General features: G+C 42.8%; 3 protein-coding genes, 2 long non-coding RNA genes and 1 pseudogene across 15 annotated transcripts; 3 read left to right on the forward strand and 3 right to left on the reverse strand.

Annotated features, from left to right (window-relative positions):
- Positions 1 to 9711: 9711 nt before the first annotated feature.
- PTH (parathyroid hormone) lies at positions 9712 to 12470 on the forward strand. Its single transcript, XM_076001279.1, has 3 exons — positions 9712 to 9787; positions 11651 to 11741; positions 11854 to 12470. Exons 2-3 carry the CDS (start codon positions 11656 to 11658, stop codon positions 12113 to 12115), a joined length of 348 nt encoding a protein of 115 aa, XP_075857394.1. The 5' UTR covers positions 9712 to 9787; positions 11651 to 11655; the 3' UTR covers positions 12116 to 12470.
- A 14182-nt stretch (positions 12471 to 26652) lies between these two features.
- On the forward strand, positions 26653 to 99601 carry BTBD10 (BTB domain containing 10). Of its 6 annotated transcripts, none has more exons than XM_012780739.2 (9): positions 26653 to 26844; positions 50952 to 51109; positions 72426 to 72622; positions 74784 to 75069; positions 77973 to 78075; positions 79910 to 80030; positions 87599 to 87796; positions 90776 to 90886; positions 98475 to 99601. In XM_012780739.2, exons 2-9 carry the CDS (start codon positions 51009 to 51011, stop codon positions 98783 to 98785), a joined length of 1428 nt encoding a protein of 475 aa, XP_012636193.1. In that variant the 5' UTR covers positions 26653 to 26844; positions 50952 to 51008; the 3' UTR covers positions 98786 to 99601. The 6 variants fall into 6 exon arrangements, with proteins under 6 accessions (XP_012636193.1, XP_012636199.1, XP_012636194.1 ...); XM_012780740.3 differs by lacking the exon at positions 26653 to 26844 and adding an exon at positions 26867 to 27327; XM_012780744.3 differs by lacking the exon at positions 26653 to 26844 and adding an exon at positions 26867 to 27322.
- LOC142870786 (uncharacterized) lies at positions 36812 to 36877 on the reverse strand (annotated as a pseudogene).
- Positions 99602 to 100371: 770 nt separating the features above from the next.
- On the reverse strand, positions 100372 to 204649 carry BMAL1 (basic helix-loop-helix ARNT like 1). Of its 6 annotated transcripts, XM_076002160.1 has the most exons (21): positions 204495 to 204649; positions 173615 to 173687; positions 142397 to 142440; positions 135853 to 135981; positions 132593 to 132705; positions 131546 to 131693; positions 129258 to 129296; positions 128933 to 128974; positions 127655 to 127812; positions 125813 to 125892; positions 120786 to 120878; positions 119321 to 119438; positions 116699 to 116848; positions 113111 to 113357; positions 111810 to 111916; positions 110274 to 110424; positions 109360 to 109448; positions 107668 to 107776; positions 106346 to 106439; positions 102523 to 102625; positions 100372 to 101042 (listed from the first exon to the last, which is right to left on the reverse strand). In XM_076002160.1, exons 6-21 carry the CDS (start codon positions 131683 to 131685, stop codon positions 100882 to 100884), a joined length of 1881 nt encoding a protein of 626 aa, XP_075858275.1. In that variant the 5' UTR covers positions 131686 to 131693; positions 132593 to 132705; positions 135853 to 135981; positions 142397 to 142440; positions 173615 to 173687; positions 204495 to 204649; the 3' UTR covers positions 100372 to 100881. The 6 variants fall into 6 exon arrangements, with proteins under 6 accessions (XP_075858275.1, XP_020142154.1, XP_020142151.1 ...); XM_020286565.2 differs by lacking the exon at positions 142397 to 142440 and having other exon boundaries at positions 113111 to 113354; XM_020286562.2 differs by lacking the exon at positions 142397 to 142440.
- On the forward strand, positions 204476 to 205845 carry LOC142870604 (uncharacterized). Its single transcript, XR_012918960.1, has 2 exons — positions 204476 to 204555; positions 205200 to 205845. It is a non-coding gene; the product is annotated as an uncharacterized LOC142870604 (long non-coding RNA).
- A 53815-nt stretch (positions 205846 to 259660) lies between these two features.
- LOC142870470 (uncharacterized) lies at positions 259661 to 262828 on the reverse strand. The gene is made up of 4 exons (XR_012918839.1): positions 262668 to 262828; positions 261935 to 262063; positions 261024 to 261070; positions 259661 to 260026 (listed from the first exon to the last, which is right to left on the reverse strand). It is a non-coding gene; the product is annotated as an uncharacterized LOC142870470 (long non-coding RNA).
- Between the last annotated feature and the right edge of the window lie 25530 nt (positions 262829 to 288358).

The raw sequence follows: 288358 nt of genomic DNA on the forward strand, positions 1-288358 counted from the left end.
GTGAGTGAATCACTTCAGACGTGGACCTCCTGCCACAGCAGTCAAGCCTTCAGATGACTGTCATCCAGCCAACACTTTGACTACAACTTCATGAGAGACCTAAGACAAACTGACCTTCCAAGCCACTGCTGAATTCCTGACCAAAGAAACTATAAAATATAACAAATAATTATTATAGTTTTAAGCTACCAAGTTTTGGGATAACCTATAAAGCAGAATTAGATAACTAAAACAAAATAGTGTAGCATGATGTCAGGTAGGGCTCCTCTTGCCTCAGTTTGCACTGGGGTGGTAAGTGCAGACATCAAAATGTATACAAAGCAATCTCCATAGACAGAATTTACAAAGGAAATAAGAGAAACCCATTTCATGACTCTTGAACCTCCTTGCCCACTTTTATACAATGAAGAAAGGCTGGGTGTGGCGGCTCATGCCTGTAATCCTAGCACGCTGGGAGGCTGAGGTGGCCGAATTGTTTGAGCTCAGAAGTTTGAGACCAACCTGAGCAAGAGCAAGACCCTGTCTCTACTTAAAAAGTAAAAATAAATTATCTGGACAACTAAAAAAAATACACACACACACACACACACACACACACACACACACGCACACATGTATATAAATTAGCCAAGCATGGTGACACATGCCTGTAGTCCCAGCTACTTGGGAGGCTGAGGCAGGAGGATTGCTTGAGCCCAGGAGTTTGAGGTTGCTGTGAGCTAGGCTGACACCATGACACTCTAGCTGGGGCAACAGAGGGAGACTCTGTCTCAACAACAGCAACAAAAAAAGCATGACTGGTTTCTGTGTGCTGATTTTGCATGCTGCAACTTTGCTGAATTTGTTTATTAGTCCTATTTTGTGTGTGTGTGTGGAGTCTTTAGGGATTTTTAACTATAAGATTATGTCATCCGAGAACAGACATAATTTCACTATTCCACTTCTTTTTAAATTCGCATGCCTTTTATTTTTTTCTTTTTTTGCCTAATTTCTCTGGCTAGGATTTCCAGTACTATACTGAATAGAAGTGGTGAAAGCAAGCATCCTGTTTGGTTCCTGATATTAAAAGGAAAGCTTTTTTCCTGCAATTATACAGCCTATGCAGTGGAGGGAAGCTTTTAGGCTTTCACAACTGAAAGACTGTAGGTTTTTCAAATATAACTTTTATCATGTTAAGGTAGTTTCCTTCTAATTCTAGTTTGTTGGATGTTTTTATCATGAAAAGGTGTTGAATTTTGTGAAATGCTTTTTCGGCATCAATTGAGATGATCATGTAATTTTTCCCCCTCATTATATTAATGTTGGGTATTACATGAATTGATTTTTGTATGTTGAATCATCCTTGTATTCCAGCAATAAACCCCACTTGGTGATGGTGTATAATTGAACTTATTTTAAACTTCTTATTCCTCTGCTAACTAGCTCTTGGGTCACTTGAGAAGATAAAAATAATTTTAGAGATTAGAGAAACTATATTTTCTCTTATAAACTATGGTATAAGCAAACACACTTTAATATATTATTTCAGTGTTTGTTTATAGGGGAGGTAGGTGAACAGCACACTGTAATTATCATAAGCATGGATTCTGGAGTCATGCTGCCTCTGTTAAAATCATATCTCTGCCATTTACTTGTTGGGTAACCCTGAACAAGTTTTTAACTCATTTATGTTTTATTTTCCTCTGTTGTAAAATAGGGGTTAAAATAGACCTACCTGAGGGTTGTTGTAAATATTAAAGAAACTGAGCACCGTGACTCACACTGGAAATCCCAGCACTTTGGGAGGCTGGGGTGGAAGGATTGCTTGAAGCCAAGAGTTTGAAACCAGTTTGGGCAACATAGCAAGAGCCTATCTCTACAAAAATAAGAAAAAAATTAGCAGGGCATGATGGTGCATACCTGTAGTTCCAGCTACTCATGAGGCTGAGCCCAGAAGTTCGAGGCTACAGTGAGCTATAATCACCTCACTGCATTCCAGAGCGGGCAACAGAGCAAGACCCTGTCTCAAAATAATAATTAAAAAAAACACAAAAACTGAAGAGATTAATATTTATAAAGCACTTAGAATAGTTCCTGACATAGAGTAAGTGCTCTGTGAGTATAACTATTATTATATAATTGCACTTTGATTAATGAAAGATATAGGTCTTTTGCTGAATCCAAGCTTAAAATCAGATTGTCAACTAAACTCTTTAGTGGCAAGGAAAGCATTTACAGTTCAAAAACTATAGACAGGGACCTTTATCCTAGATAAAATATCGTCAGCTTTGTCATTCATGTGTGTCATTTTATTTACACCTGAAGAGAAACTAAGATGCCTATCCTTCAATGTTCCCTCAGGTGTAAAGAAGTAATCTTCCAATCTGCAGAGACTGCACATAAGTGTGGGCACTTGACCTTGAAACTTCTTACAGACCTGCAGTAGTAGGTTGTGTCAGCTTTAAACTGCCACATCTGCCCCTCCTCCCCACTCCAACTGTAAATCCTGCTTGTCTGTCTCCCCGACTAGAGCATGCCTTCCCTGTAAGCCCATACCTCCCAACACAGGGCCTCGGCCTCAGCAAACAAGTCCTGGATTGAATTCTCCGCTTCCATTCTATTGGCCTTCATTCTTTGCAGCGTGATATTAAGGAAGAAGCCATGGATGTAAGTCCAGAGACATAGATTTAAATTCTGCCTTGACCCTTACTATAATAGTCAAGTAAACCTGAGATAGTAGCTTCATTAAGTGCAAGTTTAACCTTCTCATTTGTAAGACAGGAATAATATTTACCTCAAAGATACTCAGAGGACCAAGTCAGACAATGTATAATATAAAATGCTGTAGAAATTGCCAGTAGATGATAAAGTAAAATTTTATTTGACTCTGAATTTCACTATGTCAAATCACCTCTCTAATTCTCAATTCAATTCCTAAATATTTTCTTAAGGAGAGCTTCACTTATTTATTTCTCCTTGGCTGCTGTATCTCCATGAATTTTTTAAAAATTAATAGGCATTATTTTTTAGGAGGGTTTTAGGTTTATACTATATTTGAACAGATAATACAAAGGGTCCCACCCATCACACCCCTAATACATAGTTGCCCCTATCATTTATATTTTACATTAGTATGGCATATTTGTTATAATAAACCAATGAACATTTTATTATAACATTGATACATTTTATTAACTATTAATTTTATTAGTTTATTAATAATGATTAACCTTATTAATTTTTAAGACATTATTGATAACACTGATGCATTTTTATTAACTAAAGATCATAGTTTGTTCAGATTGTCTTAGCTTTTGCCTAATACCTTTTTGTGTTCCAGGATCCCATCCAAGGTTCCATATTGTGTTTGGTTGTCATGTGTGTTTGGGGTCCTTTTGGCTGTGACAGCTTCTCAGACTTTCCTTGTTTTTGATGGCTTGACAGTTTTGAGGATATTGTAGGATGTTGCTCAATTGGAATTTGCCACATGTTTTTCTCATGATTAGCCCGGGGATATAAGTTTTGGGGAGGAAAATTACAGGTAAAGTGCCATTTTCATCACATAATATCAAGGATATGTTTTATCAACACAACTTATCACTATCGATGTTGACCTTGATAACCTAGCTGAAGTAGTGTTTGTCAGGTTTCTCCCCTGTAAAGTTGCTCTTTTTCTCCCTTTCCATACCATACTCTTTGGAAGAAGTCACTATGTACAGCCCATACTTTGGGAGTCCTTTCCTTTCCTTTCCTTTCCTTTCCTTTCCTTTCCTTTCCTTTCCTTTCCTTTCCTTTCCTTTCCTTTCCTTTCCTTTCCTTTCCTTTCCTTTCCTTTCCTTTCCTCTCCTCTCCTCTCCTCTCCTCTCCTCTCCTCTCCTCTCCTCTCCTCTCCTCTCCTCTCCTCTCCTCTCCTCTCCTCTCCTCTCCTCTCCTCTCCCTTCCTTTCCTTCTCTTTTTTTTCTTTCCTTTTTTGTATCATTAGCTGCATCATGACATTCTACCAATGGTAAAGGAAGAGTAGAACAGAGAAGTACCTATGTAATCCAGGGTAAGATCCACATTAACTGAAGAGACCATATTATCTAAACTCCAAATTAGAACACTTGGTCTGAAAAGTGTAACTACATTAATGGGACAGTAAAAGACGATATTTATAATCAAGAGTGCTGACATTGTTGGTCTGTTTACCTCACTGGAAAGGGTTACTGAAAATCTGAGACTTCACTTCTCCATTAAATTGCTATGGCTGTCCATCTTCCTTATTGTTCAAAGAAATGATGACTCTCTTGTACCACCTTCTTTCCCTCTACTTCTTTAAGAAACAGAGGATGGATGGATGGGCACAGTGACTCATGCCTGTAACCCTAGCACTCTGGGAGGCTGAGGTAGGAGGATCACTTGGGGCCAAGAGTTTGGGACCAGCCTGAGCAAGAGCGAGACCCTGTCTCTACAAAAATAGAAAAATTAGCTGGGTATGTTGGTGCACACCTGTAGTCCCAGCTACTCTGGAAGGCTGAGGCAGGAGGATTGCTTGAGCCCAGGAGTTTGAGGCAGCAGTGAGTTATGATGATGCCACTGCAGGGCAACAGAGTGAGACTCTGTCTCAAAAAAAAAAAAAAAAAAAGAAAGAAAAGAAAAGAAAAGTAAAGAAAGAAAGAAAAAAGAAATACGGAATGGAAATAGATTAAATTTCGGGGAACTTTTGAATGAGGAAGACTCAAAGACATGTTCCATTCTTTACCTGGGTCACAGAGAACTTTGCGGAGGCATCTGTGAACTAGAAATCTTTTCAATCAAATAATTATCTAAAGCCTTCCCCAAGTGATACCCTAGGTTATACTGTGACAAGACAGAGGCATTCCTTGCTGTATTTAGAAAGACTGTCTCATCCCAAGTATCTGGTAATTCACCAGTTTTCCTCAGTCCTCACCTCTAGAGATGCCTCTTTCTAACCATGCAAACATTGCATGTCATCGTTTTGTCCCCCCCCCCCCCCCCCCCGTTGCCCAGGCTAGAGTGAGTGCCATGGCATCAGCCTAGCTCACAGCAACCTCAATCTCCTGGGCTCAAGTGATCCTCCTGCCTCAGCCTCCCGAGTAGCTGGGACTACAGGCATGAGCCACTATGCTCGGCTAATTTTTTCTATATATATTAGTTGGCCAATTAATTTATTTCTATTTATAGTAGAGATAGGGTCTTGCTCAGGCTGGTTTTGAACTTCTGACATTGAGCTATCCGCTAGCCTCGGCCTCCCAGAGTGGTAGGATTACAGACATGAGCCACCACGCCCGGCTTGCATGTCATCTTAACACTCCTACAATCCATGTAAACATGCAGAAGACTGAAAGCACACACAGGTTTGGTTGGTCACTGACAGGACAGACATAAAGCAACAAGCAATATTTTATTTATAAGAGTGGCTGTATATTTTATGTTTGAAGAGCTACTCAAGTATAATGGATAATAGTTTATGAGTGTTAAGAGATCAATAGCCTATTAAATGCTGCCTATTAAAAGACCACACTCACAGTGTACATCAATAAAGGGTTAGAGAGAAAGAAAAAAAAAAGGAATTTAATACTTCAAAAAATACTTTAGGCCGGGTGCATTGCTCACGCCTGTAATCCTAGCTCTCTGGAAGGCCGAGGCAGGAGGATTGCTCAAGGTCAGGAGTTCGAGACCAGCCTGAGCAAGATCGAGACCTCATCTTTACTAAAAATAGAAAGAAAATCAATTGGCCAACTAAAAATATATAGAAAAAATTAGCTGGACATGGTGGCACATGCCTGTAGTCCTAGCTACTCAGGAGGCTGAGGCAGGAGGATCACTTGAGCCCAGGAGTTTGAGGTTGCTGTGAGCTAGGCTGATGCCATGGCACTCTATCCTGGGCAACAGAGTGAGACTCTGTCTCAAAAAAAAAAAAAACAAAACTTTAAAAATTAATCAGTTATTATGCGTTAAGTGGTTTTAAGCATTATCTCCTATTACAAACAGTTTGGCGACTGGTGAGAGGAAAGTTTTTTCTGACAAATCAAAAACTCAATCTCCCACAGAGGGACTTAAAGCAAAAGAGTGACTCAACTGTTAAGAAAGACACCATCCAGAGTAAATTCTAGAGATATTCTGTACAAAATAATGCCTATAGTTGGTAATACTACTAATATATTGCACACTTTAAAAAAATTTAAGAGAGTAGGTCTCATGTTAAGGGTTAAAAAAAGGACACAAGGAAACTTTGGGAAATGTTGGATATGTTTGTAACCTTCTTTATGGTGACAGTATAACAGGTGTGATTTGACTAAACTATCACATTGTACACATTAAATACATGCACTTCTTTGTATATCAACTGTGTCTCAATAAATATGTGTTTTAAAAGGTAGCAATCGTCCAAGCTATTCATAAAACATAGAATTAGGAAAGCAGTAGATGAATTTTTCAGCCCTGGAACTTATTGTTGCTAAGTCCTGAAAGCAGTGCTAATTCCTACTAAGCAAAAAGAAGGAAAAATATCAGTCTCAAACCTTCTACAAGGTGACAGGGTACATACATGGCCCTTTATCCTTCTGAAATGTGAAGAATACAGTAGGTTGTCTGCTCTTAGCTTCAGAGAACTTCAGAATGCTAAGAAAGGTTGACCTTTTCAAAGCAAAAAGCTGTGCTCAGCACTTCTCTGTCACAGTGTCATCAGTCTTCTCTGCCCACATATCCCCTAGCCGGCTCATTCCTAAGTGATTTCCTTCTATCTAATGCCTGCAGCCCCAGAGCCTGATGGTTCAGATAAACTATGTGACAAATCTTGCAGCTATATCTCTTCTTTGTGGGAAGGTCAAGTTGTTCTTTGAAAAATATGAAGGATACAAAAATATTACTAACGCACACATGGTTAGAGTTTAGAGAGGACTACAAGACAAAACTCCTTGGCATTCACACAAGAGCCTTCCAAAATTGTACCCCAAATTGCACTTCTTCGGAGTCATCACCCATTTCCCCTCTCCCTCCACAAACACACTCAATATTCAGTCTTCATGGCCTCCTCGCCTGTGCTCCTGCTGTTCCCTCTGTCCTTTCGTACACTCTCATATGGAAAACTCACACTCACCTCTGAGAACACTTGAGCTTCTCAGTAAAACAACTTTCAACAGCTCCAGGGAAATTAAGTCACTCCCTCCTCTGTGCTTTTATAAGCATTTGTTTATATCTCTATTATAACACCTATCATATTATATTATGTGTTACATTTGAAGACAAGGATCGTGTCTCAATCATCCAGTGATTAACATAGCCCCTGGTAGATAGTAGATATTCTATGCATTTTGTTTGTTTGTTTGTTTAGAGACAGGGTCTCACTCTGTCTCCCCAGCTGGGGTATAGTGGTGTGATCATAGCTCATGATAACCTCGAACTCCTGGGCTCCAGCAATCCTCCTGCTTCAACCTCCCAAGTAGCTGGAACTACAGGCTGGTGCCACCATATCCAGCTAGTTTTTGAATTTATTGTTTGGTAGAAACAGAGTCTTGCTGTGTTGTCTAGGCTGGTCTCAAGATCCTGGCCTCAAGTATTCCTCTCAACTTGGCTTCCCCAAAATGCTGGGATTACAGGTATGAGCCATCACGCCCAGCTCAATGCATTTTTTTGAATGAATGAATGATCATTGTCTGAATTGTTTGCTTTATTTTTCTGTAAAATTAGTTTAATAATGTGATTGCCTTCAGTATGACAATTTATTCTGTTAATAAGTACAATAGGAGAAAGACCATGAAAGGGATAATTGCATCACTCCTGGAAAGCTGTCAATTATATCAAAGTTACCCAAATAAGTGAGGAAAATCTCAAAATCAGAATAGTAAGTATAAGCGCAGTATACTACTAAGGTAAAAAAAAATTTAAAAAAAGAATAGTAAGTAGGCCTTTACAATAACAAGGAAAAATGTGTTTATAAAACCATTTACATTTCCAATTCTTCTTCCTCTCAACAAAGTGGAAGAAACAGAAAAATGATACACAAATACACAAACATCATGTGTAGACTGCACATCAGAAGAGGTCTTAAAAAATATCAAAATAATAGATTTTTACAGTTGAAAGGGACCTCTTGGTTATCTAATTCAACCCTCTTCTATGTGTGAATCTCTATAATATCCCTGATCAATGCTCATTGTCCATCTACCTTCTATCTGAATACTTCCAGTGATGGGGCACCTCACTATTTAAGAAGGTATTTGATTCCTTATTTTGACAATTATAATGTCCAAGTTGAGCCTAAATCTGCCTCCTGGTAATCTTTAGCCATTGAAACCAGTTCTTCCTTCCTAAACCACAAAGAATACTCCTTCTTCCTTATGGTAGCCCTATAAATAATTAAACACAGCTATACAGTCATCTCATGTTTTTTCTTTTCCAGACTTTCTTGTTTCATTCACTGCTTCTCATATGTTATGTTTTTCAACATGTTCACCAAACTGACTTATATCCTCAGGATATGTTCCAGTTTGTCTCTAACACTTCTCACATGGAGCCTAGAGCAATACTCCAGGTGAGATTTATCCAGTGCAGAGAATTTCCCAGAGCAGGACTAAAATATATCTCTCATTCTAGACGCCATATAATTACTGTTCAAACTGGTACTGGCTCTTGTTTGAGGTAGAGTCAAACCTTGGCAATGGTGAATAGGAAAGGGGATGGCATGAAGCCTGGGTGGGACCAGAGCTAAGAGAACTGATCTAACTCTGGAAGTGGATCTTTAGTTGGAAGGCAAAGCTACATAAATGAGCCCAAGATATATCAAAGGCTCTCAAGAGGTTTTGATAGCTTAGGACCATTCTGTAGCAATATTTGGAATCAGACAGGTGTCAACATCATGTCTCCATTAGGTTTTGGAGCAGGCTCTAAATCATCAGATGAAGAACACGAGAATTAAGAAACAATCCTTGGGGAAAGAGATTGCAAAGGGCTAGGCAAATTAAAAGCAAGATGACTGAAAGTCAAAGAGGGGCTGTATTTTTAGGGGGAAACCGAGGTAGTAAAATCAAAATGGCTCTGGAGTCATAATGATCCTTGTTGAATTTTCATCTTCTCCACCTTCTAAGCCTGTTTCCTCATGTGAAAATGGGGATAATAATAGTACCTACTTTAAAGGACTGCTATGAAGATTTAGTAGAATAATATATGTAAAGTCTGGCATGTAGTTCAAATGTTATTATTATAGATTAAAATTTACAAATAAAATGTAAGTTAAATTTTTAACAAATTTCATTTTTGAAGCTTTTAAAATAAATTATATACTAAGAGAATTTTCTCAAATTATTTTTAATGCTTCCTTTAAGAAAAGCATTATATCTATTTTTTTTAAAGATGACCATAAGTGGTATGGATTGTTTAAAAATGGCTTGTAAAATACACATAACATATGACTCATTATTATAATAATTGTACTAATAGTATGGTTATAATAAATATACTTATTTTCAGATTTTACTTTCAAGTAAAATGACAATTTTATTATACAACTTTAAAATCAGTCTTTTTTTTGTTGTGTGAATTTGAATAAATCAGTCTTTTTATAATATAAATTTAGATTCATCAATCCAATTAGAATTTTTCTAGGTAGTACAATTCAGTGAGTGTTAAAAATCTTAGCATAGGCTCTTTTCCCAGTCACATACTGTTTTCCTTTTAGTGACCAATTATCTAAAACTTAAGAGGATGGGCACCGCCCAATGGGGGTGTTTGTGCTGCTTTGATCCTATAGTTGAGATCCAGAGAATTTGGAGTGACATCGTCTGCAACAATTAAAAAGCTTCTCTTGGTGAGCAGAAGACCTATATATAATACTCACATTTAAGGGTCTTCAGTCCAATTCATCAGCTTTCTCTAGTTTACTCAATCAACATCGACTACTAGTACACCTGAAAGAAGGTCTTGTCCCAAGATACTGCACGGTAAGTAATCTTAAAAATTCTCTTTTAAATTTTTTAAAATTCTTGATAATCAAGTAATTATTTAATGTGCACATTACAGTTTACAAATATGCTGTTTGTTCAAGGTAAACTGTTAGGGGAGTTGAATTATGTTTAATATAAAATGCCACAATGCAAAATAAATCTATGCTACTACTCATAAATCATTTATTTTTGTGATTAAAGTCTTTTGAGATAGCTTGCTTTTTTAACAACTCATCTGAAATTGCAGGAAAAATAATTAAAATTTGGTATGATGTACTTTAATGGTATCTTTATAGAAATTTCAAAATAAAAGAGGCAGATGGTGAATGAATAGTTCTGATTTAAATTATCACTATAAATTAATAAACTAAGTAGAGTTAAAATTCCATTTTTCCTGCAGAGTACTCTTATCTAATTGTTTATTTTATGGCTTATAGAGAGCTCAGTCTCTATACTAAATTTGGATAAACACAGTTTGGGAATAAGTATTTATTCCCTTTATATAAGTGACAGCCTTTTCTATTTTCTGTTCTGAAAGCTATATTTCATGAATTTCATGAAAATTATATTACGTGAATTTTAAGGGTGTTTCTCTTATAAGAAGCCCATCTCCCTACTAACTAGTAGGCAAAGTAGAGATGTCTGAGGTCACCAGGGAAATGGGACACAATGAGGATTACATACTAGTGCTCCTGTCCTCTGACTACAGTACTTGTTTCTAAGATAAACTGAAAAAGGAAATTTTCACTTATTGCTCAATCAATAACTTTATATTGTAGAGTGAACAGAAATGTAACAGATTATAATGTTCATTATGCTACTTCTAAAAGATGCAGTTTCTCTTCAAAATGAATACATGACCACTCTGTGTATGTTAAAAAGTAGGACATTGAACATTAGGAAAAAGCACTTCTGTAATAATAGCCTTAGCAATTATCACCATGCAGATTAAGGAAAAAATATCCTATATTGATATGAAAAGCTTTATGAGCAAAAGAGGAGAGAGCCAAAAATTATATGAAAAAGCAATTGTTTATACAATAAGTTGAAGAAACAAGATGCAGACAAGCATTTCATTTAGAGCTGAAGCTCAAATCCATATAACAAGTAATTAGTTAGATGATTTTTAAATGTTTTGGTACATTCTTTTTAATGCTAGGAGAAGTATGTGTTAATTGAGTAAAATGCTGTGAATCATAGCTTATTAATTTGGTATTTACAGTTATTATTGCAGTGACTGAAAGGAAGTTTACTCATGAAAAAGATTTGCTAAGTAAATAAACAGTGTTAACAATTTATCTAATTAAGAAAATTAGCCATTTTCAAGCAAATTATAAGGATTTAAACACAACTAATGTAAAATGTGGGAGGAAATTCTCAAAAGTAAACTTTCATTCCTCTTATGGCTTAAGACTCATATACTAAACCTTGCACACGAAATCTCAAAAAGATACCTAAAGCAAAACTAAGCTGTCTAATCCTTAAAGTCAAATTATGTGTACATATACACGTATATACATACACATATATATGTGTGTATGTATACTAGCGTACCCATAAAATAAAGAGGCTGATTCCAAAGTCTGTCATGAAAATGAGCCCAATTAGCTACTGTTAAACTCTGTTCATGATTATATGGTTGTAAATGAAAACTACTGTAAATTTATTTGCATAGTTTGATATATTAAAAATATTTTTAAATACCTCCATTTTGCTTTTCCTTTTAGCAAAGATGATATCTGCAAAAGACATGGCTAAAGTAATGATTGTCATGTTGGCAATTTGTTTTCTTACAAAATCGGATGGGAAACCTGTTAAGTAAGTACTGTTGGGCACCATGAAGGCATGGAAATTGGATTATTAAGGTGGGCTTTGTGATTTTGAAGTGAGAAGCTAATGGAATGGCCCTCCCTGTTTCTGTTCTTCCCAGGAAGAGATCTGTGAGTGAAATACAGTTTATGCACAACCTGGGCAAACATCTGAACTCAATGGAGAGAGTGGAATGGCTGCGTAAGAAACTGCAGGATGTGCGCAATTTTGTTGCCCTTGGAGCTTCTCTGCCTCCCAGAGATGGTGGTTCTCAGAGGCCTCGAAAAAAGGAAGACAATGTTCTGGTTGACAGCCATCAAAAAAGTCTTGGAGAGGCAGACAAAGCTGATGTGGATGTATTAACTAAAGCTAAATCCCAATGAAAATCGATGTAGTCAGAGCACTGCCCTAGACAGTGTAGGGCAACAATATTATATGCTGCTAATTTTTCAAAGCTCTATTAAGATTACGAAGTGCCAATATTTCTAATATTACCAAACTACATGTAATCCATTGTTAGCCATGATAGCTGCAATTTTAATTATTTCAATTTCACTGTTATTCATTTAAAAGCTCTTTTAATTGTCCTATTTCTATTGTTTATTCTTTTTAAAGTATGTTGTTGCATAACTTATGAAAGAATAAAATCTCACCTATAAATCTCTCTCTTACCTTACAATGTAAAATAAAAATTTAGTGATCATAATTCTAAATAAATGAAGTTAAATATTTCTCACTTGTTACAAGTATGTCTTTTTGGTTAAGTCTAACACTCAAATGTTTTATTGCTTAAGACTAGGTAGAACAATGCAAAATGGTTTTTTAAAATCATATGTTTCTGAGTTGTTGGCACCAGTGTTCTGCAAAAAAAGAAAAAAGAAAAATAGAAAAAACAAGAAAAAAAAGAAAAAATAAATAAAATCATGTGTTTCACATCTTGATATTTTGAATATCATCCTTTTATTATAGTATTAACAAAGTACCAGGTTCCCAAATCTTCACTAGCCAGACCCTGTTGTCCTCTTCATTTCAGGAAAGGAAATGAAACATTCAGCAAAAAAAGGACAGAAAGTGGTCTGAAACTTGAATGCAAAAGTACTTGTCCTACATAAACCCACTAATAATATTTCTAGTCTGGACCCCAAATTGGAATACAATTTTTGTGTTTATTAGAAGATAACTTCATTTGTTCATTTGTCATATGACAAATATCTATTTAGTGTCCATTATTTGTCATGTACTGTATTAAGCACTGAGCATACCATGGAAAACAGAACAGAGATGGTTTCTGTCTTTAGAGGGCTAACAATTTAGTAGGGGAGACAGATATAAATTCATTAGTAAGTTTTAAAGTGCTATGTAAGAAAAGTATTATACAAGATACTGCAGGAATGTAAAATACAGAGCCCTAATCTAGTTAGATTGGGATGCTGTCCAACAAGAATTTTTTGCAATGATGGAAATGTTCTATACTCTGTGCTGTCCAATATGGTAGCTATGTGTGCATTTATTTAAAATGTAGGCTGGGCGTGGTGGCTCATGCCTGTAATCCTAGCACTCTGGGAGGCCGAGGCAGGAGGATTGCTCAACGTCAGGAGTTCGAAACCAGCCTGAGCAAGAGCGAGACCCCATCTCTACTAAAAATAGAAAGAAATTAATTGGCCAACTAAAAATATATAGAAAAAATTAGCCAGGCATAGTGGGGCATGCCGGTAGTCCCAGCTTCTCGGGAGGTTGAGGCAGAAGGATTGCTGGAGCCCAGGAGTTTGAGGTTGCTGTGAGCTAGGCTGATGCCATGGCACTCTAGCCTGGGCAACAGAGAGAGACTCTGTCTCAAAAATAAAATAATAAAATAGGGCTGGGCGCGGTGGCTCACGCCTGTAATCCTAGTACTCTAGGAGGCCGAGGCGGGCGGATTGCTCAAGGTCAGGAGTTCAAAACCAGCCCGAGCAAGAGCGAGACCCTGTCTCTACTATAAATAAAAAGAAATTAATTGGCCAACTAATATATATAGAAAAAATTACCCAGGCATGGTGGCACATGCCTGTAGTCCCAGCTACTCAGGAGGCTGAGGCAGGAGGATCGCTTGAGCCCAGGAGTTTGAGGTTGCTGTGAGCTAGGCTAATGCCACGGCACTCACTCTAGCCTGGGCACAAAGTGAGACTCTGTCTCAAAATAAATAAATAAATAAATAAATAAATAAATAAATAAATAAAATAAAATATGGCTAGTGTGATTGATGACTGATTTTTAAATTTTAATTTAAATTTAAATCACTACATATGGCTACTATACTGAACAGTATAGATCAACCTCAAGATGATCCAGCTGGATCAGAAAGATGAATAAGAGTTAATTAGGTGAAAAGAAGTAGGAGAGTCTACAGGTCAGTGGTACAGCACGTGCTCCCCTGAGTTGGGAGGGAGCATGGCTGTAATGCTAGAAGCTGGGATTACAGAGATGAATAAGATCCCATCTCTAGCCTTAGAGAGTTCATATTCTAAAGAGGAAAACAAAGAAATAAGCAAGTAATTACAACACAAATGTAAAATACTGTGAGATGCAGGGCCAGGGTAGTGGCTCATGCTTATAATCTCAGCACTTTGGGAGGGCAAGACAGGAGGATCACTTTAGGTCAGTAGTTCAAGACCAGCCTGGGCAACATAGCAAGACCCCATCTTAAAAAAAAAAAAAATAGCCAGACCTGGTGGCACATGGCTGTAGTCTTAGCTATTTAGGAGACTGAAGCAGGAGGTTTGCTTGAGTCCAGGAATTTCAGGTTACAGTGAGCTATGATTCCAGCCTGGGCAGCAAGGTGAGACCCTATTCTCCCCCCCTACCCCCCAAAAAAAACAACCAGAAAAACAAAACCATAACTGAAAGATGCACAGAGGAGAGAGTGGAGGGAGTGGAGGGAGTGGATCTGCCTGATGGAAGGAACAATTGAGATGGAATTTTAATGGCAAGGGGACTTTGCAAAATGCAGAAGAATATTAACAAATTTCTGGCATCCTGGTAGAATCAACCAGGCTTTGGTTTAGATGCAGAGAAGAGAATTTGCTTAAATTTAAACAGAAAGGGATGCATTACAGAATCATTTAAGAACGCCGAAGAAAACAGATGGTGTTTCCTCAGATTGAACTCTGAGGAAAGACTCTCAAAGCCACTGAGAGAGCTGTTTTCTAATATGAGTAGCCACCTGAATATTATCTTGAGACTACCTTGATCAGGAAGAAGCTGCTTACTGCTGCTCTTCCAGAAACATACTATACCTGCTACAATCTACCCCAGGAAAAAGAGTTGTCCAGCACTCTGCCTCTTCACAGCCAGTCAGTGCTTTGTCGCTGCTGTAACCTTTGCTAACACCAGCACAGTAAAATCAAACCCCTCCACAACAATGCTTGCCAGCAGAAAGGGAGAAGTAGCAGATCACCTTCTGCCTTCACAGTCTCACAGGAATGCATATGATTGGCTGAACCTAAATCTCCTCCAGAACTTTAGCTGCAGAGGTGTCTGAGAAATGTAGTTTTTCGCTTTCCAGCCTATGTCATACTGAAATGCACTCTAGAAGGTGGCATGGACAGTGCCTCCAACTCCCATGTAGCATAAATGCCACAGTGAGTATTCTTGAATATTCTCCTTTATAGAATTGTGTGAGAATTTCTTTGGGATGATTAACCTGGAGTGAAATCCAGCAGAGATAAGCATTCCTGTCTCCCTATTTTCACCTCCAGCTTGGAATTATTAATATAAAAAGTTTTGCCATATTGATGTCAAGTTCATTGTTTTGTGTTTTTTTTTGTATTTTTTGTTTTTTGTTTTTTTAGCGTATTATAGCGGTACAAGTGTTAAGGTTACTTATATTGCCCATGCCGCCCCCCTCTCCTCGAGTAAGAGCTTCAAGCATGTCCATCCCCAAACATTGCACTTACTCATTGTGGTTGTATATACTCATCCCTTTCTCTCCCCTCCCGACACCCAATAAATGTTACTCCTATATGTCCACTTAGGTGTTGATACGTTAATGCCAATTTGCTGGTGAGTACAAGGTTCATTGTTTTAATTTGCATAGCTCTGACACTAGAGAGATTGACCTTCTCTCTACATGTTGGCCATTTGGACTTCTCTGCCCAAATGAACTGCTTCTTTATATCCCTTGCCAAGTTTTCTACTATGTTTCTGGCCCTGTTGGTTTTGAGTTCTTTGTATTAAAGTATTCTAATACAAATTCCTTGTTGGTTTTAAGTGTCACAAACATTTTCTCCAGTGTCTCATGTATTTGCTCTTTCTATGCTTAATTTTGATGGACTCAAATACATTAATTTTTTTATCTTATTGTTTGTATTTTTTGAGATCTTGCTAAAGAAGTCTTTGCCCAACCCTAAGTGACAAAGTTAGCTGTAAATAGAAAAGGTAAGAAGACCATGTGGGAAGTTTTTATGAGCCAGGCCTGGAAAAGCCATCATATCTTCACATTCCATTGACTATAATGCAGTCGTGTAATTATATACAACACTGTAAAGTGGGGGGAGGAAAAGGAACAGCTGGGAAATGTAGTCTCTGGCTGAGGAGGTACTTCCCAATCGTAACTCTACACTGAGCAAGCATAAGTTGTTCATAGCAAGCTAGATACCTTTGCTACAATTCCTAAGCACACATACACTCTCTCTCTCTCTTCATATATATTTATTTATTTTGTCTGGTTTTGGACAAAATGTAAGTCATACTCTATTATTTTATACGTTTTCCTCTTTTCATTCAACATTGTGAAATTCATTTCTATTGATATATGTAATTGAGATTATAGTTATTTCAATTGTTGTGTAGTAGTTTATTGTATACATATACTTCAGTTTATTTAAGCATTCATTTTTCATGGATATTTGGGTTGTTTTCAGTTTTTAGATATTACTAACAATGAGCTTTATTTTACATATCTCTTACATTTGTTAGGCTTTCTTTAGGGTATGTACCTAGGAATAGAACTGCTGATTCTTAGGCCACGTACATGTTCAATTTTGCTAGGAAATGCCAACTTGTTTTCCAGAGTGGTTGTAACAGTTTATACCTCCTGCCCACGGCAGCATATAAAAGTTCCTCTTGCTCTATATTCTTGTCAATCCCAATTATTGTGAGACTTAAACATTTCGCCCAATCTGATGGGCATATCATTGCTTTTACTCTTCTTTTAATTTCATTCTCAGGCTACCTGTGTGGTTTAGAATTTTTTCATACATCTATTAGCCATTCAGGTTTCTTCTTCTATGAAGTGTCTATTTAATTCTTTTCCATTTTATTTGTTGAGCTCCTTGTCTTTTTATATTGATTTATAAACAACTTTTATATATTCTGAATAATAATCTTTTGTCAGTTATCTGTGTTGCAAATATACTGTTCCATTTTGTGTATTTGTCACTTTCTTAATAGTATCCTTTCATTAATGGGAATTCTTAATTTTAATATAGTCAAAGTTCTCAATCTTTAATAGTTAGTGCTTTTGCGTCTAAGAACCCACTCATTTAAGAACCCACTAATTTAAGAACCCACTAATTACCTTGAGGTACTAGAGATATTTTTCTATATTATTTTTGGGAACTTTATAATTTTGCCTTTTACGTTTAGATATATTATATAATTCATCTGGAATTAATTTTTGTGTAGGTGTGAGGTGGAAGTCAAGTTTAAGTTTTTGTGGCCCAGTGCAGTGGCTCTGGCTCATACCTGTAATCCTAGCATTCTGGGAGGCCCAGGCAGGAGAATCGCTTGAGCTCAGGAGTTCAAGACCAGCCTGAGCAAGAGCGAGACCTTGTCTCTACTAAAAATAGGAAAAATAAGCCGGGCATGGTGGCCTGCGCCTGTAGTCCCAGGTCCTCAGAAGGCTGAGGCAGAAGGATCTCTTGATCCCAGGAGTTTAAGGTTGTAGTGAGCTATGATGACACCACTGCTTTCTACCCCAGGCAACAGAGCAAGACTCTGTTTAAAACAAAACAAAAAAAGTTTAACTTTTTTATATGGATATCCATTTTTCCAGCTTATTTATTGTTTCATTATTTATTGAAAAGACATGCTTTTCTCCACTTATCTGCAATGGTAGCTTTTTTTTTTTTTTTTTTTTTTTTGAGACAGAGTCTCACTCTGTTGCCCGGGCTAGAGTGCCATGGCATCAGCCTAGCTCACAGCAACCTCTAACTCCTGGGCTCAAGCGATCCTCCTGCCTCAGCCTCCTGGGTAGCTGGAACTACAGGCACGTGCCACCATGCCTGACTAATTTTTTCTATATTTAGTTGTTTGGCTAATTTATTTCTATTTATGGTAGAGACGAGGTCTCACTCTTGCTCAGGCTGGTCTCAAACTCCTGAGCTCAAGCAATCCTCCTGCCTGGGCCTCCCACAGTGCTAGGATTACAGGCGTGAGCCACCGTGCCCAGCCTAAAATGTCTTCAGAATTATCAGTATTAAATATAATTCAGACATTTATGCCTGGGCCTCTTGGTTAAATAGGTTTTATACTGTTTCTACTAGATGTTTTAAGGTCATAAAACTGTTGCTTCTGCAGTATTTCTGATGCTTGCTTGATTTGTCTGAGCCAAAACTGTGAGCGTCGGCTGCTGGGCTTCCCCGAAGCATTGCACACATCTAACTGTGAGCTTATGTCTTTGGTTTTGAGCCTTTAGATTCTGGGGTCTAGACAGGCAGGCAGGGTGAGGCTAGGGTGCAAGTGGCTAGGCTGCAAGCTATAAGGCAAGGCTAACCCCAATATATTCTCCCTTCCCCAGCTGTGTCTCCTGGCCATGCTGGGAAGAGTTGGATCCTCCAGGCAGTCTTCACAGCTTTGTCTTCTGCACTGAGCTCTTTATACCTGGTATGTAAATTCAGGACCCAGATAGGCTTGTTAGGTAGAGGTAGGGGAAAGAGGAACAGATGGTACTAGGAGATGCCTTGTCTACTAGGAGGAACAAATTGACCAGAGGGGGCTTCCAAGAAGGAACAGATGCTTTGTCAAGGAGGTTTCTAAGCACTGAACAAATGTTTGGTCTACAATAGGGGGTCTCCAAGGATTGACCAACCAGAAAGAGGCAGAAAAACCATAAAGTGGAGATATAATCAAGGCCATAAAAGGGGGTTTTTGGAGCATGCACAGAGTTGTGGTAACAGTGTTTGTAAATGAACTATTCTCATTAACATAGTAAAAATCACACCCACCAGCACCCTGACAGTTTAAAAATGCCATGGCAACCCTTGGAAGTTACCCTACAAGGTCAGGAAAGGGAGGGTTCTCAGTTCTGGGAACTCTCCATCCCTTATGCAGAAAAATTCATAAATTTCTACCCCAAACGTAACATATTATTAGGAATTAGCATAAAAAACAGACCCTAACTCTGGAGTGATGTTGTTCTTTATTGGAGCAGTCCACCCTCTACCAACTTTAAGAGTGTACGATACTTTCTATACCCTGTCTTTAAACTTGGGGTCTTCTCCACTCATGGAGAAAGACCCGTTCCTTCTCTGGGGTGTACTTTTGCTTTCCAAGAAAGGCTGCATGGGTGTGTGAATTGCTTTGTGTTTGTGATTGTTCTGTCATCCTGGCCCGGCTTGTGATTCTTCCAAGCACGGAGCCGAAGAACCAGGAAAAACATACAAACCTGACATCTGATCTCCACACCTGCCAGGCTCTGCCCTTCATAACCCTCTTAGATACCAAGTGGGCACTTGGGACCCAGGACAACTGGGGAAGACAATAGAGAGGGTACTTGTGGGCCAGGCGCGGTGGCTCACGCCTGTAATCCTAGCACTCTGGGAGGCCAAGGCGGGCAGATTGCTCGAGGTCAGGAGTTGGAAACCAGCCTGAGCAAGAGCGAGACCCCGTCTCTACTATAAATAGAAAGATATTAATTGGCCAACTAATATATATAGAAAAAATTAGCTGGGCATGATGGCGCGTGCCTGTAGTCCCAGCTACTCGGGAGGCTGAGGCAGGAGGATCGCTTGAGCCCAGGAGTTTGAAGTTGCTGTGAGCTAGGCTGACGCCACGGCACTCACTCTAGCCTGGGCAACAAAGCGAGACTCTATCTCAAAAAAAAAAGAGGGTACTTGTGTATCTTAAAGTCATGTTATGTTAAATTAAGTAATAATCATGAAATGTCTGATTCATTTGTAAGTAAATTAAAAAGCTTAAACATTAATCACATAAGTTTAAGTGTATATACTTGACATCTTATTTTTGTATGGTATAAAAAAGCTAAATATAATTGGATCTGTTAATAAAAAATTGAAGAAAAAATCTTCTAAAAATATTTTGAAATAGTTTTCATCTATAAATACCAATATGAAACAATTTAAAATTACTTTCTAGGTTTTCTTCTTTCTTTCTTTCTTTTTTATTGAGACATAGTCTTGCTCTGTCACCCTGGCTAGAGTACAGTGGCATCACCGGAGCTCACTACAACCTCAAACTCCCGGGCTCGAGTGATGCTCCTACCTTAGCTTCCTGAGTAGTAAGGTCTACAGGCACGCATCACCATGGCTGGCTAATTTTTCTATTTTTTGTGGAGAAGGGGTCTCACTCTTGCTCAGTTTGGTCTGAACTCCTGAGCTCAAGTGATCCTCCCACCTTGGCCTCTTAGAGTGCTAGGATTACAGGGGTAAGCCATCAAGCCTGGCTTGTTGAATCACTTTGTAAGCAGATGGCCTGAGATCCCATTGTTCCTTTGTATTGCCCATCAATTCTGCCTTGAGGCCTAAATTCTTAAACCATGGTACCTCTCCCCTTTTCCTTCAACTGGATGAGATTACCTGGGAATGAGCCTTCCCAGCCACGTGGGACAAACTTACATCTATTATTATTTTTGAGACAGAGTTTTGCTCTGCTGTCTGGGTTAGAGTGCTGTGGCAACCTCAAACTCCTAGGCTCCAGGGATCCTCCTGCCTCAGCCTCCCAAGTAGCTGGGACTACAGGCATGGGCCACCATACCCAGATATTTTTTTCTACATATTTTTAGCTGTCCAGCTAATTTTTTTCTATTTTTAGTAAAGACAGTGTCTCACTCTTGCTCAGGCTTGTCTGGATCTTGTGAGGTCAAGTGATCTTCCTGCCTTGGCCTCCCAGAGTGCTAGGATTACAGGTATGAGCCACCACGCCTGGCCCAAATTTACATATAAAATGTTGCTCATCAGTGCTTTCAGAAGAGAAAGTTTTACATCAAAGGGTGGAAATGAGAAAAGAAAAACAGCTCAGAGTAGTCTGAGATGTGTAAAATATGCAAGATACATCAGGTCCAAAGAGATATGAGAGACTTCTCTCAGAATCCTCCTCCCTACAGTCATGCCCTAGGGAGAAATTGTTTGAAGGCATTCTGATCTTTACTTCTCTGTAGTTTCCTCACTAGCTGCCTTATCCATTTTCTTCACATTCCTGGAGTTTGTGATACAATGAACTATAAAGTTTTTTGGTGGAGAAAGAAGCAGACAGAGAGAGAGAGAGAGAGTGTGGGGCCAAACAATGTGGCTTGATTGAGTGCTCCTGGAAGAGGTTCGTGGGTCCCAAGAGAGGGGGGGAGGGCAAGAAGTCACGTCTGTTTGAAAGGGGGGAAAGCTTTTATACTGTTTTAAGTGGGCTGAGGACTTTTGGTGGGAAGAGCTGGGGTGACCTTTGATGGTCATTGAGAAATAGGAGGGGCTGGCAGTATTTGTGGACTCCAGGAAATGAAAACTTTCTTATCTGGGTGGACATCCAGATGTTGTTTGTTTTCAGTGGGGGCTGGCAGTTGTCCTTGGTGGGTCTGGTCTCGTGAGCCTTTTCTTTTTGATCTAGGGAGGGGAGGAGGCCCGCCATCAGCCTTATGCAAACAATGTATAGCCAATCTATAGCATATATTATTTTAAGGTAAAATCTTGGTCAACAACTTGAGAACTGCCTTTTCTTTTTTTTTTTTAAATTTTTTATTAATTAAAATTTACAAAACTTTTATAATTTCATTTTTAATTTTAAATTTTATATATCTTTATTCTTTTTTTAAAACATTTACAAATTAATCTGGAGAACTGCCTTTTCTTTTTTTTTTCCTTTAAAAATTCACTTATAACTGTTGCAAATTAGAGCATATATTCAGGGCACTGGAACCTATGTCCTCAAACCCCCCCCCCCAAAAAAAAAGCAATGTACTTATATTATTAATAATTTTGCCTCAGAGTTTCTCCCTTAAGGTCAATACTCTCAGCGTGTGGTTTGCCTTTTCACTCTCTTAATGCTGTCTTTTAAATCATTTTTTGTTTCTTTGAGACAGAGTCTTGCTCAGTTGCCTGGGTTAGAGTGCCGTGGCATTAGCCTAGTTCACAGCAACCTCAAACTCCTGAGCTCAAAGCAAGCGATCCTCCTGCCTCAGCCTCCCAAGTAGCTGGGACTACAGGTGTGCACCACCACACTGGGCTAATTTTTTCTACTTTTTAGTAAAGACAGAACCTCATTTTTGCTCAGGCTGGTCTTGAACTTCTGAGTTCAAGCAATCCTCTGGCCTCAGCCTCTCAGAGTGCTAGGAGTACAGGCATGAGCTATTACACTGGGACAAAACTCAAATAGTTTTAATTTTAATGAAGCCTAAGTTAATTTGTTTTTCTTTTATGTCTTGTGCTTTTAGTGTCATGTCTAGGAACTCTGACTAATCCAAGGTCATGAAGATTTTCTCCTCTAAATTTTTTTTAGTGAATTTATAGTTTTAGCTTTTATATTTAGGTCTATGATCCATTAGGGTTAATTTTCTTGTGTATGATGTGAGGTAAAGATCTAAGTTCTCTTCTTGTTCTATAACAGAGGTAAAGGTTTGAAAAAGGGTAAAATGTATTAAAAGTTATCGCTTTAAAACCCCCCACGCTTTTTGGGAATTAAAACCTGCCTTCCTGCCTAAGGCCGATAATCAAAGGGCTTGAAAAACATTCTTTGTTCTTTGTTTTCTAGTATCTTAAACCACCGGAGATGGCTCAACAGAATTGTTCAGAGATCATAAGATCCTCTTCACTGGATATAAGGTTGATCAAAACCACCAACTACAGTTAAACAACAATAGCCCAAAGCCACAACATGTGATGCTGGTCACACAGACCCAAGACCAACCTCTGAAAACCTCCCTTTAAAAAGCCCTGTATTTCTGCTTAAAGATGGGATGGTGTTCTTTCAAAATGCTAGTCTGTAGCCCTCCCATTTGTGGCAAATTAATAAACTTCTTTTTCCTTTTCCTCAAACCACTTGTCTTTGTTCTTCGTTCTCACTGATTTGGTCTTGGAGAGGAGTACCAAACTTTCAGTAACACTTCTTTTTGCATATGAATATCTAATTGTTCTGGAATTAGGCACTATTTTGTTTTTCTTTTTTCTTTACTCAACACTATACAAATGAGGACAGGCACAATTTTTTGAAAAGACTATCTTTCCTTGTTGAATTGTCTTAGCATATTTGCTGAAAATCAATTGAACATAAATGTAAAGGTTTATTTTTGGGCTCTAAATTTTATTTCATTGATGTATATGCTTAGCTCTGTGCCAATGTCACACCATCTTGATTCCTATACCATTTTGTTAAGTTTTTAAATCTCTAAGTTCTCTGTTAATCTTTCTCATAAGTCTTTTGGCTATTCTAGGTGTTTTGCATTTTTATGTAAAGTTTTGGATTACCTTGTTGATTCCACAAAAAGTCTAATAGAATTTGTCACAAGCTGAAATTTCTGAGATTTTACCCTATTTCAAGCTACGTTTTACAAGTTTCCAGACCCCTGCTTTAACCTAACATCCCAAGCCCTTAAGTCACAATTTCAATCTACTTTTTTCATATTACTTCCTATTTTTTCCTTTTAATTGCTCTCTGTTTCCCTTATAAGATACTTACCTTAGCCATTTGTATGCCTTTGTTGGTCTCTTCTTAGAAGTGCCCTTCCTTATCATCTCCTTATGCATGAATCCTATCCTTTAAGGCCCAGATCAAACATCTTTCCTTTCTCTTCCTTTTCTGTGCCTTCCTCATTTCTTTGGTTAGAAGTTATCTTTATTATCTCTGACCTCCCATAACACATTATTTCTATCCCTCTATCACCCAACTGGTTTTCCTTTTGTTATTTAACTATACATCTTATTTTATCAGTAGAATATATATATGTATATATATATTAATAATGTCTTTATCTCTCTTAGTATTCTTACACAAGGCCTTGATCAGTAAGTATATTTGATGAATGGGGATTGTTGTGTGTGTGTGTGTGTGTGAGAGAGAGATTTTCCTGTTTCTGCCATTAGATGGCAGTGTTCAAACTTTGTAGTACAAAGAAATCCAGTTTTAAAAATACTAATAAGGTTCTGGATCTGTGGCTTATCATTAATTTGTAGTATTCGACCAGAAGTCGATCTTATCATCTGCTTTGAAACAATCTTGGGTTGGCATGATTGTTTCAAAGCACAACCAAGGGAACAAGTTCATGAAACTTTACTTTCTGTATTGACCTCTTTGGTTTATGGAAGAAATACTTGCATTAAAGTTCTGAACTTTAGATTATGCAGTCAGCTAGCATTTACAAATCATTGTATAGAGCAGATTTGTGATAGTTTAAATCAATGGCACCATCTACTATATGTACAGGTATTACTAGTATTACCACATTAATATTTGAAAAGTCAATTTTCTCTTTAAAGGAAAGGACAGTGGGAACTTTATTAGATTCCTCGTCGCCCTCACCGCCTCCCCCACCGCCCTCCCCCTTGGGCAAAATAACAGAATGAAATGAGCTCCAGGCATCTTCAGTCTTCAAAGTAGGGTATGATGGCTTGAACAGATTCCAATGAGGATCAAAGTTTCCATATTTTGCATGAAATCTTTCACTGATATGATTCTTCTAAGTCTAAGGTTTCCTGGAAAATTCCTAGAACTTGTAAATCATGCCAAACAGAGCACTCAATTAGCCAGGGCAGCATTAGAATGACTGTTTTTGTTTGTTTGTTTCCTACTAAATGTTGGCCTTATTTGTAGGAAGAGTAGGGTGAGCCAAATAAAGCTTCAGTGTACATAAATATATATATATATAATATGTCTAAAGGGAGATTAGTGGGAACTACAGTAAAATACCAGAGCCTGTCTTTAGAAAATGACAGCTTCTATTTTGATATAAGAAACTGGTTCCTGTTTGACAGACCTCACTAACCCCTAACTTCTAGAATTATTACCTTATAGGAGAAAACTTTGATAATAAGTCAAGATTTGTGAGGTGTTTTTTGTTTGTTTTTGTGGGGTTTTTTTGTTTGTTTTTATTTTTTGAGACAGAGTCTCACTCTGTTGCCTGGGCTAGAGTGCCATAGCGTCAGCCTAGCTCACAGCAACCTCTAACTCCTGGGTTCAAGCGATCCTTCTTCTTCAGCCTCCCAAGTAGCTGGGACTATAGGCATGTACCACCATGCCTGGCTAATTTTTTCTATATATTTTTAGTTGTCCAATTAATTTCTTTCTATTTTTAGTAGAGATGGGGTTTCGCTCTTGCTCAGGCTGGTTTCGAACTCCTGACCTTGAGTGATCCATCTGTCTCAGCCTCCCAGAGTGCTAGGATTACAGGCATGAGCCACCACCCAGGCCAAGATTTGTGAGGTTTTTGTTATTGTTTTTGCCTGAGGATTTTCTTGAAGTTTCTTGGTGAGATTGCTATCGTAAAATTTCTCTTTGATTGCTCTTCTTACACAGGCATCTTCAAAAATTATTGACAATTTCCAAGTTAGAGGAATGTTGGCTATAATTACTTTGTAAACTATAACAACAACCTCTGCTACTTTTAGGTCTATGACATCCAAGTGTCCTTAGAGGAGGAAGAGGAAGCGCACTATCCTGTAATTGTCTAGCTCAACTGCTCATCTCCTTAGCATAAACATAGGTTTATCACATGTGGGAGCCAGGGAATTTTCTCTGAACTAAACAGTGATTAAAGGTTTTTCAACTAAGTTCTTTCCTTAATATCTGTTTTCATGCCAAATTACTCAAACTAGATCCTCTTCCTCTTTACTTCCTTTCCTTGCCACACCCTTCTCTCTCTTGTCTATACTGGGGAACTCTTAATCATCCATAATATTCAGCTCAAATGTCACTCCCTGGTGAAGTCTTCCTCAACATGGCAGGTGGAGCCAGTGGTTACTCCCTCTCTGGCCTCACAGCTCACGTGCAGCAGCTTGGCTTATATACCAGATTAATGGGATTATCTATTTTCGTGTAGATGTCCCCCGCAGTGTGTAAACTTCAAGGGCAGAGACCATGTCTTTTTTCTGTCCAGCATATGGTGGGCTCAGTGTTGGTGAATGACTGAAGCTATTGCTTGGCGACTTTCTGCCCTCAAGGAGCATATCCCAGAAAAGTTACTCCCGATGTTTCACAGGCGGCCAAACTGCAGAGTCTCAGCTGGCACACCGGTTGTCGCCAACCGAGCGTTTAGAGATAAGCAGCGATGGACTCCAGGGAATAGAGGGTGCCACTCACCACGACCGCCTCTCATCACCTCCAGCCGGTCCGTGCCCGCTCGCTGATCCGGAGGAAGCGATTTTGGAGTCTGCTCAGTCGAGGCAAACGCTTTCCCTGAACAAACTGAGTCCCGGAGGTACTTCTCCAACTCTGGGCTGGAGACGATGTCCGCTGTTTTCTAACGGTGACAGGAGGTCAAGGGAAAAACGTCGTAGTCAAAGGTTTAGGGGCAACTGCTGTCAGCACTCAGGCTCGAGGCTAGAGGTGGATCCCGCGCTGACGCCTGTGAGAAGGGGTCGCGCTGAGCCTTCCTTTCAGCTCGCCAGCCCGAAGGCTGAGCACCCAGCCTAGAGAGCCGCTCCCTCAACTGCCATCACACCCAGGGCCCCGCCCACCCCTGGGCGGAGAGCCACTGTTCTCGCGAGAACGCAGCTAGCCTCGCCTTTTTAGATTGCAGGCTCTCGCGAGAAGAGGCTGAGGAGCCGGCCTGCTACCTGCTCGGGCGGCTCTGCTAGCAGCCGCCGCCGGAGTGTCCGCCTCCACAGACACCTCCTGCGGGATCCGGCTGAGGAGGAAGCGGAGGTGTCGCTGGCCTCGGCCTTTGCTTTGATCTTCAGTGGACATTTAAAGAGGACTACAGGTTCGAGGGCGACTGGACTCTGTTGGGGAACTCTGTGGGGGCGGCGCGGGAGGCTGGGCTAGGCGGGGGCGAAGGAGGAAAGGGGCGGAGGCCGAATCTGGGCAGGAGAGACCGGCTGCCGTGGCGGTGGTCTGGGCGGCTGGACCCTGCTAGGCGACCGCGGTGGCATTTGGGGCTCCGACCGTGGGTACTCAATTCAGGGAGGCAGGGACGGGACTTCGGTTTCGAAGGTGCTGCTTTTGGGTTGGGAGTCCGGAGGCCTCTCCCCAGGGATGAAGGCGATACCCTCATCCCTCCTTTCCAGGGCAGAGTAACCCTGTGCCCCGCCCCTTTCCTGTCCTATGTGGGCTAACGCAGCGACATCCTGAGGAGGGCGCATCACAATAGGGGATCAGGTGGTGTGCACTCTCCCTTTGGGTGAGGAGAGGTGAGACCCCAGTAATGTGCTGCGTGGTTTTATGCTGTGACCGTGTATCACGTATGGTAAAGCTTTGTTTTTCCCAAACTTGCAGGTTCTGATTTCTTTCTTCTTCAGGCACAAGTCCCCTGACACCCTTATCTTTGGAAGTGGGGTGGGGAGAGGTGATATACATCATTTGGTAATTTGTTAGTGTGGACCAGTGTGACCATTCCTGGGTTTCACAGATTTCCTACTTCTGAGTCCATGATGAGAAGTCATTAGTCCAGACATGCTAAAGATAGAGCTTCACTTGGTTGTCACTTTGTATACTTAGCAAAGAAAATTGTTTTACACATTTTTTATCTTTCAGAGTCTTTCATTCTTTCTATTAAAATTAACAATCTAAATGAAGCAGCACAGGATCTTGATTTTATTTGGACAATTGGGTTCTTTCCCACCCTTCCCCCTATCCCCTACAACTACACAAATTTGATCAAAATTTTTAGAGAGGGGGTTAGGAGTAAATTTTGATTGAAAGAGACTATAAATTGGACTAAAAGGCATTATAAAGAATGCAACCACAGGGCCAAAATAGTTTCTGTACTGGAGAGCCCATTTAGTGCTGAAGTCCAGTCCTGAAATCCAGGACTGCATTTGTCATTAGAATATAAAGCAGAAAGCAGTAGAATATACTTGGGAAAAGATTTGATAGTGGATTAAGACTGTAAAAAAAAGTGTGTGAGGAGAATTATTTTTGAAGGTGTAAACGTGTTTCATAAATTTCCCCAGCATTTCTTAGAGTTTATGACCTGTGATTCTTATACATAAAGAGAAAGTAGGAAGGGAGGTTCTGAAGCATGGAGGGTGGGTGATAAGGACCTTAGAGTAACATAGTGTTCAATCAAGAAAACTTTCACTGTCTCAACAATTTTGTGTTTTCATCTTTTTTTCTCACTTCCAAAAAAGGTTTCAGATGGACTTTTTACCTTTAAATGGACTTGTTTTCTTTCCACCAATCTGAATTTTGTTCTTTGTCACCCTCTTCTAAGCCTTGTGAATTTTTTTATTATTAACTATGGAGTTGCAAACTACTGTGATCTGCTTTGTGGCTTTTCACATTAGGTTACTTAGTGAAGTATGTATGGAAGTGATATGGAAAATATTATGTACCTTTCCAAGGGATAGGTCATGAGCAGCAAACTTCCATACCTTCATGTACTAGCCAGATAATGAAAATGAGTGAAATGCACTGCAGAGTTTATGCTGTATTTAAGAGGGACATCCAGGCCGGGCGCGGTGGCTCACGCCTGTAATCCTAGCACTCTGGGAGGCTGAGGCGGGCAGATTGCTCGAGGTCAGGAGTTCAAGACCATCCTGGGCAAGAGCGAGACCCCATCTCTACTATAAATAGAAAGAAATTAATTGGCCAACTAATATATATAGAAAAAATTAGCTGGGCATAGTGGCACGTGCCTGCAGTCCCAGCTACTCGGGAGGCTGAGGCAGCAGGATTGCTTGAGCCCAGGAGTTAGAGGTTGCTGTGAGCTAGGCTGATGCCATGGCACTCACTCTAGCCTGGGCAACAAAGCGAAACTCTGTCTCAAAAAAAAAAGGGGAAGGGGGACATCCAGTTCTCAGGTCTGCCTGATTAGTGCAATATATGAATATGGGCCCCATCTTTAGCATTCTCAAGAGAGCACAGGAAGTCTAGATTTTTTTTGTGTAGTCTCTTGATTTTTAAAAATACAACTAGTTGGCTGGGTGTGGTGGCTCACGCCTGTAATCCTAGCACTTTGGGAGGCCGAGGTGGGAGCATTGCTTGAGCTTAGGAGTTCGAGACCAGCCTGAGCAAGAGCGAGACCCTGTCTCTACTATAAATAGAAAGATATTAGCCAAACAACTAACAATAGAAAAAATTAGCCGGGTGCGTTGGTGCGTGCCTATAGTCCCAGCTGTTCGGGAGGCTGAGGCAGGAGGATCGCTTGAGCCCAGGAGTTTTGAGGTTGCTGTGAGCTAGGCTGATGCCACAGCACTTTAGCCCGGGTGACAGAGTGAGACTTTGTCTCAAAAAAAAAAAAAAAAATACTAGTTGAAACAATTAAGAATAACTTCTTGTACCCCAATGAAACCCAAACCTATGTGTAATTGTATTGTGCTCTCTAGTTTAGGAGTTCTGTTATAGAATTAATAAATTTTATAACTGGAAAAGAGATTTAAAGCAAATATGTCAATTAGTTTGGAATTTCAAACTTTAGAGAGAGTTGGGGAAAATGTCAAGTCTACTTGAAACCAATAGTTAAGTTTAATAGCCTTTAAATATAGTAGGACAAATTGAACTGCTATTTACTATTAATGTTTTAACTGTGAACATAACTGAAGAAAAAAACCTCAATATTTATAGTTTAATAAACTCAGAGTTCTGAGCAAAGCTGATTAATAGGTATTTTGTAGGGAAATTGGTTTATTTAGAAGCTTTTTATTGTACTTGCCCCTAATATGTAAAATTGAATCCAGGAGACTCTGTACGATGCATTGTAGGATTTGAATGTTTATTGTTTGCTATGTTACCCCGCATTGCCTTCCTAGTCATTGACTTTTACTGGAAGAAATATTGATCTCTTCTTTGGATTTTATTTCTTGGCAGTTGGGGTTGGAGGGGTTTGGCAACTGGATAGAAAGAAATGGGATGGGGAAAGTGTGATATGAAGCAGGCACTCTTGTGCCTCTTCCTTACAATGTCCATTAAAAAATTGATTTGGGGTAGCTAGTTTTTGTTATAAGGAGAATAGATATTGTGATTAAACTTTATGTGTTATACATAGTAGAGCTTAATGACATTTGTGGAATTGAATCTTATGGATTAAACCTCATTAACCCATTAATGTGAAGTACTTTAATCACATAATCTGATTCATACCTAGTTGGGCTGTGGGGACTGGGAGTTTTAGAGGTCAGACATAGTACTTAGGTATATAGAAGGCAAAGTTGAGGGTCCTCACTGGGGATAAGGACAAAAGAGGAGGTTAGGTGAGGGAGAGAGTTTTGTCTCTTTTTTTTTTTTTTTTTAGACCAGGGAGGAGAGAGTTTTGAAAAGGAAGATGAAATGAATAGGTATCCTTTTGTCTCTTGTACAATTCTACCAACAGGTCTGCCTTTTACAACTAAATTTATCATAAGTGATAACTTATACAAAAACTGTATAGAATATTGGTTTTTTGTTTTTTTTTTTTTTTGAGATAGAGTCTCGCTTTGTTGCCCAGGCTAGAGTGAGTGCCGTGGCGTCAGCCTGGCTCACAGCAACCTCAAACTCCTGGGCTCGAGCGATCCTTCTGCCTCAGCCTCCCTGGTAGCTGGGACTACAGGCATGTGCCACCATGCCCGGCTAATTTTTTATATATATATCAGTTGGCCAATTGATTTCTTTCTATTTATAGTAGAGACGGGGTCTCGCTCTTGCTCAGGCTGGTTTTGAACTCCTGACCTTGAGCAATCCGCCCGCCTCGGCCTCCCAAGAGCTAGGATTACAGGCGTGAGCCACAGCGCCCGGCCTGTTTTTTTTTTTTTTTGAGACAGAGTCCCGCTCTATTGCCCAGGGTAGAGTTGCCGTGGTGTCATCATAGCTCACATCAACCTCAAATTCCCGGGCCCAAGCGATCTTCTTGCCTCAGCTTCTCTGATAGCTGGGACTACAGGTGCATGCCACTATGCTCAGCTAATTTTTTCTGTTTTTAGTAGAGACATGGTCTTGCTCTTGCTCAGTCTGGTCTCGAACTCACAAGCTCAACCAATCCTCCCGTCTTGGCCTCCCAGAGTGCTAGGATTATAGGCGTGAGCCACTGTGCTCAGCCAAATACTGGTTTTTTAATTGGGACTGTTTTGCAGACTTGATTTTCTTCATTTTAGCCCAATCTTCTCAGGTCAACCTAGGCTAATCTCTGACTCTCTTTGGAGCAGGAGATGAAATAGGAGATATGTATTATGTTTGTGTGGTTCTCTTGTTTGAGAGTTTTAAATACCTTCCTGAGGGATTTGTTTTATACTTGCTGAGATTTTGCTTGTTGTAGGGGGAACTATCATTTTCCTCTCCCCATGTTTTCTTTTCTTTTTGAGACAAACTCTCACTCTGTTGCTCGGGCTAGAATTCCGTGGCATCAACCTAACTCACAGCAACCTCAAACTCTGAGCTCAAGAGATCCTTCTGCCTCAGCCTCCTGAATAGCTGCGGACTACAGGCATGTGCCACCATGCCCAGCTAATTTTTTATATATATATTTAGTTGGTCAATTAATTTCTTTCTATTCTTAGTAGAGACGGGGTCTCGCTCTTGCTCAGGCTGGTTTTGAACTCCTGACCTTGAGGGATCCACCTGCCTCGGCCTCACAGAGTGCTAGGATTACAGGCTTGAGCCACTGCTCCCGGCCCCCATGTTTCTACCATGACTTGTAAGTAAGAAGTTCTCTCTTTGAAATAACTTCCCTATTTCCATCCAACGTGATACCTTTCCAAAGGAGGATTAAGTGAGGCTAGGAAAATGGCTTGAGTATACTTTTTCTCAGTGCCTTCTGGTTTCATTTTTGGAACTCCCAATTCTTAGGATAATACATTCTCTAGTCATCTGTATGGTAGGCTTTTCTGAGCAGGCTGGACTCCTATGAGGGAGAAGGAATTGGAATAGTTCTAAGTGGGTAAGTTTAATTTATAATCAAAGTAATAAGCTTTTGGCCATTGGATTCGGTTACATTTTTGTCTTCTTCTGTCTAACTCCTTTTTGTTTATTTATTTTTAAAATTTTTTAATTTTTTTAAATTTAAAATTAAAATTTTATAAATTATTTCTTTTTCTTTTAAAATTTTTACTTAAATAATTTTTTTCTTTTTCTTATATTTTTATTTCTTTTCTTTTTTTTCTTTTGTCCTTTCACATAGCAAAAGTCTGACTCCTTTATTTCTTTGTTGGTTCTAAACTGAAAGTGTGTGTGTGGGGAGGAAGTTAGTTACCGATTTTGCTAATGGAGGAAGAACTATTAAGAATTTTTTTTCTCTCTTTAATAGTCTTTATTGGGTTCAGACTAATGTTGCATTTCCCCTAATGTGGCTTGCTCTGGTTTACTTTGGGACCTACCTTGCTAAAATGGTTGTAATCTAGAACTTGGAAATGGAAGCTGAATAATCAGAATTCAGAGATGCTCTCTGGGAGAGGATTAAGAGCTTGGTAAAATGTTAGTTGTAGACAAGGAAATAATGAGCTGAGTATTTGAAATAATAGAAACTTAAAAACAATAAATAATTAGTTTTAACCTAAATACTCAATATTGAGGAATACTGAAATATAGTATTCATAAGAATTATAAAAAATAGTAGAATATAAAGAGAAAAGATTTTATATCAAATATGTGCCCATATGTCACAGGAGATTTCTGAAGATTGTATCTTTGCCAATAAAGACATCTTTCTTCATCCTATTAATAGTTTATATTATTCTTTAAAAAATGTGAAGTATCTGTGATTACATTGTACTTATTTTAATCTTTGTAGTTGAAATGAGTGCTATATTAGTATTTTTGGTGACAAACTGAAATTAACATTTAGTAGTTAGCTGGGAGTGAGAGTCTGTCATAGTGAATCACTGATTGAAGTACTTGATTAGAAACTATGAATAATACTTTCCTAAGGTCATTTTAAGTTGTAATCATCCTTTTCTGCTTGGAGTGCCTTATTTGGAATCATTTAGATCATAGTTTAAAGCCCACTGTTAGCTCTACGACATTAGTATTAACCTTTCTGAGCCTGCCTTTCCTCATATGAAAAATGTGTATAGAACACAATTGTCAGTGATTTAAGGATGAAATGAAATAAAGTATATAAAGGTGTTATGTAAATAGTAACATGATGTATCAATTTAAGTTAGAACTTGGGTCTGTGTTTATGCTTGGAGAATAGTATGCTGGCATCATCCTCTCCTTCTCCCCACTCCCTATATCTCCAGGGATCTTGAAACACATCCATCAGTTAAATTTACATTCACATCTGCCTGTCTCATTTGGAAGGAACAAGTTCAAATGACTATTTACAGCCTCGCCAATATGACTTCATTGTAAATTAAAAGCTTTTTCTTTTCTTTTTATTTATTCTAGTAAGCATTGAACAATAGGAAGCTCTTTTTCTCATTTTTCATCTTGGCATCCATTGGCTGGTATTTTGTATTCTATGTAATTTGAATGTAGGTAGAAAAGTAGACAAAAGAGAAAAAAGACTAGATTGAAGAGAGATGGTGTGGCATTTAAAAAACGATCTGGTCTATTGGGATACTGTTATCTACTTCTAAAACAATAAAAACATTTTATTTTTATTATTTGGACTATTTCCCGTTAAGATCTTATTTATTTATTTATTGAGACAGTCTCACTTTGTTTGCCCAGACTAGAGTGAGTGCCGTGGTGTAAGCCTAGCTCACAGCAACCTCAAACTCCTGGGCTCAAGCAATCCTACTGCCTCAGCCTCCCTAGTAGTTGGGACTACAGGCATGCGTCACCATGCCCGGCTTATTTTTTTTTTTTCTATATATATTAGTTGGCCAATTAATTTCTTTCTATTTATAGTAGAGACGGGGTCTCGCTCTTGCTCAGGCTGGTTTCGAACTCCAGACCTTGAGCAATCCGCTGGCCGTGGCCTCCCAGAGTGCTAGGATTACAGGCGTGAGCCACCTCGCCTGGCCCCATTGAGATCTTTGACTATCATTGCTTATAGCAGTTGAGCAGAAGATTATCCTGAGTATTCTATTTGTAGACTATGTGAAATGTCAGCTTAAAAATAAATTTTAAAGCTCAGATACCTGAGAAAGAATCATGGGTGCAAAATTGTGCAACAAATGTTTTTTATGATTTTCTTGTTTTTGGATGGGCATACAAATAGTGCTGAATTATTTTAAAGGTAATATTTCATTCAGAACAGTTTTGTTTTATACACTGTGGGGTTGAATTTGATTTTTCTCACATCTAGAAGGCAAGGCAGTCTGCTGTTTTCAGCTCATTTCATTTAAAGTTTTCTTTTTTTCTTCGTTTCATTTATAGTTTTCTTAAAAAAGGGTTTAACTTCCCATATGATGCTTAACTGTGGGGCACTCTTATTTCCTTCTTGTTGAATTTTTCAAACTGCCTGTGTTTCACTTTTAAGAGAATATTTATTCAAGACTAGCGGGGTATAAAAACCATAATAATGTAAGTAACTTTAACATCATTAACATTCTAAATTTTAGAAGAGAAAACTGAAGTGCAAATCAAGTCCCCTAACTAATTTTGATGAACGTTGTTGCCTGATAGTAGGAAGGACTAGTATACAGATCCTAAAGTCTCCTGATTCTGAGTGGTTTATTCCAGTGATTCCCATAGTGGTTTGCATGTACTTCTGGGTGCATGAAAAAATTATTCATTGTGCAACATGAAGAAAACAATACAACTTCTATTTATATTTGTTTATATTTTACTATATCCTTTTTTCATGTATATGTTCTATATACATAATACTGGTATGATAGTATGTGTGCATTATTTATAAATATACATACATGTAGATACCTGTTCAGGTTAAGAAAGGAAAAAACTACCTTATTTTAAAAGAAGTGATATGGCATCTTTGATCATCTTTGCTTCCCTCGTGAATGATATTATTTAACAGTAGTCTTAAACAGTTATTAATTTTGAAATTGTTTTATGATGAGTACTTTGAAACATTTCTTGTAAAAGTAGATTTCTTCGGAATAATTTCTTTCTAATTATAAAAGTAATGTGCGTTGCTTGCAGTTTGAGACATTTAGCAAAGGGCAAGTAAGAAAATGGTACCATAATCCCAGGCCCCAATGATAATTGGTTCCAGTCACAAATATATGTGTGTGTACATATGTACATGTTAAATATACCCTAAATTGGGATTATTCTGTATGTAGTGACTTAAAATTTTTTGAGAAATTAAAATAATAGACATAACTAGATTTAAAAATTAACATTTTGTTATGTGTTAATTTTTTTTTTTTTTTAAACAGAGTCTCACTCTGTCACCCTGGCTAAAGTGCAGTGGCATCATCATAGCTCACTATAACCCCAAACTCCTAGGCTCAAGCGGGATCCTTTAGGTTTAGCCACCTGAGTAGCTGGGATTACTGGTGTGCACCATGAAGACCGGCTAATTTCTCAATTTTTAGTAGAGATGAGGTCTCTCTCTTCCTCTGGCTGGTCTTGAACTCCTGACCTCAAGCAATCCTCCTTCCTCAGCCTCCCAGAGTGCTAGGATTGCAGGTGTGAGCCACTGTGCCTGGCCCATATATATGTATTTCCTCTTTATGTCACTAAAGGTAGCAAAAGGCGGTGTTTTGCTTGTTCTTTACCTATTTTTTTCACCTAACAATATATTTAATATCTTAGATATTAATTCATATTAGTACTTGGGTATCTTCCTTATTCTTTTTAATGGATGCGTAGTATTCTATTGTGTGGATGTACTTAGTTTATTCAGTCAGCCCCTTTTGATGCATAGCCAGATTGTTTGTAGTATTTTGCCATTATAGATAATGCCACAGGAATATATTTTTGAATATTTTGTTGAATATTTGTATCCATAAATTTTCAGGGTAGATTCTTAGAAGTGGGACTGGTAAATGTATGTGTAATACTGTTGTATATTACAACATTCCTTTCCACAGGGGTTGTATCATTTGTATTTTTCATCAGCAGTGTATGAGAGTATGGAGGATGTTTCTTCGTAGCCTCACCAATAAGAGTGTATGGTCAAAATTGGAGGTGTTAATTTGCATTTTTCTTTTTTTCTTTCTTTTTTTTTGGAGACAGAGTCTCATTCTGTTGCCTGGGCTAGAGTGCTGTGGCATCAGCCCAGCTCACAGCAACCTCAGACTCCTGGGCTCAAGCAATCCTCTTGCCTCAGCTTCCTGAGCAGCTGGGACTACAGGCATGTGCCACTATGCCCGGCTAATTTTTTTTTCAGTATATTTTTAGTTGTCCAGCTAATTTGTATTTTTAGTAGAGACAGGGTCTTGCTCTTGCTCAGGCTGGTCTTGAACTCCTGAACTCAAACTGTCCACCTGCCTCAGCCTCCCAGAGTGCTAGGATTATAGGCATGAGTCACTGTGCCTGGCCTGCATTTTTCTTATGAGTGAGGTTAAGCATATCTTCATATGTTTAAGGCCATTTGGCTTTATTTTTTTAAGAATTGCTTGTTTTTTTTCCTGTATTCTCTGTTGTGAGGAAGACAGCAGATTTTTCTTTTTCCTTTTTTAAAGAGCTCTTTATATACTGTGGAGTTAGGTAGGCCTTTGTAATATAAGGCAAAAATATTTGTTTTTAAAATTTTGTTAATTTTTTTGATACTTTTGGCAATGCAAAGGTGTTTTTGTTTATAGTTAAATAAGAAAGTTTTCCATCCTTTCAGATTTTAAGTAAAATCACTCATTTTTTTTATTATTTATATGATTTCAATTTTTACATTTAGATAGCTGATTCATTTGGAGTATACCCTAGTATATGGTATGAGTAACAGATTCAATTTTTTTTTTCTTTTATGGGGTCTTACGGTGAGGACCAGAAAACCTGCTAGACAAATAAATTCTAATAGAGCTGTAACACTCGGATTCAATTTTATGTTTTCCCGTATGTATATTTACTTGTCCCAATGCTGTTTATTAGTGTCTATCTTTTCCTTGAGAGACTTGAGATACCACTTTATTATATGTTGAATTTCCTCATATTTTAATGGTCTATTTCTGGACCTTTTATTCTGTTCTGTTGGTTGGTCTGTCTATTCACATACCATGGACTTTTAGTTATTGAAATAAGCCTTAAATCAAAGCTCTTTGAATATAATAAACTGATTTTTGTTTTATTAAAATGGAACACTATAATACTAAGACACGAAGATGTGTAAAGTATTTCTTTGCAAGCAAGTATTTTGTCTCTGGGCAAATTTTGGAGTCCCTAAAATGAAGCATTTAGAGGAAAAATAACTTCTTTGGTAGAGAATGTTCTGGTATTCTAGCTCTAATTGTGCTGACAAATATGGTAGCTACCAGCCATATGTGGCTATTTAAATTTAGATTAATTAAAATAGAAAATTAAAAACTCAGTTCTTTAGTTGTAGTAGCCACATTTTAAGTGCTTAATAACTACATGTAGCTAGTAGTGGCTAGTTTTTAGACAGTTTTTAGACATAGAACATTTCCATTATTACACAAAGTTCTATTGGGCAGTATTGTAATCTAGAACTTGAATCACATTTACTTTTCTAGCCTATGGATCTGATGGCAGATAAATAGACAAGATAAAAATTTGAAAGGAATAGAAGGTAAAGGGAATAATGAATAGATCAAAATGGAGCAGTGTTATAAAGATTTTATTAAAAAATATAACTTATAAAAGCAGCATAGAGAATAAAAGAAAATATGTTTAAGAGTCTGCTTTATTTAAAGGGTGTTGCTTCTTAGCAGTTGAACATAATCTCCTTTGATTTAGGCATGAGCTTACAGGAGCTTTGCTTATATTAAATGATATTATGGCAAAGTGATTTGCTTCAACTAAGATGTTTCTGGTTTTGAAGTCAAAGATATTGCTTTGGAATATTAAAAGATATGCTTTTTACTGAATTTTAAAAACTTAACATTATGTACAGTATCTAGTTATTTTCAGTGCTAGTCATGTAATTCAGGTACTTTGTAAGTGCTTAGGACATGGAAAGACTTCCAAATATTTATCGAGCTTTTGAGATAGGAAAAAAACAAATGAACAAAACATTTCTTGAAGTGTTAATGCCTAGATTAAGAAGTAAGTAAAATTTGAATAAAAATTCTATAAACATGGTAAAAACAATTAACACAAAGATTTTATATCCAAATCACCTCTGGAATATTGAGGGCTGAATATGAGTTGACTTTGGAAGTCTTACACCTTAGTGGATTATATAAAGCCTTTTATTTTTATTTTTGAGGCAGAGTCTTGCTTTGTTGCCCAGGCTAGAGTGAGTGCCGTGGCGGCAGCCTAACTCACAGCAACCTCAAACTCCTGGGCTCAAGCGATCCTTCTGCCTCAGCCTCCCTAGTAGCTGGGACTACAGGCATGCGCCACCATGCCTGGCTAATTTTTTGTATATATATTAGTTGGCCAATTAATTTATTTCTATTTATAGTAGAGATGGGGTCTTGCTTTTGCTCAGGCTGGTTTCGAACTCCTGACCTTGAGCAATCCGCCCGCCCGCCTCGGCCTCCCAGAGTGCTAGGATTACAGGCGTGAGCCACCTTGCCTAACCCTATAAAGCCTTTTAATAGACAGTCGACCCTACTTTCAATGGAAATGCCATGCAATTTTATAAAATCTGTCATTAGAGAGTACCCCTAGCAGTTATCAAAATGGCTGAAAAGGTGCTAAGTACTCAATAGATTTTGAATGAATGAATAAATCAATCTAATTTTATATCATGAAACTAAGTTATATAAAATTCAGTCAGACATAATCTATTCAAATCTTATTCAAATAACTTGAATAAGATTCTCAGCTAAACTTGCTTTGTTTTAACTGCAACAAATCAGAAAAGGACAAGCCTTGACAATTGAAAGGGCTTCTCTGAGATTTAAAGAGATATCTTTGAGGAATATTTTTGGGAAACTCAGGGCTCATTTGATAATATCTTGAAAAATGTTATATTTTCTCTTCTTTATCCCCACTTTCTTGATATATATTACTTGAGAGCAGGTATTGGCATTAGAAATTGAATTGTTATAATTTTTGTTCATTTGAGGGTGAGAGTCACATGGTTGGCAACCTTTGCCATAACTAAAACATGGGTATACTTACGGGATAATATATATTTTTTTGAGTCAGGGTCTTGCTTTGTTGCACAGGCTTGAATGTAGTGGTGCAATCATAGCTCGCTGTTAACCTTGAAATCCTGGGCTCAAGCGATCCTCCTGCCTTAGCCTCCTGAGTAGCTGGGACTACAGGTGCATGCCACCATGCCTGGCTAATTTTTAAATTTTCTGTAGAGGCAGGTCTCACAATATTGTCCTGGCTGGTCTCAAACTCTTGGCCTCAAGTGATCTTCCTCCCTTGGCCTCCCAAAGTTCTGTGGTTACAGGTGTGAGCCACCTCATCTGGCAATAATATTCTTTTAAAACAAACAACTGAAAGTGAAAGACTGTTTGTAACTCTTTGTAATTTGTGTTTCCTCTGCACTAGTAGGTTATATTAAAACCACTTCAGGGCTCAGGACGGTGGCTCATGCCTGTAATCCTAGCACTCTGGGAGGCCGAGGCCAGCAGATTGCTTGAGGTCAAGAGTTCGAAACCAGCCTGAGCAAGAGCGAGACCCCGTCTCTACTATAAATAGAAAGAAATTAATTGGCCAACTAATATATTTTCTATTTATAGTAGAAAAAATTAGCCGGGCATGGTGGTACATGCCCGTAGTCCCAGCTACTCTGGAGGCTGAGGCAGTAGGATCACCTGAGCCCAGGAGTTGGAGGTTGCTATGAGCTAGGCTGCCGTCACGGCACTCACTCTAGCCTGGGCAACAAAGTGAGACTCTGTCTCAAAAAAAAAAAAAAACAGAAAGAAAAAAAAAACCACTTCAGTATGGTGCTCAGCGGCTGTGAAACCTTGCCCACAGCTGGCATTCTTAGTCCGCACGATAGTTTGTGTTGTGCATTGACAACGAATCTGTTTTGCTCTTGTGTGATGAGGAAAGCTTTAAAGCACTGAAAGCTTGTTTTACTTTACAGGCAGCTTTACTTGTAATGTAAATCAGAATAGGTAACATATATATATGTTTTCATTACATTATTTTTAAATGTTCACAATTTTATTTTGATAAATGAAAAATTAGAAAAGTCTTACCACGGCTGTCGGCTAAAGTCGATGCTCGGCTGTATGCATTCATCTGTGGCTGTCAGCTATAGTTGACACTCATATTGAAGTGGTTAAATGAAATGGCTTTCAATTTCTTTCATCTTAATTTAGTTAATTAAATATTTTATAAAAGTTTACATACAAGTTGTACTAAGCTATGGGGACACAAACATGAATCCTACTTTGTTCTTGCCCTCAAGGGTCTTAGAGTATAATGGACAACATGTAGCAGAAACATATTATGCATATGTATTGATCATATTTAAGCAATCAAAAAATACAGAATTACACTTAAGCAGGAAAATTAAACAAGTAAAAATTTTTTTTTTTTTTTTTTTTTTTGAGACAGAGTCTCACTTTGTTGTCCAGGCTAGAGTGAGTGCCGTGGCGTCAGCCTAGCTCACAGCAACCTCAATCTCCTGGGCTTGAGTGATCCTTCTGCCTCAGCCTCCCGAGTAGCTGGGACTACAGGCATGCGCCACCATGCCCGGCTAATTTTTTTATATATATATCAGTTGGCCAATTAATTTCTTTCTATTTATAGTAGAGACGGGGTCTCGCTCTTGCTCAGGCTGGTTTTGAACTCCTGACCTTGAGCAATCCGCCCGCCTCGGCCTCCCAAGAGCTAGGATTACAGGCGTGAGCCACAGCGCCCGGCCTAAAAATTTTTATAACATCACTACCTCCAAATGCTTTATTATAGATCCCTCTCAATATTATCATTATGAAAACAATATGTAGGAAATTCAAATATGATTAGAGGAGATACAATGAAAAGTAAGTCTCTCCAGCATTTCCTCAGAGGCAACTAGTCATAGTTTTATGTGATATTTCTAGACATTATCTTAATGTATACTAGTATGGATAAGTGTTTTTGTGTGTATATAAAAATGGGAATGTATAAAGATTATACTTTGGTTTTTAGCTTAATAATACATCTTGGAATATTTTTTGTATTAGTGTATCTATCCGTATGTCTATCTCATTTTTATTGGTTACATAAAATATTGTACATAATTTTAACGAATTCACTTCATGTACATTTATATTGGTTCCAGATTTTTGCTGTGACAAATAGTGCTTTATACCATGTCAAGAGAGAAAAGAGATATATTCATTTTGTGTGTATGTGTGTATTAATGTAGTGGTATGTCTAATTAAAACAAGGCCTGAGCAAAACATTAAACTTTTAGTGTAATATATAGGGAGAATGTGTTGGGCAATATGGCAGACAGACTCTAAGATGATTCCCATGATCTCTGCCTCTTGGTGTTTGTGCCTTTGTATAATTCTCTCCCCTTTCGTGTGAGCAGAATCTGACTTTCTTTTTTTTTTTTTTAATAGAGACAGGGTCTTGCTCTGTCACCCAGGTTGCTGGAGTGCAGTGGCACAATCATAGCTCACTGCAATTGAACCCTTGGGCTCAAGTGATCCTCCTGCCCAGCCTCCTGAGTAGCTGGGACTACAGATGTGTGCCACCATGCCTGGCTATTTTTAAAATATTTTGTTGAGACAAGGTCTCACTCTGTTGCCCAGGCTGGTCTCAAACTCCTGGTCTCAAGCAATCCTCTAGCCTCATCCTCTCAAAGTGCTGGGATTATAGGTGTGAGCCAACATGCCCAGCCAAAATCCAACTTCCTTCAATCTAAAAGGATATGGCCTGGCGCAGTGGCTCACGCCTGTAATCCTAGCATTCTGGGAGGCCGAGGCAGGCAGATCGTTTGAGCTCCAGAGTTCGAGACCAGCCTGAGCAAGAGCGAGACCTCGTCTCTATCAAAAATAGAAAAAATTAGCTGGGCATGGTGGCACATGCCTGTAGTCCCAGCTACTCGGGAGGCTGAGGAAGTAGGATTGCTTCAGCCCAGGAGTTTGAGGTTGATGTGAACTAGGCACTCTAGCCCAGGCAACAGAGTGAGACTCTGTCTGCAAAAAAGAAAAAGAAGGATACGGCAAAGTGATGGGTATGTTATTTCCATGATTACTTTATATTTCATAAGACTCCAGTTTGGTAGCAGACTTACTATTTCTTTGTTGTTGGCTTTGAATCCTACTGTTATAAGGAATTGAATTGTTGCAATGTGAGTGAATTTAGAAGCAGAGTAGCCTTCCCCAGAGTAGCCGCCAGATGAGGACCTAGTCCTGGTTAACGCCTTGATTATAGCCTTGCAAAGGACCCAGCTAAACCATGCCAGATTCCTGAGCCACAGAAACTGAAATAATATATGTATATTGCTTTAAGCCACTGGATTTGTGGTAATTTGTTATGACCCACTCACTATTGTGGCAGAAGTAGAAAAGTTCTCACCAGTTTTCATTATTAAAAGTTTATGTGTGTTGTTTGTGGCAGTGGGAGGATGGATGACTATTGATGGTAATGTGGCAGTGTGATTTAGGGTTTTTGATCAAAAAGTGGTTTAATTATGTCATGTTAATATGTTTGATGCTTTTGAGTTTTAATTAAAAATCACTGCTGAATTTTTTTTAAATTTAAATGTGATAAAATTCTTCCTTTTTGGTGTATAGTTCTGTGAGTTTTGACAAAAACATACAATTGTGTGACTACCACCACCACAATCAAGATACAGAATAGCTCCATCCACCACCCTTCCCAAAACATTATCTTGTGTTGTCCCTGTATAGTCATTTCAGCCTCTGGCTGATCTATTCTCTGTCCCCATGGTTTTGTCTTTACAAGAACGTCGCAGAAATGGAATCATATTGTGTGTAAGTAACTTTTGCGTTTGGCTTCTTCCTAATGCTTTTGAGATCCTCCATGTTGTATGTATCCAGTTACTTACACGTTATATTATTATGTGCTGTCCTGCCCATCTCTGCAACTCTATTTATTTTTCTTCAGTCTTTTTTGCTCTTCATTCTATGTATTGGGTCATTTTTATTAATCTATTTTCCAAGTTCCCTAATTTTCTTTTTGTCATCGCCATCTGCTACCGTGGCCATCTAATTTTTCACTTTATTCTTTTCAACTAGAGCTGAATTTCCATTTCTTTTGATAGTTTTCTCCTCTCTACTGAAATGCCCTTTCTCTCAGTCATCAAGATTGATGATTCTTCTTTTAGTTCCTTGGATATACTTTTTCTTTAATTGTTTGAATATATTTATAATAGGTACTTTGAAGTCTTTGTTTGCTGAATCCAACATCTGAGCCCTTTCAGAGTTAGTTTTTATTTCTATTGACTGCTTTTTGCTCTCTTAATTCTTTGCATGTGTCAATTTTTGGTTGAAACTTGGGCATTGTAGTGTTCTTTTTTTTCCGAGCTGGGGGTCTTGCTGTGTGGCCCAGGTTCTGCCAGGCTGGATTTGAACTCCTGGGCTCAAGGCAATCATCTCCCCTCAGCCTCCAGAGTAGTAGCTGGGTCTACAGGTGCATGCCACCGCACCTGGCTATAGTGTTCTAATGAGGATTGTTTTGTTGTTATTGTAGTTCCAGTAACTATTAACTTGCCTGGACTCAAACTGTAAACTTGTTTCCCCTGCAGTGTATAGCAGCTGCCACCTGTGCTCATTTCTTGCTATTTTTGGTTCTCTAAAGATAATTAATTAATAATTAATTAATTATATATTTTCATATAAGACAAGATCTTACTATGTTGCCCAGCTGGTCTCAAACTCCTGGGCTCACATAATCCTCAGCCTCCCGAGTAGCTGGGAGCATGCCACCACACCTGGTTCACTTCTTCCAACTACTTATTTTTTATCTTGTTCTCCTGTGGGGCAGGGCAGAGGGAAGGCGGCCTCCCAGAGTGCTAGGATTACAGGCGTGTGTCCCTCTATAGTCTCTGACTGCTTTTTTGCCAGGCTACCTGGAGTCTCCCTCCTGTACCAGCCCCCATCCCCTAATGCATGTGTAATTTAGCTGTCAGCCAGGAATTTGAGTTTATGCTCAGATTTTGAATCCAACCTCTCTAGTTCTTTCACTTCTAGCCTTGACTTTTTCTCTACCACTTTGAGCTGTGTAGCTGCCTGGTTTCCTTTACCATATTTGTGAGGGTTGGGAGGGGACTCAGCAAAAACTTATGAATTGGACTTAAATTCTGTCCCTTCTATGTGTAGTTTTTCAAGATTAAACTCTTCTTTCACTACTCTCTCCTTTTAGACCTCTCCAGTGCTTTTAAATAGTTGTATTTTATAGTTTATCCAGATTTAAATAATTGTGTTCTGTAGGAGGCACACATGATCACTTTGCCTGGCTGCATTTGTAAGAGGTTTCTTTTTATCTCTCTGATTTCCTTTTTATTTAAAAGTTGTTTCCAGCTATTCTCTTTGTACTTTATGATTATGTGTGGTAGTATTCAGTCCCTTGAGCTTCTCCAGTTCTTAATGTTCCTAAAAATGACTGTTCATTTCCTTAGCAATTAATTTATGGATTTATGTTATACTACATGGGAAAATTTAGAGTGGATTAGCAGTCATGAAGAAATTATAAACATTTTCATGGTGGTTATATGCATGTCATATATTTTCTGTTTTCTGGGTAGTACAGTCTCTCTTTTATTCCTGAGGTTGGAGGTTTATCAAATGATCCTCAAGTTTCTGGTCTTTCAGAATTCTTCCTCCATCTAGGCCCCACTGAAGGCCTTCTGTTTAGTTAGTACAAAATTAACTGTGTGAACATTTAAATGCTTGCACTTTTGTCTGCCAGTCTCAAGCGATTCATTTGCTCTATGGGGCTATCTCTCCTTCTTTTGGTTCTTTCCACATAGGGAAGGTTACCTTAGGACATTTAGCTAACTCAGATGTCTTCTTGGTTTCTTCCTGGTTAGTCTTTAGCATTCACATCTCTGAATATTTGGCTTTCTATCCAGCCGAAGGCAACCCTTGGCTATGGGCCCTGAGATCACTGTGATTCTGTCCTCTTCATGAATCTCCCTGTCTTACCTATTAGGTCTTTTCTCTCCAATAACCACCACAGTTGAATTACTTTGTTTGCAAAGTTTGGGAGGTAAAAATAACTTCACATTAATAGAGAATCTCTTGTGTAATGATACTCTTCAGGGTGTGCTGTGGTTTGAATGTGTCCCCCAGAATTCACATTGTGGAAACAATCCCCAGTGGAGCAGTGCTGGGAAGTGGGGCCTAATAAGAAGTGATTGGGTCATGATGTTGAAGCCGTCATAAATAGATTGATGTAGTTACCACAGAAGTGAGTCAGTTATTGAGAAAGTGGGTTATTATAAAAGCGAGCTTTACTCCTCATGTTTTCTCTCTTGCCCAAACTCTCTTGTTCTTCTGCTTTCTGTTATGGGATAACACAGCACAAAGGCCTTCATTGCCTGAAGTTGGTGACATGCTCGTGAACTTCCCAGCCTCCAGAACTATAAGCTAAATATATTTCTGTTCATTATAAATTATCTAGTCTCAGGTATTCTGTTATAGCAACAGAGAATGGTCTAAGAGTAAGATCTCAACAGGAAGGACAAAGCCACAAGATGGCTGAGGTTTAAAAGAGACATAGTTGGTAATGAGAAGCAAAAGTATCAATTCCTGAATACCTAGCTTGGTACATTGGAAAGAGCATGACCTTTCTGTTAGACTTGGATTTTTTTTTTTTTTTTTTTTTTTGGAGACAGAGTCTCACTTTGTTGCTCAGGCTAGAGTGAGTGCCATGGCATCAGCCTAGCTCACAGCAACCTCAATCTCCTGGGCTCAAGTGATCCTACTGCCTCAGCCTCCCGAGTAGCTGGGACTACAGGCATGTGCCACCATGCCTGGCTAATTTTTTGTATATATATATATTTTTTTAGTCAATTAATTTCTTTCTATTTTTAGTAGAGACAGGGTCTTGCTCAGGCTGGTTTCGAACTCCTGACCTTGAGTAATCCGCCTGCCTCGGCCTCCCAGAGTGCTAGGATTACAGGTGTGAGCCACCACGCCTGGCCTAGACTTGGGTTTTAATCTTAGGTCTAAAATTTCCTCATGTATGAAGTAGGATAATAATATAGAGTTGTTTCAGCTTTAAGTAGGAAAAAGTATATAAACTTCCTAGACATTGATACATAGTAAAACAGAATAAATTGTCTCCATATACTCTCCATATATTTTTTTAAATCTTCATATAGATCATCGCCATTAATTAATTCATATTATCTGGAAATAGTGTCCCAGGGAACACTTATTAATATATTTATGTTACTATATTATGTTTATTGTGTTACTATAACCCTGAATATTCTGTCATTATCATTATCTTCTCCACCCCCCAAACTGGTTTTTTTATTTGTTTGTTTTGTTTTGCTTTGTTTTGTCTTTTGAGACAGGATCTCATTCTGTCACCCAGGCTAGATTGCACTGGTGCAATCATAGCTCATTGTAGCCTCAAATTCCTGGGCTTAAGCGATCCTTCTGCCTCAGCCTGCTGAGTAGCTGGCACTACAGGCGCATGCTGCCATGCTCAGCTAATTTTTGTATTTCTTGAAGAGACAGGGTTCTCGCTATGTTGCTCAGGGTGGTCTTGAACTCTTGGCCTCCAGTGATCCTCCTGCCCCAGCCTCCCAAAATGTCGGGATTACAGGCATGAGCCACTGTGTCTGGCCTTCTCCTTTTAGACAGTAATATCCAAGAGAAGGGAAAGCAATTGAATCACCTTGTTCTTGGTTGACTTTTGGCAGTTTCTTGAACGCATGTCCCTAACCAACAGGCTTATTCTTTCCAGCCTCTGTATAGATAGATAATTTCTAGATTATTTAGAATTTACATTATTTGGGCTGGGGGTTATGGCTTACACCTGTAATCCTAGCACTTTGGGAGGCCTAGGCAGGAGGATTGTTGTGGCCAAGAGTCTCAAACTCCTGGCCAGTTTGAGTTTGAGACAAGAGTGCTGTGGCTGTCAGCCTAGCTTACAGCAACCTCAAGCTCCTGGGCTTAAGCAATTCTTCTGCCTCAGCCTCCTGAGCAACATAGTGCTCAGCTTGAGCAACATAGTGAGACCCCTTCTCTATAAAAAATAGAAAAATTAGCTGGGTGTGGTGGCACATGCCTATAGTCCCAGCTACTCAGGAGGCTGAGCCAGGAGGATTGCTTGAGTCCAGGAATTGAGGTTACACTGAATTACTACAATGCTACTGCACTGTTGCCCCAGCAACAGAGTGAGACTCTGTCTCAAAAAAAAAAAATTTATATTATTTCCATTATGCCTAAAAATAGTAATGAACAGTGTGATGTTTTCTAGGGACTTTGTTTCCAGTAGTCTAGTAATCATTTTTGGATGATTATGAGATCCAAATAACAATAAATTTTAATTTGCCTAATATGAAATAGACATTGGGGATTTTGGTGCCAGATTTTGGAGGAACTTTTATGGTAAGGAGTTTATATATAGAAGTGGGGAGTCATTAGAAGTTTTTAGGAAGATAATTCAGATAATAGCAGAGCCAATATGGAATTGAATGGTGGTAAGGAGGTCAGCCAAAAGGCTTATTGATAGATGATAGGGGTTTAAATGAAGGCAGTAGCCTTATGCATGAAAAGGGAGGAGTCAAAAGAATTTTGTAGTAGACTTGATGTGGGGAAATGAGAAGTCAAGGATGACTTAGGAGTTTTTTACTTTGTGAATAGAGATGATACTGGCTGATGGGGGACGCTTACAGTTGAATTTAGGATGTCTGTTGAAGAATTCAGGTAGCAATAATGGAAATAGAGATTGGATATAGTGTATAAACCCTGATGTTCTCAAGGGTTTGATCCTCACTTCTCTTTTGTCCACTGTCTCTGTTGACCCAGCAATCAGAGAGAGGAAGATGGAATCCTAAAGAACACTAAGATTTAATGGGGATGAGGATAGGGTAGTAGTGCAAGAATTTGAATAGAGGTACTATATAGGTAGGAGAGAGATGCAGGCATAAGTAGCACATGGACCCATGAGAGGAATCTTTTTTCCTCTTACAAGGAAAAGTTTTTTGAGCATAGGAATAAGTCTGACTTGCTTTAGCATCTTGTAAATTGCTTAGCATATTGTAGTAAGTGCTCAATAATTGCTTGAAGGAATGAATGAATAAAATTAGACAAATATAATGCCACCGAGTATGGCACAGAGAATGTTTAAAAGTGAAAAGAGGCTGGGCGCAGTGGCTCACGCCTGTAATCTTAGCTCTCTGGGAGGCTGAGGCGGGCGGATCGCTCGAGGTCAGGAGTTCGAAACCAGCCTGAGCAAGAGTGAGACCCCGTCTCTACTATAAATAGAAAGAAATTAATTGGCCAACTAATACACATAGAAAAAATTAGCTGGGCATGGTGGCGCATGCCTGTAGTCCCAGCTACTCGGGAGGCTGAGGCAGCAGGATTGCTTGAGCCCAGGAGATTGAGGTTGCTGTGAGCTAGGCAGATGCCACAGCACTCACTCTAGCCTGGGTGACAAAGCGAGACTCTGTCTCAAAAAAAAAAGTGAGAAGAGATCATTAGACATTACAAAATAGTGTATAAAGTATGTCAGTTGCCCTTTAATCATTTACAGTTATATTTGTAACTTATTGATAAAGTTTAAAAATATACTAGCCATGCATAGGCAAACACAAACATATTTTTTTAGATATCTTTACTTGAATTTCACTTGTTTTTTAGTGTGCTTGTTTTGTATCCCTATGACTGTTGAGAGTGGTGGGGTAGGGGGAATCTTTCATGTAGTGATACCTGAGTTTTATTGACAAGGAATGCAAATATGATTTTTCAACTGAATTTTTGAGAGCCTTCATCTTAACAATCATTAACTTTCTTATGCCTTGCTATGAAACACATGCTCATTCATTTAAATGGGATTGTTGAGGGAACATACTAGTATTTCCTTGCTTCTAGATATGTGATACCCAGTGTTATAGTGGTGGAAAATCTGAATCTGAATTTGCCATACTTACCTGTTCCTTATGGTTTTATTAGTTTGATCACAAACTCCTATGGTTTAGGATCATTCTCCTCAGTAGACATCTGTGGCTATACTATTCAGAAGAATCTCTGATATTTAAGAGTAAGGAAGTGACAAAATGCTGTTTGTAATGAAATGTTAATCCCTAAAATAGTTTACTTGAGGATCTGTAGAGTAAGGAGAAAGTATTTTAATTTTTCCTATTGAACCTGCTAAATTGCTACATTTTCCCCCTCCTTATTGTTTTTATCTCTAGTATTCTTTATACCTTTTATGTCTTCTTGTTGACAAAGTGAGACTGTCTCAAAAAAAAAATGTTCATTTATTATAAAATTTTAAACTGAGGGTATTAAGAAACTATGAGGAAATATTATAAAATAGCAAACTAGGTTCTCTAAAATAAAAGCATTTCTTTTGATTTTGATATAAACATAATTTTAATAAGTTTATCTTTGGCATTTTTTGTGAAATTATACTGGAATATCATATAAAACTTAGGAAGATATAGTGTTTTTCCAGTTCTGGGATTTCTCTTTGACTTTTTATTTTTTTATTTTTTTTGAGACAGAGTCTCACTCTGTTGTCTGGGCTAGAGTGCTGTGGTGTCAGCCTAGCTCACAGCAACCTCAAACTCCTGGGCTGAAGCAATCCTTCTGCTTCAGCCTCCCAAGTAGCTGGGACTACAGGCAGGTGCCACCATGCCTGGCTAATTTTTTCTATATATTTTTTTAGTTGTCCAGCTAATTTCTTTGTATTTTTTTTAGTAGAGATGGGGTCTCGCTCTTGCTCAGGCTGGTCTGGAACTCCTGAACTCAAACGATCCACCCGCCTCGGCCTCCTAGAGTGCTACGATTATAGGTGTGAGCCATGGCACCTGGCCTCCTTTTCACTTTTATGTACAACTCCACCTATTTCCTTCTGTCATATCTTGTTTGGAAAAGTGTGTAGAAAGTATACAGGAACAGGTGTTAGGAAACCTGGGTTCTAGTCCAGTTTATACAACTTCAGTCAAATTGTTTAACCTCATTTAGTTTCTTTTTTGGTATTTACAATTTCTAAAAGCCAACTCTGATCTATTTCCAAACACATACTCTAACCTGAGCCTTTTTCAAGATCAAAATTTTATTCTGTGTAATGAATTCTCATTGCTCCTCATAATCCCTCCATTTACCAGCATCGTGACCTTTGGCTGAGTTACTAAAATTCTGAGGTTGTTTTTATCCTGTATATGGAGATCATAACGCCTACTTTGTGAGGTGATTGTTTAAAAGTATTTAGTTCAGACATTCTGTAGTTATCATTAAATGTATTTTCTGATAATTTCATATAACTGGTAGAAATAATGGTCACAAGCCTCACATGAAAAAAGGCATAAAATATATGAATCATATTGATAAACATTTTTGTGGTAATTGTACCATAAGGTAATATCAGAATGTTTACATACATCTATTTTTGGGCAAAAATTATATTTCTATTTAGGGTTGTTTTTTTTTTAACTTGCTTAATGAAAGAGTAACATTGTTATTTGGTCTAACTAGATGCTTCGTTCAACTCCTTTTAGTAATTAAGAAATATGTTTCAAGTGAAATTTGTCTAAAAAAATCATTCTATGGAATTGCTTTTGCATTTTTGATACTATATTGATGTTTGGAAACATGAGGTATATAGATGGCAGTTGTTTAGGTATATTTACTGAATATAAATAGAACATTAAACTGTTGGCTAGGGGTAGCAGATTTAATAGATGAATCAAATGAAAAGTACCTAAAAAGATATATAGTGTTTATTTTAATCTGATTTGTGGGCATTTTGTATGTTTAGTATTTTATAATTCATTACTTTAAAAATATATCACGATAATATCAAGTTTATAAAATTCTATGACTATTTTATGCATGGAATAGTTTTAAAGGTCAACACTACTCTTTTATGTAGGTTATGGGTGCTACATGTGTGCTTTCAGAGCAGTAGTGTGAGGAAGCTTGAAGTGGGATGGCAGGACGGCCTCATCCCTATGACAGTAACTCCAGTGATCCAGAGAATTGGGATCGGAAATTGCATAGTAGACCTCGTAAGCTTTATAAACATTCAAGGTAGGTAGAAAATATATATTTCGCATATCAAAGCTCTACTAAAACTGATTGTAAAGATGACTACTGCATTTGGTTGTGGCAAGTTCTATCAAAGGATGGGGCCTAGCTTATAAAATATTGTGAATATTTCAATTTCTCCTTAAGTAACTATTGGAGAAACATTTCTTTTTTTTAATTTTTTATATTTATATTTGTTTGAATATTTATTTCTGTCTCTAAATAATGTTAAAATCTCATGGTTGATCCCATGAATAAATGCTATAATGGACTTAATTGGGAACTGTGGCATGATAGGTTAATTCTTTGTATTTAAAACTCTCTAATAGGAATATATTTCATGCTCTAAATACATTGTGTGTGTAGCTTACACAGGATAATTTATAAGTTTATGTTAGTGTTTCCCTCCATACATTTTTAACTATGTGAATTTATATTGTATTGTCATCCTGATCCTAATGGAAAATTAATCTTTCTGGAATGACTCTCTCTATTGGTTCATTTAAAGTTCAGTACATGAAATGAAATTCATTTCAAAAGTTTCAGCCCATCTATATATTATTTTTAAAACTTATTTTGTCCTTTGTAACTTAATGAGGATCTTATTTAGAATACTTTGTGATCTGATATTTAAGGGGTTAATTGACAACTCATAAACCTCACATATTACAGGTATGTAAGCATGTTTACATAGTTAATTTTGCTTTATGAATATTACTTAGGTGATATTATTGAACATGTACTTACTTGAATAATAAAATTTTCTTGATCACTTATAACGAATACCAGCTTTCTTGAAAAAAAAAATGCCATGATTGAAATCCTTTTTGTAATTTTCAAGAAATAGTTCAGGTACTTTAAAACTATATGCTATGGCTAGGAAATATGCATGACTGGTACTAGTTAAGTCTCCTAATAAGAGGTTCACCTTTATTGTAGACTTTTAATGTGATTAGGTCTAAAATGTTAATGTTAAGGTGATTTTATTATAATTTAGAAATACATGGCAAATGGTATAAGTGATTTTTGGTTTGTTTTGTTTGTTGATTTTGTGTGTGTGTGTGTGTGTGCGCGTGTGTGTGCGCGCGCATGTCCTAACTGGAGCTTTAGTTCATTTACTATGTTCTATTTCATGAATAATTATCTTGTCATTGAGATTAAAGAGGTATTGGTTTATCCATTAAATGTGGGACTATATATATACTATGTTGTGTATAAATATATATATTTTCAGGTGAATTATATGGTACTCTTCCTATTTCTTGATACTTTTCTGCTGAGGTATCATACATACTGCATTACATAATGAAAAGGTGGCAAGGGTAAAAATAAGCCATTGTTTGCTTTATAAAAGCGACATGCATACAGAGGGGAAAATTTATAAAACCGGCACTTTTTTTCTTTTCTACTTTTTTTTTTTTTTTGCTAATCTTCTCTGTATTGTTCCAGTTTTAGTATATGTGCTGCCTAAGCGAGCATGACAGTACTTTTTTCATTGTTGTTTTTTCATTTTAGTAACAAATACCATAATTCTTTTTGATACCTGTAGCATTAACTTTTCTGTGATGTTTTCAAGTACACTGCAGCAGTATTTAGGGTTATGTGAGTTAAGAACATAAAATAGAAAATAGATACCAATAAGTCATTTAAAAAAAAAAAAATGAAAGACCATAAAGTCCTTTGAATGAGATCATTTTAGCCTCATTCTTAGAAAATCTGCCCAAGGAAGAACTTTTAAAGACTTCTTGTCCTTATGTGCTTAGGAACATATAATTTAAGATACTTTAATAAAGTATGCTTTGACTTTTTAAAAATGTTACTTTTTGGATTGATATAAGTTAATTAGCTGAGTGGTTTTATGTATTTATTTTTTCATTTTTATTTATTTATATAATTTTTTCCTTTTTTCTTTTCTTTGTGATTAGGGTATCCTTAGAAGGCTGAGCGGTTTTAAAAACTAACGATCAGGCCGGGCGCGGTGGCTCACGCCTGTAATCCTAGCACTCTGGGAGGCCGAGGCGGGCGGATTGCTCAAGGTCAGGAGTTCAAAACCAGCCTGAGCGAGACCCCGTCTCTACCATAAAAATAGAAAGAAATTAATTGGCCAACTAATATATAAAATATAAAAAAAATCAGCCGGGCATGGTGGCTCGTGCCTGTAGTCCCAGCTACTCGGGAGGCTGAGGCAGGAGGATCGCTTGAGCCCAGGAGTTTGAGGTTGCTGTGAGCTAGGCTGATGCCACGGCACTCACTCTAGCCTAGGCAAGAAAGCGAGACTCTGTCTCAAAAAAAAAAAAAAAAAAAAAAAAAAAAAAAAAAAAAAAACTAACGATCAGCACATATTATCGAGAACTTGCCTTCAGTTCAGGAGAGATTCAAAAGTGCGTCAGGGTACTGTTATGAAATGATTTAATGTCAACCTGTGGAACAATTAGAGGACAATAGGGCACTTAAACTATGGTACTGAGTTGTAAAGTAAGAGTTCAGGAGAGGAATCATTATCAGCTTGAGTAGATGGAAATGAGACTTGAACTAATCCTTTGATGATTAGAGTATTAGATAGATGGAGGACATTTCTGGCAGGGACCTTCAGGAGTTGACCTTGACTGCATCTGAAGAGGGAGCTCTATGGATAGTATTATTGTCCCCATTTGGCAAATGAGAAAAATAAAATTAATAAACTTGCTCAGGATGATCTAACGTGTAAATGGCAGAGCTGTGATTTATAAACAAGTTTCTTATCCTTTTTATTTTCCAAATTTTAAATATCTTATTATGGTACATTTTAAATACATGCAAAATAGAATAGATATAATGAACCCTTGGCTGATGGATATTTAGTGACTTAAGGATGATAGTGTCAAAAACCTCTCATTTTCTTGGCTTTCCACTCATGATCACATGGTGGATATTGTAGCTCCAGTCATTATGTCTACCATGTAGACAAGGAGAGGAAGAAGGGAGAATGGGACAAAGGACTTCATTTATATCAGGAAATTAAATTTCTCAGAAATTCCCAGCAGTTATCTGCGTATTAATCATTGGCTACAACCATGTCATATGGCAATCTTTGGATCAGGAAAACTGAGAAATAGTTTTTAAACTCGCCACATTGCTACCTTAAACAGAATTGGGGATTTAAAGTTATGAAAAGTAAAGAAATAAGCATACTTTTCTTTGTTGGTTCAGTTTTTGTAGGTGATCTGAAAGTTGTTTAAATTTGTATTTTGTTTTGTTCTGTTTTTGTTTTGGAATAGCCTAATTTTTTTCAGTCTTTTACTTTTGATTTTTTCCCCCTACTTTTCCTTGCTGGCTAGAATAAAAATAAATTTTTTGATTTATAGAAGTAGCAGTAATGGTTACCATCTTATGTGTGCTTATTCATTGACATTTGATGGTTTGGTAGGCATTATGGTTTTGATTCTGTCTAATACAACTTTAAGGTACTTTTTTCCCCCTAAACTTTCTTTTGAATGTAGATTTTATATATATCTTTAAAAAAATATCTTACAGTTGGAGAAGGTAGTCTGAACACAGACTTTCAAGGTGCTTATGTCTCCTGCAGGTGTATACAAATAAATTAGTTGAAAAATTACTGAACTTTGTTTCTATGTGAATTGTTATATTTCTAATACCTATATAGAGGGGTTTGGTAGCCTGCTGAAGATGTTAAAGATCATTTCAGTTGAAATATATTTGGCTTGAATTGTGACAACTCCTTAAATATGAATTAGAGGAGTTTTTGCTATTTAAAAAATGAAAAGAAAGAGCACCTTTTCTCTATAAGGTTAAAATGTCTAGATAGACAATATGCTAAAAGCTCTTGACTATTTGGGTTGGGTAGAATATGACTATATAAAACTTAGATCTGCAGTCTGCTCAGGTTACTAAAGATAAATACATCATACATTCAATATAGACTATGCCGCAAGGTTTCATTCCCACGTATAAGTACGCATGCTCGTTTCTTCTGAGACTGCATAAAGTCTGAGCTTTTCAGTTTCCCTTTTAAGTCACTTCATAGCCCCAGCAGCAGTTTAGAAATGGAAAAGTTTGGTTGCTTTAAAGAATAGTTCTTGAGTGGATTCTTAAAGTACAAATAATATTTTCTCTTTTAAAGAGAAAGCTTTAAAGTTTTAAAGAGAAGCTATACTGCTCAGAGTGGACACGCAGTAAAATATTGAAAGGTAAAAGTTAGCTGTATCCTAGTTTTCTAAAACCTGGCAAGCTGGCAGAGCTAGAATTAGCTTTACAGATGGCATTTGGCAACATATCTACATCTCTAAGCCCTCATCTCCTGTGTTTCCTTCAGCCTGTCTATCAATTACAATATCCAATCACTGCTCAGAGATGGAGAAATGGGCTGATCACAGCTCACACGATGCTGTTTGGTTAGAAACGTCAGTGCTGCACAGCCCACGGCTGAGTCAGTGTCTGTGAGAAAATAAACTGAATTAATATATAGAGGGGGTTGTAGCTCTGAACATTTAAAACCTAAATAACTGCAACAGCAATATTACACAGTAGAGGGAGGAAACTAAAGGAAGTCTGTGGACAGGTGAGGTAGGGGGAGACGGAAATTTTCTGATTGTTCAGAGGAATCTTGAAGATCATGGAAATATCAGATGTGCTAAAGTTTCCTAGTAATGCCCAAGGATGCTGACCTGGCTTTCAGTGCTGCATTGTTTGAAAAAGCAGAGTCCCTTTATACTCTGATTTCAAAATTTTTTTCTTGTTTTTGTGTGTCTACCTTGGCATATACTAAAGGAAGGTGTGTATTCATTTATTACGTGATATCTCTGGGTTATAATTGTATACATATACAAATATGAGAAAGATTCAGAGAGAGATGTTTGGCCTTTGTTTCATTATGATCGTTTACATGTCTAGATGTAAAAGATCGTATATCTGATTGTCAGTTTAATGTCAAGTTATTTAAAATAAATGGAGTGTGTTTTTATTGTTTTCTTGGGTTTGATGTTTTTTATTTCGTGTAACTTGAGAATGCATTGTGTTTGGTACTTTTATTTATGAATAACATAAAAATTTATTTAAGGAAAGACTAATTTTGAAATAATATTTTTGATGTATTTGAAAATAAAATTCAAGATAGAGAAATGAAATAATTTCCTAAAGAAGGAGTTGAATATATTTTTACTTTTGAATGAATTAAAGATTAATTTAACCATTTATATATGTGTGTGTATATATATATATGTATTTTATAGGACTTAATGTGTTTGAATGATAAAACTGTAATTAGTTAAAATGACTTTTCTTTTAGTCTTACAGAACCTAAACTCTGAATAGATGATCTAGATATTGCCACTGAAACAGAGAGTAAGCCAGACAAGTTTTAGATTAGTGTATATTAATTTTTAGCAAGACTAAATTTCTAAGTCAAGATAATTGTTCTTGCTGTGAGATTTTAAATCTTAACACGTGACATTACTTACTTTATTAGGAATTGTTTTTACAATAATTTAAAATACTCTGAATAATGTTTTTTTTCCTTCTGTCTTTATTATCCCTATCTTACTGATCCTTTGTTTTACAGGGACATTTTAAAATTATTTTTAATGTATTTAAATAGTTCATAACATTCTTTCCTTGAAATTTAAGGAAGTTCTTGTGATTTCCCCTACTTAATTTTTAAAAGTTTGAATAGTCACCTTGATTGTTGTCTTATGTATTTATATAGTTAGATTCATGGTATCATGTATTGACTTTTTTTGTAGTTTAGGGTCCAGAATTGTTTTTCTAAGCTTGTTATAGTAGTAGAGTTATAAAAGCAGAATCTCAAGCTAGACATTTTTATTTTATGCTTTATAGAATACTTTCCTCTGTTTCTGATTCTTTTAAGATAATGCCTGTCTTATTGTGAAAATGGTACATATTCATTACATAAATTTGGGAAGCACAGGAGAGCATATAGAAGAAAATAAAAAATACATTATTCTAGTATCAAAAGAAAAATACTGTGTTTTTTGGCATATAACCTATTTTTTCTATGTACATATAAACATATAAAAGCATACATGTCCATGTAAAAATGATTTCTGGATATTACTGTAAGTATTGTTATATAACCTATCTTTTTTTAAAAGAAAATTATTATGAACATCCTTAATGTCGTGAAATTATGACTATCCTCAATGTCATGAAATAGTCATCTATAGCATAATTTTTTTCATCCCATCACCTCTTATTGCAGATATAGCATAATTTTTAGGGATTACATAATGTTTTATGTATTTATGTTTTGTAATTTATTTCACCAGTTTGAGTTTTTCTGATAATTGTTCAGAGAAAAGATTTGCATGATTCCACAGCATATGTTTGTCCAAAAAGGAAGGATATCTTAAGGAGTTAAGTAAAAATGTAGTTTCAATATTTTTCTAACAGGAGAATATACTTAGTTTGATTATATCGTGAACTCTTTAAAGATATGTATACTACTTTTAAAACAAAGCAAATAGGTAAGATTGCCATAATAAAATATAAAAAACAAACTTTAAAAAAAATTAGGAAAACTAGGGCTCAAATCAACTAAGACTTTAGAAAAATGCTTAGACCAACCAAAAGAGTTTCTTGTATTACCTTTAACATGAGAAGGTAAATCGAGGATATATAATACTAATGTATGATAGTGAGGGAAGAAAAAATTTCTTAGGTCTTGAAGCTTCTTTGTCAATGAGGAAGAGTCAACCACCACCACCAACAACAAAAATAAAAATAACAAAGCAAACATTGCTAAGAAGGACATTAAAACTAATATGGGTATTGAAGTAAAGAATATATCTAGTTAAATGAGTTGTCTGAGGAGCCGTTTGAAATGTTTTATGGTTATAAAAGGAACTATGTGCAACATCTTAAAATTATGGGTAGTATTTGTGGTCTTTGAAGGTGTTATGAGAATATAAGAACTGCTGAAAGATAGGAGATTTGGGGCCTGATTTTGAAACAGATTTTGAAACAAAAAATGAAAAGAATTAATTTATGACTAACTTGAAGAAAAACAGATTAAAAATGATTTGTAATGGGTTTCTTAAAAATAGATTGTCAGACCAACTTGGGTTTTTCTTTGATGCATTAGTATACCAGTATCCGTATATTTGGATTTAAGTTTAGCTTTTGGTAAAGTCTTTTTTAATATCCTTGGGTGTAAGCTGAGGGAATAATAAATTAGCTACTAGTTAATTAATTAACCCAATTTTGATTTTGAATGACCCTTTCCAGAGGCTGATTGATCTTGGAAAGTGGCCTTGTTCTTTGCTTTGTCTTATTACTCATCTGGAGAAAGCAAATTATCAAATTTATAGGTGACAATGAAGAACAAAGGATAGTAAGTAGTATACTAAATGATCCAAAATGATTTCTGAGGCTGGATTATTTGGATTAAATTTATTTATTTATTAGTTTGTTTGTTTATTTTTTGAGACGGAGTCTTAGTCTGTCAGCGGGCTAGAGTGCAGTGGCATCATCATAGCTCATTGCAACATCAAACTCCTGGGCTTGAGTGATCGATCCTTCTGCCTCAGCCTCCCAAGCAGCTGAGACTACAGGCATATGCCACCATGCTTGGCTAATTTTTCTATTTTTTGTAGAGACAAATTCTCACTTTTGCTCAGATTGGTGACTCTCTGTCCTTTTTATTTACCCTGCTTTATTTTTCCTCATAGCACTTATCACCATATGCTATTTAATATATTTATTTAGATATGTTCTATGTTTCCTTTAGAATGTATTTATTTTGAGGGTTAGGACTTTCTCAATTAAATCTATTAATACCAGGACTAGAGCAGTATATGAGAGGTGTTCAGTGAATATATTAGTAGCTTCTATTCAGAGTCTCCTCAATGTGGAGAGGTGGTGTTTGCCTAGCAACATATTCCTTTTTTAAAAAAAATTTCAAAAACCAGAAACAAGGTAATAAACATTTTAAAATCAAAAGAAACCTCTAGCTTTTGGAAAAACTTCTACCTTATAGTACAATGTTAAAGTTTGGCCACTAAGGGATACTTTTCTGTTAGAATTGTTAGTGTCTAGCTAGGTTTTCAAGTGATTTCAGTTTAAATTTGAAAAGATGCTCTTAGAGCATACCACAGTATATCAAACTCCCTGCTGCTGCTACTGCTTCTGTCTCACGAGAATTGCTGACATATCTGGCAAAGGAGTTTTAGGAAGAAGAGAAGGATGTCAGGATTTAGGAATAGTATTAAAATTATTTTTGGGCTATATGTATTTCTTGCCAAAGTTGTCTTTTGTGGGGTAATCTGGGATTTAAATATCATTTAAAATATAACCTTTGAGAGTTTAGCCCAGTTTTCATTCAGTTGAGAACTTCCCTTATTGGTAAGTAGCCTTTGTTCCTTGGGAAACTAACCATATATTACGCAGAAGAGCAGAAAGTTTATAGAAGGCTAATTGATAAAAAAAAAAGAGAGAGAGAGAAAGAGAGAAAGGTTGTCATTAAATCTGTTGAAAATAGTTAAAAGTTTGATAGCATTTTTTATGTTGTCACAATTATTGGCACTTATTACAGGGATCAGCAAACTTTTTCTGTAAAGGGCTGGATAGTAAGTATTTTTGGCCATGTGGGCTATAGTCTCAGTCCTAGCCACTGAGTTTTGCCATTGTAGCATCAAAGCAGACATGAATAATAATAATGAATAGACATTGATTGCTGTGTTCCAATAAAACTTTATTTACAAAATCAGGCAATGAGTTGAATTTGGCCTATGAACCATAGTTTCCAGCTTCTGACTTAACACGTTAAAGATGCTTATAAAAAGCATATACAGGCTGGGCGTGGTGGCTCATGCCTGTAATCCTAGCACTCTGTGAGGCCAGGGGGGGTGGATTGCTCAAGGTCAGGAGTTCGAAACCAGCCTGAGCAAGAGACCCTGTCTGTACTAAAAATAAAAGGAAATTAATTGGCCAACTAAAAATATATAGAAAAAATTAGCCGGGCTTGGTGGCGCATGCCTGTAGTCCCAGCTACTTGGGAGGCTGAGGCAAGAGGATCACCTGAGCCCAGGAGTTTGGAGGTTGCTGTGAGCTAGGCTGACGCCATGGCACTCACTCTAGCCTGGACAACAGAACGAGACTCTGTCTCAAAAAAAAAACAAACAAAAAAAAACCACAAAAAACAAAAAAAGCATATGCAAATCACTTGCTCCAAAAATATATTTAATATAAAATCATTTAAAAGCTTTAGTTTAAAAACTAGAACATGGGATATGATATTTGTTAGAGTAATGAAAAACAGATTATTTTCCTACCAAAATAAAGATAGAATTTTAAATAGTGCTTCTTGGCTGGGTGCAGTGGCTCACGCCTGTATTCCTAGCACTCTGGGAAACCGAGGCAGGAGGATTGCTTGTCCTCAAGAGTTTGAGATCAGTCTGAGTGAAAGTGAGACATAGTCTCTACCCAGAATAGAAAAAGTAGCCAGGCATTGTGGCACGTGCCTGTAGTCTTAGCTACTTTGGAGGCTGAGGCAGGAGGATTGCTTGAGCCCAGGAGTTGGAGGTTGCATTGATCTACAGTGATGCTGCTGTACTCTACCTGGGGTGACAGAGTTAGACTCTGCCTCAAAAAAAAAAACTTTTTTGAGGCCATGTTAGTTCAGATGGTTAGGAATATTGTCAGTGGCAAAAACACATTCAAATTCAAGTGTTTTTTCTGTTCTCTCACTGAACAACTATCAACACAGAAGACTTCTGTGGCCAAATGTGTGTAGGTTTTCCCACACACACCAAGTAAGCAATCAGTACCACAGCAGACACCAGCTGAGCATCCTCTAATTCAGTTTTGACACTATCTACCTGGAGATAGCATCAGATCCCACAGTTGAGGGCTCAGTCCCACAAGACTGCCCCCGACTTCTGATGCCAGTTGCAAGCCCCAGGTTGTTTTACATGTCCTTCTGACCAACCATCTGTAAATTTGGGATCCCATGATCCCCTCTTTGGGTTCCATTATTTATTAGAGCAGCTTGAAAAACTCAGGAAAACATGTTTGTCGGCTTACTATAAAGGATATTACAAAGGATGCATAGGTCAAAGAGATGCATAGGCTGAGCTATAGGGGAAAGGTTGCAAAGCATGCCCTCAGGGCACACTACCCTCCAGGAACCTCCAGCAATCTGGAAGCACCCTGAATTCTGTCCTGTTGGGCCTTTTATGGAGACTTCATTGGATAGGCATGATTGACAACCATGTAGAAATGTGTTTGGACAAAAAGGGTATGATCTAATGTTAATAGTTATAGGCTGAGTGGAGAAATCCAGCAAGGCTTGTCTGTTCAGATTCTTCTTGGCCTGTGTGCAGCATTCCTTCCTCCAGAGTATAGGGAAGGACCCCTTTTGAAATGAGGTCCTCATGGCCTACAGTTATACAAAGTAGGTTAGAGAATTTCTTTATGGCCAGTTGCAAGGCAAAGGCAAAGGAAGATTAGTGTATTTTTTTTTTTATTTCTAAGGCCTGTCTTAGGGAGAAAAAGGAGCAGGTGAAAGGAAAGGCAGGAGGGCAGGAGAAGGTTGGAAAGAGAGAATCTGTTTTCTGAATCATAAAGTGCTCCAACACTATAAGGGAGGACTATTAGACTTATGAGTCAGAAACTGTGGACAAAAACCATAATATCATGGACATCTAATCAGGAATTTACAGGGATGCATATTTTATCTTAAAAAATATATTTTTTAATGTTTGATTAAATGTTTAAAAACTCTGTAAACTGTAAAGCTTCATACCTGTATCTTTGTACATATTACACATATATGGTATGTTTGACAAAGAATAAACATTTGACAAAGGGAAATGCTTAGATATGTACCCTGAAACTTAGCTAAATTCAACAAACATTAATAAGATATCACAGGTTATAATGTTAGCAGCTGTAATTGTTTAAAAATAAGTAAAATAATTCCTCAAGCCAAGAGTTAATACTGTCACATATGGTTGTGCCAGGTGTATACTGCATAAGGGTGTGCCATATATAAGTGAATACCATTCACATTGTAGGCATTACAGTTTCTTGTATTTGTCAACAATTTTTTTTAATTAAAATTTAGTTGGCCGATTAATTTCTTTCTATTTATAGTAGAGACGGGGTCTCGCTCTTGCTCAGGCTGGTTTCGAACTCCTGACCTCGAGCAATCCTCCCAGAGTGCTAGATTACAGGCATGAGCCACCGCACCCAGCCTATCAACAATTTTCTGATATGAGTGATACTTATATCAACTACTTTTAGAAATTTTTCTTGGCTGGGTGTGGTGATTCAAGCCTGTAATCCTACCACTCTAAGAGGCTGAGGCGGGAGGATGGCTTGAGCTTAGGAGTTCCAGAACAGCTTGAGCAGGAGTGAGAACCTGTCTCTACTAAAAATATAAAAAATATCCCGGTGTGAGGTGCACACCTATAATCCCAGCTACTTGGAAGGCTGAGGCAGGAGAATCACTTGAGCCTAGGAGTTTGAGGTTGCTGTGAGTTAGGCTGATGCCACAGCACTCTAGCCCAGGTGACAGAACCAAGACTCTGTCTCAAAAAAAAAAAAAAAAAAAAAAAGAAAGAAAGAAATTTTTCTCATATTATTTCTTTGACAATTTGTTCCCCTCTGTTTTCTTTGTTCTCTCTGGAATATATATTAGTTAAATGTTGACCTCCTTCATTAGTTTTCTTTTATTTTTTCCTTTTTCTCTTATTTTCCATTTATTTATCTTTTTGTTCTTTTGAGAATATTCCCAATACTTTCTTTCAACCCTTCTAGTAAACTAAAAATTTCTGTTATTGTAATTTGAATTTCTAAGATCTCTCTCTCTCTTTTTTTTTTTTTTTTTTTTTGAGACAGAGTCTCATTCTCTTGCCTCGGCTAGAGTGCCGTGACATCAGCCTAGCTCACAGCAACCTCAAACTCCTGGGCTCAAGTGATCTTCGGCCTTGGCCTCCCTAGTAGCTGGAACTACAGGCACACACCACCATGCCTGGCTAATTTTTTCTATTTTTAGTTGTTTGACTAATTTCTTTCTATTTTTAGTAGAGATGGAGTCTCACTCTTGCTCAGGCTGGTCTTGAACTCCTGAGCTCAAGCAATCCTCCCGCCTGGGCCTCCCAGAGTGCTAGGATTACAGGCTTGAGCCACCGCGCCCAGCTTCTAAGATCTCTTTCTTATTCTTTATTTTAAAAAATAGCATCCCTGTTCCTATGTTGTGGATACAGTATCTTTTTTTTGATATTACTGAATTTATTATTTATTTATTTTGAGACAGAGTCTCACTCTGTTGCCCCAGCTAGAGTGCCATGGCGTCAGCCTAGCTCACCAGCAACCTCAAACTCCAGGGCTCAAGCAATCCTTCTTCCTCAGCCTCCCAAGTAGCTGGGACTACAGGCATGTACCAGCATGCCAGGCTAATTTTTTCTATATATTTTTAGTTGTCCAATTAAGTTCTTTCTAACTTTAGTAGAGACGGGGTCTCGCTGTTGCTCAGAGCTGGTTTTGAGCTCCTGACCTTGAGTGATCCACCTGCCTCGGCCTCCCAGAGTGCTAGGATTATAGGCATGAGGCACAGCGCCTGGCCCTACCGAATTATTTATTTATTTATTTTTGAGACAGAGTCTTGCTTTGTTGCCCAGGCTAGAGTGAGTGCTGTGGTGTCAGCCTAGCTCACAGCAACCTCAAACTCCTGGGCTCAAGCGATCCTGCTGCCTCAGCCTCCCGAGTAGCTGGGACTACATGCATGCACCACCATGCCCCGCCGATTTTTTTATATATATATTAGTTGGCCAATTAATTTCTTCTATTTATAGTACAGACGGTGTCTCTCTCTTGCTCAGGCTGGTTTCAAACTTCTGACCTCAAGCAATCCGCCCCCCTCGGCCTCCCAGAGTGCTATGATTACAGGCGTGAGCCACCACGTCAGGCCCCTACTGAATTTATTGATTATAGTTTTGCTTTTTTCCCTGTCTCTACATTGTTGCCTTTTTGTTATGTATATTAAACTTTTTCATTGTGAAATATTTTTAGATTTACAAGAAGTCACAAAAAAAATTGTACAGTGAGTTCTCAGGTACTCAATCCAGCTTCCCTCAATGATAATGTCTTACATAAGTGTGGGACATTATCAAAACCAGGAAATTGACAGTTACAATATTATTAAATATTATCTAAACTATAGACCTTTTTTGCATTTCATCAGTTTTTACATGCAGTCTTTTTTCTAGTACATAGTTTTATGATATTATATGTATAGATTCATGTAACCTCTACCACTGTCAAGATATAGAACTGTTTTATCACCATAAAGAAATTCTCTTGTTCTATCCCTTTATAGTCACATCCTTTCTCCAGCTCTAACCTCTGGCAACTACCCAGATTTCTTTCTCCATCACTATAATTTTGTCATTTTGAGAACATTATATAAATGGAATCATATAGTATATAAACTTATGGGTTTGGTTTTCTTTCCAGTTTTCTATGCTTTTATTTTTCTTTGTGTTCTGCCCTTGCACGTTTCTTCTGCCTGGTTTGTTCACCAAATTCCTACATCACCCCAGCCCCCAACACACACATACATATACCTTCTTTGTCCTTTGAGAATCAGTATATGCAGCCCCTCCTCCAGAAACCTTCTCTGTTGTCCCCAGGCTGAGTTAACTGCACCTTCTCCTGTGTGATATAGTGGAAAGTGCACACAGTGCCTGTGCACAAAGTGCACACGGTACCTGTCACAAATAGATCTCTAATAAATGTTAGATCTTTTCTGCCCCTTCCTCCATAAATATCTGTAAAATAATATTGATCACACCATATTGTATTTTCTTGTTTACTTGTCTGGCTTCATCACTCAATTATGAGCTCATTCATTCATCCATTCATTAACAGATTTTTATTACATGTCTGTTGTGTGTGCAAGTAAGTCATTGTTCATGTAGGTGCTGAGGATACAATGATTTATGAAAATTGTACTTTCATTGTGTCTTTTTATTGTTGTATGTATAACATCTAGCATAGTGTCTGGCAAATAGATTTGTTCATTAAATGTTTGTTAAGGGAATGTACTTCCTCAGCAGAGTTTCACAAAGTGTGTTTTTTGGACCATTTGCATCTGGATCACTGAGTGGGGATGTAGGTTAAGGGTTTGGTTTTTTCATTCAGCATAATGCCCTTGAGATCCATTCACATTGTTGCACATATCAGTAGTTTGTTCTTTTTAAATTGCTTGAATAATATTCCATAGTATGGACTTACTGTAGTTTATTCATTCAAAGAGTAGCATGGTTTTTGTTATAAACGTTGCAGTACTGTTGGATTTTAAAAACTCTATACTTATTACTTTAGTATTGCAAAGTTTTTATGGGAGTCTGTAGTTTCACTGAACAAAAGAGGCCCTAAGTTCTTCTTGAGTCCTTAGGAACCTGCTTGCCATTGGAAACTGTTGCCATAATTAGAATTTGTAAACAAATTAGACAACAAAGTCATATGCAGAAGTTCACACAAGATTATTGTTGTAAAGTTTGATGTAAATAGTTGCTTCTGAGAGTGATCATTTTAATAAGATTTAAAAATTTTTAGAACCTTTACTGCCTATTGATTCACCCAATGCTTCAAAGCATGATTTTGAAATTAAGTGAAAAGTTGGTATTAGATAAAGAAATCAGAAGTGTTTTGATTCATAAAGTTGCACAATTTTAAGATGGAGATATTTTCTTTTAGTAATTGGGTTTGTCTTTAAGGTGGGCTTATTTATATAACTAGAGGTGCTGGAAGTGATTGCTATTACTTAGCTGATGAAAATTGTGATCTCAAAGGATTCATGATTAAGGGTTCTCATTCGAGTTTTTGTAATAACTGTATTGGGTAATATATGTTGGTCTGTGAGGTTTTCAAATGATCATTTGGTGATGGTAGATGTTCTTAATCTGATTATAGAAATGCTTTTGGTTTCTTGAGACAAACCATGTTATAACAAGGGATGTAAGAATCCATGTAGGTTGGTGAAAGAGAATTTAGTGAACTCTGATGATAAAGGTGTGAGAAGAAAAAACTATTAGAAGAAAGGCATGTCTTTTATTATGTAAATGTAATTTAAATGGCTAAATAGCAGCTTCCTGGTAGGACAGCCTCAAGCAGGCAGTGTTTTGCCCAAGAGGCCAGTTCTGGTGTACAATTTGATAAATTTTGACATATATATGCACCCATAAAACCTCACCACAATCAAGATAATGAGCATATATATCATACCCAGAAGTTCCCTTGGGGCCCTTGGTAACCTTTCCCTTCCAACCCTCTGTATCTCTTGTTCTTGAAACCACTAATCTGTTTTCTGACACTATACATTAGTCTGTATTTCCTAGAATTTCATATAATCTATTTTTGATGGGGAGGGTGTCTGGCTTTGAAAAAAACTCAGCAGAATTATTTTGAAATTGATTCATGTAACTTGTGTCAGTAGTTCATTCCTTCTATTGTTGAGTAGTATTCCATTTTATGGATATATCACAAATTGTTTATCTACTACCTTGTTCATAGACATTTAGCTTGTTTCTGGTTTTGAGCTGTTACAAATAAAACTACTAAGAATGTGTACAAGTCTTTTTTATGGACATATGTTTTCATTTCTTTGGGTAAATACAGGGTGGAATGGCTAAATCATATGCCTAGTGTATGTTTAATTTCTTAAGAAAACGGTTTTCCAGAACAATTTCCAAAGTGGTTGTGCCATTTTTCTATTCTTACCACAAGTGTATGAGACTTCCATTTCACACACATACTCAGCAGCACTTGATATGGTCAGTGTTTTTTTTTAGCCATTCTAATAGATGCATAATGATGTAACATTGTGGCTTTAATTTGCACTTCCTTAATGACTAATGATATTCAGCATTATTTCATGTGCTTATTTTTTCCATTTGTATATCTCAATTTTTTTACTGATTATTTTGATTTTACTGATTATTTTGAGAGTTCTTTATATAGCCTACATTCAAGTCCTGTATCAGAAATATCAGATATATATGATTGGCAAATATTTTCTCCCAGTCTGTGGCTTGATTTTTTTCATTTTTTTAAAATTATTTTAATTTGTCTTTTCTTCTTTTCTTTCACTGAAGTTTGAGAGGGTCAATTTTTCATTCTTTTAACAATAGTTTTTGAAGAGCAGAAGTTTTTAATTTTGATGTTGTTATAATTTATTATTTTATGAATTATGCTTTTTATTTCTAAAAGTTTTATAGTTTTGTTTTTTTTATAGATAGGGTCTCTATTGCCCAGGCTGGAGTGCAGTGGCATGATCATGGCTCACTGTAACCTTCAACTCCTGGATTCAAGCTATCTTCCTGCCTTAGACTCCTGGGTAGCTAGGACAATAGGTTTGCACCACCACACCTGGCTAATTTTTTAATTTTTTTGTAGAGACAGGGATCTTGCTATGTTGCCCAGGCTGGTCTTGAATTCCTCATCTCAAATGATCCTCCTGCCTCAGCCTCCCAAAGTACTGAAACTAGAGGTGTGAACTACCATGCCCGGCCAGTTTTAAGTTTTAGATTTAGATCTGTGATACATTTTGAGTTAACTTTTGTACATGACATGAGCTATTGATCAGAGTTGTTTTTGTTTGTTTGTTTGTTTTTATTTCTAGAGGTGCTGAAAGTGAGACACCCATTGTACATCTGTTTGTTCCAGCACTATTTGATGAAAAACTCTTTCTTCCCTGAATTGCATTTGGGCCCTTGTTGAAAATGAGTTGTTCATATTTATGTCTGTGAGTCTTTTTCTGGAGTCTCTATTCTGTTTCATTGATCTACTTGTCTGTCATTATGCCAGTAGTAGCACACTGTGTTTACTACTACAACTTTGTTTTTTGAGACAGAGTCTCACCCTGTTGCCCAGGCTAGAGTGAGTGCCATGGCGTCAGCCTAGCTCACAGCAACCTCAAACTCCTGGGCTCAAGCAATCCTCCTGCCTCAGCCTCCCGAGTAGCTGGGACTACAGGCATGCGCCACCATGCCCGGCTAATTTTTTCTATATATGTTAGTTGGCCAATTAATTTATTTCTATTTATAGTAGAGACGGGGTCTTGCTCTTGCTCAGGGTGGTTTCGAACTCCTGACCTTGAGCAATCCGCCTGCCTCGGCCTCCCAGAGTGCTAGGATTACAGGCGTTAGCCACCGCACCCGGCCCCTTCCCACTTTTTATGGACTCCATTTACACCTGTATTAGGCCACATGAAATTGATCTGTAGTTTACTTATGTTCGTTTTATTTATTTTTGTTTTCTCTCTTATTTTCATTTTCAATATTTCCTATTGCTTTGTCTTCAAATTTATTAATCTTTGTACCATAATGTATAAGCTCCTATTAATTCCATTCAGCATATTTTTCTTTTTTAAACTGTTTTAAATTGACATATAATAATTGTACATATTTTAGATAGAGTGATATTTTGATAACATGTGTACAGTGTATAATGAGTGAATCAGAGTAATTAGTGTATTTATCGTCCCAAGCATTTATGGTTTTTGTGTTGGGAGCATTCAAAATCCTCTCTTTTAGCTATTTGAAAATATAGAAAATAAATTGTTATTAACTTTAGTCACACTGTAGGGCCATTCAGTATGTTTTTCATCTCAGATGTCATTTTTATCTCTGGAAGTTTGATTTGCATCCTCTTCATCTTCTATATTTCTATATAACTTTTTCAAGGAATATGGTTGTAATGATTTTTTTTAATGTTTTTGTCTCTAATTCTAACATATGTATGTGTTCCAGCTTGATTTCAATTTGTTCTTTACCCTGTCATGGGTTATGTGTTCCTTTATTATATGCCTGGTAATATTTCATTGGTACCGTACATTATGAATTTTACGGTGTTTGGATGTCAGATATTTCTTATTCTTATAAAATATTCTTGAGCTTTGTTTTAGGATTCAAGTAAGTTATTTAGAAATAGTTTGATCCTTTGGATCTTACTGTTAAAATATTTTAGGTAGGGCTGGAGTAGTGTTCCTTCTAGTTCCTTCCCATTTCAGAGTCAAGACCCTTCTGATTGTCTCTTCCCAGTGCCCTATAAATTATTAGATTTTCCAGTCTGATTAGTGGGAACAGGACCTATTCCTAGACTTGTATAAGTGCTAGGCACTATTTCATTTTAATCGTTTGAGTTGGGTCTTTCCCCAGCCTCTCACAGTTTCCTCACATGTGTAATATGTACTACTAGTCAACTCAAAATCAACTCTGGATCTCTGAGGTTTTCTCCCTGTGTTGCTCTGTCCTCTCTGGTACTTTTCCCTGAGAATTTAGCCACCTATTGCCCCAATGTCTCAGCTCCCTGTCTTTCACTCAGAGTCCACTAGGTTTTTTCACTTGTTTCCCCTCTCTGTATTTACTCAGGAAACACTCAAGATAGTACTTTGGGACATTTATTGGGCTTAACCTCATTTGCTTTCCATCTTTCAGAGATTACTTCATTGCTTGATGTACTGTGTCCTGTAAAACATTGTTTCATATATTCTGTCTGTTTTAGGGGGTTTCAGGCAGGAGTATAAACTCAGTCCTTGTTATTCTATCTTGGCTAGAAACAGATATTGGGGCTAATCTTTGTGTCCTTACCTGTCCTCAATTCATGTATCTCAAACTCATTAAAAGAGCTGTCCCTTCTGAACTTGCTTCGTCCTCATTTTCTTTTGCATATATTAATTGTTTTTGCATTAGAGTGCTTTCCTGATCTAAAATTATTAAATCAAATAGAGTAGGACATAATTAGTCTTCCATGAAATCTGATTTTGAAGGCCTGATTCAGGGTACATTCTATTTGGAAATGAAAAGAAAAGATGGAAGTGTATTATGACACCTTTTGTGTTCATTTAAAATCTAAGCAGTTTAGAAATGAAGCCAATATTTCAGCAGTATCTAATCTTTCAGCTAGAGATGTCTGGTAAAATGCTTTTTCAATTAATCAGTCTGCTTGGTCATTATGCAAACTGAAATTTTAGCGTTTGTCTTAGCAGTAGTTATGCTTACCATCTCCATTAAATTGTTAGCCTCACATTTAGAAAATATGCCTTCTTATAGTTAAAAATGATTAAAACTTAGCAGGCAGAATAATTTGAAGAATTTTCTTTTTAAATATATCGGAACTTTGTTCTACTTAGTTAGTATAGATTCCTTTCTTTTTCCTTCTTTAGAAAATGTGCCAGAAATTTCAGTGTTCCTACTCTGAGGTGTTTTTTTTGTTTTGTTTTGAGACAGAGTCTCACTCTCTTGCCCAGGCAAGAGTGCTGTGGCGTCAACCTCGCTCACAGCAACCTCAAACTCCTGGGCTCAAGCGATCCTCCTGCCTCAGCCTCCCGAGTAGCTGGGACTATAGGCATGAGCCACCATGCCTGGCAAATTTTTTCTGTATATTTTTAATTGACCAATTATAATTTCTTTCTATTTTTTTTTTAAGTAGAGATGGGGTCTCGCTCTTGCTCAGGCAGGTTTCGAGCTCCTGACCTTGAGAGTGACCCTCCTGCCTCGGCCTCCCAGAGTGCTAGGATTACAGGCGTGAGCCACCATGCCTGGCCTGAGGTGTTTTTTTTTAAACATAAATGCAGTAGGATCTTTTGATTTGTTCTATTTGAAGAAAAAGATTATGTTCAAGGTTGCAGTTGTTCTCTGATTTTTTTTCACTAGAACAAAGGTGGGAGTAGAATTTTTTTTCTCTGTAGGTTTGTGAGACAAATGACCGGTAAAGGCTGATAGGTTGGTTGCCTTTACTTCCCTAGAAATAACTTTCAGAGCAAATACAAAGTCAGCCCTATTTTCTTTCTAGTCAGTGTTACAGCAAGGTGATAACTGATTTTCATAATGAAAGAAACTACTAAAATAACAAAAAGTGTTACAGCTAATAAACCAACAAAGGAGATGATCCTGAGACAATGAAAGATTTAAAAGTGCTTTCAGAATCACTGAGAAGATTAAATTTTAACTGGTGTGGTTTTACAAAAGGAGAGCAATGTAATATTATGGTGTGGGTACTGTAATGAATCAAAGGCTTAGGTTATAGTGTTATTAGCATGTCCACTAAATACTATGTGATTGAGCAAGTCTTATAGTTTTGAACTTTAATATCCTCATCTGTCATAACTAAATAACATTTAATGGGTAATTGTGTGAGGTACATCGCTCAGTGCTTAATATACTTCATTTAATCCACATATTAACCTTATAAAGTAAATAAGGCAGGGAACCTAAATTTCCAAAATATTAAGTATTGTTCAAAATATCAAGCATGCTATTATAGTGAATTTCCAAATTGCCTTAGGTTTGACTCTCATTTTTCTTATCAATTTTCCTACCTGCAGCATATTCTGATTATTGAAATCCTATCTGTCAGGGCCTGATGTACTAGTGACTAACTCTAATCTGTAGCAGTGTCTTCTCCTTTGAGATCCTACAGCATTTATTATCTATTACTCATTTAGTAGTTATGTATTTGGGATATCTTTAGTAGTTTTATATTTGGAAGTTATGATAACTCTTGAATTATTTAAATTTCTACATGTTCATGTATTACTGCTTCACTTAGATCATAAGCTCTGAGAAAGCCTTTTTCTATTGGCATTTAGCACAGCATTGTACACATAGTACATATAACTTAATTATGTGTGAATGAATTCTGTCAACTAGACTATTTTAATCAGCATTCTGAGTTTTCAATTCTTTTGTAGAAATTCACTGTATATAAGATGTTTTAAAATTTTTAAGTCTATAACTTTATCTACATAGTGTTGTTAGGTTTTTCAGAGAAATGCTTTTCAAAGAAACGTTTTTATCATAATGTTTTGAAAAGAATTCTCAAAGTGAGTTGATTGAAGTTAGCAGGTAGACTTATTTTATTTGGCAGGGAGACCAGTTACTTTGCCTCTTACCTCAGTTTTCCAAGAGTTCCAGCAGCTCTTTCCTTCTCTTTTTCCCCAACTATGAAGGAAATCAAAAGAATATTTGTGTAATATTTAGGCTATCTGGGTGACAGTAGTAAATACCACTATTACTACTACTATTGCATCTATTATTAACTCAAAAGCTAGTTAATATTTCTAAGCTTTAGTTTTCTTATCCATAAAAAACTGAGTTCAATTATGTGATCTTCAAAGACACGTTATTCTAGAACTTATACAACCTACAAGTTTGAGGTAAATTAAATTTCAGAATTGGAAAGTAGCATTTGATTTTTGCACTTTAAGGTATTAGTTTTATTTTAATCAGATTTTTCTTTAAAAGTGTTTTGTGATCTTATGATCTGCTTTTATGCTTAATTTTCTTTTCTAACTTATTAGTACTCCCTCACGTATTGCTAAAGGAGGAGTCGACCACACCAAAATGAGTCTACATGGTGCTAGTGGGGGACACGAGAGATCAAGAGATAGGCGAAGGTCAAGTGACAGATCACGAGATTCATCTCATGAAAGAACAGAGTCTCAACTCACTCCTTGTATCAGAAATGTTACTTCACCAACACGACAGCACCATGTTGGTATGTAAAATCAATTAATCTTCCCAAGAGTTCTTCAAAGCATGGATTTTACCTTTTTAAAGTAGTAATGACATTGAATTGTGCCTAATACTGCAGAGTAAAATTAGCTTTTTATTTCTATTCAGTTGTTTCTATTTTAGCTGAGCTTGGTTCTTGCTGTGAAAAAAACAGCTTATTAAATGCAATTTAAAGGTGAATTTTATTTTAGTCTAGGACAGTCTTAAGTAATTTGAAAAGCTGTTGAAACTATGATTTTTCAAATTTTTCAAGTTAATTTTTATCTCATATATAGCAGTGGCCTATTTTAAAAATAGTTTGTAGTAAATCATTGATAGGAATCTCATTAATCATGCTAACAAAGAAAGCGAAAACTAGAATAACCACCATGTAGTTATTTATTCTGGTTTTTGACAATATTTTGAATTTAATAATAAAAATAGATAAAAGGTATGAAGTGTTTTACTTTCTTAGCATCCAGCTCAGGTCTTTCTTCTCCTTCCTTCTCATTGCTATGGATGAGCATTATTATACCAGGTGAACATGTTGTTTGACTCTAAACGACCAGTTTGAAGCAGAGATGCCTGAGCATGTGAGCTTGCTAAGTTTCATTTTTCCCTGGAGAATTGACACATTAAGACTTTGACTTACTATGTATATATGAGGTAGTTTCTGATAGTCTGTTGTAAAACAAAATCATTTATATTAGGGTGTAATTATGCAGAAAAGTTGTTCATATCTTAAGTCAGTCCTGGATGTTAGACTAGTATTTATAAGTCTGAAAGAAACAAAAGTATACATGAGAGCTGACAGTTTGTTAGATGCAAAGTTCAGTGTCTGGGAGTAGAATAGCAGGATATAAAAAATTATTTTATTACTTTAGCAAATTTTGCCTTTGGAATGATACCAACATTTTAGAGACAGGCAATAGAAGGGAGGTGTCAGAATATCTCTGGAGATGTGGCAAACCTAATTATATAATCAGTAATGTTGTACAGAGTGTTCTCAGTACCCTGAGTCATGGAGGAATTTGGCAAAAGCTGATGAAATGGATGAGATGGAGGTACATTTTTAGGTCACCTTTAAAGTTTAGTGATCTAGCTAGCCTTTAAAAGAAACATCACAAAATATTCATTTTTATTTCTTTTTTTATAGAATATTGGAAAATCTAAAGAAAATTTTCTGAATTTTCACAATATTTTCTACCTATGAAAATTATAGATAATAATTATAAAGCCTGTAAAATTTGTAGCAGTGCTTTTTATTCAACGAACATGAGAATGAAAAGATAGCAGTATATCATTGGCTACTAAAGCCACTTTATTTGGTAGACAGAAATATCATTAAAGAAAGTACTTCTTGATGTCCTTAGTAAATTTTTTTCTTCCTTTTGGACCTTCCTTTTGTGAGATAAACTGCTGGTTTTAGAATGCCCTTATTAACATAGTGAGATTCCAAAGTTTGTACTTTGTGTTATCAGTATAGTGTTACCCCTTCTAGAATTAGGACTTTGCAAATTGGTATTCTTATTCATCTTTTACTAATTTTCAAACCTTATTTATTTGACTTATGAAAATATTTGGTTCTTTGGATTTCTATATATTTTTAAGTGGAGCAATAACAAAATTTTTCTTAATTTTGATCTTAGTTTGGGTCAACATTAGTCAGCCCTACTTCTTCCTTCCCTTCCTTCCTTTCTTACTTTCTTCCCTTCTGTCTCACTCTGTTGCCAAGGCTAGAGTGCCATGGCGTCAGCCTAGCTCACAGCAACCTCAAACTCCTGGGCTCAAGCGATCCTTCTGCCTCAGCCTCCTGGGTAGCTGGGACCACAGGCACGTGCCACCATGCCTAGCTAAGTTTTTCTATATATTTTTAGTTGGGCAATTAATTTTTTTGTATATTTTTAGTAGAGATAGGTCTCACTCTTGCTCAGGCTGGTTTAAAGTCAACAAATAGAGATTTTTGAAAGCATTTTGATGTTTAGGATTTTATTCCTAGGAGCTAAATTAATGTTTATGATGTTCTGTGAAAATGTTATTTGAAATCAAAATGCAGACATGCTGTGAGTTAAAACTTTTCTAAATCAAACATTTAAAAAGATATATACATATCTCAAATTTTTAAAAGGAAATTTACATAACTTTGTTTAATGTCTTTATTTCAGATCGAGAAAAAGATCACAGTTCCTCTCGTCCAAGCAGTCCTCGTCCTCAAAAAGCATCCCCAAATGGTTCCATTAGCAGTGCTGGGAATAGCAGCAGAAACAGTAGTCAGTCAAGTTCAGATGGTAGCTGTAAGACATCTGGGGAAATGGTGTTTGTATATGAAAATGCAAAAGAAGGAACTCGGAACATAAGAATGTCAGAACGAGTGACACTAATAGTGGATAACACTAGATTTGTTGTAGACCCATCCATTTTTACTGCACAGCCAAATACAATGTTGGGCAGGTTTGTATTATTATAGTTCTTTGTATTACTAATTATAACGCACTTTAACAGCCATTTTTTATTTTTTTAATTTAAATTTTATAGCAATTCTATGTAGGAATGTAGCATTCCTATTTTACAGATGAAAGAACTGAGCTTTGGAAGTTAAATTATTTGTCCAAGTTAATGCAGCTGGAAAGTGGTAGAGCGAAAGCTTGAACTTGGTTTTATTTCTAACTTTCTTTGCAGCACTAGTAGGAATATCAGATATACATTATTTTATTTTATTTTTTTCACTGTAAAATAATTTATTTTTTTTCCATTTTTTTAAATTTCAGCATATTATGGGGGAACAAATATTAAGGTTACATATATTGCCCATGCCCCCACTCCCCCTACATTAGGTTTTTTTTTTTTTTTTTTTTTTTACCAGAAATGTCTGTTGTAACCTACATTAGGTATTGAGTTAGGATACTAAAAGATTTCTACTGACTGAGATCATAGATTTAATCTAACTAGGTGAATTTAGTGGTGATAATGTTTCCTACACTTGGGTTCCCAGATTCAACCACCAAATATAGAAGGCGTCAACTTTATTTGAAGATAAAAAAGAAACCCACCAATTTGGTTAGCATTAAGTCTGCAGTAGTTATTAGTTTGACATAAATACTTAAAAGGAAAAAAAAAAGGAATGTCATTAACAAGTAGTTAGTAGAGTGAAGGAATTTACAGTCATCTTCTGATTTGTGTTGGTCCAAAGTAATAGCTCAATTTAAAGTTTGCAGTCATGGGAACCACAATTTAAGAAGGATATAGATCTGTGATCCCCAAGCCCTGTGCTAAGGACTGGTATTGTTCCATAGCCTGTTGGGAACTGGGCTGCACAGCAGGAGGTGAGCAGTGGGCAGCCAGCGAAGCTTCATCTGTATTTACAGCAGCTCCCCATTGCTGGCATCACTGCATAAGCTCTGCCTCCTGTCAGATCAGCATTGGTGGCATTAGAGTCTCATAGCACAAACCCTACTGTAAAGGGTGTGTGCAAGGGATCTAGGTTGCATGCTCCTTATGAGAATTTAATGCCTTATGATCTGAGGTGGAGCTCAGGCAGTGATGCTAGCAGTGGGGAGCGGCTGTAAATACAGATTATCATTAGCAGAGAGATTTGACTGCACAACAAATGTAATGTGCTTGAATCATCCCGAAACCCTCCCCCACCCCGGTCCGTGAAAACACTGTCTTCCGTGAAACTACTAAAAAGGCTGGAGACCGCTAATATAGATATTATGGACTTGATTTTTCAACATGTTCAAAACTAGGATCAAATACCTTTTAATTATAAAATCAGTATGTTTGTTCATGCTAATATAAAATGAAAAGATATATAAATGAAATAGAAGTTTACAGGAGATAAAAACTTGTGGTATTTTTCTAGATTGCTGATGGGATGTCTGTGTGTGTATGTGATTTGTCATTGTCTCATAATACAGAATAAATGCTTTTATTGCGATACCATATACATTCTGAATAGCTAAATATTTTCCTACAGCGTTGACAGTAGACTTTATATCCATGAGGAAAAAAATACTTGAACTATAGGCTTTTTTGTATTTTTAGTATTGTAGGGGAAGATTATTGATGGAAGTTATTAGGAGGATGACTTGACACTGTTAATAATACTTCATATTTTTATGTACTATTTATAGACACAGTTAAAAAAGTAGATATTTGAAATTTTGCTTTAGTTGTTAGGCTACTTTTTCTTTTAATAAAGGATTGGTCATCTGCAAAGAATAGCTTTTCCGTTTTGTAAAAAGTTTAAATATTTGAGAAAATTGCATGACATTTGATTCCTAAAAAACTGTCTTCTTTTTTTCAATCAGTGAAAGCTTCTTTTCATGTCACTTGACTAAAGCATATCTTTGGGGATGAAAATTAATATTCATGGGAACTGTAAAAAGAAGTTAGCATTCTTTTTGAAACTTTGAAATAAAAAAGCTTTGTTGTTCATAGGTTTTTGTGTAACAACAAACTGTTTGAATTAGGAGACTGTTGAGTAGAATACTTAGTTCACCGTATTTACTTTGGGAATAGTGGTACCATTGAATTCAAAGGTTCAACTGTCTTTGATCGTGATTTTTAAATTTTTTTGAGAGTAGTACATCGAATTTTTCATTGCAAAGGACATATTTTACAAATTGCCTCTCTTCTAAATAATTATTGTTAAAGGGCCAACAACATGACTTGAAAAAAACATAAAAGAGAAATTGCATTTCTCTTATATAAAAATTAATCTTAAGAGCTTTTAATTCATTTTCTTAAGCTTTTCATTTTCCTTTTCTTTATTCCTGTCTATCCCAGCTTTTGATTGCTTGTTTTTCAGTTCTAGGATGCTAGTTAAGATTGGGAAATGTAAAACAACCTGACTTAACTATATCATCTTATTTTTTCCTAGTTTAGCTTGCTGAATGTGCTGCATTATAGCATTAACTTTATAAAAATAGTAGTTTACGGAAAAAGCACAGATAACATGATTTCCCTTTTTCTTTTTTTTCTTTCTGGTAAGATTAGTATTAAAAAAATCACCTTTTCCCCTAGATTGATTGTTATTTTTTTGTTTTTGCTTTTTTTTCTGAGGAGGAGTGATTGGAAAGTTTTTTAGCTTCTGAAATTTGTCATTTAATTTTATTATTGCTTATAAGGAATCTATACTACTGTTCCCTCCCATAAAAACGAAAATATTTTTAATATCCTTTATTTATAATGTTTGGCAGAATAAATTCCTGATAAAAATTCTTAACTAATTTAATGATATAATTTAATGCTTAAATTATAATTCCTTTTTTCTTTTATACATGAAACCGATTTTCACTTTTTACGGAAGTATCATATTGATGTATTTATTTCTCAATTATTTGCTGTCATAGGATGTTTGGATCTGGTCGAGAACATAACTTTACACGTCCCAATGAGAAGGGAGAGTATGAAGTGGCAGAGGGAATTGGTTCCACTGTGTTTCGAGCTATCCTGGTGAGTGTTTCTTATGTGTATTGACTTAATTATAAGAGCCTTTCTTGGTAGGTATTTAGATTGGAAGCAGAGTTCTATTTGGATATCTCTTTAGAAATATGAAAGATATTGTTTTTCCTTAAACACCATTTAATTCACCTTTATCTTAGTACATAAAGATAATATGATAAAAACAAATGAATTTTATGAACTTTGGGAAGATAGGATAGGGAATGATTTATCTCTTAGGTCTGCCTAGGCAGTTCTTTCATATACTTAATAGTAACATTTCTGGAGTCATATTTATTCCTCCTTCAGTCTCTTAAATACAATAAATCATTTTTGCTAATATTTTGTTGCATATAACCAGCAATTTCAAAACTTATGAACATTTAAAAATCAACTCCAAAATGTATTTGTCAGCATCTTTGTTTTTGTTTGTTTTTTGAGACACCATCTTGCTCTGTTGCCCAGGCTAGAGTACAGAGGTGTCATAATAGCTCACTGCAACTTCAAACTCCTGGGCTCAAGTGATCTTTCTGTCTTAGCCTCCCAGGTATCTGGAACTACAGGCATACACCACTACGCCTGGCTAGTTTTTCAATTTTTTGTAGAGTTAGGGTGTTGCTGTGTTGCTCAGGCTGGTCTTAAACTCCTGACCTCAAGCAATCTTCCTGCCTCAAGTGATCCTACTGCCTTGGCCTCCCAAAGTGCTTGTATTATAGGCATGAGCTACTGTGCCTAGCACAGCATCTTTGTTTTAACCCCCTTGGCCCCCACCTTTTTTTTTTTTTTTGAGGCTTTAACCTTTTGTTTTGAGGGCTATTTGAATTTATATTATAGACTCCTTACTTGTAATTTCAATTCAGTGATAAAGATTTGGTTTGTAGTGTGTGATAGTTTAAGCCTATTTTAAGTCTTAAAATAAGAGTTTTCTTAAACAGTTTTGAGGGGAAGGAAGATCCTGAGATGGAAGACAGGAAACGTAGTTGATCTTGATCAGGTTGTTAGTACTTGGACAAGTACCAGAAGATGTTTCGCTTCCATTGATGAAATAACTTTAGAAATTATATTACTGGTTACTGTTACTGTGGTTCTAAACCTCAAAAAGCTTGAAACAGGTCTTAATTTGGGGGGGAGTGCTTTTTCATCTGTCCCATTCTTCTATTTAACCCCCTATGGAGTTGACAAGAAGAATTTTTATAACTCAAGTATGGAGTAAGTTATCTGTAATTTTGGGGCCAGCCCCCAACAACCTTTTAAGTAGATTTTGAAAATGATCAGAACGGACTGTTATAAAATGGAAACAGCAAAGGATAGTGCTTAGAAGAATAGTATCGAACTGTGCATCTTGTTTTACATATTTAATACTTGAATATGACTTTGTAATTCTTTACTAGAAACCTTAAATTTTGTTAAATTCTCTAGATAATATTAAAGGTAACTTACAGTGTATCATTCAACTTCCTTTTTAAAATAAGTTTAAAATTTTATGATCATTGTGTAGAAAAATAACTTGTAGGAGGAAAATACATACGCATTGTTATGATATAGTATAGAGAAGAGAAGAATTAGGTAATGGGAAGACTTGGGTTCTAATGTTACGTCTGCTGTTATAAATGATTGTATGACTGGGTAAGTAAGTCAATGAAACCATTAGGTCTGAATTTTCCTTACAGGTAAAAAGAAAAAGTTGTTAGGTGAACTAGGGTCTCATTTAACTTTTAAATTCCACAATTTAGAAATGTTAGAGTACCACTATTTCTGAAAATGCTACCAACCCAACCTTAATAATAAGTTTTAGCTACCTTATGCTCCAGATGTTTTATCTATTCTTTACTTTTCTTTTTTTCAGGATTACTATAAGACAGGAATAATCCGTTGTCCTGATGGCATATCTATTCCTGAACTGAGAGAAGCATGTGACTATCTTTGTATCTCTTTTGAATATAGTACTATTAAATGTAGAGATCTCAGTAAGTATGATGTTTGTGTGTGAGTGGTTTGTAGAATTATAATCTATTGTAATGAAAAACTTGAAATAGTGCTATTTACCTGGTTAGACTTCAAATATTTGTTTCATTGAATTCTAAAACATTCTAATACCATAAAGATTATTTATGGAAGTTTGCAGAGACATTGATAATCTCTTTGTACAATTTTCCAAATATCTTTTCAACTTTAATAATTTTTTTTACCAACTCTCCTAGACTGTTTTCCTATCCTATATCATTTGTTATCAGTCTTTATCTCCTAGCTTGGGAGCCCTGGCTTTGGTCAAATGTGGTCATTTGGCTTCATTCCTCAGATCACATCATCGAAAAATTTGTAATTTTTTTGTATTACCATGTAAGATAATATTCTGAGAAGTTCAGAGGAAGGGGAAATCATTGTGAGCTATCGGGATTAGGTAAGAGTTCAGTAGAGACAAGTGGCAAAGAATGAATAGGAATGAGGCCAAGTGTGGTGGTTTAAGCCTGTAATCCTAGCACTCTGGGAGGCCGAGGCGGGAGGATCACTCAAGGTCAGGAGTTCTAAACCGGCCTGAGCAAGAGCGAGACCCCCATCTCTACTAAAAATAGAAAGAAATTAATTGGCCAACTAAAAAATATATATGGAAAAAGTTAGCCAGGCATGGTGGCACATGCCTGTAGTCCCAGCTACTTGGGAGGCTGAGGCAGAAGGATTGCTTGAGCCCAGGAGTTTGAGGTTGCTGTGAGCGAGGCTGACGCCATGGCACTCTAGCCTGAGCAACACAGTGAGACTCTATCTCAAAAAAAAAAAAAAATTAAAAAAAAAATGGTTTTAATTGAAACCGTGAGCACTATAGAGTTTTGATTTCAAATTTTTATCTTTTTATTCAAGGGACCATTTTGATTAAACTTTATATAATTAGATGCTGAAGTTTGATGACTGGTAGATTTTTGAAAAACACTAGAATTTTTTTACAGATGATGTGAATTTTAGTTCTGCAATCCCTTGGACATAGTTTACCTTGTCATCACTATTAAGTGTCTTTTATTTGTTATGGAATTTAAAGGTAAGAGTCTTCATGTAAAACATATACAATATGATTTTCCTGGTCTTTTGGTTTTTCCATAAAATTTGTAATTATTTCTAGATTACTTGTAATATATGTTACTAAAAATTGAGAGATTCTCAAAGACCTTATAAAAAATAACTATATAGAATTTGAAGAGATAAAAGTGGTCTTATAAAAATATAAAAGAATACTACAGGCGTAGACTGAGTTCAGACAAACATAATTGTTTTTCCTGCAAATATGTGCCTTTACTGAATATTTGGAATGACACTTTACACTAAAATGTCTGGGCTTGTTTCTTAATCTAAGAAGAAATAGTATTAGTACTAAATGTTCATTGAATAGGGAGACCTAGATTTCTTGCTTGAAATCCTATTTCTTAGTTCCCTCATTTTTAAAATGGAGATAATAATATTACTTACCCCATAGAGATACTGTGAAGATTAAATGAATAAAGTCCCTGACACATAGTATTAAGTAAAGATTTGCTTGTAAAAAAGTAGTGAAATTATGATGTAAAGATAAATTAAAAGACAAATATTAAAAGGTCATATTGTACAATCTGGTTTATAATATTTCCACTTGAAAATATATTATGAATATGTCTATATTAGTAAATATCCTTTAATAATAACTTGTTTAATAGTTACATAGTAATTAGTCATTTATTCTACATTTTTATTGAGCATTCACTTTATGACAGGTATTAAGTATATAAGAGGAAACAAAAAAGACAAGGTCCCTGCTATCATGATGCTTGTAATATAGGGAGGAAGACAGGCAAGTAAATTTTATTATAATGTTATAGGAAGAATAGTGTGCTAAGTGAGCATTTAGGGGCCATACGTAACTCAGGTGTGAATTTGGGGAAACTTTTTGGAGGAGAGGGGTGAAGAACTGTGTTCAGGCAGAAGGAATGGGCAAAAAGGGCAAAAAGGTTGGCAAAGGGAGGAGAGGAACTGACTTTTCAATCTTCTGTCATAGAACTTACCATACAGTGAAGGAAATCTGGGGTGCTTAGTAACTTCCAACTAGGCCTCAATGTCCATATCCAAGAAATTTTGAGAACCAGGGCTGAGCTCAGGAATGAAGGCCTAGGGCTAAAACAAATGAAAAACAAAGTGTCTTTGAATGAAAGTGGTATGGAAAATGAAATTTAAAGTCTAAATGAGCACCAATTCAGTAGGCCCAGGAAAAAAGGCATTATCTGTGTAGGAGATAATGGGACTTCAACAGAAGACTAAAAACCCTAAAGTTATAGCCAAGCCTAGTGAGAAAAGGAGATCAGAGGCAGAGTCTGCCTCGAGTAAAAATATAGAGACAGGATTTGCTTATATGTTCTTTCTCTCTCTCTTGTTTTAGCTCATGCTCTGTTTTTTAGTTTGTGGCATTAAACCAGTTAGGACTTGAGGGCAGGGATGCTATCGTTTTGACCTTGTGTCCATAGTTCCTGGGACATAGTAAGCATAAGTTGAATTAATTATTTTATCTCCTCATGCATTTTTTAAGATCCTGTTCTACTTGTCCCTTCTAGAATCATTAGTCTTTCCTTCTCTTTATATAGTAATCTTCAGGCTCAAACATACTCAAATCTGACCTATATATATTCTAGACATTGAAAAAAAATTGTCACTTAAAAAACTTGAGCTTTTCTTTGGAATTCTTTGAAGTTAGCCTTTTAAAAGAGTTAATGTATTTACTATGTTAACTCTTGCTCCAAATGCTATGTCTTTCCATTTATTCACACTTTTATATCTTTATGTAGAGTTCTGTTATTTTCTCCGTTAGCTTCTGCTCTGGTCTTGAAATACTGATGTCTTGTATTTTTATTATTGTTATGTGCAGAATATGTTTCATTTTCTAACTGCTAACATAAAAGAAAGCTACTGAATTTCGTACATTTGTATTTAACTACTTCATTGAACCTTGTTTGTTTCTAATAGTTTTTCAGTTGATTCTTATATATTCTTAGTAGATAATTGACTCTGTTGTAAATAATGCTTTTATATCTTTTTTGTCTTGTTGAATTCTTTAGAAGATTTTGAACATTGTTAAATTTAGTGGCAAAATTCTGGCAATTCTGTCTTGAAAGGCATTTCCCTTAGATTTCACTGCTAAGTCACCTATTTCTTCTTGACACTCTCTTCCATTGGCTCTTTGGCATCCTTCTTTAAGGTCTTCTGCTTATTATTCTCTCATTTGCTTCCTGATCCTTCCTTCCTTAAATGTGGTTGTCATCTACTGTTAGTTATCTTATTTCTCACAGAATCTATGCACTTATTCTCAGTGATGCCATTCATCACTGTGGTTTCAAATATTACCTTTTCACTGGGGATTTCTACCTTTTACCTCTAACTCCTAAGTACCAGCCATTCATTTCTAATAGTTTACCATGTAAGTTATCATTTCTCTCCACCCCCTATTTATCAAGCTTTTTATGGGTTTCATGCATATAGTACATGTAGTGATGAACAAAGACAGACATTGTCCCTGCGTTTATGGAGCTTATAGTCTAGTGAGGAAGACAGACATTAAACACATAATAAAAGCTGTGAAAAAATGCAGTGAAAAAATGAGATGTTATGAGAAGTGTATGTCAAAGGGGCTGTGGAGAATCATTAAGTTATTGATGGTAAAGCTGAGACCTGAAGGGTTGTCAAAGAGAAGGGAACACTGACTATACAAGAAGCAGAAATACTATGTACAGAGGCTCTTAAGTGGAAAGGAATATGACATATTAGGGAACTGAAAAAAGGCAAGTGTAGCTTGTAGATGGACGAAGTATGAGTGGTGAGGAATAAGGCCAGAGAGGTGAGGAGGAAACAGATTTATTAATTGAACAAATATTTAATGATTGTCCACTCTGTACTAAGTACTATTCTAAGTTTTAGGGATTCAGCATGAACAAACCAGGCAAAACTTTCTGTTCTAATGGAACTTACACTCTGTTTGGGAAAACAAACAATAACCAAGGTAAACAAGTGACATATGATATGTTAGATCATGGTTAAGTACTGAGGGAGAAAAAAGTAAAGAAGGGACATAGACTAGTCAGAGAAGCCTTCATTGGAGAGAAGAATTTATGTAAATTCTAAGCAGAGGTTAACAGTGATTGCATGTGTTGAAGGAGCTTGCCTGGCGTGTTTGAGAGTAGCAGAGAGGCCAGTATAGTTGGAGTGGAGTGTGTGAGAATTACTAGTATTACAGATGTGGTCAGAGAAGTAACAAAGGACCTAGGTCAGGCCAGGCTCGGTGGCTCACGCCTGTAATCCTAACACTCTGGGAGGCCGAGGCAGATGGATCGTTTGAGCTCAGGAGTTCAAGACCAGCCTGAGCAAGAGTGAGACCCCATCTGTACTAAAAACAAAAAGAAATTAGCTGGACAACTAAAAATATATATAGAAAAAAATTAGCTGGGCATGGTGGAGCATGTCTGTAGTTCCAGCAACTCGGGAGGCTGAGGTAATAGTACTGCTTGAGCCCAGGAGTTTGAGGTTGCTGTGAGCTAGGCTGATGCCACGGCACTCTAGCCCAGGCAACAGAGTGAGACTGTCTCAAAAAAAAAAAAAAATTAAAAAAAATTTTAAAAAGTTTGAAACAGCTACTAGATATCTGAGTAGAAAAGTTGAGTGATGCATTGGGTATACATGTCTAAAGTTCAGGAGAGAAATGTGGCCTAAAATGTAAGTGGGAGTCATCAGTATATGGATAATATTTAAATAAAATATTTTTTAAAGGATTCATCGTACACATTGGTCTATAACCTCGTTTTTCATATGATACGGCTTTATGGACCAAGTTGTGCATTTAAGACTTTTATTTTAAGTATAGTATAAGTCATGGGAGGTTTACACTAAGAGATACTCATAATTACATTTGGCTGTTATGGCATAAATGGATTACAGAGGGGCAAAAGCAAATGTTGGGGGAATGTAATTAGAAGGTTTTTGCAGCAGTTTGGGTGAGAGTTAATGATGACTTGAACCATGATGGAGGGGATGGAATGAATCTGGTTAACTATTGTTGTGTAACAAACCATCCCAAACTTAGCATGCACTATGACCACTTTATTACTGTCATTGATTCTATGGGTCAGGAATTCACACAGGGCACAGCAGAGGTAGTATAGGGCTGCTTCATCATGTCTGGGGCTTCATCTGTGAAGGATTAAAGGGCTAGGGTAACTCAAAAGGCTGGAGGCTTTACTCACATGTCTGGTTCCTATACTGGGATGACCCAAAGGCTAAACTTAGCTAGAAATGTCAGAGTACCTACATGGGGCCTCTCCATATGAGCTGGGTTTCTCAAAGCCTGAAGGCTGGGTTTAGAGAGAAAGCATTGGGAAAGTGAGCATTACAGAGACCAAGGTAAAAATGGCAAGCCTTCTCCTAACAGCCTCTGAAGTCATGCACTATCCATCATGCTCCCCTGGTTACAAGCAAGTCTGTATGACCATTTTGATTAAAAGGGAGGGGAATTAGATTCTACCTCTTGGGAGGAGATGTTGAGGTCACCTTGCAGAAAAGTCTGTGGCATAGGAGATATTGCAACCATCTTTGGAAAATATTGTCTGCCAGAAGAAGGAAATGACTCAATTCAAGATATGTTTAAGAAGACAGGAGAATGATTTGAACTAGAATTTGAAGGAGGAATCAAGGATTTATTCATTTATTCTACAGATATTTAAGTGCCTATTATATGCCCAGCACTGTTCTGAGATGATTCTGAGAACTTTTTTTACTGATTGGGAAAACAATGCAGAGAGAGACAGAGATGATATTAATAAGTTCAATTTTGGATATATTGAGTTTGAGACCCTCTGAAGTCATATCCAGGTAGAAATTTCTAGAAGGCAATTGAATACAACACATCTCAAATATAGAGGACAGAATTAGTAGAAATAAATTTGGGAATTGTCAATATAGGGTTCAGGAAGAAAAGAACTTAAAATTGTCTTGGGAAATGCCAATATTTAATGAATAGCTAGAAAAGAAAGAGTTGGAAAGGTTACTGAGGAAGAATAGCCAGAAAAGAGAAAAAAAACATGTAGGGGTAATTATATCAGAGATTCTTAGGGATGAGAGTGTTTCAAGAAAGAGGGAGTGGTCCAGTGTAAGAGATTCCACTAAGAGGTCAAGTAAGATCGAGACCACAAGATGGTCATTATGTTTAACAATACAAAGTCCATTTGGAGACCACAGCAAGAGCAGTTTTTATAGAGTAGTGAGAGTGGAAACCAGGTTAGAATTAGTTCGAGTTGGGTGTGGTGGTATGCATCTGTAGCTACTCAGGAGGCTGAGGTGGGAGGATTGCCTGTGCCCAGGAGTTTGAACCTGCAGTGATCAGTGACATGCCACTGCACTCCAGCCTGGTCAGTAGAGAGAGACCCTGTCTCCAAAAAAAAAAAAAAAAACTATACAAAAGAAATTTGGTTATAAAGACAATTTATCTAGACAGAGACATGGTTAAGTAATAATAATATAGATTATTATTAATAATATAGAGGGCCAATTATTTAATCAACCATTTATTATTAATTATATATTATTTGTTATCATGTTGTTATTAGTTATCATATGTTACTTATTATATAATTATATAGAGACAACTTGTAAGGGAAAAAAAGCTTTCCCTTAGGAGACTATAGATTTGAATTCTAGTGTCCTCCTAACCTTCTCCCAATTTTTCCACACACTCACATTCATATATACAGTTGCTTCAACTTCTCCCTCCAGGCTGATACTGTAGTAGTAGATCCTGAGATGGTGGAGTCTTAGATAGGAGATAGGACATTGCCATTAAAGTAGGAATAAAAGAAAAAAGATTAGGTCAGTGCAGGTGAGTTTATGGCCATGTATTTAGAAAGTTGAAGTTGTTATGTCTAACTTAAAGGAGGGTGAAGTCTACCTTTTAACTCTCTCACTTCTAGGGTGAAGTCCTCTGTGTAATTCTTACATCATGTTGTGTTTTTGCTTGGCCCTTTGCCTACCTTATTCCAAATCCTGTTGACCTTTCTCATCTCACCTCTCTTCCTACACTGAAATATTAATGCTGCTTGTGAATAACTTTCTGAGAAAGAATGTGTGGGAGTGGAATATGAGAACTATTTCAGTTCATATGGATAATCTGAAAAGTATCTTTAAGATACCCTTTAAGACATACCTAGTTCCATATACCGATGGAAGATAATTTTATATAAGGAAAAGTACTTTGGATTAGGGATGAGGTTTTAATTCTGACTTTGCAAATTTATTTTGTAATCTTAGGCAAATGCATTTGTAAAATGGGGGGCTTGTGTTGGATGTCTTTAATTGGCCCTTCTTGCTATGAGAATTCTTCCTAGGAAAAGTGTTGGTGACTGAAAAATAACCAGTAAATTATTTGTAGGGTCCCAAAAGAGATGCTGAACTAATCTAGTGTTTTATTTGTGCTTTGCTTCTGCTTTTCTTTTGCTTATCAGCCATCCAAAAAACCAAGATATGTTTGTGGGTTTCATTTCAGGTGCGCTAATGCATGAGTTATCAAATGATGGTGCTCGTAGACAATTTGAATTTTATCTGGAAGAGATGATCCTCCCTCTCATGGTAGCTAGTGCCCAGAGTGGGGAACGAGAATGCCATATAGTGGTGCTTACAGATGATGATGTGGTTGATTGGGATGAAGAATATCCACCACAGATGGGAGAAGAATATTCACAAAGTAAGTATTGTGGCATGTCTTCTCTCTCCTGAATCATCCCAGATCATCTCTTATTTTTGCAAAGAAAAAACTCTTCACTATATGCCAGGGGTCAGCAAACCTGTGGGTCAGCCTGTGGGTCAAATCCAGCCTGCCGCCTGTTTTTATAAATAAAGTTTTATGTATTGCCTATGGCTGCTTTCATGCTACAGTGGCAGAGTTGAGTAGTTGCAACAGAGACTGCATGGCTCGCAAAGTCCGAAGTATTTACTATCTGGCCCTGTACAGAAAAAGTGTGCCCTACCCATGCCATACACAGAAGTGGTTTGCTTTCGTTGACTGTCTGAATCTTGATAGATTTTTTCTTTGTATTTAGAAGCATCCTGGAGAAGTAGGTCCTAGAGTAGATAATAAAAATAACTTTTTTTAAAAAATGAGTTTTTGTTTTTATATTAATTTAGAAGCTTTAACCCATTGATTTTGAGGGTGACTTTAAGTTTTACTTAATTTCTCTAAATATATTTTATTTTGTACCAAGAGACTCCAACCTAATGAAGATTCATTTAAAGAGATAAGAGATAGCATTTTCAGCTTGATTTTTCTAAATGTGACTATATGACAGATACTATCCTTTCTGATGTTTTTTAAATGGCATATATGTTCTGGAGGATACAATGATCCTTCATAAAGCTTTGTGGAACTATAGTTCTTTTAGGTATTTCTGACCAAAACAGCATATCTTGAGCAGCAGTGACTATTTTTTTTTCTTATTCCATTTGTAAATTTTTATAATTAGCATCTTTGGGGTTTTTTTGTTGTTGCTGTTAGAAAATCTATCTTACAGTTTTTCTTAATGAACTCATACTAGTATTTTTTTTTATCAGTTTCATAGATTGAGAAGAAAAGTTGAAATAATGACTCAAGGAACTGAGTATATAATAGCCTAGCATTTTGTTCTGTACTATAGTCTGTTGAGTTGGTAAGGATTAGGGTTTAAGTAAAAAAGTAGTACAGGAATATAGAAAGTAATAAAACGTTTTAATCTCTGATTTTTTCCATCTTCTATACTCTTCTCTAAAAACAAAACAAAGCAGACTCCAAATGGTATGCTTTTTGACTTCTAAAGAAAAAAAGATTTTCAAAAGATTATTTTAACACTAGTTATGGTAGCACTTTTCAGTATTTACATTGAGATATTTCTGGCTGGGCACAGTGGCTCACGCCTGTAATCCTAGCACTATGGGAGGCCGGGCGGGTGGATCACTCAAGGTTAGGAGTTTGAGACCAGCCTGAACAAGAGCAAGAGCCCCGCCTTTACTAAAAATAGAAAGAACTTAATTGGCCAACTAAAAATACATAGAAAAAATTAGCTGGGCATGATGGCACGTGCCTGTAGTCCCAGCTACTTGGGAGGCTGAGGCAGGAGGATCTCTTGAGCCCGGGAGTTTGAGGTGCTGTGAGCTAGGCTGTCGCCAAGCACTCTAGCCTGGGCAACGGAGTGAGACTCTCCCTCAAAAAAAGCAAAAAGCAAAATAAAAAAGAGATATTTCTTTTGCATGACATACTTAAATGAGTATTGTAATTTTTTTGTGGATAGTTGTAGTGATAGCCATTTCTGTTGCTATTTCCTGAGTCCTAGGCTCTTTGCTGACAATGGTTTTCTATAATAATATGTGGAATAAAAAGATATACAAAACATAAGAAAAATGAAGGGTTACCAAAAATCAAAAGAATTATGCTAAATTCTGTTGAGAAAAAGGAATGAATAAGCTTATAGTTTACTTTTCAAAAGGTTTGACTCCAAGAAAGTAGAGCCAACCATAGAACACAGAAATAACATGTTAGTGAAAAGGTTATAATAAACCTGCCTTTTTGTTTTCCATTGTTGAACTTCCCATTTCAAAATTTTTTTTGTTTTCTTTTTTTTTTTAATCTTAAGCTTTGAAGCTTAGAAGGACTTACATACTTAATTTTTACATAATTTGTCTAAATATATTGCCAAGGTTTCCAACCTGAAGAACATTCATTTGAAGAGATAGAGTTAGCCTTTCCAGCATGATTTTTCTAAATGTGACTTTATGGCAGATGCTATCCTTTCTGAGATGTCAAAAAATCTTTGTCTTAAAATACTAGCAATCTTAAAGATGTATTAATAATCAAAAATTTACCCCATAAGTAGAATTTGTATACATATTTTCCTTTTATTGGCTCTTAAACCAGCATGTTTGGTTTGTGAGTGTGTTTTTCTTTTTTTGAAAAAACCTTTGCAGTTCACCTTTTAAGGGAGATAACTCCACCTGAAAGAGAGAAGGCGAGGAAGGTCCATCAGTCTAACTCCCTGAAGTTCCCAGCACATTTGGAAGACTCAACATGTTGTCAGTGGAATGTCTGTCCTTTGCAAAGCCAGTTTGCTCTAAACAGACTAACCTAGGCAGAACTTGCTCGAATCTGCCATTTTTAACATCAATATTAAATGGGGCTGTTCGCCTGAATGGAAAACAGTTTGTGGGGGGGTCTTTGCCTTTTGGGAAATTATTAATAGTTGCTCAATCCATGAAATGTAAAATGTTTCTGTTTTGTACTCTTTGACAAGGCAGTTTTTCCCCTTCTAGACTAGGCCTTGTAGGCATTTTAGCAAAGTTCTTTACTTTGCCCATGTGATAATGATGTGATATGACATCTTCTTTTTTGAAACTGGGGGCAGATCCCATTCCAATAAGCACATATGTGATGTATCTTTCAGAAGGAGATTCTTCCTATGGATTGGGTTACCTGACTGGTTATCAAAGCTTTTCTTGTTTCCACTTAAGTAGACATTTGCTTCTATATTAACTGTACTGAATATTGTCCTGTCATGTTGGCTAGTCATCCTTTGGCATTACTGCATCCATTATTTGGGCTTTTAGGGCTGTTAGATCCCTTTGATGATCAAGATAAATTTAAGTTTATCTCTAAGTATTTTGATTATAATACAAAAATTTTTTTTCTTTTTGTTTTCAGTTATTTATAGCACAAAATTATATAGATTTTTCAAATACATTGAAAACAGAGATGTGGCCAAATCAGTTTTGAAGGAGAGGGGTCTTAAGAAGATTAGATTGGGAATAGAAGGTAAGACATTTTCAATTAATTTTATTTTGGAAAAACAAGGTTAAAAACAATTGGATCCTGTTTAGAATATAATTTAAATATTTTGAGAAAAACTCTGAGATAACTACTTTCTGGAAATTCACATAAAAGCAGTACTGGTAGCTTTCTGGTGTCTTAAAGTATAACAGCTATTTTCAAGTTAAATACAAATTAGAAAACTTCATTTATCTTATTTAAATGCATACATTTTTAGATAGCCTTTTACCTTATGATTTAAATGAATTTTTCCATATGCCTTTTCCAATGCTTCTTTCATTTTAAAATGCCCTTACTAAGAACAAAGTATCTTTCTTAGCATAACATAGCATGGTATAAAGAGTAAAGGCTCTGGAGTCAGATTGCTTGTCTTCAAATCTTGTTACTTCATAGCTCTGTGACCTTGACCAAAACACTTAAAAACTCTGTGCATCAGTTTATTTATCTCAAATGGGAGCATTAAAAAGCATTTTCTAAGGCTATTGTGACATTAGAATGAGTTTATACATGAAAAACACAAAAGTGCCTGGTACATAGTAAATTCTTGGTTGGTATGTGATTGTGATGGTGATAACGAAGATAATAGTGTGATCAATAACCTGGTTGAATCATTGGAGATCATAATAATTGGCTGTTGGGACTGGGAAGAAAGAATGACCAGAAACAGGATTTTTGCACAGGAAGGGGAGTAGACTTTGGGCTTAAAGAGCAGTGGAATTATTGACATGTGAAGCATTGCTGGGTGCATGATTTTGTAAACAATGGGATTTAGCAGCATGGTCTCAGAGCTAGTGAGAAGGCAATTAGCAGCTACTTTATAATGGAAGGACAGGGAAGGCCTCTGAGGAAGAGACATTTGAGCTGAAGCCTGATGATAAGGATGGTTCTAAGAAGAGAAAACAGCAGGTGCAAAGGTGTTGAGGTAGGGATGAGCTTAGTATTTGAGGTACAGAAAACATAGATATGGCTGGTATAATAAATAAGGAGATTTGAAGAGATATAATTGGTATGCAAGTTGGTAGTAGAAGTAAAATAGGGTCAGAAGATACAGTCTTGTAGGCCATGTTAAGGAGTGTACTGGCCAAGTGTCTTAAGGTGAATCTCTCAGATTTTCTGAGCATCAGCTTTTTTTTTATTTTTATAGAGGGTATAATCCTCTGTATGTCTTAGAGGATGGTTGTGATGATCAAGTGAGATTTGCTAGAAATTACATCCTTCCCATCCTACTTTCTCTTTCTCTACATGCCTGCTACTTTACATCCTTCAAATCTTCTGAAACCTTGGAACTTCTGTGAAATTGCTCCATAGAGCAATCTGTTATATAATACTCTGTTCAGTCATGGAGTATGAGCTTCTTAAGAAAAAGCAAGTTGCATTTTGCATACCTAACATGTGGCCTACTTCCTAGGAACAGGGGATCTCAAATAGTGAATAAATGATTTACAGAAAAGCTACATATAAGTTAGTTACTGAAAGTGAGGACTTCATTCTCTGTCACAGGGGAATAATAACAGTGCTCTAAGCATTGAGGTCAACTCTTAAGTGAATTTCATATAATCATAAATACCTAATGACAAGTATTCCTTACCATTAACCCCATTAAAAACCATTAAAATAGTCCTCTCGCTCTTTCTCTCTCTCTCTCCACACACACACACACACACACACACACACACAAAATGATACTTTACTTCTAAATATTTTAATAAACATCTCCAAAAATATTTTATCACACCCAAGAAAATTAATAATTCCTTAGTATCAATCCCCATTAAAATTTCCCAATGCTCCCCAAAAGTGTCCTTTGTAGCTGGTCTCTCTAAACTAGGATCCAGTCCAGGCCCACACCCCATAACTAACTGCTTATTATGTCAGATCTTTTAATCTAGAATAGCTCCTTATTTATGACCCTTCCCTATTGAAGAGTCTAGGCTGTTTGTCCTGTAGACAGTCCTACTTCTGGATTTGCCTTACTACTTCCTTGTGGTGTCCTTTGATTTATTCTTCTGTCTTCTGTAAATTCCTATAAAGTTAAGTTAGATTTAAAGGGTTAATTTATATCTATGCTGATTAAGTGGGTGACAGCCTGATCCCTCCATTATAAGATTAAGCTGTTTCGGCGGGCTCACGCCTGTAATCCTAGCTCTCTGGGAGGCCGAGGTGGGCGGATTGCTCAAGGTCAGGAGTTCGAAACCAGCCTGAGCAAAAGCGAGACACTGTCTCTACTATAAATAGAAAGAAATTAATTGGCCAACTAACATATATATAAAAAAAAAATTAGCCGGGCATGGTGGCACATGCCTGTAGTCCCAGCTACTCGGGAGGCTGAGGCAGGAGGATTGCTTGAGCCCAGGAGTTTGAGGTTGCTGTGAGCTAGGCTGACGCCACGGCACTCACTCTAGCCTGGGCAACAAAGTGAGACTCTGTCTCAAAAAAAAAAGTAAAAAAAAGATTAAGCTGTTTCTTGTGTGACTTTATTTTGACACCATAAGAGTATACAGCTCCTGAATAATCATTACTAAAGGTTTTAAATACTAGTTGATAATTTTTGCTTGAAATAGTAATTGCATTATGGATTGCAAAATTATCATTTTCTAATCCTATCAGTCCATTTACATTTATCACCTGGTGGTATTTTGTAAAATAGAGCTTTTTTCTATCAAATGAGGCTATTTGGTTATCCATCATTATCTCTATTTTTAAGAGGAAGAAACTGAAACTTAAGAGGTTAGATAACTTACTAAAGTTGCATTGAAAATAAATAGCAAAACCAGTACTTGAATTTAGGTTTCTGTGATTTCAGTCTTGAGTGTTTTTGAAATACTATATTAAGTGGAAAATTTTTAATACATTAAAAATTTTTTATAAATTCTTAAAATTTTACAAGAGGCAAATCTACAAGCTTAGATAAATTGGACTTGACTTTGGCAGGACAGTAACTGACCAGGCCCTTCTACTCTTCTTTCAATAACTGCTTCTAGCTCCTGAGGCATTCTTTTCTTTTCCCAACTAATGTGTAGACTCAGAGCAACAGCCACATTTTCCCATTTTCTCTTGAAAAAATAAATAGAATAGCCACAATTCCACTAGAAATGTTGAGATTTTTCTGGAATAAAAGAAAAAAAATTCAGATGTCCATCTTGGCCATTGTGTAACTTCCCCCCGCCCCCCAACAAACCCCCGCCCTCCCAATTCCAAGTCGATTATTAAAGAAAAAAAAGAAACCTGATTATTAGAGTATTGAATGTGTTAAGTTTCATGGGAGCTAGATCGGGTTGGTATTTAAAGGATACAAGAAGCACCGGAAAGAACTTGGATTTATGAGAAGGAATGATGGAATATAAGGCTAGATAAAAGAGTCAGTCCTACTATTGTCTTGCCATTCCTGCCTAGGATACAGAAGGTAGACATATTCACAATCCCATCTAATTAAAGACTTCATTACTTTGTCTTGAGCTTCCTATATTCTGCAAGAACTATAATTCAATAATATTATTTCAGAGGTTTTTTTCCTTTAATGTCAGACTCTGTTGTAAGTCTCAGTCAATTACTCTGACAGAACAGAGCTTTCTGTTAAGTTCAGGACAAGGTTGCTAATGATGGGAGTAAGGCCATAACTAATATGATCTGCTAGTAGCAAACCATATTAGTAGTAGCAAAATTAGTAGCATATTAGGAGTAGCAAACCCCTGTAGTCCTAAACTGCCTTTAGAACCCAATCATATGAGAGTGAGAGATGTTGTTCTAGTAAAGGATAGGTCAAACAGACAAAAAACTCCAACGAAGTGACTTTCAGTGGAACTGTAGCATGGAGAGCGATTTAGGCAGGAGTTATTTATGCTTTCCCAGCCATGCCCCAGAGACATTTTTATGTAACAACAAACCCACAGACCCCAAAATCCTGCTTATAATTAAGTAGAATGGACCTTAGACAGGCCTGACTATAGCAATATTTGAATATGAACATGGTTTCATAAAACTAAGAATATTTTTTAATCTAGCAGACAATATTAGTTATGGCCTTACTCCCATCATTAGCAACCTTGTCCTGAACTTAACAGAAAGCTCTGTTCTGTCAAAGTAACTGACTGAGACTTACAACAGAGTCTGACATTTAAGGAAAAAAACTCTGAAATAATATTGTTGAATTATAGTTCTTATAGAATACAAGAAGTTCAAGACAAAGTAATGAAGTCTTTAATTAGATGGGATTGTCAGTTTTTCTACCCTCTGCATCCTAGGCAGGAATGGCAAGACAATAGTAGGACTGGCTGTTATCACCAAAAGCTCAGCTATATACAAAAGTCCCAATTCTCTCATTCTGTACCTGTGTCCAAAATTTTGTTCTCTGCAAGATTTAACAAACTAAGCTTGAAACAAATCTGAATTTCTCTTTCTTTAATAAAGAGTATAATTTATTCATAGTTTCCCCCATCTGTCCCAAATCTATATTATCTTTTTTTTCCTTCTTTTTGAGACAGAGTCTTGGTCTGTCACTGGCTAGAGTGCAGTAGCAGTCATCATAGCTCACTGTGACCCCAGACTCTTGGGCTCAAGCATCATCCTGCCTTAGCCTCCCAAGTAGTTGGGACTACAGGCACATGCCACCACACCCAGCTAATTTTTTCTATTTTTTGGTAGAGACGGGGCCTTGTTTTTGTTCAGGTTGGTCTCAAACTCCTGACCCCAAGCAATCCTCCTGCCTCTGCTTCCCAGAGTACTGGGATTATGGGCATGGGCCACCATGCCTGCCCCTGCCCCCCAATCTATCTTCTAATGTTACCTCCCACTGTTTCCCAGTACAGATGCCATGCTCCAGTCATATGTGTCTTAGGGTCTCCTAAACACATCTGGTATGTTCCTACCTCTGTATCTTACCTTATGCCATTCTCTCCTTTGAATGATATTCTGCCTACTTTGCTCTTCCTTTATTTCTTCCCATCCCAGTCTTCTTCTCATCCATTAAGATCCAGCACAAGGAAGGTCTTTAAGAATTTTTTTCTATTTTCGCCCATTGGAATCCCATTCTTCTTTTGAACTCTTTACACTTCCACCAGTGCCTTCATACTTTCTCTTAGGAGCATACATTTGCTTTTGGGGATGTTCTTTGACTTTATGAACAATTTCATCACTCGTAATAGACCATAAACACCTTTATGGCAGCACCCTGGCATTACAATTCTGTGATGCATAGCTGCTAAGTCATTACTTGAATGATTAGGCTGGTAAATCTCAAAGTCAGGGACAGACTTTATTTTTGAGAAAAAAAAAATTCTCAGTAAGATGGATATCCAGGAAGAGATTATCACTTGTAACTGATGTATCGTGGTAGTTCATTCATTTTTTGCTCAAATATTTGTTTTGCTTTCAGGCACTATAAGCTAGGCATGGGGATACACAGATAAAGATGCTGGCTTTGGCATATAAGAACTCACTAAATAGGTGAAAAATTCAGACATACAAAAAGGTCATTACAATTTAGTGCTGTAGATAGTGTTAAAATGGGAGTGCTGTAGAGCATAGAAGTGAATGATTAACTCTGTGGAGAGTCTTAATGTTTTTGCCAGGGATAAAAGAAGGTGAAGCTGCAGGGGCGAGAGGGCCAAGAGGGAATAGGCTGCAGAACCATTTGTGTAAAAGCACCAAAGCATATTTAGGGGAAAGTTTAATACCGTGGTGGGTATATTTGAGAGCTGTAGAGTTAGAGGAAGTATAGCATGATAACAGATGAGATTAAGTAGGTTGGAACCAAGTTGTAAAAAAGCCTTGTATACTATGTTAAGTAGTATGGACCTTTCCTTTAAGCATGAGGAAACCATTGGTAGTTTTTAGGCAAGGATGTAATATGATTGTGTTTGTCTAGAGTGGTGATTCTGTGTGGAGGACAGATTGGAATATGAGATGGGAATTTTAAAGTCTTTAAGTAGTCCAGGAGGAATGAAGGATAAGGTAATAGAGATGGAGACCTTTCTGATCTCTGCTTCTGCCAATCAAATGGTAATTGACTGGAAATGTCAAAGGAAGAAGACATTCTATAGGTATTTAGAAAGTTTTTAGCCTTGCTTACCTTCTGCGCCTCCCTTACCCCCACCACTTACGCACACACTCCACACGTGGCTAAAAAAATATAGTAGCTACCAATGATATCTACGTATAGTCCCTTATGCAGTGACCATTAAGCCCGTACTAAGTGAGGCCTTTCCATTTCTTTCTGATTCTGATTGTCTAACTGGCCCAGGAGCCGGTCTAACTAGCTCATTGCAAGTTTTTTTTTTTTGGGAGACAGAGTCTCGCTTTGTTGCCCAGGCTAGAGTGAGTGCCGTGGCGTCAGCCTAGCTCACAGCAACCTCAACTTCCTGGGCTCGAGTGATCCTTCTGCCTCAGCCTCCCGGGTAGCTGGGACTACAGGCATGCGCCACCATGCCCGGCTAATTTTTTCTATATATATCAGTTGGCCAATTAATTTCTTTCTATTTATAGTAGAGACGGGGTCTCGCTCTTGCTCAGGCTGGTTTTGAACTCCTGACCTTGAGCAATCCGCCCACCTCGGCCTCCCAAGAGCTAGGATTACAGGCGTGAGCCACAGCGCCCTGCCTGCAAGTTTTTTATAATTAAAGTTTTATTGAAACATATGCATGCTCATTCATTTACATATTCTCTGTAGCTGATTTCACTTTACAGTGGTATTGTTGAGTAGTTTCATTAGAAACCTTGTGGCTCACAGCCTGAAATATTTACCATCTGGCCTTTTATAGAAAGTGATTGCCAATACCTAGTCCAAAGTAGCAATTCTTACTAGTAAAAAGGAGAGAAGGGATTTGTAATTGTTTCTAAAGATAGTTTATCTTTGGAGAAATTGCCTTACTGGTAAATAACTGAAATTTTTCTAAATATAGGGTTGTCCTTACTAGTTTTCACTTTTTAGTGACTATGATCCAAAGGAGGGAGGTATTAATAATTAGGGAAAGCTGCTTTGGAAATGTGAATCTAAATTAACTGCTTGGTTGTTGAGAGTAGTGATGTTAAAATGATATGGGAGGTTAAAATGCTGCCTTGCTGACCTAGGTACAGAAATATCTAGAACCACCTGCAGAGCTGTACAGCACTTTGTCATTTAACAAAAAAGGAAAGAAAAAACCCAGAGCAATAATGGAGTTGAGACTTAGGTTTAAGGAAACCAGAAGGCTAATTGGCAATAAACTGTAGGCCTTTAGGACAATCCTGTGAAGAAAATGATTTAGGGACATCAAAGATACACAGCTAGAGCCCAAAATCTGTTCTAGATTATACACCATCGCACTGGGGGCCCAACCCCTCCATACTTTAGGAATGTTTTTCTGGTGGTTGGTATATTAACTAAAAGGCTGTGGAAGGTTATGCGAGTTAAATCAGTAGGATTTTAGTTTCTGGCTGTTGAACTGATGAGTAGGTGAGTGGAGCATTGTTTTCCCTTCTTTGTCTAAATTTTTATTTATTCAGGATCTATAGCAGAAAAGCCCTCTAAGGCAAAATTGAGTGTGAAATGTTTGCATATATGTGTATCCTCAGTTTTTAAAACCTTTTTTTCCTTCAGGTTATCCTACCTACAAAGAAAAAGTAAAGAAAAGGCCTGGGGGCCGCCCAGAAGTGATTTACAACTATGTCCAAAGACCCTTTATTAGAATGTCCTGGGAGAAGGAAGAAGGAAAGAGTCGGCATGTAGACTTTCAGTGTGTAAAGAGTAAATCCATCACCAACCTTGCAGCAGCTGCCGCAGACATTCCCCAGGACCAGCTGGTAGTCATGCACCCCACTCCGCAAGTGGATGAGCTGGATATTCTCCCTATCCATCCCCCTTCTGGCAACAATGACCTCGATCCTGATGCACAGAATCCAATGCTGTGATGCTGATGTTCCTTGAAACTATAGCATGCTACTCTTCACAGTGATGTTGTACTCTCCTCATTCTGCACTGCAAGGCCACTCTTCTTCTTCATTGTGAGATGCACATAACAATGTTTAGGATATTGCAGTGTAGGCTTTTTTAAAGACCAAAGGTAGCTGAATGGTTTTTTAAATGAGTACAACTCTAGCATCCTGAAGTTCCAGTTATATAAATGTATTTGTTTACCAGTAGGTTTGTGAAATTGGTTCTTTGTATGGGGGACAGTCCTTTTTCACACATCTAGGTTTTTTTTAGAAGTGGTTGAAATTGGCAGCTGGGGTGCTTTCAGCCTAGATTGATACTCATCACGCCCCAGATAAAATGCAGAATATTATATAGTTGCACTTTATAAATGGTGGTTAAATGGAACCGTTCAAGCCATTTTATAGTTGTGATGCACAATATAACTTAAATAAGTGCTTCTATCAAAGTATTCCTTCAGTAAAATGTGTATAGTTTGCTGCCCATGATGAACAAAAAATGAGTATTTATGTTGGGCTTATTTGAATGATTAGGATGAGATTCAATGCCCATATCCTAACAATTCGGTTATCTCCAGTGCCATTTCACCCTTTAGAGTGAGTTACATGCAGGGATTGTGGACATCAGAGGTGGTTTATTATCCAGTCTGCCTTACCCTTAATCTGTTCACAGATATTTATTTACTAATGCTTTGTTTTCTTAAGAGTTATGGGATAGGAAAATGAAGTGTTTGCTCTTCATTTACTAAATGATTGTAAACTCGAGTTTTTCATCAAAATAAAATTCCATTGTTTTAATGTTTCTGACCAAATTTATACCCACCTTGACCAGATTTTTAGCTTAATTAATTAGCAGATTTCCTGTCTTATTGGTAACTAGAAATCAAATAGTAGCTCAGGGAACTCTAACTTGGTATATGTGTGATGAGGCACTTAAATTCCCTACTAATTATAAAATATCCTATAAATCCAAAATAATACCAGAGCTAAAAAGAGAGTTTTTTCTAGTCCAACCTTATATGAAGGGCAAAATGACTTTACTAGGTCATATAGTAATCCTAAGTTTCACAGCCAATTTCTGATACTAGTTCAGTGCTTTTTCTATTGTACCTTGCTGCTTTGCTTAGCAAATTATTCATACAAATACTACTTTAAATATTCTGTGGTCCAATTCAAGAAGGAATCAGAAATATTTAGGAGTCTGGGGTCACTTAGTGTTTGAAGCCATACAATTGCAAATAATGGTAAAGAGGGGTAGCAGTAGAGAAACCACTTTGTTACCTATAATCTTAAATTTATAATTTCAGAGGATTTGAAATTTATATGTAAACAGTAACATCTTTGTTCTCACATAAAATTGCAATAATTCGGAAATGAACTATTTTAACAGCACAGCTAAGCTAGCAGTACGGGGAAATTATGCAAACCCCAGAATTATGAAAGCCAGAAAGGCACTGCAAATGTTAATTGGCAAGGATCATCCTTAAACACCCTCTGTAGAAACTGATGATCCAGCTCTGTAGCATGTAGAATATTTTTTCTAATTATTTGAAATGGGAACAATATTTATAGAACAAGGGAAACATTTATTAAAAATATTTAACTGTCTAATACATTATACTTTAACCCATATTTATAGTAAAGGATTCTTACAAGGAAGAATAAACAGCTTTATGATACAATTAGTATAAGAAATATCCACATGGGGGACTTCTTTGTAGTGTAAAAACACCATACATCTGAAATGACCATTTGCATATAAAAGCTACCAATGATGCTTCTGTGCACAATGATTAAAAAATTCAACACAAACAGAATCCAAAATATACAATTAATGCAAGCTATCCACAGCTAGCCCAATAATCAATGATGAGGAAACACTGGAGCAGGCTTAGTTCCACTTTGTCTGAAGTTACACATAATAAGATTGACTTGTATCAATGGCTCTGAGATGGCTTTTATGAAATCAGTACATAAAAGCTGTTCTCTCCTTATCCAGTAAGCTTCACAGACTGTAAAACTCCACCAGTAATGCACTTTGATACTGTAGCTGTTGCCAAAGCAACATGTAGTGTTTACAGCGGCCATGGCAAGTCGCTAAAGTCAACAGGGCCACCCAGCCCAGCATCTGCTTCCAAGAGGCTCATGATGACAGCCATTGCTGCTTCATCATTACTGGGACTACTTGATCCTTGGTCATTGTCTATCATGTCCATACCTATGTGGGGGTTCTCACCTGTGGGAGGAAAGACTGGTCAGTAATAAGAATACCAAAACATGTTTAGAGTAAATAAGCAATTCCTAACCACACTTTTAATAATAGGGTGAGAGAGACTGCTTTTGGGGCCACATGGTTATGGTTTGACTATTTTTACATTGCTGTTTTTCAGAAGAACCAACTTGTTAGCAATAAAAAAGTGGTTGGCCGGGCGCTGTGGCTCATGGCTGTAATCAATCCTAGCACTCTGGAAAGCCGAGGCAGGCGCATTGCTCAAGGTCAGGAGTTCGAAACCAGCCTGAGCGAGATTCTGTCTCTACTAAAAATAGAAAGAAATTAATTGGCCAACTAAAAATATATAGAAAAAATTAGCTGGGCATGGTGGCACATGCCTATAGTCCCAGCTACTCGGGAGGCTGAGGCAGTAGAATTGCTTGAGCCCAGGAGTTTGAGGTTGCTATGAGCTATGCTGATGCCACGCCATGGCACCTAGCTGAGGCAACAGAGTGAGACTCTGCCTCAAAAAAAAAAAAAAATGCTTAGAATTTGATAAATGTTAAAAGTATTTGAGTCAACCTCATTTTAATATTCTTATATAACCAGTTAGGGGGAGGGAATTACAGAAGGGCAAACAGGAAAGGAGAGATTAGGAATAAAGATCTAGAAAGACAAGTAGAGACAAAGATGGATGTGATGGGATAAGCAAACTCTCATCACTTAATGATTTTTTTTTGTTTTTAGCCAATCAAATTTAGCAGTAGGGGATTGAATACCAACTTTAGTGACACTAATGTTAATAAGTTCTGATAACCCACTACCATCGGACCCGCCCACTTAATGATTTTTAATACCCTCTGAAATGCTTAGCGGTCATGATTCTAAGCTTTATCTCTGAACCTTCATTGGCTCTCCCCTTAAAGAGTTTATGCCCCATGTGGGAGAAAGCCTATTAGGTCTAGGCTACTGTAACTTCCTCTTGAGTTCCAGGGACACACTTGGACCCTCACCAAAACAAACATTAAAGTCAACTTTGAAGTAGAGATTTGAACAAATTTTAAACTTTTATTCTGTTCTTATCAAATTTATCTATAACTAAGTTGTTTTATATAATTCAGTTTTTTTTTCTTTGAGACAGGGTCTTGCTCTCTTGCCTGGGCTGGAGTGCAGTGATATCATCAAAGCTCTCTGTGCAACCTCAAACTCCTGGGTTCAAATGATCCTCCTGCCTCAGCTTCCCAAATAGTGGGGACTACAGGTGCGCACCACCACACTCAGCTAATTTTTTAAATATATATTTTGTAGAGATGGGGTCTTGCTATGTTGCTCAGGCTGATCTTAAACTCCTGGCCTCAAGTGATCCTCCCATCTTGGCCTCCCAATGTGCTAGGATTACAGGTGTGAGCCACCCTGCCTGGTCTCAATTCAGTTCTTAAAACTGACTTTATGCTAGATGTTTTGCAAGATCACTGCAATGGGAATGAATAATAATGCCACTTACCCAGAATAGAAGAACTATCAGAATATGGATAACCTGGATTCTCCTGAGCCTGTCCTGGTAGTAGGCCACTGGAAGGAATGTCTGGAGTCCCTCCATTTAAAATCTACAAAGAAAAGGAGAAAAGTATGACATTTTCTACTCCAATATGGAATTTTCAATCAGTAACATGTGCAATGTCACCAAGAAAAGGAAGCACGTTGGAAAGAGGAAGCGGGGATGAGAGAGAAGCTTCAACATGGCTTCAGTTTCTTCTTGTATGATGTCAAACAAGGAACTATTAGGAATGGTCATAGCAAGAAAAAAACCTTTCCCCTAAACTATTCTCTTCGTTTGATTTAGCCTATACAGGTAACTTAAAGGCTGAATAAAATCCCTAAGAGCATTCAACTACTTGGAATCATATCATGCTGCCCACATATTTCTTAAAGGCCAAGGCCTAAAATCCAAGGAGCCCAGGTGGGCAGTTCCCCAGTAAGGGAGTAAAACATAGTAACAGATGTTGCTGAAGAAGAAATAAGTGGACTTGTTAACAAGCTGTGAAGAGACACAACTCTGAGGAGTCACAAGTGAACAAAACACTAGACGTATTAATACATCCCTTATCACCTAGCTGCCAACTTCAGTAACCTGTGGTTTAAGTTCTTCAGATAGACCACTAGGAAACACGATTACTACTCAATACCAGAACTCTAATTCTGTCTTGCCCCCAAATCATGCTCCCCGCATACACACCCCAGCCCCCAGTTTCCTTTCCCTAGTTGAGTCTCAGGGAAGAGCATCCTTTGAGAAGTATCTGGATATAGGTGAGGAAAGAGTGCGTAGCTGCTGGATTTCAGGAGACACAGTTATTTCAGGCCTTGCCAGTAGGTGGCATTATAATTTTCTTTATTTCCACAGTTCAACTTTTTGGTCTATGGACCCTTTTACACTGTTAAAAATTATTGAGGGCTCCAATGAACTTTTATGTAGGCTGTACTTATCAATATTTAATATATTTTCAATTAAAATGAATATATTTTTTAAATATAATAAACCTATTACATGTTAACATGAATAATAAGTAGCATTTTAATGAAAAAATCATTATTTTACATTTTTTACAAGTATAATGTCTGGCTTAATAGATTTCAATTAGATTCTCATGTCTGGTTCTCCAGTCTGTTTAGATATTTGATTCAAGTACATGAAGGAAATCCAACCTCCTAGAGATACATAGTTGGAAAAGGGAAGCATATTTTAATTAGCCTTTTCAAAAATTGGAATATTCTTCTCTGACACTACATACAAACTCAACAAATGGAAGTTTCTTAAAGGTTAGTTACAATGTGGAATATGAAACCACATTAATGAATTTTTTGTATTCTTGCTAAAATCCATTGGTATATCTTGGTACTTAGGGATGGATCTTTTACCCTTGGATGATTTTGAAATATCTTGTATTGGTTACTTAGAAAATACCACCTCACTGAGTTATGCAGATTTTCCAAATGTTGACACATTCCATTATATAGCATCAAAACATCACTATTATTGATACTACCTATCTCATCAAAAATAGCTTTTAAGTTTTAGGAAGCTTTCAAGCCCAAAGTAGCAGATAGAAGTTTTCTAAAAATTCCTGTTTTTGCTTGAAAGCTCCAATTTTATCATTGGCAACAAATAGTGTCAAGTTATTTTCCTTGAAGTAATAGGTTCACTTCATTTTTAAGAAATTGTATGCTAAATACCTAAGACTGAATAACCATAGTTTGCTAGAGTAGAAATGATGTCCCATGAAAAAAAGGAGCTTATTCAGCTCACAAATAGTCACAGAGTGCTTTTTCTTGGGACAAACTTCCTACTTTGCAGCACAAGCACTTTATGCATATTTCCCATTTTGTCACATCAAGTATTAAAAAGATGTGTATTCAAGGATTTTATAAAAGTGATTTTTACTGCTTCATTAAGGACATTCTTAAATGAAACTGGCTTTTAAGTTATTTTTTTATTGCAAGTGTGTGGTTGAAGAATACAATGACTACTAGTAGTTTGGTGCCACTGCTCCAATTTGGGCAAAACACCAGCAGTTTTACCAAACAGTGCTTTTATCAACACAGTGAAAAAAAAATAATATTTTAGTATTATTATGAAAATAGCTTTGACCTTGCAGATCCTTGAAAGGACCTTGCTCCCCGCCTCCTGCCCCCACCCCCAAAGAAAAGACCACAGATGACTTTTGTGGAAATCCTGCTTATCTGAACCTGCCTTAGTGTTTCTGGATATCCACACTCTCTTGGGACCTATGGAGGCTCACCCTACCTCCACCAAAGCCCCCCCCCTTTTTTTGGTTCTGTGATTTGGATACAAATTAGCCTCCCTTTTTAGCGTGATCTTGCTGCCATGTTTAACTCCGTCTTGTTCAGGCTGCTTAAGACTTATCTTATGAGAGAATACACACAGAATTTCTTCTCACAGACCCATTTTTATAAGCCCAAAGGAAAAAAGAATTCATAAACGCCTCAGAAATACCTAGGGCTTTATGATGCAGAGCACAGCTTTGTATTTCTGGTAGTCATTGATATGAAAAGAATTGGAAGTCATGAAATCAGGATCGTAGTTGGGGGCCATACTTATTAACAAATGCTGGGAACCCTGGATTTTGTCATCTATGAAGTTGTGGGGATAAGACAAGAGAATGTATATGAAAGTCCTTTGAATAATACTTAAACCTATACTAGAGTAATAACCTTTAAAAGCTGAGTGTAGAGTCCTTGATAATAACAAGAAGTCAAGTGCCTAAGAGTTGAATTGAGAAGCAGAGATGAGAAAACCACCCTAAGGAGACGGTGATCCAGTATGGAGGGAAAGATGAAAACAGATGAGTGATTTCTAAACCCATTTATAGTGTAGTCTTCTAGGCAGCTCTTCATGAAGACCAGTGACCTACGAACTACTTGTACCCAATGTAGTTACATCACAGGCAACCCAGGCAGCAGATTCCCAAGTATTCTGCAGCTGTAAAATGTGGCTTGACTTCCAAAGTACTGCTGGTGGTATGGCTGTTTCCAGTGCCTGCCCTAGACACTAATAATATTCCCTCCCTGGAAAACTCCTGGCAGAGAATAAGATACTCCTCTATGTGAGGTACCATGTTTCCCCGAAAACAAGACAGGGTCTTTTATTTATTTTTCCTCAAGACACCCTAGGGCTTATTTTCAGGGGACGTGTTATTTTCCCCTCAAAGCCTCAGCTTGCAGCACGCACAGGATGGCCGGGACCTGACCGGGGGAGCCGACCTTGTTGGTGGGGCTGCCCTCACCTTTCTGGTCACCTCTGGGATAGTAGCTGTCACAAAGGGGCAGATGAGAAGGGATGCTCATCTTTACCACTCCGAGACGAAATGCGTGGGCTGTGCAGATACGCTGCATAGCCACGCCCATTGTTAGGTCTTATTTTCGGGGTAGGGCTTATATTGCACAAATGCTTAGAAATCTTGCTGGGGCTTATTTTATGGGTAGGTCTTATTTTCGGGGAAACACGGTATTTACTAATCCATCTCTCATGGGAACTCGTGAATTGCTCCCTCAGAAATAAACTGACAGTTCCCCATTCCTTGGAATATTCTTTCTGCCTTCCTCCACTCATATGGAAGAAATCCTCTGAGGACGTCAGTAAGCCACCCTAGCCTACCAGTATGCTTTGCACCCAGCCTCACACGGATGCATTTACTTGAAGGAGGAAAGAGTCCAAATTTTTCAGCAACCACAACTGTAATTCTACACTCCCACCCCCAACAATTCAGAGCTTGAGCAAGAGGCTCTCTAGCCTGAGTCATCAGCCTCACCTTCTTGCCTCCTGGAGAAGAGGCATCAGGGGGAGGTGTACTCGTGATGTTCAATGGGCTGGAGCCACAGCTGGAAGGTGAGGACCCTCTTATCCTGCCAGAGAAGAAAACAGTTACATTGCCTTTTTTTTCCTAGTAGAGTATGTTTTAAGGGGTAGGAGTGAGAAAAGATGAAGATTTAGACTAGGGCTTGGCAAACTTTTTCTGTAAGGGCCAGACAGTAACCATTTCAGATTCTGCAAGGCTGTATGGTCTCTGTCATAGCTACTCCATTCTGCCACTATAGCATGAATGCAACCATAGACAATATACAAATGTGTGGGTATAGCTGTGTTCCAATAAAACTTAGTTTATAAAAATAGGTGATAAGCTGGATTTGTTCCAGCAGTCACCAGATCTAGAATGCAGTCCCTGAAATCAAGCATCTCATTGACAAAGCCCTTGGATTAGGGTTTGGATTTAGGTTGATGAATTTCAAGTGTGGCCAGTTTTATTTCTTCATAGAATCCAGATGAGTTGGAGGAGACCTTAGACGTTTAACCTCCATCTTTGATACCATGGACTGGAATCCACAGCAAACAATTCATCCTCGTCCCTATACACACTGTTTAGCTGGTAAATACTCTTAGAAAATGAAGGGTACCAGGGTCTGAAAATAAGCAGCCAAGTAGCAATTGTAATAGCAGCCTGCTAAAGCAGCCAGCTGGGAAAGACTGGATCTGGGTCTCTCAGCTAGTGTAGCCCTCTGCATAGAAGGCTTACACAACTGAAAAGCCACCTAAACTCTAGTCAGGCTGAAGGACTTCATGAAAGGAAGCCATCGCTTGGCACTGCAGCTAAAGTTCAGGGGCAGTGTGGTAGAAACTATGTGACCATCAGGCTCTCAGCGACTACACAGATGAATGCAGCTTTTAATTTTTGAACACTCACTATACGTCAGGCTGTATTCCAGGAATTTTCCTGAGTTCCCTCACAATCCCGACACAATCCTTTAAAACAGTGCTTCCTTTTATGGTTTAAGTCAACAGAGAGTAAAAGGTAAAGTGAAATCTCCTAATCACAGTCAGGTGGAGAGACAGGCCCAGGACACAAACCCAGGTGGACTGCTTCCAAACTCCGCTTTCATATGGAAAAGAAGTTGCCCCAAAGAGAGCTGCCTCTATTCCTAGCTGATCTGCTTGGTCTCTATTATCACCGGTCCCTATCCCTGGATGTTTAGTAGCAATCTCCCACCCAGTTGTGACCAAAGGTGTCTCCAGACATTGCAAAACATCCTCCGAGGGGCAAAACTGCTAACGGAGCAACTGGATGGTGTTACTTGCCTGTGGATTTCCATGATTTCCTCAGCAATCATTCGACCTATTTTTCCTGCCCCAGCCCTTGTTCCCCCTGGAATCCCTGGAACAGTGGGGTGGGTCCTCTTTGGGCCACCTAAAACAAAAGAATCTGAGAGTGGGAAAGGGGAAAACTGAGGAAGAAATGCTATTATGTATTAAATTAAAACCAGTTCATCCCATGATCCACTTGAAGTTCAACAACAGGGTTGTGACTTGAGGGACAGTAGAGCCATAGCTTGTCAGGAAAAGGCATTCCCACAGGGAAAGGCTCAAGTTTCCTTCTAGGATAAGAGGCCAATGTGTTGGCATGAAGCATCTAATTCTTTCCCTTCAAGTGCTCATAAAAACGTTTGTTGAAGACCATTGAGCTTCATGCCAGGGTTATGGAGATAAGTCCCTGCCCTCAAGGAGCTCACAGTCTAACAAGGGCAGACAAGTTGAACAAGGCTAGAGCAAGGCGTGATAAGTTTGACAGGTAAGCACAAGGCACCCAACTCATCCAGGCCGAGGTGCAGCTTTCTGGAAGAGGTTAACTCCGAGCTGAATCTTGACAGGTGAGTACGAATTAGCTTGGCAGAGCAGTAAGGAGAGGGAAGCATTCCAGGCACAGCACCCACCACGTGCAAGAGCACTGAGGCAGGACAACACTTGGGAGACTACCCCACGGGATTCCTCATGACTGACGGGGGCCTGATAGACAAAACTGGAGCAGCAGGTACCAGGGGGATCATGAGGGCCTTGGCTACCGTACTAACGCCCGGCGCCCACATTGGGCAGGGAGTGCTAACAGACTCTGCACAGAGGAGGCATGCAGGAGGTTGGGTCGTTAGAAAGTCCACTGCAGGAGAATGAGCTCTAGTGGAGGACGGGGTGAGGAGAGTGCGACCAGAGTTAGGAAGTTATCTGCAAGAACCCAGGCGGCGGATGAGGAGGGTGCGGAGGCAACAGCGGTGATGTTTAAGAGATAGAAGGGGCAGGACTTCATGCTTAGCTATAATGAGGGAGAGGCAAGAGGCAAGGTTTCTGGTTTACACAACCAATCAGGTGGGGACTGCAGAAAATCAGTTGGAATATTCTGAATGCCAGGTGCCTCTGGGACTCCAGGTGGCTCTGTCTGGGAGGCAACTGGAGAGACAAATCTGGAGCTCAGGACAGAGACTGGGGCTGGAGATGTGGCTGTGCGAGTCATCGAGGGACAGGTGGGGACTGAAGCCCTGCCTGCCAGGGTGGGCCCTGGATGGACCAGCCCAGTGTGGAGAGCAGGGGTGAAGGCTGAGCCCCGGGGAGGGAGCCCGCTGGGACTGGCACATAGTCCAGCACTGACAGACACCTCCCAACCACAGGAGGGCTGGGACAGTCACCAAAGAGCACATCACAGCCACCGCAACACAGGAGGAAAGCACAAGAGGAGCAAAGAGTTTGCTATTTGAAGGGCTTCCAGGGTCCAAGCACCCTCAGGAAGGGCAACAACGAGTTCCCACCAGTCCAAGCTCGACAGAGAAAGTGAGATGACAGCGTCCTGAGCACTCATGGGGAAATCAGCAGCACATCACCTGCGCAAGGCCTCCCTTGTTCCACAGAATATGAAGCCAGGGGACCCCGAATACTTGGGGGGACGGTATCTGGCCACAAGCAGATCTCGTGGGCAAGCCCCGGGCCCCAGCAGTGCATAGTTACCTTCTCCAGAGGGCAGCATGCTGTCCATGCTGTGCGGGGACGCTGTGAGCTGCGGGAAGGTTGGGTCCCCGCCTTCCAAGACGTTGGCTCTGTGAACATCCCAGCAATAAGGAAACGTGAGTCAGGCCTGCTCAGAACCGTGCACCTTTCACCTTGGCCAAGGTGTCCGGTGTCCACTCTGGACCTGGACAGGCCAGAAAATGAAGTGTCTGTCTGAGTGGCTGAACTCGTCTTCTCGCTTTTTGATAGTATGAGGGACAGCACCCCGGCCTTTGGCCTCACTGCGTGCCTGGACCTTCCTGATCCGTGTGGGACACAGTCCAGCAGAGGCGGGCGCTGCAGCTGCCCACTGCCGCTGCGACAGTGCCTCCTCCTGCCAGCCTGCGGGAAACCCAGCCCAGCCCCCTGCCCAGCTCTAACCGCAGGTGGGGTTTGGACACCACAGGGAAGGAGGCGTGAGAACAGGCCCATCCTTCTCTTCCCCTGCTCACCTAGCAAGTGGCAGCCTTTGAGGTGGCATTCCAGCTGCCACTGCTCGGGCCACCCGCCCATCCTCAGCCAAGGCCAGTATGAGCCTTTCGTGGATTGTCAACCCCCTCCCTCTGCAGCAGCACAAGAGGATGCCTAGCATGCAGGACTGTGAATTTAAAGGTCGGCTGCTTCAGCTGGAAGGAAATGTTGCTGTTTCCTGGAGCAACTCCACAAGCTGGCGCCTGCATGAGGGCATTGAGGTCTGTCCTTGTTAACCACCCTTTCTGGCTTCTGCCAGTCATAAGGCTTCACAAGATCTCACTAAGATGGCATTAAAGGATGTGACGTGGGCTGCTGGCTGCCTGTACCCACTTTCCCAGGTGAGGAGTTCAAGGCATCTCTCTCTGAAGCAAGGGAGCTTCTGATACAGGAAAAACACTTACAAAACAACAGTGTTGGTTGAAACAATGTATTCTACTTCCTTGGTCCAAGGGTTCATGAAACTGAACCATCGACTCCGTAGTGTGATGAAAGAACCATCTTTGATTTTAAACTTATAGCAATTTGTTGTGATCTTTTCTCTCGTCTGTAAAACTGAAAATGCAAAGAAACCATGAACGTTGTTGTTGTTTCTATAGACCAACATACTAAACACGACACACGATACCAAATACGAAAGGTACGCAGGCTCCAACACTGTCACTCTTTAATAAGCCAAGGGAGCCCTGGCAGTCAACACTTCAAAGAACAGGTTGCTTTGGAGGGTCTAACTCAGAGCCTTTCAATTCATTTGTGAATTTGTCACTATTGTCCACAGTCTATGAAATCAAGGCCCCAGGGAACTACTGACTGCATCCTACACATCTAACTGGAATCAGCTCGGTGTGAACACCAACGAATGAGAAGGCGCTGTCCAGAGGGGCTGTGCTCTTTCCCCATCACAGACCCCAAAGGGGGAGCAGCACTTCTCACTTGTGAGGGCATCAGAATCAACAGGAGCCTCGCACCTATTCAGACCTCACTCTTTCATGTAATAAACATGGAAAGAGCCCTTTTCCCGTGTCAGGCACTGGAGATAAAAGAGACTGGATATGACTCCTGCCCTCATGAAGAGGAGTGAATTTGCCAAGAGAAGGAGGGAGGGAAGAACCTAGCAGTGCCCGAGGAATGGCAGGTCCTGGCGGGGCAGGGACCAGTGTGACGTGTGGCTGAGGCACAGGCCCCTGCAGGTGGATGGGGAGTGGAAGTGAGGAGGTGGGTGGGGCCAGGAGGTAGATGGGCTTGAATTCGAAGCCTGTTGCAGGCGTTTGGGCTTGAGTCTAAAGGCGGGAAGTTTTTAAGCAGGGATGTGACATGATCAGGCTTGATCTATCTGAGGAAAAACGGGATAACTACAGAAGATGGACTTGGGGCAAGAGGGCGCAAGGGGACCCATTAGGATCTATCCCAGGTCTCCAGGTGGGCACAACGTCTTGAGCCAGGGTCATAGCAGTGGGGTGGTGAGAAGGGGATTCTTTGGAAATGTGTGTCTGAGGTGAGTGGACAGGATCTGGTGGAGACACAGTGAAAGAAGGAGGGTCAATGTCAGTCTCTTTCTCAGGAGGCTGCGTATGTGGCCACACCATTAGTCAAGATGGAAAATATAAGAGGCAGTGCAGGCTTGTATGGAAAAGAGAATCAGATCAGCCTAGCCATACTGAATCTGTATAGGGTCTGAGTAAACCCTCTGAACAACAGACGCCTTCTAGAAACTGCCATGGCCTCATGGCCTAGCTACAGAAAACTGCTATGCAGACAGGGTGGGGCATCTGTAAGGGGGTAAATGGTGCCCAGAGGATGAGCTTCCTCTTCACACCAGTGTCTCGGCCCAAAGAGTCCTGGGCTAGCTGGCACCCACATCGCTGGGGGCAGATTTCTCTGGAAGGTCATGTGGACTAGCCTAGCAGCAGGGGGACACTTTAAACTTAAGCTTAGCTTACCTTGCCTATGACATTCTGCAAGATGTCCTATGTCATCTTGGTGAAAATATTCATAACACGATGTGCCTAGAAGTTCTTGTGGTAAATATGCCAAAATAGCTGTTGCCCTAAAAGAATGTTTAAAGAAGAAAAAGCCATTCAGATGACTAACAGCAACTTTGCAGTGGACGAACCCTGCATGGCCCACGGGGACAAGGCCAAAGCTGGAGGCAGTAAAGCTGGGTGGGTTCTCAGAGAGCTTCGTGTGTGGATCTTTCTCTTTCTCTCTCTCTCTCTTTTTTTTTAGGCATCTGAATTTAATCAAGGTTATAAAAACAAGGAAAACAAAGCAAAGAAGACTTTTAAAGGAATTGTCATCATAAAAAAATCAAATTTTAGGTTTCAAAATGGTAACTATATTAATTGGATAAAAATGTGGTAGAAGTCTAAATCCTACCTAGCTCAAGGCTTTGCCATTTTACTGCCTCCTTTTTAGCAGGATAACCAAACACCAGACGCTAGCGGCTGAGGCCACAAGGACCTTGGAAAGTGGCTATTTCCTTTCCCAGCATTTTGTGGCTGTCTCCAGTAGCCAGAACAACCATTAGCCTGTCAATATCCTTAAGGGAGGTTGCAGGCTGCAGAAAATTTGGGGCACCCGGTTCTCAGTCCAGGACTATCACGAATGAGTTGTGCATCCTGCAGGAGGCTGGTCCCCAGGCTGGGCCTCACTTCTTCATCCATAACATGAGGATGTTGCACTAGATCAGTGTTGTCCAACAGAACTTTCTGCGATAATGGAATTGTTCCATGTCCATGCCATTGGCCACTCGTGGCTACTGAATACTTAAAATGTGGCTAGTGAGCCTGGGAAACTGAATCTTCAATTTTAACTGATTAAATTCAAATTCAAATTGCCATTATAAGCCTACTATGATGACTACTATACTGGACAGCTCAGGACTAAATAATTGCTTCCACGTCCTAGATTCCAGAATTCCAATCACAGCAATGGTCCCAGGCCATTCCACAGATTCAGACAACATGCTATGCCCACTATTCTTTTTTGGCCATGGATAGCAAACCCTCCTCACTCCCCCTACCCCCACTTAACTGTCTCTATATGCCAAAGAATGGCACAGAGAAAAATCTCTGTATTGATGATATCCTAATGAGTCTCATTTTTTAGCAGAGACCTGCATCACTTCTGTCTCTTTTTTATTCTTAGAAAAGCGAGCTGATGGCCCAGTCTTCTGTGCTTTTCAGCTCAGGTTTGAAAATCCTCTACCATTACTGCTCAAGAGTAATTTGGAGACTCTTACCTCTGGTCTACAAAAACAAACTTGCCATCTATTGCGTGCCGAGAAACATATTCCATAGATTTCACCCTGATTTCCCCGTTCACCGGTTGTGGAACCATGTGAGAATGTAGTCGTCCGATTGCGACAAGGCAGCTGAGGTTACACCCCTCGTTGTCCGGTTCATTGTCTTCATCCAGCCCCATCTTTGTGGGCGGCCAGCTTTTCAAATAGCCTGTGCTGTGTATTGTGCAGAAGCTTTTTCGATCTGCTAGAAAGCAAAGGCCGTGGTTAGTGCCGGTGCCGGGTTTGGGTCACGGAGGCGCAGGCAGCCGACGGTGGGGTGGGATGTAGGTAAGGAGTCAAAAAACAAAAAACAAGGCCTCTCTCTCCAAAAGTGAGCCTCTAGTGAAAGGGGCAGACAGAGAAACAGACAATGATCATCTGGTGTAACACGCTTAGTAGGGCTAGTTATACCAAGGGCATTCTATATACCAAGGAAGGAATATCTAAATTGAGCTGGGGAGAGGAAGGCTTCCCAGAAAAACCAATGTAGGAGGTGGATCAAGAAAGATGAGCAGTGACTAAAGGACTAGAATGTGCAAAGGGTGAGAATGCACCCGGCACAGAGGCAGAACCTGTACGAGAAACAGCAAAGACCTCTGTGTGGTTCAAGTGAAAAGGGAGGCGCTGGGGTGCAGAGCTGGAAGGCAGGTAGCAAGGGCTTTGTGTTATTTGCTAACCTACATGTTGGTCTCTTTTCAGGCAGGAAATGGAGAGCCCCCAAAGGTATTTAAGTGGGGAAAAAGCAAAATCAAATCATGGTTTGGATGCTCTAGAAGGAGAGTGGAAGAGAGTAGAAACCTGAAGTAGGAAGGCTAGTTCGGAGGCCAGGGGCAATAATACAACAAGAGATGATGAGGACTGACCTAGGGCGGTGCAGTCAGTGAAGAGGAGGAGAAGGCAAGGAAAAGAAGCAGGAGAAATTTCTTTTCTTTCTTTCTTTCTTTCTTTTTTTTTTTTTTTTGAGACAGAGTCTCGCTTTGTTGCCCAGGCTAGAGTGAGTGCCCTGGAGTCAGCCTAGCTCACAGCAACCTCAAACTCCTGAGCTCAAGCGATCCTCCTGCCTCAGCCTCCCAAGTAGCTGGGACTACAGGCATGCGCCACCATGCTCGGCTAATTTTTTTTTTCTATATATATTAGTTGGCCAATTAATTTCTTTCTATTTATAGTAGAGACAGGGTCTCGCTCTTGCTCAGGTTGGTCTCAAACTCCTGAGCTCAAAAGATCCACCTGCCTCAGCCTCCCAGAGAGCTAGGATTACAGGCGTGAACCACCGCTCCCAGCCTCTGTTCTTTTTAAAAAAATATATTTTATTTATTAGAGACAGTGTCTTGCTTTGTGATCCAGGCTGGAATGCAGTGGCACCACCCTAGCTCACTGTAGCCTCAAACTTTTGGGTTTAAGTGATCCTCCTGCCTCAGTCTCCCAAGTAGCAAGGACTACATGTGCATGCCAACACCCTGGCTAATTTTTTACTTCTGTAGAGATGCAGTCTTGCTATGTTGCCCAGGCCAGTCTTAAACTCCTATGTTTAAATGATCCTCCCCCTTCGGCCCCCTAAAGTGCTGGGGTTACAGGCATGGGCCACTGTGCCCAGCCAGAAGAAGAAATGTCTGAGATAGAACTCTTAGGATTTGGTATGATTTTCAGGCTTAAGGGAAAAAAAAGAAAATGAAGATGACTCCAACTTTTCTAGACTGGGTGGTTGCTGGTGTCATTCACTGACTCAGGGAAGAGAGAAAAGATTCCAATTGGGACACATTAAGTATGAAGCACCAGTAGATTTCAATAACAAACCAGCACGGAGAGTTTACCAAGCATGGAGGCTGTGCTGGGCACTGGAACGCAGCGGGAAACAAGTCAGATGTGCCCTCGTGGAGTTTAAAGTCTGGCCGGGGAGACTGACTTTAAACAAATAATCACACAAATAACCACGTAACTGCACCTACAGACAGCACTACACAGCAAACCTGCCGGGTGCTCTAAGAAGACAGAAGGCAGCGTGGGGCTGGCGTGAGCCAGGTGACAGGAGCTGGGGAGGAGGGGGAAGAAATCCCAGTCACAGGTGACGGCGTGCACGGGGCATCGAAAGGAAGTCGGCAGATGGGAACGCACTGAGTAGTGGCGGGGTGGGGGGCTGCGTGGTCATGTTATGTATTCCCAACTTTTCTTTAGGAGCAGCGGGAAACGTGGAGGGGCTCGGAACAGGAGGCTGACAGGAAGACGATCCTGGCCGCTGTGTGGAGGGGCAGAGAGCGGTGCAGCCTCCTTTACCAGACCTGGGTGATTAGTGAGATGCATGGAGAGCGACAGATCCAGCTAACTCCTGCAGAAGGGAGGCACTGACACAGGACTTAGTAACTGGGGGACCGAGGGGCCGCAGTGGAAAGACAGGGTGAGGGTGCCTCCCAGGCGTCCAGCATGAGCAGCGAGCTGCGTGGAGGCGCCGCTGACACTGCAGAAGCTCAGGCGGTCACTTGGCCTGTACCGTGTTTGAGACGCCCTCGAGATATCCAAGCAGGCAGATTTAGCATACAGTTAATTTAAGAATTTGCAGTTGGCCGGGCATGGTGGCTCACGCCTGTAATCCTAGCTCTCTGGGAGGCCGAGGCAGGCGGATTGCTCGAGGTCAGGAGTTCGAAACCAGCCTGAGTGAGACGCCGTCTCTACCAAAAATAGAAAGAAATTAATCGACCAACTAAAAATATATATACAAAAAAATTAGCCGGGCATGGTGGTGCATGCCTGTAGTCCCAGCTACTCGGGAGGCTGAGGCAGAAGGATTGCTTGAGCCCAGGAGTTTGAGGTTGCTGTGAGCTAGGCTGACGCCACGGCACGGCACGCACTCTAGCCTGGGCAACAAAGCGAGACTGTCTCAAAAAAAAAAAAAAAGAAAAGAAAAAGAAAAGAATTTGCAGTTGAAAAGAGAGGTCTGGGCTGGACATACAAGCTTGGAAGTTACTGGCGTGTCAGTGGCATGTGAAGCTAAGGGAGGAGACGACATGCACTAGGGATACAGTGTGGACAGAGAGGAGCCCCAGGGCGGAGAGGAGCAGCAGTCAGAGGAACCAGGGGGAGAGTGGGAGTGGCGGAGGACAGGGAGGTGACGAGAATGTGGTTTCAGGGGATCCTGGTAACCGCCTGAGCTCCTCCGTCAGCGTCCTTGGGAAGAACTCTTCAAGACAAAAGGAAACTGAAGAGCGGCCTTTGTGTTTAGCAACGTGAAGGTCGTTGGTGAAGCAGCGAGAGCAGCTCTGGGGGACTGGTGGGTGCTCGGGAGGCAGTTAGGCCAAGAGCACTCCTTCCCCACCACGTTACAACAAACAGAATTGCAACACTGGAAGCCTCGCCACACATCCCTGTCATTGTGACCCCCCGTCAGGGCTCCTCAGCTTCCCTCCATGTGGTCAGGGCAGGGGTCCCGGCTGCAGTCCTGGGACCCGCCGCTCCGGCCAGCCGGGGACACTGAAGCCACGACGTGCCGAGAGCTCCACTCCAGAAAGCGAGCCTCGCCTGGCGTAGGATTTCAAAGAACTGTGAAATCGTTACCTTTTTTCTTTGAGCAGGTGGAGGGGAAGTCCTTGTCTTCAACCTTTACTGAAGGCCTGTTACACTTCATCCTACAGAAGAAAGAACGTCGTGCTCCAGAACATAATCGAGATGGCCCAGGGGTTATATCTGTTTTAACTGGAAGTCCAGCTGCAAATCAATACACAAAATGTGATAAACTGAGAGTAGTGTTGTCTGTCAGGAGGGGCAGCGTGACCTTGAGCAAAGCCTGTTCTTTACTGCCTCGCTGTTCATAACGATGGCAGGAGACGGACACCTCTCCCCAGTTTAGGCCCTAGCAGATGCAGTGTGGACAGGTGTGTTGTCAATCTGCAAATGTTCGCAGATTGTGGAGAACGTGCTACTAGGCGAATGGATTAGCTGCTCCGGGGGATACACACAAACACAGCAGGGGGCTCCTGGCCAACAGGAGCTTCCGAATGAGAAAGGAAAACGGGAGTGCACCAGGGAAAGGTTAATAACAACACAGGATGATGTATGATTAGTGCCAGATAAACGGCCAAGACGGCCTGCGCTTCCCAGAGGAGGAAGAACTTGGGCTGGCACTCGGAGGAAGGGCAGGATTTGGATGCTGGAATGGAGAGGAGGAGACAGGACTGCCCCACGTTCTCAGCCTGGCTGCAGGCCACAGTGCCCTGGATGCTTCAGCAACACACAGGTCCCTGGCCCCCACTCTGTATCTGTGCCGTCCAAACCGCCAGCCACTGGCTGCGTGCAGCTACGGGGCAGCTGCAATGTGGCTTTTCTGACTTGAGGTGTGCTGTACACACGTGTGAAATACACACAGGATTGCAAAGACTTAGTGCAAAAAAAAATAATGTAAAAGAACTTAATTATTATAATTATTATATATAGCAATAACAATATTTTGGATTTACTGAGTTGAATGAAATATACTATTTAAGTTAATTTTTCATTTATTTTTTATTTTTTTAAATATAGCTACCAGAAAATGTAGAATTACACAGGTGGCTCGTGTTTGTGATTTGCATTGTGTTTCTGTGGGGCCGGGCTGTCTGGAAGGAGCAAATTAGAATCCCTGGCAGTGGAACACGGTGACACTGTGGAGCTCCCCAGGTGACTCTGAGGCGCTGCCTCCTTGCACGGCCCTGGCCACGGGTCAGCACAGGGCTGGGGGAGAGCACCCTGCCGTCAGCCGGCACGGGAGCAGTTGTGCTAAGCAGTGGCTGCTGCCTGGGGCTCTCCCCGCCCGTCTACCGCCCACACTGCCACCTCCGTGGTCTTTCCCATAATGCCAATCTGACCCTATCCCACCTGGCTCAGAGCCCTTCACTGTGTCCCACAGATCAAAAGGTCTTTGTGGTCCAGCCCGCTGCCTCCCTGCACGTTTTGTCTGACAGCACCAAGCAGGCACAGGGTCCCACACCCGCCTCGGTCCACAGAGCGTTTCCTCTGCTCTTTTCCCCCCCTCGTCACCTGGCAAACATTGATTCATCTTTTCAAACCTATCTCAGCTGTCATCTGCTCGGTGAGGCCTGTCCTTGCACCCACGTGAGAATTAATCATCCCGTTCTCTGTGCCTGGCACTGTTTCTGTGGCTGTACCTCTTATTATGCAGGCTGCTGCTGCCTCCTTGCTTCTCTGGCTCTACGGTAATAGCCTCAAAGGCAAGGACCACACACATTCATCCCATCCTCCTTGGGCCACTAAAAGAATGCCAAGGCCAGGCTATAATATAAAGGGCAACAGATACCAAAGATTGCATATTACTTCTAGGAAGAGTAGAAGTAAAGAGTAGTGCCTTAATGAAAAGGATGTGTTAGAGGAAATCCCTCTGGTTGTGTCTCTCTCCAGGGATTACATGGAGAGCTAAGAAGCAGGACACCAGTTAGGCCATGACTGTACTGGGCCGAGGTGAATACAGCACTGATACTGTACTATGTGCCAGGAACTGTCCCGCCTGCTTTATCTATATTAACATATTGAATCCTCACACCAACCCAGTGGAATAGGAACTATTTCACAGATGAGGAAATTGAGGCACAGAGAGGTTAAGTAACTTGCCCAGGGTCACACAGCTAGTGAATGGTGGAGCCAGGACAGGAGTCCAGTAACCTGCCTTTTGGGTCTATACTCTTAGCTGGGGGTCTGCAGAGCCTCCCAAAGGGCGGAGGGGACAGCTACAGGGGCCTTACACGCAAGTGGGTGCAGGGGTGGGAAGTTGGGGACAATGAGAATATTGGTCCAATGCGTTAAGAAGAAAGCCAGGAGCAGAGAGGAGCGATCTGATGAGGGACTACTTGAGAACAAATCAAACTCAGCCCTTTAAACTCAGTAGCATACAACTGGGAGTTTCTAGATTCTGAAAAAGAATTCTAATCATCAGAAAGAATCATGTCAAAAGAGCTGTACTTCCTCCCAATAGACATTGAGTATTTTTTCTTCTTTATGTAAAACAAACACAAAAGAACATAAATGTTCCATTTAGCCAAAGATAGCCCAGGTGCCCCAGAAAAAGGGAAGAGGTGGGAGCAGAGGGGCTGAGCCCACAGCACACACTGGCTCTCCCGGCCGGGCCGGTCAGCGGAGGCCGCCCGCGAGCCGCTGCCGAGGACACGCCAGGCCTTCTCCTCCACTCACTTTTTGCATCTATGAGCCGCTCCCGGGGTGTGGTGTCGGAGGAGGAGAGCTGCTCCTTGACTTTGGTGATATCTTTAGGGTGCAGGTAGTCAAACAAACTCTGACCGATCAGATCGTTCTGCGGGGGCGAGATGTTAAAAATGTCGGGTCAGTTGCGTGATAAATTATGCAACAAGTGCTCACAGTCCGTAACATCCTTTGCTTTTATACTGTATTTTTAAGCATGAGCTTTCAAATACTGAAAACGTGAACCTGTGTGTATGTCCAGCCACTGTGCCTAGATACAGGCACAAGGGAAGAGGCATCAGGAGATTGATTTTGATAACATGTGAGAGGGAAAAAGGAGGCTCAACGATATAAACAGTTCATGCTCCTCGAAGGCAAGAAGCCTGGCTGTATGTCTTCTTCTCCGTTCATTTCTGAGGCCCACAGACTCCCCTGTAGGCCCTCAGAAGGGGCACGCAGGGGTGGGCTCCGACCCAGCTCTGCTGTTCAGCCTCTGCGCTTAAGCAGCTCATGTGATATCGTATGCCTCTGTCCCCTTACCTGTTAACAGAGGTAATAGAAACTTCCTCCATAACTTTGCGCTGAGACTAAAAAGAGCAAAACACTTCGGAAAAACTAAATTTACATTAACTCTATGTCATTTTGATCCCTCAATTCTTCTGTCTATTTGGTTCCATGCAAATACCAGTGTGTGAATGAGTGAATGAATAAATAAAAACTTTGGGGATATAATAGGTGAAAAGCTCTGTTCTAGATACTTCCATAAATGTTAGTCTTATTTGATACCACAAACAATCATGAAAGGTATTGGTTATTATAATAAATTTTTAGAAGAAGTGGAACAGCACTAATAAATGACACATCACTGCAAACACAGTAGGGGTTAAGTTCACAAATTTTCTTCTCATTCTCTGTTATTATAATAGCTGCCTGCCTTTCTCCCTTGTCAGATAGACTCTCACTCCCCGACCCAACCCCATAGTTGTAGGACATTTATTTTACACCAATTATAAAGCTATAATGCTATTGATCAAGTCAGAGTCAGATTTTTGTTTGTTTTTTTTTTTTTTGAAACATGGTCTCGCTGTGTTGCCAGGGCTAGAGTACAGTGATGTCATCATAGCTCACAGCAACCTCAAACTCCTGGGCTGGAGCAATCCTCCTGCCTCAGCCTCCCAAGTAGCTGGGACTACAGGCATGCGCCACCATGCCCAGCTAACTTTTCTCCTTTTGTAGAGTCAGGGTCTTGCTCTTGCTCAGGCTGGAGAGTCAGGTCTTTAAATGAGGGAAATATTGAAAGATTTTTCTGAGTTTAAATTCATTTTTCTGTTAAAAAGTTAAGAATTTTCTGGAAGAAGGATTTTACATGTGACTTGGACACTATAATTATTCTGCAAAGTGGGATGACATTTCTGACTGCTGGAAGGCTGCCCACCACCACTGAGAGTGTAAACCATACCTGGCTGTAGTTGAGGATCTTGAAGACAGACTCTGAGACAAAGAGTATCTTCCCTCGGTCACATCCTACGACAAACAAAAATCCATCTGCTGCCTAATCAGGAGAAATGGACAATCAATTTATCACACTTTAGGAAACATGATTTGTAATCAACCTGATAGTAAATCAAGGATTTATTTTCTAAGTGTCCAAAGCACAGGAACACTCATTGATAGTTTCACTGGTATCCCAAGAAAAGGACACTTAAAACAAATTCCTTATGAGAACAATATGATTCTCTCCAAGGCAGACAGGGGGTGTGTGTGTGTGTGTGTGTGTGTGTGTGTGCACGTGCATCTCCATATATTCTCTAATAACTATAGGGAAAAGTCCAATTAAAGTTAGTTCTAATTCAAAGCAGAATTCAGTTTAAGAATTCTCTTTTCTTCGCATGGCAGTGCACAGAAATCGTTTTTCATTGCTCTGATTACAACATCTCTGTGGAGAATCAGCATCTGAGATTGAAAGGACTCTTTAAGTCTTTAAGATCAGAATTCCGTCTTCTAACTCTCAGCCACCATCTGTCCTCAACTTGAACACCTCCATTTACAAGGGAGTGCTCTAGAATAGCGGTTCTCGACATTTGGAATGGTGCTTTTTGTTTCTGTTTTGATGCTGATGGTCTGGCATGGGGCTGCTCACAGGGGTTTTATTTACCCTCCACCTCACTCGCACCCCAACATAATTACAGTGTATGGGGGCTGAGAACTGCTGCTCTCAAGTAGCACCCTTCAATTGAGGGCTGGGCTATTTGTATTCTAAGTGAGACAAGGAAAGCAAAGCAAAATTTTCCTTTAGATTCTTCTTAGCCCTTTTCCAATTTAAATACAGGTAAACATCCACAGTGCCAATATAGACAAGTATAAAGACTGAAGCAGTTAAGTACCAAAGCTATAGTGCCAGAAAGCCTTATCTGTTCTGTCTACAGGGGGGCAGACTCCAACCCACAGCCCCCCAGGTGGGCGGCCGGGCGCTCCCACCCTGCCGTGCACCTGCTCTCAGGACTCAGCTCCCTGGTTCTAATACACAGGGGGCCAGTCTCTCCCTTTACTCACTGATTCTCAGTCTGCTCCCTGGAAAAATCCAGAGAAACTCTGTTCCCTTGTCTGCAAAAGGGCCTTTGGGAAGTAGTTTAATTCAAAGAACTAGGAAATGAATGCACGTGCCAGAAAGTAAAAGGAGGGTGTGCGAGGGTGCTGGGCTGCAAGCAGGGCTCGGGGGGCGGAATCCCCGCTGCTGTGAGAACCTGGCAGGCCACCCAGCCAGAAGGAAGCCGGGGAGGATCCTTTCTTAAGTTAGGTCCCTAAGCGGGCCCAGGGGCAAGGCATGACAGTGAGGGGGAAGTAACTTTCCAAGCACCATCTGCTGGAAGCCTCATTCTGTCAAAAAATAGGGTATTAATAACTTCCTCATTTGCCTTGCAGACAATCTCGTATCTCACAAGAGAAGCGTTGAGGCTTTTCATTGATGTGGTGATGTGGCTGGAAAGGTGCCTGGCAAGGCGACCATGGCACCTAGGGGAATGCTGGGCAGGGTCGGGGCTGAGCTGAGACGTGGAACAAAGTGGATTCCAACACCCCGGGGGACAGTGAGAGCAGCCAGGCAGGGCGGGCTCCGGGCAGTCCAGCTCCACTGCACTCTGGCAAACAAACCCTCTGGTGACAGGGCTGGGCCCGAGGGACAGCTAAGGGGCAGAGGTGTGTGAGCACCAGGAGGCCACACGGCGCCCAGGGGCAGGCTCACTCCTGGGGAAGAAGATGCTAGCCAATGAGTGATGCGGATGCCCTGGCGTGGTCTGCCTAGTTTTCAAAATACAGGGAGGCAGAGTATCCAGACATTACAGACGGACACGGCTGACTGATCCCTGACACGCAGTTCACGTAAGATATTTTGAAAGTGCTTAAGAAAGCAGGCAGTGAGATTTGCGGTGGTGAGGAAAAGCAGAAGCCCAGGTCCTGTTGCCAGACTGTCCAAACATCGTCTGAGCGGACCCTGCCTCCTGCTGAAGCAAGTCCCGGGAACTGGGCACCGGGAGTGGCGAGGGCTGGGCAGCTTTCACGGCCGCCGGCACGTGCCCGAGGGGAGAGGACTGTCACTGGAGAAGACAGGTCACCACGAGTGCCGTGCGAACAGAGCAGCAGAAAAGGCAAGATGAAGTACTTAGTCTGGACAACTGCAATCCTCGTCCCCACCCTGGTGAGTGTTGGCATCTGACAGGAAATTATTAAGAAAAGCAGCAACAAGGAAATTATTAAGAATATGTCACCGCAAAAGGACCTTGTATGTGTGTGTGTGTGTATATATATATATATATATAAATTAAAATATATGTACTAATACTTTTCTCTTAAAACAATCAAGTTACCAGTATGGTAACCAGGACCGGCTGCATAATTCGTGGGGCCTAGAATAAAAAGGACAATGCAGAGAACGTTGTTCAGAAATTAAGATTTTCAAGATGGCAACAGAGCATCCCCCGAGCACGGGGCCCCGTGTGACTGCAGAGGTCGCACGCCTGTGAAACTGGCCCTGATGAGCTCCAGGGATGCTGCAGGCAGAGCCCATGTTTTAACTCCAGCAAAGGCTCTCTGGGAACATGGGCATTTTATGAAAAGAATGGAGAGGTGTGCGCAGTTAGGTCTCTGAATTAAGTGCGGAGAGTGGTAACCAAAGGGCCAGCACTCACTTGCTAGCAGGCCTGGGCCCCACTCTGAGTGTTCATCATTGATTTGGATGCTCCCAGAACAATGCCACACATTGTTGAGTTCATGAACAAAAGAGAATGGACGACACAGAGGCAGCCTATCACATCTCTAAGTCACATCTACAAGATTCAAAGGGTCACTAATGATAAGCTGGACCGTGGGGTCATTCAACAAATAGATTTTGACAGAGATAAAATAGAAGTCCTATCTTCAGTTCAAAACAACACAAACTGTACCTATATAAGACGCAAGAAACCTGCCCTAACAATAATTTGTGTGCAAGAGAGTTGGGGTGGGCAGTACTGCAGCTGCCCAAAATGATGCTATGGCAAAGGAGGCGCCAGCCCCATCCAACCTCAGGCCAACCAGGCTGTAGGTGAAGCGCTGAGCCACTCTGAGAGGGAAATCTGGCAAATGCACGTGGCTCTGGAAAGTGTGGGTTGCAAATACTGCTGGGGTCCAATTCCCAACCCTATTCCCAACCATCCTTCTCTCTTGCCTGTCTCCATATGGAGGCTGAAAAATCCACAGACGCTTGTTTCTGCACCCTGCCTTGCGGCTAGGGGTGACCAAGTGACATACTTCTGATAGGCTGATGTCTACCGTTAGGCTTCCAGGAAGGTGTATCCTTCCTGATGTAAGAGCCAGCCAGCCCAGAGCCTCCCCCACCCCTTTTATCTAGTCGGTCTGGCTATGCAGACCTGGCGCAGCTGTCTTGCTACATTAAGGAGACATGCTAGCAGGAGAGCGTAGCATGGCTGAGTGCAAAGACAGACAGAACCTGGCTCCTACTGACCCACTGTCCATCTTACCATGGAACCACCACAGCAACCCGCACCACCTACTCAGGACCACTTATACTTGAGAATTGAAACCCTATTTATCCATTAGATCTTCAGTTTCTTTTTTTTTTTTTTTTAATTTTTTTTTTTTTTTGAGACAGAGTCTCACTTTGTTGCCCAGGCTAGAGTGCGTGCCGTGGCATTAGTCTGGCTCACAGCAACCTCAATCTCCGGGGCTCAGCGATCCTACTGCCTCAGCCTCCCGAGTAGCTGGGACTACAGGCATGCGCCACCATGCCCGGCTAATTTTTTGTATATATATTTTTAGTTGGTCAATTAATTTCTTTCTATTTTTGGTAGAGACGGGGTCTCGCTCAGGCTGGTTTCGAACTCCTGACCTTGAGCAATCCACCCGCCTCGGCCTCCCAAAGTGCTAGGATTACAGGCGTGAGCCACCACGCCCGGCCAGATCTTCAGTTTCTTGCTGCTGAACAATTTCCAACTTGATACAGCATGACATGAGGGGATGACTAGAGACTACTGGCGTGAGCAGACAGGCCACACTTACTGAGAGCCTAAAGCCAGGGTGAGATGAAAATGGATAAAGAGGATGCAAAACTCCAGCTGGACTATGCTCTACCCTGAGGCTTTGTAAACTTCTGCTCAAAGATGGGTACCAAGATTCTGCGGGAGCCTGGGTAGGCAGGGCCACTCCTGGCTTCGTGGGAGGTAGGAGTGGGTATCGTTCCTTTTAGTTAGGTATTTTTATTTTTTATTATTTTTACAATTTGCAAGACAACATGTTTCTGAATCCAGTTTCTTTCTCTTCAGTTCCCAAATTAATCTGACTCTACGCAGCAGCATGCCTTGGAGTCCTGTGCACGGAGCCAGCAAGCTCCTATGGCGCCACCTGAACCACCTCTGCAGAGACTCAGCAAGACAAAAAGCACTAAAGCCAAGCAGGCTAACGCACCCACCTCTTCCATTTATTTTCTTTTTTGAGCCACTTAGTCTGGAAGTTTTGTTGTTTTAATGGGATTTTGGTATAAAGATTTAGGTGGACCTTTTGGTGCCAGTAGTTAATCAGGACAAGAGAAACTCCCAACTGTTGTCACTTTCCATCCCTTTCTAAATCTTTTTTTTCTTTTTATTTTTATTTTTTTTATTTTTTTTTCCTTTTTGTTTCTTTTCCTTTCTAAATCTTCATGCAGAAATGTGATTGCTTTTTTTTTTTTAAAGAAATATGATTCTTCAATCCCTCTTATTTTTAACAAAATCATGCCTCTTCTGATTCAAAATCACAGTAGCACAGACCTTCCATTTTTGCCTAAGCAAGGTTAGAAGAGAAGGAGATAGGGTGTGGAAGGACTGAAGGCTGTCCAAACAGTAAGAGAGCGTAAAAATGTTTGGTGTTGAGACATCAAATTTCCACATGCAGGTACTTACTCTGAAATTTATACAAACAAATGTTGTGTAAAACAATCCCACATTTGCAACATACCCTGAGAATGAGGTGTTTCAGTTCATCGTCTGATAGAAAAGTGGGTTTGTAGTTTGCTTCTGTATATGGATTGGTGGCACCTTAGGGGTAAAAGAAGAGGAAGAGTTGGCACATTTTATATTCAGACAACATCTCATTCTACTTCATTGCCTCAAACTGTCTGCATGTGGCCTGGTCCCTACCACCTAGGGTTTCAATTTTATCTTCTTTTTCCTTAACCGAGACAGGCCTAGCTCTGGCTTTGAACAGAATCCTGTCATGCCAAGGAGAATTCCATTGAAAAGAGAACACTGTTGCTGCCCACAGGAGACTTAACAAGTTTGCTTTTCTCATTACAGAAAAAAACCAAGAGATAATAGAAGGAAGTTAAAAATCTGCTTCTAAGAGACAAGGCAGCTTGGGAAACAAACTGGTAGCAGCTCTCCTGGGAGGGCTCCCTCCTCCCGAGATTGTATTAAACAAGTTGTCTAGCAGCCCCTCAAATCACCACTCTAAATGTTCTTGGGAAATCATGCAGCCTGCCAGGCCCTGAGCAAATATAGTGTAGAAGGCATGTAGCGTGAGTTCCTCTTCATCAGGGGGAGTTAAATGAGCTTGGCGACCCGGGGAAATGCATCACTCCAGCAAATGCAGCTCTAGTCCCAGGACGGAAAGGGGACAAGACTTTTGTTTAAAAGGCTGCCAGTCTGGCATTTTTCAGGAGAACAATAACTTAACAGAAAAATGCCAGCAGTAAATGACTCGGAATGTGTAGCATAGCGAACGAATAAGATGACAGGGATCTATAATGCTCAAAGTCCCACGGGGAAGCAGGTCAACAGGATGTGTTTGTGACTTTCATGTCAACTAACATAACAAGGCGCTGTTGATCCACATCCTCATTTTTTATTAGAACTTGAGATGTGCTACCTTTTCCTCATAATTTAGTAGGAATTAGTTTATAATAATTTAACTCATATCATTTTGATAGTATGAATTTTTAAATGCCATTCTCCAAGCAGAGGATACAGCATTTATATTTTTGAACGACGATCAAAAGTCAGACAAAAGCAGCTACTTCTTATTTCTGGTAGCTTTGTACAAATATAAAGACACACTTCTTTTACCATGCTGGTCAGAGATCTGACTGAACGCCCACTTTCCAATTTCCTCCAAAAGTCTAAGACTAGCTATGGAAAATTCCAGGAACAGCATTTACTGAAATGCCTGATACAATTCAAATTTCTCTCGTGGTTTGGATAAGTCACTTCCACTTTTCTGCCTCTGTATTCTCACCCTCCCCACACTCAGAAAAGAAGGGAAACACTGCCTCCCTCACAAAGAGCCGATCTGGTTCAGGAAAATTCCAGGAAGATGAAAATATCCTCAGTGTTCATTCCTGACAATAAAACGCTGTAAGAGCCATCAACCAGTGACTCACGCTTCAAAGGAACCATGATGAATTTTCCCTCTTAAAAACCGAAACTGACTTTTCTGTGTCATTGTGTGCTTGTTATAATTGTAAGGGTGGGATCCAAGCGCACGCATATGCGAGATGAAACATCAGCGGTGTCCTCTCTAACATGCACGTAGCCCGATTATGTGCACGTACAGAGACGTGCAAAGCACACAGCTTATACGCTCTGAGGATGCGTGACTGCAGAATTGCATCTCGATACCCACATGAGCACAATAATCACTTCATCTGGCATTACGGCTATCGCTGAAAAGTACAGGCAGATTTCTCAAGGCTACATGTTTGTAAGTCATAAACATTTGCCTTGGGGACTCAGGAACATTCTAGGCAAGGGTCGTTAACATTTGTGGGCAAAGACATAAAGGACCATAAAGCCCGGGTCTCACCTCTTAACGTTTTCATGTGCTGAACAGCCATCCTTAGTACAGTAAGTTTGTCTAATTTCCTGGACATGGCGTTGCACGTTGGTACCAAAGAAGCCAGTTCATCAATAAAACTGTTCATTTTATCCCGACGCCGCTTTTCAATCTGACTGTGAGCTTCCCTGTACAACAACATGAAAAACAATTTCTTATAAAATGTAATCAAGCATCGAGGAAAACGACAAAAGCAAGTGAGTTCTAACTGTCTTATTCATCTGACAAGGCACATTCGGAATTTGCAGAATGTCTCAAATTAGACTTTTCTACTAAAGTCACCTAGAAAATGGTCTCAGTGACAGGTATTAGTTTTTTTACGCTTACCTCATCTTTAGAATTAAGGAGAAAAATTCCAAACTCATTGACTAAGGCGCCCCATAATGACCACCCAGAACCCCACCTAGACGCAGCAGATGTGACACATTTCCAAGAGCTTCCTCCGAGGCATGTCACACTCCTCCTTCCCAGGAGTGGCCACCTGCTGAGGCAGGGTGGCACTTCCCTGGCACCTTCTCTCCCTAACTGGTCTGCACCTGCCATGGCGCTGTCCTCCTAAGGAGGTGCAGCAACACTGGCGATTGCAGTTTGCTGCAGCTTCTGCGGATACAGAGCCATGGGCCCCCTGCAGAGGCTGGTCTGCCAGAGAAAAGGCAGAATTCTTAGGGCAGCCAATTTCTGCAGCCCCCTGCATCTATGTGCCATGACACAGCCTCAGATGGTCATGGTACCAATGGCAGAAGAGCCCAAGGACCCATGGGAAGGGGTCAGCAAGTGTGACTGGAGGCAGAGAATCTACTCGAGGGAGCTGACGTGCCCCATGTGTGGCCTTCGTTGCAACTTGCAGTGCAACAGGAGCGCCTTTCAGAGGCAAGGCACAGCCCAGGAATGGAGTCACGGAGCCATATCTCCTCTGAAGGGCCCTCAAGTCAGGAAGGCATAAACTGCTGAAGATTAGGGGAAATCTTGAGCCTTGATTGATTTTCTGCTACCTCCAAAGTCCCCTTTAGATTAAGTGTGCTTAGACAGCAGAGACTAAAGGCCAGCTAAGCCTAGAGAGAGTGGAGGGCAGAAGGCCACGTCAAGCCAAGGCCCATGACCTGTCCCCTGTTCCTTAAGGATGAGGACGTAGACAGTGCCTAAAAGGACTGCTAGACAGATGGGACCAAACACATAGAGCCTCCTCAGCTGCCCTCAAAGCAACCAGAACCAGGACAGTTTATAGCCAAAAGGAGGGCCCAAGCTTACCTTGCATTTTTGATCCTTCCTTGGTGCTCTGTGTATTCTAACCTGGAAAAAAAAAGAAGGAAAAAGATAAAAACATAATTCCCTGGAGAGGAATGGCCAAGTTACACACTGCTGTTTTCTTCCTGCCCGATCCCTGTCATCTCCCTACAGACACACGTGGGGACTAGGGGATGGAGGGAGACAGTCTGAGCCCACAGCTCATGGCCTCCTTGCTCATCTCCAATTGAAGACATGGGTGGAACCTGCCCCATGTAATAGACTGTGAAATCGTGCAAAGAAAATGCCCATAAAAATGTTGAAGTTCAAATTACTAGGTTCATGGTACCTTCCGTGAGGGTCATCTTTGTCTGTGTCCATGCTTTCTCTGAAAAAACAAGAGAGAATGTGACTGCATATTAATAAACACATACAGAACAGCTTTTTACCGTAAGACAGAAGGTGCTCATTTATCCAGAAATCAAACATTAGAAAGCTCAAATGGTCTCAGTATTGATTAATCATGTATAATAGTAAAACAAACAAAAATGATTTATTTGAACCTATTATAAAAATTGGCTTTCAGATTATCAAATAAAAGATATAGTCTCAACAGAGATTATGTGTTAACGTATATTTTACCATATTTTGATTGTTTGAAAATTGGGAATACACAGTGTTTATGAAAATGCTTAGTTAACCACAGTATCCAAATATCTATAACACCTCACTCCCCCATGATTCTGGATAAATGAAGCTTATTCCACTTGCAAAACATACGAAGCATCGAAGATACCTGTGCCTGTATATCTATTTGATAGGGAATGGGGTGAAGTGAGGAGGGGGAATTAAAGTACTGATAAAGAAGAACTGAGCAGAGCCCCAGGCAGTTCTGGAAGGCACTGCTACCAATGTTCTGTTTACCACCTAGCTGGGAACCCCTGGGCTTGAGGAATTGGAATGGAGGGGAGCGGAGGGCTGAAGGCCACAGAGGGTCCTTGGGTCACACAGGGTCTGCCTCCCTCTCACAGACTCCACACATCCAAGTGTCGTGGCATCTTGTGATTCAGTAGAAAACAGACTGAAATGCCCGGAGGAAGGAATTCCAAATCCCCCTCGGGGTCAGCTCATTCCCTTCTCCAGCCCATAAATCTATCAGGAGGGTACTGACAGCCACCTGGGCCTCTCTCCCTTCTCCTTTATCCCGTAAGAAAGGAGAGATTATGGCCCTTTGAACAATGTAAGGTCACGGGCAGAACAACTGTTTCTAGGAGCACTGGACCACATCACGGGCTTTCTAGAACGGTATTCCCAGCTCGGTGCCCTTGGTTTCCTTGAAGGCAGAGGGTTTCTCTGGCTAGTCCTCAAGCTCAGGAGAAATCACCAGGCCGCATGGGGAGAACAAAAACTCCCCCTTCCTCTTTTGTCTAGAATCATACCTGCTCCCTGAGGCCAGGTGATCCGGAGAGGCCAGGTGCCAGGAGAGGCAAAGATCTGCCTGGCAGTCCCATGTGACTTCAGTACGTCAATGTGACAAGGAAAGGGAGTATGGTTGCTTTGTTAATCGAGTCCCCATGAATTACAGATTTGCAAAGTGGGGTGCATGAGGGAAAACTGAAGGGCCTCGGGTGGTGACGAGGCTGGAAACCGCCAACCTAGACAACAGAGGTCTCAGAGCACACCGGCAGCTCCGCGACACTCGCCCAAGACAGAGGGTTCACGGGAAGCGTCTCGCGGTCTCTGTGCGGGGCAGTCCTGCCACGGAAGAACACCCTGGCGGCCCTCACACCCCCTCTCCAGCCCCTGGGCATTGTTGGCTCTCTTAATTATCTGGGATAACTTACATATTAATCATAGCATCTCCTAGTGGGCATCTGACCTCCAGCCATTGTGCTCCCCAAATTCGACCTGTGAACTTCAGCAGAAAGGACATCTGCTGTAGGGGGATACCTCCTTGGAGATTTTCCCTCATTAAACAAAAGAAAACCTCTTACATGGACATTTGGGTAAGATTTCACGCAGTTTGCCTCAGCAAAACAAAATGTGCCTTTGACTATTCTACGCTGCCTTATTCCCTGGGTGTCTGTAGGTATAGAGAAGATTGGCTCTAAGTGTGAAGATTTACTGACTCCAAATAAGAGTCATCAAGTCTAAAAAGGAACAAAAATACTATTTAATATAACAGATTCATACTAATTTAAATAATGTTTAAGGACATATCACTGTTCTTAAATTGTTTCCAGAGAGGACCTCTATTCATTCCAGACGTTCATTAGGCAACAGACACTCTCAGTCTCCCTCGGAGAGGCCCCAGGCAAAGCTCTCCCGGAAACCCCTGGGAGGATATCCATAGACTTAGTTCCTCTTGCTCCAAGGAGCAAAGGAAGGGGAAGAAAGGGGTAAAAGGAGGAACTTGGCCTTAAGGCTGTTCTTTTTCCTTTGCCTGGAACAATCTGGGGATGGGAGGGAAAGTAAATGGCTCCGGCTTGCAAGCCTAGGGAATAAAAGACAAAACCAACCGTGTGGCCACTACAGTCGGGCCTTTTACTCCCATCCCTTCTTCCAGGAGAAACAGTAGCTGGCCCCTAGGTGTTCCACGCCCATGAACAAGAGGAAGACAAACCCCACAGGGCTTACTGGTAGTCGGTGGAGCTGCCCTTCCGCTTGCGGTTGCAGTCCACGCCGCTGGTGCCGAGGGAGCTGGACAGCAGGTCGGCGGGGCCCGAGGACATGAAATCACTGATGGTTGAAGAAATGTCCATTCTCTGGTCTGCCATTGGATGCTCTGGAATCGTTACAAGGGGACACAGAGGCGTGCTCATTCCAACGTGCTCTTCTCAAGTGGTGGAGAACCCCGGATGGAGGGACTCGGGGCTGGTTTACAGCCACATCTCTTTTGTTTCCTCTTTTTTTACTTTTTTAAAAAAATTTTCTATATGAAGGGGTGGAGGGTTGTGAGGAGGGGTGCTCAGTTGCTTTGTTTGTTTTTGTTGAGACAGAGTCTCACTCTGTCTCACTCTGTCGCCCTAGAGAGTAGCTGGGACGACAGGCGTGGCCACCACGCCCGGCCTACAGCCACATCTCTTACCGGCCAACCTGCACAGGCAGGCAGCAGAATAGAAAGAGTGTCATGCTTATTTTAAGACTTTCTGTAAGTAATTTAGGCCCACCAGCTCATTTTTCTGGTGGAGACACAAAAGCCCGGAGAAGCTGAGTGGCTTCTCCTAGGTCCCTGTGCTGCAGCGTGGAAGCCCTAAACCAGAACCGAGGCTCTAGGAGCTATAACCCTGCACTGTTCCCCGAGGGGACCAAGTATCCCAGATAATCTCTGACAGTCCCAATTCTAATTTTTCTTGTCAATATATATATGATCAATGGAATAAAGAAATGTGATTTGCTTATTATCTCTGCACTCCTGCTATGACTTTTGTAAAAGCTGTAGAAGAGCAGAAAATGTCCTTTCTTACACTCCAAGTCCTACTTGAGAATCAGGAAAATATGGTCCCTCTCTATACTGGCCCAGGCCAAGTCCGTTGTTTTCCCCCACTGTCCTTTTGTACCCAGCACCCTGTGTAAGGAAAATCGTGCATAATGAAATGAAGACACTATGAACAAATTTGGCAAACATATTGAAAATTTTAAAGCATTAAGTAAATTGGCTCCCAAAAAGAAGCTGACAAGTACCTTGCAACTCCAAACCCAGCAGAGGAGGTTGTGCCTGCTGCAGTCAGGGGTCTGGGCTCTGCGCAATAGGAATGGAGCTGTCACTCCCTCCCTCTGGGCCCAGGTTCCCTCATCTGCAAAACAAGAGGGTAGGTGTGAGCTACTGTTTTCCACTATATCACTGTTATGCCCACAGATTAGTGAACCGGTACCCGCCCTCCTTGGGTGTGTGCCACTTTTTCACTTTTACCAGCATTGCTGCAGGGAACGTCTTTGTGCAAGTATCTCCTTGCATGTGAGCTATTATCTCTTAGAATAAATTTCTAGAGTGGGCCTGCAAGGTCAAAGGGGACACGCATTGTACATTCTGGAACATACTAAAGCACCGTGCTCCAGAAAAGCTCCCAGAATTTCTATCCCCAGCAAGAGCTCTTGCCAATCTGAAGGGGGAAAAAGAAAACCTCCTTGCTTTTATTTGCATTTTCTAATTATTACTGATGGTGCTCCCATGTTTACAGGCCTTTCTCTGTCTTCCCTCCCATCTTCTCATGTTCTGTTTTTCTACGGCAGGGGCCACCTGCCCCGTGCTCACCTGTGTACTGCGACATGGCCTCAGAGGCCTGCAGCGCTGGCCAGCAATCCCCACTCCCCGGCCAATTACTGTCCCACTCTGCTGTGAGGACTCCGAACTCCATACCCGCTCCTCGAACCCTGACACCTGCAGTCCTCACCCCCGTTTGGCTGAGCGCGGGCTGCCCGCAGCCGCCAGCCCCCTAGGCTGCTCAGCGGGAGGATTCTCCAGCGCCCGCCCGGCCGCCACCTCCCTGCCTACTCAACGCCGTCGCTGCAGAGCCCCCCTCTCCCACCCAGTCCTGCGTCACCCACTTTCCCCGTGCTACTGAATCATTCCCATTCGGATAACAACATGAGTTACATAACTGCCATCTTGGGAAAAATAAACTTTTTGGAACACCATCCTCCTCCAGCTACTGTCCCATTTCTCGGTCCCCAGCTCTTTTCCTCGCGTTCTCCATAAGCCAACTCACATCAGGCGTTTGTCCCCACCGTTCCTGTAAAACAGCCCTTGCTGTGTTCGCCAGTGGCCTCCCCAGGCTGGACGCAATGGCCAGTTCTCCACACCCTCCTGCCCCCACCCGGCAGCACCCAGAGCGCAGACCTCGCCCTCGCTGTTGTCTCGCTTTCTCGGGGGGCTCCTTCTACCTCAGTGGCCCCTCCTTTGCACTCTTTAGCTGGCTCCTCCTTGCCTCCCTCCCCTCTAAATGAGGGTCCCCTGCATGAGTGGGACCTCTTCTCTGTCTAGACTCGGTCTCTGGGAGCTCTCTCTAGTGTCACTGCTTCAAGTGCTGCCTACACTATGACAACTCCCAAATCATCCCCAGCCCGGATGTCTCCCCGAAGGACAGATTTGCGTAACCAGCCACCAGGACATCTCCATCTGACTATACAACAGAGACCTCACACTGAAACATCCACAACCAAACCCGATTCCCCGCAAGCCAAGCCCCGCCGTCATTCCCGTGGCAGTCAGTGGTCCTTCGGTCCTAGGAGTCGCCCTGCCTCCTCTCCTTCCCAGCCTGCTTCCGATCCATCGGCAAAGCCCGTCAGGACCACGTTCAAAAAACAGCAAGTTCTATCAGCTTGACATTTCACCCCTTGTCTCTTTTTCCCTTTGTATCTCTGCTCAAATGTCATGTCATCAGTGAAGCTCCTTGAATATCCGCATAACACAAACCCTGCCAACCCTCCCTAACCAAGCCCCCTGCTTGTTTTATCCACTGCCCTTATCAAAATGTGATCTACAGTAATTTACCCTTTTTACTGACTGTCCTCCCCATTAGGCCATAAACACCAGGAGAGCAGGGATATTATTTGCTGCCATGTCCTTACTGCCTAGAACACTTCCCAGCACATAGTCAGTGCTCAATAAATGGATGTCGAATGAATTAATAAACAAATTTGTATATGAATTCTTTCTTCATCCTAGATATTATAAATACTATTTTTCCCTTTTTGCCTTTTAGCTTCGTTTATGGTGTTTATATGTGGTACTAAAAGTGACATATTTTAAAAAGCCTTTTCTCTCCTAATATATTTATTCTCTTTTACTAATATTTTTACAATTTTACCTAGCACTTTAATTCATTTGAAAATTATTTTGGTATATACCTTGTAGAACAGAGGAAGGGCAGAGGAATTTGTAGGACAGAGGAAAGGCAGAGGAATTTTTCCAATTGTCGGGAATTTACTTGGGTGGGGCAATGAGCTAACCGCAGTTTTGCTTCTGGTCATTGCTTGCTTTCTACACCACTGTATGGGGAATTATGGGATGAGGTCAACCAACCCGCCAATTATTTCAAAAGGCAATAGTGGGCAACCAATCATTTTAAAGGTCAACGCATGATCCATGCGTAGTCAGCTTGTGCGCAGCTTGTGCACCGTGGGGATAAAAGGCATGCCGTTGTTCTGGTCGGGGGTCCTTGTCTGCGAGAGTGGCCACTGCATTGGTGCTCTGGGGCTTGGACCCTGGCTAGCCAGAAAATAAACCTCCTCTTGTGTGATTGCATCCTCGATGTCTCTGCTTTTCTGTCCGGTGGGGCTGTGGAAGGTCGGTCCCTAACAACCTAAGCTTAGGACTTTCTTATTTCCCTCTAACGGACAGATAACTTTTTCTAACATCACTTACTAGCTCATGCATCGTGTTACCACTAATCTAAAATACCACCTTTATTGATTTATCCCTATTTCTGGACTTCCCATTCTGTTGCTTGAGTCTGGTTATTTTCATTCTGGTACTGCACTGTTTTTAAGATTGTGGCTTTAGAACACATTTTAATTGCCAGTAGTGCAATCCTTTTGCTGCTCTGTATTTTCAGAAGTTTCCTGGCTATTCCCTCTGATTTATACTTCAGGAAGCATTTTATGATTATTTAATCACATTAAAGACCCAGTTGGGTGGCTGCCATTGTTGTTATCCTATTACTAACAGTCAGAGGAGCAGGGCCAAAAATGAGTACAAAGCCCCACACTCAGGGTCCTGGTGACTTTCAAAGTCCTGGGACCCCTGGGCTACACACCAAGACATGGGGCGCCACCAGAATCTACCACCCCCTTTTCTGATCAGCCAAACAACTGCATGAGGTGAAATATTCCAAGTTTCAGAATTCCTGGAAGAAACCATACTTCCTAAAGGAAGAACTATCATGTGAGCTACCAATAATCATCAGTTGCCAGGGGATGGGGGAGGGGGATTTAGTTGTTACCTGAAATTACAGTTGTCACCCCTCAGAGCCAGCTTGGGAGGGGCAAAGGGCCTCTGGACTTGTTGGTCACCTCAAAGCGATTTTCATGTTTTGAAATTTCCTTTTAGCCAGTCAACTTCTTCCAAAAACCTACAACGGGGACCACAAGAAAAGAAAACCCAGACAGGTCACTTTGGGGTAAGTACATTTAAAAGTCTCTTATTAGCTGAGGGAGATGATGGCGCTAGTTCATGACTCCTAATCACAGGGAGTAACTCGCGGTGGGCTCACAGTCCCACCCAAGGCCATGTCCCACCTGCACTCACCACCCCTAGAGCCACTTGGTCACCTTTCAGCTCCCTATTAAAGCTACGCTGTAAACACACGAATCTGGCAAGAGATATTTTCTGTGAAGAACAATGCCTTCTGAGTTACTAAAAATGGATTCTTGGAGAAGGAAAGTAATTGTGTATTTATGTCTCTTTCTGGGTCAAGTAATAATAATAGTGAACATTTGCTGAGTGTTACTGTGCGTCAGTCAAGATCCTTAGTGTTTTATGTGGATGAACTCATTTAAACCTGAAAATAACTCTGAGGAAGACACTATTGTTTTCTCCATTTTACAGAAGAGGAGATTGAGGCACAGAGAGGTGAAGAAACTAGCCAAAGTCACACAGCTAAGGGGTGGCAAGCCCCCAGATGCTGCACTCACTGCTAACGACACCACTCAACTTGCTCTCAGGTGATGGCGGCTGCCCGAAGCCAGACAACCAGGGAGAATGGAAAACCACAGAAATCGAGTCTTCAGAAAACATTAAGCTAAACATGACCACCGGCAGGGCCCGCACCTGGAACTAATGGCTGGGGACAGCTAAGATGTCTAAAGCAAACGTCCCTGAACCTCAGGTACACCTCGGCACACAGGAGCTGAGAGAGAAATACTTTCTGAAAGGGGCTCACGTCAGCACAGTGGCAGCGCTGTCCCCACCCCACGTCTTACTGACAAGACCCAGCAGTCTCTGCTCTGCCCGTTTGACACTTGCGGTGGCTTCCACATCTGGCAACAACTGGCTCTGAAAGGCAGAAAAGGACCTCCCCTCCTCCTGATCCATCCCCGCTCTGCTTTGGGGTGCAATTTTACATGGGGGTTTTCCTGACCTTTCTGAAGCAAAAATTCTGGCATTTCACATTTGACTGGCTAATTGTGCAGTCTTTGGAGCATGTATCTCTGCCTTGATCATTATTACAAGGGCCTTCCAGTGAACAGCCATGAATAGAACTGCCTTTGTCCTCCCAACGTCTTCCTCTCTGCAGTGAGATTCAGAAACCCTCACTGTCCGACCCTGCTAACGCCAGGCTGGGCACGCGCAAATAACGCGACCAGGAATTTTGGACATTAGTCCCCGAGCCTCAACTGGTAAGGCGGCAGCAAATGGACGCACAGTGCCTGGGCTCACTACACATAATTCCATCTAAATCTGACTCCCTGTGTAGGTCACACGCTATCCTCCCAGGCCCCAAATTAGCAACCAGGAATCCACCCTGGGCTTCCTTCCTCTCTCCCTCCCACAGCCCACAGCCCCCACACAGCCCTCTGAGGGACGGGCCCAGCCACTTCCCTCCGACTCCTTGTCACTGCCTGTGTTCAGGCTGCTGTCCTTCCCCACAGGGAACAGAGACAGGACACCCCCTTGCTCAGGACACTTCAGGCCTTCCAGACAGAACCCCAAACTCCCCAGCAGGAAACATCAGGCCTCGCTTAGTCTCTAGCACGCCCCTCCTACCCACTGCCCAAGGCTCCAGTCAGACCCATGTTTGCAGCTGTGGCTCCCTTCAGCCAGCCTGTCACCTGGTGAACTCCCACTTTCCTTTTTTGTGCCTTCAGGCGCCACCTCCTCGAGAAGCCTTCAGAGCTGCGTCCTGCCTCCCTTGGTCTCCCCAGGAGCTGCTCCTGCCCGGCTCCCCGCAGGCCTTGAGATGTTGAGGCTGTTTGTCACTAGGGTGACCACCTCTTCTGTTTGCCCAGGACCTTCCCATTTTAGCGCTGAAAGTCCGACATCCCGGGAAACCCCTCTGTCCCAGACAAACTCAGATGGTTGGTCATCTGGTTCCTACTGTTGTATAACTCATCGTAAGCCGACGCAGGCAGGATGGAGGAAATAAAGACTAGAATCTTAGAGCCACAGAACGAGACTGACCAGGAGGAGGGAGAGGGAACAACGGCATTTCCACTGGATGAGTTTACTTTTCACGATAACCTATCCATTCGTTGTGATCACGATCCCAATTTTCCAAGTCAGGAACCAAGCACTGAAGAGACAAAGTTATCTTGCTTAAAAGGGCACAGCTAGCAAGTGGGGGTGAAGCCCAGGTGCGTGTGGCTTTACTGCTGGTGCTTCTAACTATCACACTGCTGCCAATCCTGCCTCCAAAAACCACTCCCCAAAGCAAATACTGAGACAAAAGCAAAACAAACAAACAAGCTCCTGGGGAAAGATTGAGGGGAAATTGTAAGAAGAAATCCTGGCTCAGGAAAGCTACAGGAACTGAGCAAACAAGTTTTCTCCGAGCTTCCTGGCACCCAGGGCAGAAAGGGAAATGCTCAGTCTCCACTGTGAAGACCAGGAAGTATATCAATTAGTTGACATGACAGCGCTGAGCAAGGAGAGGTGTCTGTGGGGAGCTTCTCTCTACGGGACCTGAGTAATGCTGTGCTGAATGGCTCTGGGGAAACAGCTTTGTAAAAGAACAGATGGTGTCCCCCTATTTAAAATGGGGTCCCAGTGAAGGCCTGCCTCTCGCCTTCTCCACAATGTCACCTCACTGTTACAGCTGGATGCAGTTCTGTTAAGACACTTTGCAAAGCCCCAGATGTCACTCTGGTGGCAGCTTTCAACGATGTGGCTTAACAACAGGGTACAGCTTAGGAAAATGCGGACAACAGTGAGTCGGCATCCCTGACTGCCCTGTCTGGTAGCTGTGTGCTTACTGATCTACTCCACACACACCCCACCTCCCCAGTAGGGGCCCCTGTGTTGCCACCTCGGCACGCCCACAACCTGTGTGGAGCTGGCCAGACGTGCCACTTTCCTTCCCTCCCCAGAGAACCGTTGCAGCCGGCCCCGAGCCCCGTTCTCCACTACGTGGCACTTGCCTCGGTGTCTGCCGAGGGAACGAATGTCGAGTTGCTCTGGTCTGTTCCGATGGTGCTGGCCATGGAGGGCCTGGGGGACTTAAAGCAGGGTCACTCTGACAGCCTGCAGGGAGTTTAGTTGTCTTGCTTTGCAATAGATGGATTTAAAGAACCTTTACCAGGTGAGCCCAGATGCCCTTAACTCAAAGTAACAGGTGTTTTCGCCAAGATCATTCAACAAACATTTCTCTAGCTCCTAGCTGAAGCCATAATGGGGACACAGGGAGAAATCAGCAGTCCTTACATTAAAGATGCCTTCGATCTAGTTGGAGAGACAAGTGTTTTAATAAACACGCGACAGCATGACCAATGCAACACGCAGGGCCACGCTTACAGTTGCACAAGCAGTGCACTGCCCCACTCCAGGGGGTGGCTGTGTGCTTGTAAGTGGCAGAGATTTGTTGAGCCATGATGACAAATTTCCAGCAGGTGGCAGCCAAGTGTCTTGAGGAAGGAGTGCTTTCTTTCTAGCTGTGGAGCATAAATAAGGCACATGAGCGGAACAGAGGAGAAAATGATGAGCTTAGTGGCTGCGGGGTGCGCATGTGTGCAGTGGGGTGTGGGTGATGGGAGGAGAAGGGACCAGGGAGGAGGTGAGACCTGTATGGGCTGTTGCCAGGTGTTTGCCAGGTGGCTGGGCAGTAGGTGCAGAAGCACTTAAGCCTCAAAGTTGGGGGGGGGGGAGAGTCGTCAGGGCCGGGGGGAGGGAACCCACTGGTGGCACTCATGTACTACCCTCACTGGTAGCTCAAGGTGCTCGGGGACCCTGAAATCAAACATAAACCAGAGACTGCATTTGGAACTATGGGCCTTTAACGGTCAGTTGGAGGGATCTCACAAGGGAGAGGATTTGTGAATCTGGGGCATGGTGTGAGTCAAAGCAAGTCCAGCCTGTGTGGAAGAGGCCCCAGGACTGTCGTTGGAGGACAGTCCCCAGAACTCCAGTCTCGGACAGCCACCGAGGGTTAGTAGAGGGTCTCTGAGGTCTGATACAGAGTCACAAACCAGGGCTGGCCTGTAAATTCCCCCAGGGTGTGCACCTAGCCCAGCACAGGCACTCAGTAACGGATGCCCTTCACCCTGTGCCAAGCCTATCACTGAGGCATAGGAATGAGGACAGGCTGCTGCCCGGCTGGGCATTCTGGGAGGACTCCTGGTCCCACAGGTGGACGTGCAGACCACCGACGAGATGGGTTTGGGAACTGGCCTAACTCCAACTGACAGCTGAGCAGCTGCCCAGATTGAGGTGGACCAGGATGTGGAGGCAGAGCGAACAGAATGGAGACAACTGAAGCGTCTGAGTGGGCAGGAAGATCAAGGAGATTACTCTTTTGCCAGGTTTGATAAAAAAGACTGCAGATTGACTTAGACTCTCAGGAACCACCAATTCCCCTTAAAATATTTATGAACCATCTGAAAAGGGAACTGCTACTACTGAGTACTTTTAATGTTCTAGACCCTTCATTGAGTAGTGGTTAAGAGCATGCTCTCGGCCAGGCGTGGTGGCTCACGCCTGTAATCCTAGCACTCTGGGAGGCTGAGGCGGGAGGATTGTTTGAGTTCAGGAGTTCAAGACCAGCCTGAGCAAGAGCAAGACCCTGTCTCTACTATAAATAGAAAGAAATTAGCCAAACAACTAAAAACAGAAAAAATTAGCTGAGCATGGTGGCGCATGCCTGTAGTCCCAGCTACTTGGGAGGCTGAGGCAGGAGGATCCCTTAAACCCAAGAGTTTGAGGTCACTTTGAGCTAGGTTGATGCCACAGCACTCTAGCCCAGGCAACAGAATGAGACTCTGTCTCAAAAAAAAAGAGCATGTTCTCTGATGGAACACAGTGGTCAGGTTTCACACCCTGCCCCACCATGCATTAGTGCCTGGGTTCCAATCTTAGGTCCAACATATACCATCTGTGTGACACTGGGTATGACACTTGGTCTCTGTGTGTCGTGGTCTCCTGACCTGTAGGATGAGGATGATAACAGTACCTGCTTCAGAGCCGTGGTGAGGATTAAATGAGATAAATACTCAGAATGGCATCCGGCACATAATAAGGTCTCTGTAAGTGTTAACTATTATTATTTTCTCATTAACCATCTCAACGGCCTTATAAGAGGGCTAATGCTATCTCTCCCATTTTACAGATGAGGAAACTAAGCTTGAGAAGGTAAGCAACTTGATTGAGGCCAGTGATTTTGTAGGAAGGTAGATTTATTCCCAGTTCAGTCCTATATAAAGCCCATCCTCTTTCCACTATACAACAAGGCCTCCATGCAAAACAGGTAATAGGCACACTCCAGAGTATGCAGTGATTTATAAATTCTCCAAACCAGCACTTCCCAAAGTTCTGCCAGGGAACGCTAACCCCATGGGATTTTAATGGTGTTATGTGGGGAGAAAAAAATCAGAGGCCAAATAAGTATGGGGATTGCTGGGTTCAATAGTCAGGCAAGTTTTTCTTCTGAGGGGCTTCTTAGACCTTTAAACATGCCCGTGTGAGGTGGGGAGATCTGTCCAGGGGCAGTGGAGCCTCCAATCCCCCAAGTATACCCATCCACGCACCATTTCCCATCTAGTAGCTAGGGGTTTGATGGGGCACGCTAAGGGAACCTTGCTCTGCAAAACCACGTGGGATCAAGAATTCCCCTCCCCCGAAACCTGCCTCCCTGCCCCTGCTGATTTCCTTACCAGAAGGTACATATTAGTTCCCAGCCTCTTGGCTTCTCTGAAAGCAGCCCGAGCTCTGAGGTTCCTGCCCCACTTTTTCTCACCGGCGGTCTGTGGCCACTTCCTTGCCCAGTGCCTCTCCCTGGCCTGGGCGCTGCCCGCTGCCCCTCGTGCATGCCGCCACGTTCAGCCCACTCCCTGCCCCCAACTAGGACTCTTCTCCAAGGGTTCCCCTCCCAGGTTTGTTTGTGCTACCCAGAGGACAACAACAGTTAGATCTGAAGTTACAGAGAGAGCTCCCAGGTGCTGCGTGTCCCCAGGCAGGGCCAGGCCTTGCTCTCCCCTGCACCCCAACACCCAGCACCCAACATTGGGGGCAGGGGGAGGGGCGGATGTGTGCCCTGTACCTGCCGCATTGCCGGTGGGCTCCAGGGAGCAGCCTGTGGAGGGCAAAGCCTCTTGCTGACCCTGAGCCTCAACATGCCCCTGCCTGCAAAGAGGGCACAGGGGACAACCTCTGAAGACACCCCGAAGGATCAAGAGTCACACCCACAGACCACCTAGCCGAAAACACACCAGCCTGACTCCTGTTTTCTTTCTATTGTTTTGTGCTTGTTTGCTTTTGTTTTTAAATGCTACAGAGTAAGAGAAGAGAGCCCTGGTTGTAAAGACTCAGGGGAAGAACACTTCTTTTTACCAAAAACTTACTGCCTGAAGTTGAAGAAAATTCTGGAAAACATCTGCATCTTGTTCTAAAGGAAACAAAAGAATGCACCGCTGTTATATGGTGGCAAAGGGAGAGGTGCCTGTGTGAGGGAGAGCAAAGGACGGGTGCCTGGAAGGACGGGTGCCTGGAAGGTGCTTTAAGTGTGGGGTCAGGAGTTAGGGGCTGCTGACAGAGACAGGCGGGGACAGGTGGCAGCCAGTGGGCACAGGGAGGGCTGAGACTCGCAGAAGAAAAGTCATAAACCTTCTCTGTGGGGAAAATGAGAAGAATATTCAATAGTGGGGAAGACAGATATTATGGGATCTTGGCTGGAGTGGCCTCTCCCCTGCGCCCCCCCCCCCAAAGCAATAAGGCCAACTACAGAGCGCGTGGTGGGACCTGAAGACAGGCAGGAAGAGTGCTGGGTGGGGGTGGACGCTGCAGAGCAGAGGCTTATCCAGAGCAGGCCGGCCAGATGTGTGGCTTTCCTGGCACCTCAGGAAGCAGGAGCAGAGGGAGAAGTCTAGGGTTCTCCCCCAGGTACTGGACTGGCAGGGGGCGTGGACAAAAGAGTGAGAGGACTCTGGGTGCCCGAGGAGAGGTGGGGCAGGGTGGTGGTCAGCACAGGGCCTCTTGGGTTCCAAGCCCATCTCTGCCACTCAATGGCTGCATGTCCTGGTGACCTCCAAGAGCCTCGGTTTCCTCATCTGTAAAAGGTGGGGGGATTCCACCTCATGGTTGCTGTGCAGGCTGAGTGGGCTGAATGCAAGAAAGTACTTAGCATGCTTAGCTAAGCCAGCTGCGGTCCTGGACATGGGCGACCTCCTGCTGGCTGAAAGGGGAGGGATAGAAGGCTGTGGGAAAGATGATGTCAGAAGCTGCAAACTCAGACTGAAACCTCAGGGTGCAGGAGTTCAGAGATGGTGGCAGCGGAGGTAGCAAGGTGATGTGAAGGAACTTGAAGCCAGAGAGCCAGGACAGTGGCCCCTAGGGTCACTGGGGAGGGGGACAGGCAGCCCAGAAGGCAGCATTTTGCAGCAGGAAGCATAGAGGACTCATAAGAATTTGAAAGGCGAATGGAATTTTAAGAATCCAACATCTTCATTTTCCTAAAATACAGAGAGACAAGCCTTCCTGTGCAAAGCTGGGACTAGGATCACGGGAAAGTCAGTCAGTGGGTGATGAATAACGGAATGTTAGAGCTGCTCAGGGAGATGGGGAGGAAAAAGGAAAGGAAAGGGTTTTCCCCACGGAAACGGAGCCCACTGGAGGGAAGGGGAACCCGCAGGCTGACGGCCACTGCCCAGGCCGGGCTGTATGACCCGGGACACAGCTGCACCTGGCTAGGGCGCTCCGGCACCCCTTACGTCCCGCCCAGCACAGGTGTGGGCTGACTGGTGAGCAGGCCTCAGGTGGCTTCCACCGCCCCACAGCCTTAGAGCAAAGCACCCAACACAATGTATGGATTTCAGTGGTGAAAGAATTGGTAATTTGGGGAAATTTCCACCACAAACTGCATGTGGCAGCCAAATTTCAATTCAGGACAACACTGTTAGTGCGCTGGCCCGTCATCACTCATTAATCTCTCAGCAAATATTTACGGGGGGCACCCGAGCGCCAGGCACTGTTCTCCACGGCAGTTGTGGGGAAGGGCCAGGGAGACAGGAATCCTGTCCTCAGCTGGTGCACACTCTGGTGAGGGAGCCAAGCAAGTTATGTCGGTGCTGGGTGGCGGTAAGTGCTTGGGAAAAAACTCAGAGATGAGAGGCCGAGTGTCAGGGCAGGAGGGCAGAAAGGAAGGCCCCATGGAGGTGAGACTTGAGGAGGTGAGAGGGGCATGAAGGGGTGTGCCAGGCAGAGGACAGCAGGTAGAGAGGGCAGCAGGGAGCCAGAGCTAGGGGACCAGCACCTGGACAGGCGAGGGAGAGGAGACAGCTGAAGAAGGTCAGGTACAGTCACAGCCAGGCATGGTTCTGCAGATCCCCAACAAGGACCTGGCTTTGACTCTGAGCGAAACGGGAGTGACGTGATCTCACCTGGGTTTTAAGTCCCACTGTAGTGGTGAGAAGACACCGTGTGTGTGTGTGTGTGTGTGTGTGTGTGTGTGTGTGTCCACGTGTGCACAGTTAGGACACGACTGCAACAGTCCAGGGAGGACATGATGCTGCTCGGCCCAGAGTCCTGGGTGTGGAGCTGTGGGAAGCGGCTGCATTCTAGACACACTCCCAGGGCTGTGCTGGTGGGGGGATGTGAGGTGCAAGAGAGCCGGCTGGGTGGCCACGGTGGGGTGATGAAAAGCCGATTCTCTTCACGCTCCGCAAGAACAGCCAACGGGCTTCCTGACTGTCTAGACGTCGGGGTGACTCCCAGTCTGCGAACTGCACAACGGCCCCGGCCGAGGGGGCACCTGGGGTTGCAAATCCACCCCACGCTCCCCTTGCTGGGCACGTGTGCTGTGTGGCAGCTGGAGCAAGAGGTGCCTTTTTGCCACCCACCCATCCAGGGCAGGAGCTGCTGGCTCGGGGCATGCTCTGCAGGGGCTGCCTGTGAGAGGTCTCAGCCACAACCCCGGCCACACTGCCGGGAGTGGAGGTGGCACAGAGCAGACACCTGCTGCCCTGCCTCTCTCAGCAGTGACCACCTCCCATTTATTGAGCAGCAAACATGTGCCTAGGATGGCGCCAGCGCTTGCAAGACTCAGTCAGTCCTCCCAATGACCTTCCAGGGAAGGTACCGTTATCGTGTAGAAGAGGACACTGAGGCTTAGAGAGGTGAAGCAACTTATTCAAGGTCACACGGCTGGGAAGGGGTAGGTAGAACAGGGACTGGAACCCAGAAATGCCTGACTCCGGGGCCGAGGCCGGGGCCGGGACTCTGCAAACGCTTTGTTGCTTCAGTGACTCAGCAAATAAAAGCAAAGGCTGTCCCAAGTGGGAGAAGGAGGGCAGGGCAGGCTCATAGGCTCATGCCCATCACCCCACCCAGGCGGTGCAAGGACGCCAAACACCAGTGACGAGGGCTGGAATTGACCAGAGTGCTGGGGCAATGGCAGATCTGTTTTAACGGGTTCACTAAAGGTTAACCAGGTGATCCTTTCTGTTTCAGCTCTGAAAGACTGACAGCCTTTCTAAAACGTACTTGTCCACTTGCCTGGCAAGCACAGATTAAATCTCTGATGAGTCTCAGAGTCTTCCCTGCCCCGGATCTGAGATGTTGGTCTGAATGTATCCTGACCCCAGGAATAACCCTACAAATTCCTCTTAACCAAAACAGAATCGGCTTGTTTGCCTTCATTTATCTCTTTCCTACGTGAGGAGTAGAGAAGAAAAAAACCAGCTTCAGTGATTTCAGTTTCATTTTTCTGAGCGTTGTTTACAGCAAGCAAATATGACATGGAAGGATCTGAATAAGCGGGAGATGTGCAGCTCAAGATAATTTTTCAGAGACGATATTCAGTTCAGGAATCACAACAAAAAGAACAACACAAAAACTACAGTGGCAAAACCACACACCAGGCTTTTATTTTGTATGACGCAGTGTTGTTTCATTTAGTTCTCCAAGAAGAACTAATTAATTCCGAGAGGAGTCAGATAAACTGCCTGAAATCCCTCAGCTCCCGCGTGGGAAAGCCAGGATTCAAATGCAGGTCTGCTTGACTCCAAGTTTCTGTGACTACTGAAGGAACGCTATCCTTTCTGGGTTCAAACAGAACAAGACCAAACCCAAAACAAAACCTCCTTGCAAGTGCTATAAGTCAATAAAAAGGCAGCTACTTCAGTGGAAAAATAAGCAAAGACTATGACTAGGAAATCACAAAAGATGAAATGCAAAAAACAATAAACATATGAAAACATGTTCAACCTCATAATAATCAAATATGATAATGAGATGTCACTTTCACTGCTCATATTAGCAAAGATTATATTTTAAAGATAATATCAGTATTTTAGTGAGGGTGTGGTAAATGGGCAGGAATACACTGGACATCAGAATATAAACTGATATACAAAGCAATTCCATGTCTAATTAAGTTAAATTTTACGTCTAAGGACATCATCTGTTAAATAGTATTCACTTAATGGATATATATCTATATCCACATATATAGATATATGTGTATCAATGAATATACACGGTTTTTATAGCATTATAATAAGGGATAATCAAAAACATTTAAAAGTTCCACCACAGAGGATTGGTTAAATAAATTGTCAGTACATTTAAGAAAAAATGTTATACAAACATTCAAATTATACTTAAGAATATATAACAACATGAGACAAACATTTGCAAAAATGTTAAGTGAAAAAGGATACAAAATTATATATACAATATTTCCTAATCTCATCACATATCTATAGAGAAAGGACAAGAGAAAATTCACCAGAACATTAAGACTACTTTCTCCAGCTGGCGAGATGGGTCATTTTTGTTTATTATAATTTCTCAACATTCCATCTTTTTCTATATTCAACACAAACTGTTCACATAATAAAATTTAATACATACAAAAAATACTGAAAGGAAAGAAACCAAAATGCTGGCAGCAGTTATCTTTGTGGGCTGAGACAATGTGCAGTGACTTTAGTCTTTCGGCTTTCTGTCTGTTGCAAACTTTCTCTAGTGAGGCTATATTACTTTTGGACTAAGCAGAATCATAAACCTTACTATTAAGTATTCAAATTTGTTGTAACCATATCACCACCATATAAAAGACTTCAACTAGTTTCAAGATACGAGTAACAGGAGTAACAGAAGACAGATAGATCTCCAAACATACCAGCTATCCTAGATGAAAAAGCCTTGTGAAATTTTCCATACAAGAAGTGCTAAGGGACCACAAGATTACTGGCAGCATGCACACTGCCACCAAAGCAGCATGTAACGACTGGCACAGTCACGGTATGTGTTTGCCTTTTAGGTGCTGTGGTCAGTTTGAATGCCTGGCTATACGAGGCACCGGCCAAGGGGTGCACAGCGCTGCCATGTGGGACTGTCAGTGCTGGGCAGCTGCTGCCTAGCTGCTCCTCATGGGGACTCCCCTGGACATCAGACCCCTCAAGGTCCCCCTGGAGAGCCCCAGGACTTTCATGAACAGGTGGAGGCTCAGGTTCAAAGCAGGAAGCCTATGGTGGACCAATGTCACCCAGCCAACTCTGGCCTATGAGCTGGTGCTTAGGGCCTCAGAAGCCCCATTTCTGCCTCCCCTGCCTCCCCCCAGGCCTGCCCACAGCTCCCAGAGCCGGATGACCCAGGCCAAGATGCAGGCAGAGGCCACAAAACAATCAAACTTGGTAAAGAGCAGGGAACCTGGCTGGGTTTTCCTTTCTACAAAAGTCTACACAGGGACATTTAAAATATATATGTATGTATGGGTGGGAGGGATAAAAAAAAAAAAACAGAGATGGCAAAGATTTAAAAAGATGACGATAGAAACTATGTTTCAGGCTCTTTTAAGATTACATATTTTCTAAAAGGGACAGGGGAAACATCAAAATACCTCATTTCTCTGACAATGAATACAGTTAAAAAATCTGGACTTCTCTATGAAATTACTAAAAGAAAACATTGGGGAAATGCTTCAGGATGTTGGTTTGGGCAAGGACTTCTTGAGTAATATCCCTATAGCACAGGCAACCAAAGCAAAATGGGACAAATGGGATCACATCAAGCTAAAAAGCTTCTGCACTGCAAAGAAAACATCAACAGAGTGAAAAGACAACCCACAGAATGGGAGAAAATATTGCAAACTACCCATCTGACAAGGGATTAATAACTAGAATAAATAAGGAACTTCAACAATTCAATAGGAAATATTAAAATAATACAATTAAAATGGGCAAAGGATCTGTATAGACTTTTCTCAAAAGAAGAAAACATACAAATGGCCAATAGGTATATGAAAAAATGCTCAACATCATTAGTCATCAGAGAAATGCAAATCAAAACTACAGTGAGATATCATCTCAACCCAGATAAAATGGCTTTTATCAAAAGGACAGGCAGTAATGAATGCTGGTGAGGATGTGGAGAAAAGGGAACCCTTGTATACTGCTGGTGAGAATATAAATTAATGCAAACGCTACAGAGAACAGTATGAAGGTTCCTCAAAAAACTAAAAATAGAACTACCATATGACCCAGCAATCCCACTGCTGGGTATTTATCCAAAAAAAGAGGAATTCAGTATATCAAAAAGATGTCTGCACTCCCAGGTTTACTGCAGCGCTATTCACAATAGCAAGATTTGGAATCAGCCTAGGTGTCCATCAGTGGAGTGGATGAATGCATAAATTGTGGAACATATACACAATGGGTTATTATATAGCCACAAAAAAAGAATAAAATCCTGCCATCTGCAACAACGTGGATGGAACTGGAGAACATTATGCTAAGTAAAATAAGCCAAGCGCAGAAAGACAAATTCCACATACATTCTCGTATGTGGGAGCTAAATATTAAAAACAATTGATCTCATGGAGACAGAGAGTAGAATGATAGTTACCAGAGGCTGCAAAGGGTAATGGGGTAATGGGGAGGGGGAGAAAAGTGGGATGGTTAATGGTGCAGAAATATGGCCAGATAGATAGAACAAACAATCTTTGATGGCACAACACAACAAAGTGAATATAATCAACACTAAGTTACAGTATACTTTACAATAACTAAAAGAGTAGAATTGGAGTGCTCCTAACACAAAGAAATGACAAACACCTGAGGTGACGGATACCCCAATTACCCTGATTTGATTACTTCACATTGCATGATTGTATCAAGACATCACATATACCCTATAAAGATACACAACTATTATGTACCCATAATAATTGTTTTTAAATTCACACTTTTACATATCCGTATGTAAAAGACATTTCTAAGATAAATGAAACCATTTCTTTTTATTTCAAGTCTATCCTAAGGCTTTTCCAGCTAATTTATAAGTGCTCACATGCAAGTGCACGTGTGTACACACACACACACACACACATACACACACACACACACTCCCCCCTCATACTTTCAAAGATGCAATACAAATATTTTTTACATGCCTTTTACTCTCTTAAAATCAATCCCGTAAATAACATAATCTGCCAACACTTATCATTTCAAAAATAATCAATATAATGCCCTAACGGTAATACAAAGAAGAAAGGAAATAAAGTTAGGTAAATAGGCTAATATGCAAATCAATATGCAAATGTTGGGCACAGCCACGCCAGAAGACATCATGATAGACATATGAGATGCTTGTGCCTAGTCATAAGAAATAGATAAATCTTATATATTTGGCATCTGTATTTCTGGAAAATTCAGTATATATTAAAAACATGCAATTATAAATAGGATTTTACCTACATGAATGCCCACTGAACGTTAGGTGGCTGTGTGATGGTGATGTTAGACAATCCTCTGTCCCCCAAGCAGTACATCGAGCACTCTGGTCTGGCCCCCATCCTCCCATAAAAGCCTTGTCTGGGTCACTGTGACAGACAGCCAAGGCACCCCATACATTTCCAAGATGTCCTATAGGGGGCGCTATTCACCTGCTAAGAACCAGCAGCATGATTCAACCCTCTCTTTTCTACAGACAAAAAGAGGCTAAGAGGTTAAGCTATTTACCCAAAGCCATAAAGAAAATCAACAGCAGGCAGGACTAGAAAAGGAGATGGAATAGACAGTGGAGGAAGAAGGAAACTATTATTCTAATATTTCTATTTATTCCCTGCTAGACATTGTGCCAGGGGCTTTTTGTTATGACCTTGCAGAATCTCATCTAATCCTCCTAGCAATCCTATGGGTGGGTTAGTACTTTTCAGATAAAGACACTACATTTCACGGAAATGAGGTTGCTGCTCAGGGCACTTTTTCTGGAAATGACAGAACCAGACTGTAGCCAGTGCTTTCTCTATTGCTTCAACCCTCTGGGCCTCTGGGACCACACTTCAGGGACCAGGTCCCTCACTTTGCAGCATAAGCGTCTAGCAAACAGTGACTGGGATGCATGCTATCTGAAAAGCAACTCACACAGAAAGATGTTCAAACCCCAGCTCCTCAGCCCTGTGGCGCAGTCAGTATGTGCCCGTGACCAGAAAAGGCCAGGCGTCCCTGAGCACAGGAAGCCAAGGTCACAGGTGTCCTTCTCTAGGCTGCTGGAAGAGCCTGCCCAGAGCTGCCAGGAGTCATTTCAGGAAAAGGCCGATTTGGCACCCCTAGCCCAGCTTTAGAGGAGGGGGACTCACATCCTCCATCCCATGGCTGCCGGGGTTACCCTGTGAGGATACAGGGTAGGTACTTGAGGAGGTGATCCAGTTTTACCATTCTTAGGTACCTCTTTCCCTCTACTTTCTGGCCATAAAACCATAACTAAGCACTTCAAACAAGAAACCTATTGTCTCAGACACGTTCAGGAAACAATAACATTAAGAGCCTGTATTTGCCGTCGTAAGGTAAGCCCTCTACTTCACGGAGGACGTGGGGCCTGGCAGAGCCAGGACGAGCCCGTTTGCTGGGGACAGTGTGGAGGCCTCTGCCCTGTCGTCGGTCCCATCAAAGCAAACTCTGAAGAGGTCTCATAGAACGGTTCGACTCAGGCGCCTGTCAAATGATTTCTTGCAAAATAAGTTAAATAAGTGAAAGTAGGGCCAGCCCAGGCGTCCCAGGGGCTATTTTTAGCACTTGCGGAAAGCGCTGTGAGTATTCCAGCCCGCGCTCGCTCAGGGCACAGGCTGTGGCGTCCCACTGCCTGGGCCCAAATCTCTGCTCTGCCACTGACAGGCGTGGCCCCGGGCAAGATTGGACCCCTCGTTCCCTAGTTTCCTCATTGGCAAAAATGAGGATGATGACAGTCCTCACCTCACAGGGCGCTGTGAACAGTGAATAAGACAGTTCATGCACGGAGCTCAGCACACTGCCGGGCACACGGCAAGCACTCACTCGATAAACGCCGCCTGTCATTGGTACTGGTACCGACTGCCATGCCACAGAAAGGATGGCGGAAGGCCCTGGGGAACACAGACCCTGTGTGGGGGGGGAGGGACAGGACGTGGGCCCATGAGCACTGCTTTCAAACCTCTGAAGTGGAATCACGCCATGCCTGCAGACCTTTGTTCTGTGTTGCTACAAAGAACAGAACTAGGTCACCGAGGAAACGCTGCCAAGAGGCAGATCTGGGGTCAGAATAAAGGCCTTTCTAAGAGCCAGAGATGTTCGTGGCGGGGGAGCAGGATGCCTGGTGTGTAGGTGGCCGGGCGGGAAGGGGACGGCCTAGCATGACCATGCAGACCAGACTCCCCTGCACCAGAGGGTGGCCGGAGGAAGTGACCCCCGAGGCCCCTGCCCACTGGACCGACCTGCCACTCTGATAGTGAGCAAACAGGTGCTGATAGCCAGGGTGTGGCTGATCAGCCGAAGGAGGGAGGATGGACTTTGGACCAGTCTTAACATACACAACCTTTAGGACTTTTACGTACAGCTCCGAACACCACTTGGGGGTGGCAGTGGTGATGGCAGTGACCAGCAATGGCTCAAGGAACCAAAATTGTTTTTTGAATGCCCACTGGGTGCTGGATAGCAATTCAGGGAATGTGTAAAATGACAGGACTGTGACAAAAAGCTACCAATATTTTCTTATTTTGGAGGATTTGAAGACAGTATCAATTATTAATGCCATTAGCATCTGGGGGCACATAATATGGAGTCATCAGGCCCGCCAGCTCCCTGGGCTGGGACTGGGACGGGAAGCCAGGGTCGCTCCAGTTTACAGGTGACTTCCCAACCTCCTCCCAGGCCAGGGATGCAGCGTTCTTCACTACCACCCACCAACAGTCCCTTCACCCCGGGTCTCACCAAAGTCAGTCTCCTGGCTGAGCTACACACAGGAAAAGTCCCTGGGACGGAGTGAAATGGCCAGAAACAAGAGACAAGAGGGAAAAAGAGGAAAATTTGCTCCTCGAAAGTTGGCGGGGCATCCTCCATCATGGAATAGTGTGATTTTTATGAACTATAAAAACTAAAAATAGTTTTAAAACTAGAAACTATTTTACCAACAGAAAAAAACATCACTTGGTTGTATTAAAACTATAATACAAAGCCAAGAAAAAATATAAAATTCTCAAACTAAAGCTTATCAGCTATTTTCCAAGTATTTTCTGGGTACTTGTTACTGTTCATTTATACATTCTCAACTCTGAGAACTCAAACGCAGGTAGGTGGCTGCAGGTATTAAAAAAAAAGAAAAGAAAAAAAAAATGTATGGAGATGACCCTGGGGACATTCTGTGTACACATTTAATTGTTTGTTCTTTGGCAACACCTGGCAACATGTTTGAGAACCACTGCCCAGGCTGGCTAGGAACTCCTGGGGCAGGAAGGCAGACCCTCTCTTTCAGAGAGAATGAGCTCTTAGCCGGGCGCGGTGGCTCACGCCTGTAATCCTAGCACTCTGGGAGGCTGAGGCGGGCGGATTGCTCGAGGTCAGGAGTTCGAAACCAGCCTGAGCAAGAGCGAGACTCCGTCTCTACTCTAAATAGAAAGAAATTAATTGGCCAACTAATGTATATATATATAAAATTAGCCGGGCATGGTGGTGCATGCCTGTAGTCCCAGCTACTCGGGAGGCTGAGGCAGCAGGATTGCTTGAGCCCAGGAGTTTGAGGTTGCTGTGAGCTAGGCTGACGCCACGGCACTCACTCTAGCCCACTCACTCTAGCCTGGGCAACAAGCGAGACTCTGTCTCAAAAAAAAAAAAAAAAAAAAAAAAAAGAGAGAATGAGCTGAATAATCCAAAGGCTGGAGCTTTGGATCCAAGCTGCCGGATCTGCCCACAGCCCCGACTCCTCCCTCCCCACCTCCGACCTCCTCTGCGGTAGGCAATTCACGTGTCTTAGCATGTCACTGTCTGTCACTCTCTGGTTGGTGGTCTGTCTGCAGCCAAATCCTCCGAATGCTTCTTCCTCCCCTGTGATCACTCCTCTCCCACTTGTTCCTCTCCATGCTGACTGCTACCACCTTAACTCAGGCCCAGACCCCCACCAGCCCACCCTGCCTGGCCTACTCACAGCCCCTAAAACCACTGGCCTCCTGCATGGCCACCAAGTGACAGCGCAGATGCTTTCGCAGTCCATCCTCCCTGGTAAAGGTTTCCCTAGGTCTCTCTGCCCCTCCCAGCCTCAGAAAAAGAACAAACCCCGAGAGCCCACTCTGGCCCAGGTGCTGTGCACAGCATGTAGCCCAGGGCAAGAAAGAGATACCGGCTTCTCTCACATGCTGGCTCTAGTCCATTGATGTTGGCAGCCACAGCGCTGCACAAAGGATTCAGAGGGCCAGAAAAAAGACCACCATGATCAGTCGTTATTCTTCGTACCAAGGGTAGGCTCAGAGGACTGGGAACGCAGCACTCAGGCCACCCACTTGCTATTCCACAAAGGGCGGGGCATTCCATGGAACTGGGAATCGCCTGTCCCCAGCCTATGCCCTGGTCCTTTGCTCCCTTTGGTGTTCCTATGAAATCTCCTCAACAATCCATTCCCAGGGCTCCTCCAAAGCCGCAGTATTTATCTTCACTGCCCCTACCGCCCACCGCTCACCGCACCTTCCCTCCCCACAACACACAGCAAATGTGCTGCACCGTTTTTCATCGGGAAACTTTATAGCATCATAAAGCTTTTCCCAAGTAGGTCAGTGAGCAACTGATTTTACCTTTGCCTTGCTATCCAAACAGAAAGATTCCAAAATTCCCCACTCTCATCATCTCCGCCACTCAGCTAATCTGTTTGTTGTACACATATAACTTGGTCTACTTATGCATATGGTCGCGGTTCAGCCGTCTTGGTGTCTTCTAAGACTGCAAACCCCTGAAGGGTGGAAATCAGACATTGAATACATTGGTTCCCGAGCTTAGCACAGCAAGGCACTATCAAGAAAACACAGAGACTACCTCCTCCAGCCCACCTCTGCCAGGACTTGCTGTGCGCCCCTGGGCAAGTCACTCCCCTCTCTGAGTCTCAGCTTCCCCACCTATGATGAGATGTAGTTAAACCGGAATGTCTCTGGGGTTCCATTTGTCTCCAAGACACTGCAAGAACACAGGCAGAAAAGCACTGGATTCATGTCTTTTCATGGCTATGTGGCATTGTAATAATCACTCAGGGTTAGGCTCAGCAAGACAGCACAATACCGCTCCTTTGTGTGGCTCAGATACGCCACTGCAATGAGTGAAAACCCTAAAGTGGATATTTAGTGCTATGGGATGTATGTTTGTGTCGCTAAGTATAATGGACAATGAAGAATGATTTTATCTCCCTTTGAGAACATAAGTACACTATTCTATATTTATACCTCCCATCTCCTAATTTAGACAGGAGAGAACTTTTTCTGATCAGCACTCACTTGCCAATAATTTCGTTCTACATCTAAATGAGGAACAGGAGTCATATAAGTTCACAGATTGAATGGATGGTTGATTTACAAAGCCCTTAAAATGTGGCTGCAGGCCGATGCTGGCAGCCCCATAATTAGATATGGCATGCTCTGCAATGATGTATTTTTTTACTGTTTTTTAATAACTCAGTTCTCCTTCTGGGATGAGGAGAAAAATGGAATTTGTTAAAAATAAGTTGAGATTTAGTGGCTTTTCAGCCTTCTGCTGCTTGTTGCTCAAAATATTCTATAAATAAGAGAAGCCCTGCCCTATAGTGCACCGTAAACACCCACAGACACTCAGAGCCAAATTCTTCCAATTATGACCCTGTGCCTGTTGCCAAGCTACTGCAAGGACCTACTTGAAAGGCGGCCATCTAGGCCATTTCCTGATTAAGCTGCCCGGTAGCAAGGAAATCAAGGCCCGCTGCTTTGGCATTGTAGCTAGTCTCAAATAATTGCTCCATGTTCTTGAAATTAAGCCCTTTCCTTGTGATAGAATTACAATTCAGAGGTAAGTGCAAAGTTAACCACTCATCCATCTGTCTATCTGCCTAAGTCATGTGTGTGGATCTTTCCTGGGCTCTAATCAGGCAGCAGAAATACATTCATAACAGCATCTTTAATTGTGATGAGCAAATCAAGGTCAAGTAAAAGTAGGTCAACTATCGACATGACAGGTGAGTCAGATGCAGCCTGCTCTTCTGTTCAGCAGCTTTCTCACTCAGCAGTTTGGGTCCCCACTGCCCAAGGCAGCAAGCGGGCACACTACACCCGGAGAGGGGCGATGTGGTTGGTGTCAGGCCTACTGCTCTGCAGTTCAAATGCCAGTGCATGAGTTGGGACTGCCCCAGCCACCTGGCTCCCATGTGGCTTCAACAAGACCTTAAAGAACTGCATGCAGAGAATCAGGAGATTGCAGTGTGCCACACTCTCCCTGCGAGAGATTATTTCCAGCTCCTTAGAAACTGGAATGCTCAAAGCAACACTGGAGCAAAATGGGATCTGGCTAGAAATTAATCGCCCTCCCTCCCTATACGAGGCTCTTCTCTCCGTGTCGGCTCGTCTGGGTGAGTGCTCTGAGAGAAGCACTGTCCACACTGGCCCTGAGGCCAGCAAAAGGCTCTGTGACATGGTTCCTGCCCTGGGAACTTGCACTCTGAATGGGAAGCCCATGAGTGAACAAGAGAACTAATACGTGCTCTGTGGTCAGATTTTCCAAACTCAAAATCAGGACCTATATACTGAAAGGGGCAGAATTTTTTTTAAAGCAGGCGTCCTGGAGAATGTGGGACGAGGGGAGGGGGGTGTCACAAAGCATTGAGATTGCTCAGAGAAGTTCCCCTGGCCATCCAATATAAAGTGGCCCTTCCTACCCCCAGGTCTAACTGCTTAGTGGCTGAGATGATCTTGTGTGCTTGTGCCTCCTCTGATTGGCATGCGAGCATCAGGAGAATGGAGACCCCTTCTGTCTTGTTCTTGATGGTTTCCAGAACAACTAAACAGTGACTGGCTCTGGTGCTCAATAAACATTCACTGGAAAAAGCAAATACATGGCTGACCCCAGGAAGAGCATTCTATATATCCATTTCCCTCAATCCCCACAGCAATGTTATGAGGTGAAACTACTAGATCTCCCGCACAATGAGAAAATCAAGGCTCAGAGGGTGCGTGTTTTGCCCAGGGCTGCGTATCTAATAAGTGATGGAGCTGGAATTCAAAGCCATGCATGGAGAGTTCTAATCCTGGCTTAGTAATGATTATCTGTTGTTTTTATAATTTAGAAGAAGCACAAAAAGAAAAACTTTGGAGGAAAAACTGCTCATCAGATGGATGCAGTTCCTGCACTCCAAATCTAAGTCCCATTTCCATCAACAGAGGGCACTGACGCCATAGCTAGAGCAGGAGGAAGGACTCTGGGGCTTTCTTTGCAGTCGGTTCTTTTCCTTTCTTTCTGTGGGGCCTCAAAAGTCAGGCAGGGCATGGAGCGGCCATCGGCAACGACAATCGCCGTTCCTGTGGCTGTTAGAAACAGCAGGCTCGTTCCACCATTCACTGGACAAGTGCCAAGGAGATGCCCACCAGCAGGTCTGAGGCTGGGGAGTCAGGGTGCTTGGAATCTGCCTTCTCCCTTCCCTATACCTTGAAAACTGGAAGGGAATAAAAGTATATTTTTTGAGATTGAAATTTCAAAAAATTTTAAATTGAAAAGCAGAGATTTACATTTACATGAATTAAGAACATTAAACCCTGCTGAAGCTAAGTTTATCCCCCTTTATAATCTATCATTCACAATAAAATTCCTGTTAGTCTGATATTTTAGGCCAAAATTTCTCTCCTGTCTGTCTGTTAGATGCAGGCCATGGTCTGGATTTATGTACAAGTCAGCAGGTACAACTCAGCAAAATGGCCAGGAAGTTCCAGGGTGAACATACTTCTTACATATGGGAAATAAATGCAAATGATAAATAATATCCATGAAACGCACATTTCCAAATGTGATCACGATGCCCAACAGACCTCAAATACAAGCATTATTCTGCAGTAATGTTAAACCCTCCATGGCTATAAATAAGGAGGGGTATGGCGACAAAAGAACATGTTACCTAACCTTACGTGTCAGAGATTGTCAACTGGAACCCCTGGGAGGGCTCCAGGGAAAATGTCTCATGAAAAATGCTGGGCTTATCTTTGTCATGTGCATTTTTTCTGGAAAGAGGGTCTGTAAACTCCACCAGATTCACAAAGTGATCTGTGCCCATCAACCCTTTCTGCTGCCACTTCTGTAACATATAGACAATCCTGCTGACACAAACAGCTATAGAGGAAGACCTTTCACAGTAAACAAGGTGATGTTGACAATCAAGAAAAATTACCCAAGCTCTTGCCCAGACAATCCAGCCACTGGGAACTGCTGCTTGGTCAGTGACTGAAAAGAAGTCATAGGTTAAATGGCACTGAGAAACTGCCGAGCTTTAGCTTGAGCCTACTGCCTAGATAGTGATAAATGGAGCAACCAGGAAAGACCAAGAGAGCAAACTTAGGGACCAGAAAGTCTTAGGCAAGATGAGCTTGGGAGCAACAGTGTGGGGCAGAAGAAAGAACACAGGCTGTGAGCCAGGCAGGCTCCACCTACACACAAGCTTCGTGGCCTTGGGATGGTAATGGTAAAGGTGGTGGTGGTGGTGGTGGTGATGATGATGACAGTATCTGCAATGAGCTATTATTTACTGATAGCAAAATGTCTGGCACATAATAAGCAAGTATTTATGCACTCAGGAAATAACATGTTATTTCAGTGAAGTTTTCCAGCAACTCTAGGAACTGGTTAAAGAGATTAAGTAGCATGCCCAAGGTCCACAGATAGTTGAGATTCAATCCCGGGTCCAATTGGTTCTAAGCCTATACTCTTAACTACTAACTAAGCTCCACTGCCTTGGCAAGCCTTAGCTTCCTCATCTGTAAAAAAAGATCATAATCCTTTCCCCCTGGGGTGGTAAGGATTAGAAAGAATGCATGTGAAGTTCTTAACACAGTGCCTGGCACACAAGAACCTCTCTGGTGTAAATTCCTACGGCATCGGGACCTTTGGAAGAGAGGAGAGGTGGGAGGTGAGCATGCAGCCACCCAGATGGGACAGCATCTCTGGACCAAAGCTTGAAAGACCGGGATGACACAGTCTTAGTTAGGGGCCATGGGGGGATACCTCAGCAAGATGGGTAAGAATGTATTTACTCAGAAACGAGAAAGGCTTTTCATCGAAACTTGGAGAGAGTAGAATTTCTGAAGGAAAGAAAGTTCTCAAAAGGCAGTACCAGACAGCCTGGCTATGCCCGGGCCAGGAAAGTGTGCCTGCTGTCGCTCTGACTCCCTGAGACTGGAGCAAAGGCAAGGGACCCTGTGTGCGCTTGTAGTAAGGGAGATGCTGAAAGCCTGGTTACCAGTAAAGCCCTCCTGGAATTTAGGCAGAGCCTAGGCATTTTTTTTTTTTAAGGGAGAAGTTGTTAGAGCAAAGCTGCTGTGGGAGTCAAATACGGAGAAATGTACCCACAGCAAGAAAGAACCCATGACTTAGTATGGCTTGTGAGGGGCAAAAATCAACGGACCCGTCTGCAGGAAGAAGAATCACACGCACCGATCCCACCATCTTGGCTGAGTGGGGCGGCTGTGCAGCGGCACAGTTGCTCATCAGAGAGCCACCGTCGCTGCAGAGAGCACGCATCCTGGCGCTTACATTTGCTCGGTGAGAAACACATCACCAGCCTCTCCCCAGACCAGCTCTTCCCCTCCTGCTTTTCTTATAAGGAGTCACTACACCAATTTATCCTGAAAGAAATCAAAGAGACTCAAAAGTCTTCAGGTCCTGTCCTCGGTCCCCTCTGCTCCATCCCCACAGCTCTAGCACAGGACTCAGCACCAATTTCCTGGACCATTTTAACAGCCTCTAAAGTAGCTCTGCTGCCTCCCTCCCACAGTCCAGCCCCCACACTGCCACCAGCTGGCTTTCTAAAATAAAAGTGCTGACCACGTCACTCACCTCCTGAAAGATGTCTACGAGATTTGCACTGCCTGAGGAATAAACTCCAACGCCGCACTGGCATGCAGGCGTGCATTAACTCATTCATCTGTCCATTCACCCTCTACTGTGCCATGATCGCCTACTGTGTGCCGGGCTCCGTTTTAGGCCCTAGAGTGTTGGATGCGACAGACGAGACAAGGCCCCATCCTCATGGGCTGACACTCTGGTGGGTAAGATAAACAGTGAACAAGACGGCAAACAAATACATCACATAAAGCCAGGTAGTGATGAGTGCTGACGAAGAAGACCAAAGCAGGGTACCAGGACAGAGTGACTGGGGAGGGGGACGGGGGAGAGGAAGGTGCTTTTTTTTCACGTGGGTGAGAGAGAACCCTTAAACAGAGACCAGACTGGGTGAGGGTGCGCCAGGAGAAGACGTAGGGGAAGAGCAGTCCAGGCTGAGGACGAGGATGAGGACGGCAAGCGCGAAGACCATGAGGCAAGAAAGAGGGAGGCAAGAGGAGTGCAATGTCCGCAACGGAGCGAGCAAAGCAGACAGTGCTAGGAGGTGAGGCCAGAGAAGTAGGAGAGACTGGCAGCAACGGCAAGACGTTTACATTCTACTCCAAGGATGCCAGGAAGCCATTGTGAGCAGGGAGCAGGAAGGGACAAGAACTTGTTTACTCCTGCAAGATGGCTCTGGCGGACTATGTGGAGAGCGGACAGCAGTGGGGCCGTGGAAGCAGGGAGACTTGCCGAGGGACGGTGCAGGCTGGGCCAGGGCACAGGGGACTGGCTCCAAGGGAAGGAAGGGCTGAGAGAACCGCAGCGTCTGAGATGCTGGATGTGCCAGTTACCCCAACCTGATCACTCTGTATTATATGTAGCGAAACATCACTGTGTACCTCGTAACTGTGCACAATTATTATGTCAATCTAAAAAAATTAAAAACACAAGTAGCAAAAAAGAACTGCAAACAGATGATGCGAGGGCGAAGGGGAGGAGCCAAATCGGAGGCCACGCCCACCTTTAGGCCCAGGTAACCAAGGAAACGGGATGCCTCATGACATGTGGAGGACTGGGAAAGACAAGGTTGGCTTTTGTTTATTTATTTCTTCTTAAGAACAAATCAAGACTTCTGCTCAGCTATGGCGGGCCTGGGAGCCTGCCACACTCAGCATGCGGTTTCGAGTGGGCAGTGGGTTTATGAGTTGGGGGCTCAGGAAAAAGGTCTGGGCTGGCAACAAAGATGTGGGGCTCAGGTCCTCCACCTCTTGGTCCCGCTCCAGACACCCAATGTGTCACGTCCTACCAGGGCCCCGGCCTCTGCCCCATGGCTTCCTCACTCTGGGCCCTTCCTGGACATCTACAGCTGGCAGGCTCCTACTCATCTTTGAAGACTTGCTCGCAAGTCACCTCTTCTCTGTGGGGCCCTCCCTGACTCCCCCAGAGAGAGCCACTGTCGTCCTCCCCTCTCCTTGGCGATGGCACAAATCCACACGCCACCTTATCTATCTGCACCTTTCCCCCTGTGAGCCCCTGTCTATATGCCTCTCTGCACCCCGTCACCTAACGTAAGACCCGGGCATGCGAATATTTGCTAAATGAATGGAGTTTTCCTCTCTGCAAGGAGGTGAAAAAGAAATTACATACGTGCAAACTGACTCACACTGGAGCTGCTGTCTGCAAGGGGAAAAAGGGGTTAAAATAAGACACTGCCACTGAAGCACTAATAAAGCTCAATGGGGTAGAATGGTATCTTCCCTTGAGGAGTTTCTTAACAACAAAAACGAGCTTCGGGAAAACTAAGAGCTGCGTATTGCAGGGTGTTGCAAGGTGTCATGAACACTGCAATGAAGGTGTTTCAGGTTTCAACTGCAGGAACACCTAAGTTAGTCCCAAACCGATGCACTCGGAGGCAGAGGGAAAGAAGCCAACATTCCTTCTCATTTAATCCTAAGAGTGATCCTGGGAAGCAAGTCCTATTGTCCCTTTGTTCTTCACAGACAAGGATCAGCATCAAGGAGGTCAGGTGATGTGCCCAAGACCACAGAGCTAGGAAGTACAGGAGCCGGGATTCACACTCAGGTCTGCCTGACACCAACGCTTGTGTTCCTTCCAGCACACGCCAGAGCCTCACTCTGGGATACGGGGTCATGTAGCAGGCAGCATCCTTAGGACCAACGAGCTCCATGTTGCAACAAGACATGTAGTTCTGGAGAAAGGATGTTATTATCTACCCGTAGTTACTCCTGTTACCAGCAGAACTGAAGCTAGAATCTGAGTTGCCTACTTCCAGGCTGGGCTCTTGGAGCCCTGTGCCTGTGCTCTCTCACATATTCATTAAAGGGTAGAGACAAAGCAAAAACTAAAATTTCAACTGTCTAACCTATCTGCTTACAGTACCTTAGAAATGAAGGTTGAGAAGAAAGAGAAATTGTATTTTTTGTCCATGATTACTGCTGCCTGGCTCCGGGGCCGCACTGATAGGCAGCAAGGTGACGGAGCAGCCGTCCTGCACCAAGTGCCTTACAGGACCAGCAGCATGAATCAAACTGGCTGGTGCGTGGCCGGCGGCTCTCTCATGCATTCACAGAAAGTTTTGCTGCCCACCCTGAGCAACGCAGCAAACACAGAGAAAAGAACCCTGGAATTGAACTGTGGCTCTCCCACTCACAACTTGATTCAGTATCTTAACCTTTCTAAGCCTCAGTTTCCTCATCCACAAAAAAGAATGAACAGCCCATTTCACAAAGCTGTTCTGATGTTCTGAGAGCCAAGTAGGGTGGCACATGTCCCTGGTGCACAGGAGTCATGCATAAACATCAAACAGTTGGTAGTTTGTCCATTCCTTAGCAAGCAAAAGAAAATCCTTAAACCTACTGTAGAAAAAGGAATGAAAAAAGAAATAGCTATGCCAAAGCCTTGTAAAATCTTAGTAGGATGAAATAGCATCCTCTGAGGACTTACTAAAGCATAAAGAAATTCTTTAAGATATTTTCAGTGGCTGAGTGTTTTAAGGCAGGGTGGGAGAAGGGAGAGAAAGTGAGAGGAAAGAGAAAAGAGAGTAGTTAAATTTGAATATATCAGTGTATTTGCAGTAGTCAAAAGAAGTTAACACATATACATTAAAAAAAACAATATAACTATCTCTCATGGATAGAAGCTTCCTATTAATTGTTTATGTACTTCTCTGTCAAACTCCTATTCAACCCTCAAAATCCTACTTGCTTGATGACCTCTTCCACCCCACTCTACCTGGAAGGATTAATTAATCTTTCCTCTATTGATCAATTCCAATTTTTGGATACACTGTTTGCTTGTTGGGCTCCCCAACCAAATAGTGAGCTCCTGAGAATACACGCTGTATATGATTCATCTCTGGGTTCACATGGTAGCCTCTCTCTTACCCCAGGATCCCCAGCTAGTAGCCACCAGCTTGGAGCAACCCCAGAGGAGAACTTTCTCTCCACAGCAGGGGGATGAGAGAGGACTCACGTTTATGGAGTGGTCATTCTGTGCTGAACATCTGAGAGGCGCCTTTCAAATATTAATTCATGTATTCCTCAAAATGCCCTTAAGAGAGAGCTGCTATCCTTGTTTTGTAAAAGTGGACACTGAGGCTCAGAGAGGTGAGCCACCAGCCAAGGGTCATGCTGCTAGCACAAGTGATGGTGCCAGCATTTGAACCCAGGTCTATCTGACTCCAAATCCCTCTTTCCACTAGACCAGACTGCCTGGCATGGGTCTAATGAAGCTGAGGGCATTCTGGAAGGATGAATGGTCTAGGCATCAAATCTACTCGGCCTCATTAGTGAGGTTGGTTGTTAAGGAGCTGTGGCTACTAGCAAAAGCCAGTCACCTGCTTAGACAGCCAGAGAAGGGACCTCTGGAGAAGGTGGGATTCAAACTTTCAAGCTAACCATCTCCCAGACTCATCCTTTCTAAAGAGAAGGAGATACAGCTGGACCAAGAGTGCTCAGCCACCTGTAATCAGTTAAGGCCTCTGGCTGAGCAAATTTGCAAATCCTTCCCAAATGCTAAGGAAACCTGAGAACAAGAGCCTAAATGTTAGCACCCCTAGGGGAAAGCTGTGAAGGAAAGTGACCACAGGAAGCCTGGGAATGTCACCTCTCTTAGTTTTCCTCATCCCACAGCTCAGTAAAGGAAACTCCCATGGTGTGTTGTAGGCTAAAACTTTGTCTCAGCCTCACAGCGGTCACTTGCCGCATCTCCCTTCCTCAGGTCTCTCGGGTCTAAGGCCTGGCGTCCCCAGCCTAGCCTCTTCAAACGCTCACCCAGCCTCAGTACTGGCGGCTCAGCCCTTGCTGGGGAAGACAAGCCAGCCATGATGTAGCTGTGGAAATGGGTGCTGTTATTCTTCCCAAGGCTACCTGGCACAACTGATATCCTCATTAATTATTTAATAGTTGGTTACAATATTTAGGGAACACTTTTGTCATCTTGCAAGATGATTATAAACATCACCAGAGTCAAGATATGAAAATCATTCAATTAAATATATAAATATATTTTGAATGCTTTTCTGTGATGTCATTTAAAAAAAATTTTTTTAACTAATTAAGTAAGTATTTATTTTTTGTAGAGACAGAGGCTCACTCTTGCTCAGGCTGGTCTCGAACTCCTGAGCTCAAGCGATCCTCCCACCTCGACTTCCCAGAATGCTAGGATTACAGGAGTGAGCCACCGCACCTGGCCTCAAACATGTCATTTGATGGCATATTTATGATCTTTCAAAATTTACTTTTCTTACACATGTTTAAGCAAAAACTAGATTATCAGAGCCATAATGGGATGATGGAAGGAGCATGAACTGGTACAGCCTTTTTCGAGGGCAATTTGGCAATACTGATTCAAAAGTCGCACTTGTAGGTATCTATATCAAAGGAAATCTCATGCAGAAGTTCACAGGCATGCACAACAATTTCCACAGCACCGATGGCCGCAATGGCAAAAGATCAGGAACAACCTGAGTGCCTACCAATACAGGAATGATTAAGCAAACTTAAAATACATCCATCAAATGGAATTCAACTGTTAAAAATAATAAGGTACATTTATCTGCACATACTGACTTGGAAAGATAACCACAATAATTGACAGCTATGAAAAGAGAGTTGCAGAACATTATACAGAGAGAGAATCCATCTTCACAAAACAAAAGTGAAACTGTACATGGGGGTGAGGGCAAAGGGCAGGGGTCGGGGAACACAAGCAAATGCAAAAGTCCAAGAGTATAAGCAACAAACTCGAACGTGGTTATCTCTGGGGAATGGCTAGAAGTGGGGGAGGGGGTCACAGAAGACTTTCTTGCTTACATAATGAAAATCAGTGTTGTTTGAATTTATTACAAGTGCGCACTACTTTCACGATGACAAAAACAAAAAGCAGTTTTCAAAAGCTCATAGAATAATAATAATTTTTTTAAAACTTCAGTGTTTGCAAGGACCCCCGTAGAGCGACCACCATCAGATGCCGAATGCCCTCTCCACCCTCTGCACGTGGCCCCCTGCTCACTGCTGGAAGCGGGCGAGGCCCCAGCCAAGGAAAGCCTGCCAAAGGCAGTGGTCTCAAGTACTGAGAATCTCAAACCCTTCGCCTCTTTCAACAAAGATTACGCCAAATTACAATTATTTTAATGAGAAGGCTAATAAAAAAAAAAAAAGACTGTCATTACATTTTCAAATTTACAACACCATAAATTATTGAATTAAAGATGTTCACTTGTTTGCAACCTCTCCTTAAATAGTGGTTATCAGAATTTATATCCTGCATTACCTAACATTTTAAGTTGATGCATAAGCCTTGACGAAGACTTTTAAAGAATTGCTAACAAGGAAATCTCACAAGGAGAGAAGATAACCCTACTGAATCCAGAAGAGCCTAAAATACTATAGCCACTTGGGTTATCGTAAGAATGATAACCTAGCAAGTAAAATATCCTTCCTAGCTCTGGCCAAAGTTGGTAGAGAAAATAATTCTAAATTGATGCCCAGTATCTAAGGGGTGTTAGTTATGTTTAGCAGGGACTACAAACTCAACTACCTACAGGGGCTAAGCAGGCCATGGAAAGATATTAATGCACAGAGGCTGGGTGGGCCGGGGACAGACTGGAGAAACAAGCTCGTGGGAGAGGCACCGCCACTCTTCGGCACTGCCACAAGGAAGATGTGCCCGGTGCTGCCAGACATTCCATTTTTCACAAAGAGCTGGAAATATAGATTTAGATATAAAAATCTACCAATTTTTAAACCTTAGCCACTAATTGAAATGTTTTACAACACTGTGAGTGCTGAACAAAATGCATCTGTAGGCCAGATGCAGCCAGTGAGTAGAGAGTTTTCAACCTCTGCCTGAAAGCATCTACATTTTTTTAAATGGCTAATTTTGTTCAATTTTATTTTCAGAAACATGGGAAGAGTCAGGGAAATGCTACGAAATGGAGATAAGAAGCAAAAGAGTCAAGCAGTTGTTATTAATAAAACATTTCTAACATACTTATGAAGACAATGGTAGCTTTCTATATCAAATTCTGAAGAAAGTGCTTACATTTATTTAACTATACTAGGCATAAAACTCTGAGAATTTCTCAGATCCAGAGTAGAGAACAAATTAAAGCATTCCCACAAACAACTGTCAATGAACCTGTAAGAATTTCCTACTATGTATTACATGTTTACCATAAAAATTTTAAATAATAGCAACCCTGTAATCTCAGTGCTTTGGGAGGCCAAGGTGGGAGGATCACTTAAGGCCAGAAGTTCAAGACCAGTCTGGGCAACATAGTGAGACCCCCCATCTCTATAAAAAATGTTTTAAAAATTAGCCATACGCAGATGGTGGCATATACCTGCAGTCCTAGCTACTCTGGAGGCTGAGACAGGAGGATCGCCCAATCCCACAAGTTCGAGGCTGCAGTGAGCTATAATCACACGGCTGCACTGCAGCCTGGGAAACAGAGCCAGAATCTATCTTTAAAAAAAAAAAAGTAAAAACAACAATAAATAAAATAATGGCAACCACTGAAATGCTCCTCTATGCCAGATATTATCCAGGCATTTGACACCTGGGATCACCAATGTGGATCACACAACCACTGGGCAAGATTCCAATAAAGGCCTATCTGACAAACCTTGCCCTAAAACAAAAACAAAAACAACAAAGAACTTAGACTCAACATCATGAAATTGTGCTCAGTCTTTTTTTCAATGACAAAACGACAACAGATATACGTGCGCCAATAATAATATCTGGACCTAATTTGCAACTCACAAAGTACTTTTCTTAAACACTATCTCCACTATCTCACTTACTCATCACAGCCTTTAACTGTGCATCTGTCCAAAGTCTTCTTATAATATTATTAACGAAAATACTTTTAAAAACAACAACAACGATAACAGATAATCGTTATTTGGTGTTTTCAGCACAAACACACTAAGCACATTTTCATTTCACCCACACAAGAACCCAGTTATTCAAATGATCACAATCTCATTTTACAGATGATACACTGAGGCTTACAGCGCTTGGTGGGTTTGTCTTAGGTCACATGGCTAGACAGACATGGGGCTGCCCTCTGAGGCAGGTCTGCTCCAGAACCTGAGACCAGTGTGCCAAGGACCCCCTGAAAGAGGCGTCTTGAAGGCCACCTGTGCTGTAAGCCTACCTCGGTCTGCTGCTGGCAAAGGCGCCTAGGGCCCGGCTGACACCCCTCTCCTCCTCCCAAGTCCACTTGCCCCACTTGGTCAGAAGCCATTTTACATGTTTTATTTTTCCCAATCAGAAACAGCGTGAGTCACCTGGAGCTCAGCCAGCCTGGCCTTAGAAGGCCCTGGAGGCCTGGTGAGGTGCCCTGGGCAACTGGGCTTCCCCTGCTGCCCGGCTCCCTCCCACTGGCGAGTCTAGGTAGGGTTTTCACAACACTGCGTTTGTTCAGAGGGAGCACGGGGAAGAGGGTCCTGAGAGTCACAGCAACCCTGTGAAGTGGGTGTCGAAGTACCAAAGTGGGGGTGGGGAAAAGGGATGGCACCTTCAGATCAGGAAGGGAGGAAATACGTATTTAGCCAAGAGCTGTGACATAGTGCTGCGCAAAGGCCCACATTAGATCCTGGGAAGAGGGGGCTATAGCAGGGGGATAAATGGTGCAAGTACAAACATCATGCAAGAGAACACACACACACACACACACACACACACACACAAACTGCATCAGGGAACAGCTGCTCCTAAGGTAACAACTTCTGGTTCTCCCTCGCCCCTTCTCTAGAGCCCTGACCTCCGACTGTACAAGCTGCTGCCCTGCCACAGAGTCCACAGGCCAGGGCACACACGACCTGCTATGGTCAGTCATCCTCAGACTGTGTGCAGGCCCAGGGAGCCAGGGGAAGGGCAGCTGGCCCAGCTCTGGGAGGTGAAAGGGGTCCCCTTCCTTACAAGTGGGCTGCCAGGGGACAAAAGGGAAAAGGGAGTGGGCAGAAGGAACAGACCTTGCCAACGCACGGATGCTTCCTCAGCACCAGTGGCTGACACAGAAACCGGGAGGTGAGGGTGAAGGCCAGACCCATGCACACGGCCAGTAAGCTCCAAAGAGTGGGGTCCTGGGCTGGCTCGTCTATGCTCATGGCCCAGTTTCTTGTGACGCAAGGGACAAGGAGAGCTATGGGTGAGCGTGCAGTGCTGTAGGCTGTCGGTCAACTCCACGTTGAGCACCTAGGTACTCCTGCTATGCTGGAGCCTTCAGGGGCCTGCCCGGTGGGGGAACAAACATTCATTCATCAAATAACCACATAAACAACTGTCAAGTGCACTCTGTGACAAGTGCTGCAGATGAGCAGGATGGGCTGGTGGGCCGTGCAGCAGAAGGACCTGTGCAGTGTGGAAGAAGGGCCAGAGCACAAGCCCGCAGTCCAGCACCTGGGACAAACCCCTGCTCTGACACGTGTGTCATCGGTCAGGGCTTCCTCACATGGTGCCTTTGGGATAACATGACAACACTTACCCCAGCCCTAACACAGAGCAGTCACCCACCACGCTGAGTCACGGTGAGCAGTCACTAAGCAGCAGGTTATGACAAGGGCGCTGATAAGAATGGTGGCATGAGACCTAACCTTCTTATCAGGGAGGTCAGAGAAGTCTTCCGAGAAAGAGGCAGGTGAATCAGCTAAGATCTAGGGGTGAACAGGTATGGACTAGGCCAACCAGAGGAGGTGCACTCCATGCGGAGGGGACAGCGGAGGGTAAGTCCCTGCTCTCATGTATGTCCAGGCAAGGAGAGCCCGGTCAGCAGGCTGGAGCACCCTGGCCAGCAGGATGCCCTGTGCTGAGAAGGACTCTCTTCCAGGAAGCCTCCCCAGATTACTGTGAAACCCAAATAACAGCTTCATTCCTGGCACAACTTCCCAGTTCTGTGACAGAACTAGGAAGCAAGGATGACACGACAAGCATCAAGCTGAAGGCCCCAAATGAAAACAAGGGAATTTATTCGCTGCCAATGGGTGCATAGTGCTAGCTCCCATGGGAAATACAGGAAGAGGTCAGAGCCTCTTCCTATTTGCACAACTCCTCCGTGTTCACTGAGGTTCCCAGTGAAGACGAAGATGCCCTTGGGAACCTCCACAAAGGACCACTAGGTATCCTCGTCCTCCTGCCAGGAAAGCTCCTCAGCCGGACTGAGGGGGAAAGGCTGTCAGATAGTGGTTGGCAAGAATCAATATTTTGGCTAATTTAAGAAAGCTGGGATTCATCCAGGCCCGGGCTGGGTAGATCTCATTCCTAAGAATTCCTTAATGGATTATTTTTCATTTTGAATTGCTATTATTACATCATCAACAAGAGCTAAAAAAATAAAATAAAATAAATAGGGGCAAACAATGCAGAGAAGAGATAGATGTCTCAGCATGCTGGGAGACACAACAGCAGTCACAAACACAAGCCCAACACAACCTCTCCTGCATGCCAAGCTGAGACGAGGGCGGCCCCAACAAACTCACCAGCCAGGGAACCTCCAATTTCAAGCACATATGATCACGTCATAAATCTGTTGTTTGGCTTCACAAACAGACTTTGCTACCCTCACTCTTTCAACAAACACTTCCTGAGCCAGGTGGGTTGTGCTGGCAGGGGGAGCAGAGATTGTGTGTGTGTGTGTGTGTGTGTGTGTGTGTGTGTGTGTGTGTGTGTGGTCCCCACCCTTAAGGAGCTCAGTTTACCGAGCATAACAGATAAGTAAATCCATAGTTACACTGATAAGTGCTTTGCAAGATAGAGACATGCAGGGTGTTCTGAAAACCAGGAGGAAGGTCACCTCCAGGTCATGGAAGAGTGCAGGGTGGGGAAGGATGGTATCCAAAACAGCCATGGGGAACTGGAGCTAAGTTCCCAGATGGGGAGGAGGGGCCAGGTCATTCCCAGGAGAGGGCCCCACACTGATAAAGGCACCAAGAGGTGACTGTTGGTGAAAGGCTGAGGTCAGAAATGTGGGTTAGGGAAAAAGGAAAATATGGAAGGTGGCCAAGGGCCAGATGATGAGAAGACTGCAGGCTTCCTGAAGGGGCTCAGCTTTTACTATCTAAGCAATGAGGAGCTCTTGGAGCGTTTGAAGCAGAAAGAAGCTATGATCAGACGTGTGTGTTGGAAACATCTTATTGATAGGAATGTGCGGGGTGGAATAAGGAAGGAAGAAGATGGACACAAATGACCAATTAACAGGCTGTTGTGATAAAATTCCAAATGATGAGTCCTAAATAAAGGAGTGGAGAGAGAGGAGAAAGGACTGTGTTGGCAAATTATTATAGAAGACAGGCTCTTCAGGACATGGTAACGATGGAATATGACATTTGAGGGATGGGGGAATCCCAGGATGACTCCTAAAGCAGAGACAACTGAGGGGCTAGACCAAGACAGGCAGCACAGGGAAAAGATGCGTGTGGCTCTCAGAGGAGACTGAGGACTCCGGGGCGTCCCTGGGCAGGCCGCTAGGAGCGTGGGCTGGGAGGAGGCTGGCTGGATTTGGAGATCTGGGAGTCTGTAGGCAGAGGTGAGAGGTGGATGGGCTCACCCAGGGAGAACACTAGGGATGGCAGGAAAGGGACCAAGCCAAACCTGAAGCTGAGGACAAAGGAGAGAGAACCGGCGGAGCAGGCTGTGGAGGCCAGGGTCTGAGAGGCTGGAGGTGAACCAGGCCCGCAGGCCAGGAGAGGCCGAGCCTGGGCGTGGATGCCCAGCGTCAGGCATGGGGAGGCCCGAAGAGGGGCCCTTGCTGGAGGGGCAGCGGCTGGGCGTCGGCAATGGCGGCCACATGATACAATTAAAACGAGGCGCTGACGGCTCAGCTGAAGGTCTGTGGTCACCACAAGAGGATTTTTATGGATTTTCCCCCAACAGGCTCACTGTCTCACTTCATTTCTTGGAGAGGCCTTTCCTGACCACCCTAACTAATCTGTCAGCCAAATCCTCTGCACCCTGATCTTATGTTATTTTCTTTCAGAGCATGATCATGCCTGACATCACATTCTGCGTGTCACACATGTAGAATATCTGCCTCATGACAACAGAGACCTTGTGGTGGCTCACCTCTGTAACCGCGATGCCAAGAGCATGTCAGGCACACAGAGTCCCTGGGTTCATCAGAAGCAACAAATAATTAGTGAGCACATAACACACTACAAGCCTGATTCTGTGCTAGATGCTGGGGATAGGGTGATAAACGAGACAGAAAAGGACCCCGCCTTTGGAGCTTGGAGTCGGAGGTGAGTGGAGAGAAATGCCAAGTGTTTAAACAAGAGTGACATTATAACTGTCACAGTGCTAGGACTGGAATCTGACTTGTATGCCTTGAAGTGATATTTCCTTTCCAAGCCCAAGGCTTCTCCAGCTAAATTTTACCCAGAGAAACCGTTGAAATAAGTGTTTGAGGTTTGGTCTCAGTCTCTTCCAGACTTTCCACCCTTTTAATAGATTGCTAAGGTGTGGAATATGTACTATAGGCTCTGAATATTTAACCTGAAGGGCTCAATCTATCTCCAGTCCAGACTTAGGTGAGAGGAACAGGGAGCAGCACAGACCAGAGGTCATACAGGCTTGGGTTCAAAACCCTTTACCTTGGGTGGGTTATTCAACCTCTTTATGACTTGACTTCCTATGGCTGAAATGTGAATACCAATTCCCCCACCTCAGGTCTCTGCAAAGATGAAATGAGATGATGCATAAAGAGTACCCAGCACTGTACTTGCTAAGATAATGGGTGTTCAATAAATCATGGCTCTAAACCAGTTATACCTGTTGCTTTCATTACTAGATCTCTAACACCGCTATATTCACACAAACCAAGTAAAAAAAAAAAAAAAACTACTTAGAATTCAAACCAAAGAAGGTACACTCAAAACACTCAGAGCACAAGTTGGTATGTAGTTGAAGGACTTGAGGAATTGTCTCAAATTCCCCATACTTGTACAGACTCTGCAGTAATAAGTTTTATTTCAATGTTTGGGCCACTCCATTCTCCAATTTATACAAATGCAACTATTTCCCCAACAGATCACATCTTGTCCCATGGCAAAAGTCCAAACACGGGCTGGATGGCGTGGTGCAGGTTGTGACAGAGTTATGAACACCACACCTCAAAGGGAGCCTAAGTCCACAATCACAAGCCCAATGTACACACAAACTCCCAAACACAGCTTGGCCCCAAAGGAGGAAATGAGAACTGGTCTCAGCATGCTTTGCCTACCTCAAAGCCAAAGAAAAGGTTATTCTGACATGCAAATACCTAAATCTTTTGTGTCTCCCTTCTTTCACTCCAAACTCTCTACCAGTGGTCTATTTTAGTAACATCTCCATTCTTTATCCCTTATTTATGTCAGACCCTATGCAACCTGGCTTCCTCTTCCCTTCCCCTCTCATGGCATTACATTCCTTGAGGTCATCTGTAAAGACCTTGTCACAAACTCAGCAGCCTTCCTTCAGGGCCCTTCTCCCTGGTCTCTGCTGTCCCACCCTCTTCCCTTCTTGGAACTCTGTCCTCATGGCCTCAGGGGCTCTAGCACCTTCTTCCTCCCACCCCAAAGTTATGCACATGCCCTAAGGCTCAGCCCTCTGTTCACCTTAGAATGACTTACTTAACCTATGGCTTTCACTCTGCATCTCCAGACTTTATCTTCTCAGCCCAGGCTTTAGCCCTGCATTTCCGACTATCTGTTGGAGATTTCTTGGGGATGAGACACTGTCAGCTCAAATTCACCATATCTAAAACCAGATGTAGCAACTACCTCCTTCCACCCCAACATTCACATTCCTGTCAAGGGGCACCATTGTGGACTTTCACCTTCTTTGACTGTCTCTGAAGTCTAAGAAGACTGGAAATCCTCTTGGTTCTCCCTGTGTAATATCTCTATTGGTCTCTGCTTCCATTGTAACTACTATTAGCCACACAACCCCATGCCAGGGTGGCTGCTGCTGCCTTCTAACAAGGCCCATGCCTCTGTCCTAAAATGTAAACATCACTTGTGCCACTTCACTCCTTTGCCCAAAATAACTTCAATGGCTTCCCACTGCCTTCAGGCTAAAGTCTAAGCGCCTTAGCCCAGCATGCAGGGTCTAGAAGAGGAGTTGGCAAAGCACAGCCCACAGGCCAATCCAGCCCACCACCTGCTTCTGTAAATAAAGCTGCCTGGAACACAGTCACACACATTCATTCCCACATCATCCATGGCTGCTCCATGTTACCACAGCAGAGTGGCATAGCTGTGAAGAGGCCACATGGCCTACGAAGCCAAAAATCTTTAGGATCTGGTCCTTTACAGAAGAAGTTTGCTGACTCTGGACACCAGCAGACCCTGCCAAAGTTTTTGCCCATGACTCTTCTGGATGAAGCTTTTGCTCCTGTCAATCGGTTGCTGAGCCCACTTTTTAAACACTTTATTTATATCCATGTTCTCAAGCCCTGAACATCTTATTTTACTCTTCCCTGGACTTTTTCCAATCTACCTTTTCCTTCAAAACACAGGCAAAGCTCCACCTCTCCGTGAGCCCAGCCACAGCCACCCCTGCGCTGCTGGCTTCTCCTCCCCTGGCCTCCCTCTCTGCATCCACCACAGACACCCGCGGGGAGGTCTCCCTTCTCCTGCCTGTACCACAGGCTTCTCTCGGGTCCAGGCCTGGGTGCTTGCACAGAACACCTGCCAGTGAAAACCACCTTGCCCTTCATTGCAAATACCAATCCTCACCAGCATAATTGGGTAAGAAGGCATCAAACAAACTTACCAATGAAGGCCTAGGAGTCCACATTTGAAAAGTTAGGCTGGGGTCCAAAAGCATGCACTCTAGCCAGCAGCACCTAAAAGCCAAGGAAATAAGAGTTTAGCTTTAAAAGAGAATATCTATACATTTTCTTTAAACTCATAACACCCAATAACTTTTGATTTACCATCCTCCTGGATATCCATCTCTGCTTCTTTGCCTAGAAAATCCCTGCTTCTCCTTCACATCCATTGGATAACCTTTCCCTGGAAGCCTCCTCAGTGTCCCAGGCAGGCCAGGTGGCCCCTCCTCTCAGCTCCCATGGAACTCTGGGGCGACATGTCTATGGTAACACATGGCACATCATGGCATAATTTCTTGTTTACAGGGTCAGGGGGTGGCTCTCTAGACTTCGGGCTTTTCAAGAGAAAAGACCTGTTAAATCACTCCGCCTCTTACCCCTACTGCCTAGAACATGATGGGAATTTAGATGGTTCTCAACAAATATTTGTAAAATGGATAGAAAAACAACCTACTTAATTCATTAACATACACCTGGGTATCTAAAATTCTGCTAGGCCACAATTGTCACATAGAAATGCATACCTGGGGATCCTATTGCTTTTAATAGGCAATGGTTTAACAGGAAGGATTAATGAGATTAATCTAAATGCACCCCTTTGAATGACACTCCCTTGGGCAGAAACCTCCAGAGGCTCCCAGTATCTAGGAAGGCAAGCCCAACTCTGCAGCCACGATGCCAGGCCTGCACCAACTGGCCCAGCCTGCTTCTGCAGCCACAGCCTGGTGGTTCCCACATGGACCCTTCCATCCAGCCAGCCAGACCCCAAGGATGCACTGCCCTCTTGGTGGGATGTCTTCACATTATCTACCCAAATGTCACCCATCATCCCAGATCAAGTTCACAGTGAGGCCACAATAAGTATTATTTTTTTCCTCTCCACTTTTTAAAATTGTAGTAAAATACATGTAACATAAAAGCTACAATCTTAACCACTTTAAGTGTATGGTTCAGTAATATTGAGTACATTCATACTGTTGTGCAACCATTACCAACATCTACCTCCAGAACTCTTCTTTTCTGCAAAACTGAAACTCTATACCCATTAAACAATAACTCTGCCTCCCCCCTTCCTCCAGTCCCTGGCACCCAGTAAGTTTTTGTAGAATGAATGAATAAATGAATGAAGACATGAATCAATGTCACTCAATCCTCCCTGCAAAAGCGAGAAGTACTGTCCCCTTCTCCTGGACTCCCATGGTACTTAACTTCACACTTTTCTCAGATTTATTCCAATCAGTCTCAAATGATCCTTTTTTGCACAATTGCATTCCCCTTTAGGTCAGGAACTGCGACTTATTTGCAAGATGAAGCTCAGGTCCAACAGTGTGCATCTGGCCTGTCCTCCATGTCCTGCGGCTTTGACACCAGTGAATCAGTCGCCCTGGACTCCTCCCTTCACTCGGCTTCCGGGACAGCAGCTTCTCTGGGTCTCCCACCCCCCACACCGGCTGCTCCTTCCCTTTGCTTGTTCCCCCTCATCTTCCCAACTCTTATGGCAGAGCGCCCCAGGGCTGTCCTCGCTCTCTTCTCTCCTCTGTCACTCTCTTGGTGATCTCGCCTCTGTGCTGACGATGGCCAGGTTTCTCTCCAAGCCTGGGCTCTCCTCTGAACTGAGTAGCACGTCCAACTGCCTAGGTCAGGTAAGAAGTCAAGTAGACAGGAGCTCCGTGTAAGGATGCTGGGTGTCTCCAACTTAACACGCCCAACACGAGCCCCTGAGCTTCCCCAGACCTGCTCCTTCCACAGTCTCACCCCCTGCCGTTTAAGACAATGATTTTCCAGCTGGCCAGGCCAAAAGATTTGGAGTCATTCTCATCTCCTCTCTCTGTCTTTCATTCCATAGCCAAGCCTCATCAAAACTGGTTTTCACCTTAAAGTGAATTCAGAATGTGACCATTTCTCAACACCTCCATCGTAACCATCCTAGACTGTTGTGCCAGCCTCCCAACTGGTGCCCTGCTTCCCTGCTGCCACTCCTGGAGTCACTCCTACCTCACCTGTAGTCTGTTCCCAACAGAGGAGGAAATGTGGTGCAACGTGAACCAGATCATGTCACCCTTTCCTCAGATCCCTTCAAGGCCCGACAGCAAGGACAATGCCAAAGGGACAAAAGCTCCTGATGCAGACCCACAGGCCGGGGTTCTGTGCCCTCCTCTCCACCCGTCTCTCCTGGCCATACTGCCTATGCCTATTATGATTTCTCAAACAAGGGTGTTTTTTAAAGAGAGGGAAATGCGACCAATCAGCTTCCTTTTCCAGTTAGGGTACCATGAGAAGCCAAGAACACTCACATTTCTCCCGAAGCAAGAGGGCACGTCTAGTCTGCCGCCACTTAGTAACTAGTTTCCAAAGATAAGGCTAGCCTTCCAGAGACTTGTCACTACCTCCTTGGTTGTGGGGGAGTCCTCCGTCAGCCCCTCTTCTCCCTGCCTCCACCTCACCGATGCTGTGGCTGGAGGTGAAGCACAAACACAGGCACTCAGGACTCCAGCTCCAGTTGTGCCACCTCCAGTCACTTATTTCCAACCACAACCCCACGCAGTGTTTGGAATGATTTTAATAAAACCTAACTTTGATCAAGTCCCCTGCTTGAAACTCTACAAAGAGTTTCTTCATTGGTATACTATGCATTCTTCAAAACCTATCACAGTAAGCCATGGTAAACAGTCTTTTTTATCTTCCTCAACAGATGCATTTCTTCTGCCTTCTTAAAAAGATTCTGCTTGCCCCAGTAGGGGTGGGTATACAATCCAGCCCAGATTAGAGAACACCAGTCCCTGGCAACAGTGATTGGTCCAGAAGACACGCACATCACCCAACCTGGGCCAATCAGAGCCTTTCTCTAGAACCAATACACAGATGCAGAGAAAGGAACTGCTCCCACCCCCACCCCAGACTATACCCTGAGGCTGTCAGCAGCTGTGCCCCATGGGGAGGCAGCCTGTCTGCAGTAGGGAAGACTGATGCCAGCAGGAATAACAGAAGGTAAGGAGTCAGCCAGACCACAGGCAGCACCCATTTCCATTCCAGAAGCTCTTCCCTTCGTGCGCTCCTGCAGCATCCTTTCAGTTTCGGAGCCAGTAACCACCCACTTAGCCCCAGCCTGCTGGAGTCCCACAGGCCTATGGCGCCGCTGCCTGTACCTGTGCCTTTCCCCACACTGTTTCCTCTGCCCAGAACGCACGCTCCCCGGATTTTTGCACAGCAGCCTGACTTCCTCTGCGAAGCCTTCTCTGAAGGGAAGTACCGTTAGTCCAGTCTTCCAGGCATGCTCTACAATGCCTGGAATACAGCCTCTGTTGCACTCAGACACCTCCCTCTGCCTTCCTAATCTCAGAGCTAGTCGCCCAAGCTAGAAACCTCGAACTTCCTCACTGCCCGTGCGTACTTCCCTCTTCTTCCTCTCTGCCCTACATCTACCGTTACAGCGCAGGTCCTGACCTCAGTATCTCCTGCCTGGACACGGGCAGCAGCCTGCTGGGCTGCCACAGCCCCCACCCGCCCACACCGCTCCATACTGCTGTCAGGGCTGGGCCCCAACAGCCCTTCTGCACCTGTAGAACCAACCTTGGGTCTCTAAACTGCCCCCACCTACCTGCTCTCACACTCCCAACCGCTTCCGCTCCCAGGAAGATGGAGCAGACACACTCTTCCAGATTCCACCTGCTAAGTGCAACTAAAACCCGCGGATGTTATATGCAAAACACACATAAGAAGACTTTGAGTGGCAGAGTGAAGAAGGCAGACCAGTTAGGAATCTCAGGACCCAAGGAACAACACAGTGGTGGGCTTCCTGCATTTCATTTTTGCTTCACAGCCCAGACTTAGAACTGAGGAAAATAGCAACCCAGAAATGCCAATAGGCACAAGCAGAAAATGCCCCACAAATAAGACAGAACACTTGCAGATAATAACTACTCTATTTCAGCCAAACACCACAAAAAGTCCAACGGTCTCATTCGCACCCATCCCAGGAAAGTGCAAGTGGCATCTACAACAAACCCACAGATGGCCTTTACGCTCAGTGGTGAAAGATAGAATGCCTGACCCCCAGGACTAGGAACAAGGCAAGGATGTCCACTCTCCCCACGCTTATCAACACAGGACTAGAAGTTCTAGCTAGCACAGTAAGGCAACAAACGGAAATACAAAACATACAGATTGGAAAAAAAGAATAAAGCAATCCCTACTTGCAGATGATATGCTGCCTATGTAGAAAATACTGAGGAATAAACAAAAAAATTCCTAGGACTAATTAGTGAGTGTAGCAAACATGCAAGATACAAGATAAAAATATAAAAATCAATTGTAGAAATACTGAGGAATAAACAAACAAAAAAAATCCTAGGACTAATTAGCAAGTGTAGCAAACATAGAAGATGTAAGATAAAAATATAAAAATCAATTGTATTTCTATATACTAGCAATGAACACGTGGACACCAAAATTAAAAATACAATACCATTTCACAACCACTAAGACAAAAAAAGAAATACACAGGTATAACTATAATTTCTCCCAACTAATGGTTTGGCCACCTGAGTCCACCTGTGCATTGAGGGCAGAGCCAAGATATTAAATATAATATTTGTTTTGCTTTCCAGTGAAATCCAAATACCCAGCCAGGGCCCATCCCCTGGTAGGTGTGCAATACTTGCTGTCACAGCTCACGTGCTCCCCTCTTTAAGAGGGACTATCTTCCCCCTTATGCTTCCAGTGAGATCATGGTCTATTAAAAAGTCCCATCTCATTTCTGCCTTGGCAGGTCATGAGTGTCAGCGAAGTGCCAGGGCACCGGTTTCCACGCCCACTCTCTACACATGTGCGTGGTCACCCTCCAGCCGGGGCCTCCCCAGTGCCTGCGGGCAGCAGGGATGGGAAATGCCCCCCCGAGGGCATCTCAGCTTCCCAGGGGGCACACTGGGTCCTCCCCACATTGCTCCAAAGGGTCCCAAGGCTTGGCCCAAAGGTCCCAGAGGGCGGCAGGAGACCATCACGGGCGCTGCCTCACCCACGCCGCGTGCCAGGAGGAGCGCACGTGCCCTCCCCCCGGCTGAAGGCTTAGTCATGAATGAAAACTGCCTGTCTGTGCCAAGGCAGGAACTGTGGGCTAGAAGAGGCTGTGGGGTACGGGACAGGGCCCCGAGGACGTTCAGACAGCTTTCTCCAAAAGCTTCCCCTCTTCTCATCTCTTAGAGCAGAAAGTGAGACAAATTCACATTAAGCAAAAGCCAGAACCTCAGAATGATCTGGACTCCTCTCTTTCACTCACACCCCACTACCAAGCCAACAGCAAAACCTCCCGCCACTCTCCCGGATGACGGCAACAGCCACTCTCTCCCTGTCCTCCCTGCCCCCTCAGTCCGCTCCCTAAGACAGAACTCAGATCCTGTCATTCCTTTCAGGAACCCTGAAATATTCCTGGCTCTGCTGGTGATTCACCAGGCAACTGAGCGCTTGCAGTGACCCCTGTGGCCCGGCCCCCGTGCCACCCTGCCCTCACCTTCTCTCCCTCTGCTCCTCTCCAGCCACACCACCCTAGCCACGCTGGCAGCCTTTGCCTTGCTAGTCCCTTCGCCACAAATGTCCCTCCCCCGGCTAAACACAGCTCACTTGGACGCAGTTGCCCCCGTGCACATTATGCTGTGAGTCCCCGGGACCCCCTTGCTTTTCCTGGTGGGTCCTTCCCCCGGCTAAACACAGCTCACTTGGCCGCAAGTCGCCCCCGTGCACATTATGCTGTGAGTCCCCGGGACCCCCTTGCTTTTCCTGGTGGGCACAGGGCTGACTTCACTGGCAGTTAGGGTTGGACACGTGACTGGAGGTCACGTGACCTCCCGTTATTTGACCAACAGGTGGGAGGGATGTCCGCCTCTTCCAGACTGGTCCACAAATCTTCCTCACGAAACCCCCATGTCCAGCTGCATGAAGCGGAAGCAAGGGCCCTGAAGGGGGCAGGGACACAGAGAGGCCAGCCTGGTCCCTCGATGACCACAGGGAAGGACGCCTGCTAACCAGGTCAGCCACAGGGGAGTTTTTCTGCACAAGAAATGTAGTTGTATCGTGTTGCTACAGTGAGATGTGGGGGTTTGTTACTTAACCTACCAATTTGGTCTTCTTCCCAAAGAGGCCTCCTTTGACCACTCTATTTAAAATCCTCCCGGCGCTGCTTAGCTGACCTGCTTTAGTTTTCTCCACAGTCCTCACTACCACACAGCGTAATATATATTTAATTTATTATTATTTTTTCTCTGTCTCCCCAAATTAGAATGAAAGCTGAAGGTTGCTTTTTTTTTTTTTTTTCTGCCTTGTTTTCCTTTGCTGTATACCCTGGGACCAGAACAGTCCCCAGCATGTTATAATCACTTGTTGCTAAATGAATGAATGAATGAATGAATGGACTCCAAGGCTAGGAAGGCGTGGTGGAGGCCCAGCTCTGCCATTTACTAGCTGTGTGACCTGGGGCAAGTGACTCTGCCCTTTTAAGACTCATTTCCTTTATCTTTAAAATGGGGGAGTAACAGCACCTCCCTCATAGGGACTGCGAATAATTAAGATCAGGACCAGAACTCCCTTAGCTCAGAGGCTGGTAACAGCTGAGGCTCCACAAAGGCTAACTGCTGCAGTCACCAATTCAAGGCCAGGGGACAAGACTGGGTTTCAGCCCTTGGCATGGTCACTGGTAGGGCGACATTTCGGAAAGGAAGCGGCTGGATGGGTATTTGCATGCACAAACTCTTCCTGAAGAAACCGTGGCGAACACCTAAGTAGTGAGATCCAAGAGCTGCCTAAAAGTTCTCAGTAGATTGCCGACGATGGGAGAAACATGACAAATGGGGGTAGGGGTGACGACAAGTGGGTGCAGAGTCTGCAGAAAAGTGCTGCTGGGGAGCGAGCACCACCCAAACGATGAGAGATCACTTTGTGCCTTTTAAGAAACAATTTTCACAGCAAAGCTTGAGAAAAGAGAGAGGCCTCTTACATCGTGGGGACAAGGTAATAAGGCTATAAAAATGGAACTCAAATAAACTGCACACAGAGCCCACATGGGCCCAATTTTCCAGGGAAAGTAGCGGTTGCAGAGCATTGAGATGGGGGAAGTCACACTTGTGCCTCAGCATAGCAAGCAGCTTTCAAAAATCATTAGGCTGCAGAAAAGCCACCGGGTCTGCCAAAGAAGCAGTGTCAGCTCTCACCTGCCCCCTCTGTCACACTCACTTCTTTCTGCAGAGAAGAGGGCAGGGACAGCAATACCCAGTGGCACACGCAGTCAGGAGAGGCCCTGCGACAGCCTCGCTGCTGCCTGGCTTTGGCCCAGACCTGCTCCCAGGTCTCACCTCCTGGAGCTCTCTGCAGCTCTAGGCCTTGCGGACACATCCCCCCTTGAAACTCTCTTCCTATAATCCCCCCACCCCCACCTCTGCCATCCCTCCCACCTCCATCCTGGCCCCTCCTCCACCTCTGTGTCCCTGAGTGTGGTCATCAAAGCCCCTAAACAAATGGCATCTGCCTGCCCTTCTGGGTCTGGTGCCTGTTCTTCCCCCACATCAGAGGCAGGACAGCTTCATGGTCAGAAGCACGGTCTGTGCCAGATGGACTCGGTCTAATCTTGGGTGCACTGCAGTGTGATCTGCAGAGTTAATTAATTGCTGTATGTCTCAGCTTCCTCATCTGCACGATGGAGATAGTCATGGTACCTGTCTACCATGTGTGGGTCATGTGTGCATTAAATGAGTCAATACATGTAAAGCTCTTAGCACCATGCCTAGCACCTGATACACTCCATGAAGTGCCATTCCACACTGTAACCGTTATTACACACGCCAATGCTTCAGCCAAACCCCAAACAGCCCTAAGTCCTTCCACCTCCACCTCTTCTACTCAGGGCTTTTCCCTTAGCTAGGAACGTCCAGCCTCTATTTCAGCCTGTCCTCCAAGGTGACAAAAGCAACCACCTCCATGAAACCATTCTCGATTTCCCTGCCCTAGCACCTGCCCCCCAATGAGACAGAATCCCCCCTTCTCTAACAAAGGGGGGCTGACTTCTCCCAGGGCCCTCTTCTTAATCTCCCTTTAACAATCAATGACCAGTTTTAAACTTGTTTTATCCTTCCCCCTCCCAGCTTATAAGCTCCTCAAAACAAGGGTACATCAGGTTCTTTCTCCCCAAATTTTTATTCCCTACAACTTAGTACAGTGTAAAGACTCAGTAAACATTTGCTGGATTAAACTGAAACACAAAGCCTAGAGCCTGGGTCTACCTAACAAAGCACCAAAGACTGAAACGCTACAAACAACAAAATGGCAAGTCAGAGGAAGCCTTCCCCATCACTCCAAAGCCAACAAGATCGCAGGTTCAAAACAGTACTGGGGACCAAGGGGGTGTCTGTTTGTCATTTCTTAATGGCCAAAAAAAAAAAAAAATAAAGCCAAATCCTCTGAGCAAGTTTGCAAACTGCTTCCACTGCTAATAGCACTTCCCTACCTGCTCACTCTCACTTAAGGAGACATGTTTTTTCTCAGAAATCCTTACTTTTTTGTGTGTTTGTTTTAGGGCATTTCTAAAAATATCCTCAAGAAGAGATCACTGTTTTATGTTATTTTGTTACTTTTTTTAACCAAAGCATCACACATAGGGATACAGAATTCCTCTGTTTTTGCAGGTAGATGGCTGGGCAGAGGACTGATGGGCTCTCCTCCACACTTAGGGACACGCGAGTCACGAATTACCTGCATACACGCAGCCTTTCACTGACGTCTAATTTCACATCACCGCCACCCTGCTTCTTCCTTCATGAGAAATCCAACAAAGAGGGTTCCTAGCACTTGAAGGAAATTTTTAATATATCTCATGACATTCTTCTTGAAAAAAGTCATTCTGATTCTCTATCGAATCTTGGGCCACTGCCATTAGCTAGACAAATGCCAACTTAATGAAATGATTCTGCAATACACAGAGATGGCTTAATGTAGCATTAGCTGAAAGAGCAAAAATTAGAAGCAATCTAAATGCTCCATAACAAGCTCATGGCTTATTGAAGACATTCCCTTGATGTCTTCCCCAGCTATCTTAAACGAGCATGGGGAAAACCAAGGGGCTCCACAGAAAAGGGCTGAGGTGACGTTACAAGTAAAGAGGATGGAAACTGTGGACCTACGCCACCAGGGACTCCCCTGATGGAGCAGGTTAGGCCCAGGGTTTGAGCTCAGGCGCAAGGGAAGTTAGGGGAAAGCTAAGAGGAACCCTCAGCCAACAGGCCCACAGAGAATGGCAGCGGCCACAGGGAATGAGAGTCCAGGGCACAGGCAGGGGCCGGGCTTCGGGGTGCAGAATAGGAGATGGAAAGGCTCCACAAAGCCCAGATGATTTCAGAAATTCCATCCCCAAGCAGGCAAGGGGAATGGGAAGAGGACCCTCCCCATGTTTGCAGAATGAATCAATTCCTGGATGAGAAACAACTTTCAAACCCCTGAGACACTCAATGTTAAGCCTTGTTCTTTCCACAGTGTAGATGCCAGGCTCCCACCTGACAGCCCAGCTCCCCACATCTCTGAGGCTAATGCTGAACCAGTGCCGGAGGGATTGGCTTGTTTGCTGCTGGCGTGGCAGATAAACAAACTGAACCCCCAAGACACTGAGCACCCTAGCCAAGGCCTCTAACTCCCCGGTCCCCTGCACTTTGTTCAGCTCAAACTCTGCCACCCCGAGAGTGCTTCTGCTGCCTTCTGAGACCATGGCCTCTGCATGCCACGTGCAGGTCCCACAAGCCAACCCCACCTCTGGAAGAGAAAGCGACTGCAGAGCTCCTTCTCACATCCCTGTCCTCCCTGATTCCTAGCCCCACCCCATCAAAATCCCCAGTGTGGACCCCTGTCAAATGCAAGAGGTCAAAGTCACTGGCCTGGCATTTAAGGTCCTCCCCCACACTGACCACACAGCCTACCTAACCATGCTTCCCAAGGCACTCACCCTGCCTGTTCCTTCTGCCACCCCCAGGAGCCATGCTCCCCCCAACCTCAGATCCCTACAGGCCTTTTCTCCTGCACCCCTTCTCCCAGCCTCCTCCAAACACATGGGTCTCATGCACACTGTTTCACGTGAATGGTCCCAACCCGGCAGAGCCCGAGTAGCCAAAAGTCCAAATTCTCATATGTGGAGCCGTTAGGTCACCTAGATACTGTCCTCCAAGGGACTCTTCTCCCCACATCTGCTCTAATATACCACTAGAGACCATCATTTAAGTGGTTGTCATGCTCTCCCTTGACACCCCTTGGGAGTGGGTACAAACATTAGGCAGTGATGCCAGAGCCAGGACCCCTGGTCAGGGTCCTGAGGGATTAGAGCGCTCCTTGCACCCGCCACAGCTGCTGGCAGGAAGCCCTTGCTGAGCTCCTGCTGCATGCCAACTGGGGATGCAGGACGCCCGAGATACAGATCTGAACAGGCCAGGCTTTGCCCCGCAGGAATTCAGACTCGAACAGGAAAAAGTGTGAGATAAGCCCCACTAATGCAGCATGATAAATGCCAAGCAGAGAGAGAAGGCACAAAGAGAAGAGGAACACAGAGCAGAGGCGGTGGGAATTTAATTCAACCTGAGAAGGGACCAGGGAAGGGCTGAAAGAAAGCCACATTCGCGCTGGTCCTTGAAAGATAATTAACAACAGCAATAAAAATCCTGGCAGCCACCATTTATTGGGTGCTTCCTCTGTGCTAACCACTGTACCCAACACTTCACCTGCGTTAATACAAACTCATTCAGCCCCTACTATCAGGCACTGTTCTAGGCACTGAGGATAGAGCAGTGAACACAATAAACACTGGTGCCTGCAGGCATGGAGCTGATGTTCTATGGAAAAAAGATGGGCATTAAGCCAAATAAGTAAAATGTATAATATGTTGGATAGTGATAAGTGCTAAGAGAAAAAATAAGGCAGAAAAGGGATAAAGGGAACATCGCGGGGACAGTGGGCCAGGTGGTACAATTTTAAATCAGGTGACATTGGAGAAAAGATCTGAAGAAGGGGAGCAAGGTAGCCATACACACATCTGGGGGAAGAATGCTCTAGGCAAAGGAAACAGCCAGTGGGAAGAGCCTGAACAGGAAGCATGCCTGGCATGTCTGAAAACGGCAAGGATTCTGGGGCTGCTGGAGAAGAGGGGCAGGTAGGGCCAGCGTGTACAGCTGCACAAGTTGTGCACTGCATAAGCTGAAGGCACTACTCACACACACCACAATGAGCTGTGCAAAACCCAGCCTGATCACTCTGGCCCCGGGGTGGGAGATGAGGTCAGGGAAGTGCCGGGAAGCTTTAAGGACCATGCTAAGATTGGCTTTTCCTCTGAGTGGGACAGGAAGCTACTGTGGTGAGGATTGTGAGCAGAGGCTTGACCTGATCTGACCCCCAGTCACAGGACTGCTGCGTGGAGAGTGCACAGCAGCAGGACAAGGTTGGAAGCAGGAGACTGCTTTGCATGTTACCATGATCACTACACTCAACTATACATCATCTTATCCTCACAGTCCCACAGGGTATGTTCCATGAGTACTCATTCACAGATGAAAAGATTAAGGCTCAAGAGAGATCTGGAAACTTGCCCAAGGCCACTGGGCTAGTCAGTGGCAGAGCTGCCAGGATCGGGAAGCCGGGGGAAAGAGCGCATTCCAGGTGGAATGAACAGTATCGGCCATGGAGTAGGAGCTTGGCAAGGCCCGGCACACTTGGGGAAGGGCAGGCTCATGGTTTGGGGAGGTCAGGGCCTGGGGACACGTGGTAAAGGCAGCCAGCAAAGGCCTGTCTATGCCCTGCCCATCCAACACCCACCCGCAGCATCCAAGCCGGCATTGCTCCCTGGACCAGAGCGACTGCCTCCTAACCCATCTCCCTGCTATGCTCTGACACTCCCCACGTCAACCCACAGGCAGCCAAAAGAACCTTCACAAACATAAACCAGGTATTCTTCTCTTGCTCTCAGCACTCCAGTGGCTTCCCATCATGCCTTTGGGTCCCACTGGGTGCAAAGCTCCAGTGGCTTCACACAGTAGACCCACAATTAAAGCTGAATGAACGGACAACTCTCTTATCCCGACAGCCCTCTCCAGGCTTGTCTTGTCTCAAAACCTGGGAAAGGAGTACTTCTTCCTTTTCTCCTTGGCAGAGGGAGGCGACTCCATGCTGAAGGGGTGTAGGGGGGCCTGCCAGCCAGGCATGGCCCAGTCAAGCCAAGACCAGGCCACCATGTTAACCAGTCAAAACGCCTGAGAGAGAGGGGAGCCACTCAAACGAACTAAGGGGCAACTTATGGATTAAACTTGTTTTTTAAGCAACATTGCTTACTCCAGAGCAAACTGGACGTACTTCACCACATTGTAGCCAAGTAAAAGGTCTGCAGGCGTGCCTGGGCTATAAAGATTGCAACAGGCACTCTCCAAATGGGAGCCATGGCTCCCTGCGACCAGGCAGCACCAGTCCCCAGTGCGCCTGACCACATTCTCACAGTGACAAAGATGGTATGACAGCTGCCAAAGGCCACAGAGCCACAGCTCGAGGCAGGAAGTCTCGCTGAGTCTGGATGTGAACTTAAAGGGCAGACCCAATGGCCCTACCTTCTCTTCTCTGCATGCTGGACACAGTGAACCCCAAAGTTACCTTGGAAACGGGGGAAAACCATGGCACTGAGGCTGAAACAATACTTCCCAGATTTGAGCCAGTGAATATTTAGAACAAAAAGTATACATTTCCCAAAGGCTCACTATTACCCCCAGGGTTTAAAGCCAGGTCATGGGTCAAGGGAAATACACAAATATACACACATATACATGTACATATGTGGATACATTATGAAAGGAAGGAAACAGCAACCAAAAGAACAAGGATAGTGGCCAGGCATGGTGGCTCACACCTGTAATCCTAGCACTCTGGGAGGCCGAGGTGGGTGGATTGCTCAAGGTCAGGAGTTCGAAACCAGCCTGAGCGAGACCTCATCTCTACCAAAAATAGAAAGAAATTAATTGACCAACTAAAAAAATATATACAAAAAATTAGCCGGGCATGGTGCCGCATGCCTGTAGTTCAGATACTCGGGAGGCTGAGGCAGAAGGATCACTTGAGTCCAGGAGTTTGAGGTTGCTGTGAGCTAGGCTGACGCCACGGCACTCACTCTAGCCCGGGCAACAAAGTGAGACTCTGTCTGAAAAAAAAAAAAAAAAAGAAGGATAGTAACAAGCTACCTGCTCCTAAGAAAACTGCATTTAGTAACAAAGAGTCTTCCTAGCGGGCCTGGCAGGGGTATTAAATGATCACTGTGCAATGACTTATTCTCTAGCTAAAAGTCACAGTCCGTGGGTGGGAGAGGAAGGCTCTGAAAGCCAGGTGATTCCCCAGTCCCCTTTAGGAAGGAAAGAACTTGAAAATTTTCCATGCTGCATCACGCAGGTAAGAGATAAGCTTCAAAGGCTGCATGTTTTGAAAGGAAGATGGGGGGAAAGGCTAGAAAAGCACCATCATTACGTCTGCAGGAGGAAACACAGAGTCTCTGTGTTGAGAGTCCTGAGGGTTCCCAGAGAGGACAAAAGAGCAGGACAAATGGCCAAGCCTCCAGACCTGACAGGGCAGTATATATAAAGGAAGACTCAACAAGGGTGCTCAGGGGAATCACTCTAGTTTGCCCGACACCAGGCCTTTCTGGGTGGTCCAAAGCCAAGCAGACAGCGACGCAGAAAGGTCCTGTGAGCGTTGGCGGTCAGGCGCCTCAGAAAGAGCAGCAGCAAGGCAAAATATTCTTACTGCATGCAAAGGCCAGACTGAGCCACCAGGAAAGGGACTGGGGGTGGCTGGGTGATGGGAGGCAAGGGGGAGCTAATTAAAAATAGTTCCCTGAAAATACCAGTCCAATGTCCTAGCTGGAGTGACACTGAGATTCTGGACCTCATTAAAAGTTGAAAATAATAGGAAAGAAAATATAAGTTCACCTCGGACAAAGCTGCAGCACACACAGATCTGGACTCCCATGTGGAAACTGGCTCATCACTCCTCAGAAAAGATAGCTGTGTGCCTGGGGTGGTCCAGAGATGGGCAACTGGGGTGACCAAGAGAGCCAGCCCCTAGCTCAGGCCCCAGCTTTTGCTTTCTCCACCTGAAGGCCCGGGTTGGCCCAGGCTGACTCAATGGGGGAAGCTCAGCCTTCTCGAGGGGTCTCCTTGATCTCAGCCCTCCTCAATAGAAAGCCCGAGAGATGCAGAAGGAGCCAGGCCTTGGGGTCGGAGACCTGGGCTCCTGTACCAGCTCTGGCCCTCCATTACACACAGGCAAGTATAACCTCCTCACGGACTGTTCTTACAACCTGTAATTATCTTCTTTATTGATTCCCTGTCAGCTGCCTCTCTCTCCTACTAGAATGAAAGTTCCATAACAGCGGAGACCAGATCTGCCTCCCTCATCACTGTACCCCCAGCCAGCAGCTAGAACAGTGGCTGTCACATTGCAGGATCTCAACAGACGAATGAATGGCTTGGGAGCCGTCTGGATTCAAACGCCAAGGAGTCATCTTCAAGAGCCACACCTGAGCTGGTTCTGCCAGGTGTGGGCCAAGTGCTGGAGGGAGGACCCAGAGCCTTCCCCAAGGCTTTGCAGCCAGCTCAGCACTCCCACCCCTTCCCTGCAGTCCTGACCGCTTCTCTTCACCCATCCCAGGAGCAATGCTTAGGCTGCAGTGCAATGACAAAGAGGAAGGGGAAGCTGCCCAGGGAAACGGACAATGCACTCTCTTCAGTCTAGAACAATGTGGGTGGGAAGAAGCTACAGCCAAATCAACAAAGTCGTGAACGTGAACAGAGAACATTAGAAATGGAAGGGGCCTGAGAGAACCAAGGACAAGGCCACCCAAGTCCAGGATAACAGAGTCAGGGGCACCTGAGGTACACATGAGTAGAGGATAAAGGAAGAAATGGTGACACAGTGAATAGAGAACCTGCAAAACCCATTTCCTTAAGTAACTAATAAATGCTAGCCAAATTGCAGGTGGGAAGTTGCTGGGGACATCTTTCCTAACATATTATTAATCGAAGCCCTTAGCTTGTTAGTTGATTTCCAGAAGGAAGGCATCCTCTTTATAACAAGTTCCTCAATGCCTCACTCAGAAAAGAATCTGGGCGGGTCTGAGATAGCATGAGAGTTTATAGCCCAAGCCATGTTGCCAAAAATCAAAATTCTTGATTTGGTTTGAGAATGTTAATTTGTGGGACTAATTTTTAACTGATCTTTTATGATTATCAAAGTAATACATGCTCATTGTTAAAAAATAGGAAACCACAGAGGAGATGAGAATAAAAGTCACCTATAATTCCAGAAGTTGAGAACCACAGTTAATATTTTGGTGCATTTCCTTCTTTCTAAACATGAGATTTTAAAAGAGTTGAGAGCATACTGTGAATATAATGGCAATTCCTAGTTTTTCCCAGTAAAATCTATCTAAAAATACTCCATAGAGTTCCAAGAAAGAAGTTCACCCTTAGTGAATAGACAAATTAAATAACAAAATGAATACTATAAACCCTTCATGAAGCAAAAAAAAAAAAAAATAACAAAACTGAATATTCCACTGAGCCTCCATTTCCCCACCAAAAAAAAAAAAAAAAACCACTATTGCTAGAATAGAAATAGCCCATAAGATAGAGACATTAAGATTTTTTGTATCTTCTTACCAATATTACACTTTCAAAAAATATGTTTTGTTGGCCGGGCGCGGTGGCTCACGCCTGTAATCCTAGCTCTTGGGAGGCCGAGGCGGGCGGATTGCTCAAGGTCAGGAGTTCAAAACCAGCCTGAGCAAGAGCGAGACCCCGTCTCTACTATAAATAGAAAGAAATTAATTGGCCAACTGATATATATATATAAAAAAAAAATTAGCCGGGCATGGTGGCGCATTGCCTGTAGTCCCAGCTACTTGGGAGGCTGAGGCAGAAGGATCGCTGGAGCCCAGGAGTTTGAGGTTGCTGTGAGCTAGGCTGACGCCACGGCACTCACTCTAGCCTGGACAACAAAAGCGAGACTCTGTCTCAAAAAAAAAAAAAAAAATATGTTTTGTTTTCAACAAGCCACACATTTTTTTCAAAACAACAGAAGAATTTTATAACTCTATCTTATTATTTTGAATTAAGAAATCAAGTTTTGGTCACCTTGGGAAGGCTTCATCTTCCAATCAGCAGGTGGACCAAATCATTTAATAATGATTAGTTCACATTTACAGGTTATATCTCCAGCTCTGTTGTGTTCTGTCACCCACACAGTGGAGTGAGCAAATGGCCTTGCCAAGGACATATTATGTGGCAAGTGCCACCCAGTTGGGAGCTGCCCTGATGTCTTCCCAGGTCCTCAGTGGGTACCTGGTTTTACACATAGGCCCAAGGCATTGGCCAGTGGAGAACAGATGAACCCTTCTGCCTGGTAGAGAAGACTATCCAGGGTCAAGATCTCCCTGTACAATGCATTTTCCCCCAACTCTTGTAATATTTCACACTTCATTCAACAAATATGCCCATGGCAGGCACTAGACTGGGTGTTGGGTACCCAGGGTAAATAATACAGACAACATATTTTCTTAGGTAACTATAGTATGTACAGCCCATGGAAAACAGGGCCGGACTCAAACTTAGGTCTTCTGACTCCTGGTCCAGCGCTCTTTCTATTAGACCACTCACACTGGTGAATTTCCTCTTATTGACAACCTAATTCTCTTGGGGGGTTCATATTTCCTTTAGCATCTGGGTGCCCCCAGCTCTTAATTTCTGAGCAATGAGCTTCCCTGACCTCTAGATGGCTGTACATGCCCTGGTTTCTGTGTGCCTGCCTAGATCAGTGGTCCCCAACCTTTTTGGCAACAGGGACCAGTTTCATGGAAGACAATTTTTCCACAGACTGGGGGTGGGATGGTTTGGGGATGATGCGAGCACATTACATATATTATGCACTTTATTTCTATTATTGTTACATTGTCACTTGCCACTCACTGATAGGGTTTTGATATGACTCTGCAAGCAATTGATTTATTATGGTCTCTGCAGTCAAACCTCCCTCCTAATGATAATTCCTAACAGGCCATGTATCAGTGTGGGTCCATAGTCTGAGGGTTGGGGACTGCAGGCCTAGATTCTGATCCTTGACTCAGGCATCTTCCCAGCTCTCCTGGCACCAGCTTCAAACCCTGTGTATCCCTCCCTTTGCCCCCACATGCAGCAGGCTGGATTTTGTTGGATTCATGGCATTAAAAACAGATTTTCCTGGACTCATGGCCTCCCAATTAAAGATATTTCCCAGCTTCCTTCACAGCTATATGTAGCTATATGACTAAGTCCTGGCCACTGGTAAAAGAGAACATGCCACTTCCAGGTCTTCCCCTTAAAATGACTGGGTGTGTGCTCCCTTGGTTCCTTCCCCTGGGAGATATAAGTTTTTACCTTCAACCATAAAATGAAGCTGCATGTTGAAGATACTAGGCTTAGACCACTATCTACTCTGGACTGGTGCATGAGAGGGAAATCAACTTCTCCCTGGTTTCAGCATTGTGTCTGTAGGTCTCTTTAACAAAGGAACTTGCCCCGTATCCAAAGTAATATAATATAATAAGCTTGAATGTGACCGGTTCTACCTATATTCTTCTAGCAAAGTCCCTTGCCACCAATTAAATACTTTAAAGGGGATGTTCAAAACTATGTAAGAGAAAAAAAACTATGTAAGAAAGTGTTCCATGCAGTTTTATTACATGGAAAACTTTTTAAAAATGAAATTCACCAGATGATTTATGTTCCGGTCACAGGAAAAACTGAGAGGACCCAGAAAGGCAATCAGCCTCCTGCAGAAACAGTAGAGAAGGGAGCTCTAAGTGACAACCACAACCAGTCCTATCTCTTTCCGAAGTTAACTTCATTCCTAGAAAAAGCACCAAAAGCTGAAATGATGCAAACCAAGGCTAATGTCTCCATGGAAACAGTGTTATAATTGGAGCTGTGTTCCTGACCAAGAACTCGATGGTCAACTTTTTAAAGAAATTACATAAACTCCTCATTTTATCATCTCATTAGCCTTGGGACTTTTAAAGCTAGAAGCACTGTTGGATCAATGACACATCACAAAAGATATGTGTGTCCTCTGCGCCATACAAGTGGGCGCAAAGCAAGTGAACCCAACACAACAACCAGTCACATGACCTTTTATTTACTCTGATTCACTAACAGTGTATAGCACAAAGTAGATCACTTTAATAATTCCTTCCTACTTCTAAATACAGGAAATCAGAACATTTAATGACATTTTCAATAAAGAAAACAAAGAGGAAACTTGAGGAGATAGTGGAAATTAAAGTTACAAAAGCAATTTTTAAGTCCTGGCTCTGCCACTGACCAGCTGTGGGACCCTGGACAGTTGCTTAAACCCTCTAGGTGACTTCCCAGTCCACAAGAGATTTCATGATACCTGTCTCATAGGGGTGTGGTGAAGCTAAACAAGACACTGTATGTAAAAACTACTTGTAAGTTGCACAGGAATATTAAAATGGTACTGGTATCAGGATCACGGCATTTGGAAAGGCGTTTGTGGGTGGTTTTGATGAGCATCTTCACAAAAACCTTAAGCAGACTATAAGCTACCCAGCCACTCTTCGAGAAACTGACCTGCAGCAATCTCTTTTGCTGCCCTTAAAACTCCCCCACATGCATCAGTTGGCAAGAGCTGGCCTTTCTGCTGCAGCCATCACTGGCATCCGTTTGCTCGCCAGCCAGAGAGTAGCTGGCAGGACGTCAGTCACAGGCTGTGAAGGGAAGAGAGCTGCACTGTGCTGAGGCCACACATCTGTCAACCAAAAACATATTCCAAAGACCCACTGCGTGGTCAGAAACCTCAGACCAGAGACAGGAAGCATTTTGGGGTACCAGGAAAATGGAAGAAGAAGATTACAGCAATTAAGCCTACAGCCTCTGGAATGAGACCAGCCTGGGTTTGAATCACAGCTTTTCCACTTAGGGACCTCTGAATCTCAGTCTCCCTAACTAGAAAATGGGACTGACACTTCCCACCCCACAGAGATAATTGTAAAGATTAAATGAGAAAAGGCATGTAAGCACTTAGCACAGTTCTTGGCTTATGGTAAACAGCCAAAGGTTAGATACTGCTATTAATAATAATAAATATACTTGTAGTGCTGACAATTTAGATTGGACAGATCTCCAATCAAGGTTTTGCTACAGGCTTCGTAACCAGGTATTACCTGGACAGCATGCTGGCTCACCCAGGCTAATCAAGCTTCCTCTGAATTTCTATTTCTGCCTAATGCCTCAAGACAGGTGAAACATCCAAGAATGCCCAACTGGCCAGGTGGCTAGATTCTGACACTTGTTTTTCTGGTTCCTAGCTGCCCATCACTATCACAAGAGGTATTCACTGAGGAGAATCCATTCACATGGATACCTGTGCCTAACTTTTCCATCCATGCCCAGGCTTATGGCTCTCATCTCTGGGGGTGAAATGCATAATCATCTTTAAAACATGGCCCCATCCAACAAAGTTGTGTTCGTCAGCACCCACCTGGTGGACAGCGACACATTCCTAAACATGCCCCAAAGGTAGGGGAACTTCCTTCTGGCCTTCCCAGGTTTTCCCTGCAGAGGCAAGGACACTTTCACTATTAAAACAGGACTGCTGCTCCCTGCAGCCAGGAAGCAACTTTACAGCTTCTAAACTCTTTTTCTTTCCTTATCTCACTCAAGCATCAGACCCACACTGTAAGGGGCTGGACAAGAATTGTAAAACCTGTTCCACAGATAAGGAACCAGGCTCAGTTTGAGACATTAAGTGATTTGGCTTAGGCTGTATGGCGATTAAGTATCAGAAGCAGCCAGAATGCAGGTTATCTGACTGCTAATCTGGTACATTTTCCAGAAAATATAAGTATTCGTTTTTAAACATTTGACTTCCCTAACAGCGTTTTGCTTCTGGAGAATTCATTAACTAAGGTATCGCAGTCGCAGTACAGTGCAGATTCACACACTTGAAAGCCACTCACACAGGCAGATGTTCACTGCACTCTAGACATCTAAAGGGTGACTGATAACAGCCGTGCCGATTAACATAATTGACAATTAATTCCCAGTTCTGGCTTCCTCTCTCCCTCTGTCTACATGCCTCTAGTAGCCTCCTATCAGCTCTCTGCTGCATTTAGTCCCTCTTTGCTGCAATCCAGCTAGAACATTAACACTGGGTTAATGCTTTAGGGGGAATTATTTCATGCCACCAAAATCAAACCCATAAAAAATAACTCCAGTGGTTCTCTACTGCCTACCAGTCTCTGCCTCGTATGATAAACTTTAACTTGTCCCTTAACCTTGCTGAGTTTCCCCATCTGTACAAGGAAAGAGTAGACTAAGTAGAGCCTTGCTCACTTCCAGCTCATGATTCTAAAACTCCCACTGAAGCCCAAATCCTGCATATGGAGGCTGCTGGGAGACAGCAGAGTGCAGTAGTCAAGAGCCTCCATGGCCTTGTTTTTAAGCCTGGATATATCGCTTAGAAGCTGTGTCACTTAGGAAGGTTCCTGAACCTCTAAAAATGGCTTCAGGTTTGGTCCTTGTATGATCTCCCAAACTTAAATTCCCACCATTATTTAAGAAACCTCCATGCTAGACAAGTCTGTGTCCCTGAATGCAAACTGGTCATTCCTACCTCTGTGCTTTGAATTATTCTATGCCACCCCCTGGAGGTACCTGTCCTACCCTTGTCTGTGAACCTAAATCCTACCCATACGTAAAGGTCCAGATTAAACCTGACCACTTCTATGAAGCCTTCTCCCTTCTATGACACAAAGATCTCACAAGTATGAATTTCTGTAGCACTTATAGTCTAGACCACTTCACTGGCATGAGATGTGGTTTTTGGATTATCTTTAGAATGGTCACAACTATTTCTGCTCTTCCTCTGGGTCTAGCATGGTACCTTGCATATAGCCCCCAGATATTTGTTGACTGAATAAATAAATGTGCAGTACTATGACCAAATAAATATGCAGTAAGTTTACTTTTAGTTGATATGGCTCAGCTATTGAGGCGTTGTACTTTGGAGCCAATTAAAGATAACATAAAGATGAACATCCACAGTCAGAGATAACCAAGGCCAGTTAACGACTCATCATCAGTAAAATATACTGATATCTGGCCAACCGGAAGAATAAGAAAAACACAGATATCAAAAGAAAACAGCAACCTAAACTCCAAAGTACCTTGCAAGACCAAGCTCATGAACCTATACTGATAGAGAGTGAAGGAAATTTGAGGTTTTCCAAAGGCTGAACTCACTCATTGAATGAATAAACAAGTATTTACTGAGTAACTATTCTGTACAGATGCTGTCTTAGTTGCTGGGGATACAGCAGAGAACAAAACAGACGAGGGCCAGGCGTGGTGGCTCACACCTGTAATCCTAGCACTCTGGGAGGCCGAGGCGGGCAGATTGCTTGAGGTCAGTCAGGAGTTTGAAACCAGCCTGAGCAAGAGTGAGACCCCGTCTCTACTGTAAATAGAAAGAAATTAATTGGCCAACTAATATATATAGAAAGAAAAATTAGCCGGGCACGGTGGCGCATGCCTGTAGTCCCAGCTACTTGGGAGGCTGAGGCAGGAGGATTGCTTGAGTCCAGGAGTTTGAGGTTGCTGTGAGCTAGGCTGATGCCACGGCACTCACTCTAGCCTGGGCAACAAAGTGAGACTCTGTCTCAAAAAAAAACAAAAAACAGACGACATTCCTGCGCATATTCCAGCTCCAAAGTGAAGTCCACAAAGCAACAACTTCTTGCACCAATTCCTTGCTATGCCTTCAAGTAAGAAAAAAAAATAGAACATAACATGCACAAGTGACCAAATAGAGGCAGTGCTGAAAGTGCTCTGTCACTCACTGGGGGGGATCCCTCACCCTAGAATGCACTGGGGAAGCTTGCAGAACGGCACTCTGTGCCCAAGTCATTTGAACACTGCCAGTTGAGCTCTGCCACTAGTGTCACTTAAATATCAAACCTCTCAAATGGCAAACGTGGCTCATGATGCCAAAAACAAAATTCAGAAGTGGAGGGGGGGGTGGTAGTTGGTTAAACGGTCAGGTAGATTTCACCATTGTAAAACCTTAGGCTCCTTTCTCCACTGGAGCAGAAACCTCTCTTATCCTCTAAAACCTTGAAAAAAATTTTTTCTTCTAGTAGGATACTGAAAATAGCTTTGCATTTAACATTTAAAATTGTTTTTGATCCCACACTTTTTTAGCTCTGCTCTCTTCTGCAAACTCATTCCATTCCCTAAGGGTACTTATAAGTATATTTTACAAGTAAACAAACCATAGTCACCATTTTTATCCCCAAGAGTTAAAAAGAAAAAACAATTTACATAATTATATGGAAGATAAGTTGGCCAAGAACACAGAAATCTTATCTGGACCAAAAGTTCTAGGACAAAATTTCTTTCAACTCATCAAGAAAGACAGCAGATCAAAATCAAGGTTCATATTGAAAGCATGATTGTCGAGCACTGCACATGGGAACTTCCTGAGTCATCATTTACGTATCATCTACTTCTTCAAGAAGCAGTTGGGGGGCAGCCATTTGAGGGTGGGTTTGAACAATGAAGTATATGTATGTTCTCCTGTCATGATGAGAAAAATCAAAGGATTTTGCAACCAAGAAGAACCTGACAAATCAAAGTTCAATGACGGCAAGTTACTCAAAGTTACTCAGTGTATCAGTGGCTAAACCAAGACCAGAGCCTGGGTCTCTCCCAGCTCCCAGTCCAGGGCTTTCCCCACTCTCTGCACCACTGTCTCATTTATAACACATGAAACCAAATCTTAAAGGCACAAAGGTAAAATCCCTTTTATAAAACTTTTGGACAGACTGGAAAAATAGTACAAGTGACTAAGGTAAATGGGTCTCATTCAAGCTAACAGCAAATGACTTATAATGCCATAGAGAGGAGGGGTCTAGCAGGAGAAGGCTTAATGACTGCTAATCATGCTTTAGTACTAAAGAGCATGTTTTCAGTCACCACTAAATGGCTTTTGTGGGCTTGCCTGAGAACTAAATCACTATTTAGCTCATTTTTTTTTCTATAGAAAAATCTATCCCAAGTTTCCATCAAATGCCTTCCAAATAAACTTTTAGAACAAAACCTGTTTTTAAGATGGATGTGCATGTAAAACAGAATTCTGAGGTCTAAAGCTCTGCACTAAACATAATTAAAACAGTAATGGTGACACATGCCAGGAGTGTGTTTATGAAAAGATCCTTCAAACCCTTATTTAGTTTATATGCAACAAAATGTTTTATTAAAGGCCTCTGGACAGGGTATGGTAAATTTCTATTATTCAATATATAACCAAGGACAAATGCTCTAATTCTGTATGCAAGTATTTACAAGGCTATTCTATTACTGGGCCAAGGATTATGGGGAAGATAAAAGAGGAGAAACCATCTCTACACAATGAATTATTATTCCAGTTATACTTGCCTTTACTTTCCTCAAAAACATTAAGCACCTTCCAACCTCAGGGTCTTTGCACCTCCTTTTCCCTCTTCCTGGGATTCCTTCCCCCAGATCTTCCTGAAGCTGAGCTCAAATGTCACCTCCTTGGAGAAAGCTCCCCTGATAATCCAGCTAAGGCAACCTCCTTCCCACTACACCTCATCACTCTGCTTTACTCTATTTGATTTGTTCCCCAGCACCTGCTACTACCAGCAGTGAACATGTTTAATTGTTTGTTGTCTGTCTCCTCCTCCTGGGCCTCTGTTTTGTTCACTGCAGTATCCTCAGTGCCTAAAACAGTGCTGTGCATCCAATGAACTTCATCCAATAATGAGTACAACTGAAGAGTGGGAAGTGAACACAAGATAATTAACTGTGAAACAACTAAAAAATGAGAGAAGTGGCCCTTCTGATTAGGTAGGATACAGTAGTTTGCTAATCATGAAGTATTATTGCTTCTGAACGAATGGCTGGCAATCAAAAGTAAGAGAGACAGAGAAAGAGAGATTGAGAGAGAGCGTGCAAAGGGGGCAAATGGCATCAGACGAGGCTTCGCAAAGAAGTGAGATTCAAGGCAGAGGCAAGGGGGAAAGGCCATCCAGGTCAAGGAACAACCTGAACAAAGACCCACAGCAGGAGAGTATGATACCGGGTGGCCTAGGATGTAGAGGAGAGACGAGAGAACTAAGCCTGGGGCCCAGGAATGGAGGCCAAGCGGGGCAGCGGGGCTGGTGAGGAGGAACAGGGTCGGGCTCTAGAGAGCCCGGAAGCCTGGACACAGGGGGTCACCTGCATGCCACTGGCAGCAGAGCTGTTATTTGAAGACCAAGCTGGCCAAGCATGGGGGAAGAATTGAAATAAGTAGAGAGCAGAGCAGAAAACTGGTCAGAAGATGACCAGGGGGCAAAAGAGCTGGGAGACAGTGAGTTATGTTGACAGGTTCATGGCACACAAGGAGCACGAGGGGGCAAAAAGAGTTGTTTCTCTCTGCTTAGGCAAGAGAGGGACACAAGTGAGCAACATGTCAAGGCATTCTCCCCAAAAAAGAATTTCCAAAGTATCTCAGAGTAGCACTCTATGGCAGAATCAGGTCAGCTTCCCATCCCTGTCCTGCTCTTGGAGCACTCGAGGAGGACAACAAAGTTCAGAACAAAGATTCTGAAGGTAGAGCATGTCCTTCATGTCCCCCAAATCTGGGATTAATTATATTCAGGATAGCCTGTGTTTATTATCGTTTTATTCTTTGGGAAAAAAAAAAAGTGGTATCTAATTGCACTATGCAGTATATATTTGAACATTATATAACACATTTTTATGTAACAGGTTCTTGACATAAAACAATGTGTCCCTTACTATCTAAATGTATTCGGGGAACAACTGGCATTAAACACACACACACACACACACACACACACACACACACATCAAGACTGCGGATACACCAAGCCTGCAGACATCGGTCTTGGGGTAAGGAACTGGGGAGAGGAGGACGAAGGTGAGAGACTTTTGAAAAGGTCCCCTCCCCAGTGAGGAGCTCTGCAGGCGGCTAGATGGGGGTGGGAGATAGTGATTTATGTTGATAGGTTCATCGCACACAAGGAGCTGCCTAGGGAGAAGCTGGCTGAGCCACATGGGGCCTGTGTCAGCGCAATGCCGCAGGTAGACAGGAGAAAGCCAGAGAGACAGCCACGCACACCAGGACGTGAAGGGAATGCTCACAAACCCTGGTAACTGCTACCAGGGTAACACCCAGATGTACGCTCCCGCCCTGTGTCCCACTACAGAGGTCTTCAGCCCTGCTCTAAAGGAGATGTGCGCCATGCTTGTCAACAACACACCAGGTACATGCTGTACGGACCTAACACAGGGTTCCTCCCAGGAGCCATCTACAACAGCGTTAGAGAACAGGCTCTGGAGTCCACTGGGCACAAATCCTGCTGCACCCCATACCAGCTGAGTGACCCTGGGCAGTTTACAAAACCACCTCACTTGTAAAGTAAGGATAATAATAGTACCTACCTCGTCGGGTTGTTAGGAGGACCAAACAAGTTAATAAGTACAGGGTGACTCACACAATCGCTGGCAGACAGAAAGTGTTCAATAAGTTTTAGCTGCTAGTATCATAATTATTATTATTTCTATCTTGCAGATGAAGTAAATTAGACTCAAAGAAGCTATATGATTTGCCCAGGTCACACATTTCAAACAGGAGTTGAAGGAATAACTACATGTAAATGTTTTACTCAGTATATGCACAAAATCCAGAGGATAGAGCATGAACCAGAATATTAGATTAGGCAGACCATCCATCCCCTGCTTTAACCAGGCTGGATAAATGTGAGTTCACACTATTTAAAAGGACAACATGTTCTAAAGTGAAAATCATTTTCCATTATATGCCAGCAATCAAAGATCCCCTGCAACAAAGATGACAAAATGTATCCAGTCTCATCTCCCCCTGAAGTGAAATCCCCAATGCAAACCCTCCTTTCAGGCAGACCTGTTGCACACCTCATCTCATGCCCTACCTCCCTATTGTGTGCATCCCTCTCCCTGCCCCTGCTCGGTCCTGAGTGTCTATCCCACCACATCTCCTCCTCCTGTTCCTCAAGATCTTCAAGTGACATGTGCATTGGAGGAGCATGTCCTAAAGGCTCCCTGTGCCTGTCATTTGGGAAAACCAAGATGAACCCCTCCCAGGAGCAGGTGAGATAGTCCCATAAACAGCCCAACATAATATGGAGTGCAGCGGGACCTAAGGGAATTGCAGTGAGAGCAAGAGCTGGGGACACGACTGCCAGGTGTGGGGAGGAAGGAAAACAAAATGAAGCAACAGTTTCTGCAGGACCAAGCCCCTGAGCTGGGTCTTAAAGGCAGAGGATTTGGACACGTGATGAATGGGGGTTGGGGCAGATGGACGGGGCTAGGGGCTGGTACAGGGAACGAGCAGCCCTGCAGCTTGACTGGACAAGCCTAGGCACACACCAACGTCTGGTGGACAGGCAGGCCAGACATGGAGACCCCTACACACCAGGCTTAGAAGCCCGGGCAAGGCAACAAGGAACAGCAAAACTGACAGCCAACATTCACTGAGCATTCACCATGTGCCATGAACAGCCTGACACATTTTTTCCAATGTTTTAACTCATGTAATCCACACATCTCCACAACTCTTTGAGGTGGAGATGACTATGATCCCAGTTTTATAGATGAGGACACCAAGATATAGACAACAAAGGCAACTTGACCACAGTCGTCAAGCTAGTTGGGAACAGTTAGGATGTGACATCTGTGCTCTAAAGCACCCAACCAAACTGACTCTTAGGACAGCCTGGGGGATGAAGTGATGTAAGCTCCAGGCTGTCAGGAGGGTTCAATGGGACAGTGCTTGCAAGCAGTTTGCAAACCTGAAACTCCAAGACCACAAATGCTAGCTACAGGCTGTCTGACATCAATGTCCTCAACAGATCTGTTAGCAGCTAATGCAGAGAGATAAAGCAGGACTAGAGACAGGTCCCCAGGCCAAGGGAGACAGTATGAACAGTGGTGTCTAGGACAGACACCTACCTGAAGGGGGACGCAGGAAGAGAATCATGAAAGCAGCATGCCCCAAAGGCTGAGGGAAGAAGGGATTTCAAGAGGGAAAGACAGGTGAGGTAAAAGCTACAAAGGGGCCAAGAAACACCACGTAGGGTTAAGAATGGACCTGTGGAATTCAAGACTTAAAGTTTTTAGGGAAAGCTCTGAGAAAAAATATAAAGAAGGGTGGTAGGGAGAGAAGCCAGAGGGCAAGCGCTAAGGATGGAGCAGATGCTCTCGCTCCGTGCAGGCTGGCGGGAAGGGAGGGAGGAGACACACGGGCTCAGGGGCACCAGTGTACACATGTGTAAGCTGCCGGGCACACAGCAGGCTCACAGCAAGTCTGTTTCTGCCTCTTCTGTCCTTCCTCTCCTAAATCAAGACTATAGTTTTGGGGGGCATGAAGGGGAGGCTGAGGACAACCTGCACAGAGGATACTATGGTGACAGGACCCGGGCAGAGTGGGGAGGGAGTGGCAGCTGGCACTGAGGAAAGACTTCCTGTGTGCCAGGCACCTTACACGCATCATCCCCCTTAACCCTCACACGGACTGCATGAGGCAGGCACTGTCACTGCACCAAGGGGAGGAGCCTGAGGTCAGAGGGGTCAAGCACTCGTCCAAGGCCACACAGCCTGAACCCAAGTCCCAGGTCCTTCTGCCACCAGAGCTCAGGCTCTTGCCGTGGGGAGGACCCACAAAGAGGAAAAAAAGGAGAGATCCACTTGCTTCCTCAGAACTGGGAGGAGAGGAGGGGACAATGGGGAAAGAGACAGGACATCTTGGGTGGAAAAGGAGAGATGCTGAGAGTGTTTAAGTCAGAGCAGGTCTCGCTTAGCCAGAGGGAGGAGAAAAGACAGGGTGGGTGTTTTACAAGACTCACAGTCTGAGTCTTATAATAAGGTGACAATGAGGAGAGAAAGGACTGTAGAGAAGGACATGCCTGTGTCTCTGAGCTTCTAACTAAACCTCAAGGTCTTAAAAGCATTTTTTTTTATTTTCTTGCAAGTGCCTACTTTAGTATGGTGCTAACTAAAATCATTGCCTGTAATTATAATATTGTAAGGAGCAGAAACTGTTTCTTTAATATCAACTTTCTCCTGCCACAGTGAGAGCTGATGATGAAATCACACCAAAAAAGAAAGCTCACAGAAGGCAACCCTTCCACCAGAGAGATATTAAATATTTAGTTTTTACATTTTCTTATGCAGTTTTGTTAACACAGCCAATTCTTTCTACAGTGCTTGTCCATCTTTTAGCATATAAATTCCATAGAGATTGTTGGTATAAAGGGATAAATCTGAAAACATGGCCACTTCCTTTTCCTACCCTGTGGCTTGAAAACCTCTTCTGCAAATAGCAGACAAATTCATGAGTAGTCATCATTTTATAAATCATTTGAAATGGATCCTTTAAAACACCATCTGTTGATCTGCTTAACTTTCCTATGAAAATAGCGCTTCAGCTCAGATGCTCTGGAGGTGCCAGGAGGTAAATACCAACCTGAATTCACATGTATTAAATATTTAGAGACTTACTGAACTTTAGAGCAAAAGGAACCTTTGCGATCACCTAGTTCAATGGTCTTAATTTCCATCGGAGGCAAACAGAACCCAGAAAGGTTCGGTAACTTGCCCCAGGTGGCACAGCCATGACAGCCCAGTTCTGGGACAGTACCAGGATGTCTAGCTCCTAATTCCCAGGTTAGTGCTTTTCTACCACACCTGCTCTTTCTCCCCCTTTTTAAACTTCAGGGATTGGAATAAAATACAAATCTAACTAGAGTTTTAACTTATTGTTATTTTTCACTGGCTTCATCTACAATCAAAACCAAAATGCCTCTACACATCCACTTCAGATGATCAAGGCAATTTCAAATCCTGTCCAGGAAACTTCCAGCCTTCTTAACGGGTTCAACAAACAGTTTTTAAAGATTTATCAATAAACTCAGTAACAAAGCATGGACTGAAAGATTAAATTTTGTGTTTTAAAATATATTTGGGAATTTCATTGATATGAAAATCAAATTTAACAGCAGCGATTTTTTATTAAAAGTCATGCAAGCACGGAGAGCATGAGATTATTCAAAACTGCTCAGGAGCAGCAATGATTATTTTAAGCTCATGATTCAACGGGCACATTAATTAAAAACTCCACCAACCCAAATTGACAGATCCTGATATCAACGGGACCAGAAGAATTAAAATAATAGTTGTCATACGAAAATAGATTAAGAGGGGAATAGCAGCCAATGTCAGAAGGACAAGAGTGGTGGGAAATGAGATGCATCTAATGAGCAGCTTTTATGGATTTTTAGAAAACGAAGATCCTAGAAATACGGGCATGCGGGTAGTGTCAAGAAATGCTTCTTCATAAACACCGACTCTGATTTCTGGAAGCTGGGTGAGAAAACTTGGCTAATAATTCCTTGCCGAGGAGTAGTGATGTAAGACGAGGTTAGAGACCACAGGCGCCAAAGTGCCAGAACCATGCTAGGTGACCGGGAAGGAGCCGAGGCGGGGGAGGGAACAGGGAGAGGAGGTGCGGGGAGAGGGGTGCCAGCTGGGTGTCCCGCCGGCCGGCACAAACTTGACAGCAGACGCCAATGTCCCGGGCAGCCCTTCCTTCCCCTGCGCCCGCCGTCCGGCACCAGCGCGCGCCCCACAGCCGGCTCTCGCGACCCTTCGGGGTGGCTGGCACGCGCCCCACAAGGTCGGCGTTAATTTCTACCTTCCTCTTCTTCCTCCCAGCAAACCCGAGCTCTCTGGGCTACCCATGCCCGTAATCGCGAGCGGGAACCTTTTTCTTCCCTGACATCTGTCAAAACCCGAGCTTGAGCCAGCCTCGCTGCGCCCTCCGCGGGGCTCCAGGGCCGGCTCCTGGCCCGCACCTGGGCGCCGGGCGACATCCCCGCGCCGTCGCGCACCTGCCCGCAGACCACAGGAGATCCTCCCGGGGCCGCCCAGGACCCCGACGGCGGCGCAGGCCCGACGAAAGTCCGCAGGCTGGGGCCAGCCCCATGCCCGGCCGGGGGATTCCCGGTGCAGCGCCAGCCCCGGCGACAGGGCCGAAGGGCCGGGCAGGCTCGGACTCCCCAAGCCCGACGGAGACGCCCTCCCCACCCCCACCCAGCTTCACAAGCTCGCCAAAGGGAAGTGGAGAGGGGGAGGAAGGGCAGACGCAGCATCGTTCGCCCAACGCCCTTGGGGCGCAGCTGCTAAGGAGGGTCCCCTCGGGGGTCCCCGCAGCGCCCAGAGATGTACCGAGGACTCGCCCTCAGCCGAGTCACTGCGCCGAACAGACAGAGCTGTCCCTTTAAGAGGGAGCTGGCTGCCTCCTCCCCCCGCCAGGTAGCGATGCCCGCGAAGGAGAAGCGGATACTCCCGCGGACACTCTCCGGTCCCTTTAAGGGCGCCTGCGGCACCTCTGCCCGCCCCAGCCCGCAGCGCCAGCCCCCGCGAGGAGGATGGGGGCGGACGGGCGCGGCGCCTTTAAGGGGCGCAGCCTCCCCGCGGCCGGGTGGGGGCAGGGAGCGGGCACGGGCCCTTTAAGGCGGGCAGCGGGCACGTCGGGCAGGGTTCCCCGGCGGCCGGGCTGCGCCCGGGGCAGCGGCCGGGGCGCCGCGCCTGCGAGGGTGCCAACGGCCCGACGGGGTGCCCGGGGCCGCGCCGCCGGCCGCCGCCGCCCGACACTCACCGTGGCTCGCCGGGAGCGCCCGCGCCCTCGCCCGCACTCGGATCCCGCGGCGGCGGCGGCGGTGAGTCCGGCGCGGGTAAACAGGCACCTCCGTCCCTGACCTACTTTCTGCCTTCCCTAAATGTCGCACCACTAACCTACTTTCCGACCAATCCGCTCCCCGCCGGCCCAGGCCCGGCCCCCCGCCCACCAATCGCTGTGCCCAACCCCCCGTCCCCGCCCACCAATGGAGAAGCCGCGGAGCCCGGATACCTGCCTCTTCCCGCCAGCCAATCCGAGCGCCCGAAGGGAGCCGGTCTCGGCGGCCACCCCTGGCCAATCCGCGCGCGGCTCGGCGGCCCGCGGCCCAGTTATGTGTCAGCTGGAGGGGCCGCCGACCAATGGCGAGGCGGCGGGGGCCGGTTTACCTGCTACTTTCCCGCCGCCAATCATGTGGCGCCCAGGAGCGCACGCCCCGAGCGGAGGACCAATCGGCGCGACCTTCTGGATTTCCTCTCGCCTGCCCTCTCCCTCTCCCCTCGAGTCTCTCACTCAGTGGCCACTGCGGTGCGGACGCCGCGCGCCTCGCGGTCGCCCGGGATATCCCTCTTCTCGGTCCCCGCTGGCGTCCGGCCGCCCGCTCTCACCCCGCGCCCTTCCCGTCTCCGCTCGGGCGCCTGGCTAACACCAGCGCTTCCCGACTTCCCTCCCTCCAACTCCATCTAGGAAACCGATTTTAGGAACACGCAGTGCCAGACCCTGCCTAAAGCCCCTGGTTTGCCAACGTCCAAACGAGGGAAGAACACTTCGTATTGCTAGAAGCGTTTCCACCCCAGCACTGCAAGTGTTCTCGCGTTCCCTCCGTGCGTCCTGACCTCCAGGCGTCCCGCTGGAGCTGTCACTCTGGTTCCAAAGCGAAAACAGGCGCGCGGCGGTTCTGTCGCGTTTCCTTCCAGTAGCCAGGTTTTGACCACCTACTGTGCGGCAGACGCCCGCCCGCCAGCTCTGGGCTCCACTGCGAAAAGCAAAAGCTGTCTAGGTTGCGAGACGGAAGGAAACAGATAGTCACCGAAAATAAAAATTCCGAAACGACACGCGACTTGATTGCTGAGAGGACCTGTCTCGTTTTTGCATCTCAAGCGCTTGGTAGAGGGCCTTTAGCACAAAGAACTCCCAACCCTTGTAGATGTTAAGCTCCCTGAATACAAGGACAGCGTCTTCTTTTTTGTTATCCATGCCAGCTCCCCTTCAGCACCTGGCAGGGTGGGGTGGTGAGGTGGAGGGGTGGGGCCAGGTGCCCAGCACCTGGCAACTGTTCCATAAAAGTTTGTTGGCTGGGTATATGGACAAATGGAATTAAATCAATTGACCTGACGCTGTGACCCAGACTAGCCTGTGTCTCTTGAGCTCCTTGAACGCAGATGTTGTGCTTTGTTATCAAACCACTGCTCAGCCCCAGCGTATTGCCAGGCACAAAGTGTTTGCCCAACACGTGCTTGTGGACTGAATGCTAACTGTTTCCAAGGTCAGCCATCTTCATTGGCAGCTCACTATTTTTCCCAAGTTTGCACGCAGGTGGAATCTTACTGCTATTTGCTCTGTCTTTGCTCCCATTTGATGAGAAGACTCTGTTTAAATGGAACTTTAGCAAAGCACTTGACAAGGTATTGTGGACAAATGAAGAAATAAAGATGCTAGTATAATTAATTGGACTAATAACTGATTAAGTAACCATAAGGTAAAATTACTGAGTAATGAGCCCACATGGACCCAAAGGAAGGGTGGAGGGAATCAACATTGGCGCACCCTCCACTATGTGCCAGGCACTGTGCTAAGTGTTTTCCCTGCATTTTCTCCCCTAATCCTCATAACCACCTTGTGAGAGAACTATTGTTGTCCCATTTTACAGATGAGGAAACTGAAACTCAGAGTTTAATTTGCAAGCCCAAGGTCACACAGTAGGTGGCAGAGCCATGATTCAAACCCAATTTTTTTTCCCCCAGAATCCTCTGTACCACACCAGTTACCATAGGGATGACAGAAGTCTCTCTCCCAGGCCCAGACTTCGGGACTTTGATCAGTGTCCTGAATGAAAACCAGAAGACTTGCCCTGCATTTCCAGATGGCAAAAAGCCAGGAGGGGAAGAGACATCATTATATGACTTAAGCCAAATTCAGTATTAGAGCAATGGGCTGACTCTATCAGGGATAAATGTGGAGTCTCACCCTGGGGAACCAACCACTCAAAGGCAGGCTGAGGGCAGACATGTCTTAACAGATGCTTGTAAGAGCAAGATAAAGGGTCTTAGGTGACAAATAACTCAATCTTAGTTGTGGCTGCCCAAAACCTTAACCCCAGCAGTCAGTGTGCTAGCTCTCCACACTTGCTAGCTGGATGAGTTTTTATCAAATTACTTATAACTCAGTTGTCTCATCTGTAAAGTGGGGATAATCTAATATCTACTTCACAGGGTTGTTGTAAGAGTAAAATGCAATGATAAATGGAAAGGTCTTAGCACAGTGCCTGGCATGCAGCAAAGATTCAGTGCATATTAGGTATCACTTGTAACAATTCTATGAAATAGATACTTATTACTCCCATTTTACAAATGAAGTTAGTGAGGATAAAGTGGTATAATCCATAGTAGTTCCCCAAACTTTGGTCCAATGATTGGATCCATTAGAATTACCTAGGGAATTTTTAAACTATGAAATTCTGAGTTCCATTCTAGAAGATTCTGATTCAATATCTTTAGGATCTGAGATGCAGTTGACTTTGGTACTGTCTTAGGCTGCATCGATAGAGGCCCGATAGGGAAAGCAAGGTGAGTGTTATTGTGCTGCCCAGTGTGGTCAGTGCCCACATGAAGTATTGTCCACAATGAAGAATTGGCAAGGAGAAATTATCTACATGCACAAGCAGAGGGACCAGGATGTAAAGAGGCTAGAAACTATGTCATAAGAGGAAAGATTAAAGGAAGCAGAGGTTTAGCCTCAGGGGGTACAAGGTAACTGTCTTCACATATTTGAAGAGCTGTCAAATAGAAGAGAAATTAGACTTATTCTTCAGGGCCCTAAAGGGTGGAAGGGGGGCCCATGAGTGGAAACTCTAGAATGAATCAACATGAAGAATTTTCTAACAGCTAAAGCATCCTCTGCTTGCATACGTTGAATTTCTTGTCACAGAAAGTGTCCAAGCAGGAATTGGATAAACATGTGGTGGGCAGGGGGCTGGAATAGGTGTCTTTTAGGACTCTGCTCCTCTGAGATGATGTGGTTCTAGTCTCATATCTTGGTTTTCCTCTTTTAAAGGTTATCACCTTGCCTTTTCCTACCCTCAGCAGCCAAGCAACTCTCTCCCCTCACATACACCTGTTTTTTTTTTTATATGTAATTATACTTCCTTTGTGTTTCTCTCTGTTAGAGATCCTGAACACCTTCATCTTCCACTGGTACCTACCTTCTCTTTTATTTTCCATCTTCCAGAATACTGAATTTTTAATTCTCTGGGTACTGCTAAGGTCAAAGTATTGTCCTCAATTTAAAATTTACTGGACATGAATAGAATCATATAGATAAAAGGAAGGGGAAAGGGAACATTTATTGAGCACCTACTATGTGCCAGTTGCTCTGAATTCATTATTTGAGATAATACCTTAACCCAGCAGTCAGTGTGCTAGCTCTCCACACTTGCTAGCTGGATGAGTTTTTATCAAATTGCTTATAACTCAGTTGTCTCATCTGTAAAGTGGGGATAATCTAATATCTACTCCACATGGTTGTTTTAAGAGGTAAATGTGATAATAAATGGAAAGCTCTTAGCACAGTGCCTGGCATGCAGCAAAGATTCTGTGCATATTAGGTATCACTTGTAACAATTCTATGAAATAGATATTTATTGCTTCCATTTTACAAATGAAGTTAGTGAGGATAAAGTGGTATAATCCATAGTAGTTCCCCAAACTTTGGTCCAATGATTGGATCCATTAGAATAACCTGGGGAGTTTTTAAAACTATGAAATTCTGAATTCCATTCTAGAAGATTCAATATCTTTAGGATCTGAGACGCAGTTGACTTTGACAACTGCTGATCTAATGGAATAAGTACAGGCTCTGAAGTCCAACAGACCCAAAGTCAAGTTCCAGGTCTGTTGGATTGAATGGAGAAGCCAATGACAGGACCAGAAAGTTATGCAGTTGGGCTCTCCTTGGATAGAAGCTGGGGAGTCCTGAGATGGACATGTTAAAGCCTTTGTAGAAAATCAAGTAGGAATGTGTTGCTATAAATAACAATAACAATATTTACTGCAGTTTCACAATGTGTCAAGCGCTGTTCTAAGAAGTTTATATGCATTACCTCATTCACTTCTCTCTCTCTCTCTCTCTCTCTCTCTCACACACACACACACACACACACACACACACACACACACTCACACCACCATGGTAGGTACTTTTATTATTCCCATTTTACAGGTGGGGAAAGTGAAGCACAGAGAGATCCCAGGCTGCTTAGGTAGTCTGACCCCAGAGTTCATACTCTTAAGTACTTTGCTAAATTGCCTCCTCACAATTACTTTGGCAAAACAAAGAAACTTGATATATTAGAGATATAGATTAAGGAGTCATCAATTTAGAGGTGGTAAGTATGATTAAAATGAAATTCTCTGATAGACTGGGGGTTTATAGAGAGAAAAGGAAAATACCCAGGACTATGCCTGAGGGGTAGAGTGTCCTCTCATAAAAGCCAAGAAACGGAAGCCTCTTGAACCACGGCAAAGGGAGAGATTTATTGGGAGGAGACAGGAGTATCTCATGGAACCCTGTGGGAAGGAATACAGCAAGTCCTTATGAAGGACTGGAACTGAGGTGCTGTCAGGTATAAAGGCAGCTCCCACCTCTCTGCTCCCTGGCGTCTTGTGGCCTCCAGACTCAGCTTCTCTCTGCCTATCTGCTTTGTGACTCTCCTTCTTTGTAGCTCATCACCCTCTATTGCTCTGGCCCTTCGTGAATGTCCTCGACCCCCGGCCAGACCACAGGGCGGGAGAGATGACAGGAGAGGCTTAGGTAATTCTCCCAGTGGGGAGCATGGGCTGCGCAAGGCTCCCCAAAGGTGCCAACTCAAGGGAAAGGAGAATCAGGATAGAAGGAAATACAGAGCAGTAAGGGCAAGGGAAGGAGAAGCAAGAGAGCGAAAAGGCCAGGTTTGGAAAGTTTCAGAAGAAAGTCTCAACAGTTAGAAGTAAGATAAGGGAAACTCACACTCAAGGAAAGGGTTTTGATTAGAACATCAAAGAGATTTGACCATAAGAAAGCTGTTTTACTAAAATTGCTTCTGGAGCCAGAAGATTTACCGTGGGATACCGGGGAAATCACAGGCAGAAACCAGTGAAGACAGCATGATGCCAGAGAATAGAGATCACAAGACATGTGCTGTTTAATGGGAAATTAGAAAACAAATCATAGCTATCTCTTAGCAGCTGGCTCAGTTGAAAGTGGTTTATGTGTATATGTGGATGAATGGCTTGATTTTTTAACCAAGGTTGACATCTGGATGTACAAAAATGGGAATGAAAGAAAGTCAGGCATTAATAGGTTAACCAGTGTTTATAGCTCTTTCAGCTGCTTTTTAAAAGATCTTCCTTAGCTCTTTTTTGAATGGGATGGCCCTAGCAGCTCAGGATGGGAGAGCAGTTAAACCTCATTTGGACTGTGTCGTAGACTATGTAATTAGGCTTTAGACTAGACCTTGCTTGCAGACATGGCCAAGATTCCAGAGATCTTGGTGCTCAAATGTGAAAGAGGCTTTCCCATTTGGCCAGAGGGGGCTAAAGCACCAGATTGAGTATAAGTAAATTTTAAATGACTGGGAAAAATATATTTTCCAATAAACGCTATTGAAACAACTAGCTAGCCATATGGAAACACACAAAACTTTCTCCCTATCCTATCTTTATACTAAAATATAACCCATAGGAATCTAGGATTTAAGTGTAAAGAATGAAACCTCTAAAAGCACTAGGAAAAAATATGGGTGAAAATTTTATAAGGACTTTGAAAGGCCCATCTAAGCCTAACTACCACAAAATCCAGAGACCATAAAAATAAAGGTGGATTTCTCACATACCCACACTCCATGTAAACAAAATAAAGGGACAGCCAGCATGTAGGGCCCACAACACACTATTAAGAATGCACCATACACATTCCAGTTAAAAAGTCAGCAGTTGGGGTGGTGAGATGTACGTGATGTTTCTGGGGGTATTACCTGTCATTTGTAGAAGAAATTACTCCTTATAAAGAGTTACTCCTTGTAAAGCTGTCTTACTTCATTGGCCCTCTCTTTCTTTTTGGTGTTTTTAAAATAAAAGTCAATAATCCCCAAGCACTATCGCAAGCAACAAAGCCTCTTCAGATCCTCTGCAGTGAACTCTGGGTCCTTTACTTCACTCATATAAAAACTGCAGATTCAAAACTTACCTAAGGAAAACTCCCATCTTGCACACAGATGTGTGTGCATTATATGAATGACTCCTACCCAAATCTTTTCTTTCTCTTTGCAATTAAAAAAACAAAAACAAAAACAAGAACATCTATTGCTTTTTTTTCCAGATTACAAAACCAATACACATTTGTGAGAAAAAAATTGAAAAACACAAATGTGAAAAAGAAAATTAAAAATAATCTATAATTCCATTAAGCATATATAACCCCCATTAAAATATTGATGTATTTTCTTTGTTATTATAGTATATCTTGACCTAATTTTTATCATATCAACATTCTGTTTGGCATCCTGCTTTTTAAAAATTAATCTATCATGAAAATTCTCCCATGCTATTAAGCCTCTTCCACAACATGATGTCTAATGGCTGCAGCATATTCCAAGATATGGGGGAATTATACAGTGCCATGTAAAACCCTCTGGTTGAAAATATTCACATTGGTTCTAACTTTTCTTTATTACACAGACACTCCAGGACTTAACGATGGTTTGACTTACAATTTTTCAACTTGATGATGGGTTTATAGGGATATTAAATACATTTCCAACTTATGATATTTTTGACTTACAATGAGTTTATTAGGACATAACCCCATTGGAAGTTGAGGAGCATCTGGAAACAGTTTCCAAAAGAAAATTCTTTGACATTTTTAAACCTCAAGGACTTCTGTAGGGCATAGGCTTATGGGATTGACCCATAGCTTTCTTTCCTGCCCTACATCATTACCACACTGGGTTTCAAATAATCAATTATTATAAGCAGGAAATAAAACTTACATATCTTTTCTTATAAGGTTTTGATATTTTTTTTCCTCCTACTGGAGGTTGTTTCTTTTCCATAAATCTTATTTTAAAGACATGGAAAATGATATGCACTTGTGTTAAATCCAAAACCGGAAGTGACTAGAGCTTGATAAGTGGTCTTTAAGAAATTTATGACCCCAATTCTGCGTTTCAAAGGGCACTCCAACTATCAGAAGGACTGATTGATAATAAAACTTTCTGCAAATAGATATCTGAATCTTAAGTATGAATAGAGTCCTTCTGCTTTGCTTGAACTATTACTATTGTTTTTGGTGCCTATGCTTCATGTGCCTTGCCCTTTATTCATCTACTGTTAAGTCATGCATTTGCACAGCTGCCAGAGAGAAGCACAGAAATATAATCAAATGATGTGACTTCTTAGCCCTTGCAAGACTGGATAGGTGACAAAGTGGAAAGCCATCAACAACAACAAAAACGAATAAAGGTTGTATACTGCCTCCATGCCTGTAAATTTCCCTTACTCCCCTTGCCTTAGTCCATAATAATCTGGCTCACACCTGCTTCACTGCTTAAAGGTCACTTCCTCAGGGAAACCTTCCCTGACCTCCCAGCTATAAAAATCTACCGCAACAGCGCCCTGTACTTCCTCTTTCAAAGCACTGTCACACTTGTAATTTCTTGCCTTCCCATAAATTCTGTGAGGCAGGCGCCACACCTGCACAGTTCACTCTTCTATCTCCCATAGCTAGCAAAGCAGCAGCACGCGCATGAGAATAAATCTTGTGGGAACAAATGAATAGAAAACAATGAAGCGATGTAAAAGTGAGCTCTACTTCTTGCACGAACACACGCAAGACATCCTCTTCCAGAGACATGCACGAGATTCAAGCACTGGCTTCAACTACCCACCATCAGAGAAAATTTCCCACCATCCTTTCTAAAATAGCAGGGGTCCCATTTCACCTCACCCTGTCATCCTCTCTGTCTTTTTCCTTCTTGAATTTTTTTACAACACATATCACTACCTGACATTTTGTTACGTATTCATTCATGTATTGCATACTCCCCCAGTGAGGTCTGTGAGGGAAGGGGTATTTTTACTACTGTATCTTTTACACCTAGAATAGTCTCCAGCACGTAGTGGGTGTGCAATAAATATTAGTTGAATAAAAGACTGAATAAATGAATGAGATTCTAGAATGCAGCACATTGGTACATTTTGGCTTTCTAAACAGTCATATCCACTTTCATCAAAACATACCACATTGTATAGTATAGGGAGACAAAAATAAATAAATTTTTCTTAGTTTTTTTCTATAATTAGTTGCATTGTTTTTATCATTTGTTCACCAATTTTTAGAGTTGCCACTGTCAAAAGTTTTATGCTTTATTGCCTAATAGTGAGTTGATAACAAGTTCAAATAAAGTATCTCATTGGGTATAGAAAGAAACAAACTTTCCAAAAGTTATAGTGTGAATATTGATTTTATTTATTTATTTGGCTCAGGGAGCTCAATAAGAAGAATTAGCACCTTTGAGAATATAAGTAGTTATATCAACTGGATAAAATGTTATGCCATCCTTTAAAATATTAAATATGGATATTAGACCATAAATACATAGAAAAAGTTAAAGAGAACAATGTTATAAATAATGTCACATAAAAAGTAAGACTCCCATTGTATACAGAATGATTGGACTTTTGTAAATAAGATGTGCACATACGGAAAAAGTTGTAGGTGATCATAGAGGTAGCTCAATAATCATATTTTATTGAAGAGGGCATGGGATGAATTTTCTACAAAGTTTCTTATAATAATAAAAATAATTTTAAAAGGAAGCCAGCAGAGCCAAGTGTCCCAGAACACTTCGTGTGTTTTCTGGCACCACATCATGTTATTCTGGTTTTTTCTCCATAGTTAAAGTCACCAGTTATCCACCTACAAATTGGATAGCCTTTGAGATGACTTGGCCTGCTTGGGCTGGGATCCCTGGAAAATTCCAAGGTGATCTGTTTTTATGACTTAGAGTCCCTTTTTTTTTTTTTTTTAAATCTCAATAGACTAATAGAGAAATACTAAGCATTGTATTGTGAATTTCCAGTTCCAAGGTGAAATTCAAAATAACTTAGAGTTTTAGTAGTGCTTGTCATTATTTTTATTTTTCAGATATTCTCCAGCTTGAAACTCTGTCTCTAGGGAAGACATCCTGCTGCCCAGGAACATTCAGAGCTAAGGGATTGTAACACTACAGTAACCCCATGCCCTATAACAGGTCATTGTCTTAGCCAAGAGTCCTAGCTGGGCCCAAATGAGGAAAATATATCTTTTTCCCTGAAGCCATAGTCTTGGTGACTTAATGCTTCCCAGGGAGAGCAGGCTTTAGAAATGAGGGTGAACCAGCTCTTCTGATTCAGTCCTCCCCTCCCTTCCCCTAACACAGAATGCCATGTCGGCATCTTGGAAGATTGGCCATGACTCCCGGTCCAACATAATGTTTAAATGTTAACCCTTCCAAGTAGGCAAAGCTAAGACAGTTGGTAACCTCTCTATGAAAATCAAATTTCCTCCCTCATCCCTGACTAATCTTCGGAGTTACAGATATAACTGACAAACAACAATTTCATTGTTCCAGGGAAAAGATACTCACTCTATTTAATCTTCAGACCAAGTTTTAAGCATCCAGCTGTCTTCAATTGCAAGACATCCAATATTTTCATCTTCTACAAATGGGATTATTGAGCAATAATAAATAAAGTTCAATGCAACTATTTTTAGAGTGGAAATTGCAATTAAAAGGCAGTGGAATAGTAATCTTGCCCAAGCATGTCTGAGATCTCCTTTCCATTTCCTCAAAACAATACTTTCTATGTCTGCAGAGACTTGTTGCTTATATTCCTTCTGGCAAAGAATAGATAACACTCAACATTCTTTCTAAACCAAGTGAATGGTGTGTCTGAAATTGTGGTTTTGGCTAGACACAATCCTCTTTTCTCCATGTCTTCATTTACACAATCTAGGTGATGAAATTTCTTTCCATATCTAGTAGTAAATTACTATGAGCCAAATCAATTTCATAGGAAAATAACTCTTATCTATCTATCTATTTATTTATTTATTTATTTTGAGACAGATTCTCACTCTGTTGCCTGGGCTAGAGTGCTGTGGTGTCAGCCTAGCTCACAGCAACCTAAAACTCCTGTGTTCAAGCAATTCTACTGCCTCAGCCTCCCGAGTAGCTGGGACTACAGGCATGTGCCACCATACCCTGCTAATTTCCTTCTATTTTTTCAGTAGAGACAGGGTCTTGCTCTTGCTCGGGCTGGTATTGAACCCCTGAGCTCAAACGATCTGCCCTCCTTGGCCTCCCAGAGTGCTAGGATTACAGGCGTGAGCCACCATACCTGGCCTATATTTTTTTAATTTAGGATAGTTTATTATTATTTATGAAGAGATAGGAAGCATACCTACTACTACTACTATTAATAATAAGTAACACTTTTATGGTGCTTGCCATATGCCAAGCATTACTCAAAATACTTCATGCATATTGACTCAACATAACACAATCAACACAACTATCCTAGAGGTAAGTTTCCATTTTATATTCATTGTATGGATGAGGAAGCTGATGGAAGCTACATAACCTGCCTAGAGCCAGAATTCAAACCCAGGCATCTGTTTCCAGAGGTTGCTCTCAAACCATGTGCTGGCCTCCAGCCGTGACCCTGGAATGTTGGCATTATCCCCATTTTATGGATGAGGCCACTGAGGTTCAGAGAGGTAAAGTTATTTATCCAGTATCACCAAGCTGGTCAGCAGGTTTCAGGTGTCTTTGACTCTAATGTTTGTGCTCTTTCCATCTCTGAAACAGCACTACCTAATAATACCTTTTATTAGTATTATAAAAGTACCATAAAATGATACTATTTTTATTCCCACTGCCCTTTTTAATACAATTTGGGCTAACTAGATTTGTGTTAGTGTGAAAATACAATGAAAAAGAACCTCTTTCTCCTCACATTAGAAAGTGCTTTCAAACTGCTAAAGGATCACCTCATAAATGATAGCTTGTAATTCACTACATTTGAAACTTATGGATTAATCAAGATGAGAAAATAGGATATGACTTTAAAATGTTAGGTACCACAGTCTTTTGAAAAGGTAAACGAACATTCCATCTTGTTTCTTATTCTGCAAGGACAGAAAGGATCTATTAGGTTGGATGAACAAGAAAAATGCATTTTCTCTTTAAAAAAAAAACCCCCAAAGAATAGAAAAACAAAAAATCATAAATCATGCTTTAATTTTTTTCTTGATTAGTTACTAACCATGCTTTTAAACTGCACTTATCCTCTGCAAAGCAAGAAGTAAGAGGCCATTAACTGCAATGCAGAAGCTTTTTTTTTTTAAAACCGAAAAGCTTCTGTCTTCGGGTTTCTGTTTGCGGAGTAGTCCTTGGTGCACACTTGAACACACTGGGGAGAGTGCACTAGATGAGCTTGCCTTGAGAATAAATCTGAAGGTAAAAGCTGCTTGAAAAACAAGCAGTCGAACACGGTTATGATGGAATCTCATAGAATAACACCTCACTCTCATATTTCTTTGTACACAAGAAGACCCACAGGGCCTCCTGTTTGATTTCTATTTCTGTTTCAGCAAATTGTAAGCTGAAGTGCGACTTCCACGTTCAGCATTAATGAGGATTTTGCTGTGCTTTGAAATGTGCTGTCATCCCATTTCCTGTGCTGAACTGTTTCTGAGGCCAATAGAGCAATGACAGAGTCCTGTCTTCTCTGTCCTGCCAGGGTCATTAGAACCTGATTTATTAACAGCGTTCTTCCTCTCACAAGGGTGTTGCCTATTTAAAAATATCTATGCTTTAAAACAGCTTCAATTTCAAAGCAGAAATATTTTAAGTGCCCTTTGAAAAAGTACACTTGGGAATCCATTGATAAAGGAACCACCCTTGGAATGAAACATTAAAATGAGTTCTATGTGTATTGGAACACTTGCTTCACAGAATGTAGAGAAAAAAATTGTAGGACTTCAGATTTAAGAATGCCTAGTATTTTGCATTAAAATAATTTCAAATCTGGTATATGTTACTAAAGTGAGTGGAAACATTTAGTTTCTATAGATATGTTGTTTAATATAGAGTTGCTGTTATCCTCTCTTACTTTTTTTTTTTTTTTTTTTTTTTTGAGACAGAGTCTCACTCTGTTCCCCAGGCTAGAGTGTTGTGGCATCAGCCTAGCTCATAGCAACCTCAAACTCCTGGGTTGAAGCGATCCTCCTGCTTCAGCCTCCCGGGTAGCTGGGACTACAGGCATGTACCACCATGCCCGGCTAATGTTTTGTATATATATTTTTTTTAATTTTCCAGCTAGTTTTTTTCTATTTTTTTTTTTAGTAGAGACGGGGTCTTCTTGCTCTTGCTCAGGCTGGTCTTGAATTCCTGACCTTGAGTGATCTTCCCACCACGGCCTCCCAGAGAGCTAGGATTACAGGCATGAGCCACCACGCCCAGCCTCTTACATATTATTTTTTGTTATACTTCTCAAAAAAGGTGTCTATGTTTGTGGCCTCTTGTTATGCACTCTGAAATCCTTCTTTTTCCTCCTATATACACATTTTCCTGAATAAGAGTTTTTAAGAGTCACCAATGACATCCTAAACACCAATTCAGATGGCTCTTCCTTAGCCTTCAGTCTCCTTGACTTGAGACCGACATAGAATTTAATGTTGGAAAAATAATTATCAAAGTTAATTTGACATATACTAAGTGATATATAAAATAGTATGCTGCTGCTTAGAAACTGGACATAAATATTAAGCAAATATTGTAAATAGCTTTAATTAACAAGGTCACTTGTGTCCAACCAGTTTTCATTTTTCAATTCTTCTTTTTGCTTATTTTATCAAATATTAAATTTTATTTTATTTAATATTTTCTATGTGCCAAGCACCATTGTCAAACATTTCATATGTATTATTTCACTTCATCCTCACATACATGCAAAGATTATTGTCCTTATTTTACCCATGATAAAAAGAAAGCTCAGAAGGATTTGGGTCATTTACCCAAGATTACATGGCTGATGGGGGAAGAAAGAACTGAACCCATCTTTTTTAGCAGGAAAACACTTGCTCCCAATTCTCAAAATCTACACACACTATCAATTTTGATAGTTTTTCCTGGCACCATATATTTTCATACTCATTAAACACACTCATTTATCCAATCAGTTCATCTGGCAGCCCATAAACACTTAAGTCCTAAGTGAGATGCTGAGAGATGTGATGTGGTCCCGCCTATCCAGATGTTCGTGGGCTGTTGGGGACCATAGGTCAGTACACACATATAGGATCTGTGAGACAGTTACCACAATACAGAGATGTAGTGAGTGCTGTGGGAGTGGGAATGGCCAAAATCTGCCTGGGGAAATAAGGAAGGTCACCAGAAAAACGTTTCGACTTGAAAAACAGGGAGAGGAGATGGTCAAAGGCACCCAGGGCTGCGTCTGCAAGCTGAGGTTGCTCCGCCTTCACGTCCCTCTGTCCATCCAAAATCTCCACGGTTTGTGCACAATTCTGGAATCACCCCAGCTGAGCCTTATCAAGGAAAACAACATCTTAGAGACAAGAGGTATCACTTTCTTCTCACAGTACCCTACAAGGAGCAGCAGCACCTGGGAGCTTGTGGGCAAGCAGCTTCCTAGATGCCACTCCGGCTCTCCTGTGGCAGAGACTCTGAGTGGGGCCCAGCCGTCTGTTTTCAAGAGCCGTCCCAGGGACCCTGCTGCACGCTGGAGTTTGAGAGGACTGCTCTCCCCTCCTGCCTGTACTGGGAAGAGTAGAGCTCACTTCCCGGACAGGCCTTGAAGTGGCCGCACCTGCTTCACGCACCCTTGTGCTGCCAGCACCTAGCCCAGCACTGGACAGATAGGTCGTAAGGCCTCAACAAATATGCGTGGAAAAGAGGAATGCACAATTAAAAAATGAATTTCACAAGTGTATAGAAAGGTTTAAATGCCAATACCCCTAAGAAGAGCTCACGGAGTTCCACTAAATGCCAGATGAGGATGGGAGGGAGCAGGAGGTCGGAGCCTTGGGAAGGAGGAGAATTAGCATTTCTCCAACACTTGGGCTTTTCAGGGGCTTTCCTGAATCTTCACAACTACCTGGCAGGTAGGTATTATCACCCTCACCTGAAAGGTAAAAAAACTGAGGCTCAGAGAGGGAGTATCCCCAGGGTCATGCAGCTGGTGGGGGGGTGTGGGTATAGCCCCAGAGCCCTCCAGCTCCAGAGCCCCTTCCTCTTTTCTCCTGGCCCCTCTAAGGACCACACTAGCAGCCAGAAAGGAGGCAAAGGAAGCCAAAAGCCCTGAAGGGAAGGAAAATTTCCAGTAACCTCACGATTTTCCTGCCATCTCACCATCACTTCTCCACATTTGTTTAATTGTAACTGACAGGGCACTGCTAAGAGGGATCAGTAACTTCAGGGCAATGTGTTCGTAGGCGTTTTATGTCATTTGGGTCTCTTCTTCGAATCCTCTCCTCCTCCCTGACCTCACGCCACCTCTGTCTTCCCCATCTGCCCGCATGTGCCTTCTCATGCACTGACCCCGTGTAGAGGTGTCAATCTGTCAGTCCCATCCATGTCCCGCCTGGGTGAGGTTTCCCTTGTTGGCTCGACTAGGAATACAGTCGGCTCCACTTCTGATGTTGCTCTTCGTGAATTCCTTTCCATTTCTATTTGGCAATCATATTCCTCCTGGAATCCAAAGACTTTGATTCCCAGAAGCTACTTCTCTGTTTCCTTCCTCCCCTACCCTTTAGAGATTTCTTCCATTCTGGGAAATTCGATGACATTTTCATGACTCTCCAACTGGCATCCCCAGGCCTGGCCTGGCCCCGAGTTTCAGTCCTGCATCTTTCTGGCTGTTGCATGTTTCCCCTGGGTGTCCTGCCTCACTTTAAATGTAACAGGTTTGAACCGAGCTCATCGATTTACTCTCTAACCTCATTCTCCTTCCCAAACTGTTTCTGTCATTGGCACCACATTCTACCAGTCGTTAGGCTTCTAAAGTCACCCACTGGAGTACTTAACCTTTCCCTTCCTTTGCAGCCTTCCTTTCTCCCCTCCTTTCTTTTCCTTACTTCCTTCTCTTCCTCTTTTTTTTTCCTCCTTCTTCCTCCTTTCCACTCTCTCTTTCACTTCCTTTTTCTACAGATCTGGCCCCCTGCCCACTGGCAATGGAGTATTTATTGAGCACTTACTACATGCCAGCCACAGTCTCTCCCAGTGTCTTCCTGATAGAATGTCCCTAAATAGCACTGATCTTACTGACATTCTTCCTTCCAGCCAAAAGGGTGAGAGTTACATCCTGCACCACTCAGCAGCCATGTTTCAGAGAGAGTGTCTTGGGCGTTGGTAACGAGCAGAACCAACAATACAGAAACAGCAGTAAAGCTTACTGAGTGTGACTATGTGCACTCAGCATGAGTACGTACATGTAGGCCTTCCAGGAGCCTACAATCTAAGAAGAAAGAGATGACCTCTCACGAGCAAACGAACTAGTTATAGTTTATATCAAGCATTGCAAAAGAAATAAACAGAGGGCTGCATAGAGAATAATGATGGGGGTGGCCAGGAAAGGCCTTTCTGAGGAAGTGACGTCTGCGAGGAGCCATGGACATAGGAGGGTGGGCTGCCCATGCAAGGCCTGTTGAGGCCGGAGCTCAGTGAGCTGGTGGGAGAGGGAATGGCTTGCATGGATGCGGGCAGGGGTGGAACGTGAGGGACTAAGATGGCAGGCAAGTTTGACTTCATGCAAAGTGCTCTGGGAGCCTTCAGAGGGGTTCAACTGGGGAGTGTCCTGATGCAGCTTATACCTGGAAGAAGTAGGCCAGGGGTCCTCAAACTTTTTAAACAGGGGGCCAGTTCACTGTCCCTCAGACCATTGGAGAGTGCGCACTGTGGGCCCCAGATGAGTCGGCTGCTAAGCAGGACAGGCAGTGCGGCAAAAACACCCGGAGGGCCGGATAAATGTGCTAGGTGGCTCGTATGTGGCCTGCGGGCCGGCTGTAGTTTGAGGACGCCTGAAGTGGGGAGTGAGCAGTGATCTTCCCAACTGCTTTCTTGAGAAATGATTGGAGAGAAAGTGGGGAAATCTGTGGATTTACCTTTCTCTCCCAGTGTCTTCCTGATAGAATGTCCCTAAATAGCACTGATCTTACTGACATTCTTCCTTCCAGCCAAAAGGGTGAGAGTTACATCCTGCACCACTCAGCAGCCATGTTTCAGAGAGAGTGTCTTGGGTGTTGGTAACGAGCAGAACCAACAATACAGAAACAGCAGTAAAGCTTACTGAGTGTGACTATGTGCACTCAGCATGAGTACGTACATGTAGTGTGTGTTTTAGTGGCTCAGCGACCTTATAAGGGTTGCATTATTATCTTCATTTCACAAGTAAGGACAGAGAGGTTAATTAACTTGCCCAAAGTCACACAGCAGCTGAGACAAAAAAAGAATAAGGAGACCATTTCCAAATAAACATGGTCAGTCTTTGATTGTTTTGTTTTGTTTTTTTTTTCTTTACTGTTTCCCACATTCGCTGTAGAAAATTCAAACTGTACAAAACTGCATAAAGTAGAGCTCAAGCTCCCCGTAACCCTGTCCCTAAGGTGTGACTCTGGGCTTTCGCACCATGGCCTTTCCCCCAGCAGCGATGGATACTTTGCACTGGCAATGTTGAAAAGCTCTCAGGTACCGGAGTCATGTGAAGGGCTGGGCCCCCCTTAAGCTGGCTTAGAAACAGAGGGATGTGGGGCCACTTGCTCACCATGTTTGCTACGGGACGTGGACGCCAAACCATTCTAGCTACAAAGGGAGCCACACCCATTGGGATGAAAGCTTCAGTGAGTTTACATCACCGCCTAGAAGGACAGGCCCGAAACAGCAAGCATTGTGCAATGAGAAGGTTACCTTCAGCCCCCAACAGCCAAGCAAGAAAAATTGAGAAGAGAAATCTGGCTGCTCATTCCTCCTAATTTTCATGTCTCATTAAGAGAAATCATCTGGGTTTCCTCTGTAATAAAAACCACAGCTTCAGCCGCAAAACTAATCACAGCAAAACGATATTCCGGTGTCATTTTATAAGTCTGAATAAAAGCTCTGAGGTGTTCAAATGTCTAAACCCTACAGCACAAAAGGCATTTTTCCAAGCAGGGCTAGGCCACGATAACTGTTGAATAGGAAAACTAATTAGCATCCTGTGTGAACTATCTTGTCTTTTTTTAGGACCGGAAATCAAATGGGAAGGGTTCCCTTCTGTTCCAAGTGAGTTCCAGAAGAATTACTCACGCTCCTTAACCTATGAGTCAGCCAGGAGTCTAGGAGAGAGTTTCCAAAACAGGCCGACAATAAGATAAACACAGAAATTGATCTGGGGCCGTCAGGAGAGTTCGGGCCACAGTGGGGCCAAGCAAGGAAGTAGATCTAGGGCCAGAAGACGGTAAACCTGGGATCAGCCGAGTCTCCCTGGAGAATCTGCCGACACCTGGAGCTCTGTAGGCCAACTTGGAGCATTTCCTGAAAGCTGGTTGTCAGAGCCGTAATAGACGGCACTGTAGCATGGCTCCCCCTAGATGACTCGGGGACCTGCCCGCCATCCCACTGCACTGCCTGGCTCTCCACTGGCTTTGGCTACCCCTGAGTTTGGACACCTCACAACACAGGATATTAATCATTTCAGGACTCTGGGCCTGTTCCCAGTGTCCATGTTTGCCACTGTTGAGCTGTAGCCAGAAAAATAGCTCTTAAATGACAGAGGCTTTCCCCAATTGAAATATAAAGTCATCGAGAAACTCTGCTTAGGAAATAACCGGCGCCAAGCAGATCCTCTCCTGGGCAGATAACAGATAAGCTTCCTCCTTGCTCCCTCCAGGGAGGAGGCTGAAGCCGGTCTCAGCTCTGTCTGAACCTGGTAAAGGCCCACAGGCGGCTCCCGAGCAGGAGTTCAGGGCCGTGCACGGGGCCTCCTGAGGACACTGCGGGCTGATCCGTCATCCCCTGAGAAAATGGCAGGGCGCCCTGCTGTGGAGGGAGAGCACGGGCTGGCTGGGGTTTTCTCTGTCCCCTGTTACAGACATTAGCGCACAGACTGAGGTGCGGGTGGGGTGGGGAGGAACCGAGTGCGCCCAAACAAGAATCCTGCCTCCCCTGCCTACGTCCTTTGCACAGCGGTCAGGGTGAGATTTCCAAACACAGCTCCGATCACTTCCCTCCTCCTTAAAATCTTCAAGGCCCCCTCCCTGCACACACACCTACAGAAATTCCAAAGTTCTCCGTAGGCCATTTAAGGCCCTTCATTCCTTGACTTTCTGCCTAACTTTCAGATTCATGACCAGCCACTCCCTGATCCTGAACCACACTTGCCTGCTCATTATTTCCTGAAAACACTGTGTACTTTCAGCTCTGCCTTCGTTTTTCATGCTGTTTTCTCTACCTGGAATACCAGCCCCTACTGACTCTCTCCTGCCCAGCCCCTCCATCTCACCTCCTTTTGCAGAAGCAGCTGCTATTCCCACCCCTACTGCCAGTGTTGCTCGCTGGTCTGAGTTTGCATTTAGATTCCTGCCTCTCTTTTTGCAGGTATCACTTGTATGGGATTGGTCCTTGCTACCAACCTTCCCCATTAGACCGTGAGCTCCCCAAGACAGGAGCCGTGTCTGCTCCATCTTAATTGAATCAAGGAGAGTTTACACATCAGCTATTAGACCCTTGGCTATTCAGATAATGGCCAAAAGTTTCAAAGAAGTGGCACTGTAACAATGGTCATTCTCGCTGCTCTCTCTCCTTGTAGCTTTTCCCATTTGATATGACTTTCAGTAACATTTGGCTCGCACCACATGGCTCATGGTACTGAGTTTCAAAAGAGTGACGGTTTCAGGGTGCACTGATTTCTGCATTTAATTTTTTAAAGATAGAAACATGATAACAGCATCCCTATACTGTACTCCAAATCTCTTACTCACTCTCTCTCTCCACTCCCCCTTCCCTCTTTCCATTCTCTCTCTCTCCCCATCTCTCTCTCTCTTTCTCATTTTTTCTCTCTCTCTCTCCTCCTCCCTCTGTCTCTCAGTCTTTGTTTTTCACTCTCTGACTCTGTCTCTGCCTCTCCCCACACCTACACTCCTATACAGACAAGCAGAGATAGAAATGCCTAACAATACATGAATGAGGCTTAGGGTACAAGGTTTAATATGTTAATGAAAATAAAAATTTTAAATGCCACTTAATACAAAAAGCCCATTAAGTAACAGGTGTTCACAGGAGGGCATGCCAGGTCCCCTGCAGGGGAAGGTGCTATAAAGGGATGCCATAGAAGGCAAATTTGTGGCATTCGTTTGGAAAACGGTCACCCTGGCTTTCCTTCCTTTCTCAAACTTTTTCTCTTCTCATTGTTTGCACATGCTGTTCTCTTTCCCTAAAAAGGCTCTGCCTTCACCCCAAGCCCGTCATTAAACTAGTGCCTTGTCGTTCTTCAGGATTCAGCTTAAACATACCTGCCTCAGAGGGACCTGCCTGGACCAATCTCCCCGTGTTCTCAGTTTCAACAATGTCAGTATTTTCTTCAAAGCCCTTGCCAATTACTTTTATTTAATTTAATTTAATTTAATTTTTCATCTGCCTCTCCCATTAGACGGAAAGCAATTTGAAAGGCAGAGGATTCTTGTGGGTTTTATTTTTTATCACATAGTAGATGCTCGATAAATACTTTTGGGTGAATGAATATACTCTTTTAAATCCATATTCTGGCTGGGCATGGTGGGGCTCAGACCTGTAATCCCAACACTTTGGGAGGCCAAAAGAGGAGGATTGCTTGAGGCCAGGAGTTGGAGACCAGCCTAGGAAACGTAGCGAGACCCTGTCTCTACAAAAAATAATGAAAAATGAGCTCCAGTGTGGTGGCCTGGACCTGTAGTCCTAGTTACACAAGAGGCTGAGCCAGGAGCATCACTTGAGCCCAGGAGTGCGAGGCTGCAGGGAGTTGTGATGATGCCACTGCACTCTAGCCTGGGCAACAGAGGGAGACCCTGTCTCAAAAAAAAAATAAAAAGTCCACATTTCACTCGCAACTTGGGGGAGTTGATTTCATCAATTCAGTGCCTTTTCCTGCTAGGTCAGCTCTTTGGTCTCACTCCCCCAATCCCACCACCGACAGGTGTCCTGCACCTGCTTCCCAGCTGCCCACCTCCCTGGGCCTGGGGGTGCTTTGCATCACCTTCTCTTCTTAGCACATTCCAGTTGACCTCGGGGCACCTTCACTGCCACCTTTCCCCAGGCTGTTAGTTACTCCTGTTTTAGGCTCTCAAAGCACTTTAATTTTCTCCCACACTTTCCCATGTTTATTTCTTTTATTATGAAAATTAGAAAGTGTTCCTAGACCACTAGCAAACATCACATAGGTGTATAAGGTAAAAAATGAAAGCCCCGCTTTCTGTTGTCACGGCTCCGGGTGACTATGCATGCCACTGAGTTCTTCCCGACGCAATTATAAACATGCACTAAACTTAAAAAGGGACGGTTGTATACCTTTAGACAGTAAACGACAGACCGCATGATAATACTGTTTAGTACTTATTTTTCAATTACTATCTCATTTTTCTTTTTCATGTTAGACTAGAGAGCAACTTTGATTTCTCAGTGGCTGATTTATTGGTCTATTGTGTGCTTGTACCATCATTGGACGAATCAGTTTCTTGATGGTTATGTAGGTAGCTTCTATTTTTTAAAAAAAAAATTACAAGCAATGCTGGCATAACTCTCCTTATACACTTGAGTGGCTATTTCTCCGGATATATTCCTAAAAGTGGAGTTGTGGGATCAAATGGCATACATACCATTTTGAATGCTGCTAGCTCCAGCCTAACCATCTTCTAAAACAGCAGTGCCCACGTCCACTCCCACCCACAGAGCATGGGGGTGTCTGAGCATCCCCACCACGAATGGATACTCTAGCTGTGTTTAATCTTTGCTACCCAATTGGTTAGAAACTTTCCTGTCTTCAATTGTTGAGGTTGACAGTTTTCCATATTTAATCACACACTAGCCTGGGTAACAGAAGGGAGACCTTCATCTATGAACTATGTTCATATCCATTGATCATTTTTCTATTGGAGTGTTCAATTTTTACTCAATTGTAATGGCATCTTAAAAATAGTGGTAAAAGGCCGGGCGCGGTGGCTCACGCCTGTAATCCTAGCACTCTGGTAGGCCGAGGCGGGTGGATCGCTCAAGGTCAGGAGTTCAAAAACAGCCTGAGCAAGGGCGAGACTCGAGACCCCCATCTCTACTATACATAGAAAGAAATTAATTGGCCAACTAATATATATAGAAAAAATTAGCTGGGCATGGTGGCACATGCCTGTAGTCTCAGCTACTTGGGAGGCTGAGGCAGCAGGATTGCTTGAGCCCAGGAGTTTGAGGTTGCTGTGAGCTAGGCTGATGCCACAGCACTCACTCTAGCCTGGGCAACAAAGCGAGACTCTGTCTCAAAAAAAAAAAAAAATTGTGGCAAAATTGACATAACATAAAATGTACCATCTTAACCATTTTAAGTGTACAATTCAGTGGCATTAAGTACTTTACAACAAATTACAACCATCACCACTACCAACCTCCAGAACTCTTTCCATCTTGCAAAACTGAAACTCCATGCCCATGAAACAATATTCCCCACTTCCCCTCCCCCCAGCCCCTGGCAACCACCACTCTACTTTCCATCTCTATAAATTTGACTGACATTAGTGGCTTTTATAATAGCATGCATATAAATTTGTGTTTGCTATAGAGGTTGGATATATTTTTCTAAATTTTTAGCTTACCTTTTAACTTGATCATGCTTCTTGTCATATAGAAGGTACGTTTTTGTTTAAGCTTCACGTTTTTATATTAGTAAATATGGCCATCTTTTTCATTTTGGCCTTTGAGTTTTATGTTTTTCTCACTCTAAAATGATAAATGTGCCCTCCTGATTTCTTCTAGCAATATACGTACTCTGGTCATACGTGTATTTCAGTGCTCCTCCTTCCATACTCTAATTAATAGCGACAACTAACGTCAATGAGAATTGTGTTCCAGACACTGTGCTAAGTTCTCTTCATGTATTATCTCATTAATTTTCATAACAAGTCAATGAGGTGGGTCCTGTTATCATCCCCATTTTATGATGAAAAACTGGAGGCTTAGAGAGTTTAAGTAACTTGCCTGCTTCAAGTGGTGACGCTGTGGTTTGAGCCCAAGCCATAGGACTGCACTCTGACTACTAAACTTTAAATCTGTTTTCTCTGTGAAATATGCTTCTCAAGGTTATGGACTCTGTCTCATCTGTACACCTACTCTAGCTTAGATTCTCAACAATTATTTTTGGAGTGAATTCACTCCTTTTACCTGAACGCCACATCCTATACACAAGCTCATCCCTGCCTTCCTATCTCTTACTCCAACTTCTCTGAATTCAGTCTTGACCTTCCCTCTAAGCCCCACCAAGCTGCTGCTTTCCACTGGGAACTAACTGCCCTGGGTGTTCAGGGTCTTCTCATGCATTCCTGCCACTTTCTCAAGGTGATGACTGCTCTATTAAAACATTGGTCCCCTCACGGACTTCTCTACTGGGTCCATTCATGCTCCACCTTGCTGTCCTCTTAATGAGCCTGTGCCTTCCTCCCTGGTTTGAAGACCATAACTCTACCATTGTTCTGAAATAGCCTCTTCTCTTTTGGTACTCCCAAGAGCAGTGGGCAGCTATTGAAAACCTCTCCTTCCCTACCTGCTTCCTCATCTTGGATGTACCTCATAGATGGGTCTTTGGTCCTCTACACTTGGCCATTCAGTGTCACAGCTGAGTAATCATCTCTCTATGGTTGATTCTTGAATCCCAACACCCTCCTAAATTCCAGTCCTTTCCCTAGTTTCCTACCAGGATTATCTCCTGGAATGTCCTGCTGGCACCACAGATGGAAATGTTGGAGACCAATCTCATCTTCCTTTTCAAAATTCTTCCTCCTCTTGTGTCTCCCATCTTGGTTCATGGCAGCTCCACTGGCCTCCCATTTATGCAGACTAGAAATGTGGGTGTCTCCTTGACTCCCCATTTTCTTTAGTCATTCATTCCTCCTGAGGACACACAGCAGGGACCAAAACTGACAACACTTGCACTCTAATGGGGATGACCAGGAGTAAGCACATAAATATATGTTGTAATGCCAGTTAGTAATTTACAAGTACTATAAATAAAAATTGAGCAGGTACAAAGTGATGGGGTGGGGATGCAGTTTATTTCCATCAGGGAAGGTCTCTTTGCAGAGGTACATCTGACCAGGGGCCAGGATGAGATGAGGGATCCAGCTGTGTGGCTATTTGGGGATAGAGTGTCCTGGGTAGAGGTAACAGCAAATGCAAAGGCTCAGAAGTGGCATGCGCTTGAGGAACAGCAAAGAGGTTAGTAGCTGGAATGCATTGGGTGATAGGGTGATGGTAAAGGAACGAGACCAGAGAAATGGCACCTACAGACTGTACTGTAAGCTATGGAATGGGATTTGGAATTTGATTCTAAGTGTGATGAGAAGCCAGCAGATGGTTTTGATCAGAGAAGCAACCTTACTATGGTTTGAATATTTGTCCCCTCCTAAATTTCTGTTGAATCCCTGATATGGCAGTATTGAGAGGCGGAGATTTTCAAGAGGTGATTGGGTCATGAGGGCATGGATTAACAGGCTATCATGGGAATGGAACTTGTGGCTTTAGAAGAAGAGGAAGAGAGACCTGAGCTAGCATGCCAAGCCTCCTCACCCTGTGCCCACCAGCAAGAGCCCTCACCAGATGTTGCCCCTTGACCTTGGCCTTCTCAGCCTCTGTAACTGTAAGAAATAAATTCCTTTTCTTTATAAATTACCCAGTTTCAGGTATTCTGTTATAAGCAACAGAAAAAGGACTAAGACAGACATATTCTGAGACGTTGTTCAAAGGGCCCCTTTGGTTGCTGGGTGGAGAATAAATGATGGGGCAAAGTGAAGACCATACAGTAACCTGTGTCCTCTCTGCAGTCACAGAGTCTTGCCCACATCCATCCTCTCTTTCCATCCTCACAGCTATTGCCTAAGTCAATCCCTCCCTATCATGCCTGAGTAATTACTGTGGTCTCATAAATTATCTTCCTCCATCCTGCTGGATGTATCTTACAGCTGCACAAATTTAGGCAAGCTCTTCCTTCACTCAAGTCTTCAGTTGCTCCCTACCACACGTAAATTAAGTGCAACGTTTTAGCCTTATATTCAAGGGCCCTGCTTGTCTCCCAACCTTATCTTTAACTGCTGCCTTTCACATATCCCAAGCTAAAGCCACACCGAACTACTCAGCTTCCCATGTAAACTTCCTGCCTTCCCACCTCCATGCTTTTGTCCAAGCTGTTCCATCTTCTCATAAAGCCTTTCCTTGCCATTGACGTCTCTGTAAGGCCCAGATTTCCTGAATCTTTCTTGATCATGCCCAGGCAAAAGGGATTCTTCTTACCTTTGAACTCTTACACATTCTCAATGACACTAATTATGCTTTGCCTAAATTATAGTGCTTTATTGTACGTGTCTTATCTTCCTCACCAAATTGTAAATTTCTAGAGTTCAGGGTCCACGCTTGCTATATCTGTGCACCTTCCATCCATAGCACCTAGCCCAATGCTCACAGTGAGTACTCAACAGATATTTGTTGAATGAACGAATTCCTGGCTCCAGAGGATTTTAACAGCCTATTTGCAGAGAGGCAGCCACATCCTAAAGCCATGCAAGTGGATAATATAAGACAGTATATAATGGAAGGGTGTATTATATGGCACATAGACTATGGACTGTAGGAATTCAGAAGGGAAATCAGTAGGAGGTGGATGGTTCAGGGAAAAGCTTGTAACAGCTGACACATCTGGAGTGTTTACCATGTTCTAGGTTTTGGGCTAAACACTTTACTGCGTTATCTTACTCTTCTCAGCTGCTCTATCCTGCAGGCGTTTACATGACACTCATCTGTAGATGGAGAAACTGAGATGGTAAGATGAAGTAGTTTCATCAAAGTCACAGTGCTATACTATCTACTGAGCTGGGTTCTGAGCCCATGCCCATCCGATTGGTTAAACTATACCAGTCACTCCACTATTCTGCCTCTGAGAACAAGGGAAAGGCTCTGCTATGAAAATAGGATTTGTGTTTTATCTCCTGTCTCATTCCAAAATAGATATGAAACAGTTAAATATGAGCAGAACTATGCATGCGAAGATGGCTAGGATACAAAGATGAGGCAGGTGTCCAAGTTAGGGAAGCAGCTGTTTGTGGACTACATGGCAGGCTTGTTTCTGGATGAAGCGGAACAGGCTGGGCAATTGGAGGATGTGTTTGGGGACTCTTTGGTTGGGTAAGTAGAGACAGTGTGTGGAAAGCATTGAATGCCAAGGAGAATTGTTGAGTGTTGATGTTCTAGGACACATGAAGATATTGAAGGATTTATGAGCAGGGTCAGGACATAACTCCATTCAAATAACATTCATTGCAAAAGGTTGTACACTAAACAGATGAATGGAACCGTAGGATTCCCAGAGAAAGTTCTTGCTCTCAAAGGGCTAACAATCTTTTGGGAGAAACAGCCCATAGGGTGCAAATAAAGCCCAGTGGAAATACAGCTGGGGGGAATACAAGTTTTAATGGAGGATCAGAGAGAACTTCCTAGAGGCTGTGGCATTGGAGCCAAGCCTTAGGAAGAACAGAAGATGATGGGATCCACTTTTGGGCCCGAGGGAAGGTGGTGTTTACAGAGGATTATCCTGGCAATCACATACAGGCTGGGCCGTTGACCTGTCTCTAACACATCGAGACTTCTGGGGGAGAGATGCACTTAAGACCAAAAGTCCATCCACACAAGCAGCAGCTCATGTGTGTAAGCAAACGCTTACATAGCACTTACTGTATGTAGAGCTGTACATGTTCCAACACAATTGTCACAACAAACCCATCAAACTCGTTTTTCAAATGGAGAGACTGAGTCACAGAGAAGTAGGTAAGGAACTTGCCTAGAATCACAAAGCTCAGTGAGTGGCAGAGCAGCTGTTCTCTTAACCACCGTGCAACGTTGCTGTGCTGCACTGGGAACAGTGGCATTGTAAAGAGACACACCTGGGCTCCAATCCCAGCTTTACTGCCTGCTCGCTGTGTGGCCATGGCCAAGCCACTAAACCTCTCTGAGCCAGTTTCATCATCTCATGAAAGAATGTGTGATGAACATTGACTGGCTTCTTCTGCACTGTGATGAATGCAGTTCTCACAACTCAAGGAGGTACGTAGAGTCATGCATTGCTTAATGAGGGGGGTATGTTCTGAGAAATGTGTTGTTAGGTGATTTTTGCCCTTGTGCAAACATCATAGAGTGAACTTACACTAGCCCAGATGGTCTAACCTACAACACACCCAGGCTATATGGTATAGCCTAGTGCTCCTAGGCAACAAATCTGTACAGCATGTTACTGTTAGATACATTTGTGTATCCAAACATATCTAAATATAGAAAAGGTACTGTAAAAATAAGCTATAAAAGATAAAAAGCAATACACCTGTATAGGGCACTTACCATGAATAGAGCTTGCAGGACTGGAAGTAGCTATGGGTGAGTCATTGAGTGAGTGGTGAGTGAATGGGAAGGCCTAGGACATTACTGAACACTACTGTAAACTTTAGAAACACTGTACACTTTGGCTACGCTAAGTTTACAAAGAAATATTTTTCTTTCTTCAATAATTAATCTAGCTTACTGTAACTTTTTTACTTTATAACTTTAATTTTTTTAACTTTTTGACTACTTTGTAATAATAGCTTAAAACACAAACACATTGTGCAGCTGTATTTAAATGTTTTCTTTATTCTATAAGCTTTTTTCTATTTTAATCTATTTATTTATTTTTGCTTTCTAAACTTTTTTGTTAAAAAAAAAAAACACAGGCTGGGTGTGGTGGCTCACATCTATAATCCTAGCACTTTGGGAGGCTGGGGTGGGAGGATTGCTTGAGGCCAGGAGTTTGAGACCAGCCTGAGCAAGAGCAGGATCCCTGTCTCTACAATAAAAAAAAAAAAAAAAAGGAGAAAAATTAGCCAGGCATGGTGGTGCTTGCCTGTAGCATCAGCTACTTGGGAGGCTGAGGCAGGAGGATTGCTTGAACCCAGGAGTTTGAGGTTACAGTGTGCTATCATAACATCATATGGGAACACCATTGTATATGCGATCTCTCATTGACCAAAATGTTGTTATACTACCCATGACTATATTTATTATCCTCATTTCATGAGGATTATGTGGCTAGGAGAGGTTGAATAACTTGCCCAGGGTCACACAGCTAGAAAGTGGAGAGTCAGGATTTAAACTCACATCTATCTACTTCCAGAACCTGTTTTTAAACCACAAAGCCGTCACAATTTGCAAGCACATGGTGAGGATAGTATGACAAAGCATATGAATATTGCCTGGAACATAGCAAGCAATTAATGATAGTTGTTTATTATTATATTAGTAATCACAGTTATTCTCCTTATGACCAGCTCAATCAGATGTGCAGATAGCAACACAACATTCTAGCCAAAAGGACAAGATCAGCAGAAAACGAATGATGCAGCGGCTTGTGTGCAGACCACAACTCTTCAGCCAGCTGTTCCATAATCCTGAGCTTCAGCCTCCCAGTGAAGTGCTGTCACTTTTGATTCATTCGTCCTGCTGTCTGCACAGTCTACTATTCATAGAACAGGAGTGGGAGGACCAGGGATAGTGTGAGGCTATTTAATGTCAAGGTTCCACAGTCCATACGTTTCATAGATTCCACTTAGTCATAATATATAAAAAAAAGATGTATGTATTGCCTTGTGCAAAACCAGAAACTGCACTGCACCCTCACATACTGCACTGCAAATAGAACCACAGCTCACCTGATGGTTAATTCCACCCAGGAAGGATTTCATCTTAAAACAATTGCCAGATTTCATTGTAGGGAACACTGTGTGAGTGTTTTCCACAGAGAGGGGGTGGCATCTGCCTAGCAGTTAGAAAGGCTAGAGGGCTGGCAGCACACAGAATGTGCTTGCAGTAGATTCTTAACCATGGACTCGTGGCCAAGGGGATGTCAGATAGGAAGAGACCAAGGAGCTGCTTGGACTGTATGTGATGGGCATAGGTGCAGAGGGCAGTGGGAGCCCTGGCCTAGTGGTTGCAGAATGATCAGAGAAACTTTCATAGGGAGGGGATATTTGAGCTGGATCTTGAAGGATGAATAGGAGTTTGCTGGGTAGAGAAATGGAAAGGTATAGAGACAGAAGAAAACAACAGTACTGCAAAGTTTATGTGACCTAGGAGAACATGGCCCTCCTGAAATGCTTTGTGTCTGGTGGTGTCAGGAGCCCAGGGAGAGAGAGCGTGGCATGAGGGAAAGGAGGCTGGAAATGTGGGCTGAATTTAGCCTATAAAGGGCCTGAAGCCACACAAAGGCTTCCAAACAGTGTGGTGTAATGGAAAGGATTCCTGGCAGTGCAGTATGAGGAGAAACAACCTGGGGGTTTGGAGTGAGTCAAACTTGGTTTTGAATTTGGGTTCCTAACTATAGCCAGACCACCCTGAATGCGCCTGATCTCATCTGAATTTGGGTTCCATTATTTATTGGCTAGGTGGCTGACGACAAGTTACTATGCATCTCCGAGGCTCAGTGTCCATGTCTATAAGATGGGGACATAATGCCCGCTTTAAGGAGGTGTTATTTGGATGACACAAGGTAAAGCATAAACCCCTAACATAGCCATGGCACGTCATAGCTCTCGGTGAATGTTAATTCCCCCGTTATTGGATGGTGGCCGGCGGGAGGGGGCGGGAGGTTTCTAGCCAGGCAGAGTTTCAATCATATTTCTATTTCGGAATGATAATTCTAGTGGGTTGCTCTGGGCGTGGGGGGAGACTAGAGGCAGAGAGAAGACTCAACTCTGAGAGTGGGCTGCTTTGCTCATCTCAATCTGTAAACGCTGAGTTCTAATATTGTAGCTTCAGTTTCAGGGGTTGACATTCTACTTAGCAGGACATTTGTTCGCCCATCTAGCAAACATCATTGAGCACCAGCCAGTAGGTGCATTGGTGGGTGTTGGGGACACAACTGCCCGCCCTCCCATCTGTGTGGTGTCACATCATGAGAACTTAAAGCCACGGTGATGCTGGCTCTTCCCAGCGCTTGCACTCTGCTGAGGCCTCCCGTCGGTCAGGGACACACATTTCTGACCTGTGCGGAAGATAATTAATGGAATAGAGAGTCTGGCCCAGGGTGGGGAGTCCTGCCAGAAAATGAGTGCACTGTGCTACACTTCATCAAGCTCCATCCCTTAAAATTTCAGCACAGCATTTTGAATCTGGGATCGGAGATGCTGAACTCTTGTGTTTAAGAGAAAGAGTGCAGAAAAAGATAGGGGAAGAGAAATAGCTGATCACTGGTAAAAGAAAGCAGTCGTGGCTTCTTAATCCTTACTGGACTTGGAGGAAATATACCCAGAGACTCAAAGTGGATTCCACTATTTGATTAGTCAGAGGATCTGACCTCAAGTCAAGGGAATTTACAGACTTAACCAAGAAAAGCAAGAAAACACTATATCAATGAGGTTAAACAGCAACACTCGTACCAAAACTGAAAGAGTGGAATCTATGATGTCGAAACTTCCACATCTCATGAAGACATCCTAAAACACTAGCTTTTCTCTCCTGAATCCAGACCATTGTGTTTTCCTCTTACAGACCATTCCAAGAGCCTCCTGACGAATTGGCCGCTATGGCATCAACATCTTCCCATCCCTTCTCCGTGCTGTCCTCAGGGTCCCCAGAAGGAGAGAAGGACCCTTCCTTGCCTCCCAGTCTCCTGCAGGGAAGTGTCACGCTCCTGGCTGGGAATCCGGCATGTGCCATGCTGCCCTGTCCTGAGCTCCATCTTCCGGCGGGCCCCCTGCTTCTCCCGATCTTTATCACCCAGCAGGACGGAGCAGGGAATTGATGCTGCGACTTCATAGCTTCGAGTTGTTTTCTTCTCCCTCCCCTTTTCCTTCAAAATCCAGCCCAGTTATTACTTCTTCCAGGCACGAGTCCCCTGGCTGTCCGTCTGGGGGTTGGCAGGGTGACCCACTCCGTACCCCGCAGGCCACCTCTGTAGTCAGTGTTTCTAACGTGGCGCTTTCAAGGGTGCCGTGTACTTTATCGGTTGATGTGTCTTTCTCACCCGCTCTGCCCTTCACACGCAGGGCAAGGGCGCTCCCTTAGCTGTCCCTGCTTCTCCACTGCCATGCTCGGGGCCTGGCACGCGCTAGACCACTCCATATGTGAAACTTTTTTGTTGTTTTGTAGTTAAATTGGATGATGAAGAAACGGAAGGGAGGGGAATCGATGTTGGGAAACAGAAGGGAAAGAAGACCAAGCGAATCTGCCTCCCCAGCAGGCAGCTTCCATCTCTTCATTGTGAGGGCTGCCTCGCGCAAGAGGTGGGGTGTTTGTCCCCGAGAAGCACCTAGAGACTTTGCCTTCCCGTGGTTTGAGAGTGTGGGCTTTGGAGTCCACCTGCCTGGGTTGAGATCCCAGGCTTGCCGCTTGCTGTGCGAGCATGGACAAGCTCCTTCACTTTACTGTGCTTTGCGTTTTCATCTGTAAAACCAGGGTAACGATGGCCCTTAATAGTGAAGTTTTGGCGCAGAGCTAGTGATCTAATCCACATGCAGCACTTAGCACAGCACCTGGCACAGCGAGCATAGAGGAAATGTTGGGTGTTATTGAAGATCTCACAGTCAAGTAAGCTAAGGTCACACGAAGGTCAAGGGAGTCATTATAGAGAAAATACTATTTTCTTAATAGAATCTGCACACACACCTTTGGAAGGGCTCTGGAGCTGTTGGGAAGATTCTTTAATGAGATGTTCAGAGATGGGGCTTTGATGCCACAGCACCACTGGGGGAGAATAGATGCGGTGGTTGAGGGGTCTGGGAACAGCTAACTGTCAAGTTTTTCTGGGATATTCAAGGCGATGGCTACAGCCAAATTGTTGGGAACACCACAAAGGAATGGGTGGTCTGAGAGAAAGGAAAGAGAGGAGATAGGACTACTGGCACCCAGGGCTTTGGCAAGGAAATTGTTTTGTTTTGTTTTGTTTTGTTTTGTTTTGTGAGACAGAGTCTCACTTTGTTGGCCAGGGTAGAGTGAGTGCCGTGGCGTCAGCATAGCTCACAGCAACCTCAAACTCCTGGGCTCAAGTGATCCTCCTGCCTCAGCCTCCCAAGTAGCTGGGACTACAGGCATGTGCCACCATGCCCGGCTAATTTTTTCTATATATATTAGTTGGCCAATTAATTTCTTTCTATTTATAGTAGAGACGGGGTCTCGCTCTTGCTCAGCCTGGTTTTGATCTCCTGACCTCGAGCAATCAGCCCGCTTCAGCCTCCCAGAGTGCTAGGATTACAGGCGGGAGCCACCGCCCGGCCGGAAATTGGGTTTTGAAAGCAGAGCTTTTGATCGAGTTTTCTGCATGGTGTACAACGCTGCCTTCTCGTCAGCCTTCCTGGGACGTCCTCACTGAAGTCTCCTTCGCTCTCTTTGCTGCTGAAATGGGTTGCTTTTCTTTGGGAATGTGAAGAGTCTGGGTTCAAGGTCACTGGCGAGGGCAGCGGTGCCCCAGGAGGCCAGCACATCTGGGCTGCAGATAATTACAACCCAGTGCGAGGTTTCTATGGGAAAGGCAATTTGGGTGCACAAAAGAGGACAAAGCACCCTTGGGAGCAGCTGGAGAGGGCCGGCGTGTTACAATTGCTAAATGTACAGTTGAACAGAACAGTGGAGCCAGGCCACCTTGTGGTGGCCTGTCCAGGGTGCCCGTGCTAGATAAGCTACCTAACACTAAACTCTACATGTCTCTGGGAAGTCACCACCATCTCTCACATTGTATCCAATTATGCTGTTTCCAGCTGGGACAGGTAAGAAATGTGGTGCCTGCCTGCAGAGATGGCATGGATTGCTCTTTGTGCCTGAAACACCAAAGAGAGCCATAGGACACGGCATTGGAAAACATCCAGAAGCCTCCATGGAATCATGCACTAGTTAATGAATCAAGCACCTGGATGCCCCAACTCAAATTTGAGTTCAGAGATCTAAATCCAACTATTTTTAGACATTTTTCAGTTTTTTCATTTTTAGCTGAGCAGCTTTGAGCACTTACTACCTGCCAGGTGCTGTGCTATGTGCTTTACTTGCACCATTTCTTTTCATCCTTCCTGAAATCCATTAGGTTCTGTAAAATTGTTAGCTTTGCACTACAGATGAGAAAAGTAAGGTTGAAGGAGGTTAATTGACTGGTATAAGGTCACATAGTTTATAAGTAGTGGAGCTGGGATTTGAACTCAGTTCTCTTGGACTCTAGAGTCCAAGATCTTAATAACTGTATTGACTGGTTTGAAAGGAACCAGACTATATCCAGTTTGACCAATTGTATACCTAGAGGGAGCAACTTGCAATTACTAATATTACAAAAGTGCATGGGACTAGAAGTCTTCTCTTATTTTGAGGCTTTGCTGTGTGACACTGGGCAATTCACTAAACCTTCCTGGATCCCAATTTTCTTTTCCAAGAGAAGGAAATAGTAAACTGTTCTGTCTACCTTATAGGTTTGTTTTAAGGAGAAAGTACATGTGAAAGCCCAGTACAAAGAGTAGAATAGGAAAAAAGCAACCCCTTTGTCCCTCTAAACAGACAGCAATCATATTCTAGTCCTCTTTTATGGGCTAGCTAATTTCTGACACATCTAGCCAAATGTGATTAACAAGGAAAAGTTTAATATAGAACCACTCCCTTTTCTGACTCACTAAGAAAATGAGATAATCTTGAATATTGTGCTAAAATAAAGAATTTAAAAATTGAGTTTGATATTTGGCTACTCTATGCTAAGCATTTTCATATGCATTTAATCTTCAGTAGAACCAGATGGTTAAGTGATTTGCCTTCACTCACAGAGCTAATAAGTAGCAGGATCGGAACCCAGCACCACCTGGTGTTACCAGCAGGTGCTTTTCAACACAGGAAGGCTTAGGTCAGTTCCATTTGATTATAGACATTGACAATTCTGTCTTAATAGGATCTCGTTGTTTCAAATGAAGTCACTATCACATCCCTGGCACTGCTCCTGACATCTCCATGCACCTTCATGGGAGAGTTTCTGTTTTATCTTTTGCTGCGTCAAAGTCTAAAAGTTTAGCAAAGTCCTTCCTCAGTAAACAAATTAACCAACCTCAAATCATAGAAGAGCTTTCAGAAATAGAATACTGTAGCATGGGTATCAGTTGCTGAAAAATAATTTTCATGGCTTTGGAGTAAAGGAGGAATTAAAAAAATTAATTTGTGGACTATATTGAATGTGAAACTTGTTTAAGATGTAAAATAAAAAGGTATGAACATAAAATTAAAAGGTATGAACAGAGTGAAAAGGTATTTGTACCAAAGATGGTTAAGTATTCAACTACATGATAGACAAAGAAGTAATTCAAATTTTAAAAGGAAAAAAAAAAAAACAACCCCAAGATCTCAACAGATCATGGCCAAAGGACATGAAGAAAAAATTTACATAGAATAAAATACACATATCAAACACATACTGGGAAACATTTATCCCAAGTAGTAATCAGAGAATTACAGTTTAAAATAATCGTTATCACAATAACATATAATAGTTTTATAGTTTTTAATATTTACTAAGTGTTTTACATATATATGTTCATTTAATCACTAAAACCACCGTAGGAGATGTGCTATTTCCATTTCATAGGTGAGAAGACTGAGGCCTTGGAGAAGTTTAGTAACTTGCTGAAATCATACAATTAGTTAGGGTATATCTGCAACAAATCCAGATAGTCTAGGGATTTAATTTTTTACCTATTTTTAAATACTAAGTATTCTAATAAATTCCATATACTACTTTTCATATGAACTTACTCATATTTTGATTTTCTCCTGGTAAGTAATTTGAGGTTATTGGTGTTTCTTGTTTGTTTATGTTAATGTTAAGAGTTGAATTACTTAAAAAAAATTATTCACAAACCTTTGAATAACAAAGTATTGAGATAATATAATGATAGAACCATCACTCACTGTTTGAAATATATTTAATATACATTTTAAATGTTACATTTGTTTTCTTTGACCTATGAATTATACTGAATGCTGACTAAAAGATATCTAGGTGTTCTGTGGACTTCTAGAGATAGAAACTAATGAATAAAATCCCACCTACTTCAGAAATATATAGAAATTTTGACTTCAGTTTTAATGAACACATCTAATTGAGAACTCAAAAAGCAGAGAAAGGGGTGGGTTAGGTAAAGAAAGATGACTGGACTCATAGATAGCTATGATCCCGAACTTGCAAAGTCGGAGAGAGGGCATAGGTTTGGGGTCAGAGAAAACAATTCTGGCTCCGCCTTCTACTACTTTAGGGAACTGAACCTTCATTTTCATTTTTGTAAAATTGGAGGTCATGATAGCAATCTCACAGGTAGTGATGATTAAATAAGAGAATCTACTTCCCTAAAGATCCACGATTCTCAGAGATCACCAAGTGCAACCGCTTACTGTACAGATGAGGAACATAGGTCCAGGGTGGCAGAAACAGGCTGGGAACCCAGATGTCTTGTTTGAATGACAGTTCTTTGAGCACGGAAGCCCCAGGGCCCAAGCTCTGGAATCTGAATGCTTCTGTTACTGTAACAGCTCAGGCAGCTTGAAACACTATGCCCTTGAGTGAGTCACTTATGCTCTGTCTCAGTTTCCATCTGCAAAGAGGGGCAATAATTGTATCTAATTCGAGACTGATTGTGGAGTTTTAAAGTCAGCTAAGTATCTATTACTGGTAGGAGCTGTACCTCACACTTTCTTTGGATGCTTCAGTGTCCTCAAACCAATTCTTATGATTATCTTTTCAGTCAGTATGTATATTTTGCTCATCAATTGGTTGAATCTTTACAGTTTAAATCCTAAGGAGATGAATTGTGGTATTTCATAGAAAAATAAAATAGAAAGTTGGGGAAGGGGGCATTGGCCCACCACTAGAGGGCGTGTTGGTGAAAGTTTGCCGTAGACCCTTTGGGGCAGGCTGGTTCTGCAGCGGGAGAGGGACGCGGAAGGAAGGAAAGGAAGAGGAGGAGGGGGTGGGCGTTCAGGGAAGAGCCCACAGGATTCAGGAAGGCGTGGAGGCGGGGTCCTGATGGAGAGCTTGCAAAAAGAGAAAGAGAAGGCAGTGGCGCACACCGGCCATAACCCTCACTGATTCAGCACTTACTGTGTGCTAGGGCCTGTGACTCATTGTTCTTAGTTTCTGCCTCCGGAAAATGGGCTTATAATAGTACTTCCTTTATAAAGGTTGTTGTGAGCACTTTAAGAGATGCTATGTACAAAATCTGTGAACAGCAAGTGCTCGACACATAATATAAAAGTTTGTTGTCGCTGTTATTATTACTATTAAACCTTCATGGTTCAGATGAGGAGACTAAGGAGCCACTAAGTGGCAGATGTCCCCTGGTGCCTGACAAGTTATGCAGAGTCTTCCATCCTCCTCCTGTCCTACCTCCCTTGCAATGATGGTGTCAGGATGAACCCGGATGGGACCCCCGAGCTCTGCCTCTCCCCGGCTGTCAGACTGGGCAGATTACTTGGCTTTTCTGCAACTCGGTTTGCACCTTTGTGCAGTGGGAGCCGTGTTTCTCATAGAGATTTTGTAGGGATTCCATAAGGTTTTCCAAGCAGAGTGCTTGGCCCACTGCTTGGCACATGGAAATTCCTCCTTGGGTATTAAGCTATCATTGTAAAGTGGGACTTTGGCTTCTTCATGATGAAAGTTTCTAGCCCCTGACATTTCTGTACTTACCCTTTATTCTGGAATAGTCTGTGACAAAAGGAACATACCAGAAACCCAGGTTACAGCCTTCTCTCCCTCTTTTTGATACGTCATTTTCTTAATCCAACACTGTATGAAGTAACACGACTTCTAAATTCATTGATGGTGTCTGCTGGCGATGAAATGTCAGAGCACTGGGATCCAACTGTCCCATTGCTGTTCTCCGGCTTTCCCTGGGTGAATGGTAACATTTTCAAATGAATAAAAATCTCCAGGCAACATCGCTCTCCTCCTCCAGAGCAGATTCATAGCAGAGCGGTGGCATTTCCACACGCTCCACATTTGTCAATGTCACATCCACATACGTTCTCAGGTCTCTGTACATATATAGGCATAATTTAAATCTCTGCTGAACAAAGGCTATTTTTCTAACTTGGAGATACTCCAAAAGATCTTTGCATTTCATCTATTTTAAATGTTTGTGTGACTTAAAAGTATGGTAATATCAAATGGTACAGGGGAGGATGGAATCTTCAGCTCCCAGCAACTGATTGTGTGCCATGTGTCAGGCACTTTATATGCAATATTTGACTTAATTGCAGGATAGGTATGCATTATCCTCCATTCACAAAAGGGGAAACTGAGGCTTGGCAAGATGAGTGACTTGCTCAAAGTCACACACACACACGTCACTCAGTCACACTGGCTGAGAGAGATGGGGTAGGATGATGCGCAATGTTCCTGCCATTTTATCACAGCTGCCTCGGCAGAAGAACACGCATTCAAACACTATTTTTTGAGTGCCTGGGATGTACCAGGCACTATGCTAGGCTCTGGCGATCTAGCAGAGGAAAAAAATATGCAAAAATTCTTGCCTTCAAGGAGCTCACATTCTAGTGGGTGAATAACACAGGCCAATTCTGTACCCTTGGTGGAAAGTTCATCTTCACCAGATGGGATGGGGATGGAGGAAGGAGGCAGAATGCCTGGATGGCTGAGAGTGAGGCTTCTATTCCTCCCCAGATCTTACCAGGGTAGGTATTTGGAGAAGGTTTGAGAAGACTGATGGGGCAACAGGCTGCAACAATTCCTGCCAGGCCTCTGTTCTCTTGCCTGCAATATTTAAGTTGCTCTCTTTGGGGGCTCCAGGTTTTGACAGCAAACATTGCGGCCCAGTGAGTGGAGATGGAGTCGGCTATTGAGCAGCGAGGCATGGGGCAAGGCATTTTCAGGGGCAGTGAAGACAGAGGGTGGCAGTTCCAGGATGCCCACAGCATGTGATTAACAAATGATAACAGGCAGACTATGACCCCAAATACTCTTTTCCTCAAAAGTCTTTAGTGGAGTCAATGGAAAATTAAAAACATCTTCCTGTTTTTATTATTATTTTCAAAAGCAATATTGCCAGTTACGTTCATTGAGCAACTTTTATGTCTCAGTTTCTCTATACCACATTCCTTGTGTGCATTGTCTAATTTAATTCCAGAAAAATGAAGTTGAGGCTCAGAGGAGCTAGTCAATGGAGAAACTGAGATTCAAACCTGAATCTGTCTAACTGCAAAGCTCTTGTTCTTTTCACCCACACCAAGCTGCCTCCGTGGCTCTCCAGAAGGCTGCAAGGAGAATGTAGAATTAATTCATGATTTTCTCTGTGTCTTTTACATTCCTGCAACTCAAAGCATAGTCTGTGTACCAACGGCTTTGGCACTGTCTGGGAGCTTGTTAGAAATGCAGGATCCCAGGTGCCACCCCAGACCTACTGAATCCGAATCTGCTTTTGAACAAGCCTCTCACGCATGTTAACATTTAAGAAGCACTGCTCTGTATCTCTTGCCAAAACATATGACACAGGCACTCTGAAAGGTGGTGGGAGATGCTTCTCTCTGGCTCCAAACACTATTATTTCTAGAATTAAATTGGTAGCTATTGTTAAACTTAATCAAGAAGTGAAAGTCTTAAAGCTTGTCTGAGGTGCCTGTTAAATAAAATTGGAATGGGAGAACTACTGTGTGATCTAAGAAGTTAGCTAAAGTTTAGAGGATGAGTTTCTATTTCAAGGATGTTTTCACAGGCTTTTTGGGAAAGGGATGCTCATTGTTAATGAGATGTTCTTGTCCCAGTGGGAATCTAGCAGTTTGGAAGATGAGTAAGGGGCCCCTTTCTTCCCTGGTATTAGTGTGCATTAGCACCCATTAACCTGGATATAGGACAAGGTGTGATGAACTAGAACTTTTATCACAGAGTTGTCCACTCATTCTCTGTATGGTCTTTGGCAAATCATTAAAACCTCCCTATTTATCAGGTGATGCTGGCCTGGGAAAAGTCAGCGTAACGTGTGATTGTTCTTATGCCATTATAATAATTATAGGGGACACTTGTTTTTAAGGCAGGATATTACTGGGTTAGTATCCTGGAACCTCAAAACTTCATGGGCATTTACTAAATTGTTTGCTAGTCTTTCCATCAACCAATAAACCCATCAATCAAACCATTAAAAAAAATATTTACTGGAAAGTTGCCATATGTCTTAGAATACAAATATTGTAATGCTTCTGGGGCAGAAATAGTAATTATGAATCACTTTCCACCTTCTCCCTGCTTCACAACGACTAAGCACGGTGATGACTGGAAAGGAGCCAAGACGACAGGCCCCAGGCACAGGGAATTGGGTGGGTGGCAGGAGGACATTGTGGCTCTTTTCCTGGTCACCTGCTCACCTGTTCACTCCAGGCCTGAGCCCTCTTGCCTGGCGTCCAGAGCAGAATCTCCAAAGGCCTGTGGAGCACCTGCCCCTGGAACACAAACAAGTTCAGGTGACATGCAACGAAGGCAGAGAACGTACAGGCTTGGACCCCTCTTAGCTCTTCCTCCCTCATTCCTGGCCAGTCCCTAAGTCCTAGCCACTGTGCCTCAGTCAAATCTTTTCTACCTGCCTCTGCATTCCAGCCCTTAGCTCAAGCCCTCTGTTTTCAGGCCTTCCTGGCACACAAGACAGCCGGATCCCCTTGTTTCCTCAACAAGGTTTAGCGTTTCCCCATCGGCTTGAGAAGGAGACCCCTGCCTTGGCCTGGCATCCACGATCCTCCACGACTCAGCCCCGACAGTGTATTTCCAGCCTCTTTCCTCATCTCTCCCCATCCCCAGTCCTAACACTGGCGTCGCCATGCTCGGATCACACCATGCACATTCCGTGCCTTTTCCCGACTGCTCATTCTGCTCAGACTTCCCCTCTGACTCACTGTCCAACTGTCAATATCTTCCTTCTCGCTTAAGTAGGTTTAAGCTTGAAGCTTTGAAGTCATGAAGACTTCCCTAACTTCTGCTTCTAACTTGTCAGACTCTGTCTGGCATATGGCTTATCAAAAAAAAATTTTTTTTTCTCTGCCAAGCTGTGGGCTCCCTGAGGACAGTGACCAATCTCAATTATCTTTGTGTCTTCTGGGGCTAACCCAGTCCACACTTGCTAACTGAAGAAGATTGCTGAGCTAGAGCCACCACCCACGGGTGCCACAGTTATCATAAAGAGCATAAAGAGATGCTGTAGGGTCTGTCTGTACTGAGGCAGTCTGGTACCTTCACTTACTAGCTGTGTGACGTTGGGCAAATGACTGAACCTCTCTGAGCCTGTTTTCTCCTTGGTACAATGGGGATAATAATAAAGTCTGCTTCATGAGGTTTTTGCAAGGATGTGAATGAATGCGAGCTCATTTACTGTTCCCTGTGTCTAAACAGTCTCACCTTTGTGACCTTTTCCCTTTCTGCTCCCATGCACGCCCCTTCCCTTTCACCTGACGTCTCATAGCAATTCTTCAGATCCCAACTCTGATGTCACTTTTTCCTAGCAGTGTTCCCCGACTCTCCCACGTCTGTGGGAAGCGTCTCTGGTATGTCTTCCCAGCAGATCCTGGCCTTCCTCTGCCATGGCGCTCACCACGGCGTACGTGCCTGTTGACACGTCGGTAACTAGAGCAAGAGCAGTAATAATATTTATTGAGTTTTTATTATGTGCCAGGGACTCTGCTAGGCGCTAGGTGCTTTTCACGTCTTATTTAATCCTCACAAGAACTCTATGAAATACGTTTCATTATTGTCATTCCCACTTACAGATAAGGAAACAGAATAGATTCAGTAAATTGTCCAAGATCACCCACCTAGTAAGTCTCAGGGCTGGAATTCAAATCCAGCTCTGTCTGCCTTTGGGCCCATGTTCTTAATACTAAAATGCCCCCTAAACCAGCATATGCCTGTCATACTCTAGAATATGATAAACACACACACACACACACACACACACACACAACACAGAAAACCAAAACCATGTTAAAAAACAGTGCTTAGTATGCTGCTAAGTCCTTCTTCTTTCCTCCTTTCCTGCTCGGGGGTGTCTAAGGAAGAAGAGGTTTCTCACTCTCCGGTCTGCATCAGGGTTTGGATTGGGAAACTCCTGCTGTAGTTAACTGAGCTCATTAGAAACCCACGGAAGTGAATTATAGAAACACAACTTATGCCAGCCTACCTAGCCACATTTTAGGTTCCTGAGGCATATGGGCACCAGCTCATTTAGAAAGCATTTTTAACAAAAGCACACAAAAGAGATGTTCAGCATATGTTAGAGTAGGTAGGATTCATGGAATCCTAAATCAACTTGCTTTTTATAGCCCTTTGGAGGGGGGCAAATCAGTGTGAGCTGGTTTCTCCTTCAGTGCACACTGAGGAGAGGCCAGGCTGGGAGCAGGTGCAGGAGCCAATACCAGCACTTGGGGACTGGAGGGTCCCTGACAAGCTCCCAGCCCCCACACTCTCTCCCGCCCACCTGCCACATTGTTTGAAATATGCCTTTACATGCTCATTCTCTCCAAGGCAGTGCCAACTCGAAGCACACAACAAAAAAAAATTTTTAAAGATGATGTAAGTAACACATGTTAACTAGAAAATAGGTTTAAGGAAAAAAAAAATCATTTTTACTCCCCCTTCCTAAAGAAAACATTTTGGTATCTATCCTTCCAGGTTTTTTTTTTTCTTGGTTGTTGATATTTTATACACACACACTCCTGCATATGTGTGTGTGTGTATACCCACACATGTATGTATTATGTATGTATATATTTCCTTTTGCCAAATTGTGATTTTTATTAAATGATCTGCAATTTACTCCTCTGCATTTAATACTACCATTTTAAGTCAATAAATATACATTTATATCATCATTTAAAATAGTTCTATGGTATTCAATTGCATGGTTTATCATGATTTATTTAACAATCCAGTGTTGTTGGATGTTTAGGCTGCCTAACCACTGCTGTTGTCAACAACATCTTTGGGAATATCCTCACACTTATCACTTTGAGCACCTGTCCCGTTATTCCTTAGGACAAATTCCCTAGGTGTTCAATTGGAAATACAAATTATAAATCACTCCTTAATAGCTTGGAGTAATCACTTCCTCCTTTCTTTATGAAGTTTGAACTCTGACAAAAGAGAAGGTCTGTTGGGTGTGAGGCTGGGTGAGTGTTTGGGAGAAGGAAGAATGTCTTGGGGGTAAAAGACATCATCGAAGGAATGTAGGACTTGGTGCCATGGAACTAATTGGCTATGCTAGGATTAGATTGAGGATATTGGATTAAAAACACACACACAAAAAAAACAACCAACCACCCACCCAAATAAACAAACAAGCAAAACACAGAGCATAGATGGGAAGATTACAACTTTTGCTTCCCTAATTTGCAATTTCCCCAGCACTGGATCTTTGGCATGAAACTTTGGAATGGTCATCTTTGTTGGCCATTTGGAAAATATTTTACATCAAGAGCCACAAAAATATGCTATTTTATTCAATAATAATACTTCTGGAAATATAATCTAAGGAACTAACACTGAAGAAAGATAAAGTTATATGCACAAAGATGTTCCTTATAGAGTTTCCTTTTTTTTGGAGACAGAATCTCACTCTGTTGCCCGGGATAGAGTGCTATGGTGTCAGCCTAGCTCACAGCAACCTCAAACTCCTGGGCTCAAGGGATCCTTCTGCCTCAGCCTCCCTAATAGCTGGGACTACAGGCATGTGCCACCATTCCCAGCTAATTTTTTCTATAGATTTTTAGCTGTCCAGGTAATTTTCTTTCTATTTTTAGTAGAAAGAAAATTAGCTGGACAACTCTCACTCTTGCTCAGGCTGGTCTTGAACTCATGACCTTGAGCAATCCTCCCGCCTTGGCCTCCCAGAGTGCTAGGGTTACAGGTGTGAGCCACCATGCCCGGCCTAGAGTTTCTTAAAGTAGTAAAAGCTTTTACTCCATGAAAATAGTCAACAGCTAAATGAATTATGGTACATTCACATATAGGATAGCATGGAGCCATCTTACACTTCCCAGCTGTGTGATCTTGGAGAAATTATTTAACCTCTCTTATATGCTAAATGAAGATAATAATATTAATTATTGCAGCTTATAGTCAGGATTAAATGAGGTAATATTTTTAAAGTACCTAGCATGGCTCTTGACATATGATAAGTGTTGAGTAAATAGGAGCTGAGTATACAAAGATTCTGTTGCACTCATAATGGGATAGACAGAAAGCAGCCCACAGAAGCATGTGTGCACCTGTCAGTCACCGGAAGCCTGCACTGGGGACTGTATATCTTTTCTGCATGAGTATAGACTTAATGGATGTGGGTTCCAATTTCAAGACCTGGAAACTCAGTTTTGTCAGTGTCTCTGAGAGCCCATCCTTGCTCTAAAGAGAATTAATCAAAGCCTGACGTAGACACTAGAGTGCCAATGTATTGACTTGCTAAGAAAAATACAAATATCACGTGAAACAGAGATACCTGTCCCAGCTCTATGATGCTTTCTGTCCCCAGAAACAAGGAGCAGAGGGAGCCAGAGCAGAAGCAGAAGCCACAGTATAGGATAAAATGGTGAGAAGCATCAAACTCTAATGACAGAAACAACCCAAATGCCCACCAGTGGATGAATGGATAAACAACAGTATACAATGGAATACTAGTTAAGCTTAAAAACAAATGGAATTCTATGCATGCTACAACACAGATAAACTTAAAAAAATATGCTAAATGAAATAAAGCCCGACATAAAAGGGCAAATATTGTATGATTCCATTTATATACAATAGCTAGAGCAGGCAAATCTGTAGAGACAGGGAGCAGAATAGAGGTTACCAGGGGAAGGGAGCGAATAGGGAGTTCTTGTATGATAGAGAATTTCAGTTTGGGGGATGGTAGCGTTCTGGAGATGGATGTAAGAGATGGTCGCACAACAATGTGAGTGTAATTAATGCCATTGAATCGTAGGCTAGCAAAGAGTCAAGGTGGTAAATTTTATGTTACGTATATTTTACCACTACAAAGAAAAGAGAAAAGGCAGGGTGGCTCGGTAGTGAAGGGCTAGGGCTCTGAAGCCAGGCTAGGGTCATATTCTGTCTCTGTCCCTTTCCTAGCCAGGTGTCCCTGGGCAAATCCCTCACGCTCTCTGTTACTCATCTGCAAAATGGGGACCACAATAGTATCTACTTCCTGGAGTCATTGTGAGGATTTAAATGCATAGATCTGGCTGGGCGCGGTGGCTCACGCCTGTAATCCTAGCACTCTGGGAGGCCGAGGTAGGCGGATCACTCAAGGTCAGGAGTTCAAAACCGGCCTGAGCAAGAGCGAGACCCTGTCTCTACTATAAATGGAAAGAAATTAATTGGCCAACTAATATATATAGAAAAAAAATTAGGCCGGGCGCGGTGGCTCACGCCTGTAATCCTAGCACTCTGGGAGGCTGAGGCGGGCGGATTGCTCAAGGTCAGGAGTTCGAAACCAGCCTGAGCAAGAGCAAGACCCCGTCTCTACTATAAATAGAAAGAAATTAATTGGCCAACTAATATATATATAAAATTAGCCGGGCATGGTGGCACATGCCTGTAGTCCCAGCTACTCAGGAGGCTGAGGCAGGAGGATTGCTTGAGCCCAGGAGTTTGATGTTGCTGTGAGCTAGGCTGACGCCACGGCACTCAGTCTAGCCTGGGCAACAAAGCAAGACTCTGTCTCAAAAAAAAATAAAATAAATAAAATAAATAAATAAATAAATGCATAGATCTATGTAAAGTGCTTCATCTTACAAGGATGCTGGACAAATAGTGAGTGCTGTATAATTCTAGCAAAAAAAAAAAAAAGACTGTCTTGGTTTCTGTTGAGAGATCACCGCAATGAGGATGAGAAATACTCAAAGTCAGTGGGACTGGCACATTTCCTTCGTGCTGGCAGATCTACTGGGAGTGGTAAGGTTGCTTGGCAAACATGGAGCCGGAACAAAGCAAGTAGAGAAATTGTGTATCTAATAGTATCCAGCGAAGACAGCCAGATTTTTATCATAGGGGTTGTTTTGCCAGCAGAATTGGAAACACTCAAACCCCATTGACTAAAGCTCTGTGTCTCCCTGGGACCGAGCTGGGCAGGGCGGCCAAGGCTTGCTTTTGTGACTTGGCTTTGCCAACACTTCCAAGGCTGACCAACCTCTTTCCAAAGCATTCGAACGCCCTGTCTCCTTTGGGTGAACTGCCTCCCTCTGCCCCATTCTATCCTGCACTGTCTTTACTGTTCACTTCCCTGAAACACTTCTGTATCTCTGGAAGGAAATGTGGAAAAATGACTGCTGCCTGATTTATTGGTGATTGCAGAATTGTAGATGAAATGTTTTCAGCACCGTTCCTGGAGCTATGATGGCTATAAAATTTTAAAAACAGATTTTAAATAATGATTGTTGCCCAGTATTTTCCCATTTGTAAGCTGTTTGCTGTGGGATGGGTCTGATTGTTTCAGAGTACAGCAGGCAGCTTGAATAATGAGAGAGGAGAGAGATGCGGGATCATGCTACGGGGGCCCGTGCTCGTGCCAGCCCATTAGTCATCTCTCGATTGTCTTCACACCCTAAGTGAGCCTAATGAGGGGCTTGATGTGGTGTCTGGATGTGTGATGAGCCCCATCATTTGCTTTTACACTCCCGTAAACAGCTGTTGAACATCTTCCTCCGGGTGGTTTATTCTCAGCCTTATATGGCTTAAAGTAACTTGAAAAACAGCAATGCTGTGCACACATATGTATCTGCGTGTTTACGCCCCTCGGGTCAGGATCTGCTGCTGGTGCCCTTAGGGCGTGATCACGGATGTTGGGCCACCCGAATGGGTGGGTGTGTGCCTCGCCCTAAACCCTCCCTGGGCAGTGTTGGGTCTCTACTCCTTGAGCTTAGCTAGTCAGAAGGTGAAGGCAGAGGTTGAGATCTTAGGGGGGCTGAGACCGGGCTCCCCTAAAGCATAGGGCAGCGGGCATGGTCATCTGCTAGTCACACCCCTGAAGCCACGCTGAGCCTGGGTGCCTGGGGCAACCTTCTATCGGTGTCTCTGTGTCTGAGGACTTTTTTTCAGAACTGCTGCAAGCTGGAAGTGCCAGGGGAATTAACAGTCCTGGGAGCAGCCTTCAACCAATGATTCTTGCTAATTGGGGCATAAATATTCCAGTCCCTTCACCCCTTGGGTGGGATAATTATGAGGCACTGTTAGTCTAACACTGTTTCCCACATTTTCCCATGGCATTAAGCCCCCATCGCCTGCAGCGGTAGCTGGCTCGCCACGCACCCCTGCTGCGCTCCCTCTCTCTGCTCTGTCACTTTCATGCTCCTGCAGGACTGGTCCCTGACCCTTCCAGACTCACTCACTCACCCCAGGATGCCTGTCGCGGGGCCTGCTTCTGGGAGAACCCTCGTGGAGACACACAACCTAGAGAAAAGAGCACAAGGATTCAGGCTGGAAGACCTGGGCTTGGTCCTGGCTCTGTCACATGTCACATGCCTTTAGGTAACTGACTCAGGTCTCTTTGAGCTGCAGTTCCTTTAACTACAAGGGAGCACATGGCTTACAGCCAGAGTGCTGTAAGCCCTGAGAAAGATACGAGGGTTCAACAGGATATGCTTTTTTTGAAACTGAACATTTTCTTTGATTTTTCAAGAATAAAGTAATTGGATATGGTAAAAAAAAAAAAAAAAGGAGAGCACAATAAAACGTCATTCGTTGGGCCGTTTGTAAAGGCTGAGTGAGACTATGTAAGAGGAGGGGCAAAATAGGACAAAGTTCTTTACAGATCTTTACCATATTATTCTGGGTGGCACTGCCACCTTCCCTGCTGCCTGCAGACCCCCCTCCAGTTATTCTTCTACACTGTTTTTATTCTTATTAATTCTTATTTCATTCATATTAATAACCTATGTACATCTCAGGAGAATTGTTATGAAAACTTCAGCTTTTTAGCATTTCTGTGGCTAATTCTTTCTTCATAATTCTTTTTTTTTTTTTGCCTCTGTTTCTTTTATTTATTTATTTATTTATTTATTTTGAGACAGGATCTTGCTCTGTTGCCTGGGCTAGAGTGCAGTGGTATCATTGCTTAAGCAATCCTCCTGCCTCAGCCTCCTGAGTAGCTGGGACTACAGGCTGGTGCCACCACAGCTGGCTAATTTTTCTATTTTTTTGTAGAAACAGGGTCTCCCTCTTGCTCAGGCTGGTCTCAAACTCCTGAGCTCAAATGATCTGCCTGCCTCAGCCTCCCAGAGTGCTAGGATTACAGGTGTGAGCCACCACACCCGGTCCTCTATTTCTCTTTCTCTCTCTTTTTTTTTGAGACAGGATCTTGCTCTGTTGCCTGGGCTAGAGTGCCCCGGTGTCGGCCTGGCTAACAGCAACCTCAAACTCCTGGGCTCAGGCGATCCTCCTGCCTCAGCCTCCCAAGTAGCTGGGACTTACAGGGATAGGCCACCATGCCCAGCTAATTTTTTCTATTTTTTAATAGAAATGGGGTCTCATTCTTGCTCAGGCTGGTCTCAAACTCCTGAGCTCAAACGATCTGCCAGCCTCCCAGAGTGCTAGGATTACATGCATGAGCCACCGCGCCTGGCCACTGGTCCTCTGTTTCTTATTATTAAAATTTTCACACATAAAGAAGACCTGAAAGAATAGGCCAATAAACCCATACTTGAATTCAACAATTGTAAACATTTTGCCATGTGTGCTTTATCTGTTGGTCTATGTGCCTTGCTATACTACTTGAGATTAATTTCTAGAAACTGTGATGCTTTACCCCTAAGGACTTCAGTATAGGTCTCCCAACTAGGCCAATCCACTACATACACATTACCCTCCTTGCACCTAAGAAAATTAACTTTAACTCCGCATCGTCTAACATTCTACCTATATTCAAATGTTCCACTTGTGCCATGAATGCCTTTTAGAGCCTATTTATTTTTTAGGCAGGATCCACTCTAGGTTCATTGCAGAATGTCGTTGCTTAGAAATAACCACCCTGGCTCTGTGTGTGGGTACATGTGCAGGTGCATGTGTGTGCACATACCTGCAGGGTGTGTTATAGTTGTCCCCAGAACATTCTTTCTTACTGAGGCCAGGTCAGTCTGGTGACTCCTTGGTTTTTGAGTGACAATGGGACAGACCTGAGCCTTATCTGGATGTGTGATTTCGGCAGGGTTGGTGGCCCCTGCCAGCAGCGGAGAGTTGAGCAGGTGATGCCCGCCAAGTCTGCCTGGCCGTGCGTGTCAGGGCGGCACTCAGCACCTCTGTGGCTGCCTTCAGCGGTCACCTGCCCGGCGTTCACACAGAAGTGCTGCCAGCAACATCAGTTGCTCGTAGGGGAAGAAGGCATCCTGCCCACTGATTGAACGAGAGATGGATTGTATTCCTTGTGGGGAAGTAAGTAAAACTATTTGGCAGGTAGAATGCCTGTTTAGACAAGTCAGTAAATGCTATTATTATTCTAAATTGGTGAATGTTCTTCTGTCCCTTCTTGACTTCACAGAAAATGGAGACAGAGAATGACGGAGCATGTTCAGAGAGCGAGAAAGAATGTCAACTGGATAATAGTAATAAATATTTACTGAATGAATAAACAAAGTAATAATAAAAGCAAGCATTTGTTGAAGGCCTACTATGTGCTACCACCTTGTTTATTCTTCACAGCATCATTTTGAGTATAATGTCTATTTTATAAATTACTAGAGCTCAAGACCACATACCTGGCAAGTGGCAGAGACGAGACTTGAACCCTTATCTGTCAGATTGCAACAACTGCGTTCTGTAACCAGAGTCCTAAACAGTAAGTGCTGTGCTCAGTCTGTACATTAAACATCTCCCGCCACAGATAGAGCTGCTCTGGGAGAGCACCGGCACAGTGAGCCGCACATTGCAGTTGTTAGGTAATGTCTGTGAATGAACGTGTAACCCCAGGCAGGCATACAGAAGGCGATTCTCAGATGGGTTCTCAGGGCCCCTGTTAATTTTGACTCATAAGCTCCCACCCAGTTTCTTGTTTGTTTTTACCTTCCATGTCATCGGCTCCAGATATCTCCCTGACTCCGCCCAATCTCTCCCCAATATCCCCCCAGCCCAAAGCAGCACCCTGCTATGTCGCTATTTTCTACAAAGATGTCATGAGCGCCCAAACGCACCAGGTGCTGGCTCCCCAGGTCCCCAGTGTCTTCTTTCCCAGCAAGCCCTTCTTAGAGAAATGCCTCCCTGCAGAAAATGGAGGGGGATATTCTCCGCAGTTTCTAGAAACTGTGCTCCTTTGTTGTCTATTCTCCCAAGAAGCACCTTTTTGTGCCTTATCTGAGAAGACTAAAATGGAAGATGCTGTCGGCTCAGATCTGGAAAGTCCACCTTAAGAAACAAATCTCTCCCAGGGAATCAAGTGGAACACAAACTCTGCTTCATACTTTAGGCCCTATGAATTCTGCTCTACCAATGAGTGAAGGACCAACCCAATTTACAGGAATAAACTCTGAGGGACCTAATGGCTACCGGCACATTCTCATTCCCTTTGGCGGTGAGAAGCAGCTCTGAGTGTCACACTGTTTTAGTTTGGTGAATCAGAAGCTGTATGGGACCCTCCTGCCCTCACCACGAATTCCCACTCCTGAGCCTTATCTACTTGACTCCAATTCATGCTGGCACATGAAGGGCCAAAGGGTGCCTGGTGGGGAAGCAGGCTGCTGGAGACATGCCTAGGGCTGCACGCGGGAGGCCCTCAACACTCGGGGCTCACGGGTAGGCTCAGACCAACCTGGGAATGCAGGCGGAAATGACAGGATGGAGAGACCCTACTCAGTGTCCAGATGCATGGCCTCCGCATTCCTGGGGCTTCCAAGCTATTGCAGGAAATGGACAAATGGCCAGGCAACTGCAACATCATGGGGAGGAGCTGTGCTATGATGAGGAAGCCAAGAGTGGCAGAGGAGGGCATCCGGGAACGTGTCCCAGAGGAAGCATGAATGGGCATTAAGTAGACCAACCCAAGAGAGTGGAGAAGAGGGAAGAATGTCCCATGGGGGAGGAAGCATGATGGAGGGAGAGGCAGAGAGAAAAAGAAGGGGCTCAAGCAGAGAGCTGAAAGAAGTAGCTGGGACATAGGTGGTGAGGCAGTAGGGCCATATGATGACATTAGGGAGGGGAACAGGACCCCAAACATGGACAGCCTTGTGGGCCTGAGGCTGGAGGTTTGGAGGACTGTTGGAGACCATGAAGTCTGTGCTCTCAATCCTCGGATGGGTGGATGACAGAGACGAGGAAGGGGGTAGCTGGCTACAGGAGCTGTTTAGCTGTCTCCTCCCCATCCTCCACTGAGCTGAACATCTCTTTCTAGACGTCCACGTCTATTATATGCCACATGGTCAAATTTAACTTAAATCTTCCCAACCAAATCCTTTTCCTTTTTCTTTACTTTCTATTTCAATTCACAACAGTACCATATAGTCACTCCAACTAGAAACCTTGTATCAGGAATGACAAATAGGTTCCACTTTGACTATCAGCTCCAATTAATTTGTAATGGCTGCCTGGTACGCTGTGTAGAGGAGGATTCTGAGTCCAAGTAGTGCCTCAGAGGACAGGAATGTATGGTTAGTGCTCCTTGCAACAGGCTTGGGAAGAGGGCTGGAGACCATGTGTTTGTTAGCCGAGCCTTACAGTTACCTAGACTCCTTTTATTCTCTTACCGTTCACATGCAATAGGCCCCAGTGTCCTGTTTCTCTCATTCTGATTCCTTTGTCTCCAATTCCACTATCTCTTCTTAGTACTGGCCTCCTTGCGTCAGGAGACTCCTGACTGTGCTCCCTGCCTCAGGGCTTGCTCATATCTGATCCATCTTGCCTGTGGCCACAAAGCAATTTTTCTAAGCACAGTTCCACGCTGCTGAAAATTTCTCTTTGGTTTCTAATCACCTAAGGATAAAATCTGGAGTCTTCAGCAAGACATATTAAACCCTGGATATCTGGTCCCTGCCCACTGCTCTATCTCATTTCCTGTCTCTCCCTGACTCCTCCCTGGTTTAGACCTTCCAGGAACACTGAGCTACTTGCAGTTCCCAATAGGCCATGCTTTTCCATGCCTCCCGGTTTTTAGGCCCTGCTATTTCCACTGCCTGGTATAACCCTTTTCCACGGTCCTAGCTCCATAGCCTCATCCTGTAGCAGGCTGATGTGGTATTGTCTCCTCTGGAAGCTTTTCTTGCCTGGCAGTCCCTCTCCTTCACCTTCCCAAAGCAGAGTTCGTGGCTGCTTCTTCCATGTGCTTCTGTAGCATTTTGCAGATAAAACTGTCATTACTTACTTCACTGCATTTGCACTTATGTGTGGTTCATTCATTTATTCATTCAACAAGCACTTACTGAGCAGCTGCTATATACCAGGCACTGTCTGGAAGCTGCAGGTAGAGTGATAAACCAAACACATCCCTATTTTCAAGGAGCTTACATTCTTGTGTGTGTGTGTGTACAGACAATAGCAAATAAACAAATACGTAATTAAATGCCAGATGAAAAAGAAAACAAGAATTGGGAGAAAGAGGGGTACTGTTTTAGCTAGGGTAGACATGAAAGACATTTTAGTCATGTGGCATTTGAGCAGAGATTTGAATGAAGTGGGGGAACAAGCTGACATCTGGGGAGGAGAATTGCAGGCGTAGGCAGTGGCGTGCAAATGCCCTGAGGCACTTATGAGGGATGTATGAGGAACAGAGGAGGAGAATGTGTTCCTTCTGCTGTTCTTTGTATGGAAGAGAGAAGGAGCAGAGGTGGGACACAGCATCTTGGTCCTTCTGCAACATAAAGGTGTTTGGAGTTCATTCGGTGTGAGCAGGAGCAGGGAAGCATTTGATGCCTTTTGAGCAGAGAAGTGAAATAATCTTCTTCATCCTTTAAAAAGACCAGGCTGGCTTCTGCAGTGCTGAGAATGGATTGTAGGACAAGGGTAGAGCGATACTGCAGGCAGAATTGCTGGCATGGCCCAGGGCGATAGCAGTGGCAGGGGTGAGCAGGGGATGAATTTGAGATATATTTTCAAGATACAGGATTTCCTGACAGATTGGATGTGGGGGAGACAGAGAGAGAGAGAGAGAGAGAGAGAATCAGTCAACTGGGGGCTATTGCAAGAAACTGCCTCTTAATTCATTCACATGTCAGTATCTCCTTCTAGACTAATAATTCTTACCACTCGTGCTTCTTGACACCATTTTTCTTAAATTCTGGATGCCTTTGAGAATCTGATAGGAGCTATGGATTTTTCTCCCTGAAAAATTCTGTGTGCACATACACACAACATTTGTCTGTCATTTCAGGGGGTCACAGATCCTCTGAATCCCATCCCATCCGTGAATCCTGAGATCAATGTCCCTGTCCTCACCCTTGAGCTCCTGAGATCCAGCCACGCCATTTTCAACTTTGTTTCCTGAGCAGAGTAACCTGAACACAGTTGCTGCTCAGTAGATTGGCTGGAATGAATGAGTGAGCAATAGCCCCTTCTTTATTTTAACTCTTTATTTGTCCTAGCAACAAAGAAGTACCTCCCATTTACACCTTCACTAGTCTCTGGGGCTATTATTGCAATATAGTAATAAGCAAAGCAAAGCAAACCAATAAACAAAAAAGCCAGGGGCAGGGGGAGAAGGAAAAATGAGGCAAAGGAATTACAGCAGAAAGGCATTTTTTAAAAACAACCAGTCCTTCAAAATGCGTTGGTGGAAATACACAGGGAGAAAAACATGAGTAAAAATATAATCCTTCTACTGGTAACACTGGGACATCTCCCACCTCGGGGGGCAGGCAGAGGGAGTGGCTTGTAGAATTTCTGCACAAGGAAAGGGAGACTCTGGGGTCCCGGCTGTAACCAAGCCCTAGGGCAGGCACTCAGAGGCAGTAAGAGTTTCATCCTAACCATCCTAGACTCAGAGGAGCATCCTAAACTCAGAGCCCTCCCGGGTGGGAGTGGGGGTGGGGAACTGGCAGAGAAAGGCCTGATGGCATCAAGGACCAAACCACAAACACGTCCCCTAGACCCGAAAGCAGTGCAGGGGAGCCAGAAGACTAACCTGGTTGTCAGGACAGATGGCTCATACAAAACAAGTGGCTTTCTAGAGGGTGCCAAGAGGATATTGTCTAGACAATAGCCTTTCTCCTTGTGAATTCAATAGGAGCCTTATTTAGAAGTTGAAGAAATCCAGGAGGAAGTCTCCATCTCCCTTCTACTCCTTTTAACAATAGAGTTAGAAATCATAAAAATAAAGTAAACAAATAAATAAATAAAGTAAACCAAAAGCAGCCCCGAATTGTGCAAATTAGGTCTGTGGTTATGAACTTCGCCCATTAAACAGCTGATTTGAATTTAGCAGACGTTTATTGAGCCCGGTCCTGCCTTGTGCCATGTTTGCTTTGGTCCTGATAATGACTCGGTAAGTCGGTGTTATTCCTTTTCCCTTGTAGTGGTGAGGACCCGAGGCCTGGAGAGGTGTATACGGCTAGAAGGTGGAAGAGTGAACCCTGGGCCCAGATGGGGCTGACCGCGAGTTCGTACTCTCTCATTCACTAGCCGTTTTAAATGCCTATATGCTCGTCCAAGAGAAAAACAATTAGCCAGTCTTTTGTCCTGTGAGTCAGAGGGAAGGCTGGAAAGGCTGTCTACTCACCCTTCCTCCTAGGTTACACATCGACGGAAGCATGCCATGGGGGCCCCAGCCTGGGGGAGAGCCAGGCCTGGGTGGGTGGCTGCCAGGGACCTGGGCTCCGTTGGCCTGGGTCCTGCTGATAGTGTCTCTGCATCTTGTCTAACAGCTCCTCTAGGAGAAGCCAGCCTGGGACTGTTCTCTGACCCTTTTCCGGGATGAGGCGGCTGGCCCAGCGGAGACATAGCTACCAGCATAGACTGGATTCCGATCTTGCTCAGGAGATCTGCCCAGGGAGACTGAGGGTTGGTTATAATTTTTGGTCTTTATTTTCCAGGCATTTTTGTTTTGCCTCAAAGTGTGAAAAGGAAACATGCATCTTTTTTTTTTTTTAAAGATACACGGCAAAAAGCGAGACAAGGTGGCAGGAGCACGTGGGAGAAAAGGCTGCCTGCGTCTCATGGGTCTCTTCTGAGCTTCTTACAGTAAAGAGAGTAGAACTCTCAGTCAGGGAAAAAAATCTGAAGAGCCCTCTTGATAGGAAATATGCTGCCACTTGTCATTACCCAATGGCTCCTAATCCTCTTTCATGAGCTGAAATCCCCTTGAATTGGATTATAACATTCCTCTTGGTAGAAGGCACTTCGCTTGAAAATGCAAAGCCCTTGATTATGAAAGAAAACAAACACTAATTTGAGGGTTTTTTTTTTTTTTTTGCCTTAGGAACGAAGATGTGGGTAGAGCCCGCTCCTGCCGTTTGAACGCTCGGTTCCCCATGAGCAAGGTGAGCAAGGTGCACTGATGCCTCATACGGAAGGTGTCCCTCCCTCTATCTGCTTCAAGTCAGTCGGCATTCCCACGGGAGATGCTACTGTCACTTGTAAACAAAAAATTATTTTAAGCATTCAACAATGGGGAAAGAAAACCTTGTTTAGAAGCCAAAGAGACTTTTTTTTTTTTTTTAAAGATTCATTAATTGGGTCAAAGCTTCCCTCCATGCAGGGATAATTGCTTGTAACTGGCTAAAATTTGTGCCCTGGAATTGAACTGACAAATGTCAGATGGGGACTTGGGGAGAAGATAGGAGATAAAGTGCAGCTGGGAGGGATGGCGGGCAGAGGTGGGGGTGGTTGGCAGAAGCACATTCTCTTGCTGATTGCAGCCTAGATTCCTCCTATGGACCATAAGATTTTCTTTTTCCTAGACCTGCATCTTTCCTCTGACCTGTTTCTGTTGTCCCCTCCATACCCTATCCTGCCACCTCTTTTGCCCACTGGCTTGAAGCGTGGCCATGGCATACCTGGGTTTTCTGAACACTGCTCCAGGGTAGAGGTGGGAGGAGGGGCTGGGCAGGAACATCGGTTCTGGGAAGAGCTGGGCCTGGTTAGCAGCAGAGAGAGGCACGGCCTGTGGGATGCCATTAAGGATCCCGGCACTCAGCAGTGGTAAGTGGGATGCACTGCTGTTTAATCACTTTGTGGTTAATACTGTGCAGAGTTTATAAAGGCCTGGCAGTTGTGGGATTTCTGCACTCGGCTGCGTGAGGGTCTGTGGAAACCGTGGCCGCCTTCGTGCTCTGAGGAGTCTTCTGATCACAACTGCAAATGCCCAGCCAGGCGCAGTGGCTCACCTGCCTGTAATCCTAGCACTCTGGGAGGCTGAGGCGGGCGAATAGCTTGAGGTCAGGAGTTCAAGACCAGCCTGAGCAAGAGCAAGACCCTGTCTCTACTATAAATAGAAATAAATTAATTGGCCAACTAATATATATAGAAAAAATTAGCCGGGCATGCGTAGTCCCAGATACTCGAGAGGCTGAGGCAGAAGGATTGCTTGAGCCCAGGAGTTCGAGGTTGCTGTGAGCTAGGCTGACGCCACGGCACTCACTCTAGCCTGGGCAACAAAGTGAGACTCTGTCTCAAAAAAAAAAAAAAATGCAAATGCCAAAGAGCAGACGAGTGAAGGGACCTCACGCCCCCTTTATTTCCTGCTCACGGCCTTACTGACTGCTGGGCCTCACTCACGCCCACCCCTGCCTCACACCCCGCACCTGGCACAGCTCCTCTGGGCAAAGAACCAAAATCACAAGCTCACGGTGACACCGATTTCTTTTGCCTCATCTGGGTAGGGATGAAAGCATTTCTTCCTATTCCTCAAACACTTAAAAGCCAAGCAAACAGGATTTCTGAACACGGAGGGACTTCCGACGGAAGACTTGCCGTCGTCGCCCGTTCTGGTCTCTCCACGCGCATCAGCACCCGCTCTCTGGGAAGAGCGTGCAGACCCGCTCGAGATGACTAAGGAACTTTCCTGTCTGTTCCCTGCAGGGAGGAAAACATTAGATGGCAGAGCCGGGAGATTCCGGACCTTAGGTTGGGGAGATTCCCAAGAGTCGCCCACTCAGGCGGGACAGAATAAAGAATATAGGCTTTATTTCAATTTTTCATTTATTTTTACACTTCTTTCATCTTTTATGAATGGATAATCCATATGCATGGATACAAAATTTGAAAGATCTCAAAGAGTAGACAGTGAAAATTCAACCCCCTCCCCCAGCCCTGATTAAGCTCCGTGGAGGCAGCAGTGTGTGGGAGATTGTGCAGAGAAGACAGGAGTCAGGCACTGCGCTCCAGGGCTGGGGTGAGAGCCTGAACCTGGGGGGCAGCGTGAGAGCACGGACTGGGAGATGTACAAATTAGAAATGGGGGCCCACAAATGGAGAGTCAGTTGTGGGAGGAGAGTGATGAGCCCGGCTGAAAAGCAAAGCTCGGTGCCAGGCACAGGGCTCTGCTGAGTGCAAAGCAGGGAGAGGGGCACAACAATGTGGCACTTGGTCTTCCAATAGCAGATGGAGTTTTCCTGGGCTTTGACGATCAAATAGGAGGGGCACATGGGGGGACATGCGAGGGAGGGCATTCTAGAATGTGAGAACTGTGGGATCAAGGGGAAGAACATCAGACCCAGTGGCAATAAAGGGGATATTTGTTTGTAGGGCAGGTTGGCATATCAGAGTGTATAGGAAAATAGGGTTGGGTAGTTAGGCTGGGATCAGATTATAGACAGGTTTGAACACTGGCGAGAGATATTTGGATTTGAGGAGTCATGAATAAATTTGGGAAGATGAAGAAAATAAAGTAGTTCCTAATGAGGTTTTACCTGTGCCCATCAGGTGGACTTGTATTAACCTCCTGTTTGGGTATCTCTTTGATAAAGCTTTGTTTATTCTTCTCTCTATAAGTTAAATCTTACCTCTGTGCTTTGACATAATTCAATTTTTCTACTTATTTGTTATCATATTATTATTATTCATTTACATACCTGGCTTCCCCATTGGAGTGTCTTTCTCATTTCTCATCTTCATATTTCTGGCATCAACAATAATAATAGAAACAACAGTAATAGCTATTATTCATTGAGTGCTTACTATCACGTGTCAGGTACTGCATTATGTACCTTATACATATTATCTCATTAAATCTTTTCAATAACTCTATGAAGTAGATACCTATTGTTAGCACCATTTTACAGATGAGGAAACTGAGGCATAAATTACCGGCCCAGGGTCATGTTGTTGGTAGGTAGGGCCAGGATTGGAACCTGAGCAGTCTAGCTACAGAGCCTCCACTCTGACTCTCCAGCCACATTGTTTTAATAAGAATAGTAATGTTTGTGGGACATTTGGGGGGAAGCCAGGGACTGAGCAAAGTGTTCTGCATGCAACAACCTTGGGAGGTCTCATTATTGTTCCTGTTTGCTAATAAGGAAACTGAGCCTTAAGTCATGCGTAAGTTATAGAAGAAGAAAGCAAAGGTCCTTGATCCAGGTCTCGTTCTCTCAGATACTGTGCTATTCCTCCTTCCAGCATGTGGTAGCACTCATTAGCTATTTATGGAATAAATTAATGAATAAAATAAAGGAATGAGGCAGAGAGTGAAGGAAGGAGGGAAGGAAGAAGGAAGAAGAGGGAGGAAAGGGGAAGAAAGGAGGAACAAAGGAAATAAAGGGACAGAATATTATACTCAGCTACCTCCGAAACTCAATCAGTACTGGTAATGTAAATGTTACATTGTGCAAATATTTTGAAAGAGGACTCTGGGTAGAAAACCTGTCAATCAAAGGAAGCCTCACTCATGTGAAATGTCAAAACATCACGAGCTGGTGGGGAAAGGCTTGTGAGCAGAAAGGGCTTCCCAGAGGCCGGGTATATAAACCAGCAATAGTTCACTCACCAGGTCTGACACAGTTTCCTGGAACGGCAAATCATAATGAACGGTGGTTACTTCAAAATCACCCACACCCAAGACCTTCTTTCAAAGCATGGTTGTCCTTAGGCTACACCATTCGTCTCCTTTACTGTGCTGTGACCCAGAGGGATCATCAAGACGATGCAAACTCAAATTATTCCGGATGCTTTTCAGTTCTATGGAGTCCGTGTGTGTGTGTGTGTGTGTGTGTGTGTGTGTGTGTGTGTTTCGGAGCTTCTCTGCTACCATCTGCCTCAGGAAGGGCTGGGATTTCTGCAAGGCAAGCAGCCCTGCCAGCGGAACTTTTCTTAGGCTAATCAAGCCATGCCTTGTGGATTTTTCTACCATGGACAGAAAGGCCTCAGTTTAGCATATGGACAGTAACCATATTTTCCAAACCCCAAACAGGGGCACAGAGTCTGCCCGGGGACTGAGTTCTGCTTTGTGAGTGTGGTCATGTGAACTTCTCACCAAGGCAAAAAAATGACATCATCCTTCATTAGCCATTTCATGAATTGGCTTTCCGGAAGGTAAAATGGCAGGATGTTGGGACCACCCAGGGATACAGCAGTAAGAGGCACTTGGACCCTTCTCTCTGGAGCTAGTGATGTTTAAGGATAGTGGGGTCTGGCCCAGGGCAGGCGGCCTTTCTGCCCCACAGACAGAGCCGGCCTTGGTGACATGGCATTGCTCAGGATCCCCGTGGTTATGAGCTCACCCTCGGGCGGCCGGCTGGGTTGCTGTAAGCTGCTGCCAGCCTCTTGGGCAGTGAGTCAGCCATGGGCTGTCACTCGATCTGGGCCACGGAGCCTCCCTGGACCCAGCGCTGCAGCCTGGAGCTGGTGCAGCAGGGGGAAGCCTGCCCTGCCCAGCCCCTCCGCTGCCTGGCAGGGAAGCAGCCAGGGTGATTGGAATTCTGGGCATTGTTACGAAGCCCCCTTGTCACACCCACAGCAATCTCGCCCCTGCCAGAGGAGGCGTGCTGAGCTTAGAAAGGGACTTGCCAGCGGCACACACAATGTTTCTTTGAAATACTCCAGAGATTTCACTGAATTAACCTCCTTTGTCCTTCAGGGGATTCCAGCGAAATTAGTCAGCTTTAATGGGTAGCGTCTCATCCTACTTCCCTTTCTGCCTGGAAGTACACCCACTAGCTTCTCCCTCCAAACCCTTTGTTTTTCAGCTCTTCTTGTCTCTTAGGGCCCAGAGTTAACCCTCACAGGACCACACTGGATGAGGAGGGGGAGGGAAGGAACGTGCATTGAGGTTTGTTCACTAAGGCCCTGCGTCAGGAGCGTGTAGAAGTTTTATCCCATTGAATATTCACCATAGACCTCTAAGGCAGAAATTATTATCCCATTTTCTAGATAAAGAAACTGAGGGTCAGACAAGTTATGTAACTTGTCGAAAATCACAAAGCTGGTAAGTGGATCAGAGATTCAAACTGGAGTCCATGTGACTCCTTAACCCCTGCTAATTCTGTTAGCCAGCAAATTGGCAAAGGAGTTGTTTGGAGAGAAATCTCCATTTATTATGGTTTTTGTTTATTCTTTTGCAAAAGAAAATGTTTTTTTTCTTCCCAAGGCCCTTTACTTTAGGACATATTCTCATCGACTCCGTGACCCTGTTCTCAGTCATCAAGTGATATTTGGCAATATGATGACACAGCATGACACACTACAGGCAGGGTGTGGTCACCCGCTTGACCAAGCTACATACCAGCGGGATCATACAGAGATCCCAAGGAAAGCTGACCTTTCCTTTCGGTCTCTTAAGTTCAGAGAATAGTCACTCACCAAGTTGGTCTGGTCTACCTGCCCCTCCACTCCCCACTCCTCATTCACTCCCACCCTGGCCTCCAATTTCTCTGCTCTGTGCTCCTTTCCACGCACTTTGCCTACTGGAATTTTCCAAACCAAGGTATACTCATATAACATCATCTCTGCTTAAAAACCTTCCATGCTCCCAAACTATGGGGAAATGTCAAAACCCTTGGGTGGGTCCCTTCCCGATCTGCCTCCTTGGCTAACACCATCTTCAGCTGGTTCTTTCTGTGCACCAGGTTTAAGCCACTGCAGAATGTGCCGTGGTCCCCACCCAGGCAGTACTTTTCCAGTCCTCTAAGCTTCCAGTTGGTGCTCTTCCTCCTCCTACCTGGGATAGCCTTCTCTGCTGCTCTGATCGGCAACCTTCCTCAAGAGCGAGCCCGAATGCCACCTCCTCCGAGAAGACAGGCCTTCTCCCCTTTGACACACGCTGGCTGCCGTGCTGCATTCGTGTCTGTCTTCCCCAGGGGGCCAGCGGCCCTCAACCACAGTGGCAGGATTTGCAGGCAAGGTGGCATTCAGGACTGAAGTACGTAGCAACTAATTCGCACTATTAATAGTAAAAGCACCGAAGTTTTCAAACGAGCTGCTTTTGTTGTAAATTGGAGTGGATTCAAGGTTATTCTTACAATACCCTCATTTTCACTCACTTGCATGTTTTCCTGAGTGGGCGAGAAAGGGGTGGGGTTGCAGCCAGCTTGCTGATAATTGTTCCAAATGTTCAAGAAAAAAAGATTAAGAAGGGATCAACAGATCTCGACATACATTAGTGGCCTGTGGATAATACGTGATGTAGGCAGACTTGTGTGTCTGCATAGAGAATTTATTTGTGTGTGTGCGTGTGTGTGCGTGCGTGAGCATGCATGTATTGTGGGCAGGGAGTGCTTTAGATATTCATATTGTACAAAAATATTCCCAAGGGAGAGCAGTAATTGTTTACACCATATTGAAGGTTAACTATGATTAAGATGGAACGACGTGGGAAATACTTGATGTAATGCTAAGAGGGAAAAAAGGCAGAATCTCAAACTGTGTGTCCGTTATAAGTTCGGTACATAAAAAGTCAATGCAAATCTGGTAGGAAAGCAAGCTAAGAAACAGAAGGGCTCTGCTTTGTGAGATAGTGAGGTTGAGGTCATTTTTAAAGAAAATTTAATGATTCAAGCCGTATGTCTATGTTCTAGACTCAGTGCCCTGGGTCTACCATCACCTGGGCTGGGCAGTGGGTGGTCAGCAGTCCCAAGGCTGTTTCCAATCCATCTGTCTAGCCTGATGTTCTTGGAGCATTAGGGGGTAACAGACCACCCCGTCTGGAGCCACTAGACCTGCACGCGCCCTCCTCAAACGGAGAGTTGTTACACAGTCCTCCATGCCGGTCACCCCTGTTTCAATCAGTCAAAGCCTGAGTGTCGACCCTCTTGGCCATCCTTTCCCTAATGTTCCATCTTTTCCATCATGCCCGTGACCACCTCCGTGCCTGTAACCTCGCCCCTGACTCTCAAACTCTTACGACTGAGCCCTCTGAGTTGCTCATTCCACAACCACCAAACAACCCTAGGTCTTCAACTTTCTCTCCCTGTGTCCCCTCCCACTCTGTCCTAGTACAAAAGGCCTGAGGACACCATGCCCTCCCCAGCCCTCTCCAGTGTAGCTGTTCAGTCCTGCATACCTGCAGCCTTAGGGTTGGAAGGTGTTGTCGCTGTGCTCCTTGTTCCCAATGCTGCTTCCACAGTGCTGTTCCTTTGCAGGTCATTCTGTTCAGTTCCACTGCTCTCTTCCCTCCAGGTTGTCATTGTCTTCTGGCGCCCCATGGCCACCTTTTCTGCACTGAAGACTTGAGCACCTGGCCTGGTCTTCCTTTACACTCCCAACTCAATTGACTTCAGTGTCTGCATGGCTGGCTCATCCAACAGGGGATTCACCCATTTCTTTCTTTGTCTTCCCAGTGAAGCTCCTCCAAATGCTTGTCTCTACCTGCTGTCTCCATGTTCCTTCTGCCCCCACTCTCCCCTCAGACACTCTGCACAGGCTGCTGGTCCCACGGTTACCAAAACAGCTCCAGCTTAGGTCACTGAGGACCTCCATGTCATCAGATCCAAGGGACATGTTTCTGGCCTCATCTTCCTTGCCCTCTCAGCACAGATAGTGCTGACCATTTACTCCTTCTGGAAACATTCTTCCTTTGACTTTAGAAATGAAATATTCTTGACCTTGAGCCTTCAGCAGAAGAATAAAAAATAAATAAATAAATGAAATACTCTCCCAGTGTCTTCCCTGGTTTCCTGTATCCTTTGTACGCTTACCCTTCTCATTCCCACCCTCAAATGCTTAAGTTCCTCTCCTCTTCTTATTCCATCATCTCTTCCTAGGTGATCACACCCTTACTTACAGCTTCAGTTCTCTGTAGAGAACTTATAAAATTGTATTTCCAGACCCAGCCTCTTCTCTGAGTTCCAGGTGTGTAGATCTAACTTTCCACTTGATATTTCCATTTGGAAGTCTCAAAGGCAGCTCAGACTCAACAGGCCCCAAACCAAGTCCACAATCATTCCCTGGTCCTCTTCCAGTGTTCTCTGTCTTAGAGGATGGCACCATTGTCCATCCAGTTGCACAAACCAGAAATCTCAGTCATTCTTGGTATCCTCTCTTTTGCATTTCCTATCTTCAATTTATCACCAAGGGCTATTTCTTTTCCCTCTTAAGAGTTTTGCAATTTCATCTACTTCTCTTGATCTCCAACTAGTAGAAGCCTTAGTCCAAGTCAACATTATAATTTGCAAAGACTATTGCTGTAGCCCCTTAACTGGGCTAATTTGAGTCACTTCAGCCTGGTCTCCTTAGAGCACCTGCAGTCATCTTTCTGAAGTAGTCATCTAATTGTGTCATTCTTTGCTTAAAACCCAGGATGACTTTTCATTTCTTTTATGACAATGACAAAAAACCTTTAACATGGCCTATAGGTCTCTTCTCATCTTTCCCCTCATCTCATTTTCTCTTCTCTAGCCACTCTAGCCTTCTTTCCCTTCTCCAAACTCCCCTGTTGCCCCTGTGCCACAGGGCCTTTGCATAGCAGTTCTCTCAATCTGGCATAGTCTCCATACTCTTAGCTTAGCGAACTTCTACTTAGGCTTCACATATTGCAAGTATCAATTTCTCGGGGAAAGTGATACTTTCCTGACCTCCCTAAAGTGCTCAGATTTTCCTTTTACAACATTTCCTAACACAACACATGTACTTCTTCATGGCACTAATAGCAATAGACAATTATATGTATCATTATTTGAGTAGTGGTACTTTCTCCCACTGACATTAGAGTTTCATGGGGGGTAGGAATCATATATGATTTTAATCAACATAGAGTCTCCAGCACATAATATAGTACTTGAGCACCTGCTTAAAAATAACAGCCTCCATCACTTTGTTTTTTATAGTTTTATTCTTTTTTATAGCAGTTTTAACCACCCCCATATATGTATTTTTTTAAATCTTTCCTGTTATACTGAAATCTCCATGAGGGCAGAGAATTTGTCACTGATTATTTTATTCTCAGCATCAAAAACAGTGCCTGGCATTTGGTAGTTATTTCATAAGTATTTTTTGCATAAATAGTGTTTAATAAATATTTGTTTTAAGAATAAATATATTTTGTATAATAATAACAGCCACCCTCCAACGGATGGTGTTTAATTAGCCCATCTAACTATTATGCAGTTGTATGCCTGTATTTGCCATAAACAAATCCATTACATAAAGTTACAGTAGCAGCTACCAAAATTATCAAAATAACTACCTCAATATATAAAACTGAACCTTTACTACAATCAGTATTCCAGGTAACTCATTTATTTGCTTACTACCCTTATAATAATTTACTAAACAATTGTGCCCAGAAAAAGAAAATCAAATATGATGCATATCCAATCTGTAATTTCAGTTTAATCTTTTAAGTAACTCTTGAGTTAATACTTATCTCCTCCAGGCTAAGTGCTCTTTTGATCAGCACTGCCAAATTTCCTTGCCTCTCGAAGACGTTTTGCTAATATTCACTGCCCCTGGTGGGAATGGGAATGCTTGTTGTCCTTAACAAGGAAGGCACGTTTTCAAGGAACAAAACTGGCGGTAAAGAGGATGGACTGAAGATGGAGAAGGATGGAGGCTGGAAAGGCAGATGTCTAGGACTGGAAATCCCGTGGGAGAGAGTGCCGACTCTCCGCCTTTCTGTCTCATTCTGCAAACGCGCAGGCAAAAGAGGGGCTCAGGCTGATGCTCCCAGCTTCTCGGTTCCTCCAAATCCTTGCTTCTGTGATGACTTAAGAAATTTAGGTCACTTGCGCCACCTGCTGTCCAGATTGTGGATGGCTTGCCGAGGTCTGTGTCTCTCTGCTGGGATTTTTTTGGTTTGTTGCAAGCAATTTCTACCCAGCTCAGGCCCTTATTCATGGCTTTCTGAGTTTCCTCTCCTTTCCTCCTTAGAGCACACCTTCTGAGCTATGAACAGACATGAAGGCATGGCTTGGGATGGTGGCTCTGGGAAAACTGGGACTCCCAGTGTTTATTTGTTGTTCTTATTTCTGGCAATACTTGAACCTCTTGTTTCAAATCAATGCACTATTGGCCCCCTGGAGGCTCTGGAGTAAGAAAAATGAATGAGATGTGACTCTGCTCCCCAAGGAGCTCGTGGTCTACGGTGTCAGACACATAAACAAATAATTAAAATGCCAGTGTTACGGTAGAGACGGTACCGACATGGAGGGAGAGATGGGACATGGTGGGAACCGGGAGGGCTTCAGAAAACAGATGATACTTACCTGCACTCTAAGGGATGCGCAGGAGTTCATGGGGGGGGGGAGGAGTGGCATTTTAGGCAGGTGGAATGGCGTATGCAGAAGTAGGGGGGCCAAAACAGTCTATTCTGGGAGCAGCAAGAAGTAACTTGATAACAACTCTTAACATTTTATCATAGGTCCTTCCAGGCTCTTTGAGATGCATGTTTATTTGGGAATGGATGTGTGTGTGTCTGTGACTTGCTTTCATTTCACTAAACACTGTATTTCAGAAATCTCTGCATGTTGGTGAATAAAGAGCTACCTCATTGTGACTTCTGGACAATAGTCCATTGGTGTTGATCTATTATCCTTCTTTTTTTTTTTGAGACAGAATCTCACTTTGTTGCCCAGGCTAGAGTGAGTGCCATGGCGTCAGCCTAGCTCACAGCAACCTCAAACTCCTGGGCTCAAGCAATCCTTCTGCCTCAGCCTCACAAGTAGCTGGGACTACAGGCATGTGCCACCATGACCAGCTAATTTTTTCTATATATATTAGTTGGCCAATTAATTTCTTTCTATTTATATTAGAGACGGGGTCTCGCTCTTGCTCAGGCTGGTTTCAAACTCCTGACCTAGAGCAATCCACCTGCCTCGGCCTCCCAAGTGCTAGGATTACAGGCGTGAGCCACCACACCTGGCCTTATTATCCTTCTTTAATAGACATTTTTATATGCATCTTTATGAACATGTGAAGATATTTCTATAAAACAGATTCCTTGAGAAGAAGTTGCTGAGTCAAAGAGTACTTATGTTGAAATTTTACTAATATTACTTAACGACCTTCCAAAAAGGCTTTGCCAATTTATATTCCTCATAGGGTGGCTAAAGTATGTCATGTGCTAGTAAGTCTTTCACAGGTTTCTCTTTCTGACTCAATCCTGTGCATACTTTTTCTCTCCCTAAAATAACAATCCTGACATTAATCCTACAGGTGTGGAATGAGTTGATTAGCAACAACTCTAAGTCTGTTGAGATTGTCCCATTTTATAGATGACAAAAAAACTGAAGGTCAGAGGACATGAGTCTTATCCATAGTGCCCCAGGTAGTCAGAGCCAGAACTAGAACTTGGGCCCCCAGAATCCTAAAGCTCTTTCTACTACTCTGTTGCTAGGTAACACTTCTCCCTTTTGATTCTTGTGCCAATGCTACTTGTTGCCATGGTGCTGCTGGGACAAGGAGCAGTAAGTTGTAATTAAGCAGTGAGCTAGAATTTTGCTCCTAGCAGAAAAGGGTTTTTATGCCCTTATGTGTGGGTGGACAGGAGATAAGGCCACCAGGACTGCACTTTTGGTGCCAAGAGGGGCAGTTGGAAGGAGCCAGCTGCTTATTGTGTGAGTTTCACCTGGGGCAGATGTTTGTCTTCACTTTTGTCCACTTGAAACCATGTGTGTGCAGGAATGCATAGGAGGGGGTGGGGTCCCTGCCTACACACAGGGTTGTCAAAAATCAGCATCCAACTTCAGTGTGTGCCTTCTCTCCTCTGTCTAAAAGAAGTAAGGGCAGCGTTATCAATAGTACCATTCTGGAATCAGACAGATCTGGGTTCAAATCTTGGCTCTGCCACTTCCAGAAATTTAGCAACATTTTCTGATTCTCAGTTTTCCCATCTGAGTGTAGACAATAAGGGTGACCTCAAAGGTGATATATGTATTGAGCGAGAAAATGGGCGCTAATCACTCAGTCAAATGCCCATCCTTAACTACCATTTATCTAGTCATCAGTGCATGTAGCCAATGTCAGTGTTTTATTTTTATCCTTTACCCACCCATTCTTCTTTGGATGCTTTGCAGTAATCAAAGGGTTTCCAAAACATCTTCAGTATTCTATCACTCAACACTGAGTTGAGGGATTACGAAAGCTTGTCATGTTTTTCTTCTTAGACAAGAACACTCAAAAACAGATTTTTCAAAGGATTTGATGTAGTGAAGTTCTGTACCTCAGAAATGTGTTATCTGCCCCAGGAATGAGTCATTTGTAGTAGGAGGAAAAGTGAAACTGTTTTTCAAAGACAACACAATAGAAATTGCACAATTCAAATTACTGCAATTGCCTTTTCAGCTGAATCCAAGGAAATTTTTTTTTTTTAATTCATTCACTTGACTTTTTGAACACCTCTTATATGTCAGGCCCCATGCAAGGCGTGACGAGATGAATAGAACATGGCGCCTGACTCAAGGGCTCACAGATGAGTAGGAAAAAAGGCATTTAAAATAATTATAGCAATGCGATAGCTGCAGTGGCGAGGTCTGGGATGGTCTTGTGGGCACACAGAGCGGGAAGTCCTTAACTGGGCTGCGGTGAGGGGGATATCAGGAAATACTTCACAGAGCTGGGATCAGCTAAGCTAAGTCTTAAAAGAAAGGGCAACTAGCGGCAGCAAGGATGTGGGGGAAGCAGGAGAAAGCATGGCGCCTTCAGCCTGGGGCATGGGCTGCATGCAGGGCAGGGCGGGAATGAAGCCAGTGTGCTCCAGATCTGGCCTGCAGTGCAGAGCTCGCACCTCCTGGGAGCACCCCAGCTCCCTCCCATTCCCCCCATGCTCACAGCTTTCCTCATGTACCCCCAGCTCACCCTGTCTCTGCTCTGACCTGGCCCCTCCTCCCCTGCTTTCTTAGCCCAGACCTCATCTTCCTATTTCCTTTGTCACACCTGGAACTCAAATTCTCATCTTTTGCTTCCCTTGCAAAGATGTTCCACTGCCTCTGGACTCTCAGTCTGGTCTTTTGCACAACCCTAGGCAGGCGTAGAACCTAATTCTGGTGTTGCCCCGGTCAGAGTACGAATCTTACCCCAGGGCAGCCAGGAGGAGTTGTCTCCGTTGCCAACAGCACTGATTCCTTCTCCAAGGTGGTGTCCTGGGGACCTGGCTCAGCAACTAGACTTTTGATGTAAGGAAGGCCTCCTCGTGCTCATGTAAGGCAGAGCAAGTGCCATTTCTGGCCTACCATTTGATCTGGGCAGTAAAGACATGGGCCATCCCAAGTGTGTGGTGCTCTCGTTGTCCCAGCTGTGCCTTAGGGCAGGGATGTGACCTTTTGTCCTTCCACCTCTGATAGCAGGAGAATGGCCCGTCACCTTTCACTGTTCCTCCTAGGACATGGAATCAGTCAGCTGCTACTCTGTAGAGTTCCCCCCCACTGGCCCGGAGTTCTTCTTTGGAATGGAGTTGTCTGCTAAGTAGGTGCAGTTCCGGGAAGACTTATGGACCAATCCATGATGAATTGTCCCAGATAACTGGGAGGACAGATGCTTATGTGTGGCTGCTAGGTTGGTTGGCCATCTGGATGCCTCTATGAATAAACTCACCCTAGCACGGTTGGGCCACAGACTGCACAGCTCATGGGCACACCGTGCACAGACTCGGATGTGAATGTCACCTCCTAGAGTTGTGCGAGGCAGGGTCCTCCACTCCGCTCCGCTCTGGGCAGGCCCCCTCAAGGCTGAGGAGGTACAAATGTGTCTGCGTGAATGGAATGGAGAGGGGAACACAGGAATATGCTCCACTGCATACCTCCTCCTGGGGCCTGCGTGGGCACTGGAAGGCTCTGGGGCACCAAGGACAGCCTGGACCAGACTCCATGATCCAACGCCTCCACTTCTCGTCCACTGGGAAGCCCCTCAACTCTGTTGAGTTTGGGGAGGGGCTTCAAGATGGCCGACTAGGGCATTCTGTGCCCGCCGCCTCCACTTAGAAGAGCCAAAATAGTATATAGTCAGTCACACTTCACATATATTATCTGAGAGAGAACACTGAAATTTAACAGAAACGTGACAGGAAACGCCACAAATGGGAAGGGAGAAGGGAGCCCGCCTGGCTGGCATCGGCTGGGAGCCAGGAGTGACTTCCCACTGCGGGGAAAGGGTGAGTGAGAGACTCCCACCGGCCCACGGCCCACTGTGGAACCGTGCAGTCCTGGCCGTGGGAGAACCCCTGACCCTCCCAACCCCTGAAACTAACGTGGGACTGCTCCGGGGAGGGAGCTTGTGCTGGGTCCCACACCCTTTCTGAGACCTAAGTGGCTAAGGCAAGCTGCCATTTTCAAACCTTGCCTTTCGCAGGCTGCTTGCCGTCCTGGGGCCCGGAGGAAACTCAGGCTGCGGCTGATGGGACTGGAGAGTGAGCTGAGAGCATCCCTGCAGCTGGGGCCAAGAGCCACCCGAGCGAGGCGTGGGCTGCAGCTGTGGGTGCAGGAAGCAAGTGCCTCTGGAACTGAGGCCTGGATGCGAGCAGAGCACAAGTTACCACTGGGACTGGGTTGTCAGCTGGCCGGGGACTCCTGCAGCCGGGGCTGGGGAACCACCTAGGCTTGGGCTACCACTGCCAAAGCTGGGAAGTGATGAGCCCCACCAGGACTGGGACGTGGGAAGGACATGCATTCTCCACCTGCCAGCCCAGGCTGTGACCACTGAGGACAGCCCTACCCTCTCCAGTGGCAGGGCCTCCATGTGGCTATTACTGCCCCTCACCTGAGCACTCTGCTTGGGACTTGAGGATTGTTTTGCTCTTGCTCACCACAGCTGGTGCCTGCTGTCACCATTGAGGGCCCTGAGCACAAGCCTGCCCAGCCCAGCTTCACCACCCCAAGACAGACCACATAGCCTGGGGTCCTGGGAATTAATTGTCCAACATAACCCACCACTTTGGGCACCTGAACACTCCTCCCAGTGGCCTGAAGTTGGGCATAAACTCCTGACAGCTATCCTGCACCTGCCTGTAAGAGCCACCTGTGGGCCTGGAGACTGGCCTGCCCAGCCCACTACAGCCACTGCCAACGTCAATGCACACTGCTTGGGACCCAGACATTCGTCCCATCACTGCTACTGCCATCTCTCGCACCAGTCCAGCTTCTACCCAGGGGCCTGAGTGGCACCTGCCCACCCACCTTGTCCACTAACCCACCGAGGAAATCACAGATACCGCTAACACAGTTTGGAGCCAAAGAAATCATATAGAGACTACACGGCTGCCAAAGTGCCCTGCCCCACCAACACCATAGTCATGTCTTCAGGAAGAAATCCTCCCCTACTAAAGTAAATTCAAAACTGGGAAGAAGTGACTATTACACCAGATATGCAGATATCAAGGTAAGGACAGAGGAAACAGGAGAAGGCAAGGAAATATGACACCTCCAAAGAAACAGCAATAATTCTCCAGCAATCAAAAAGAAATCATTGAAATCCCAGATAAAGAATTCAAAATATTGATTTTAAAAAAACTCAGTGAGATGCAAGAGGATTCTGAAAAACCATACAAAGAAATTTCAAAAATTCAGGAAATGAATGTGAAGTTTACAAAAGAGATAGATATTTTTAAAAAGACCCCAGTAGGAATTCTGAAAGTTAAGAATCCACTGAAGGAAATTCAAAATACATTTGAAAGCTTCAACAATAGATTAGATCAGGTAGAAGAAAGAATCTCAGAACCTGAAGACGGGTCTTTTGAAATAATCCAGTCAGACGAACAAAAATAAAGAAAAAATAATAAAAGGGAATGAGTAAAAGCTTTGTGACATAAGGGACAAAATAAAGTGATTGAATATTGGAATTATTAGTATTACCGAGGGCTAAGACAGAACCGATGAAAGGGTGCAAACATGCTGTCAGATAGACGGAATAAATTCAGTGTTAGCAGGGCAGGGTGACTATGCTTAACAAAGAGGTATTATACTCGGGGCATGGACACCTGGCCTGACTTGATCACTACTCATTATATACGTTCGAGAAAATTTCTCATGTGCCCCATAAATTTATATAAATAATTTAAAAAGAAATAAATTTCAAATTTAAACAATTCTGTCAAGTCTGGATGGAGTGGAGGGCGTGAAGTGTATCGCACTCCTCCTTGTACTTAACATTGGCTGAACAGAGGTCAAGGTTTTGTCTAGTAAGTTCTTGGAGTTGCTAGTCTAGAACAGGATAAAATGATCTCAGAGACCACCTCTCCCCCACAACACACGCAAATACATCTCACTGCTGGTAACCTATATTGGTATCCTGTTGTTAACTTTTCATGAGTGTGTCACTGGATGGTGTTAGTGAACATTACGTTCCCGTTGTATTGTGCTTCCGAATGCCGCCATCAGGCACATGCATTTGGGGAAGTGTGAGGAGAACCTAAAGTCCTGTTGCACAAACAAGAAGGTCCATGAAATTCCAAAGTGGCTCTACTGCTACTGGCTGTAGTATCTTGGGCAAATGACTAAAATCCTCAGTTTTCTCAAGCAGGTAGAACAATAGTGCCGACCTTAAAATTGTTTTCAAAAATTTTTTTAATTTAATTTTTTTTGTTTTTAAAATTGAGACAAAACACATGTAAAAATGACTGGCATTGTACTTGGTACAAAGTAAGCTCTCAGGAATATTAGCTATGATGATATTATTTTATTTTTATTAAAACAGTGAATATTTCTAACAAGGGTTCAAAGATTTTCTACTGGCAGCTCAACACTCTGTCTTCTCTACTCTCCCCTGTACCGGGAGCTCTGGAAGCCTGAGTGCTGCAGATTCCAGAATCCCCGGCCAGTGTTCTGCGTTAGACTCCACTAACCAGAGCTAATCGCGTGAGATTTGGAATGCGAAAAAGAGGTGGAAACCATTGCACTGTTCCTGTTGCGATAAGGAAGAGATGCATGGCTTTAGCAGATGTGGCTTTAGCATTTCAGATATCTGGTCTTCCCTCTGCTGTTCACCTTCCTTGGGCTGCAGGCATCTGTGATCATTGCTAGTTTCCTCTGGCTATTGTGTAATGACTTTCTGCCTCTGGAACCTAGAAGTAAGCCTGAGAGACAGCCACACTTTTGCTCCTTCAGCCCCTTTTCAGTTCTTTAAGTAAGCGTCAAATTTCCTCGATTAAATTCCTTCTTGCTTAAAATATGAAGAAGGGTATTTCTGTTTTCTTGACTAGTAAAAATGCCTGGCTTTGGTCTTACTGGCCAAACTGAGAACTTGGAAATTCGCCTTTCTCCTGCATTATTGAATGTTCACTGAAATAATCCAGGCAACTAATGATCCTTGAGTCTTATTTCTGCCCCAAGGACCCCAAGTGATCCTTTAGTTTTAGGAAGTGGAAACAAAGGGCGGATGTCCCTGTCCAAAGGTATTAATATTCTATCAACCTGAAACATCCGAATCGCTAAACTCTTCTTTTCAGAATGTTAATTCCTGCTGAGGAACTAATGTCCCATGAATTACTCTGATTTGATAATCATCTTGCCTAACCCATAACTAATATCATTTTAGGAAAAATTTTAATTTTATGCATAAGGAACATTATAAATGCATTAATAATTACCTAAATGAAAGACAAAGCACATCCACATTTTAAGCATCCTGACAATCAAGTCGTTTTTTTTGTTTTGTTTTGTTTTTTGACAGAGTCTCGCTCTCTTACCCAGGCTAGAGTGCCGTGGCATCAGCCTAGGTCACAGCAACCTCAAACTCCTGGACTCAAGGAATCCTCCTGCCTCAGCCTCCCGGGTAGCTGGGACTACAGACATTTGCCACCATGCCTGGCAAATTTTTTCTATTTTTAGTTCTTTGGCTCATTTTTTTCTATTAATAGTAGAGATAGGGTCTTGCTCTTGCTCAGGCTGTTTGAACTCCTGACCTTGAGCAATCCAACAGCCTCAGCCTCCCAGAGTGCTAGGATTACAGGCGTGAGCCACTGTGGCTGGTCAAGTTGTTTTGATGGGTCTTTTTTGTTGCCTTTTTGTCTTATCCATATGTATATGTAATTAATTTTATATAGTGCTAGCTATTGTGAAAACACATTTCTATATTCTGCTTTTTACACTTAACAACACATTACTGAACTTTCCATCTTGTTATATATATACTTTCTATTAATAATTATCATGTTTAATTACTTCATAATATTTAGTTGAGTGAATTGATAGTAATTTACTAACATTTTCCCCCATGGCTGAATATTTAGGCAGGTTCTAATTATTTTGTTAGTATGCTTAATGCTCCAGGAAACATCTTTTTGCTTCTGTTGATTAATCCGCTTAGGATAAATTACCACGAGTGGAATTTCTAGTTCAGGAAGCCTAATTGACACTTCTTGAATTGACTTCCATTATCTCAAGTAACCTCTCTGGATTTATGCTTGATGAGTTACTTTAATGGAACAGAAGGAAAAAGGGAGAAATAATCAGAAATGCTGGGGCTCTTCTAAAGTCAGGCTCACTTAGATGGGGGAGACTTTGGGCCACCAGGTAGCTGTGTGAGGAGACGTGATGCTGAGAGGTCAGAGTGAGAGATGCAGATTAGGAAGACACAGAGATAGCCACAGTCTCTGCACTAATCAGAAGCAGCTAACTATGGCAATGTATAGCCCCAACCTTTTAATATAAATAATTTTTATTTCTCGCTTCATGATAGGTTGAGAGAGGGACCTCCAGAGTTATCCAGGCTATTTCATCCTCAGAATTCATGCAGCTCTGGGTCTCAGGCGTCCTCTCGATGCAGATGGCGAAAGAAAACATCACGTAGGAGAGGTTTTTATGGGTCAGGCCTGCTGGGCGTCTCCCTCACTTCTGCTCGTATTCCATGGTCCAGAACTCAGTCGTAAGTCCTCACTTAAATACAGGGCAGGCTAGGAAGTACAGTTCAGTCGTATGTCCAGGAGGAAGAGGAGAATATGGATTCTCTGCCACAGTCTTTCCCAAAATTTAGCCAATCAAGCCTGGGACGGAAGGAGCCGGGCAGCGGGGAGAAATGAAGCGTTGCTGCGTGTACACCCTTTGCACACAAAGTGTTGCAAATAGAGTGTGCCTTTCCAGTTTCTGGAGTTTTAAGCAGTGGCTGCAGTGTCACACAGTTCTGGGATTTTTCTACCCCAATCAGCACAGGAAGAGGGACAACAAGGGACACCTTTTACTTTGTACTGGATTTCAGGGGAGGCCAGGCACTGGATACTACTTGCTAACTCCCTGCAGCCTGGTTCCTTCGGCTCTTAAGCTTGAGCAGTTACTTCTGGCTCCAGATCTTGAGTCCCATTTGTCCAGTTTCCTGACCTCAGGTCTTCCTTCCTTCCTTATTTTTTGGGTGTTTATTGTGTGCTAGCCATTGTGCTAAGAACTTTATATATGTAATGTGAAGAAAGAAAATATTGCTGCACTTTGAGCTTGTTAGCTTAGAAAGGTGGTAGAAATCCATTAAACAGGGGGTGAGGGGGATCCTAAACCTGACCTTTTGTTAGGGTCACACCTTATTGGACTTGTTTGGCTATGAAAGTGGAGTCTTCCCTGAGTATAATCAAACAGGAAGAGGTTTAGCAAAAAATAAATAAGTAAATACATAAAACCAAATGCAGAGAGAGAAGGAGAGAGAGAGAAGAAGGGAGGAAGGTAGGTAGGGAGGGAGGGAGGGAGGGAGAGCGGGAGGGAGAGAATGAATTGCAGAGTGAAAAGAAAATAATTTTTGGAGTTGGAGTTGTCTTCTGTTGAGTCTCAAGACAGTACTGGTGATGTAGAAAAGGAGGTAAAATGTTTCAACCTTGGCTACTCATTAAAATAACATGGGGCACTTTGATTTTCAAGAGTTAAAGATATAAATTTTAAAAATGAAAACCTGAAATATATACAGAAAATTGTATACATCAGAGGCGTATAGCCTGATGGATTTTCACAAAGTGAGCATGCCTGTGTAATCAACACTCAGATAAAGCAGGCAAGTGTTACCAGCATCCGGAAGTCTTCTCCATGTCTCCTCCCGGGTACTACCCTGCTCCTCCAAGGCAACCACTATTCTGATTTCTAACGCAATAGATTAGTTTTGCCTGTACTTGAATTTTATATGAATGGAATAATAAAGCATGTGCTCTTTGTGCTGGACTTTTCTTTTGTAGCATTGTTTTTGTGAGAGTCAACTGTGTTACTACAAGCAGCAGGAATTTGGTCATTTTCATTGCTGTATAACACAAATATAGTAAGAATGTATAGTGTGAATATTTCTCAATGTATCTGTCCATCATTGATGGACCTTTATGTTTTTCTAGTGTTTGGCTATTTTTTTTAAAGGCAAATGAGATTTATTGAGGAAAGAAAGAGAGGATTATGAGGCAAGAGCAAGATACAGGTTTACAGAGCATGGTACATACACCCCAGATGGTGACCGGACCCATTGTCACGACAAAGGGAGAGCCAAAGGAAGGGCTGTTTGGTTATTTGTAATATTGCTGTTATGTGCATTCTTTTAAAAAATGTTATTGTGGTAAAATATATATAACATAAAATTTTCTGTTTTAACCATTTTAAGTGTGTAATTCAGTGGCATTAATTACATTCACTACTATCTACTTCCAGAACATTCTTTTTGTGTGACAACTTTATTGATATTTAGTTCATACATCATACAGTTCACCTTTTAAAGTGTAAGATTCAATGATTTTAAAAATATTCACAGAGTTGTGCAACCATCACCACAATCAATTTTAGAACATTTTCATCACCCCAAAAAGAAACCCTACACCTGTTAGCAGTCACTGTGCATTTCCACCCACCAGACCCTCCCAGCCCTAGGCAACTACTAATCTACCTTCTGTTTTTATAGATTTGCCTATTCTGAACCTTTCCTAAAAATAGAACTGTACATTATTAATATAAGGTCTTTTGTGACTGGCTTCTTTCACTTAGCATAGCATTTTCATTCATGTTGTAGCATGTCTCAGTACTTTATTCCTTCTTATGGCTGAATTATAGTCCATCTTATGACTATGCTGTATTTATTTATCCATTCATCATTGATAGATATCTGGGTTGTTTCCAATTTTTGACTATTATGAATAATGCTGCTATAAACATTTGTGTGCAAACGTTTCTGTGAACACATGTTTTCATTTCTCTTGGGTGTATGCCTAGCAGTGGAATTGCTGGGTCGTACAGTGACTTTATCCTTAACATATTCAGAAACTGCTGGACTGTTTTCCAAAATGGCTTCATCGTTTTATGGTACCACCAGTTCTGTATGAAGGTTCCCATTTCTCCATACCCTCTCGAACACTTACCTTTGACAGCTAATGATGTTGAGTATCTTTTCATGTGTTTATTGGCCATTTGGATATCTTCTTTGGAGAAATGTCTATTCAGATCCTTTACCCATTTTTAAAATTGGGCTATATGGCTTTTTTTAAATTAGTGAGTTGGAAAAGTTCTTTTTTTTTTTTTTTTAGTTTTAAAATATATTTAAAAACCAGTTCTTGATTAATGAAATTTCAGTAGATTTATATTTGCAAAGTTTAAAACATTTGGCACAGCAAAATTTGGAAAAAAATGGGGGAGAGAAAAATAGGTCTGCTTTTCGTCCCCCTTTTTTCCACCTGCTGTTGGACAGTGTGGAAAAGTTCTTTATGTATTTTAGATATTAGTCCTTAATCAGATATATGATTTACAAATGTTTTTTTCCATTTTGTGAATTGTCTTTATGCTTTCTTGATGTCATCATTGGAAGCACTAAAATTTTAAATATTGAAGAAGTGCAATTCATCTTTTTTTGTTATTGTTGCTTGTGATTTAGGTGACATGTAAGAAACCATTGCTTACTCCAAGGTTACAGAGATTTATACCTATATTGTCTTCTTAATGTTTATAGTTTTATCTGTTACATTTGGACCGTTGATTTCTTTTTTATGAATAATTTTTTTTTTTCATTGAAGCAAGCCTCCAGTGCTTATCAGGCCATGCCACCAGAGACTGAATGAGCTCCCAAGGGGCAGTAACCTGGTTCCTGGCCTCCCTTCTGGGCCCTACCCACATCTAGGCACATGATGGGCATTCATAAAAGGCTTGCATTGCAGGTGGCTGTGGCCTTGTCCACAAGTTTCCTCCCTCAAACTTACTCTCCCGGGGGTTTCCCCACTGTTGCCCACAGGCCCTGCAAACACCACTGAGTCTCCATCATGGAAAATCAGGTACTGGCGGCAGAATCGGATGTTCTCCATGTGTTCCAGGTCCCTCTGGGTCCATTCTGAAAGGAGACATGAGGTTGCTCAACTTGTCTTGGCTAGTCCTGGCCACTGCCCCTCACTCGGGAAAGCCCACACCCCTCTTTCCTAGTCTGTCTCCAAACACTCCAGGTGCAGGCCACAACCCAAATCTAGGCCTCCAGAGCCTGAGCCGACAGCCTCTTGGAGAGAACCCACTACTAAGCCCAGCACCCACCCTGCAATCTTGAGGGAAGTCTGGCATGTGCATGGGATGGGGTGGTAGGGGAGAACCTCACAAGGCCCACACCCCAACCCCAGCTCTGAGTTCTACTCCCAACCCTCAACCCATGCACTCATGGGCACCGTTTGGTAACTAACACCCCCCCCATCGCCCCCCACCTGTGTGCAAGGACCTGTGGGAGTGAACCCTCCAACCCTAGGCCAGCTCCCTCCACACTGCGCGTGTACTGTCGAGCAGCCAGCTCTCCACATCCCCCTCCTCTCCACCCAAGTACACACTCCGTTGCCAACCCATTCCCCTCCATAAACACACCAGTGTGCACATTCCCCTCCACACACGCACCAGTGCGCACCGCTGCCCTCCACACGCGCACCGGTGCGCACCGCTCCCCTCCACACGCGCACCGGTGCGCACCGCTCCCCTCCACACGCGCACCGGTGCGCACCGCTCCCTTCCACACGCGCACCGGTGCGCACCGCTCCCCTCCACACGCGCACCGGTGCGCACCGTTCCCCTCCACACGCGCACCAGTGTGCACCAGTAGAGGCCCCCATACTGCATGGTGACCTCTGGGCCAGGCAGGTGCTCAGCGAGGGCTGGTGGCTAAGGGTCCCGAACAGCACCACCACCTCCTGGGGCTCGCTCAGCAGCACCTGTACAAGGGACACACCAGGGTCCCCAGCCCTCACCTGACGTTCCGTAGTCTCCTCTCTGCCGCCCAGGCCAGGCGGGGTGTATCGGGAGGTGCTAGTGCCAGGAAGTGAAGCTTCTATGAACATTCCTATACATTAATTTTGGTTAATACATGTAGATGTTTCTGGTGGGTATACACATAAGAGTGGAATTGCTGGGACATAGGGGTTTTATATGTTCAGCTATAATAAATATTAGAAAAAAGTTACAATAGTGGCCATTTACCAATTTATAGTTTGACCCATAGTGTATGAGAGTTCAAGTTGCTATATTCTTTCTAATACACTGACAGTCTTTTTAATTTTAGCCATTCTAAGGATGCTTACTTGTATTATATTGTGGTTTTACTGTGCATTCCTTTGATGACTAATGAAGTTAAAAATCATTTCATATGTTTGTTTGCCATTTGGATATGTTTTTTGTGAAGCGCCTATTCAAGTCTTTTTCTCATTTTTTTCTTATTATAGGGGTTCTGTGTCAGTTATATGTTGCCAGCTAACTAAACACTCCAAATCTTAGTGGCAATGATTTATCATTGATTTATAACAATGATAAAACATTGATAAAACAACAATTTCTCACTTTTTTGTGTGATTTTGTGAGTTGGATGCTGATTCTTGTGCTAGTTATGTCTGAGTTTACTTGTGTGTCTACATTCTACTAGAAGGTTCACTGATAGTGGAGAAATAGATTCTATCTCTGTACTCTCGAGAGGAAAGACAAGGTCACATTACAAAAGGCCTGCATACCAGGATGGAAGGAGGTTTTTTTGGGGGGTGGGGACAGAGTTTCTCTCTGTTGCCCGGGCTAGAGTGCCATGGTGTCAGCCTAGCTCTCAGCAACCTCAAACTCCTGGGCTCAAGTGATCCTTCTGCCTCAGGCTCCCAAGAAGCTGGAACTACAGGTGTGCACGACCATGCCCAGCTAATTATTTTTTTTCTACTTTTAGTTGCCCAGTAATTTTTTTTCTATTTTTAGTAAAGACAGGGTCTCACTCTTGCTCAGGCTGGTCTTGAACTCCTGACCTCAAGTGATCCTCCCGCCTTGGCCTCCCAGAGTGCTAGAATTACAGGTGTGAGCCACCGTGCCTGGCCTGGAAGGAGTTTTTGACCATGAAACAATTCACCACAGCTTCTCCAACTCTGTGGCTTGCCTTAACTCTCTCTTAATAAGGTCTTTTGACTTTAACGAAAGTCTTTAATTTTAAAGTAGTCTATCTATGAATATTTTCCTTTATGATTAGTGCCTCTGTATTCCATTTAAGAACACAAAATAATTAAATATTAAAAACATTTGTCTTGGCCTCTCAGAGTGCTGGGATTACAGGTGTGAGCGACCGTGCCTGGCCAACAACAGCTTCTTTAACTTTTGTTCCTCCAGCTCTTCTAAGCTGTGTGTAAACTCCTAAATATACATTAAACTCTTTGTACTCAGAGTGGCTGAGTACACACAGTGGCTTTTGTTTTCATTGCTTAACCCTGACTGCTCTATTGATTCATATCCAGTGATGTTGCCAAATTCATGTATAAATTCCAATAGTTTGCCTGTAGGGAGATTGTATTCTTCCTACACAATCATGTTGTCTGCATATAATGGGACTTGATTAAATTAAAAAGCACAGCCAAGGAAATAATCAACAGAGCAAATAAATAACCTATAGAATGGCAGAAAATATTCATAAGCTATACATCCAGTAGAGAGCTAAGAACCAGAATATACAAAGAACTCAAGCAAATCAGCAAGGAAAAAACAAACAACCACATTAAAAAGTGGTCAAAAAATATGAACAGAAGCTTTTCAAAAGAAGATAGACAAATGTATAATCATGAAAAAACACTCAACATCACTAATTATCAGGGAAATGCAAATTAAAATGACAATGAGATACCACCATTCCCCAGTTAGAATGGCTTTTATTAAAAAGTCCAAAAATAACAGATGTGGGTATGGATATGGTGAGAAAGGAATGCATATATACTGTTAATGGGACTGTGAATTAGTACAACCTCTATAGAAAACAGTATGGAGATTCCTCAACAAACTAAAAGTAGACCTACCATTTGATCCAGCAATCTCACTACTGGCTATCTACTCAAAGAAAAAGAAGTCATTTTATAAAAAAGACACCTGCACTCACATGTTTACTGCAGCACAATTCACAATTGTATAGATATGGAATCAACCAAGTGCCCATCAATTCATGAGTGAATTAACAAAATGTGGTATATGTTCTCTATGGAATACTACTCCACCATGAAGAAGGATGAATTAAGGCCTTTTGCAACCATTTGGATGGAATTGGAGAGACCATTATCCTAAGTGAAGTATCTAAAGAATGGAAAAAGAAACACCATATGTATTTACTATTAAATTGGAACTGATGAACACACATGTGCAGAGAGGGAAGTGAAACTCAGTAGAAATCAAGGGGGGGAGGGGAGAGGGGATGGGTGAAAACCTACCTAATGGATACAATGAACACTATTTTGGTGATGAGCACATTTATATCCCTGACTCCATGTAACCAAAAACATTTGGACTCCCTTAATATTCTGAAATAATAAAAAAAGTTTTAAGTTATTTTTCTAGTTTCTTTCTCTTTTTTTCTTTTATTGATTTTTAGCTTAATTCCACTGTGTTCAAAGAACATACTCTGCATGACTTTAATCCTTTGAAATTTGTTGAGCTTTGCTTTATGGATCAACAAATGGTAAATTTTGGTAAATATCCATTGTGTATTTGAAAAGAAATCATGTAATCTGTAGTTGTTGGATGCAGTATTTCACTTCACTTAAGGCAGATGCTACTTATGTCAAGTTGTGAATTGTATTGGTCAAACCTTTAATATCTTTATTGACATTTTTAATCTCTTCATTCTAATAATTATTGGATATCAATCCCATTATGATTATAGATCTATTTTTACCTTTAGTTCTGTCAATTTTTGCTTAATATCATTTGTATGTATATGTATGTTATTATGTGCATACATCTCTTTATTTTTAACTTTTTTGCATTCTTTTATGCTATTGTTACCATGTATTTTTAATTCTACAAATTTTTCAAGCTCTACAAAGAATTATTATTGCTTTATGCATTTGATATGCACACAGATTCATTATACATGTATCTTTTACATTGTTCTTCATTCTTTTCTGCATGCTTAGGTTTTGGCTGGGAGTGTCTTTCATCCACAACTCTCTTAAATTTCTTTTATTGTAGGTCTGATGTTGATATATTCTCTCAGTTTCTTTTGTTTTCTTTCTTCTTTTTATCTGAAAATTTTAAATTTTACCTATATTTTTGAAAGGATATTTCTGGTAGAGAATTAAAAGTTGGCAGTTATTTTCTTTCTGTACTTTAAAGGAATCATCCTATTCATTGTCTCTTTAGCTTCCCTAATCTATTTTTATGTCTGCTGTCAAACCCATTGCTGCTCTGCTAACGGTAATGTGTTTATTTGTCTGGATACTTTAAAGTTGTTTTTTCTTTTTCTTTAGCAATTTTTACATATCTTTTTCTTTGTAATGCTTCTTAGGTCTGTACATTGGTGTCTTTCATCAGCTTTTGAAAATTCTTGGCCATCTTGTCTTCAGCAAGTGATTCAAGTGGAAAATATCAAGCTCACTTTAAAGCACTTTACTTAGAAGTTTTGGTTTCTAAAGTCTTGACTGCCTTGATAGCTTAGCTTCCTGATGTCTTCGAATATATGTGTGTGTATATATATATGTGTGTGTATATATATATATATATGTATTTTTTTAAATCACTTCTTAAGTTGTTTTGGAAAATAAGGATGGTCTGATACAGGCTGGTGTATCATAATCAGAAACAGAAGTAATTGGAGGAAATCAAATTTTTAAAAAATGTTTGGACCCCATGCCCATATATTCTGACTTAATTGGTCAGAAGTGGATCCCAAGAACTGGTATTTTTCAAAAGTTCCCCAGTGATTCTAATGTGCAGATAAGGTTGAGAATCACGGGTCCAGAAGAATTATTAATACAAATTGGTTGCCATGACCAGGTATTTCCTCAAAGGAATATTAGATCTACAGAACGTTAAAAATTTTAAAACTATTTTCCAACATGTGAGAGCTGGACAATTTTATGTAAAATCGGAATGGCAGGTTTCTCTTATATACTATTCCTAGAAGATCTAGGAACATGGGCTCCACACCCTCACAATGACCTGGGCTGAATAGTAGCCCAGTGTCTAGTTTGCATGTCCCCAGCAATCTGTCTTAGTCCTCATCTACTTCACTCACTTACATTCCTGTCCTGGTCTTGTGGCAACGAGCTAGAACTTCATCATCGTTCTCTAGCCCTTTACCCATATTTATTTTTCTTTGTAGAGTTTGGAACTAGCTGACATCAATGTGTTTGTCTGTGTCCCTCATCAACCATTACACAGTGGGAGGAACTCTGTTTTGTTCACTGTCCTTGTATCCCCAGCATTTAGAACATTTCCTGTCACATAGTAGGCTTTGAATGAAAATTTGTTAAATATTTAATTCCACAAATTTGAGTTTTTGATCCTTGATGTAAGGATGAAGCTTAAACACTGTGATGGGAAACTGGCTTCACAGTGAGAAATGCCTCGAAGTGGGGCTTGGAGAAGAACCTTCTTTCTCCTCGGTCATGTTTCTGCAGGGGAGGGACATCTCCTAGAGGAGTGTGCCTGGCTTTCCTCAGCCCCTACTCCTTCCTCCTTCAGCAAAGATGGGAACAGGCTATCTGATTGGTGAGTTGGGATGTCAACGGAAAAAAAGCCAAAGTCTGCAAAATAATTTTAAAAACATTTATTCTGAGCCAAATTTGAGGACCATGACCCGGAGCCACTGCCAAGAGGCCTTGGGCAAGTGGACTCTCTGTGGCTGGGTTACAGTTTGGTTTTTATACATTTTAGAGACAAGGGATACGGGTCAAGCCATCAATCAATGTGTGGGAGGCATACATTGGTTTGGCCTAAAAAGGAGGGCCATCTTGAAGGGGGGGGGCTTACAGGTTATAGGTGGGTTTAAAGATTCTTTAGATTGTAATTGGCTAAAGACATGAAGCTTTGTCTATAGACCTAGAATGTTTTAACATAAACTGTTTACCAGAGATAAGCCACCATTTGTTGCATAAATTGAGGGCCTGCAGGTTTGTCTTGCATACCCTTAGGCCTATTAATGGGTTACAAAGGAAGTCTCCAAGAAGGGAGGGGACATGATAAGCCATGTCTGACCTCCCTCCTCCTGGCAGGCAACTTTGCCCTAGAATATTCCTTTGGCCACGAGGGGGTCCATTCAGTCAGCTATTGGGGGGGTGGTGAGCATTTTAGTTCACAGGGAGGATAGGTCATGTGCAGCTCTGCAACTTTCTATACCGCTCTTCCCTTTTCTTTTGGTATATGGCTTCCTGAACCAAGCACATATTCCATTTACTTCTCCATATTCTATTTCACAGGACTGCCTCCACCCCCACCCCCATGGAGGGAAGCCTGTGGTTTGCTAGCACTGTCTGGGTGGGTAAGTTCAGTTCATGGAGAAAGTGTTAGGAAGCCTTCTTGGCAAATCTATTGCAGGTTTACTCAGCTACCTTGAGTTAAAAAAAAAAAAAAAAAAAGGAGGGAGGAGGGGATATATCTTGGTCTGTGTCATTCTCACTACTGGGTCTAACTCACAATTGGTTTTGAACTTAGGGGAAAAAAATGCTATTTTTGGATTCCCTAAGACCTGTGAGGAATTGTGAGGTGTGAGGACTCCTGACATTCAGTTTTCTACCTGGCTGCAGTTACTCTTTGTTACTCTTGGCACTTTAGGGAAAGACTTTCACATACACAGGAGGCTTCACTTGGTGGCACTCTGGGGAATGAAAGAAGAGAGGCAACTGTCTCAGGGTTCTAGGTAGTGACCAGGAAGGAAGAAGTTAATCTGAGGATCAGCACTTAGGAAGCCTGGAGGTGTCAGAGAGGGGCTGTGGCATGGCCTGAATGTGGAATAGTGTTAGACATATAGCTCATTCCTCAATATGTTAATGACAAGTGATTCCTGGAGGGGAACAAGTGATATACACATATCCATAAGTAAAGACTTGAATAACATGGTAAACTATTCCTTAAGGCAATCATTTGTTTGCATTTTATAGTTGTAGACAAAAGGACCTTGAAGGTCCATTTTTTTCATAATAATAGACTAGACTATGATTGGTGAGATCAAAATTCTTCCCCTGCACACATTCACACTTCCCCCAGGGACCTGCAGAGAGGGGAAACCTTTGGAAGAGGAGCGGTTGGAGCACTGACAAGACTAGATTTAGAACCAGGCAGGGAGCAGTAGCTTCTTTATTGAAAAATAGCCAAATCTGTGTGTGGCCAGCATCAGGGAGTTGAGTAGAAGCCAATGCTTCCAGATGTTCCCGTAGCCCTTGCCATTGACATGAGTTTATTCCATCACCATGTGATGAAGCCATGGCAGATGTTCTCCATGCAGGCAAGCAAGGACCTTCTTGAATGTCATGTTTAGAGTGACCAAGAGAAGGATGTCTGTGTCATGTGACCTTGCTGATATGCATCTGAATACCCCCAGGTGTTGCTTCAAAACAGAGGATAGGTTTCTTGACAAGCTGAAGGGCGATTATAGCTTAAAAAAGAACATCTCAGCACACATACTTGGCTGGAACTAGATAGGAAGGAACCACATTCCCATGATACAGATGAAAACACTGAGGCTTAGAGGGCTTAAGTGATTTGTTCAAGGTCACAAAGGCAGAAAGTGATGAAGCCAGCATTTGGCTATCAGTCAGTTTAAGTACAAACCCTGCATCCTTTGGCTAATCCTCTGCACCACCTCACATGTCATTACTACAGGTGGGGAAAGGCCCTTATCTTCTAACTTTTTCTCCTGGCCCTGC

The sequence above is a fragment of the Microcebus murinus genome, chromosome 4 (assembly GCF_040939455.1).
Source record: "Microcebus murinus isolate Inina chromosome 4, M.murinus_Inina_mat1.0, whole genome shotgun sequence".
Lineage (NCBI taxonomy): Eukaryota > Metazoa > Chordata > Mammalia > Primates > Cheirogaleidae > Microcebus > Microcebus murinus.

Bases quoted from the DNA above. Each gene is read 5' to 3' on its own strand.
- BMAL1 (XM_020286562.2), bottom strand. From the start codon at position 131,685: ATGGCAGACCAGAGAATGGACATTTCTTCAACCATCAGTGATTTCATG. The intron at 116,849-119,320 runs GTGAGTGGAGGA...ATTGATTTGCAG, and splicing joins GCGGCTCATAGATGCAAAAA to CTGGACTTCCAGTTAAAACA. The intron at 107,777-109,359 runs GTAACTATGCAC...CTTTTGTTTTAG, and splicing joins CATGCTGCCCTCTGGAGAAG to GTGGCCCAAAGAGGACCCAC.
- BTBD10 (XM_012780738.3), top strand. From the start codon at position 55,753: ATGCCCAAGGATGCTGACCTGGCTTTCAGTGCTGCATTGTTTGAAAAA. The intron at 78,076-79,909 runs GTGAGTGTTTCT...TCTTTTTTTCAG, and splicing joins CTGTGTTTCGAGCTATCCTG to GATTACTATAAGACAGGAAT. The intron at 87,797-90,775 runs GTAAGTATTGTG...TTTTGTTTTCAG, and splicing joins GGGAGAAGAATATTCACAAA to TTATTTATAGCACAAAATTA.
- PTH (XM_076001279.1), top strand. From the start codon at position 11,656: ATGATATCTGCAAAAGACATGGCTAAAGTAATGATTGTCATGTTGGCA. The intron at 11,742-11,853 runs GTAAGTACTGTT...TGTTCTTCCCAG, and splicing joins TCGGATGGGAAACCTGTTAA to GAAGAGATCTGTGAGTGAAA.